This window comes from Pteropus medius, unplaced genomic scaffold (assembly GCF_902729225.1).
Source record: "Pteropus medius unplaced genomic scaffold, Ma_sr-lr_union100, whole genome shotgun sequence".
Classification (NCBI taxonomy): Eukaryota; Metazoa; Chordata; class Mammalia; order Chiroptera; family Pteropodidae; genus Pteropus; species Pteropus medius.
Window position 1 is genome coordinate 1,444,157 of NW_024351729.1, and position 245,135 is coordinate 1,689,291.

General features: G+C 34.1%; 6 protein-coding genes and 1 long non-coding RNA gene across 26 annotated transcripts; 5 read left to right on the plus strand and 2 right to left on the minus strand.

Moving 5' to 3' along the window:
- Window positions 1-35,075: 35,075 nt before the first annotated feature.
- On the plus strand, window positions 35,076-43,268 carry ASNSD1 (asparagine synthetase domain containing 1). 2 transcript variants are annotated; one of them, XM_039844239.1, is made up of 6 exons: window positions 35,076-35,221; window positions 36,909-36,965; window positions 38,217-38,292; window positions 38,884-40,460; window positions 40,756-40,937; window positions 42,909-43,268. In XM_039844239.1, the coding sequence occupies exons 4-6, from the start codon at window positions 38,976-38,978 to the stop codon at window positions 43,192-43,194; spliced, it is 1,953 nt and encodes a 650-aa protein (XP_039700173.1). In that variant the 5' UTR covers window positions 35,076-35,221; window positions 36,909-36,965; window positions 38,217-38,292; window positions 38,884-38,975; the 3' UTR covers window positions 43,195-43,268. The 2 variants fall into 2 exon arrangements, with proteins under 2 accessions (XP_039700173.1, XP_039700174.1); XM_039844240.1 differs by having other exon boundaries at window positions 35,105-35,221; window positions 36,912-36,965.
- Window positions 35,077-39,217, plus strand: ASDURF (ASNSD1 upstream open reading frame). Its single transcript, XM_039844253.1, has 4 exons — window positions 35,077-35,221; window positions 36,912-36,965; window positions 38,217-38,292; window positions 38,884-39,217. The coding sequence occupies exons 1-4, from the start codon at window positions 35,126-35,128 to the stop codon at window positions 38,952-38,954; spliced, it is 297 nt and encodes a 98-aa protein (XP_039700187.1). The 5' UTR covers window positions 35,077-35,125; the 3' UTR covers window positions 38,955-39,217.
- A 2,964-nt stretch (window positions 43,269-46,232) lies between the features above and the next one.
- Window positions 46,233-93,899, plus strand: ANKAR (ankyrin and armadillo repeat containing). Of its 5 annotated transcripts, XM_039844226.1 has the most exons (23): window positions 46,233-46,864; window positions 48,998-49,435; window positions 50,933-51,096; window positions 51,737-51,840; window positions 56,571-56,751; window positions 57,828-58,047; window positions 59,415-59,450; window positions 63,077-63,278; window positions 65,848-66,056; window positions 68,724-68,828; window positions 70,172-70,413; window positions 74,324-74,492; window positions 79,112-79,353; window positions 79,506-79,659; window positions 79,744-79,905; window positions 82,229-82,335; window positions 83,983-84,105; window positions 87,327-87,485; window positions 88,188-88,305; window positions 89,113-89,222; window positions 89,780-89,976; window positions 92,333-92,379; window positions 93,628-93,899. In XM_039844226.1, the coding sequence occupies exons 1-23, from the start codon at window positions 46,264-46,266 to the stop codon at window positions 93,873-93,875; spliced, it is 4,338 nt and encodes a 1,445-aa protein (XP_039700160.1). In that variant the 5' UTR covers window positions 46,233-46,263; the 3' UTR covers window positions 93,876-93,899. The 5 variants fall into 5 exon arrangements, with proteins under 5 accessions (XP_039700160.1, XP_039700162.1, XP_039700163.1 ...); XM_039844228.1 differs by lacking the exon at window positions 87,327-87,485; XM_039844229.1 differs by lacking the exon at window positions 56,571-56,751 and having other exon boundaries at window positions 57,893-58,047.
- Window positions 93,900-96,074: 2,175 nt separating this feature from the next.
- Window positions 96,075-108,027, minus strand: OSGEPL1 (O-sialoglycoprotein endopeptidase like 1). 8 transcript variants are annotated; one of them, XM_039844242.1, is made up of 10 exons: window positions 106,559-106,696; window positions 102,890-104,182; window positions 102,721-102,753; window positions 101,703-101,874; window positions 100,754-101,136; window positions 99,768-99,972; window positions 99,543-99,691; window positions 98,628-98,758; window positions 98,440-98,511; window positions 96,075-97,004 (listed from the first exon to the last, which is right to left on the minus strand). In XM_039844242.1, exons 2-10 carry the CDS (start codon window positions 102,938-102,940, stop codon window positions 96,926-96,928), a joined length of 1,275 nt encoding a protein of 424 aa, XP_039700176.1. In that variant the 5' UTR covers window positions 102,941-104,182; window positions 106,559-106,696; the 3' UTR covers window positions 96,075-96,925. The 8 variants fall into 8 exon arrangements, with proteins under 8 accessions (XP_039700176.1, XP_039700179.1, XP_039700177.1 ...); XM_039844245.1 differs by lacking the exon at window positions 102,890-104,182 and having other exon boundaries at window positions 100,754-101,141; window positions 106,559-106,703; XM_039844243.1 differs by lacking the exon at window positions 102,721-102,753.
- A 167-nt stretch (window positions 108,028-108,194) lies between these two features.
- Window positions 108,195-122,734, plus strand: LOC120587463 (uncharacterized). Its single transcript, XR_005648969.1, has 2 exons — window positions 108,195-108,473; window positions 122,389-122,734. It is a non-coding gene; the product is annotated as an uncharacterized LOC120587463 (long non-coding RNA).
- ORMDL1 (ORMDL sphingolipid biosynthesis regulator 1) lies at window positions 112,952-125,743 on the minus strand. 3 transcript variants are annotated; one of them, XM_039844252.1, is made up of 4 exons: window positions 125,441-125,459; window positions 123,756-123,936; window positions 118,871-119,022; window positions 112,952-116,390 (listed from the first exon to the last, which is right to left on the minus strand). In XM_039844252.1, exons 2-4 carry the CDS (start codon window positions 123,927-123,929, stop codon window positions 116,255-116,257), a joined length of 462 nt encoding a protein of 153 aa, XP_039700186.1. In that variant the 5' UTR covers window positions 123,930-123,936; window positions 125,441-125,459; the 3' UTR covers window positions 112,952-116,254. The 3 variants fall into 3 exon arrangements, with proteins under 3 accessions (XP_039700186.1, XP_039700184.1, XP_039700185.1); XM_039844250.1 differs by lacking the exon at window positions 125,441-125,459 and adding an exon at window positions 125,604-125,743 and having other exon boundaries at window positions 112,953-116,390; XM_039844251.1 differs by lacking the exon at window positions 125,441-125,459 and adding an exon at window positions 125,567-125,728 and having other exon boundaries at window positions 112,953-116,390.
- A 27-nt stretch (window positions 125,744-125,770) lies between these two features.
- On the plus strand, window positions 125,771-190,254 carry PMS1 (PMS1 homolog 1, mismatch repair system component). Of its 6 annotated transcripts, none has more exons than XM_039844234.1 (14): window positions 125,835-125,882; window positions 126,659-126,779; window positions 132,905-133,056; window positions 135,732-135,914; window positions 142,929-143,031; window positions 147,927-148,090; window positions 162,684-162,800; window positions 168,922-169,044; window positions 169,612-169,755; window positions 169,949-170,829; window positions 179,000-179,485; window positions 182,398-182,528; window positions 186,616-186,776; window positions 189,896-190,233. In XM_039844234.1, the coding sequence occupies exons 3-14, from the start codon at window positions 132,925-132,927 to the stop codon at window positions 190,058-190,060; spliced, it is 2,790 nt and encodes a 929-aa protein (XP_039700168.1). In that variant the 5' UTR covers window positions 125,835-125,882; window positions 126,659-126,779; window positions 132,905-132,924; the 3' UTR covers window positions 190,061-190,233. The 6 variants fall into 6 exon arrangements, with proteins under 6 accessions (XP_039700166.1, XP_039700171.1, XP_039700168.1 ...); XM_039844233.1 differs by having other exon boundaries at window positions 125,863-125,960; XM_039844232.1 differs by lacking the exon at window positions 126,659-126,779 and having other exon boundaries at window positions 125,771-125,882; window positions 189,896-190,254.
- The last annotated feature ends 54,881 nt before the right edge of the window (window positions 190,255-245,135 follow it).

Consider the following 245,135-nt stretch of genomic DNA (forward strand, 5'->3'; position numbering starts at 1 on the left):
GGAAGGAATCATGATCTCCTAGAAATCTAATTTAAAATCAATTCATCACAAATGTACTAGAAATCAAATCAATTATCTCTATGTCAAATATGGTTCTCTGCTACTGAAATATATACTTGTTGTAATAACATATGTATCCCCCTTCCTTGCCCCTTCCAAAAAATTTTTTTCAGAAGACTAAGAAATTCAAAGAAATAATATATCTCCTACAGTGGGAAATCAGTATGATTAATTTTGTTGCTAAATGCAAAACTGAGAGGATAGTTAAATAAAAGGTGACAAATGACAGCAGGACAGGCAAGACTACAAGGAACTCTCAAAAATACCCAGAAGGGAAATGAGTTTCTTGTGAGCAAGCAAATGGGGGGTTGCATAATTTTTACTTAAAGGTTAATGGAAAGGACGATTGCAGAAGGCTGGAGGATATAAGTCACTTCAGTTATACTTGGATTATCTAGAACATTTTACTTTTAATTATGAGATTCCTTCTCAGTGAATTTGAGTTACATTGTGACTAAGAATAACCTTCTAAAAACCTGACATATAGCATCAATTTGTTAAAACCATTTCTACCTTTCTTATTTGAGGAAGGACAGCCAACTATCTATAATTAGAATCCTTGTATTTGTTTTTGTACCTCTGTTTACCCCTGGGGAATGAGGAAAAAGAGCTCAAAGAGAGAAGAGAACTAACATTTATTGAGTACCTACTAAGACCCAAGTACTTTATAAACACTGTCCACATGTACCCATAGTGACCTTCTGAAGGAGACATTATAAATTCTGTTTTATAGATCAAGAAATTAGGGCTCCAGGTTAATTCACTTGCCCAAGATTATAGTATTTCTTTCTCATACTTGAGTAAAGAATAGACTCCTTTTATAAGAATCGCCAAGAATGTGACATCAAGTCCCTCGTTTAAAACACATTGTTCTAAGATATGTCATGAAAGCATCTTTTGGTTATAAATTACCACTGTAAAAAGAAAACTTTTATTCATGTAAGAGTAAACAATAATTTTAAATTTCATCATTTAACTTAACACACACATACACATACACACACAAACACCCCTCAAAAAACAAAGACCTGAGAATAAGGTCTTCAGTCTCCCTAGGTGTCCACAGACTCTTGAGACACATTACTTACTCTTTTACTATACTCTCACCATTTCAGGCACCAATATAAGGATTGAACAGTGCTCTATATCATAAGTGGAATGTTAAATTGTTGAAACTCATCTTTAAGCTTACAGTCTGCAACCAGATATGAAAATCCATATTCTAATTTGCATAAAATTACAAAATATAGTTGCGTCTTTGTAAAGCTTTGCCAAAATGGGTTAGCCTCTGAAGATCAAAATTATGGCACCCTCACGCTGTATAAGGCCATTATTTTTGGACCTGGTTTCCCCCAGGGTGCATCCTGCTCTCATGAGCATGTTCAACTGGTTTGAACAGTCTGAGACTCTTGCTGGCAAGTTGATCTGGCTTTTCTGCCTCTCCCCATCTCAGGTCTGCCTTGATCTAGGTTCAGTTTAAACAAACCAGTTACAACTGGCTCTATATATCTTACCTTTCAAGAGCAACATACATATATTCAACTCATATTATACAAACTTAAGTCTAAGAATAAATGGACTCCTTCAAGCAGGAATTTTATTTATCCCAGAAATTGTGTCAACTACTTCAACAATGATGTGATCTGGTAGTCTTCCAGGACTCCAATATGATCACTCTTTGCACTGCTAAAGATAAATATCACAGCCAAAAGCAAAAGATCTACAAGTACAGATGGAAAATACATTGAGCACCAGATCATAAGCAATGCATTCTTAGGAATTCAAACTTAACTTCTTGAATTTCTTTTGTAGAAATCATTAATAATTTTTTAAAGATCTAGAATACTGAGAGGTTAAATCCCATTAAACATAACAAAGAGAGAATTATTCTTGATTGGAAACCCAGTCCCTTTTCCATTTGGGATTTCATCTGCTCCTCTTTTAGACAACATAATTAAGTGAAATGGATTCAAGGACCTGATCTATTAGTGGATATTTGAATTAAAGAGAAACTAGGTGATCTAACCTAGAGAACTAACATTTTCAATGAGTACTCACTGCCTCGTCAGGGACTATGCTAGACAGATGCTTTACCCACTTGTCTCACTGAATACTCAGTAGCCCTGTGAAGTAGCCCTATTACTATGCAGTCCTAAAAGCTACCTTTTCGCCTAGACAACCAAATACCACAGAGCAATGGGGCCTCTAGAATGTCTGTTAGAGAGCCTTAAGAGCCACAATATAGGGAAATATAGACCTGTCTTAAAACTGTGCATAGCAAGCACATTGTTTTCAGATTAAAGATTTAGTTGTAGTTCAGAGAGCATCCTAAGTACTGTGAAAGGACTCAGTGACCCCCTCCCCCAGTCTTCTAGACTGACCTGCTTCTAGTATTGCTGCTAACAGTCAGGACCAGTGCTGTGGGAGGAAGGATTCAGCATAGATTTTAGGTAACTACAAGAGTGAAAATACATGATAAAAATGCATGTGTTAACTAAAAAAAAGAGGTAGGAGGAAGTCTAAATTGCATTTTCCCAGCAGGAAAGAGCTATTTATGCAACTAGAGATGTGAAGTTTTTATGGCGAAATGGAAACTGTGGTTCACAGCTCCCCAACAGTGTGTTTTCAGTTGTTTTCTCTGCATAACTGAAGGACTGACCTTCTGATTTAGGAGGCCTTTTCCTTTTAAAATGTCTAAACATACCAGTTCAAACACATGGTGTCAGCAAAAAATGAAATCCAAGCAGAACATTTTTTTCTCTCACTAATGAGAACTGAGCCAGCTATTCTCATGTGCCCAAGCTGGCAGGGAAACTGGAAGCAACCAGAGTGTGGGAGAGGAGAGGTGTCAAGGTTTGCACACTCCTGCAGATGCCATTGTTGACTTATTAGTTACATTGACTCACTGGAACCCTCACTAAATGATTAAAACAAAAAAGTTTGGGTTACGCCTGATTCTTTGACCTCTATCTAGGGAAAACAATGAATATTACATCAGTCCTATATGACTTATTTCATCTCTTGTTGTAAACGCTAGAAGAACAATTTACCAAATAACAAACAAAAACGTATAGTTAATAGGTTTCTTTCTCTCCTTCCCTTGTTCCCTCATTTCTCCCTTCCTTCCCTTCTTTCTAACAGCGATTGAAACAATAAATTTGTTTTCTAATATCCACATGCTGACTATTAAGTTAGTAAAGAAATATCAGACAGACAAAATTTTTTTTTTCCCTTAATACTAAACTCCAGCCAGTAACTGAGTTGTTTTCAGTTCAGGGAGTGTTTGTTTTTCACCACTGTGAGTCTACAGCCCTTTAGGACTGAAGCTGATATCTGAGACTCGTCACTGGAGGTGTTAGATAGTGAAAGTCCCAAGCTTGCTGAAGGCTGAAGCATGCAAGGCCTTACATTTCCCCTAGTTGCTTTCTACCAGACAGAGCTCCATTTCCTTCAATTCTTTTCTAATGTGCCTCTTTGCTATTTTGCAAGTGTTGACCAAAAATGTCAAGATTGTTTCCTATCTCAAATCCCAAAATATCCATGACCTTGATCAGAATATACATGATTTCTAAAAGAGAAATGGCAGGATTGATGGCAAATTTTTTATATAGTCTTTCCTTCCCAGGAAAGAATAGCTATCTTGAAAGAACAACTCAACAAAAAAATGTTATGCTTTATTGAGAGAACAGATAATTAAAATTCGAATGTCTCAGTTAAATCAACCAATTGACAAATATCAAGTTCACAACTTCTAGGCTAAATTAGAAATTGGATTCCCACCATCCCTTCCCCTCTTCTTCTTTTCACATGAGCTAACTGTAAAATGAGAAATTTACAAATGCTTATCCCCTGAAGCAAAATCTCAAGTGTAGTTTAACTTTTACCAGAAAAGGCAGGCAAATCTGATGTGAGAAAGATGAGGCTGCTCCCCAGTTAGAAACAAAATAAGGATCAAATCAAGAGTTGAGCCTAGAAAAGATTTTGAAGTGTGCATATTTTGTGGACTTATTTCCCTAGTGTTTCTGTAGCAGAAACACTGGTAGCAGCCCCTCTCCGCTGCCCAGCTCCTGCGGGGTATACACCAGCTTCCTGCAAACCACTCAGTCCTTTCTGAAGCTACTCTCAAGTAGGGGCCATGGAAGAAGTTTTTGATGTCACTTATTGGGTTGGTTTGAGTAAATTTGTTAATTTCATGAAGTGCGTTTTAAAAATGAGTCTTATCTTTAATTATGGAGTAAAAGGTTTTTCCTTCGTTAAAAGAACTTTAGGCCTCATTACACAGGTTTTGAACTGTGGTGGGGGGAATAGGCAGAGAATTCCCTAGACTACTCTCAAGACTGATTTTGATAATTAGGTTTAGATCCAGGATCAGCGATGGCAGTGAGCCTGTGTAAACATGTCCTATACCATCGGTGTTTGAGAGACTTTCGCATGTTTGTGACACTTGTACTGTGCATGCTCCATTTCCCTGGCAGAGTAAAAACAAACGTTGCAAATTCCTTTTCCTTAAACATAATAATAATAAAGCATTTTGCCAAAATGCTCTCACAGCCATCAGCCTCACAACAACCTGTATAGGATGGACAGAGCTGGCCTTATTTCCCTATTCTACAGATTGGGAAATCAATGCCTAGAGAAGTTGAGGACTGTGGTCAAGGTCAAGGAACACAAGTAACCTCAGAATCTTTTCCTTTGCACCAATGGGTCCCAAACATGACACGAGAATTAGATACCCGGATCCCACCGCTAAGAGGTCTGGAGTAGGCCTGGGAATCTGCATTTTTGTAGAGAGTTCCCTAGTGATTCTAGTGCTCATACAGATTCACCCTAATAAAGTAACAATAAGCAGGCAAGCAAGTACAGGAAACGCTGACATAGCATGCTGTCTCCTATAATAACCCCTTAATCAGCAATATGCTCAATCAGATGGGGTCTTCAATGACACAAAACTAGAGGGCGTAGAATGGTGATATAAAGAAAGTAAAGAACGCAGACTTGGGGAAAGAGCAGAAAACTGAAGATTAATTCCAAATTTGTAGTCTAAGTGCTGTCTATACAAAACATTGATTTAGATTCCCCCAGCACACCAAAAAGAGGAGTCCAGAGTTTCTGCTGACCATGTTGATTCCTCACTAGTGTAGAACAAGGGTACAACAGCACTCCCTTTGCTTTATTTCCAAGCTTTGGGTAATTTTCTTAACAAGGGATATCAGCAAGGGGCAAGGACTCAAGGGAAGAGGCAACAGTGGCAAGGAGAGGGCTCTGGCTGCATCACCAGTGGCAGAGGACAAGATGGGAGGCCTTACTTTATACAAGGAGTTCCTATGTCAGGTGTTCTTGAAGGAAACACCATAATTAACATTTGCAGTGGTGACAAGTCATGGTGGGTACTTCAGGAATAAAGAAGACACCAAAGGCTTGTCTGGATTACATACTAGAAAAACTGCATTTATTAAAATGTGTTGGTTGATTAAATACCCTCGTTGTGTGTCTGATGCCACATAAATTTTACTGCCTATTAATTAGTTAGTTAGGTTTCTGTTCCTCTCTGGAAGTTGAAAGTATTTTTCTTTCATAGCTCTTCAGTTTCTGAAATTCTTAAAAATCAATTTTTTGTCTTTTAAGTCATGTGAATTACATGGACAAAGCAGAATTCCAACAATATCTGTTTAAAAAGTGCCCCTGTAACTTTATTCTCCCAGAACAAAAGTATCTTATTTTTAAAAAGTTGTATTTTTCAGTAATCAAAATGAAATGAATGTTTATTTTCTAGAATTGTTTTCTTCTGCTACTATCTGACACAGGGAATAGATTAAATAATCTTTATATTATTGTAGTCCCAGGATTCTATATTAACTAGATTTCCCAAATGGTCATATTACACATTTCAGGGACAGATCATTAAAATTATACATTGAAGCAAATTTTAGCAACTCATCTCTTAAATCTCCTGTCATCAACATATGTAAAATATAAAATATGTGCTAAGAACATTTACCATACTCTGCCAACTAAATTATAAGCACCTTAAGAGCTGGGATCTTGTTATATTATGTACATATAAATCTAGCACAGGGTTTAGCGTATAGTACCTGCTTAACAAATATTTTTTGATTGAATGAATGACTCTTGTTAAATATCCGGAGACAGAGATTCAGATTATAAAAATTAGCAAAACGATTGTATTGGTCTCCCAAAAAATTGAAAACCACTCTATGAGAATATTGAGAAAATAGCCATTTAAAAAATTATCTTTTCCCATTTGAGAATAGTTTACATTTTAAAATATGAAAAAAAAAAGAGACAGAAGAATCTTTTGCTATTAATCGATATATCACAGGTAAAGCAACAACTCATATGTTTTTATCAACAGGATTAGAAGTCTATAGTATTCTTCTTCTCCAAGATGTTTCTTCAGCATCTTTCAGAGCATCTAAATTATTTTTTACTACAGTCATATCTCATTTCCTTCTGGTCATTATCTGCAACTATCACAAAATGATGAAGCTGTTGTTCTGTTTTGTTGGGGTTTTGTTGCCAAAAAAGTACTAAATAATTAACTTCTAATCCTTTGGGTCAAGTTTTTAGAAAACACTTTATGCTCCTCTTTCATTTTATTTTTTTATGCTCCCCTTTTAAAGATATCGAAGTTCTGTTTCAATGTGTGTTCAAATGAGTGTCTTTTGGAGAGCCCTTTCAAGAGTAAAAGTAGATAGTGAAAGAGTTCTTTGTCTGAGAGAAAACTATAAAACTGTTGGAAGTCTAACTGCAGTTAAATAAAATTACAAAATTTCATGTTAAAACTGACTTCCAAGAAAATTATTTCATTTTGTTTGGAAAAGGACTGTCAGAGTTCATACTGGTGGGCAAATGCAGTGTAATTATAATCTACCTCTTTTTTTACTTTTGCATGGGGGCTTAGGACAGAAAAGTGGGAAAAAAATTCATTTTGGGATCTACAACAAAGTTCCTTATCCATACAATCAATAAATGCTAATTCCATCTTCTCAGACACTGTTCTGTGTGTTGGTGACAATTTGTGAACTAGATACACAAGTTCCTAGCCCTGAAGACTCACAGCCTAATAGCTAAGACAGACAATAAACAAGTAAGCATATAAGACAAGAATATAATTATAAATTGTGGTGAAAAACATGAAAAAAATAAACAGGGTTCATGATAAGTAGTAGTGGGGAGAGGGACCACTTTAGATAGGTTCATCAAGAAAATTCTCTCTAAACAGCTATACTGATTAGAACTCTTTATATTATAAATAACAACAACAAAAATTGGCTTAAGCAATAAAGAAAATTTATTGACTTATCTGGAAACAGGCCTAATTTCTTGCAGGCTTTGGTCTAGCAGCTCAAAGTCATTTCAGAAGATTTTCTTCGGCCCACCTCCCATCTTTGCTTTCCTCATGGATGAAGTCATCCACAGGTTCCACACAGTCACTACTCTTCATTCCTCATCACCCCCCCACACACACAAATATACTCCCATTCGTGAACATAACCGCTATCTAACAATCTAGGGAAAGAAAAAGGTCTCTTCTGAAAGTTCTTAATGAATAAAAAGGGACTTTTCTTTCTCAGAAACCTTGATAAATGTCTTCTCACATCTCCTTGGCTCTGATTGGATTCAGGCCCATCCATGGCCAGAGTAATGGAATATGTTTATTGGCTCAAGCCAATCAGAACCACACCTGGAGCTGGACATTGAGTTCATCCCACCTAAACCACAAGCTTAAAAGGGGGTAAAGAGTAGAACTCCTGAGGAAAAGTGGGTCATGTTTTTACCAAAAGAAGGATGGATAAATGTAAGGTGCACAACAACAGACGCCTCTATAAGGAGATGACATTTAAGCTGAAAGCTGAAGAAGCCAGCCATGTGATAAGCTAGTGAGGCAGGGTTCCATGCACCAGAAATAGCAAGTGAAAACATCCAAGGCAGAAAAGAGCTTGGCATTTTCAAGAGACAGAAAAGTATAAGTATTTATAAAACAGATCATTACTAAACTGTGTTAACTTAATCAAGAACTCTTTCTAACCATAAAAGACAACTGAGTGAAAACATGTCAATTCTAGGGTAACCTGTATACCTTGGGTCTGCTTTCCCATATTCAGATATTTTTCCTGTTATTGGTTCGCATGAGCTATTTCAGTAATATAAGGTCATAATATGGCATAAAAGGTTACACGTGATATAAGTAAATAATCCTATATAAATTCCATATTGATAGTTATTCTGGCAAAATTAGGGAATGTCTGAGTGAAATCCCAAATTCTTATTTTTAGATGTGTGTCATTTTTTCATCAACATTAGAAAGTATTTATATGGCAATCTGAGTTTTAACCACATTTCCAGTTAGTTGTTTTTGCATGCTACGGCTACTGCATGATTAAAGGATTTTACTAATGTGCACTGAAATTCCTTTTGTCAGATAGACCTCCTTGTATGTTATGTGAACGAAATTCATTCTAAATAGACCCTAGGGCTCACTAGAGAGCAAGGCAGACCCATGCCCAGAGCCTTGAAAGCTTACTGAGTGTCAGGCACCAACACTGTGGAAATCTGACGTGGAAAGTGTGTTCCTCGAGTGGTGAAGGACTGAGAGAGGTCTAAAGGGCCTGAAAGCTTTGCCCGAGTGGACTTGGCACCACCTTCATGAGATGGCAGACACGGAGTTCAACTGGACTCATCGCTGCTCCTCTATGTTGTTTTTTAAGATGGTATTGTCACAAAGAGCAAAATGACCAAATTTTTTTTAGTATATTTGCTGCCGAAAGAGCACATAATGAACAAAATTTTTAAGGCGGGAGGCGGTTACATAAGAATTCATTATATATTTCCTCCACTGTGTACATTTGAAATGTTAAATAATAAAAAATTAAACAATTAAAAGGTAATGTATGCCTCCTGAAGAGAGGGAGACAGAGCCAACTGGTCATTGTTTTCACTTGGAAATAATATAAAAACTAAAGAAAATATATAGCCATGACCCAGACTTGCCCTCTTTTAACCGTCGGTCCCTTGGACCCTCTTGCTCTCTTTCTCTTTATCTATACAGATAGATGAATAGATTTTTTTCTCAAACATTTAAGGATAGGTTGCATATTTCAAGGCTCTTTACCTATAAATACTATAGTATACATATGGTTAAAAAAAGATATTCTTCCATATACACACAGTGCACATAAACCACAATAAATTTAACCTTGCTATAAAAATTTTATCTATTATGTCTATTAAAATCTTGTCAATTTATACAATTATGTCCATGAAAGTATTTTCTTTGCTATCCAGAACATGATCCAGTAGGATACTTGTATTTGTTTTTCATGTCTCTAGATATCGCCACATAATTGTCAGAATCATGAATCAGCCACTGTGCCTGGGTCATCTCCATTCCATGAGCTCTTGTGTCCGCAACCAGGCCCTGCCAGCATGGGTGAAGGAGGCAAGTTCCTCAGGCCACCTGCTCCACTGTTCCAGGCTTTGTCCTTAGAGCTGCAGTTCAGCATCCCTAAAGACAGAAAGTATGTCAGCAAGAAAGTCTTTCCTCTAAGAAGGAAAATTTCTATCAAAGAAATGTTTCTGCACAATTAGAGAAAAATTAATTAGTCCACATGCTACTACATCCTTTGGAGAGGATGGCTTCTGTTCATAAGATTAATTCCAACTCATAACCAGGCATATTTATTCTTTCCACATACATTTGTTCTTCTAAAAGCTGAGTGTTCTCTTCTGTTGGTGCTGTGTTTGGGTGTTGTTTAAGGAATTTCAAAAGTTAGAGCTTACAGGAAGGAAGGAGTCCTCTTCAGCCCTTACTGAGTGCCTGCTTTAGCTTCTCAGAGGTGACCAGGGGATGGGAAGGAGACAGACCTTGGCTTTGTTCATCTGCTAGCTTGGAGCTATGTAGGCAGAGCAGGGAGCAGAAGGGAACAGAGGCTGCTGGGTCTTATTCACCCACTTGGATAAATGAGAAGAGACTAGTTCTCAATGGCCCTGTTCACAGGTTGAAGACTTTCCCTTCCTCTCCTCTCTCACCCAAGAGGAGGTTAAAAGAGCTCAGTGTGTGACGTGCAAGTGTATAAGTATGTACACAGTAACCTGGCTACCTGACTGTAGGATTCTGTGTACTAAGGGTGGAATGAGGGTGGTAAAACAATATCTGTTGTCTCGTTTCCTGTCTCTCAGCAGGAGGCCAATGAGAGGGAAGAATAGTCTAGGAAGCAAAAGAAGACTTGGACAAGCAGTTTGTATTCATATTCATGTGGTGCTCAGATCACTTTCTACAACTGGAATGTGAACTGAATTCCAAGCTTGATATATAAAAGTGATTACTGGCCTGGCTCTCCCCACCTTTTCTCCACTCCCCCACCGCAACACCAAGATAGTCCAGCTCTAAAGTAGGTCAGGGACAGGACATTTTTCCTGAAAACTGGCTTTTTGCATTTTAGAGGTCTCCAATATCATTGAACCCAGAGCTGTGTACACACTGGGTGCAGTATGTTGTGTAGGCAATACTGCTGTGTTGGATCCTGGACTGGCTAAGGACACAGACTAAGATTAGGATAAACTCACTTAAGAATCTGTCATGTTAGCAGTGTTAATGTCTGAGAAGCAAACTTTAAACATGACAAATAGGTCTCCCTCTGAAGTGGGAACTCTAGGAAAGTAAAGGCTCTCCTGAGTCTCTTCAGGGCACCCAATTTGATGACACACTGCTAGGCTAAGGTATTGTCCTGCTATCAATGATGGAAATGTCCATGACGCAGCCTCTTTGCTTGGGGAAATATGAAGCAGAGAGTGAAAAAATGGTTTGGACTTTAGTAAATAAGGCAGAAGAAAGGAGGATAAAAAGAGAGAACGATCTAGCTGGTTGGAAGGAATGAGAATGTTCCCATTATCGCAGTCACGTTCCTCCACACACACAACCTGATCCAGACCCCACCTCCTTGAGGCTCATCAGGCATTGTGAACATAGTGATGTCATCCTGGAGGAAATGTACAAGGCTCTTGTCTTTGAGCACAATGTTTACAGGAGTACTGTCAGGCATGGCATGGCCCTATCCCCTCTGGGGATGGCAACCTCAATGAGTTCCTTCCAGTCATGCTCGATGACAATATGCAGGACATGCACGCAGTTTGATTATCAGGACTGAGGCACTGCCTTGTGATTTTCAAGCTCTCAGTGAATCCCTGGTAGATCTCTGGAGACACCTACAGTTCATGTAGGACAGGTAGGTGGTTGCTCCTAGGGTACAATGGTTCTACAGGTTGTTTGGAACTCAGTTCAATGCTTTGAAGCCAAAGTAGAGATATCAAGCAGGTCTTCATATTTATGCACATCCATGTCATCTGATCAAAGCCACAGACTTCCAAAGGGACTGTCTGCAAGCAAAGATATCAAAGGAATGGAGTGACAAAGGAGGCAAAGGTGACTTGTCAGGCCCCATGAAAGGTAAAGTAAAAAGGAGCCCCTTAAACTACTGGATGTATTACCATTAAACTACAGTCCTAGCGTGAGAAGGTGGGGCAGTGTGGATCATCCTGTCTCCATCCCAGTCTCATCTCCCTACCCAAGCTCCCAATTCATGGGCCTACAACAGCAACCTTTACCTTTACCTTTTACAGAGAGAGCCAGTCTAACAGAGGAAGCAAAGTCTACTACAGACTGGCAAGAATTAATTCCAATTCTTAATAACATAGCAAAACATATTGCACATCCCTCATTTTATTTCTCATACTTTAAAGTTTAGAGGGGCTGAGTTACCCCATAAGTAAAAAATTTAGTACTACAGAAACTCAGCTGTGACTGCCAGTCTGGGGATCTTTGCCATAAACCCGCAGACCAAGTACACCTACCTAACCAAGGGCTGAGTGACCAGTCTGGAGATGCATCCAAAGTTATCCCTGGTCCCCTGATTTTTTCTTATCTTTAGAAACACAAAGGAGATGAAGCAATCAAACAGAACTGAAAAACACAATAAGGAGGAATCCCCTAATCTTACTCTGCTTCTAGCACTGTTTCTCCTTTGCAGGATTCATCCCATAAAAGAAAGCAGGAGGGCCAAATCTCATTAGCTGAATATTAGTGAGAAAGATGAGCTTTTCCTCTTTTAAAGTTTTCAAATACTTTGTACTCACACCTGGAGCTCATAGTGCTCAATTTTAAGGGTTGTTGTTCATTTATATAGAGTTGTGTTCCAGGAGATGATATTGAAATAGAATACAATGGGAATGGGGTATCCTGGAGTTACAAGATCCCAAGCCCTACACCCCACCCTTAATACAAGGCCAATCAAAATGCACGAATGGACTGGTAGCTTGGGGTGGAGTAGCTCTGGTCTACACATTTTTGGGACTTCGTGTTTCAATATTATAACTTGTCATAAATGCACTGGGCAAAAAGTAGCATTATTAGTGTTTTAATTTAGCATTCTCATAAGTTTATTGGCCATTTGTATTTTTTAAAAACTTTCCTGTTCAAAACTAATCAAAAACAGACTCACAAATATAGTGGACAATTTGGTGATGGAAAGAAGGGTGGGGGTTTTGGGGGCTGGGAGAATGGGGTGAAGAGTTAAATAAGTACAAATTAATAGTTGATAGTTGGTCACGGGGATGGGGAACAGAGCAGAGGGAATACAGTTAACATTAATATGGCTAAGTGGAGGGCCAGGGTAGGGAGGGAGCAATTGGGGGGATTGTTTTATGAACTATATAGATGTCTAACCAATGTACTGTATATTTGAAACTAATTTAAATAAAATTTTTTAAATTTATTGTTCATTACCTTTAGCTTATTTTTCTTTAGGATTCCTTGATTCATTCCTTCCTTCCTTCCTTCCTTCCTTCCTTCCTTCCTTCCTTCCTTCCTTCCTTCCCTCCCTCCTCCCTCCCTCCCTCCTCCTTCCTTCCTTCTTTTCTTTCTTTCACTGTTGATTGGCAGGATTTTTAGAAATTTAACTTGTCTCTTTTATATTTCAAATATGTTTCCCAGTGTCATTTGTAGTTTAACTTTGTTTCTGGAGTCCATATAGAAATTTTACATTTTTATGTATCAAGTCTGCCAAACATTACCTTTTGGGCAGTGTTAAAAATTCCAATGCCTTTAAACACCAGACAAATAACACAAATAGGTGAAGTTCAGGAGAAGACTGAGTGAACTAGAAATGATTGTTTTTTATAGTAACCAGGCATTACTTATTTAAACAAAAGAGAAAAACCCCTAGGTTAGCTGGTTTCCATGGGCTCCCAGAGCTCAGGCTACAGTGCCACAGTCCTTGAAGAAAGGGTGTGCAGAGTCACGCAGAGATTGGGGATTCCCTGAAAGCATACTGAAGCTCTGAAAGGAACCTCTCATGGCTGAGTGGAAGAATATGTGACTTGCCGAGGTTGGGACTGGCCATTTCTCCATGTACACTTTGAAGAAGTACTTTTTGTTCATTCAACTGTGATTCTTGGTATATCAACATGAAGGCAGCATTCAGTATCTGAAAAATTGCACTGAAGTCTGTTTATGGTGATTAAGAGTATATAGACCTTCTGTAAAAGAATTTATAAGGCATGCTGGATTAAATGTGTTCGTCCACACTGGGCCAAAAATGCTTTCTGTTTGGGCAGTGAGACAGACTGTGTCTCCAACAGAAATATGGAGAACTATAAAAACAAACATGTGGTCACTTGAATTTATTCCCCTGTTAGCTAGGGAGAACTCAAATTTCATTCCAGAGATTTATCCATGTTACTTCAATTGTTCATTTTTTCTTTTTTAATGTGAAAAGGAATCAAAATACTAACATGGAACAAACACAAACTGTTAAACAACATCAAGGAGCAGGGACAGGAAGGAAGAGATGGAAATAGAAAAAAAGACAGTGAAAATAAACCAACTCAAAGAGCATTTCAAAACATTCTGATACAACAGGGAGTTAACTGAGTCTGGTTCTCATGATGTAAAACATCTGACAAAGTTTGTTGATCTTCAAGAGAAAAAAGTAAAAGCAACTTCTAGATTTGAATGTAGATTTTTTCCTTAGATATCAAATAGAAACCAAAATGCTATATTTCTCTTCCCTCAGCAGGGATCTCAGCAGGGGGAGGGGGAGGAAATCTTGAAATTTAGTTGTTATGAATAGGATTACGCTATATAGGCTAAACATAAATACTCGAAAACAGTGGAAAGATTGGATGAACAGACCAACTTCAGAAGAAAAAGAAAAAGTTTACCTGTTAATTTTAATGATTCTTTAAAATATTTTCAATATTCTTAGAAAGGAAACATAGTCTTTCTTTATTCAAGTTAAGTACTGCACTACGATGGCACTGCAGGGGTTATCTGGATATCGAACCCCTTTCTGTGCACACACACCAGCTACAACCATAGCCCTCCCATAGGAAAAATGAATCTCAGGGACTATCTGACGCCCCTTTCCTGATACAGTTAACTGAATCAGTACCAACTACTTCCCCTATTATACCAATCTAATATATTCTTTCAATTTGAAGCAACAGACACTGAGTTAATTTGGCTTTAATTCATCCCTCTTTATACCTAGAATTTATGTTGCTTCAACCAGTAACTTAAACATGATTCCATTGCAATATAGCAAAGAGAAAAAGAGAAGTGAGAGAAAAGGAGAAAGGTGAGGGAAGAGAAATATACAGAGGATTTCCACCGAGTGAAGATAAATGTACATTAATCCTGAACTAATTATCCAGAACTAATCCTGGATAAGTTCTCAAACAAAATGATTCAATACATTTTGACCTATTGAAAGTCAAGTATTATTACTGGAGTCAAATACTTATAGATTCTGAAAATACACACTGCAAAGCATTACTGGTTTTGAAATTTCTAAAATGGTTTTCATAGCTTCAATTAAAAAAATTTGTAACAAATCAATCAGTTATTATAAAATTACCCATGAATTTTGAATTTAAGTATTACTCTAAATAAAAAAAATAAATAAATGACTTCCTTTGGAATATATGGACTAAAACTGAAGGCAACAAAGCCATTTACAAGAGTTTTAGCTTTTTTTAAAAAAATAAAAATCCATTAATAGATAATAATATGGTAGACAACTGAATTTTAGGTAAGCCAACATAATTAATTACAAAAATTATACTCATTTACACAACAAACATTTTTTTTTTTTGAAATGTACAATATGTCAGGCTCTCTACTAGGCAGTGGGAATATCACAGGGAACAAAATAGACATAAATCCCCGCCACATGGGGCTTACATTCTAGAGAGGAAAGATAAACAAAATTAATAAAATATGCAGCATAGTCTGTTACATGGTGATAAAAGTAACGTGAAAAAAGTGAAATAAAGAAGGAGATGGTCAGGAATTTCCTCAATGAAAAATTTACCTTTGAGTAAAGATCCGAATGAGCCTTTAAATTTATTCATGTAGTCTAAATTTTTAAATTGAAGTGATAAATTGAATTGATACTTATTTCATGAAAACAAAACAAGAAGGGAAACTCTTCCTAGGTAAGAATACATTCTCTATCCCCAGAGTGAGCAGCCCTTCAAGGTGGTGCCACTGAGCCTTTGTCCACCTGGCAAATGCCATTCAAGTCCTCTGATGTCTTTTCAGACTCCTGAACCCTCTCAGAATTAATCGTCCCTCCTTGTCTAATGTCTCCTCACTATGTATAGACTTCTGTGATATACTAGGCTTTCTTCCCTAATAAATTATAGTCACCTTGAGGTCTTTTTTGGCTCTGTTTCCCCCACATGCAACACAAGAACTTATTCATTATAGGCACTCATTAATTTCTTTTTAACTGAACAAGTGCACATGACCAAATACTTAACAGTAAATACAATATTAAAACACATATCTCAATATTGACTAGATTATTGCTGAACCAGATAATAGGGTATTCCTGCCTATAAATCCTTCAAGGGACTCTCATGGCCAACAGGAAAAAAAAAATGTTCAGAGATCGTAACCAGGCCTTCAAAGCCTGCAGCAGCTGGGCTTTGCCCACTTTCTCATCCTCCTCTCCACCACCACTGCTCACCTCTCCTATTCCAGTTACGCAAACATGCTTATCATGCTTTAAAGCCATGTCTCTGGGCTACTACAGAGGCTGTTTTCTTTGCCTGAAGTTTTTGTCCTCCTCCTGTGTTTCATAATTCCTATTCATATTAAGAATCTGTTCTGGCTTTGTGTTTCCTCTAAAAAGCCTTCCTTGGTTTCCTCAGGTAGAGTTAGTCACTCTTTTCTCTGAGCTCCCTATTCCTCAGCTACAATATTTAGATCACATTATGGTATAACTGTTTCCATGTCTGGCTTCTCCACTTGACTGAGACTTCTTTGAGATCAGAGACAATTTTATTCATCTTTGTACCCTCAGTGGCTAGCAACAGAATATGAGGCAAGTCTCCAGTGTATTTGTTTTTATATGCCATTCTGCATATTGAGTGGTGGTTCACATTCTTGAAGCATACAAATCTAAACCAGGCACATCATTTATCCAAGAAGTCAGGATCACTGAAATCCTTGGTGGTAAAACACATATGTAGCACGTGTGATTTCATATGGCATTAAAGATTTAAAATACATTCAACATTAGCAATATGAATAACTAAATGGAAGACCTTAAGCAAGTGGTTTTAACTAGGGACGTTCAGCAATGTCTGGACCATTTTTTGTCATAATTTTGGGGGTAAAACTGTTACTGACAGTGAGTAGAGGCCAGGGATGCTGTTAAACACCCTGCAAAGTGCAGGACAAACCCCTATAACTGAGAATGATCCAGCCCCAAATATCAACAGTGACGAGGTTGAGAAACTCTGACCTAACTCTTCTACTTCAAAAAACTATATATATTTTTTACAAGTTACTCTAATTACAAGTTATGATGGGCTCTTATGTAGATATGACTGCTTTCCTGGTCAACTTCTAGGAATGTACAACTTCTAAAAATAGTCATAAAACACTGTACTCTGAACTGAGGGAACTTTTGTCCCAGGGAAAAGGGAAGGGCTGGGTTTTCGTCTTCTACATTTGATCAGTAGCAATTTGAACTCTGCTAAAACAATTAAATGATAATAATCATCATACTCAATCTCAGAAACATTTGGATGAATTATTAATAACATTAATTAAAGTATTATTGCTGATAAACGGATGATAGTTTTGGAAAGAATCACTTTACTTAGGAACAAGATTACCGACCTTTGGAACATTTTAGCAATGCTTACTAGAGCCATTTGAAAATAAGGAAATACATCAAAGTAGAACCAGGAATGTGAAAGTACTCTACGTGATGACACCTAAGATTAACTAGTCACCCAGACCCCAGAAATATGTCAAGAATTTGATAAAAGTAGCAATACTCCCATCTTACCTACCCTAGTCCAGTTACACAACAGCAATGCAGTACAAAAGTAAATGTCTACCTCTGACGCCAGCTTCTTATTGACCACATTTTGATTGTCCAGAGGTGATCTTCCCTTAGATTTCCCTTTGGCATATAAAATCTAACATTTCAAAAACTAAGCTTGTCCTTTTTCTCCATAATAAAATAGGAACTTTTTTATTATTTTCAATGGTATCACCCAATTTCTAAGTACCTGGGCTCACAATTCTGTTATCTTATATTTCAATGTCTGTATTCAGCCTCAACATCCAATTACCCTCTTGATTTGTATCATGCAATGTCTTTTGGATTTGGTCCTTTGCCCCATTTACTCCCTTTTATCTCTGCTTTTCAAGCCACTACCTTAATGTGGGTCCTTGTCATTTATGCTTACATTTCTATAACAAGCTTGGATGGTCCCCTGTCTGTAGTGTCTCCCTGATCCACTTTGTTTCGCATATCAAAATAATGACAACCACAACAATACTGACAATTTGGGACTACTGTATCTTGGGGGTTTATGGCTCAAGTTTTGGGGTCAGACTGCCTGGATTTCAAGCACTTAAGTATATTAAGTCATTTAAACCTTATAACAAATTGATGAATTAGCTACTATAAGTATTCCCATTTTACAAATGAGAAAACTGAAGTGTGGAGAATGAAAATCACTTGCCCAAGGTCAAACATCTCATAAGCACTGAGCCAGGATTTGGTCCCAGTCTCAATGACTCCACAGTCTGAGCCCTAATCACTGCCCACCCTCCAGCCTGCTACTACCCAGGACTTGGTGGGTCCAATTTCCATACCATGAGGACCCTCTCCGTGTACCCAGATCCTATGAATCCAGCTCATTTTTTCTCTATCATTCTTGCATGTAAGGGGCTAGTCAGCTTAATTTTACTTTGTATTTGGTAGTGAATTGTTTTATAATTGTCCTCAAGTAGCTCCATTTGTTTATATTTTGTCTCTTCAAGTAAGTTTAAGGTTTTTAAGAATGTCGTTATTTTTCTACATTTTCCCAAAGTATCTAGTATAATATCCTAGAGCATTAAGCGCTTTAAGACTAATCTTTTAACTACTTACATGAAAACTCTTTAAAAATAAAAAAATAAAAAAATAAACCATAATGAATTTAAGTGAATACCTAATTCTAGGTATTTTTATCAATATAAAAATCAAGTTGGAGATTTCCTAACAGGTCATCAAAGCAAACTAGATTTGGAAATCTTGAAAATAATAAAATCTTAAAGTTTCACTTGTTAATGACAAATACATGGGCTGAAAAACCAAAGACTCTATTTTTCCAGTTAGTATAACTGGCCTAGTCATTCCAGAATACTGCCTACCTTGAGGCACAAAATCTTCCAATACTCTTAATTCCATGTGCTACTGAAATTGCAACCCAGTTAGAAATCAGCAGTGTTAAACAGCAACTATTTGCACAGTAGCCATATCTGGGAAAGAGTCCTAGGGATAACAGAGATCAATATCTTGTTCCACTCAGTACCACTATCACCACCGTGGCTCCCACTCAGAAATCGTTAATTGGAATAATACCTGCAACAAGTCATTATTACAGGTCTTTGGTTTGGCTGGTCCATATTCAGAAAAAGGAAAGAGACAAGAGGTTTAATTTACCAATTCATGTAGGTTCAGAATTGTTCATTGCAGTTCACTGTCTGTCTTGTATACCCAGAACAGACTTGGCTCATAGGCACTCAATTTGTTGAATTAATAAATAGGTTCAGGAATGTTCATTCTATGTAACAGTAATAACAACAATAATATCTATCATATATTGGATTGACTCTAGAGACCCAGCTCTCTAGAGTCAGGCTGCCTGAATCCACGTACCAGTTGTTTGTCCTTGGGAAAGTTACTTACCTTTTCAGACTCTTGGTTTCTTCACCTGTAAAGTAGGCCTAATAAGGATACTTACCTTTCACAGGACTTTTGAAAGGATTCAAGTAGAAAATGAATGTTTACAATTAGCATTCACTTATGTATATTAAATTCTATAAACACTGTAGCTATTTTTGAGTGCCTACTCTATGTCAGGCATTACACCAGTGTTTCTCAATCTGGCCCAACTGACATTTGGGTCAGATAATTGCTTGTTTGGGGGTGCTGACCGTGCATTGTAGGATATTTAACTCATCCCTGCCCTCCCCAGTGGTGACAACCATGATCAGCCCTGGTTGAGAGCCACTAAACTCAGCTCTTTACAAATTTTTTTTTTGATTCCTCAAAATACTCTGACAAGGTAGGATGTCAATGGTATTATCTCCATTTTACAGGTAAGGAAATGGAAGCTCAGGAATGTTACCAACTTGCCCGGGGTGACTCAGCCTGCCCAGGTTCAGCTGACTCTAGAGTCTTAATTATGCATTACATCTCCCTAATGTAGGTGATGCTTGTCTTCATGTCCCCTTCTTGGCTTTTCACTCACAAAAGTGCTGCCTATAGGTAGAGGTCACAGGAGAACCTTCAGAGGATAATAGTAAAACCAAACCTCACCAATACAGAGTCATGAGATGATCTCAGGAATCCTCATCTCATGCTCATAACCCCTGAGCCACAGTATTTCTATACAGAGTAACAGAGCTTTGGTAGAGTGGATAAACAAGCAGAAATGGCATTATTCTAAAAATACACTCAAGAATGTGAACTAAAAACATATAAGACCCCATCTTTAATTTCTCCCTCTCCCTCAGTTTATGTGTCAGGGAGTAATAGAGTACGCTATTACTCTCTGAGAAATAGAGACGCTTTTCCACTTAGCCTCTTTTTGGGTCCACAAATTCCACCTTATCCCTGGCCCTCACTGGAGACCATGCCCAAAATGCTTTAAGGACCTCCCTGTACTACTCTTTGATTCAATTAGCATCCTGCTGCCAGATGACTCTTCAGCAGTAATTAACTGCCCCACTGGAAAAGCACAAATAAATCTTCATATTCTGAAGCATCGAGTTAAAATTTCACTGACATTCAAGATGCTTGAAATTCTCCCTCTACCCCTTGTTGTTCTGTCTCTCTACTTCTCCCCATCCTCCTACCACATTCCTCACTATCCTACCAATTGGCTGAGGGGAAACCTTGTTTCTCTCTGCTCATTTTGTGGCTTCTATGTTTGGCAATGTTTTCTCTTCTCCGTGCCTCTCTCTCAAAATCCTAACCACTCTTCTAGGTCCACCTCTGGCTGAAGCCCTGGCACAAAGCATCCTCTGACTAATGCAGCCTCATCAAGACCTTTCTATTTACAGATTTTCACAGCCCTGACAGTCTATCTTATATCACTTAACACCTTAATTTAACTCTCTGGTATCCGCTGAAATTTAGTGTTTGCCTAAATGGATTACAATTCTGTTGCATGCTGGTACCACATCTCACATTAATTGGCTGTGATCAAAGAAGGTCTTCAATGAGTCCTTAAAAATTGACTCCATGGAAGTCTCCTGCTGCTGTGGAGGCAATACTTCACAGAAATGTGCTCCCTGATCTTATCTTTACATCTGGGGCTCCACCCTTTATGAGGTCACCTCATACGGTTCACTGATACTTGGAGACACCATTGCAAGCATACTTGCTTTTTGCCAACTCATTTTGATCCTAAGCCCTCTGTCGGCCCTTAGCTCTCGACTCCTAGTCTCCTTTTGTTATCAGCACACCTTGATTTACTTCTGCATCATGGTCTTTGATACTAACTTCCTTGGGAGTAAACCCAAGTCACTGGGCTGAAGTTAGCTCTTTATGGCCTCTTTACTGGTGTCTCTGGATATGGAAATTATGACATCATCTAAGCCAATGATGTTCAAACATAACTGAGGATAAGATCACTAAAGTGCTTATAAAACATTCTGATTCCTGGGCCCTGCTCCAGACCTGCTGCATATCCAGCATATGGGCCTAGCAAGCATCCCAGGTGATTTTTATGATCAGATGAGTCAAGGAAACACTGATCTAAGCTACTGGGTAATAGTTTGACAGCTGATCTAATTCAAGCTCTATTGCTAGCCAAAAATTAGGCACTCTGGAAAAAGAAATAACTGATTTCAGGGGCTTAGGAGGGGCTTATTAATTATTCCACTTTTCTAACTATTAACATAAGGAAGTATGTTCTACTAAATAGAACACTACCATTGAAATTGTGTGGCCTTGAATAAGTCATTGAAGAATGATGAGCTTCAATTTCTCTTTTACAGAAAAAGGGAGGGTTGGGCCAGATCAGCAGCAGTTCTCATTCATGGATACACATTAGAATCATTTCAGGAGTTTTTAGAATATACCATCCCAAGGATATTAATTTAATTCGTCTAATTAAATTATGTTGCATATTTGAGGTTAAAATAAAGTGAACTGGGTGATTTTTAAGATGCTTCCAGCTCTGAAATAACTCTGACTTAATAACTCTACCATTTTTTAACTCTTGTGACATCTCTCAACATATATGGCATATGTAAATCATATATACTCTTTTATATTCCACTTTTTAAATAACATCTTTGTTAGGTATTTGATGTTCATGTATAAAAGAGACTTAATAATTTTAAAATATTCTTATGAGTTATTACTATTATGTAAAAATATTCAGAAGTATAATAGTCTTCTAAAATCTGTAGGCTCGAATATGAATAGCAACAACCCAGTTGCTAATTATATCAAAGATAGGAATATACCTATCCATTTCTTCAGTATTTCAAGTAATATTTATTGTTGAGTGTTTGCTAATTAACATCCCTTGTATTAGTTATTGACGATACCGCAATACATGAGAAACACAGTCTAAGCCCGCGTGGAAAGATGTGCATTGTGTACTACAAATGTAGTTAGGATCACAATGGCATACAGAGAGCTACAAGAATGAATAAAGGGGATTTAATATACTCTGTGCAAGAAAGGCTTATAGGGTGAAGTGACAGTTAAGTTGAAACCTGATCAATGAATTGGAATTAAGTGTATGTATGGGGCAGGGTGACTTGCATATTGGAAGGAACTGAAGTGGAAAGAGCTTGGAGTCTACTAGGAACAGAAAGAAGACCAGAGGCTGGAACTGGTAAGCGAAAGGAAAGTGGCATAAGTGGAGGGCCATGTAAGAGAGTTTAGAATTTATTATAAATAGAATTTATTCTAAAATACCAAAGTATCCAAGTTTAGAATTTATTCTAAGAACACTGAATATTTTAAGCGGGGTGCTGAAATAATCTGATTTATATATTTTAAAGTCCCCACGGTGTTTGGAGTGCAGAGATGCCTGGGTGGGTTCAGGGAAAACAGGCTATCACAGAAGTTGGGGAAATACGGACTAAAGTGGTATGAGCAGAGGTGGAGAAACATAAACAGATTCAAGATATCTGAGGAGACTTGAACGGGCTTGATTAATGGGATGTGGGAGGATGGGCTGTGGGAGGTCAGGGAACTTAATGAGTCAAGGTTTCAGTAAGACCTGAGTAACCAGGTGGATGGCCATACCATTTACTGATAAGAAACCCTGAAGGAAAAGGAGCAGCTTCAGTGGGAAATATGAGTTCAGTCTGGGACACAGTAAGTGTGAAACACCTGTGAGTCAACCAAGTGGAGGTCTTGATTAAAATGGGTCTGGAACTCAAAAGACAGAGCTGGACTAAAGTTACAAGTTGAGAGCTGTCAGCATATAGATGGTAATGGAAGTCACCAGAGGTGGGTGAAATCATCTACTATGTGTCAGGGACTTGTGGCAGGTGCTAGGGCAATACATTCACTGTGCTTGAGTGCCTCACAGTCCAACAAATGCAGCCAGGTCTGACCGAAGCCTGAATTTTAGTTCAACTGTCATGAAAACTACCCTGAAAATCCCTATTACTGATCATAGTAGGTATATCCTTCTCTGTTCTACTCTCTGGACTCCTAATTCAACCTAAAACTAGAAATTCATCTATCAGTAGATTAGCCTATACTTTAAGAAAGTGAGTTTCAACAGAGAGTACTTCTAAAGCCATGAAGAGGTTTCACTTAAATCTTAAAAATAAAATTTACAAGTTGAAATATATTTACGTTAATATCACATCTTTTAAAAATCACTGAACATGAAAACCAGTGAGCAAATTGAAAATTCTGTGCTTGGTCATTCTCACAGTGATGTGAACTTTACAGTTTACAGAGCTATGATCACAAAGCCCAAGGTCTGTTAGGCCCATGCCACATGTAAATAAGTCCACAGTCTAAGGGGTTCTTGGACATAGTCTTCTTTTAAAATGTACTTTGTAGTTTAAAAGAACACTGTACCCAATGGCTAAGCCTTCTGTTTGAAAGTTCACTGATACCAGAAATAATTACCAATAAACCTTTCTGAGACATTTCTGAGAGTTGACCCTTCTCCAATTATCCTTTTTCCTTCCTCCCTTCCTTTCTCTTTCTTCCCCTTCTTCTCTCCCTCTCTTCATTCCTTTAAACCTCCCTCCCTCCATTTCTTTTGTTTTTTTCTTTTTTCATTTTTTTCTTCTTTCTACAAATAGTTTCTGCCTCAAAAGCTTTTATGGAATGAGAGGAGGCATACATATAACATCTACACACCACATGCAGCAATGTTAATGGCTTCTCTATGCAAGGCACTTTTACAGAACCACAGCATTAATATCAGAAATGAAAGAGACCTCATGGACTACCGTATCCAATTCACCCATTCTAGAAATCAAGAATAGGAAACTTTCCTGATGTTCCACTGATGTTCTTGAGAATCATCTTAAAATTTATTTGGCCATCATGTTAGACTCTACATAGTAATAACAGTCACTCTTTGCATTATCTTATTAAGACAGTAGGTCTAGAACTGCATAACCAATACAGTCAGCCACTAGGCACATGTGCCGATTGAACTCTTGAAATGTGCCAAGTCTTAATTGAGATGTGCTATAAAATACATAACAAATTTTGAAGAAAGTTTTAAAAAGTAATGTAAAATATCTCATTAATAATGTTTATGTTGATTACGTGATGAAATGATGTTTCAATATATTGAGTTAAATAAAATATATTACTAAAATTAATTTTATCTTGTTTCTGTTTACTTTTTTAATGTGGCTACTAGAAAATTTTATATTGCATTTTTTATCACATTTGCTACTAATGCTTAGCTCTATTGAACAGAGTTGTTCCAGTATAATAGTGCCTACCTCATATAAAGTTGTTTGTTGGTTAGCTAACATTTCAGGCCTTTATAATTTAAGTTCCTAAGTTCACTCAACATTAATAAATAAAAACATTCTTTCACATATCAAAAAAAAAAAGTGGATTACATATCCTAGACAGTCCATGTAGAAAATTTACTGGTCACAGTTCAATAAGGCCAAGGAATTTAATGATTTATCCAAGGTCACACAGCTTATTAGTACAAAGATGATACCAGGATCCAGGACTATTTGCTCACTGACCTTTTAATCATAGAACAGTTCAATGAGCAAAACTGTGAAATGGTTTTCAATGGCTGCAAAACGAATTTCAGTTGAATTCAACAAATATTTGAATGCCTCATAGGTGCTAGTCAAAGTGCTAAGAAGTAGTGATTAGAGGGCTTAAGTTATCACCTTAATGTCCAAGGAACTTCCATTCAATTCTAATGAAAAACAAAATTACTTTCATCATGTTTTTCTTACATTCATAACTTTACTTAAATATGACTATATCTATGTGGGGAAGTTTTCTTAATTTTCAAATTCTAAATTTGAAATATTTGTTCAGTGTAAAAAAAAAAGCTATTAAAAATTCCCTAAAATGCAAATATATGTTAATAAAAGAAACATTAATTTTGACTTTAAGGAATATACATTAAAGCCATTACCAATTTTTTCCCCAAAAAAATCATATCTTTTGGTTATAATTAAGTTAAAGCTTAAAATTAATGTTATTATATTCTTTGCTGAGAGAGACAGATTTTAACACCCATTGATATCATTACATGGTTATATGACTTATTAAGACTCATCTGTTACTAAATAGTAAATTTTAGTTTTTTCACCATAGACAACTCTTATAAATATCTTTGGTGAATTTAGAGTAATAGCACTTTATCCAGAATACTTCTTGGATATATACACTTATAAGTGTATTAAAAGAATTACTTCAATTACTTGCTTTAAACCTCTGGACACTGTTGCTTAATTCCCTTTTTCTATTAACATCTTGGCTTTATCAACTTGTCATTTAGATCATCAACAAGGAAACCTAACCTTGTAACCTTGGAATAAATTCTACTTTGCTACGATCTTCCAGTTTGGTGATGGGTTCAATCTGTCAACATTTTAACTAAATATTTGCATCTACATTCGTAAGTTTTAGGGGGCTACTTTTATCAGGTTTTGGTATTTAAACCATGATATCTTCATAAATTAAGAGTTTTCCATAATTTTTTTTAATGACTCCATCTCGTTCAAATACAGGAATTGTCCATTCTTTGTAGGTTAGAAAGAAGTCAGTAATAAAAATCACTCAGGCCCGGTGCCTTTTTAAATAGTATTTCTTCAACAATCTTTTCTATTTCTTCTATATTTACTAGTCTTTTTCTGTTTTCTTTCTTTTCTTGGGTCACTTTTGTTCATTTATACTTTGCTAGAAGTAGTTTTCTCCAGATTTTTCAATTTATTGCCACTGAATTACAAATATTTTCTTAAAAGCTTTTCTTTTGATATCTTTCATATCTATGTTCATATATCCTTTCTAAATTTGTGTTTTTTGATTTTTTCCTCTTCTTTAATCAAGCTTACTATCTTTTCCAAGAACCCAGTTTTTTAATTTTATTTACTTTTTTATTAATCTTTAAAAATCTGTTTCAGAATTTCAAATTTTATCTTCATTAAATCTCTGTTCCTACTCACTTTTAGTTTGTTTTGCTTCTCTCATTTTTAGTCTCTTAACTAATATGAATTTCTAAATCATACCATTTCAGTGTTCTTATTTTAAAAATAAGTAAATAATGTTTTAAAAATAAGTAAATAATGTTTTAAAAATAAGTAAATAATGTTTTAATACCTAGGTGGGAGATAGAAAACAGGACAAATAGATTTTTCTTTTGTAGTCTTCCATATCATTTCACTTCTTGCCAAAATATAATCTTGCCTCTGTAGTTTGACAGGGAAAAAAAAAAACAACAATAAGGTATACGTTATTTGTGATTTATTATGTGAGGTCTCACAGAAATTGTGTTGTGGAGGGAAGAGAAAAATCTTCACATCCCACAACCATTCAACAATGACCTGAACATTACAAAATTTGTGTTCACTCAAACATCTCTTTCTCTTCTTGCCCCCATGAACACTAGCATTTATCCTCAGTCAATTTATCCTCAGTCATGAAAGGCTAGTCTCTGGCTAATGGTGATGTTGGAAACATCACTGTAAATATACAAAATGAAAATGAATTGCAAAGTAATATGAATAATGTTGCAAAGCTGCAAAGTGATGTTTTATGGATCACTGGAAAAGCCTTTGACTAAAGAGAAAGGACTCGTTTACAATAGGTGATTCAAGAGAGAATGCTTTAAATATCAAAATATTTAGTCAATTTTGGGGAAATTGATAAAGTATGACGTTCTCAAATATTTTTGCAAAATTGGCCCTTTTTGATCATTTCAAGTAAATCAAAAGTGAAATGAAAGATGTCAAATCAGGTTCTCATTGTTTTTTTTCCTCATGCCTCAAAACCAACACTATTCATTCTTTCTGCATCCTAAAAATTATGGTGTGGTTGTCATATAACCTAAATTTTGTTAAATATAAGATAATGTGAATTTTTTTCACAACTGTTAGTTTCATTTTTAAAAATAATATGATTCAAAACTATATTCTTTAAATATTTACTATAAATTGCTTTTGAGTAGTTTCTCCAGAGTAGATAAGTTAGAGCTCATTATAATAGTTCCCTAAGTGTTTTATCATATTTTAAGTAGAAAAATTAACACTACACATTACATTTTCAATTATTTCATTTGATAATAAGAATAGATTATAACAATTGATCTTAAAAATAAAGATTACAAATAAATCTTTTTCTTTTCTAACATCACACCTAATACCTTTCAATGTGTTGTAACTTAATTTTATAAGAAAACAATAATTCCAAAGAGTGATAGAAATATCTGGCAAAATTATCTTTCTCTCTGCACTAAGAAAAAGCCCTGAAATCTTAGTACATTCACATGACCCCTTTGCTACTGGGTACAGAAACACCAGAATTCAACTGAATTTCAGTTGTACAACAAAAATGACAAATACATTTGCACATATGTGGACTATTCAATTCCATCTGTCTTTTTTCAACTTATTGTTTCATTCAACTACATTAATTATAGCAACACCAAAATTTTTAAAGAAAGCTGTGAATTGATTTTAAAATGTAGTTTACATTTTTCTAAAAGTCATATTGCTATTCCAAATCTATTTGACTGTACCTAAAAACATTTCGGTTGATTATTTAAAAACACATCCTAATAATGTGTTTTAGAGGCTCCAGGTTCTCGCTGGATTTTTTTTTTTTTTTTTAAATATGTGCCTTCTTTCCCCCACCAAACTTTTTTCCAAATCCCCAGAGATGAGAGTTTAACATTCTGGTTGGTTAGGAAGTAAAGCCATTCACCCACACATTTGGCAAATATTTAATAGTGACCCATGTGCCTGACGAAGCATTTAGTCTCTGCCTTCTGGAGGTAAGCTAGACAAGTAATCATACAAATAAATGCATAGTTATCAACTATTATAAATGAGAAAAAAAAGGGGGGGGGGTAGCTAATTTAAATCAGAAGATCAGGAAAACCTCTCTGTATCTAACACTAAACCAAAACCTAAAGAAAGAATGGGAGTTAACACTGAAAAGAATGAAAGCATCCTGGGCCAGAATGTGTGAAGGCCTTGAGGTACTATGCAGCTTGGTTTGTTGTAGGAAATAGACCAGCTAAACAAGAATATAAAGAAGGAAATGAGTGGTGAAAATGAGTCTACAACCATAGGTACGACTTTGTAGGTCATTTAAAGGATTTGTTTTGAGCAAACAACAACAATAATGTTAGTTAACAAAAGCAACCATTTTCCAGTTATCATGTTAAATGCTTTAAATCAATTATCTCCTTTTACCCTCACACAACTCTGAGATAGGACTTTTTTAACCTTCATTTCACAGTTGAGAAAACTGAAGTTCCAAATGGTTTGGTGGTTTGGCCAAATTCACTCAGCTAGTAAGAGGCATAGGATATAATTTCAGAGCCCATGCTTTTAACCACTTTGACATACTATATCTCATTTTCATATTTATATATAAATTAACAATAATTTATATAATAAATTATATAATTATATAATAAATTAATATATAAACATATAGAATATGTTAACTAGGAGATGCATGTAAGACATTTACGTCAAGATATAAAATGAGCATTTAGATATATGTCTGAATCTCAGAGGAGAGGTGAGGTCAGGATCAAGTTGAGCTTTTGGCATTTAGACAGATTAAAAGTCACGAGAGTAAATTAGGTTGCCCAAAACCTGGGTGTAGGTTGAGAAAAGAAGAAGGCCTGTACTAAGCCCTGATTAATTCTAACATTTAGAGATTGGACATGGATAGTCAAATTGACTAATTTGGATAAGAAATTAAATAAGCATTAACCTAACCTGTCAGGTGATGGCTCTATTAAGTAATTCTAAAAACATTCTCAATTACCCAGATTTTACCTTTGACAAACCTTGGTCTGGCTACCCAGCCCATTTACTCTGGTTTAGACCTGACTGGGAGACATAATCCTCACAGAGGCATGTAAGGTACACAGCAGGAGCAAACAAGACTCTACTACTCCAAGGCAGGAACCTAATGGAGAGCACAAAGACAGCTGGATGACGTAACCCTTGGTGAGTGTCCCACAAGTATAATGGACCACCTCCAGGCAGCCTAGTGCTTACCGAACTCCCAGAACCCAGAAACCATAGCCAGTAGCAACACTCAGAGACTTAGCTTTATTAGCATGGGGCAGAGATATATGGTAGTGTCTGGGCCTTAAACAATTAATTATTCTGTTTCTCTTCCCTCTAAATTTCAGTCTCAGAGCCTGAACTATGTTGCACTGTTCCCGGCTTAGCAGTTCAACTTTTTTACTCAATGCTCAAGCTTCAGTCTCTTAGTATGTTTTTTCTTCTTTAACACTTAGCATCCTATCAGTAGGGGTATAGAACTTTATTGTTTTGAGACTGAATTAGATGTTATTATTCACATTTTATATAAGAAGAAATTGATTCTAGAGAAACTAATAAATCGTCTAAGATTCCCAAGCCAGTAAATAATTGAGCTGGAATTCAGGCCCAAGTCTAAAATGTATTTAGTCTTTGGGAAAGTAGGTGAACTGTAGCACTCCCATGGCAAAAGTTAAGAAGAAGCTAAGGTAACAATTTTTTTTTTTGCTAATATTACTTTTATCAATCTTTTTCATAGTTGTCAGACATATAAAGATACACTAGGAATGAGCAGCATATGAAACATCTTTTACTGGTGTCATTCACAAGCCACACTGACCACTAGATTGTATGTAATTAGAACCACCAACAATGAAGTTTTCAAATCCAGTTGGTACATGAGCAGGGCTGAGACCAGAGAGAGGTGTATGAGGTACCTAGGACGAAAATTTTAAACAAGTACTCACTTGTAGGACCTTGAGAGTGAGTGCATCCTTAAATTTTGCACCCTGGGCCCCTCATTTGCCTCACCCTAGTCCCTGCCTTATACAAGACCCCCAAACTAATATGGCTGTAGGAGCCAGGGGTGCCTGATTTCTTCCAAAGCTAACCTTTGAAACCAGTCTTACCTCGGGTAAAAAGGGAGGGTTTACTCACCTGCAGCCCAGGGCTTGTAGATTTAGCCATTTCCTTTGAGGGACCAAGACGAGCCTGGCGTGCTTCTTTACCAGGACTAAGTCCCTGCCTCCTCGCACCAATGCCTGTGAGAAGGACCCGGTATTCCCCCTTTCAGATACTACAGCTCTGCTTATAAACACCAGTCCAGTATCTCAGGCCCTTTCAACTTCTAACAATATTCCTGATATAAATCACCTATTTAGATTGTGATATGACCTCTCTTTTGATATCACCTCGTCATTTGGTCCTAAAACCCTTCCCAACTCCTGCCCCATGCGAGTCTTAGCGCTGTCTGCTGCTGAGACTGCCCTTTGACCTGTGAGTCTAGGCTTCTTAAAAGAGTTTTTGGCTCATTCTATCTCCTTCCAATTAGCTCCCTGTTAGTTCTACCCCATAAAAATGGACAGAACCATCCAATCATTGTAACAGCCAAATGTGCCTCAACATATTTTCAAAAGCATCATCTATGAACAGCCTGCTGAGAATCATTAGAAGTAAAAGAGAAGACATATCTTCAATGATAACTGGGCCGAACATTTCTGAGCCTGGTTTTTTCTATTCCATTGATTCATAAGCCTTATGTATGTTAAAATCATCTGGGGGAACTCCTGATTTATCTATTTAACACACACTTATATACTGCTTACTATGTGCCTAAAGCTGTTGTAAACACTCTACAAATATTAACTCATTTAATCCTCATTACAACCCTTTGAAGTAGGCACAATTATTACTCCCATTTTACATATTAGGAAATTGGGGCCCAAGAAGTTAATGACTTACCCAAAGTCACACATCTAATAAATGTAGAAGTCAAAATTCAAACCCAGCCATTTTGGTCATAGGGTAAATGGTCAGTACTATATTATACAGCAGACAATCATATCCCTTCCACAAAGATTTGATTTAGTAAATCTGGGAAGAAGACTGAGAAAGCTATTCATATTTGAAGAAGACTTTCAGGTGACTTTAGATAGTGAGAAGGGTGCCTGCCCTTCTAACTGGCATTTGGGAATCACAGCACTATTACATATCTCATTTAGGAGAGACAGGAAAGAGACTTATGTGGCTAGAAACAAATTTGTGTCAGCATATCCTGAGAAAGCAAGAAATTCATCTAAACCTGGAAGCCAGGCTAACAACACACATCGCTTTTATAAAATGGTCAATGGTGAACAATGTATTATTAAATAGAATGAAATGTATTAAGAATGTAGTATCAGAGAAAGAGTGTATATATATATATGTGTGTGTATATATATATATATATATACACACACACACAGACATATGTATATGTATACATATATATACATATATATATACACATATATACATATATATATATAGCATTACTGAACATGAAATTATCCTTTTAAGTAGAATAAACAACAGCAACAGATTTAAATGAAAGAAAGAAGAATAGCCTAGCTAGGTGTATGGTGGGCCGCTGATTGGCAGTCTGGAACCAGTTAAACAAGACTGATACTAAGTGTGACTTCAAGCAATGCAGGAGTTACAGCAGCTGGGCAGGGGGAATAGAAGCAACTGGAAAACCATGAAAAAAATAAGATAAAACTTGAAAGCAGTTTAGCACCATACTAATATGATTATCACCACTTTGTTTAGTATTGTCATCTTGGGTGATTCCTGTAAATAAATGAAAATATCAGAACCAGGCAAAGCCATAAGCAACAAACCACTCTCCAAAAAAGGTAAACAACTATAGAAAAATTAGCAGTGTTTCTGGCCACTCAGTAGAATCAGTTCAAACATTAACCAGAGTTCCCATTCTGGCAGACAATGCCAAAGAGGGAGGGGTACAAAGTAGACCCATATACCAGTAAGCTCTGTCTCTTCAGCCCTACAGATAAGCCTCACCATCATCTCCAAACAATAATTAAAATGTCATCCTATGTGTCGGGGAAGGCATGTTCCTAGGTTCCTATCAGCTCGATTGTGGTGAACCCTAAAGGTTTGGAGGAATGGAGCTGGTAGGTAGTTAAGAAAATATCAAATTTTAGTTTTTATTTGGTATAATATTTGGCAGTAAAGTTTTTAAACAATATATCTTGTGATAAGCCTTCCAAACTGAATGTATTTTGCCAAAATTTAAACATATTTCATAGTTTCTTTTCAGGGCTAGGTATTATAGACCAAGGCAAATAAAATCCACTTTTGTCAAATCATCTTCAACTTACTGTAATTCCTCAAGTGTTTTTTCTTTCATTGTGCTCTTTTATATTTTGAAACAGTGACACTTTACTTTAGAACTTTTTCCTCGCAAAACAAGACTCACCCCACTACTTTGCATTCTCTACTACTCTTGCCCTTAATGTGATCTTAGCCACCCAGATTAATTATAACTTTTAACCAATTTAATAACTTCTATTTCATAGAGAGACCTGGAGGTAGATAATTGAGAGCTGTCATATGCACACATTTTAGCAGACAAATAAAGTTCCTTAATATACATAACACAACTATCTACAGCCACACACATTCCCTTTATACCTTCTGAAAGTGGCAAAAATGAACATGTCCCATAACATTACCCAAAAGGATAGCCATTCTATGGCATATAAAAACAAAAAGCAAAAACATAGAAACTTAAAATTATGCTTTCATTAGTCATTGTTTCAGTATTCAGCTTTTAAAATAAATTATCTAGTTATCTAATTAATCATTAATTCACTCAATTTGATATTATCTCAGGGTTTTAAGTCACCTAAAAATTTTGGAATTGTGTTTTAACTTACATGGTACAAAACATAATTACTGTTGATACAAAAAGTTTGTCTGAATAATTACTCACTTTAGTGAACACAAATTTACATTTGTCATAAACTTAAATATTCTATAGCAGTAATGCCATCTTATTTAATCAGTAAAACAATATAAGAATTAGGAAATTCAGATTAAATCATCTCTTCATGAAAAAACAAATCTAAATATCATAAAAATAAAACACATACCTGTATTTTACTTTGCATTGATAAACACATTTACTTTCTTAAACCCAAATTATTAATCCAGTCTGATTTCTCCAAAAGCTCACCTTAATTAGATAAACTTGGATTCTGCAAATGTTTCTAAGCTAGAAGTTTTTGTAAGAAGGACTTTTTTTTTCCCCTTAAAAGTATAGCACATCTAAAGTATTAGAAATTCTGGGATTTTTTTAAATTTTGGGATTTATACAAGTGCATATTTATATCTATAGACTATCCTTTAATTTAAGAGACATTATGAAATTTATTAATACCCTCCAGAAATATGAAAAATTTTACATTCTCATACAGCAGGGTGTGAGCTGTTCTAAATTACGGACACACAGACACACAAAGAGTTTATAGCTTCACTTTTACAATCTCATTCCCAGGTTGAATGTAAACACAGAAACATAAAAACTCACCAGCCTAGATCTCAAAAAGCCGTTCTCCTTCCCAGTGGACACAATATTCTTAATTAATTTGAGCTTGCAAAAGACAAACCAAAAGACTAAACACCTGGATTCTCTGCTATCTCTCTTTTCAGAGACTAGATCTCCATAATCCAACCAGTGTCACCAAATGATTAGACCACAAAAACAAATTCCCAATCACTGTTGCTACCAATGTGGAATAACTTAGCTGTGTACAAATCAAAAACAAAAACAAAAATTTTCAAATCATTAAAAAGGAAAAATAGTAAACTTAGTTCTATAACCACTTACAATTTACTCAAAGAGCCGATAAAAGATAAGCCTTGACTTTAACAACGCACAAGGTACACTTAGCATAGGGTTTGGCTCCATCATGTCAGTCCGCTTGGGCAGCTCTATGGAAACTTGAGATTTCCGGTGTTAAAGTATAATTTCAAAAATATAAAATCATGTCTCTCATGTAAAAAAATAAATATATGTCAAAATTTTATTCAACTCATTAACTGATGAGGGAACAGGTAAGACATTAAAACAAATTTAAAGGGTCTATGAAAAGCCAGGCCTCTATTAGTAAAGAAATGTTAGCCTAGAATTGCAGAGTTAAATACTGATTAATGTCTTACAGAACAATAAATCATAACTTTGTGGGGCTATCTGGTCCACCAAATAGAGATTATTTGCATCTCTGCAGAACAAAAATCTACAGATTAACCTCAGACCCTACAGAATTGTAAAATAAATAGCCCAGTCAATAGAAAGAACACCCAGTAATCTCTTATCTGTTCCCAAGTTTTGAATAATTTTTCCCACAGGAGTGAGATACTGCAAATACTGTGTGAGATGTACTTATACCAAAAAATATTATTCCTTTATCCAAAATTCTTATTTAACTAGGCATCCTGAATTTTTCTTTTCACCCTAATAACACACTTTACCAAGTCTTTACAGTTCCGTTGCCCATATCTCTCTTAAATCTGGGCCTAGCTTCATATCCTTGCCTAGATAATAAATATTAAGTAGTATTTCTACTGCGCTTCCATTCTCATATTTACCATTGGGGGGCGCGCACAACTCACAGTCCAGTGGTGAAGAGGTCACAAAAGTCTTTCTGCATCGGATCCGCTAGGGCACTGTTCTGGGACCTCTCAGACTTCACTACCCGGCTCTACCCGCGCGCTCTCTAATCATCTGTCCGCAAGCGCGGAACTGCTCCCGGGCCAGACCCGGACTGCGCAGGCGTTTCAGTGAGCGCGCAGACGCTATTGGTAGGACTTACCGGAAAGGCAAAGGGAATGGGTGGTGCCCCGGGAGCGTGCGCGCGCTGAGGCTGGGGGCTGGAGGCGGCAGGGGCGCGAGCTCGGCTCCGCATCCTGCGTGTTTTGCATTCGATGGAGATGCCCTTCGGAGAGGCACGCCCGGAAAACGGCGCCGGGCTAGTCCCTACCGACAACTCGGCCCCTCACAAAGTGGATCTTAGCAGCAAGGTGAGTACAGGACGAGGCGGGAAGGCCCGCAGTTCTGGACAGGGCGCCGCTGGGCCCAGAAGAGGTCCACCGCGGCAGCACGGCCCAGTCTCGGCTTCGCCAGCCGCTTTGCTCCTTTTATTCTTATCTCTGAACAGCTACAGTTAAGGGAGACCCGGAAACTTTCCCCAAAATTAGAACCATTTGGCAGTGGGGCGGAAATTTGATTAGGATTAAACTTTAGAAATACTGCCCACCCCAGTTCCGCTGCCCATATTCTCCACCCCAGAAAATGTCACCACCATCCCTCCAGTTGTCTATGCCAGTTAACTTAGGAGCCATTCTTGATGGCCATCACGAAGTTCTATCCGTTCTACTTCTGAAATTCATTTCACATATGTCCTTTTATCACTATGTACACTCTTACCATTCTAAACCAGCCACCTTCATCTGCCTACCATTGGGAACCCTGCAGAGGCTTCCTTATTGACCTCTCATCCATCGTTATCTTCTTCCAATCTGTTTATTCTCCACGTTAGCCAGAGCAATGATCTTGAAACATGTATCTGGTTATTCCAACACCTCCCAAAAAAGGGGTAGAGAAGCCAATATAATATAAATCTTAACTGCCATGAACATTCAGAACCTTTAAAAATATAGTGGAGATGGGGATGATTATAGCATTTCAAGTTTCTAATCCCTCAGTATCACACTTTCCTTGTGTGAAATAACTAGAAATGTATGTATGCCTGCCATTCCTAAAATGAGTAGGAAAGCATTGTTCAAACATAGGTTTCAAGAAGGTTGTACAAATTGGGTCTTGCAGTTCAACTCAGTCTAATCAGTTAACTACACTGTTATGTTAACTGGAGAAATAGGTGTATACACTCGTGGGGCGGTGGGGTGAATTTTCAAACCACACACAGCCCATTCTGATTACTAACATAGCAAGCCACTTAAACTAATGTATGACAGATCCCTGAGGTGTGTGAAGTAGGACAAAGATTATAAAAACTGGTTTTAGAGGCACTAGTGATACCATGTAACAAGTCATGTTCACAAAATTGCCTCCATTACTGAAAAGAATTAGGCAGTAACTTAGTTTACACTAAGTTGAGGCCTCTCCTAGTAATAAAAAGTGAGACCCCCTGCTCTCTAGTCTTTGACATACAAAGATGAATAAGGAAAGATAGAAGGTGATAGGTCTCACTACCCCTTGTAGAGTATTTAGTACTACTTGCTTGGTCTGAATGCCTGGCTGCACCATTTAGTACATAAATTGTGAAAAGCGTTGGTATTTGGAGGGGAGGAATATAGCCTACCCCTTATCCCATTTGCTATTTTTTATTTTAAAAAGCTAAAGCTTAACTTATAAGATATCATTGAAAAACTGGTGCGTATTTTTTATTTTAAGTAAAAGGTATAAACTTTGTTTAATAATGATGGCCCTTGCATGAATGCCAGTTACCAATACCAAACCCTCTCTCTGGGCTCAATGGGCTAACACTTTGTAAGTCTAATCACTGTTTCCTCCTTCACCTTTTCCACACCTGCACCCTCTCATAGACTGATGTTGAAAATCTGTATTCACACACTGCCTGTTTGGACAATCAGTACATTATAGCCCCTTATCCCATTTCATCTTTAATGGGCCCTCCTTGAGCATACACTGAGAACCTCTGATTTAAGATGTTTTTCTTTATTTCAGTAGATTAAAGAACAAAAAGTTGTTGTGGATGAACTTTCTAACTTGAAGAAAAACAGGGTGAGTTATTAGAGTGATTCTGAATAGTTTACAGGAGGGTTTGATTATATCTTAACTATATACTAAAGTTATAAGAATTTTATATAATTTATAAGATTTCCCCATCTATTTAAATTGCAAAAGTGAGAAGTGTCCAAGATTTCATATACTTATGTTACATATAGATATATATCTATATGCTAATCATAGTTGATGATATCTTTTTCCCATCATATATAATTCGCATTACCTTTGAACCAAGTGATACTAATTGTATTATACTATCTTGGAGCTGTAATCACTATTGATATTTATTTTGTACTTGAATTTGATGTTTTCTTTATAAACAAATGAACTTTAAAGATACTGAGAAGAGAGGAAACTATTCCTTTAAGAGAAAGTGGATAATTATTGAAAAACAAAAGGATAAATTACTTTCCTTCCCACTCCCCAAATTTTTTTACACAAATTTTCCAAATATTTAACCTGGTTATTTAATGTCATTCCGTTAATATATTCATAGATAAGATACTGCTTCATTTGTAGTTATACTATAAAAAATTACATTTTAAAGTTCATGAAAAAATGATTTTGAGCCCTTTAAAGCATTTAAAAATTTTTTGATAACTGACAGATTAGACAATCCTGATATTATCACTTGTCTAATATTAGAGGTTAACGCACATTTTAATTGATACAGACTTTCTAGAGAGCAAATTGGCAGAATGTACCAAAATCTTAAAGGTATGTAACAGTTTGACCTAGCAGTTCCATTTATAGGAATTGATATTTAGGAAAGAATCATGGGAGTGCACAGAGATTTAGTTATAAAGATGTTCATCACAACATTGAATTACAATAGTGAAAAGTTGGTAACAAATATCTAAAACTTGAGAATTGACCAAATAAACTGTAATATGTTAGACTCATACAGTAATGTTGTAAAAGAATTTAAGAGGAAAAATAGTATTCTTAATATATTGTTCATTGATAAAAGCAAATTATAAATTTGTAGTTATAATAGAAGCCCTTTTAGTTGAAGAAAAATGGTATTATGGTATATTCAGAGGAAAAAGTTTTACCTGTGTTAATGGTAGCAATTACTAGATGGCAGGATAATGAAATGGGTTAACTTTCGATTGTTTATCTGTATGCTAAGGTATTCTGAACATGTTACTGAAGTTCAAGAATAAGTGATAATAGGGTTCAGAGTTTTGACATCTGTTGCTTTTTATATCAAATCATAATATTAGCCTAAATTATGTTTTGCAGAAAGTATATAGACAGCAACAGAACAGCAACATATTCTTTCTTGCAGACCGAACAGAAATGCTTTCTGAAAGCAAAAGTAAGTTTTCTTGGTGTATTATATGGAAACGCACAGGAAGTGTTTTGTAGGCTTTCTATAGACTTTCATGGTAGTACCTGAATTATACTGTCTTTATCTAAATGTTTAATATATAGCTAAAGATTGAATGGTGGTATACCTGTTAATAAAATTAATGTGTTTGGTTTTCTTCAAGTTAGCCTTCCAAAGAAGAGACTATGGTAAAAATAAAATCAAATAAAAATGTAGAAAATGTGTTAGAAAGCAATAATTATTAATGTGTGCTATAGAGTTTTAGACAGATCTAGGTATAAAAAACTTTTTATCACTTTCAGTCTTTATGACTTTGCATGAATTACTTTGAGCCTCCAAAGCCGTGTGGGTTTTAAATAAACTGCCTGGGCCAAAATAAGCATTTAATAAACAAACTATTTTCCTAAAAAATAAAAACGTTCATCATTAGAAGCCTGTTGTACATTATTACTTGTGCCAACAGTGCATTATACTCAAATGGTTTGATCTTGGTAAATAGCCTATGTTGCCCTGTGAATTACTAGGTAAAAGTCTAAGAATTTTTATTTAACTTAATATTTCTTCTCCCTTCCCCCACAGATTTATTGGATGAGCTGAAAAAAGAATACCAAGAAATAGAAAACTTAGAGAAGACCAAAATCAAGAAATAGTCAACTTGATTTTACATAACAATGTGTGGCATTTGTTGTTCTGTAAGCTTTTCTGTCGAACATTTCAGCAAAGATTTGAAAGAGGATTTACTACATAATCTTAAACGACGGGGACCCAATAGTAGCAAACAGTTGTTAAAGTCTAATGTTAACTACCAGTGTTTATTTTCTGGTCATGTCCTTCACTTAAGAGGTGTTTTGACTGCCCAGCCTGTGGAAGATGAAAGAGGCAATGTGTTCCTGTGGAATGGAGAAGTCTTTAGTGGAGTAAAGGTTGAAGCCAAAGAGAATGATGCTCAAATAATGTTTAATTATCTTTCCTCTTGTAAGAATGAATCCGATATTTTGTCACTTTTCTCAGAAGTCCAAGGTCCTTGGTCTTTTATATATTATCAAGCATCTAGTCATCATTTGTGGTTTGGTAGAGATTTTTTTGGTCGTCGTAGCTTGCTTTGGCATTTTAGTAACTTGGGCAAGAGTTTCTGCCTCTCTTCAGTTGGTGCCCAAATGTCTGAATTGGCCAATCAGTGGCAAGAAGTTCCAGCATCTGGAATTTTCAGAATCAATCTCAAATCTGCTTCCATTTCCAAATCCGTGGTTTTAAAATTGTATCCTTGGAAATATATTTCTAAGGAGAATGTTATCAAAGGATGTGTTAATAGCCTAACTCAAATTTCAGCAAACTTGCCAACATTTGTATCAGTGGTAGCAAATGAAGCCAATCTATATCTAAAAGAACCTGTTGTTCCTTTAAATATGATGTTGCCACAAGCTTCACTTGATATTCATCGCAGTAACATTTCCAGCACCCCACCTACAAGAGAGACACTTCAGGTCTTTCTAACTGATGGAAACATGAAAGAAATAGTTCAGCAGTTCATTGATGTCCTGAGTATTGCAGTCAAGAGACGAGTCTTATGCTTACCTAGGGATGAAAACCTGACACCAGGTAAAGTTTTGAAAACTTGGAATAGGAAAGCAAATGTTGCAATCCTGTTTTCAGGAGGTATTGATTCCATGGTTATTGCAACCCTTGCTGACCGTCATATTCCTTTAGATGAACCAATTGATCTTCTTAATGTGGCTTTCATGACTAAAGAAAAGCCTATACCAACTGGTCTTAACAAAAAAAGGATAAAACAGAAAAATTGTGAAATATTTTCTGAAGACTCCTCTAAAAATGCTGCTGCTGGTCGTGGTGGTGGTGCTGCTGCTGCTGCTGCTACTAGTCCTGATAAACAATTCAGTGTACCAGATCGAATCACAGGAAGAGCGGGACTAAAGGAACTGCAAGCTGCTAACCCTTCCCGGATTTGGAATTTTGTTGAAATTAATGTTTCTCTTGAAGAACTGCAAAAATTAAGAAGAACTCGAATATGTCACTTAGTTCAGCCCTTGGATACAGTGTTGGATGATAGCATTGGCTGTGCAGTCTGGTTTGCTTCTAGAGGAATTGGTTGGTTAGTGTCCCAGGATGAAGTGAAATCATATCAGAGCAATGCAAAGGTATGTCACAGTATATCTGCTCAGAAGAATTTCTGAGACCTAATTTTGACCCTTAAAGTGTTTAGCATTTAGGTTGCAAGAATATAGCATATTTTAGTTGCACTTAAACTACAATACAATGTTTATGACTTTTTAAAAATTGGGCATATTTTATTATTTTATGACTTTGTGGTTTTTCTCTGAAAATGTCTTTGAGGTGATAATTTTTTAAGGTTTGCTTTTGTCTTAGTTGTTTTCCATACCGTATAGTAGGTAACATTTTTTTTTTAATGTGGATTTATTTAAACCTTTATAGGTAGTTCTTACTGGAATTGGTGCAGATGAGCAACTTGCAGGTTACTCTCGTCATCGTGCCCGCTTTCAGACACATGGGCTGGAAGGATTGAATAAAGAAATTGAGATGGAACTGGGTCGAATTTCTTCTAGAAATCTTGGTCGTGATGATAGAGTTATTGGTGACCATGGAAAAGAAGCAAGGTAACTAATTCTCTGAGTGTTGGGTAATTTTGTAAAAATAATAAACTAAACAGATTTTTAGGTTCCTTTTTTCTTTAAAGATTGTTCAAATGAATAATAGTAGAAACAATAATACTTTGGCTTTACATAACAAAGACAGCAGCAAATCTGGGAAGGAGTTAGAGGAGTGGTTATTTTCCAGAATCATTCTCCAAGAAATGTCTTTTCCGTGATTTTCAAAGATGATACAATAACATGTTTGCTTTTAAGACGACAAAGAAAAAGACTGTAAAGCTGAGATAGTGAAATACCGAGAGAAGCTATTTAAAGGGTTTTGTTGTTTTAAATGTTTGCTTTCCTCCCAATAAGGGCATAGGCCCTACTCCCAAGCTTTCTCCTCCAATGTCATATAACCCAGCTTTGTCTCTAGACATTTCTGTATATGTAGATCCATACTGATTTAAATGGTGGTTCTAGTACTGGATTTCCCTCTGTTGTATTTTGAACATAATTTAATTGTATGTTGCAAGTTACCTAAAACCTTCAAAGAGATCAAGGCACTTTTGTATGTATATTCTTTTTTAATGTGGGGGTTTATTTTTACCTACAACATATTTCTGATGATAGTAAACAAGTGCTTGAATACATCTTTTTAAAGCATTGAGGATAAAGGAAGATGTATCATTTAGTTATAAAAAGCGGAAATTTGTTCAAGTAGGTTAATTTATTAAGTGGTAGTTAATTACAAAAAATACAAGCATGCAAGGACAGGGAGTCCAAATAAGTTTTGTGGGAATTGGAACATAATACACCTTTTCTGAGACTTCATTGTTTCTACTTTAGTGTTCCCTCTTTCCACTGAACCATGGTTGCCTTTACATGGTTGTCATAGTTATATTGCCAGTTCTGACTACTGTGTCATTATTCTAGCATGATTTTCAAAATTTATTTATAAAGAGATAAATAATGCCACAATACAAAATCATTAAAATGTTTTCCTTTTGAAGGATATATGTGTGTGAGAGACAGAGAAACAGAGACAGAGAGAGATTCAATCCATTATTTCAGCTAGATCAGAGAAAAGGAATTTATTTTATTTAGTAAAAGCAGTTAATTCTAAAGGTGCCATATGATACTCTCAAGTAAAAATGTGTATGAAGAATGTTTAAAACTGCTCATACAGATAATATAGTGACTAGATCTAAATAATCATTTTATTATGTATTTTTGCATACATATTACCAGTTATCTATTGATCAAATTTTTATATTTAAATATGCTTTTACAATTAATTATTTTTATAAAATATTACGTATAACAAATACCTTTACTTTTTCCAATCTCTCTGAGCTTGAATAAAATTATAGTAAAATAGAAACACTAGTATAACTATTGTATTTTGAAGAATGGGAAGAAGGGAAAATGTTAAAGCATTTTAAACAGAAAAAGAACAGAATTTTCTAGGAAATCAGGGAAGCCAAAAAGGCAGAGAGTTATTTTTAAACTCTAATACCTTGTTCTATTGCACCAGATCGTCACCATTTAAACAGTTTAAATGTAATTAAGTAATTTCGATACATACAGTTTTACCATAAGTAAGTATTTCCCAAGTTCAGGATTATAGAGCCCTTCTTTATTGGTTTCATAGACATAATAAAGAGCAGATATAACTGACTTATGAACATGCTTGTTTCCAAGGCATCCCCAAAGATAACTCATGAAACAATTTGAAGTATTTTCTTGACACCATAGGGCTAATTTATTTAGACAAAATTAATTTATTTTGTAGTGTGAATATTAAAATTACAAGTTGTGAAATACTTAATGTGATTAAATTTTAGCTATAAAATTGTGTAAATAACCAGAATATTTTTTAATTGAGAAAAATAGCACCCTCAAAAATAATTTTAACATTGCGTAAAATGCAAAAGAAATGATCATAACAGATTGATTTCATTTTATATAGTGGTTATATTTATCTATTTATTTTAGATTTCCTTTCTTGGATGAAAATGTTGTCTCCTTTCTAAATTCCCTACCGGTTTGGGAAAAGGCAAACTTGACTTTACCCCGTGGAATTGGTGAAAAACTAATTTTACGTCTTGCAGCAGTGGAGCTTGGTCTTACATCCTCTGCTCTTCTGCCGAAACGGGCCATGCAATTTGGATCCAGAATTGTAAAAATGGAGAAGAATAATGAAAAGGCATCTGATAAATGTGGAAGGCTCCAAGTCATTTCCTTAGAAAACCTTTCTATTGAAAAGGAGATTACAGTGTAATATTTTACAAGGTAATAACATTTATTGAATAATGATTATATAAAAATAAAATACTCTGCTGCTTTATTATTGTATAATGTAGTGGTCTCGAAGTTCATTACATGAATTTTTTTTAACTGTGCAGCTTAATTAACCAATTTAGTCGAATTGACCATCTACAGAAAGATTATACTTGAAAGAACTCGGATATTTTAAACTGTGATATTAACATTATTTTGAATTCTTACATGGTAATGTCCCACCAGCAACACTTAAAGAAGGCAGCTTTTACTGACTCTTTTTACTGTAGCTACATTAAAAAATAACTCAATTCGTTGTCATCAGGGTCATGGCTTAGATGGCCTTATTTGACAAATGAGAGAACTAAGGTTTAGAGAAGCTAAACAATTTGCTTAAGGTTCACACTCCTGAGCAATACTTGGTACTTATACTTCATCTCTTTAGGCAACTCGTTTTCTCACTCAGAACTTTCGAAGACTATTTTAAACATTCTCCTGTCCCACAAATCTCTAAGGTCCCTCTCTTTGCCCTTTTCTCAGCTTATGACCTGAGCTTTTCACAGAGATCAAACTCATCAGGCCATGAACTGCCTCTACTTTCCAACACCAGAACTTCTAACTTACCTGTAGCTATACCCATCCTTTCTCCTTTCTTGCCACTAGAAAGGGAAATGTGTCCACACATCAAAAGGCTATGCCTCTACCTGTTCTCTGTATCCCAATTGTTCCTGCCTATCAGAAACCTTATACTCCTCTCTCTAGTATCTTCAGCCTCTTCTTTTCTGTTGATTCTTCGTATCATTTAAAATGTTCTAGTCTGTACTAATTTAAAATGCACATCCCTGGTCCTACAACTTCCTCTACTTAACCATCTTTTGCTTCTCAAGTACATATGTCCTGTCTCTGCCTTCTCATTCACTCAACTCCACTCAACCTGACATCCACCCACATGATTCAATTATGACCACCGTACCAACAGTGCCTGGCTCATAATAAGTGTTCCATGAAGGTTTGTTGATTGAAAGAATGATGCTGGAAGTGGGATTCCAACTCAAGACTACCTCAGGGCCTCTGCCTCTGCCTCTCTGTTTTCACAGAAATAAGTAGTGAAAGCAGAAAGCAGAAAGTAATAGAGGCAAGGTGACCACAGGGGCAGGATGTGAGGCCTTCTATAGAGGGGGCGGGGCATGTGTATGAAAAAAAATCTAAGCAGCTTCAAGTGACTGACGCTGGTGGAGGGGGGAGGCACAGTCTGCAAGAGCACAGCTGGGGGTGGGAGAACCCTTGGGGCTCAGCCCCGCACCCCCAGATTCTGAAGACCAACGGCTCAAACCCGTGGACTGCAGGTGAGGTGGAGGGCTACCAGAGGGCGGGGTGTCCACGCTGGGTGAAGCAGGCCTCCAGGCTCTCAGGAAGTTCCCTTCAGATCCTCCAGGCTGTGACTTGCCCACTGGGGGCTCCTGGCTGTGAATCTCCGCCCCGCATGGATGCAGCTTCTCTCTCCAGGACAAGCAAACAATCATTTCAAAGTAGGTTTCTTCCTTTTTCTTGTCCTTTCCCCTTTCCCATGTCCATGTGGGTATAGGTCTTGGACTTGAGTATGGACAGACTTAGATTGATTCTGATTCTGAAGATGTGAAACCTTAGGCGTATTCTGCAACCTTCCTAGTCTCCATTTCTGTATCTATAAAGTGGGAATACTGACGCCTATCTCCCTTAGCCAGGTTCTCAGTGTCTTACCAGCATGAGCCTCACTTCTTAACTTTTTAGAAAATCAAATTCACTGGCCCCACTCCAACCAACTGAATCAAATTCTAGGGAAGGCCCAGCAACCTGTTTTAACAAGCCCCAGGTGATTTCAATGCAGGCCTAATTTTGAGATCTGTGAAAAGGGAGCCAATTAAATAAAATATTGTGTATAAAGAGTTGGGCAAATAGTAGATAATAAACAGTGGTTATGGTTATTTTTCCAGGAACAGGGAGGCAGTTAGTTACACAGAAACTAAGCAGGCACTTCTTTTCTTTTAAGCAGGTTTTTATTTTCTTGCAGTAAAAAAAAAAGTAAACAGAAAATATGCCAAAAGTCCTCTCCAACAAAGAAAAATGGGCATGCAACAGTAGCGTCTCATATATACTTATATTTCTTTTTGACATACTTGTTCATTTGATTACTTTAGAAAAACAAAATGATTAATGTTAATGGTTCCACAGTTTTAATTATTTTAATTCAAATTTCAACTTACTCTGCAGCTGGTTTAAGATTGAAAAATGTATTAGAACTACCATGTGACCAAGCAATTCTACTCTGGGTTGTTATCCGAAGTAAAAGAAAACACTAACTTGAAAAGATACATGTACCCCCATGTTTATTATTTACTATAGACAAGATATGGAAACAACCTAAGTGTCTAACAACAAATGAATGGTTAAAAAAAGATTTTGTTCTTTTTTATTAATGAATAATATTACATTCTATCTTACCACTTGTGACAACATGGATGGACTTAGAGGGTATTATGCTAAATGAAATAACAGAGAAAGATAAAATATCGTATCATTTTATTTATATGTGGAATCTAAAAAAAAAAAAAGTGAACAAACAAAACAAAAACAGGCTCAGATACATAGAACAAATGAATGGTTACCAGAGGAGAGGGGAATGGGGGAATAAGAGATACAAACTTCCAGTCATAAAATAAGTATGTCACATGGATGTAAAGTACAGCACAGGGAATATAGTCAATAACATAATAACATTGTATGGTGACAGAAAGTTACTAGACATATAGCAGTGATCACATTGTAAGGTATATCAGAGTAGAATCACTATGTTGTACACTGAGGTGAAACTAATATAGTATTATATGTCAACAATAATTTTTAAACGATTTTATAAAAAGATTGAAAAATGTAATGGTTGACCATTGAACAATTAACCTAGAAAAGATGAAAGGAACAGATACAGTTTTTCAGCAATCCAGCTTCATTACCATGACAAATTTTATTGCTTGTCTTTTTCTTTTTATTCATTGCAGAAACTTCAAAAACGACACACTAGAATTTATTAAAAATGTTGAGATTGCCTAAAAAAGGATTACCTAGATTCGATCAAATTCAAGATGAAGAAACCTACCTGGAAAATTTAGCAGTACAGAGAAATGCTTCTGCTTTTTTTGAAAAATATGATCGCAGTGAAGTACAGGAGTTGCTAACTACTGTACTAGTTAGCTGGTTGTTTGGCAAAGAAGATGCCCGCTCTCAATTAGATAACCCGTGTGGAATCATGAGTCAAATGAATAATGTGGGCTTCGGCACTGTAATCCTACTGACTCCTGTGGACCCTACTGCCCTCTTAGACTATAGAGAAGTCCATCAGATAATAAGAGAATTGGCTGTTGGAATTTATTGCTTAAATCAAATTCCTGCAATCAGCTTAGAAGCTAATTATGATCAGAGTTCTTCATGTCAATTACCTCCAGCTTATTATGATACCAGGATTGGGCAAATTCTGATCAACATTGACTACATGCTGAAAGCACTATGGCATGGAATATACATGCCCAAAGAAAAACGAGCCAGATTCTCTGAATTGTGGCGTACCATCATGGACATTGATCCAGATGGGAAGCCTCAAACAAATAAAAATATTTTCGCAGAGTTCAGTTCAGCAGGTAGGAGAATTTAACAAACTTAATTTTGTTAGAAGTCATTTTTTAAATTTAAAGGTAATTTATCTGTGGCTCAGTTTTAGGTATTTAGCCATATTTTTTAAAAAAGATTTTTAAACTCCAAAGGATCTTTTCAATAAAACTTTTTTTCAATGTTTCCAAAAATTATGTTTTAAGTCAAACATCTTGCCTTTTATCTTAATCTCCAATTTATTCAGAGGAGATCAGATTTCAAATACCTGGTGGAGGGTTTTCAGTTTACAGTTTTTGTCTTATATGACCTAAGTAAGAAAATCCATAATAAAGCCAAGGGTGGATGGAGTTGACTGAGAAAACTCTTCAAACTTGAAAACAAAAATTAGCCATCCACACTGCCATTTTATAAACCTCAAAAATGAATAAAACTTAAGGATAAATAATGTGCATCAGCAATCTAAGCTTTGACATTTTAGTAGAATTTGGTTTCATGAGTATTCTTGATTCATCTAACTTTTAAATTCCTCTCTTCTCAGGGCCATACTTCTCTAATGTCTATATATAAACAGTAGATGCCTCTCAATCGTGGTTCATCCCCTTCAGCATATTTAAATTTTTTATTGAAGCTTAAAAAAAAGATCCCCCCCCTCCTTGGTTCCTTGGCAGTAGGCCAAGTGGAATGGAAAGCGAAATGGAAAATGTATACCCCAACACTGTTTCCAACTGCTTTCAGTGATCAAATATATATAATTATTTTCTAAATATATTCCAAGTTCATGAGCACAGGCTTAAAAACAAGTCTCAATGCTGGTTAAAATGTATTAGAATTTCACTTGACTGGAGGAGAGACGCTGGCAATAGATTTTATATTGATTCTTCTCTAGGCTCTTTCTTCACTGCTCTCCAAAATCCATTGTCCCATCCTTAGTTCTCCTCTCTCGCTTCCCCACCTTCTTCCTCTTCTCCTCTCCTTCCTCTCCCCCTCGCTTCCCTCTCTCTTCCTCTCCCCTTGTCCCTATTTTCCTCCTTCCTTCCCCCTCTTAGTGAGGAAGAGAATGGGCTGGGCTACCTGGAAAGGCAATCTGGGGGTCTCACTGCACCTTAATCTGATACCATGACCTGTCCTTCGGCGCTTCCAATTTCTGAGCCTTTCTGTCATGAGAATCGACTTGCTCCCACCCACAACAACCCAGAAAGTTTTAGAGGTACCAACCATGCTCTGACTTATATTTAGATTTTTTAAAACTGTCAGAAACACTTTAATTTCTTTATAATCTCTTCATTCATTTTACTCTTTAACAAAAGGGAGGTGAATCATAGTGGCCGTTTTAAAAATCCAAGAGTATTGTGGAGATTATAGCTATAGATATAGACATATAGATGGATGGATGGGAGGAAGAAGAAGGAAAGGAAAGAAGGGAGAGAGGGAGGGAGGAAGGAAGAAGGAAGGAAGAGTTTAAAGGGAAAATGAAATAGGAACACATTGATGTATCATTTACACTTTAAAACACATGTTACAAACTGCATATTTTCCTCAGTCATATTTTATGTTTTCTCAAGCCTAGATTAAAGGTAACATTATAAATGCAATTATTTTTAAAAAGACAAGAAAGTTCTTAATTTCATCATAAATGAGAAGAAAGTGTAACATAGGAAATTTGTCATAGTAAAATCAAGTTTTAATTCTTATTTGATGTATCACAGTTAGCAGGCAAATTCTTTATTGATTTTACATATATAGCTTCTGTTATCAGCACAAAAGTAATATGTAATATAATGCTTGAAAACCAAATTATACTTTTAGCCCTACTGAAAAGATGGTTTCCTGCTTAAGAGAGATCACATTTTCTTGTTCTTTGATTTAAAGATGGGACTTGCATTATTGTTTCTATGGTATTGTTTCTATGGTATTTTGAAGAGAATGGGAATTTATTCTTTTTAATTGTACAAGCTTCCATCTTTCTTTACTCTGCTTATTTACCACTCATCCATCTTCTTTTCAATTTTATTGAATAAAATTTGACAATTTTATTGGCATTGCTTTACCCCTTTACTGTCATGTTAGTAGGATTTTAAGATGAAACCTTTTGTTCAATGTGCTATATTAGGAAGCCAAACTGAAGTTTTTGCTTTCTAAAATTTTTCTTTTTCATTGTGAAGGTTTGATAGATATTACAAATGATCCAGACTTTAGTGGAATCTATGATGAAGACATGAATGAAGATCCAACATATAATCCCAACTGGCCTGAAGAAAAAGCTATATTTATGAAATATGCTGAAAATATTATGCTAAAGTTGACATTCAGTACCACACAAGTTCAACAGTGTGAAAATGTTTTTATATTTGAAACAGCCTATTGGCTTACTAATGCAATAAAATATAATCAGGATTATCTTGATATTTGTACCTACCAGAGACTACAGCAAAGATTATATCTTCAAAAAAAAGTTATTCAAAAACACTTTGAGAAAAAAAAAGAAATCAGAATAGGAATAGGATACTTAAAGTTAATATGTTTTCTGACTCCATTTCTACTGAGTTTAAAAAAGAAGATGAAAGTTCCATATTTAAATAGTCTGCTTCAGCCTTTTTCAGGTAAGAATATCACCAAAAAATCAAGTATAAATATATATAAATATTAAAATATAGTGTGTGATTCCAGACACAAAACCTAGCTGTAGCCTGTTAGGAAGAAAAAAAAAATTAATGTGTCCAAAGTAATGAAATATACTTGGTATTTGAACATAGCACTTGGTATATATTCATACCAATTATAATGGTTATTGAAAGACTTAAAACAAGTTCTGAGAAATTGGAAAATTTGTCATGTTCGTGATGGGACAACACTGTGAGTATATCATGTCTCATCCGAATTATAAATTCAATTCACTTCTACTCTAAATCCCTATCATGTTTTTCATGAAAGCTTATAAATTTCTTCTGAAATTAATACGGAGCACTAAAGGAAATTTCTGAAAAAGAAACAAAAAAATATTTTAAAACTTTAGTAATATATTGGCACTGTAACAAATAGAAAATATAGGAAAATAGAGAGCTGAAATAGGACTATGCTTAGATGGAATTTGACAGGAATGCAGTGCAAACTATTCCTTCCACCCAAATTAGCCCATGATTTATGTATTTTCACTGGCGCCTAATCCTGTAGGCTTGTTATAGTGGGCTTTTATTCAGATGTAAGTTGCAGTAGAAATTTTGCAAATCACTTAGTGAAAATTTGCATCATGAGCATTTAAATGGTGAAGATTATTATCCATATCTGTGAACTATTTAAAAATGGACTCATGACAATGCTGGTCCTAGGGTAGGTGTAGGATAATGGTGCATGAGAAGAATTAAGAGGGCATTGCTTAAAAAGATGTTAGCTATATCTGTAATGTTTTATTACTTAGATTGTTGGAAGCAAATATGACTAAATGTTAATAGTCAATTCCAGGTGCTTCAATTAGGATGTTATATTATTCTTTGTATTTTCCTGTACATTTTGCATTTCTCAAAATACATTATATGCTTTATATTGATGAAACTATATTCTGCTAACAAGTCAAAATATTGAATAAACTTTACTGAGATTTTAGAAAAAAAATTTTTTTTTAAATGGTTTACATGTAGTCTTATTACTTTCTAAAAATGTGGGCTGGTTATTTTTGTAATGAGAAAATACCCATTTATTTCTTTTTATTGTCTCTTTTCATCTAAACTAGCTCAGGTAAGTTTTTGCCTATTTAACCAAAGATTCTCTAAGGCACACAATTTCAAATCTTTTCTAATAATTAAGATATTAGTCTTGAGCTCACATATAGAAATCAATAAGTAGAATGCTGTTTTGACTATTCTTTTAGAGTTTCTGCACAATGAAACTACAGAAAATACTCAAAATGTATGGCATAAATGTATTTTTAATGTTTAAAATATACACTAAAGCATAAATAATTTATATTCTGTAATTGTCAATATTTTCATTTCCTGTGGACTTTTTTACTTTGTGTGAATGAGAATCTAGATCTCCAAAATATGATTTTTATGTGCAGTTTTTCACTTTTTAAATAAAACTTTTTTTTTTCCTTTTTTGAGATGACAAAGTAAAGACAGAGCGGGAATTGCCTCCCTTTATCTATGGACGAGATTTTAAATGCCAGAATTTTCACTACAAAGAGGATCAGTATTTTCATGTTCATGGAGGAATTGAATTTGATATTACCACCCCTTCGATTGAGAATGCTTTGGAAGAATTTAAGGTTTAAATTATTGTTCCTCAAATAGTTTGTCATTCAACAGCTCTTTTATCCTATTCGCCATTCAACAAAGACTCTCTGTTGGTACAGGTAGTAGGCAGCTTTCCAAATGAGTATCTTCCCAACTCACTAATTTTTTCGTACATTATGTAACAAACATAACAAGTGCAAACTATATCTAAGTTACTATGTTAGATATTAGAGATAAAATGATAAATAAGCTAGGTGCAACTATAATCCTCACAGAATTTACAGACTCTAAAGGACCATATTTGCCCTAGAATACTTAACCAAAGAGTGCAGTAGAAATCCCTGAACATACACTACATATTCTTTCATTTTTCTCAAAGATTAGTATTAGAACAGAGATCCTATAGAGTGTGGGAGTAATAATTCTTCATCTGGAATTTAGTATAAATATTATATGTTTCAATTGTCATTGCTTTTCTATTTTATATTATCTTTCCTTTTGTATTTTTTCCTTCCTGTGTAGGGGTCAAATATATGTAGTTATTATTAAAGTCTGGTGGGACATTATATTTAAAATTTATCATTTACATGTATAAAATTTTATCTGAAAGAAGTCATGATTGTTTAGATTTGTTTAAAGATATGTTTTTTAGTAATACGACTCATGTTTTAGAACAATTTAGAAAAAATACGGGACTGTGCTGCTAATACATTTGTAGAAGATGCAGGATACAAAGAATATTACTCAATACCAGTCATGGAATTTAATGGAAAAAGGTAAGGAACTTTCAGCAATTATTTACTAGCCACAACTTGTTGAAAGTTAGCAGAAAAACAAAGAAAGCGTCAAAACGCAAAGCCTAATTTAAAACCTCAGGTTGGAGATCCTGGAACAGAAATAACCCCCAGGAATGATATATGGACTCAGCAAAGTATTAACTGTTACATTTATTACTTTGTGCACTTTGATACATTCTGTGTAGTAATCCTTAGAGATGGTAATTAGTTAATTTAATTAACACAATAGTTAAATAGGGATGATGGTGGGGATCAAATCTGTGGGCCCACTGAAAAGCAGTGGACTCACCACATACCCCTTTATTTCCATAAGGAATATAGTTTAAAATCCTCTTCCTCTACTGGGTCTCGTTATGCCTGTCGTCTTTTGGAGCAGTGTGTTTCAGTATTCTTAGGATCTTTTATGTGCGATGTTCTTGGAATTTCACATCTTGGACACTGAAATTTGGAAATATGGGCAATAGAGCTTAGAGGAAACATTTGGGTTGGAGGTTCAGATTTGAGATTTAAAAACATATAGGAGGTGGTGGTTGTAGTTGTTGCTGTTGTTTTCCCGTAAAGGCATGGAAGTAGTTGAGAGGATGGGGCCAAGTCTGGAGCTCTGGAGAATAGCAGCCTTTACAGGATGTGGGGAGAAGCAGAGAAGAGAGCAAAGAGATTGAGAAGGAATGACACAGGTAGAAAAAGACCAAGAAAATTTCAAGAATATAGAAATAGTTAAAAGCATCAAATTTTTCAGCAAAGAAAAAGGTCAAGTCAATTTAAGGTTGAATAGAGCCCTCTAAATTTGGCAATGACTTGGTAAAAAATTTTAGTTATGGTTACAGAAGACAATGTGTATTGCATTGAAGGGTAAAGTTGGGGAGAGTTCATGAGATGTGTAGAAGTAAAGGCAGATTATAAATTTATTTCAAGATGAATGGCAGTGAGGAAATAAAAGAAATAAGGTAGAGAGAGAAAAAGGATAAAGGATGAAAGGTGGATCTTTCCATTGAATACTGCCTGGATGCACACATGGTACTAGAGCTGAAGTCAAAGACCACGTGGCTAATGACCACCATGATTTTAAAAGTAATTAAGTAGCAGATCTCAGGTTTCTGGAATGGACAGTTAATGTGCATCTCCCTGGAGGAGGAATCTCTCGCTCAGTGGCCTAAAACTTCTTGACATACTCCATGTACAATCCTTGTCAACCTAGGAGACACCTCTGAATAAAACTTTATTTTCTCAGATTCTCCCAAGTTCGGGGGTCTGGCTGGGCACTAATGATACTGGGAATGCAGGGAAGAAGCTGGGATGAAAGCTATGAGAAATTGTGTGGGTGAAGGAATATGGCTGGCATAAGTATACCGCCATTGGGCTGTAAAAGATCTACTCAGAGTGTTGCAACAGGATGTCATAGTGGAATTGTTTCTCTAGTTTCTGACTAATGAACAGCAAGCAGTGAATTGTAGATAAAGTGATTTCAGTTTTCAGGCTTTCAAAACCAGCATAAGCTTGTTTCCCAGACTCAGGCAGCATGGAGTAAAAATAAAAATCACAAGTGGAGTAATAATCAGTATTTTCCTGGCTCCTGTATCAATTACTAGAGAATCTTCAGTTCCTTATAAAATCTATCCACAGACAATTATTTCTAGGAATCCCATATGCCCATGAATCAGCAGTCTTGGGTACTGTGAGATACCTTCAGTTATCTCTCTTCCTGCCTGAGTTGCCCATAATAACCCTAAAGTACACTAGGCCTTTCAACACTAATGTCTTTGTTGTCTCTGGCACTGCTGCTCCTGGTTGTGGAGCTGGTGTCACCCCTGGGGCTGGTTCCTTCTAATGCCTGCTAAATAGTATGTATCATCTGTCGAGACATATTGAAGCCAATCCAATGAAATAAGGAAGATTTCTATTCCAGTTTTACTGATTTCGAAGAAGTGTTGCCATGAACCTCTAATACTTTCGTGCAAAATAGCTATTTCAGTCATTTTTCTTACAATTGTTTCTTTCTATGATGTAGAGATCATTCTATGTTGGTACTGGACCAGAGAATAATCTGAATGATTGAAGACAAGCAATCTCAAAATCTCCCATTTTCTTTGATTTTGTTATTGGACCAAGCTCATGTATCTTGATGTTCTCTTTGCTCAGAATGATTTATTCCATAGGAGACTCAAGGTCCCTTATGAAAATAAGATCAGCTTCACAGGCCCTCTAATCATGCCTGGAAACATCTAAATCCTAGATTCATTTTTGGCCCAGGTTAGGTTCTCCCAGAGTCAAAAATTAGGCATCACAGTCAGATACCCAGTATTCGGCAGTCTATGAAAGTAGAACTCGTGAATTATTAAGGCGATAGTATCTGGAGAAAATAGATGAATTGATACTGGTACTAAAATGTTTCAGTTTGGGGAGAGCATGCGAGCATCCCAATACCGTTGTGGACATTGGAAGACAGGTCAGAAATCAATGTAGTGTGATTGTGGTGTGTCCAGGAAGTGTGGTGTTAGAAGCTCCTCACCACAGTCTCTAAGCTGGTTGCAGACTCTCAGGCCGAAGAGTATGGAAGGAGTTATGTTTAAAGTGGGGCTCCTCTATTGTCCCTGCTGATGAGTAGACTTAAGGTTTTGAGTAAAAATAGTGGTATATCACCATGCAGTACTTTGATGAGGGTTCCCTCATGGTGCTGGCCATCTGGGCTTTCTGTGCTTCCGATAATCATCTTTGTGCAGGCTAGTATTGGCCTTGTGTAGGTTGTGTATCCATCCTTGGGGGTCACAAAATTATGTGGTCAGGCTTTCTCTGGATAGACCTTCACCACCTCTTGCTTCTCCACTTTCTAGGATAGGACAGCCCCCTACTGGCTGTGGATACTTGATTTGTATTGGATGACTGAACTGAATCTCTAGGAGAAATCAGTCCACCCTCCCTTGGTATTTGTTAAATTTATAAAGTTCGTTTTATTGCTTGAGCAGTGATCTAAGAGTACCTCACCAAGTACCAGGCCCACAAAGGTAGTCAGCATCTTCTGATCCCATAGCAATTTACCACAGCCAGAGCCCACTCCCTGGAGAAGTCCATGAAGAGACAGAGGTTGCTGGCACTAGGATTCTCTTGGAGCAGAATGATGTAGAGCTAGCTGGGCCACTCAGGACCAAAAGACATCCTCAGAGTGATCCCCCATGCCTAGATCTATGAGGGTAATCTTGTGGGACTTGGGGTGTCTGTTTGTGGTATCCATCCTTATAACACCAAAGGAAGGTGGCTGTTTTCTTCTAGAAATTTAGTTTAGTCATCCAATACAAATTAAGCATCCAGGTCTGACCCATATAGCTCCTTAAGGCTCTAGAGCCTATCACGACTATGATTTAAAAGCCTTCAAATCTGAGTAAGATTCAAAACCTTTGGTTTGGGAGGCTGGAGTCTAGTAAATGAGGCAAGTCCCCATTGATGAAGATGGCACCTCCAAAAGTCAGGGCCGTAAGACAAAGTGACAAGTCCTACCACCTGGCCTGGTGTTGTACCAACAGTGTCGGTAAAGACAGCCTTTCATTTATATTCTCATGGTCTAGTTTCCTTTTGTTAGAGAGGACGTTGGGTAAGAAAAATGACAACTTCAAATAAGTGTGAACAGATCCTCAGATATGCCTCCATCCATGAAGAGGTCTATTATATTCAGAAAATTTAGTTTGAAGTAAAGGTCAAGGGAGAGAGGGTATTAGCCTCTGAATAACTCATAACAGAGTGTTTCCCTAAGACCTTCCTTTAACTGACCCATGAGGCCCCATGATTCCTCTTCAGCTTCTGAGCAAGGAGTTTCCTTAGCAGAGAGAGTCACTGACTCATTTCCCTGAAAATTAGTAACACAGCACAAACTTCTCAGCACCCTTAGGGGAACTGATGGTCCCTGAGTGGCAGAGTGAAGAGCTATAGAAAGGGGTGACCACTGTCAAGAATGCTATATTTATAGCAATAAACAGTTGCATTTAGAGCAGAGATCCAGGTAACATTAACAGGCTTCTTGCTGGCAGAGGTAGAGTAAGCAGCTGATGTGCTTAATGCTGAAAACGGAGGGTGTGAAAAGGTATCTCATGGGAAAAAGTGATGGAAGGCCACCATTTTCTTTTGCCTGTGATGATAAGAACCCCAGGGAACAGAGTCTCTCAAAATGTTCCCACTTTTCCATTCTAGCATATAGGAGACTGGGTCTGCTACCTACCTACAGCTCAAGGACCTAGAGGGTTGGGGGTTTCTCTATTCCACTGCTGCAGTGAGTTAAAAGTCAGGGAGCCATTACCGAAAGCATCATTCCAGGTCAGATTAAAGGTAAACCTGGAGAAAACAAATATAGACATAATTCGATTGAAAGAGTTAATATATAAACTTGTAGGAGGAGGGTAAGCAGATGGCTAAAAGGTAAACCTAGAATTCCTTCAAGCCAGAGTTAGGGCTTTGAGCAACTTTGAGGCAGTACCCCTGGTCACTGGCATTGGAGGGCAAGAGTTGATTAGGAAGGCCAATATGGAGAAGACAGTTGTTATAGAAAGACTTGGTTAATAACGGTTGATAATCATGTTATTAAAATATTTACAACCAAGTACAATTTAAACTATATTCTTATATTTGTTATTAAAAAAAAATAAAGTTTTGCTGGCATAGGAAAAAAGTAGCAAATCACTTCAAAGTCAAAAAAATTTATCTTAAAAAAATTTTTTTTATAGGTATTATGTGATCTATTTTGAACTTGAAACTTTCTATCAGCAACTATATAAGACACAGTGGTGGGGAGCCATAAACGAAATAGTGAACAATCTGAGACTGAAAAGGCTTCCACTGACAGATGCTCAATTACATGAACAATTTAAGAAAAAATTTGGTTTCAAAAAAGCTATGAAATGCAAGGTATTTCGGTGATTACTACATAATTTAGTATAAGAAGTTATATATAGTAGATAAGTTAATGTCTCAAATTTTTATCTTAGAGATAAATAATAGGTTAAATAAAGCCTTTAGTATGAAATAAAAATTTCACATTTTAGCCATTGAGAAGCTATACAATTCTAGATTATACATTTCTGGAAGAGTTACGAAACTACCTGTTAATGAATTAGATTGTGATTAATTCAATAATTGCTAATATTTATTGAATGATCATTTTATAAGCCAGGCACTGTTAAAATCCTTTCAACAAACTCTTTCAAGGTACTAGTACTATTGTTATCATTTCTATTTTACAAATAAGGAATTTGAGGTAAAGCACATTAAGGATCTTTTCCAAATCATATAGCTCATAAACAGCAGAGCCAGGCACAAACCCAACAACCTGAATCGAATCTCTACATCTGCTTCAACAGCCTTGACTTAGAGCTTCTGAACCATATAAATTAAGTGGTGAGCTCACCAGTTTCAAAGAATACACTGTCACTTATTTACCATTTATTTTTTAAAATGTCCATAAATTTTATAATTTAATAACATGTTCATTTAATATTAAAATATTAAAGTAGTCAGAATGTCTCAAAGAAGTGTGTGATATTTTTACCTCTCCATTTTGAGACCTAGAGCAAAGAATGCAAACTGTATTTCTATAGCTATATATACAATTTTTAGACTTCTAAATTAGAGCTATCTTCTTAAATTGGAGAAGGAACTCTTTGCTTTTAAAGTATTTCAGAAAGATACTTTACTGTGTTTCAACTGTCTCCAAAGAAGAAGAATCTGTAACTTCTTTCTGAAAAAAAGGAAGGAAAAAAATCTCCCCAAATATATATTTTTAAGTTCTTGGTGTTTCTTTATAACTCAAACAACTTTCATCATTGCTCAGTGAGACACTTTCCATGTGGATCATGTGAAAATTCTACTGAAATCGAGCACCTAATCATATGATTATATTAATATATTTCATTGTCATTTTTCCCTTAAACCAAACTTTAGACGTAGTCTGAAGAAACTAATTCTGACCTTCTTAATAATGTTAGAGTATCCCATTTGGTATGAAGTCCGCTGTTGAAAGGGGATTATCCGCTGTTTTCCATACATTCAGCCGCAAAACCTCAAGTTCAACAATCAACGTTTCAGATGAGGCGGGTTATGCTATTTTCCATCACGCCGCTCTGCACAACAGAGTTTCTATTGTATGTCAACTGTGCAACGCTAACTTCAATGTCAACCAGAGACGCTTTATTATGTTTAGCCAAGGTATCACGTTTTAACTCTAAAATGTTTTTCCTTTCCTTACCCCTATTCAGCATTAAGAATGCATGTTGATTTGAGAAGAAGGTTAAAATTGGGTACTGGGACCTAGAGCAAAGTTGAGGTTTTTGTTTCATGTATCTCAGAGGGACTCCTTTTAGTTTTCTAAGCGTCACTTATTGCTCTCTTATCTCATGTTATTTATTTGTTTATTGTGTCTCCTTCAACTGAATATAAGCTCCATAAAGGGCAAGGATTTGGTTTACTTTGTTTGCCATGATATCCTAATGCCCAGAAGAAAGCCTGGCATTGGTAGGTGCTCAAGAAATAACTGTTGAATGATTTCATGGATGGGCGAATACAGGGTAGCATTTGATAATCGCTGGCATAATTAATATACTGTGATTTACTATTGAAATTCAGAGAAAAGGAAGATAGAGATTATAGCAGAACATCCATTTCTTACTCCAGGGTTCTCAACCAGGGGATAGTTTCTTTACACTGTATAAACTTAAATTACATTTAATAACAAAAATTTTTTCTATAATAATAATTTTTATAATTGATGACCCCTTTAAGGCTACCCACATTTAAACTTTCAAAAGTAATTTTTCCTGATATTTATGTATTCTCTGGAATGTATTTAACCAGTATAAAAATAATAAAGTTGAAGATGAAAGTGGAGGGCCTCCATAACTGAAGAGAGAAATAGACATGAAGTTCAGGAATGGCTGATGAACAAGACTGGCAATAAAAAATGGTGATTTATATTTTCACACACCAAAACAAAATGTTCTGCTTTAATCCTATTGACCACTAATAAATTTCATGCTCTATCACCATAATTAAAATGTTTTTTATATTAAGATGTTTCTATTACCTGATTAAAATATTCAATAAGAATAAACTTAAAATAGAGCACAAATTCAGTCAAATTTAAGTGCAATGGGTAGTTATTATTTAAAAGTGTGTTGTATTTTATGCCTTCTTTGGTGTGAAAAAAAGTCTTTGGTTAAAAAATAGTCATCCTGTGACTTACATTTCCATTGACTGAGAATCGGGTAGATTTTGAAATATGGAAAATGTATAACTCTAGTAGCAATGTCCATCTATTATTACTTAAGAAACACAAAACCACTTCACCAGCCACTGGAGAGGCAGCATTTCCAGGTTTTCTCTGACATGATGTCAGATTCATGCAACATGCCCAGAAGGCTTGACCAAAAGTTACAACCAATCCTGTTTATGTAATCTTGCCATCTATATCTAAACATAGTCCTTTTGTTCTTATTAATATGTGTCTATTTTGACTAATTTAGGAAACTGCTATATATTAATAATCATACTTCTATGTGTATTCCCTTTTAAAACAGAGTCATCAAAAACAGATGCGAAAAAAGAAAGAAATGGTAAGATTCATGAAATATATAAGACTATACTTCATACTCTATATAAGATAATTCGAGGAGGGTTTATTTTTAAAGAAACCATTTACGAAGACCTGAATTTTGTAAGTGGAGGGTGATAGTTATTCAAACTAGCCACCTTGCATTGATGGAGGAACACAACTAATCTGAGGTGACTTCAGAGAGGGAACCTCTTAGAATAAATATCCTGACCTCCTTCTCCTCTCTCCTCCAAGGTTGCCCATTGGCAGATACTGATAAGAAGCCAAAGGACAGGGGTTGCTAAATCTGCAGGGACAGAAAGAATACAGGGAGGGTAGTAAAGGGAGATGAGTGGGCCTGCAGGGGAAAATGGACACCTATCTGGTCCACCTATCCTGTGGGAATTTACAGTTAAGTTACAATAGTACACTTCCTGCATTATTGCTCTCTCTTTTTTCCTTTTTCTTTTCGAAGTATTGCTTATGGCTACCTTGTATAATATTATTTATTGTGTCTCCCTCACTTAAATATAACATTGCCATGGTAGTGGCAATGTTATATTTACGTGCCCAGAAGAAAGCCTGACATTAGTGTCAGGAAATAGTTGTTGAATTAATTTATGGATGGATGAATACAGGGTAGCATTTGACGATCACTGGCATAATTAACATACAGTGATGTACTTTAGAAAATCAGAGAAAAAGGAGATAAATACGCTTTCAGGCCCCAAAGAGCATTTATTCCCTAGGCCATGGTTTTCAACCAAAGAATAGTTTCTTCAGACTACATAAACCCCTCCAGAACTTCCCTGATTGTATTATGTCCTTGGCAGTGTTTCTCATCCTCAGCAGTATTGATATTATGGGCTGGATAATCCTTTATTGGTGGAGGTTGGCAGGGGCTATCCTGTTTACTGTAGACTATTCAGCAGTATCCCGGGCCTCTACCTACTAAATACCAGTTACAACACACACCCCAGTTGTGACATCAAAAATGTCATCAACGTTGCAAATGTGTGTTGGGGGGGGGCACTTAATCCCACTGTCCTGGGATAAATTTTCAAGTACATAGGAATCAGCCAGGGAGCTTGTTCAAATGCAGAATCTGATTTCAGAGGGTCTGGGTGGGAGCCAAGATTCTGTATTTCTGTTAAGCACACTTTAAAGTAGTAAGAGGCGCATATGAGAATAGTATTCCTGTCACGAGATTATGCTGAAACACTTTTTGGAGGGAGGTAGAGAGCAGAGGAAGCAAGTCAGTGAGAATGCTGGTGTGGTTTTTCAAAAAAATCTCCTCATGTCATTTTGATATGTTTCTCCTGCTGAGCACAGCCTACTGCCTCCTTTTCAGTTGAAATGAGCTAACATGTTCTAAAGTCCTATGATTAGGTCTCAGTCTTTGAGGGAGCCTATGCTCCTAGACTATGAACTTCACATGTACTTGTCAGTTCTCTCCCCCAGCTTAGGTGGGTCAGGATGGCTGGAGGGGTCTGGAGTTGGATATTTCCTTCCCCAAGATCAGTTAGGCTCTGGATAATACCCCAACAGTTTGGGCTCTGGTAAAACAGTTTCTCCTGAAGGCAGGCCTTGTTAAGAAAAACAGAGCGCTCTGGCATGTTTCAAAGTGGTTCTTTTCTCCCTTCCCTGCCAGAAGTTCAAAGGGATTTCTCTGTGATATTAGTATGAGGACCTGCTAGAGCTCCTGCAGATAAAACTCACTAAAGTGTGGGGCCCCCTATGACTGGGTTCCCCTGGCATTTTTAACTCTCAGACTTGTCCGCACTGAGCTGCCACCAATCTGTCAATTAAAGTTCAGGTTTTCCTACCTCCAGCACTGGTTCCTGTGGGGGTTTCTGCTTCAGTAAGTTGTCATTCTCTGAATCTGCCGATCTCTCCAATTTTGGGGGCAGTGTTTTTTTCCTGTGACCTCATTTCTCTAATAGATCTAAGAAGAATTGTTGACTTTTCAGTTTGTTTAGCTTTTTACTTGCCATTAGAATGAAGTGGTGACTTTTAAACTCCTTACATGCTGGACAAGAAACAGGAATAACTAAGCAGTAGCTTTAAATAAATAGATCTGGCTCAGATGTTATAGATTATCAAGGCTATGGCATAAAGCTTAGACTACCAAGGGAGGCAGGAGGCCATTTTCTCCCATCTGACTTGGGAGAAAAGCAGTGCTTTTTTTCTGAGATGAATAGAAGTTAGCTAGACCCTGGTCAGGGAAGTGTTACTTGGGAAAGGGAAGCTTTCAGGCAGCAGGAACAGTCCAGGGTGACCGGATAATTTATCATCCAAATGAAGGAGACTTGAGAATAAAATGGGCACTATTAATCAATCATTGTGCTGGGGCAGCAGGCATAGACCAATACTTCTCTGGGCAACCTGGGATGTGTGGTCAGTCATCTTACATCTGAGAAGCTACAAGAAGGCCCAAATGAAGAAAACAAGGCGTGTATGTTTTATGTATGTGTGAGTATGGTGTGTATGTGTATGTGTGTGTTTTGGGGGTGGGGAATAAGCTGATGGTTCAGGTTAAGTCAGAGCCAGTGGATCCTCTTCCTGTATTTGTGATCAGATGGCCTTGAGAAAACACTGAAGAGTTTTAAGCAAGAAAGTTAAAAAGATCAGATTTACATTTTGAAAAAATGGATTGGGGAAGGGCAAAACAAGATGGAGATATCAGTTGGGAGGTGATTATGGCTTGGAGTAGGGTGTCGGTGGCAGTGAAGATAGATTCTAGAGAGATATTTAAAACTTATGATGCACTGGTTATGGAGGTAAAATGAGAAGGAGGTGCCAAGGAGTCATTCGGGTTTCTAGTTTGTAGACCTGGCTGGATGATGATATCCTTCACTGATTTAAGGGGCAGTGAAAGAGGACCAGGTTTGGAGGGAAAGGTAGGAGTTCAATTTTGAATATGTGAAGTCTGAGGTGGTATGTGGAGATGCATAGTGCAATGTTGAAGATACAGATCTGAAGCTTGGAGAAGAAACAGATCTAGAGATACTTTCCTGGGAGTCATCAACTTATAGGTAGTAAGCGAAGCCTTTGAGAAGATAAAAAGGACCAAGACTGAGCCTTAAAACTCATTTAGGCATCAGGACAATGAGAAAGTTCCCAAGGAGAGTGCAAAGGAATAGCCTGAGAGGTAGGAGAAAAATAGGAGGGTATGCTATCATAAAAGCCAAGGAAAGAAACTATTTCAAACAAGAAGTGGTCAATTTACTGTTGAGAGATCTGTAAAATGAGAATTGAAAAACATCTACTGGACTTAGTGACATAGAGGCCTTTTAAGTGAATTTCTTTTTCATTTCAAAGGATGTTTTCTCTTACCACAAAACATTTGAGTCAAATGGAAAATAATTTAAACAAGAAATAGCTTATTTTATCACCAAACTAACACATAGACTAAATTTTTCAAATACTTTTAATGTTATTTTTTCTTAACTTATTAAGAACTGATTTTTAATGGTCAGACATTGAGTTAACTAAAGAAAGAAAGAATTGCCTAAATTAATTCTTTTAGTGCTTATCTCAGAGCTTCTATATCACACAATACTGAGCTCTGGTTGGATATCAAAGAGGTATGTTTTTTTTTAGGATTGTTAGATTTTGACCACTGAAGTAATTGTCCATTTTTTCTAGGTCCAACACCTCTACACCTGGCCGCACAGGCTTGCTCGTTAGAAACAACCATCTGTCTACTCTCTTTCAAAGCTGATTACATGCTTTCTGAAAAAAGAGGCTGGATGCCAATTCACTTTGCCGCTTTCTATGACAATATCTGCATCATCATTGTTCTCTGTAGGAAGGATCCTAGTTTGCTAGAAGCTGAGGCAACGGCTGAGTAAGTTATTAAGCATATGTAAAAATATACATTTCTGCTTTCATGGCTTGCTTCAAATACTGACACTATGATTAATTTGAAAAGCTGTGTAGGGCTTACTCTGCTATCATTTCTGGTCACTATTTTCTATCACTTATCTTTAAAATTTTAAAGACAGATCTTCAATTAACCTATGCATGTTGTCTGGAAGAATGAGAAGTAAGCCTTAGGAAGTTTATCCTATCCTAGCCTTTTCCAATGATATGGTTCTACAGCCTAGTTTATTAGGTTAACTACTTAGTGCCCTGGAAGAAGCCTGGCACTAGAAAAGAGAAAGTTGCTCTAAATTGGAACCTACACAACTGGGAAGCAGCCCAAGGACTCCAGGTCAAAGTGGATAGGCCTTGGATTCAACAGAAATATCTAGTGGTATCCAGAAGAAAAACACATTGAAAAGAGGAAAATAACTTTGAAATAGTGAAACATCTCAAACAATCTTCTGTTTCACTATCTAGCTAAGGACCACCCTTTAGGGGAGAGGTTTAACTTCTCCTGAGGGTACATTCTTGGCTGGTCATAGAAAGAACAGGTTATTGTTTTGAATCTCTGAACATGATTTAGACATAGCTTCATTCAGATATCTCTGGGTCTTCAAATAACCTGTCTATTATTATTCAGTGAATTAATCAATCCTCCCTATAGGTTGAGGCAGAGATGTGTATGAAAAAAGCTTTCAGGATACCAGGGTTTCTGGCTAATAGATTTTCTAATAGATTCCAGAAAGAGCTATGGACTGTGGAGACCTGAGTTCAGCTCCTTGTTCTGTCATATTTTGACAATGTGTCTTCGGGCACAAGGGGGCTAAAAAACTGGGTGGATTGCAAAAGGTCAAACAATTGGTTATTGAAGGTAGAAGTAAGAAGCTATCTGTGAACATAAGGGAGAAACAAAGGATTAGCAGGTGTGCTCTCCTATGTGGACCTGAGGAAGAATGTGACCATGCCGGTGCATGTAACTCTGGAGCACAAATGAAGATATGACAAGGAACTGAGAGATCAGAACACAGATGGTAATCAGCATGGATGTTGAAGTCTCTGACAATAGGAGGGGGTAGTTGGTGAGGCAATGCACGATCTAGGGTGTGGAGAGGACCCCCTTGGGCAGCGGGCAATGGCAATGTGGAATTGGACAGGGTAATATAATTTGATAGTATATTCTTCAAATGAGGGAAATCAGAGCGATGGTGTTAGAAGTAAAAGTAGCCTTTATTCCTACCATTGAGTAGAAGGAAAGCAACAAGAGAACAGACATGTTAAGGTAGAAAAGGGAGAAAATGAAGAGATGTTTACTCATAAAAGGCAAGCGTTTCCCTGGGGCCCAGGAAAAAGGGAATTGAGGAGAGGCTTGGGGCCAACTGGATAGAGGTGAGAATTCAAGAACAGGCAGCAAGAGAAAGGGATTTCACAAAGAGAAAGAGGTATGGGTAAAAAGATGAAAAAAAAAAAAGTAATGTTTGAGGTAATGTGATGTGGTGAAAAAAGGAGGGGGAACTAGGTATCAAGGCTGTGCTAAGCACCTTATCTGTCCCTTACACCAACACTGTCAGCTGATTGTTGTTAACCTTCATTCTTTTACAGACTAAGAAAGTAACCCAATTTGCTTAAGGTCACATTGCTAGTTAGCAAATCTATTAAGATAACACTTGATGCTGCTACAACAAAGATACCAAAAAATATTTGTAGTTTAAATGAGATAAACAAGTAGTTCTTTTTCACAAAGTCTGGGTTCATAGTCGAGGGCGAGCATAATGGCTTGGCAGTGTGAGGGACCAGACTTCCTCTTGTTGCTTCCTCTTGTGTGGTTTCCATATCCTGGTAAAAATGGCAATTCGTATTTTCATTATTATCCCTGTGTTGTAGCTATGAGAAGAAAGAGAGGAGAAGAGTCATGGCACACTCTTTTTCTCTTTAAAGAGTTGTCCAGGTAACTTTCACGAATATCACATTGGCCAAACTTAGTCTGGTGGCCATACCTATTCATAAGGGAATTTAGGAATGTATTATATGATTGGATAGCCATGTGCCCAATCAAAAGCTCTTCATCTTCTAAAAAGCAGATAAGTGGGTTTTTGAGAAAAACTGTTAGTTTCTGCCACAATGAGGAAGCTTAGATTTGTGAATTGGACATGAATATAAAGAAATGGCTTGGAATGCTACCGGAGCCTTGGTTTCATCATTTGTAGAATGAGCTAAAATACTTGCTTGCTTTTTCCTTCACTCAGAGAGTGGTTGTAAAGATTAAATGAGGTAGTGTTTTCTAAGAACTTTGTGTATTATCAACTTCTGAACAAATTATAAGACCTGATAATTAAGATATAATGGGAGAGAGAGTAGGGGCAAATACTAAGCTAAGGATAGCCAAGTCAGGGGAAGCAAATCTATTTACTTATGGAATATACAGAACAATAACGTGTAAGAAAGAGAAGGTGATGATATAAATCAAACTCCTACAATACAATTTGGATAATTTTTAATAAGTAAATTTGACGCTATATGTGCTCAATTATCATAATATGTTCCTTGATTTTTAGGAATCAGTGTACTCCATTGTTACTTGCTGCCACTTCAGGAGCACTGGATACTATTAAGTACCTATTTTCTCTCGGTGCTAACTGGAGAAAAACAGATATTAGAGGAAATAACATAATTCATTTATCAGTCCTAACCTTTCACACAGAGGTTCTCAAGCATATAATAGAGTTAAATATTCCCGAACTCCCAGTTTGGAAAACTTTGGTAGGTAAGTATAGAACACTTACTCTTTTTATAAATAAATGTTCTGACTATTATGCAGTTTAATTATTGATATTTACTCTTAAGTAGAGCAAATAAAGTACAATAATATATGCATCATATTTTAAACATCTAAAAATCATGAAATAAACATTTTTTAGTTAAAACTAGAAATACAAATAACACTGAACTATATTTTTATGTGTGCAAAAGTAGTTTTATTTCTAAATTTAAATCAAAGATAAATAACCCAAAAGACTACATTTCACCTAATTATATTTATTTTTATTTTCCAACTTCTCCAAAAGTCCAACCATCATCTTCTCCATCAAAGAAGCAAATTAAAAATAAATAAATAAATAAAGAGGAAGGAAAAGTTTGAGTGGAAAAGATTCCTTCCAATTTATTTCTCACTTCCTAATTTTAGAGACAGATTCGGCAACATTTTTCCCCACATGTTGATAAATGTTTTTGGAAACATTTTGTTCAAGATTTTTGTCCAAATTTATATTCGGTCTAGCCAGAAATATTATAAGATTTAGGGTTGCCAGGCCAATTGAATGTACACATCTAATTTTACTCCTTCTCAAGACCCAACTAAAATTATATGGCGATTAAATAAAAATAACACCACAAGAAACAGCAGCAAACAAGCATTCAAGAGAAAACAAAAAAAGGATACAGCAGGAATAAAATAAAATATTGGAAACAGATAGGTAAGCCAACAGTGGGAAAATTGAGACCCTCTTGGACTCACACTGTAAATCCTCAGTAGGCCGAAGAACTAACACTGGCAGTCAGGAAAGCTCTTTGCAGAGGCTAACCAAGAAAGACCCAAAGATACTGCAGTGGGAACTCTCTCCAATAAACAGGAAACTGGGAGTCTAACCCAAGAGAAAAGCAAAGGGAATTTCAAAGGTGACAGCAAAGGGACATTCCAGAATGGAAACTGTGTACCCAGGGACAAAGGGAAAATATGGGAGGAATTACTGATAGGTACAAAGAAAACTAAGCAGATGAAATAAAATAAGAAAATTATTACCTTCAGGAAAAACAAAAGTAAGAAAGGAGACACATCTGTACTACACTACAGTGCTTAGCTATGAATATCTGTATAAGCATCATAATGTAAATGTTGAATATTTATTTAACTAAAAAGTATAAATATGAGGAAGGGGAAGCAGAGGAAATGTCAGAGCAGTGTTGAAAGAGCTAGTTTCTCATTTACCATAATATGAAGTCAATCAATGATGTCTAAAATTGATACGGTAAAAGGTTACAGTGTGTATAATATTTAGAAATATGGAGATATGCAAATTATAGAAAGTATAGAGAAAGAGTCTAAAGTTATATCTGGAAAGAGAAAGTCGAAAGAATGGAGAGGATGGAGTAAGGAACTACTGTATTTTGCTATAGACCTTTTAGTAATATGTAACTCAATCATGAGCATGTATTACTTTAATAAAATAAAAACTAAAGCAAAAAAATGAAACCAATTGGAGCTGAGAACTGATATTTTTCCCAGCAACTCATTTTAGGATGGGAAAAGATACATTTATGATTTTCAACCCCATTCTACATATTCAAAAAGTCTGAATGATTGGTTTCAAAACTGGCTCAATGTCTGAATTTACTGGGTACTGAGAACACATTCCAATTATGTCAACCCCCAAGAGATATTGGAAAGTATTTTCAATGTTTATATATGTGTGCATATGTATCATTAAATCTTAATCTTTCTAGGAGGAACTAAGACCATCTTGTTACTTTTAATAGACTAACACATTTGAAATACTCACCTCAAAAGTAGAATAGTATTCCTAATAGGAGTAGCCTAGTGGCACAAAAAGTTCCCAACAGCCACTTCTTCTCAGAACCATTGTTGGGAAGTCCTGCCTATAATGACACAAACACAATAACCAGTGAACATCTGGCCACTGTTTCTTTGTTTTGAGCCCTGGAATAGCTCTCCGTCCTTGCACTGTCCATTTCTACTATGAGTAAAAGAAGGCTAGTCAGAGTTTTTTATAAGTCTCCAAGATTAGCTCTTGGAGTAGAAGCTGAATTTTAAAAGAGAGAGCCGTGGAGTGATCTAGTCAAGCCAGGAGCCAGATTGATTATTATAGAAGCTAGGTGTAAAGAGAGGAGGCAAGGATGCTTCGATGTGGTTTTTCTTGCACCATAGACATTTTCTGAAAACATGTACATTTGGATTATCTCCTGTATGGAGTATAACTTCATTCTTCCTCATACTAAGGAAATATATAAAACCTGACATATGATTTAATAGATATTAAAATTTTGACAATAACATAGTCATCCTTTATAACCCATACTCAAATTTTACTCAACAACTGATTTCAGGCCACTGAGGTGTACTATTTTCCGAGTGAACCTGAACCATGTGACGAACCAATCCAAGTCATTCAGACCACAGATAAAGAATTTTTGGATTTCCTGTACTAATTACATAGCTTATAAACCTCAAAGATTATGAGTATATGCAATATGTTCAGCATCTCATAGAAGGCCACACACAGAGGGAATTTAGTGAATGCAGTTGATGGTGATAACAGCACTCTCATGACTTCATTTGACTCGGACAGAAACAGAATTAATCATTTCATTTCTTCTTGTAAAATTCTAACGTGTTTTTCTGTTGAATATTTACCAGAAATGTTGCAGTGTGAAAGCTATAAACGAAGGATGATGGCTATCATGTCCTTAGAAGTAATTTGCTTAGCAAAGGATGAATACTGGCAATATATTTTGGATGCAGGTAATGTAAAATTCATTAACTGTCTTTTGCTTATGCTGTTTTATGCAAAGCTGTACTACATTCAGTTAATCACTTTAAAATCTATTTTCAATTGTAGAGGAAACTTTTTAGTTGATTTTAAATTTCTACTTTTCTTTTTTCTAAGATTATTTCCTTTACCTGACAACCTTACATTTTGTTTTCCACAGGATCAAAAAACAATATCACTTCCATTTCTCTAAAAATTTGCAAACTTAAAAATGATAACAACCTACTTTACCCCATAATACTTCTTATGTTTACTACTTTCATTTATAAATTATCTCTATTCTGTGTTAACACAATGTATTTTTAAAATTAAAAATAGTTTTTGTGGTTTATAGCAGCAGGCCTGAGTTTGTAAGTAGCTCTGCATTTAGAACTTAGGCTAACCGCTTACCCTCTCTAAGCCTGTTTCCTTACTAATAAATGGTTCCTACTACATAAGGTTGTTCAGAGAACAGCATTGTCCAATAAAACTTTCTGAAATGATGGAAATAGTCTATCTGCACTGTCCAATATGGTAGCCACTACTCTAAGGTGAATATTGAAAACACATGAGATGCTCTATAAATATTTGTTGAATGAATGAATGAGTGAAAAAATTATTATAGGCACCCCTTACTATGTTCTTAAAAATGTATACAAAAGCTCTATGTCCAACAAAATGAACCAAATATAAATAAGTCATGAGGTAGATTCCATTTCAGACAGATAAATAAAGCCCTAATTAATACCCATTATGTTTCCAGCATTTCTTGTGTGCTCTATAATGTGCTCTTTTCTTTCACAGTGTACTGATATAATAAGCATCCAACTGAAGCCAAATTTTCTATTTTTACCATGCCCAATAATTTTCATCTTTGAACCAATTGTAATTAATGAGGCCAAGGTTGCTTTTTATTAGATTCAGCACTTAATTTTTGCTTTTCAGTTGCTTATATAAAATATGGGTAAAATAAAATAAAATGTTCAAATAACTACACAAATAGTGCCACACAAATTTGATTCCTGAACCATATGATAGCTCAAAGAATTTATTTGTCAATAATCTTAAGCCAAAATTCAGTGTTTCAAAGGTGGCTTAGAGTTACAATATGCTGTGTGAAAATCAAATGTATGAACAATAAGAGCTCTCTATACTGTAGACAGACAGAAAAGTGCATTCATATAGATTCAAGTGGTAATTTTAGAAATATTTTATAGACTTACTTGTTAATTGTTTATATGGCAATACTCAAAAACATTATTTAAACCTTATCATGATAATTTCACTACAAATGGTTATAAATAATTCATGCTTTTTCTTGATCTCTACATTGCAGGCACCATTCCTGCCTTAATCAATCTATTAAAAGTTTCCAAAATAAAATTACAGTGCAAAGCAGTTGGGTTATTGAGTAATATCTCAACCCATGCATGTGTAGTGCGTGCTGTGGTAGAGGCAGGAGGCATTCCAGCTCTGATCAACCTCCTGGTTTCTGATGAACCAGAACTACACTCCCGCTGTGCTGTCATTCTGTACGATATTGCTCAACTCGAAAATAAGGATGTTATTGCCAAATACGTAAGTTCTTTTCATAGGACATCATTTTTGCTGCTAGTAATTGCCTTATATAGAAGCTAAAAAAGATACATACCCATGTTATTATGCAGTGGCAAAACTCTCAGGGAAGAATTCCAGTATCAGTGAGGACAGCAAAGAGCAAAACTGCCACAATCCCATGAGTGCCAAAAGTAAACAAGAGGAAGATACTACCAGAGCAAGCAAAGCAAAGGGCATGAGCTTCAGCAGAGCTACCCAGCTCCCCTGTCACCAAGTCTCACAAAGTGACTGTGGGCCCAGATGGATGCTACCTACACATTGGGTTTGTGTCACATCTGAGGAACCTTGAGCTTAAGAAACCTATCACTTTGTTAGCAATCAGTAAGCAAGCCTATTCTTTGTTCGGAGGGAAATGATTGCTAGTTACCTAAAAATCCTGAAGAATGGCCCAGGTGAAAGAGCTGTTACAATCTTGATACACTCATAATACAGTGGGAGGGCAAGAGGCCCACGGAGGACTGTTTCTCAACAAAAATATCTGGTAAAAATATCACCTGGGAAAACATGGAAGGAGGCCAACTGCCTACTTAGCTCTAGGGCTATGGTTGCTTCTTGCTGTTGATGAGAAGATATTACAAGAAACACTGTCATTTTAGCTATTTCCATTCTACCTGAGCAATGTAGTCCAATTGTGTACCAGAATTAGAAAATTTGTTTTTGTGAACACCAAGCAATCTTTGTCATGCTGTATTTCCTCAAATAAAACCCACCTATTATGTCTGCTAATGTATTATTTAAGGCCTTTTAACAGATATTTATAAGTAATATTATTTTTCTAGTTCTCTTCAGGTAATGCTTCTTCATTATAGATTGAGTCATTTAGTGTTATAAAATGCACCCTTTTTTCACGTGTAATACTTTTGCCCTGAATTCTGTCTTGTCCAAAAATTTGTTTATGATCTGTTTTCTTTGTGCTCGCATGTTTAATCTGGCTTTGCCTATCCTTCTCTTTTTATGTTATTTCTGGTTGGTTGGTTTATTATCAATCATTTGGAAATTATATTAGAAATAAAGAAAACCCCCAACCCACCTTCGGAGTTAGTCAGTCAGTCAGTCTTATATATTTAGATTTTATAATCTTCAGTGATTCTGAGTATTGCCCAGAGTTAGAAAAAATGGGTCCCTTGTACGCAGTATAGTTTTTGCTTTGTCATTCACTTTTATTGAGTGTAACTCATTTATTGATGTGACATGTTTAATCTTAGTTTTGTCATATTTTTTTAAATCTTCTACTATATAGTCAATGTTTTCTTTCTTTTTTTCCTTTATCTTTAAAATCTAGGACTTACACATCAACGTTAGTTAGCTATTTTTCCTGGGATGTGGTATAACTTTTCAACATGTACATTCATCTTCTTTTATTTTCAGAAAGTTTTCTTGAATTTATATCTTTAAATACTACATCTCTGTAATATTCTTTCAGTTCATTCATATAACAAGTACTTTCAGAGAGTTTCTTATATAGCAGATACTATTGTAGATGCTGGAGATATAGCAGTGAACAAAACAGACAATATCCCAGCCTTCATGGAGCTTTTATTCTAGTTGGGGGTAACAAGACAATAAACAAAGCAAGCAAATCAATTACATAGTATGTAATATTAGATGAGAATAGGTGTTAAGGAGGAAAGTAAAGCAGGGAAATGGGATTGGGGAGCTTGGTGAAAAATAATTCACTAATAATTTGGCATTTGAGTACAGACCTAAAATAGGTGAAGGAGTGTGTCATAGTTTTCTGTTGGGAAGACCATTCTCATCAGAGGAAACAAGGGCAAAGCAAATGAAGTGGGAGTGTGTCTGGCATGTTCAAGAAATAGCAAGAAAGCAAAAATAGCTGAGGAGAACTAAGAGACACTCTTCGCTGGGTCATGGTGGACCACTTCATGTAAGGCTATGTGGGCAATTGTTAGACACCTCGGGTTTTACTCTAGTATGTTAAGCTCTTCAGTGATTTTGTTCTGGGAAGTTCTATGAAGAAATTTATATCACTCTACCTCTGTGTTGAAATAGGTAGGCAAAGGTAGATGCAGCAAGACTAAGAAGTTATTGTAGTAATCTAAGTGACAGATGATTGTGTCTTGATCCAGGGTGGTAACAGTGGAAATGGTGAGAAGTAATCATATTCTGTATTATTCTTTGAAAATTAAGTCACCAGGATCTGTGGGAAAGTTGAAAGATCTGGAAGGACCAAAAAAGAGACTAAGAAGGAATAGCCAGTGAGGAAGGGGGAAACCTAAAGAATCAGTTGTCTTATCAGTCAAATGAAGAAAGTGATTCAAAGAGGAGAGAATGATTAATAGTGTCAAAAGCTGTTGTAAGATAAAAGTCAAAAAATGATCATGGAATTTATTGATCACTTAATTAGCTGACTACTTCCCTTTGGGAATACCAGTTATTTGTGTATTGTACCAGTCCTTTTCCACTCATTGTTTCATTTTATTTCATTTTTCTTTTATTCTCAATCCTGCCTTCCTTGTCCCTTGCTATGCTTTTTTAGAATTATTTTTGTGTGCATTGCAATTTGGCTTTTATATCTCTCTACATCTTTCCTGAGCTTTTCCAGCTCTTGTTTTAACTCTCACTGTCTCAAAAAATCTTCCCTGAGCTCTGGGATCTCTCCTGTGCACTTTTGTTTTATAGAGGTGATTAACTGCCTCGTTTTTTTCATTCATAATAATATGCCACTTTTGGTTACAATTTTCTTCTGCTTTGTGACAATATTTTTCTGATGAGCATTCCTTATCTGTCATAAGTTTTCCCTATTTTCTTAGAACCTGTTCTAGTTCTTTTTTGATCATTACTCATCTTTGAATTAGATTCTTTCTGGTCCAACTATTTGGAGGAAGTATATGTGGGAAAGGGCCTAGACTCAGGTTCTAAGCCAGCAAGAATAAAACTTAATGCCATAGGGTTGTGTGCATGGTCCTTTTAGTTCTACTTTTCCCTAACAGAGACTCGTGGATTGCACCTCACAATGTAGATTCTATTTTCTCCACAATGTGAAGCCTACCTCTTCCTTTTCACCTCAGCAATGGACTTCTTCCAAACATACCCTGTTGGTATAATTCCTTGTTCATCCTCGTCTTCCTCGATTTTGGAAACTTTATGCCAAATTGGTCCAGAAAAGAATCTGCTGCCATCCTGCATACCCATTCCTATCATTCCAGACAGCGAATTGTGTTTCTTTTTCTGCCCCTCCAGGTAGTACCACTCACTTTGAAAAACTGGGCTCTGTCAGCATTTCCTATGGCCAGTGGCCATGGGAGATCTCTCTCATCCCCGTTGACAATTCCTACATATTTATTATGGTTCAACATTACAGATGTCTTCTAGCTTTATTGAAAATGAGGTTATATTTCTGTTTCTTATATTCCTTATTACTCTTGCATTATTTCTGTTAATAGGGAGAAATGCCATATTTACTCCATTTAAAATTAGGAAATTATATTCACATTTAAAAAAACATTTTTTTGTTGCACAAATCTAATTACCAATTATGAGTGCAATGTCTACAGTGGCAAATATTTCCAAATGGGCACTGTATTCAGTTGATCTTACTCAGTTGCTTACTTTTTAGATATTTATTAACTGTTACAGTAAACTTGCAGCCTAAATTTATTTTGGTATAGAGGAGGCTATTAAAAAAATATATTTATAAAATACTTACCTTAACATATAGCATATGATATTCTCAAAGTTGGATTAACTGTCACTTACTGTGACATATCAGTAGACACATTTGTTTATGAATAATTGTTCTCTCTTAAACAAGCAGGTATTTACAGCAAGATTATAGAGTTGTATTTATAAATAAATATTGTGTATATCTCAAATATATTTAATTGTAATTAAAATTTTTGTTTATTTTTAGAATGGGATCCCGGCTCTGATAAATCTCTTGAAGTTAGACATAGAAAATGTGCTAATAAATGTAATGCACTGTTTACGGGTATTATGTATGAGAAATGAAAACAACCAAAGAGCAGTGAGAGACCATAAAGGCATCCAATACCTTATCACGTTTCTGAGTTCCGATTCAGGTGAGCCTCTCTTTTTGTATTATTTTAAAGTGGCCAGATATATTATATTAAGTGAGTAAACACAGGTTTGGACATGTCCTATATGAATAGATGTCCTGGATTTATCTTAGAATGGATCTAGACATATGCAATATAACCTAAATATCTAGAACACTTAAATTTAAACTGTCTAGTTTATAATAGGAATTGACTCTCAAAGGCATAGTTTTAAAAAATATTCAATTAAACATTTTTCTAAATGGAAATATTGGCATGAATAATGAAAATAATGCAATTAATAGGCCCAGGACTCAAGCAGATGTCTCCTTGTGTGTATAACACACATTTTGACAGGAAGCTATTTTTCAAGTTGCATCAAGTCTTCAGATTTTCTATTAGATATCGATATCAAAAAGGTCATTTCGTTATTAGGCTAATTATCAGACTCTGAAGTGCCTGATATCAGTATCAAGAACACCAGAACGTAGGAGGGAGTTTCGGTAGCCACTGCAAATGATCTTTTTAGGTTCTGTAACAATTATCTCACTCCAGTGAACATACACATAACAGTGTAATCTTCAAATCTGAGGGGATAAAAAATTGGGGGAAAGCTTGTTCATATTTCTTCCTGTTCAGTTTATCAATTTTTTGTTCTCATTCTCTAGTAATAAATACAGAATAAATATATTGGTTACAATGTTAGACAAGGTAATGGATAATGGGATTACTGCAGAGGGCTTTCTTTTACTTTAGAACTTCAAATTTAGCAATTATCATTTTCGAAGAGCCTCTATCACATAGAGAAATCATTTGAAAGTCCTTTCTCTTCATCACAAATTCCTCTAAGTTTTTCTCCATTACTAACAATGCTCTACTTCATTATTTAAGAATAACATTAGAGAAAGCCAGCTTTTATGAATATTTTAACCATAGAATTTTTACTTATTTATAATTGTTCTTTATTTTTCTTTGTGTTTTATCTCCTTAAAATTTAAAGACAGGGACTAGGTTTTCCCTATTCTTTTTCATCCTCCAACCTACGATACTTGAACAAAGCACAAGTTGTAGAGGCATTTTGAATAAACAATAAATGAATTCATGAAAGAAATCAAAAGAAATAAAATATTGAAATTATTTCTTTTGGGGGCTCTTGCCTTACCTGAAACCTAAATAAAAGTAATTCATCCAATAATGTAATCTATATTATCTCCTTACACCAAGGAAGAACTTAATTTTGAAAAAAAGTTTTTAATTTTTTCTTTCTACTTTTACAATTTATAAATGCTACATTTCTAATTTTAGTACTTTAACAAATAACTATGTAGGATGTTAACTGAGTTGTTAAGTTATAGCAGATCACAAAGGAATTTTATTAATTCCAATATCTTCTTCACTCTTCAGAACCACTTTAAAATTTTATGCATTAAGGTAAAATGACCACAAAGTAGATTCACATGCAGTTCCCTGAGACTGTGGATTTGTTAACATCTCCTTTGTCTTAACCCCTATTTCCAGAAGTTCCTCAAACTTTGCTGAGTTTGCTTTATTTTAGGCCTTTGTTTCACTCATCTTTAGCTGCTTGTTCCACATACGTATGTGCATGCATGTATGTTTTCTGATTTCATCTTTTCTATGGCATTTACTTGTCTTGCTCCATGGTATTAATAAAGGTTTACATGATACCACCATGGAAATTTAAATATGTAACAGAAAGCATACAAAAGGCTTTCAATTTCAAACTATCTGAGCAAAATTTAAAGAGCAACTTATCCTTCTTAGAATGACTGTTACATTTTCACTGCTGAAATATGTTCATATGTACTCATTACCTTCTAAAATCTGAAAACTTTGGAAATCTGGTTCCTAAGAGTTTTAGGTAAAGATTACCTCCACCATTAGGTTTATTCCACCCAACTCTTAAAGTTGGAGTTCCTCAAGCTTCTATTCTTGGTCTGCTGCTTTTTTCACAAAGCGAACTCTCTTTAAGCAATCTTACTTACTCTTAAGAACTTCGTTATGGTTATCATCTATTCTTCACAGTTCTCTAGCCAAATTCCTAATTTATCCTCTGAGTTTTAAAGCTCATATTATTGGGGTTATTGAGGTGCTAAAACAGCACCCTTTAGAATTTCTATCCAATGGATAGACACAGGAATCAAACAGAGGTGAAAATTTCAGCCTTATTGCTGGAAAGCTTGTTTTGAGAAAACAGCAAAAAGATATTGCTAAAAAGAACCTAAGCCATGCATTTGAATGTTTCATTCTTCAATCTGAGAAATAATGTTACTCACTATCCCTTTCATGGGAGGAATGAGTAACATTCCTGAATGGGAGGTGAGAGGAGGAATTGCTACATTTTGGACTGATACAGGAATATGGAGTAAGAGAAAAAACAGCTCCCCCACACTCTATTAATTTTATTAACAACATTCAAGTGTTATTAGTGGTTCATCTAAAATGCAAAGTTTATCATGTCTTTCCTGTTCTTTAAATTATTGTTGTTGTTGTTGTTTTGTCACCTAGGCTAAAGTCCAAATTTCTAGCATAGCCTATAAGTCCTGCTCACCTTTCTATTTCAAAAAGAAATGACCTTCCTATCACTCCCTCCCTCTCTTACTTTACTCTCAAATAATATTGAACTTATTGCTATTTCATACTTCTGGCCTTTGACCTTGCTCCACAAGGTCAAGGATTTTCTTTGTTGGTTCATCACCATTTCCCAGTGTCTAGGAGAGTGCCTGGCATATAGTAGCTACTCAATAAAATATTTGCTGAGTCAATAAATGATTAAATGATAAAAAATATTCATGACAAAAAGTCAACATATTTTATTAACTTGGGTATATAAATTGACATGAACAATAAGGCCTTAATAAAATAATTAACCTGAATAGATAATTTCTGAAAGAACAAATGCTAGATTTAGAAAGTCTGGCTTCTTGAATCCAAAAACACTTTTTTGTAGTTTTGACTTTTGAAAACATATTGAAGTCTTACATATTTTTAAAAAAACACATTAAGCCTACAAGACTACAAGAGGAAAACTAAAATTGAATACAAACAGAAACAAATGAACCCAATTATATCTTAAATGAATTACATAACTAGATTTAAAAAGAAAAGAAATGTATACTAGTATCTTTGGAATATAGTGCTTTACTACATAACATATCTAAGAAAGAGAAAAAAAAAGCCAACTGTAAATATATCTTGAATTCTTCTTAGTGGATTTGTATTCATAGTGATATGAGTAAAACAGCTCTGAATCTGTTAGTATTGTAGGACTAAGCATATGAATAAATATCTTGATATTACTGGGCTCTCACTGTGAAAAAAATATCTGGGAAGGAAAAAAATATCTGGGAAGGAAAAAAATATCTGGTGCAGAATCTGGGAAGGCATTAAAAATACTGTGGGTTTGGACTGGAATTGGAAAATTGGAAATATATAATTCCAGAGCTTCTTTTATTGGAGAAATGGTTGATTTCAGGGCTAGCGTAGAAGAAGTATGCAATAAGTCTGAAACATCACATTGTGATGAAAAGTGAAAAAAATGCTGAAAAGAAAATGATGACGGAGGTATATCTAAAAGATAGAAACAGAGGCTAACTCAAAGGGGCTCCCACTGGCTCTTCAAGTTGAACAGTCATGGAGAATTGCCAAATCTTAGACAATTTGAGTATCAATACAAATAAATTAGTAGATATAAATCATTGAATAAAATAGAAATCCCAGAGCTCATCTTGATGATTGGATAAACAAGGAAATAAAGAAGTAGAGAGAGTTCTTCTTTATAGTTCTACTGATAAATGTGAAGAGAGTTGTAGATTCGGATATTTTTCTGAACATTGTAATAAAGGTTAGTGTGTGCAAAAATCATCAATTGTTGCTAAATCTTAGGGGACTTTTTTGACTTACTCTTGCAATTTTCTGTAAGTTTTAAAGAATGCAACTGGTTAATAAGCATATATGAAAATGTTTAGACTCACCAGTGAGCAAAAACACATATAAATAAAATGAGACACCATTTTTTGCCTACCAAATTTCAAAATTTATGTATTTATTCTTAATGATAATATTTATATTTTAAAAGCTACAGTAACATTGATACTGTCATACTCTGATTCTTGAAAAAAATTACTGGGGTATGTTAAGTTATTCCAGTAATTCCTGGGACTCTCCACTAAGGGGAGACAGGAAGGAAATACTTTGTGTGCCAACATTTCTCCATAGCATTGTTTAAAACAGTGAAAAGTTGGAAACAGCATATATTTTTAAAAATGTGATTAAGGAAATGTGATACACCCATTAATGGAATATTTAGAAGACACTGATGTTCATAAAAAATAGGAAAATGTTATACTGGTAAATTAAAATGCAAGGCATTGTGTTTATAGTACTATATTAAATGTCTATAACACTATCTAAATTTATCTATATTCATAAATATAGTGGACGAGATTAAATGAAATGTTTGTGTTTGGGTGGTAAGTTTCTGGACAATTTTATTTTTCTTTATTTTCTAAATTTTCTATAAACTATAAATTTGATTTTGTAATATGGGAAATTGATGTTGTGTTGTACTTCCATATTCTTACTTTTTAAAAGAGTTAATAACTGGTTCTTGAATTCATTTGAAGATGTGTTGAAGGCTGTATCTTCTGCTACAATAGCTGAGGTTGCACGTGACAATAAGGATGTTCAGAATGCTGTGGCTATGGAAGGAGCCATTCCCCCTCTCGTGGCCCTTTTTAAAGGGAAGCACCTTAGTGTCCAAGTGAAGGGTGCAATGGCTGTGGAATCACTAGCAAGTTACAACCCTTCTATACAAAGAGCATTTCTGGAAAGATCATTAAGTAAATACCTTTTAAAACTCCTCAAGGTAAGAATTTTATGATTGTCATTCCTTGTATTCAATATTGAATTTCATACAATGAAAACCAAAATCAGTTCTGGAATAGACATTTTATAAGACAGACATTCCTACAGTGTTAAATAACTGCTCATTGAATGAATGAATATTTTTTTAAATAGGCATTTCAAATAGATGTTAAGGAACAAGGAGCTGTAGCACTTTGGGCCTTGGCAGGACAAACACTGAAACAACAGAAGTATATGGCAGAACAGATTGGATACAACTTTATAATAAATATGCTTTTGTCACCATCAGCTAAAATGCAGTATGTTGGTGAGTCATTTTCTATGTATAAATTTGCACAATGTAGAACAGGAACATTGGAGATCACACTTGTTTCTTGCTTTTCTTTACTAGGAGGTGAAGCAGTCATAGCTCTAAGTAAGGACAGCAGGATGCATCAAAATCAAATATGTGAAGGGAATGGAATTGCACCATTGGTTCGCTTGCTAAGGATTAGTAAACTAGCTGAAGGCACACTTCTGAGTGTCATCAGAGCAGTGGGATCCATTTGTATTGGTTTGTAAATTTATTCTCAATTTTTAAAACAACAAGATACTTCTCATTCTCTCTGTCCTGTTAGAGCTCTAAACCATATGTAATTAAAATTTTTATATTGGTCTTGCTTCTGAGCTCTAGTTAGAAAGGATAATGGCCCTGGCTATTTTGACTTCAAAGACTCTCAAATTTTAGGTTTAAGAGAAAAATATTTCTTCCATTGAATCTTGAGCACTCTGTTTTTGAAGGTATTGAAGTGTTTCTAATGATGGAGCACATTCTTCAGTTCTAGTCTCTTTCCTTAATGATTCTTTTTGTTTGTAAATTGACCACTAGGATCTAGTTGTTCCTTTCATTATAGAGGAATTAACATTTTTGGAATAACTGGAAAATGTGGAATTGTCAGTAATTGACTTACCAAAGTAAAAATTTGGGTTCTTTAATTACTTTCATGAATGTATGGGGCTGATCATAGATTGCTTCTCGTAGAGCATCTTTTATGTATTTATCATTTATGTATCTTCTCTGAAGTGTCTGTTAAAGTATTTTGCCCATTTTTATTGTTCTTATTGAGTTGTAAGCATTTTTACTTATTCTAGATGTAAGTCTTTTGTTGAAATATGTTTTGCATATATCTTCTCCCAGTGTATGGTGTCTTTCCATATTTATAACATTAAAATTAACCTGTCAGTTTCTGAAAAATATCTTCTATTACTTTGATTGGAAGTACATGGAATCTATAAATAAATTTGGGGAGAACAGACATCCCAATAATACCAAGTCCTCCAATCCATAAACATGGTAAATCTCTCCATTTACTTAGGTCTTTAATATCTCTTAGCAATGTTTTATATATTTCCGGTATATATTTTGTCAATTTTATCTTAAGTAGTTCATATTTTAAAATCACACATAATAAGTTTTGATAGAATGCTGGACATTGTGAGTTTTAAATTGATCTTATTATTTTCCTTTAAAGAGTTGGGCTCTGTTGTCATGCAGTTAAGTTACTTGGGATCAGTTTGATCCTGTCATAGCTAGCTTTTAAGCTTTGTTAGGACAAGTCTAGAGCAGCCTTCACACTTGAACTAACTTAACTCCAGTACTAAGATGATACTCTTCCTTGGGCTGGATCCCTAGTATAGCCTCTTATATTACTGCTAGTAGTGGTTCTTTTCCCAATTTAATGGAATTCCATCCCATTATTACCATGTGAAGATTCAGGCAAGACTTGAGGGTATTCTTCTTATAACATCACCATTATCACTATCATAATCATTACTAAAAGTACTCATTTTTTGAGATCTCTCTCTAGCATCTTCACATTTTGAAATCTCCTCTCCTACCCCTTTTCTACCTACTATGAAGTGAGCAATCCCTATTCTGTGCTTCACGTATCCTTTTTCTATACCTTTATTAAAGCATTTATTGCACAGTATTAAAATCATGTTTTTTAAATAGTTGCTTCCCCTATAGAATATAAGCTTGTTAAGGGCAGATATTTTAATTCCTCATTTTAGCCCTACTTCCTACCTCAGTGCCTGGTGTATTAGACATTCAATACTTGTCAGCTGAATGAAGAATATTCATGTAATCCATGTTTGTGTACATCCCTGGGTGGCCAGTCGGGGAGGAGCGGACAAGAAAACAAAAGTGTTCTTTGCTCCTTTTATTTCCTCCAGTTCCTTCAAACTTCCCCAGATCACAATAAGTAGGTGGCTGGCTTCTCTTAATTTTCATAGAGGCCCAATCTTGTATTTATATTTAAATATAAACCCATTGTATATGTGTTGTGATATTTATGGCAAAAGAAAAGAATTAAAAATGTTCATGCATGTCACTAGAAAGATGGCTTAAGTTGCTTCATTTAGATTAAGCCTACAATTTAAAATAGTAGGTTATAAAAGAAGACAGTAAGATTATCTTTTAGCGTGTGAACTTAATAAATCCAGAAATTCTAACCAGATGATTTATGCTACTTTTTTGAAAAAAAAATAAAATAAAATTATGGAAAACAGCATTATAAGCTTAAGTACCTTGTGCATAATTCTTCAATAAATGATAGTTATTATATTATTATTTGTTGATATTCTAGCATTTCTGATTTCTTTGTTTTGTGACTATTAGAAAACTATCTACACCTCTAACAGTAAGTGTCCATGTTTACTCATTTTGCCTTTTAAAATCTTAATCCAGGTAAATTAGTGTTGATATAGTGTTTCCTTTTGTAATTTACTAATCATATTATACTAGGACAGTTTATCTATCAAACATATCAAACTATGTTTGACTTCACCATTTCCAAGATGGAAAAAGTATCTCACTGACATGTGAATTCTTACAGGTGTTGCCCATACAAGCAATCCCATCAGTCAAAAATTTGTTGTAGAGGAAAATGCCTTCCCTGTACTTATTCAACTACTGAGAAATCATCCATCTCCTACCATTAAGGTATATATAAGGTTTTAAGGGTTTTTTTTTTCCTAATACAGTAAAAATTAACAGAAATATGACTTCATAAGAATAATTTGTATCTTTATGCAAGTTAACAAGTATAATAAAAATATTTAACCTTTTAAACAAAATCCTAGAAGTTTTTAACAAAAAAAGTTGCTACAAAAATAGTAGTAAATTTTATTAAAACATTATTTCTTCATATTTAATATAAAAGTCATATTCTTACTCATCAAAGAAGTTTTATTCCTCAGACATTTGATTATTTATAGAATTTCTTCCCTACTTCCTCAGATACTGGTTGCTAAGATTGGATAGGGATAATAGAGATGTGTGATTTATATAACAAAATTTCTTAAATACAAGTGAATCCTGTCAGTGCTTCACCATCAAAACAGCCCTACCTTCTACCAAGTAGTTTGCTTTGGCTGGCAGCTGCAGTTTTCACAAGAGTGGACATTATGAAGAATGGACACTATGCATTGTTGAAGAGCCATTCATTCTTCCATTTACTTCTAATAAAATGCCTTTAATAAAATGACACTCAAATCCTTTTACTAAGGCTTTGGAAATTCAGGACATCTATAGTTGGCCAGGCAGGAAATAATAACAAAAAAATACATTTTCTCATCAAAATTTGATAAGGGCTCTGTTGGAAATAAGAAAAGAAAAATAACTTAGGAGGAAAATATATAAGTAAACATAGCATTATTTCCTTTAAAGAATGTGTTTGTTATCAGAAAAGATGTAAGTTATGTGACTTTTCTTGCTATGAAGATTATTTTATTACAAGAGTTGATTAGGGAAACAAAGGAAGGAGCATATGCTAGCAATTCTTTGGCTTGAATAATAGTAAAATGTACACTGACTTTCAAAGTACAAATAAATTTCATAAGACTATGAAAAATGTCACATAAAAATACATTTTTATTTTCAAACATTCATTCTAATGGCAAAAGTTTACTTCAATTGCATCCAACTATATTTCAGTATATATTTTCAATGAGTTCTTAAACTTGTTAAAACAGAACAGCAATACATTTCAATACTTTTCCTCAAATAAGATTCTATAGTAGAAATATTTTTGAAATAATATTCATGTTTTTCAAATTCATAACATTTTTCATAGGCATGTATAGTGTAGTATTTTAAAAAGTTACCTGTTGAATCCTAAAAATAAACAAGGTTCATTTACATCCTCCTAAAGGGCTTCAGAATGTGCAATAAATGACTCTAAAACTAGAGCAATGTTCCTCAGTACTACTCCTCAGTGCTTTGCTTAAATTGATAGATATTCCACTAAAGCTTTACAACTCAAAGGTCAATAGCTGACAAGCAGTTCAAAAAAGCATTTAAAAAAAAAAAGAAAAAAATTTGTTAGATATGGAAGGGATACAACTATGCCCTCAGATGGAATCTTGTGGTTGGAGCAGCACACAAAGGATACTTTCCCAGCTGTTCAAAATTATAGGGGACATTTCTTCCAGAAGTTGTAAATGCCACTCTCTACTAGTGAGAAGGTTGGAATCAATGGATTTCATAGTATCTTTGAATTAGTATATCCCATGTAAATGTTTGTATAATGAAAAATGTCATTTGATAAACCATGAGTGAATAATAAATTTCTGAAAACCATATATTTAGGTTGAAGTGGCATTTTCCTTGGCGTGCATTGTCTTGAGGAATAATCTGTTACATAAGGAATTACAAGAAAATGAAGGATTTAAGTATGATGATGTCCTTTATCTTCTTCACTCACAAGATAAGGTAATACCTTTACAAAATGTTAGAGCTCATTTAGAAGAAAATGTTTTTTAGACCACATCCTTAAATTATCATCAGGTCCTTTTCATAGAAATATTTAAATGTATCACTTAAGAAATGTAAAATCTCTTTGGTAGGTTGTTAGTTTGTAGTGATGAAATATTGTTCCATATTTTTCATAGTTGTTCATCTTTGAAATGTAGCAATTTTAATACTTGGTGATGAGCCAAAAAACAAATCTCTTCTGTCCTGCATGCATCAAATCTCTAAGCTAATTTTATGACCTTTCAACCCTCAGTCATCTGCTTCTTGCCCAATATTCTAGAATGGTATTTCTCAAAGTCTTTGTGTGAAGGAATAGCTTTTTCCTAGCAATGTCAATTTTTTTAAAGAATGCAAACTTTAAATTTTGAAATAATTTAAGACTTTCCAAAAATTTGCAAAAATAATACAGAGTATTATGGTATATCCTTCATCTATCTTTCCTGGTTGTCAATCAGGAAATTAACATTGATACAATACTATTAACTAATCTGTAGGCCTTATTTATATTTTGGCAATTTTCTCACCAATGCCCTTTTTCTGTTCCAGAATCCAATTCAGGATTCCACATTGTATCCAGTTGTCTTATCTCTTTAGTCTCCTTTAATCTGTGTAACTCCACTCTTGGTCTTTCAAGATTTCACATCTTTCATGACTTTGATATTGTTGATGAGTCCAGGCCAGTTACTTTGTAGAATGTCTCTTAATTTGAGTTAGCTGATGTTTTCTCATGATTAAATCGAGGTGATGCATTTTGGCAAGAATATCGAAGAAGTGATGGGGTCTTTTTCACTCATTTTCCCAGTGCATCCTTTCAGTAGGTACATGATATTGATATGTCTTATAACTGGCAATGTTAACTTTGGGTACTTGGTTAAAGAGGTACCTGCCATATTTTCCACTGTGAAGTTATTGTTCTTCCCTTTGTAGTTAATAAGTATCTTGAAGTGAGACACTTTTAGACTATGCAAATATTCTGTTTGGCATTGTACTTTCCCTCACCAATTTTAGCATCCACTGATACAACAGTGATTACTATGGCAATTGCCTAATGGCGATTTTTTTTTTTTATGGTGACATTGGTTAATGAAATCCAGTAAGTTTCAGATGTACACTTTAACAGTAAGGCATATATATATTTACACTGCATATTCACCTCTTATAGTTAGATTTCTTTCTGTCACCACCTATTTGACCCCCTTTACTTCATCTACCTCCCCCTCATCCACCTCCCTAACCTCTGGTAACCATTAATCTATAATCCATGTCCATGAGTTTCTGTTTGTTTGTCCTGTTCATTTGTTGCTTTTAGGTTTATATCCTACATATAAGTGATATCATGTGATTTTCAGCTTTCTCTGATGGGCTTATTTTGCTTAGCAATATTATCTTGAAGTCCACCAATGTTGTCACAAAGGGCAGTATTCCATCTTTTCTGATGGCTGAGTAGTATCCCATTGTATATATGTACCACATTTTCTTTACCCAATCATCTGCTGAAGGATACTTTGGTTGTTCCATGTCTTGATCACTGTGAATAATGCTGCAATGAACATAGATAGGGATATGTATATCTTTACAAATAAATGTTTTCAAATTTTTGGGGCACATACTCAGAAGAGTGATTGCTGGGTCATACAGTAACTCTGTTCTTAACTTTTTAAGGAATCTCTATACTATTTTCTATAGTGGCTGTACAAATTTACATTCCCACCAGCAGTGTATGAGAGTTCCTTTTTCTCCACAACCTCTCCAACACTTATTACTTGTCCTATTGATAAAGAGCCATTCTAACAAGTGTGAGGCGGTATCTCATTGTGGTTTTGATTTGCATTTCTCTAACAGCTAGTGAAGTTGAGCATCTTTTCATATATTTGTTGGCCATATTTATGTCTTCTTGGGAAAGGTGTTCAGGTCTTCTGCCATTTTTTAATTGGATCTTTTTCATTGTTGTTGAGTTATATGAGTTCTTTATCTATTTTGGATATTAACTATCACTGAGGTGTTGTTTGCAAATATCTTCTCCCATTTGGTTAGATGCCTTTTTGTTTTGTTGATGGTTTCTTTTGCTGTGCAGAAACTTTTCAGTTTGCTGTAGTCCCATTCATTTTTGCTTTTATTTCCCTTGCCTTTGAGGTCAAATTCATAAAATCCTAAGACCAAGGTCCATAAGTTTAGTATCCATGTTTTCTTTCATGTATTTTTTTGTTTGTTTTATATCTTTGATCCATTTCAAGTTAATTTTTGTGAATGCTAACAAATAGCAGTCTACTTTCATTCTTTTGTATGTGGCTTTCCAGTTTTCCCAGCACCATCTATTGAAGAGGCTTTCTTTTCTCCATTGTATGTTACTGGATCCTTTGTTGAAGATTATTTGTCAGGCATCACATAATTTTATCTGTAAATATTTCAGTATATACATACAGCATTTTTATATAATGATTCATAGTAGCAGAACTCTCTGTCTTTCTCTCTCTCTGTAGTGTGTGTGTGTGCTATACTGTTCAAATATTAAAAGTAAGATTTAGTGATAAGATTCTATCTTTTACGTCATTCTGGAAGATCTACCATACTTGTTCATCTTTGGCAAGCAGATTGAGTCTAAAGGAAAACTGACTTTTGCTCTGTTTGCCCAGTCCCAGAATGTTAAAATGTGATTTTTAAAAGTAAGTCTTTTTTTTTTAATTCTCCCTTAGAATATAGCACAAAAGAATTTTACAAATGAACTTATTTTAAAGATGATCATCATCCCACAATGCATGAAATACAATATACAGCCTGTGGTATGAGGGAAGTTTTGATTTATCAGCTCTAGTTTGAAATGTAGACATGAAAATAAAATTATGTTAAAACAAAAATGTTGAGGACTAATGAAATTATGGAGTTTTCTGTTACCGTTTAGGTATTCATTTGCATAATCAGTAATCTAACATTCTCTTTAAAAATTAAAAGTTTTTCTTTTTTTCTTCCCTCAGATATACTTAATTCTCTATTTTATAGGTTCAATAACATTCTGAGGTAACTCTATTATCTATCTGTTTTCCCCAATACAGTAAGGTCTTATTTTACTCCCAGAGTTTAGAATGCAATATATTTTAATGGGCAAGAATTCAAAACCTATTACCTTGATAACATGATAAATGAAGTAAGTTAAAGATAATGCATGTTTCTCATATTTCTAGGACATCTGTTTAAGAGCAGGCTATGCATTAACACTTTTTGCCTTCAATGATTGCTTTCAACAATACTTAATATTGGAAAGTGGAATAATAACCATATCAATTTTTGAACCTTTTCTTGAATCAACAATTGAAACTGAGAAGGCAATGGCAGCATTTCAGGTACAAAATTGGAGGTTAAAACGTCAATAAATACATCTCTTTAGTGAAAACTTGAAAATAAGAAAAAAATTTAGTTCTGGAAAAATGTTTACTTTTTTAAAAATTCACAGTATTTTTCATACCAACCCCTTCCACATCATAAAAACTCCATTATCTATGAAGATTTCTTCATTTATTTAGAATTTTACAAGTTAAAATGGAATGTTTGCCTTTATACATAATCTGATGCTTCTAACAACCCTGTCAGGTTGATAGAAAGGTAGCAGTATTTTCATCACCCCCATATTACAAGGAAATAAGTAGAGAAATATGGGAGTGTTCAAGACAAATTTTCTATCTGCAAATTTTTAGCTGATCACACCAATTCTTCAATCTATGACAACTATAGGTATCTGGGGTCTTAGTCTTATTCTGTCCTATATTCTTTAGGAGAAGTATTTTCTACAAACCCACATTTCAAAGATACAAAAGTTACAAATATTGTAGAAAGAATAATATGGCCTACCATGGTTACTGAAATAATCAGATTGGGACAAGTACTCTAACTCCTACCCCTGCCACTTGCTTCTCTTCTATTGAATCATACCAAATTACTCCTCTTACCTTCCTGAGAAGTACCAATAAACAAAAAAAATAAAAGCTTAATTAGAGAAGCTGAGTAAAAAATGTTCAATGATTCTATGCTTCTTTTTTTGTTTTTAGATTATTATATTAGCTAAAGTCATTATAGACGTGGACCATATTACTTTGTCTGCAAGAGGCGTTACTATTTTAGTTGATAGTCTGTATTCAGTTCATTCTGCTACTATTGTCTTGACAGGTAAGAAATACCTAGAAGCTAATTATTGTATACGCAAAAAACTATTTTCCAAAAAATTTTTTTGTAATCTGAGCAACAGTAAAATAAGCCCGATAGATACTCATCACACAGTTTGAAAAATGAGTCTACATGGAACAATGTAAGTCTACTCTGCACCCCAAATAGAAGCAGGGTAACTCTGAACATGGCCTTTTTGATTTCCTAGTTACTTTTCAAACCCCTAATTATTTTTTCCAGAATATAAAATGAGAATTCGACTATGAGTAACCAAAAAAATTTATACATCGATTTATAATAGTAGCAGATTTATATCGATATACCTCTGCCTGGTTTCCTTTTGACCAGTTGTGCATATTTTGTTCACATTTAAGAGTTCTCTACACACATTTTACATATCATTTAGCTCTTCTTAACTCAAAGCCATTTGAACTGCAAAAAGGACCTATTAAGTTTTCTTAAGGTAGTTCAATCATTATGTTGATAGTCATTAAATAAATAAATAACCAAACCCTGAAACCCCAAAACAAAATATATTCTGAAGCCATGGGGAAGAAAATCTCTGGTTTTCGAAATTCCTCTCTCTTAAATAAACCTATTTAACTTTTACTATTTGTGACAGAAAACTAAACCATAATTTTGGAGAAAGTTTGTTCTACATTTAATATATAAATACTTTTTCTCATCATTTCTTCATTATCAGAGATGTCTTGTGACTCAAACCTTTTTAATACTATGTGTGAATAAACAAAAGCACAGTATATCAGTTTATATCAAATAACACAAGCATTTTTCTTGTTTAATTTATAGGGAATTTAATAGCTAGCCTGGCTCATTCTAGAGCTGGTATTCCAGAAGCATTTGCCACATTGGGAACAATCCAACGGCTCTGCTATCATTTGTACTCAGGAAAAGAAGAGGTAAAAACAAAATTCTAAAAATTTAATATTCTAAAAATATAGTTTGCTTCTCTCTCATGTCTGCGGGCTAATTTCTCCACAGGTTGACTGTGTTACATAATAGTTCATGGTACTAACTCAAAATGAGATGATTTTTGTAGGACTGCATCTGCTATCTAAAATTCTGGTTCCCACAAAATGTGTACGTTTGTTTTAACTTTGATATTTAAGATTCAATCTATAAATAAGTACACTGATGATATAAAAATTTATAATTAACATGTTTAATTAGTTTTAGGTTAGTTTTTGTGATCTCATTAAGTCATTTCTATGATTATCTGAAATGAATGAAAGTAATACTCCTGGTGATTCTAAAATGCAGTCAGGACTGAGAACAATGACTAGAAATCAATGGCAATTGGCACTTCTCTCTAAAAATATGGCTGTGATTGCCCTTGGTTGACATACATATTTCCTATGAAATACCTAATGAGAGAAGTGGGTTAGATATTTTAAGAACAAAGCTCAGTGGTTAAGGAGGAATTGTTTCTTCACTGAGGAATTGTTTCTTTGTTTAGGTTCGTGCAGCTTGCTCCTGTGCTCTTGGCTACTTAACTTACAATGCAAATGCTTTCCGCATCCTATTAAAGGAATGCAGGAATAAGCCTAATCAGTTCCTTCGTATAACAAATAATATCAGCAGAGATGCAAGTATTAACCCAGCATTTTTAAAGGAATTTCAAATACAACGAAAAGTGGGGCTTCCTTCCTTAAGGTATGGTGCTCATATTTGAAGTTGAAGTAGTGAAATTGTTGATAGAAGAACTTTTAAAGAAGTTTAAGGAAGATCAAACAAGGGGAACTACCTGTGCTGTGAATATATGCCTTTTACACTTAAGTATAAACCTCATTTTAAATGTTCATTGCCAAAGCCTGTTTTAATTCCAACTTAGCAACAGAACTGTGAGAGTAGACAAGATACAACCAAATCCTGGGGATCTTGTCTGGCCAGGATTATTCACATTTCAGAAAAGTTGTTGGGAGACTGGCTGCCTCCACATCTGATCTAGGAAGCCATTTTTTGGTAGACTGGGGTATATCTGAGAGCTCTGAGCCAACCAGGAACATCACCATGACCTTGGCATCAAATGGGAGTTTTGGACTTGATCCAAAGACAGGTCAAATTTCCAGGGTGGAGACAGAGCTAAATAAGAACCAGTGGCTGGAGTTATGCCAAAGTTTGCCAGGAATTTATTCAAAAGATTTTGCATCAATGTTGCAGTTTCATCATGAACTTAAGTTTCTGAAAAAAGAGAGGAGAATCCCTTTACAATGGGCATATTTCCTTCCATACATGTAGCTGAATTACAAGTCTTCTCTGCAAATAGCACTATTTATATATAGGAAACAGAACTACTCAAGCTATATTATTAACTTTACAACAGTAGAAGAGAATAGGATCCAACAGTGTACCATGGTTATAAAATCAATTTTAAGTATAGAGAAAATAAGTACATCTTTAAGTTGAATTCTTTGAAAACGGAAAACCTAAAACTTATTACCCAATTTTATATAAAAAGCCAGAGAAATCTAAACTGTAATTGCTATAATTAACAATGTTAAAAAATAACATTTACCATTTAAAAAAAAACAAGATAAATAATTGAAGTATTTTATAGTCACTCCCACAGCTAGCCCATTTGGCAACGTTTTGGGAAATAGAAAAGGGTACCCCTTCGTCAGAACACTTTACTCCCATCTGCTGGAAAATGGTTGGAGTAACTATGCAAATCTACAATGACTGAAGTGAATAGCATCCCTTAGAGTTGAGAACATTCAACTTTCACGATTACAAATAAGCAGTGACCAGTGGTCAGTAAACTTACAAGAATGGTTACCAAGTGAGGTAGAATTTGTAAGCAAATAATTAATCCCACAACAAATAGTGCACAAATAGTGCTATACACACTCCTTAGGGCATTTATATGGACTATTCCCTTTAATTTTCATACCAATCCAGAGTTTGGTTTCAAATAAACCATGGGAAATGCATTAAAACATTACTAAAACAAGTGTGGAACCTTTGGGATGGAAAAATATATCCTTCCACAAATTGTTCCTTGACACCACTACTGGAAACAAAGTAGATTGATTGTCGTTGGGATCATAATAGCATTTTTTTGGAGGATATACCACTTCTCTATCCCCATGTCCCCATCTAGCATCCCGTATAGGAGAGTAGAAGTATGTAGAGACATATTTTACTGGTCTTAACTGAACCTGCATGAAAATAATCTGAGACTAACACTAGCTAGTTTCACGTTACCCTTATAGGCATGAAGTTGGCATATGAACTGATAGAGGCCTGTGCCTCATTAAGGTTCACAACAGCAAATGTTCCTCATCAAATTAACCAGGAATATATTTGTGATAACTAACTTTAATATATTAACTTTAATCAAGATTTTTATCACCAGGGAATTTTTGCAATACCATATTTATATGTTATATGTACAGGATGATGATTAAAACTTATTTTAAAGCCACACACACACACACACACACGCACGCACGCACGCACACACACACGCACCTAGGAACTCCTTGTTATTCTTTGACTTGAAACATTTCATTGGTATCCCATTACTTTGAAAATAAATTTTAAATTTTCTTGTATTCTTGATACATAAAATGACCTGATCTTTATCTGTCACATCTCTAGATACCTTTAATTCCAACCACACCAGACTCCTTAGGGTGCTCTGAACATGCCATACTATTATAAAAAACTATAATCTTTCATACCTTATTCCCTCTGTCTAGAATACCCTCCTCCTCCTCATCATCCATTTGAAGACCTATTTTCTTCAAAACCCAGATGAAGCGCTTTTATTTCCATGAAGCTTTCCCTGATCACTTCAAGTAGATTTAATGTTCCAAATATTTTGAATGATAAGTGAGTAAATGAGTGCCTAAAAATGAATACCTACAGGTAACATGTATAGTTAGTATAGGTAACATGTATAAATTAGACCATTAGGCACTGAACATGGTACCTGGATGTACAAGGTCTTCATATATTTCTAGTTTCTTTTTTTTTTCTTTTTTTGATAAAAATGTTTTCCTTTTAGCCTAGAGAAAAATGGAGGACCATCTATAATTCCTGTCTTTAAAAAAGGTAATTAATTTTTCTTTTTCCTCTGAGGTAACTTCTAGCCTTGACGCTTTATAATTCTGTGTCTCATTCTAAAAATTCAAAATGTAGAGGCTACCAAAAAAATTTACCTGTAAACTTCTGTTTTTGTAATTCTGTATGCCTAAAATAACTTCCCATTTACAAGCTAATGTTAATAATTTCTTTTAAGGCCTTCTCTACTAACACCACCTGAGAGAAATCCCTCTCTTAACTTTGCTTTTTCTCACAAGCCATGCACAAAAATAAGTCATTACTGAAACAACATGTAAGTATAACTTAAATTATGACCTTGCTATTGTTCTGTTCCATGTGCAACTTATCTAATAAATTCTTAGGGTAGAGACTACATTTTTTCCATTGATATTCTGTACACTTTTATACATAGTTGGTAGATGATGGCCTAGACCTGCAAGATCAGATCTTATAATGATACTCATCAATTCCTACTCAGACACGTGGTAGGAAAATAAGTTACTTACCGATTTCATATATATGCTTAGTGCTTGTTCATGTTTGCTTAGTGTAGGACCAAAATAAGTCTTATTTGACATGCTGTCCTATGACTGACTTTACATTAAATGAAATTCACTTTATCAGAAACTTACTACATTGTCCCTATTTTTTCTTAAGTTAGCACAAACTTGTGAAAACATACGATTACTGGCACACAGATTATTGTTTAGAAATCATTGTTAAAGTGAAGAAAGAATGAGACTGACTTTCTTCTTGTGTGTAAATACTCCTGCACTAAAAAAGCTATTTGAAAAAAAACCCATTCTTCTACCCATTATATTCAGAAATGCAGCCTCCCATATATACCTAGCTTCCCTCAAATACTTGCTGAATAAAGTTCTTTCCTCTCTTTTTGTTCTCACTCCCTATTCTCTCCCTTTCCATTTGTGACTGCAAAAAACTGATCTTGACTTCTAAATGGTTCTATCTTTGCTTTTGACTATTGGTGTTAAAATATTTCTTTTACAAAATGCTATTTAAAATAGTTGGCATTTATTCTTTATTAGTGCCAATTTCACATAATAAAAAGTTGGCAACCATATATTGGTCCACAAAGATTTCTGCACTCTTACATCTAAAAGTCTGGAAGCTACTAATCTCTTAGTATGTTTTGTTGATGTATAGAAAATAGAACTATGTAGAACTGAAGGCAATGAAACTATATCTAGGGTTCTTAGGCTGAAAAGAGACATTTAATTGTGGCTCTCTTATTTTTAGGGAAAGAACACCGAAGAAAATTAAAACCTAAAATTCAACCAAGAGATTCTTTGACTTTAATGCCTCCTGTAACTAACTTCATGGGACTCTTCAAAACAACCCAAAAGACTGCTGCTTCTCATAATGTTTTTTCCTTTTCATCTGCAACTTCATCAGATATCATAAAAGTATCAAGACCAAGAATAGTGTTTTTGAATGAACTTGGGAAACATGAACAGAAAGCTAATTCGGAGCCTGCAGAAGGCTAATAAAAGCATTTTAGTATGAGAAGATTCCTGAGCAATTGTTTTAAATTTTTTATTTTTAATTGTGGTAAAATAACTGAGTAATCTTTTTTAATAGAAGTTCTTGATATTTATATTTAACAGATTCCCTTAGCATGTCTACTGAAATTAAAACCAGGTCAGTTACGGTGTCAAAAAATAAGTAGAATTTTCTGAAATAGAATGTCTGCACTTAAAACTTCTAAAATATAGCGACTGACACAAGTGCCATAATTAGTATATACATCAAATGTTAGAAATATTTTTCAATTCGTATACTGGGCTAAAGAGGCCTGATTCAAAGTAGCCCACATGTTAATACTCTGTAATGCCTTGATATATTTAATGATAAATAGCATAAAATGCATGAATGGTCTAAAACCTTAAATGTATACTTTTAAAACCTTTATTTTAAAAAAAATCTGAACTCATTGCCCATCAAGCACAAAGATATGGCTGAAAAATGTGGCAACCAGTGTTGACCATTCTCCACACTTACTGGTTTGCAGCTGGAAAGAGTGATACTCTTTTGTAGCTTAGAATCACATGAGTACTGTTTCCAGTAGGTTGGTCTTGGTGTATGTCTGCTTTTCCTATTTTACAGCAACAGATAGATTTGATACAAAAGCAAGCTAGGCTTCACTATGTCCTTTAAAGCTCCGCCCCACTTTTTCTCTATCCACTTTGCTCAGTGTCTTCATATGGTCTACCTGGGCTGCACTGAACATATATATTAATTAGCAGTCATTTACCCCAACATGCCTTAACACAACAATAAAGATTGTGATGATGGTAGCTACATGTACTTAGGACTTTCTATATGCCACTTAACCACTGTACAATAGAGATCTCCTTAATCTTCAGACTGAATTCTAAATTCTCTTAATTGCTCAGAGTCACAATTTTCTGGTGGATGGACTAAAATATAGGAATTGTATGCGGGAAGGGGAAGAATGACATATTTTATATAAGAAAGGGAGAAATAATTCAAATGATAAAAAAACCGTGTCATTTATTCAGTACCATTAAGGGATAAGAATTCACATTAATGGAAATGTTAAGCCTCTGTACCCTTAAAATAAAGCCTTTAGACAGTAAACTGAGCTTTGCAACTAGCTTCGGGTGGGCTAAAGACTGTATTTTGAGTATTTTCAAGGTTGAGGATCAGGGTTTTTTTGCATTCAATAGCAGGCATTTCCTGAGTATCTTGTCCTATCTATCCTACTACTCCTATCCTACTACTCCTAATACTTATAGTAGTTCTCCTAAAGCACAGCACTGCCCCCATAAGGATTATTTTTATTACCTCACATTTTCTTATTTTTTAAAATCATGTATAAGATAAGAAAGACCTCAATATATAAAAAGTTTCAGCAAATTACTTGCCTCTTACCTGTACTGTAAGCTAACTTTGGCACACATGCTTAACAATATAGAGTACAGTATATCTCCTTCCTTTTCTTTCTTTTCCTTTCCATCTTTCTCTTCTTTCCCTCCTTCCCTCCCTCCCTCCCTCCCTCCCTCCTTCCTTCCTTCCTATCTGTAGTTTCCCTTATTTATATCATGAACTCAATTTTGTCATGTGTGCTTATAGTTCCTGGAACAATTTTGATACTTAGAAATTTTAAGAATTAGATTATAAATATCCCTATTTTATAATATTTGATATAGTGGGAAGAAATTTTGGTCGATTTTTTCCCCATAGTTTATATGTACTCTGATTGTAATAGTCACAGGAAATAATTGCACTTCTTCTCTTTAAATTCAGATCCACATAATACAGAACACAAATCCAAATGTAAAATGTGAATTCACAAACTTATTGTTTCTTTTAAATTATATTTACGAACCAGTTCCCTCATACTTATTCCTCAATATTAAAGAACGCAAAGCTTTATAAATATTGGCTGTTCCTATATGTTCCCTCGTATAAATTATATTTCTATTTGAGGTTAAAAATGGATGATCTTAAAGCAATACTCTATGATCTCCCCAAAAGGGAGGTTACCTTAAAGCAAGATTAAAATAAGAAATCTTTTCGTTCTAGATTTTTATCTTTACCTCCTAGTTTCTCAATAAAATAAGTCACTGACTAAAAAGTTAACAACTTGCTCCTGTATGGATGACATAAAATATAAATCTCTATTGTTCAAATCTCTCAAAGGACATAAATAGTCCGTAGCATTGTCCTTACATTCAGTTACTTTAATCTAGGCAGAAAAAAAAAAACTATTATAAAATCTGCAGTACAAAGTTTCAGATACCAAGGAAATTATCCAAAACCAAAACAAAACCCTTTTCATTTCATATACTGTAATCTTTAAATATAATTTCTAAAATAATAGATGTAAATATATGTGGTCAACTAAAAAGTACAATACACAATGAGAGATTACCTGTATGTCATACTTCTTAAAATCTCAGATGGGTTTTAAGAAATGTATGTATATTCCATTTGCTCCAGAGAAGATACCTATATATTTTTATAATTAATAATATACATTATGTTAGAGAAAGTCACCCTTTGTCTTGTCTTGACTTAGAATTCTATGATTTGACATGACTTTTACCTGGTTCCCTTTCTAAAATTGTCCTTTCATTAGAAAAGTCAGGCTAATGTTTCAGCAAAAGCAAAAAAAGAAAAAGAAAAAAAAGAAAAGAAAAGAAAAGAAAAGCTTCTACTACCCTGATATGAGAAAGGGGGAAAAGATCAAGGCCTGTATAATACAGGACCAGGATTTAGCAGAATTGCTCTATTTCTTTCTGCAGGTTTGTTTTTCTACCTCCCAGTATCAGTATATTCTTTACCCCATTAGATGTTTTATTTTTTTTTTTGATTAAAAAAAACTTATAATACTATAATATTGTATTACAGTCTTTCAGAAGAGAAGATTAAACATCAATCATAAGAGAAGGAATAACAAAAGAAAGCTTTGATGAACAATTAATAGTGTGTATCCCCTACAATTTGATATACAAAAAATCAAAATTGAATGTTGAAATACTACCTTTAGGGATTTTTTGAAAAGCAAAAATCAAATCTTCATTTTTAATCGTGGTACTCTTATGGCAGCTTCTCCAACTTCTTTTGATATATCTACTCCAAGAGGACATCTGCATCATAATCAAACGAATCCCATTATTTCAAATATTTGCAGACCATTTGTTTAGAACTCTAACAATGTATGTATCTAATGTATTAAATATATGTAGAGATAGTTCTTGAATACATACAAATACAGTAGGACCTCAAATGAGAATAATGGGTGAAGAAATGCCAGTTCCAATAATAAGAAATCTAAACTTGGAGGTTTTTTTAAAACCACTTTGAGGTATATTTGACATGTAAAACGCTATACATATTTAATATATACAATTCAATGACTTTGGAGATTCAAATGTTTTAAAAGAAATAATCCTACTCTCAAATACTATAAATAAATAAAAACTTAAAATGAAATAGAAAAATAACAAAAAATACCTTTTAATTCTCTACAAAGCTAAAAGGGTGAAAATAGTTTACCATATAGCTAAAGTCAAACCTGCTTTAGAAATCCATTCCTACTTTAGAAATTCCTTAGGTTTCTATTGATTTTTCTCTGAGGTTTCAGAATCTGGTTTGTTCCTTTGCTATATTCCTTTGTCACTACTGGCAGAAGAGGTCTTAGATTCTACCTTCTTTCTTTGTTCTTCAGTAAATAATTTTGGCCTAAGATTTCTGCTTTTTGCTATGTTGCCCAGTATAATGCTTCAATTATACCCTAACCTGGAGAAGCCACCATCGCCAGCCTCAACACTGCCAAAAGAAAGTGTCACCACTGGATCAGACAATATATTCTACCAAAGGCTAGGCCATCAACATAGGGGTTTTTTTCTGTCACTACTAACTAAACTCTGTTCATTTATAATCAGCCATAAGGATCTATAGTTCATGTAGCTACAGTTATGGACTACAATGCTGAAAAGTTTTAAAACATCAGATGAAACAATGTTGAAAATAGAATTATGTTAGATTATGAAACATAATCATCCTTGACTATTTATACTTTTCCAGAATTAACTTAGACCAGAACTTGATAACAAACTGAAAAATCGAGCTATTCTTTGGAACTTTGATTAGGGAGATAAAACAGGTTTACAGAAAACAGCTATCCTTTGGTCATTTTTCAGCTGCATGTAAAATATATTCACAAACCCGTCTCACACCTGAATGCTTTTTGCACATTTTCCTTAAGCATACTAGTTGGTCCTGAGATGGTCTTGACACTGCAAAAAGTCTAGGCCATGGACATAGTTTCCATTCTGGTCCCAATGAAGGAATTTATCACCCTTACCCACTATCTGTTTCTAATCTATGATTTGTCAAATTTTTGATACTGTAGCAAAAATATTTCTTATAAGCGATCTGCCTCCTAGGTTCATGAAAGAAAATGTAACCTTTCTTCAAGTACCACCAGAATGTCAATGAAAACCTCATATATAAAAGCAAAATCCAGGCTTTGACTTCTATAATGCAACTTGCATACAGATTATGAATGGTACTACGTACTTTGGTTCATAGCGGATGCCTTCTGTGTCGTATAAAATGCCCAAGCCAGCATGCAATCTTTCAACACCATTCCTAAATAAGAATCATTAAAATAAAATAAGTAGCCTAAGATTTAAAGATTTAGTATGATGAAATGGCAATTAATATTTATATAATTATAAACGAAGCACATACATCCCATAGCTTACCATGCAACCATAATGCCGTTGTCAGTGCACAGTCTAGGAGGAGGACACAACAAAGTGCATTGTGTTGCATCTGTTATAATTTCCAGAGCTTTTCGGATATATAAGTTACTTGCAACTCCTCCAGATACAACCTGAAGGAATTGAGACCAGAATTAACAAATATCACATATGGATTATAAGCCAACCTGTTAGTTAAACTTGGAGAAAACGGCAGCATTATACAATAAGAAAATATCACATTTTGATAAATGGATAATGGGCAAGTGACATACCTACATAATAAAAAAACTGCAGAAGAAAAAAAAATAAAGAATTTCAATATCAGTATATATAATTAGTACTATTATTTTTGTATATTTTCTAACTTTTTAAAAATGACAAATATAGCATATTTTAGACTGAAGTTTTCACTTATAAGCATTTTTTCCTAAAAAAACTACATAATTCTTAAAAAACTATTATCTTTGATATTCATTTAATATTCCATTTTGTGATTCTACCATCGTTTAAATATTTTCTCACTTTATAATTTTCAAAAGAATTAAGTTAAATTAGAAGTTTACAAGACTTTTAAACACATTAAAGGGATTTCATCAAAGAAATATAAATCTGAAGGAAATCAGTGTTTTTCTAAAAATAATACCAGTTAACTGCATTTCATTTCTTATTGTAAACCCTCTTTTAAATTCAATGAGAAGATGCAGCCTTAGACTTTTTTGCCACACAGATGTTCCATTAAGCTGCCATACTTGTACAAGAAATGGCTGTTAGTTTTTATTCTGCCTATTTCATACTGTCAGGGCTGGAATAGGGTCTAAAGACCTTTTTTACCCTATGCGTAGGATCAAGTAAGGTCTTGGAACTAACATACTATAAAGTGTTACTACTATTCCAAGATGAGATGAGAAAACTTACTAGTACTGCATTACTTTGAGATAATAAGTTTCTTTGCTTGCAGAACAGAATAGCACGATGTGTTCTTTTTGCAATGTGGCATGCTATTGTGTGTTGTACTGCAGCAGCAATGTCGGCAGCTGAAGACAGGATTTGTCCCTTCTCAATACCTGCAGAAATGAGCATGTATTTTTAGGCACAATCCAAGATTATTTATTTGTCCAACATTACTAATTAGAAATATACCTTCCTCTATTTCCTTTTGCATTATTGTCTTATCAATAACGTGTTGAAGTCCAGAAAAAGAAAAATCACAATTTTTAGCACGTTGCATGGGAGGTTTGAAATCAAAATACAATTTATTTCCTTGTTTAGCCAAATGCTCTATAGCCTTCCCACCACTCATGGTAGAACACTCTGGATGTTTTATTAAGGACAGTCTTCTTGCTACCTATCAAAAACAAAAATTTGTATAATAGTCATAAAATTGCACATTCTGAAACCAAGATACAAAGGAAATGAATTTTACTAAAAAACAAACAAAAACCTGGATAAATAAGACATGCTATACTTTTACAAATATGGACTATAGCTGGTGGTTAATAAAGACAATCTTGCTCTTTCTGACAATCTGATCAATAGTGTCCAATCACTGCCTCCCTATGTACTTTTGCTCTTCTATCGGGAATGGAAAATAGGTTTGAAATGAACAATGAACGATTGCTTAATGATGAATTTCAAACATAAGAAACTGCTCTATTTCTTTCAATCATTTCAGCTGTTAGCAGCAGGATTTTTGTATATGGCAGTGGGCTCTTAGGACTCTAGAACAAGGGAAAAAGAAATCTGCATGTTGGTGGTGTTAGCAATTGTGACATCTTTACTATCCTTGTTACCTTTATATATCCTCTTATTTCACATTTTTATAGTGCTTTATACTTTACGAAACTCTTTCACAGATATCACCCTATTTGATTAAAAACATAACTGCAAACCATTTGAGTCTTTATGTGCTGATGTAAACCTCCTATCATTTTATTTGGAATGGGTAAGAAAAAATCTTTTATAAACCAGGTACTACTCTTTTTGTCTTACTGTACATACATTTTTCAATCTAATATATCACTCAGTAATATTTAGATGAATGGTAGTAGTGCATTTATTACTATTTAATTGAATGAAATTGATACCTTAACAAAAAAGAATGGAGAAATTAATTCTTAAATAATTACCTTGTCAAGCATGTCACCCGGCGCTATGTCCAAAGACTTTCCAAGAAGCAGAAAATCTGAAACTCCTCTAACTAATGCCAATAGACAATGACCTCCAGAAATCAAAAGAACTAAAAAAGGAAATTCTACTTTATTTGTCAATCTAATAGTAAGTGCATGAGCCTCCATATGATGAATGGGAATGAAGGGCTTTTTAAACTGGTTAACCATCCGTAGGCTAAATGATAAGCCTACTCCCAAGCTTAACGCAAGTCCTGGTTTAATGGTAGTTGCAATTGCTGACAGTTCACTTGGAGAGACTTTACTGAGAGAGAGAGCTTCCCGTACTATTCGTTGAATATTTTCTCTGTGAAGCTGTTGAGCTACTGGAGGAATAATCCCACCTGTTCTGAAAGAAATGTAAAAAATAAAGGTTTTAATAATTTTAAGATTGTAAAAATAGAGAAAGAAAATTATATAATTTTATAGCTAAAGACATGCTTTAAAATTATTCATTATATAGCTAAACTGTTAGTAAAAAAGTCAAGTATTTCCAAATATGTATGTATTATAATGTGGCCTACTATACAAACTCAATATGTAGTGATTAAGGGTGTAATATTTCTATTCAAAATTGTGCACAATAAATTCCTATGGATTTGTTTGATGAAGGAAGTCACCAAAATAATCTTAAGAAGTATCCTAAGGAAGAAATCTTGAATAAGGAAAGGATAGGATAAAACCAGATTTTAAGAAAATTAATCTCTCTGCAGATAGGAAGATTTTTTTAAAGAGGATATTGCAAAAGTATTTGTGTAAATGATTCCATCTTAAACTGGGTGATTTTGGGAATGAAAAGAAAGGGACAGAGATCCTGGAAAATTTTTAATAACTACTTGGAAAGGAGACCAAGGCATCAAAGATGATTCTGATACTGAACTGGAATGACTGGGAGAAAAGAAATACTAACAGAAACATGAAGACAGTTTTGTGAAGATGAGTTTATTTTTAAATACTCTGCACTTGAGGTCACAGCAGGACAGTAGACAGCTTGCAATCCTGAAATAAAGTTTGGGAATCCAGTGCTCTGAGTTGGTAATTTTGTTTTTTGTTCCACGTAGGACAAGCAGAGGATGATCACTCTGAATGTCAAGAGTAAAGAATTAGGAGGCAAAGTTACTAGCAAAAAATTTGCCAGCATGTGACTGATTTACAATAAAAAAAAAAGCAGAGCAATAAAATATAGGGTCTGCAAGATGCACCTCTAACCTCAAAAAAAAAAAAAAACTTCAAGTACTGATATTATAAGATATGCTAGTTCTATACACAGAAATGAAAATCTTCAGTAGGAGCATTCAATAAGTATTTAATACAGTTGACCCTTAAACAACACGGGGCTTAGGGGTGCCAACCCCCTGCACACACACACAGCCAAAAATCCATGTATAACTTTGACACCTCCAAAACTTAACTGCTAATAGCCTCCTCTTGACTAGAAGCCTTACCGATAACATAAACAGTCGATTAACACACATTTTGTATACGTATTTATATACTGTATTCTTACAATAAAGTATGCTAGAGAAAAAAATGTTATTAAGAAAATCATAATGAAGAGAAAGTAGTACTGCACTGTATTTAATGATACCATAAGTTTGTCACCTGTTTATAAGATGAATCATCTATCAATACCTATATCAATATTGTCTTATATAATACAATATACTGTAGATTTATATGTATTACTAACACTAGACATCAAAAATGAAAAGATAACCTGAAAAATAAATCCGTATTTATTTCATGCATTGAAAACAAAAGAGCAATATGATTGCTTTATGGTCTAGTGTAATCAATATGATTGCTTCATGGTAGCCTAACCTATACAATAATAAATGAATTGTTATAAAATATTTCTGGTATACAGTATTATGATCATATTCATCATACCGTATTAGAAACACTATCACATTAAAAAAACCACTTACCTGTGATGTTAGGCTGATACACAGTTTCTTCAACTGAGGAAGAGAGAGAAAGAGAGAGAGAAAGAGAGAGAGAGGCATACACTGTACAGTAATGTAATTCTTTGAAAACAAAGTTATAAAACAGTATGAAAACTAACACATTATTAATTTTATATTAAATATCACTCACATTAGGCCTATGTAAGGAAAGGCTATCCACTTCAATACAAGTCTTGTACATGATGTTCTACACAGTGAATACTTAGGTGATGATGATGATGACATATGAAAAGTCTCATACAGTTCTTGCCATAGTTAATAGATTTTCACAGGAAGACACTCAAACACACACACAACAGATGAGTTTACGGCATATGATTATTTACTACTCATTAAGTGGATCATCGTAAAGGTCTTCACGCTTGTCTTCATTGAATGTTGAGGAGAAGGTATAGGAGGGATTAGTCTTGCTGACTCGGGGGTGGCAGAGGCAGAAGAGGGAGGAGAGGTGGAAGGGGAGGCAGGAGAGGCAGGGACACTCAGTGTAACTTTATGGAAATACATCGTCATTTGTCTGACTTCTTTGCTTTTTCATTTCTCTAAAGATGTTTCCATACAGTACCAATCCTTCTTCCACCATTTGCCTTAGTTTCAGTGCCCATATCATAGAAAGGTCCACGTCATAAAAGAAATCAAAAGCAGTCTTGAATAATCGGAACCCCTCTATCAGATTGTATGTCTGTTTGTTTTCTGGCACCGCTGCTTCTACATCCTGCTGTTTCTATGTCCTGCTGCTTCTATGTCTTCCTCACTGTCTGGCACTGGTTGGTTCTCCATCAAGTCATCTTCTGTTAATTCCTCTGCTGTGGTGTCTATTAGCTCTTAACTCTCCAAGATCCATGTTTTGAAACCCTTCACCCCCTTACACACACAACATTTATTTATTATTTATTGCCATATCCACAATCTCTTTCATGACTTCCTCGATTGGCTCTGTTATAAATCCTGTGCAGTCATGCACAACATCTAGACAGTTTTCTCCAGCAGAAATGTATTATTTTGGGCTTGATGACTTTCATGGCTTTTTCTATAGCAACAATGGCACCTTCAGTGGTGCCATCCTTTCATGATGTTCTCTTTAGCCGGGTTACATCCTTTCCATAGAGTACTGTGGTATGTGTTATGATCCTTAAAGGTCCTGATGACCCACTGATTTAGAGGCTGAATTAGAAATGTTTTGGAGGCAAGTAGACCACTTCAATGCCATTGTTGTTGAACTCATGGGTTTTTGGGTGGCCAGAGACATTGTCCAATATCAAAAGAACTTTAAAAGGCAGTCTCATACTAGGAAGGTACTTTCTGACTTCAGGGACAAAGGCGATGGAACCAATCCAGAAAAAAGGTTCTACATGTCCAGGCCTTCTAACCGTGGTACAATCAAAAGACTGATAGCTAGTGTTTATCTTTTCTCTTCAATTAGCAGCTTTATAGATAAGGGCAGTGCTGATCATTATCATTTGCATAAAATAGAGTCAGTCTATCCCTTCCTGCCCTAAATCCTGGTGCTTGCTTCTCTTCCTTACTAATAAATGTCGTTCGTGGCATTCGTTCGTGGCATTTCCCCCACCCCCAGCCCCCACATTAGGACACTTTTGTCTGTATTAAAAACCTGTTCAGGCAGATATCCTCTCTTCAGTGATTTTCTTAATAACTGGGAACTCATCTGCTGCTTCCTCTGCTATCTTGACATTTTTAAAGCCAACCCTGTTCTAATATTATCAAACTATCCTTTGTTGGCTTTAGATCCTTCACCTTCCTTTTTCTTTTAAGTTGTCATATAATGGCTTTGCTTTTTCTCAAATCATATTAGTCTCTAGGTATACCTTTCTTATAGCAATCCTGCACCTATACAAAAGCTGTATTTTCAAAATGAGATAAAAAGGTATTTCTTAAAAAGTGCAAGGTTTTTATGCCTGCTGGTGTAGCTGCAGCAAAGCTCATGAATTCCCTTTTCTTTTTTTATAATGGTCCTTACACTGGATTCATTTACTGTGAAATAGTGGGCATATCTAGATACATATCAAGCAATTCAGTTTTTCTTGTAATGTCATGACTTTTCTCTGCTTCTTGGGAGCACTTTCAGCATCACTGGTAACACTTCGTATGGATCTCATGGTGTTATCCAAGGTTTTTGGGTTTATGGCATTGCACTAAACACGATGAAAAATACACAAGAACTACAAGAGATCACTTTTTACTGTGATACACAATTTACTGGAGAGATGAACTGCTTATATGGAGGTGATTAGCATCACAAGGCATTTTAAGTAGATACCCCCAACACTTAGCCTCACCACAGTAGCAACAGGAGACAGCTATGAAATTATTATAGTAGTGCAGTATGTACAGCAGTTAATTTTATGCAGTTATGACTTAATATTGCATTTTATATTGGTTTACATTTCTCTTGACTGCAAGAGGTGCCATGTATAGTCTTAAGTATATAAAATCTGATAAAGTTAAACTTTTTATAATAGATTTGTGTATATTTTATGGTAGTAAATGATAAAATAGACTAGTATCTACATATATTCTATGCATTCATGACATATCTTTGTCTTAATTTTTTCAATATTTCTAGGCTACATAGTTCATCTGCTAGTTTTTTCAAATTATTGCAGATCTCCAAAAATTTTTCCAGTATATTGAAAAAAATCCACCCATAAGTGGACCTGCATAGTTCATACTCGTGTTGTTCAAGGGTCAACTATATATCATGTTTCAGAAATTAGATTAAGCTTCTTGAAGGCAAATACTTTTTAATACTTCACTGTGCTTCACTGACATCCACCACAGTCCCTTTCACATAGGATGTAACCCTTGGAGGCCTACTCTGCCTCTCTGCATATATTATAACATTCTATATTATTTCTATTATACTGCTCACAATCCTATAAAGAAGGTATCTTTCCCATTTTATGGATGTAAAAACAGAATCAGAGAGGATATGGAACTTGCCTATACCAAGCCAATACCAAGTGCCCAATTCATGATTCAAATACAGGTCTGTTATCTCAAAATACCAACCTTTCTCACTAGTCAGTTATTGTAAATTGATCACTTCAAAGCATATTTGATCTGTACAGTATTTTAATATATTTTGAATTTGCTAGAATCTGGAGATATTACAGTAATATTCTGGTTTCTACTTCTCTTGAAAACTCTGATGATCAAACAATATAGGGCTTATATTCCTGCATAGCAATAATTGGCTAGAGCTGACTAGTGACCTCCTCCAGGTATTTTTCATTTTATATCTAGTCCACTTACTTATGCAACCGACCTGATGATCCTCTGAAAACATCTGAATTTATAAACCTTGCACCATTCTGTGCTTTATTACAACAGGATATTATTATTGAAGTACCAACATGAGTTATGTGTATAATGTGAATAAGATTTTTTTTTTTTTTCGGTGATTAACACAGGCTAAAAGTCAAGTCAGGCTTTCTTTCCTAGGACTTCAGTTGAGATTATGAAACACACAGGTGGACAAAAGAAGAAAAGGCATTACTGAGGGAAAATCATGGATAAATATTTGAGTTGAGAATGAGCTTACTTTCTTTTTGGTGACCAGGTTAGTTAAGGTTGGGACCTTATTCTGGAGAGCCTTAAAAACCAAGTGAGAACCTTAAATAAGCCAGGTTAATGTTTTTTACAGTAGTTAGCAGGTTTTGCACATACAAAGAAAGAAATTAGCTCCTAAAATTTAACTTCCATGCATGATAAATACAAAAGAATTATTTCGTTTTACTTTTTCCAAAAAAAAGTGGAAACTACCAAGATACTGTCTACTTACTTTAAATGAACTTCAGTTTGGGAATGTATTGCTTCTCCCAGAACATTTCCAGTTTCATCCACCACAGCAGCTGCTGTATCATCACAACTGGTTTCAATTCCCAATACTAGTTTATGAAGAAATACTTTTCCAGGATGAAAATTAAAACTTCTTAAATATTCATACAATTTCCTTTTTGATGGTTTAGAAAAAACTCCTGCTGTCTTATTCAATATCAGCATACTTACTCTATAGATAATTCCTGGAAAAGAATTAGAAAAAACACACGTATTTGGAACTGACATCAGCCACTCGCTCATTTGGTCTAGCAAATTCTTAAAGCTTGGTTTATTTTTCAATACACAGTTTTATAAAATTACAGGAATATTTCGTTAAAGTTAGCAAAAATTTCTAAAGGCGGTAGCAAACTGTTATACTATTATGTAACTTACACAATATACATAACAGTATGAACGAATATAATGCTCTTTAAGGAAGAAAACAAGGAAATCAGATATAAAAATATTTACAATTACTTTCATGCTGTTCTTACCAAACCATTATTCTTTATAAAACAGCTAACATCACAGTACAATAGTTACTTGAAAGTGCTATTTATTTTTTGACAGCTAAAATTAAGACAAACTGTGGTTTTAAAAATCAAACAACGGGAATACAGAACATAAAAATAAATGCAGTCCATTTCCTGGAAACATCTTTCAAAACAAAATTTAATCATTTGGTTGGAAAACAAGAGTTCACATAAAACATACACAAAACAAGATTTAGTAGTCTAGAAAAAAGTGTTCTCATAAAGCTCTTTTTAAAAGAACCATATCTCAATTAAAACGACTGCAGTTTAATACCTATTTTACCCATGAATTACAATTTTTCGAATTTAATCCACCCTTTTGCCACAGGTTTATAACCGGGATCTCCGCAAATCCTATTTTCCCAAATAACAGCAGTCTATCCATAAAACACCCTTATATTTCCACACTACCATGTATCTAGTTTCAGCTTTCATATCACCCGTTCTAAAACTTTCTGAATGTTTAAGTAGGCCCTTTCTCTACTATGCTAATAGACAAAATGGAAAAAGAGCAAATAAATTTTTATTGTTCCACTGGGGCGAAGGACATCCAGGGATTAGACATGATCGCCCTATTCGCACAGAACAGCTGTGAGAAGTGCAGCCCGGACGGGATCAGTGGGGAGGAGTGGGCAATTCACCCACCTGCCTCGTGAACACTAATAGCGAGTACTCGCCTCCTCCCTTGCAAAGACGGTGCACGGCCCTTTCTCAGACACAAGAAACCCCGAACCTGGCGCCCCGGAAGTGATGTCATCAACACGGTGCCAGCGTCCCGTCGTCAGGGTCGGCTGCTATTGCCCTAGAGGGCGTCACTCTTTAACTCAGGAATAAATATTAGCGTAAAGGGCGTTTTTTCCCAAGAAGCTGTGTGCGTGCTGATACATTTTGTAGTTAACGAGACTTCTCGAAGGTTACAGGGCTAGTGACTGATCTAGAGGAGACTGAACACAGATTTGTCTGACTACACACCAATAAATTCTAAACACTAGGCTACATTAAAAATATGTAGATATAGCTATAGATGTATGTATGTATGTATGTATGTATGTATGTATGTATGTATGTATGTATGTATGTATATATGTATATTATGCGTGTGTACATATATATTTGCCTTTGGCTGTATATCGGAAGCCACTGTAGGAAAAGGATTGGGTAGATTATCATTCCATTTTCGAGGAACTAAAACCAAATCTAAATAAGTGGCCTGCAATATCTAATATTTTCAGAAACTGTGGAAACTAGGGACGCCCGCAAGGACTTGTACAGGGTTCCCAGAGAACGGAAGCATTTCTGGTCGGACGGTTTAAACCGTTACTCCCACTTCTTCACATGTAAAAGGTATGGGTCTGGTTCGTTTTTGTGATAATAAAGAAGAGGTGTGTGGTAAATATTCACTTACCTCAAAATTATAATATCCTATTTTCGTAATACATGTGATCTTTTGCCCACTATATACGCAACTTCAGCATTGTATGTCCTCGTATTGTTGCGCTTCCACTTTTTTTCTTTTTTGCTTTTATTGGTATGTGAACTTATTATCATTTCTTTAATATTTATCCCAAGAGGCTTTCTTCTTCCTTGCTAGGCTTTATGTTTTACTAGCAAGGACCTTATAAATGTGAGTTTGGACAGGGCTGGCACATATACCTCTGCCTTGTACAGTGTGAAACTCTTGGTATAAAAGATGAATAAATCACAGTCGAAAAGTCAGCAGTTATAGTCTAGTGGTAGATAGAGATATATAAATTCAGAATTACCAGGATATTTTGGAATTTTTTAAGTGGAACTTATATTTTTCAAAAATTTCATTTGTGTGATAATAATTGTAATGAACAATAAAGCGGCACTTATTATGTGCCAGCCACTGTTACAGATTAATTTATTTAATCCTCCCTACAATTCCATGATGTAGTTATTGTCCTCATGTTACAGAAGAGGCAACTAGTCCATAGAGCTTGGGTGACTTGCAGATCATACACTAGTAAGTGTAGAGCTAGAAATCAGGCCATTTGGCTCTGGAGTGTCTTCTTAAGTGCCAGAAGATAAAATAACTCATATTTTTTCCCTGGGCTTCATTGTCGACCCACAAGAGGAAAAAAGAAAAATTAAGACCTAAAAGTTAAGAAAAATTAGTCATCCTGTCTGATTGGATATGATAGGTCAAAGGATATTTTCTACTATGCACTAGAATCTAGCCTGAACATAAAACCTTTCACATATGGAACTGTTTTCTTGCAATTCGGGTTATTATGTTCGACAGATGTGTCTCAATGCTTTTCTGTGCTGTCAAGTTATCCCTGTTGTGTGTGCTAGTTATCACTGGTAGATTCTTCATCTAGGCACCATTGGCTAGTGTCTGAATGCTGCATTATGTGGAAACAGCAGAATTCTAGTAGGACACATTAGGAAAGAACTTTATTCCTCCTTTGATTGAATGTATGTGAGTAGTAGAAAGAAATGGCACTATACCAGTCCCACATATTTGACAAGTGAAGGTATACATTTTCCATGTTATTTATTGTACTAGAGAAGTTTTTTGGGGAAAGGCATGTGTACTCTCTGGGGCCTGACTGGGCTTTCATCAGTTCACATCATATGGTTTGTGTGGCACTCATGGGCATTCTCAATGAAATATGACCTATCCACTGTAACTTCAACTTGAATTGAATCCAGAATGAATCTAAATATGCTTATTTTGTTTCTGCTGTTGTTTTTCCACTTGTAAGCTTTACAGGAAAATTATATATAAAAGAATCTTCACAGTATTCATTTCCTAATTATGTCTTACTAAATTGGATTTATTTTATCACATATTTATTGGGTTTTCCCTTTGTGGTAGGAACTTTATTAGTAGTTAGAGATAAAATATTCATTCCCTATCTTCAAGAAACCGAGTTTAGTAACAAGGAACTGCAACACAGCGTTATGAAAAGTGTGCACTGAGAAAAGGAAGTTGCTTGGAGAAGGTGGTGTAGCTTGCCACAGATGTATCCATAACCTAGCAGGACCTTGTTGTGATTGCTGGGTTTCAACATCTGATATCTAGGCTTGAAATTGCTTTATCAGATTTGGAAAAGACTGGGCTCTGGGGTGGTTAGTCACACATTCAATTCGCTAATAAACTGCTATGTAAAAACTGTAATACTAATTTATTAATGAGAAATGCTACAATCAAGGAGCTAGGATAGTTGAGCTTGCTGGTCCTCACCTTCTCTGTGTTGACTAACTTATAATGAAAGCCAGATCCAAATTATGAAAAGAAGATTGTTTGGTAAATATGAAATAGAAGCAATAGAAATGAGTTTGGTGCTCTTAATGGCTAATATCTGAAGCCTGATGCACCCCTTCCCACCTGAGTCACATACTTCTTTTAACATTCTTCACAGGTTGGATTGTGCTAAAGATACAACCATTTGCCTTTCTCCTCTTTAAGTTCCTTTGCTGACAAATACCTGTTTTGATTGAACCATTCTTTCATTAATGGTAATACTGGCAATCAGGTCTCATCTTTGTAAGATATTTTGCTTTTTGTTTGCTGAGATGTTTGTTTTACAAATTTATCCTATTTTTTTTCATTGTAAGGTATATGTAACAAAATTTACTATTTAAATCATTTATAGGTGTACAGTTCAATGGCATTAAGTACATTTGTGTTGTTGTGTGACCATCACTACCATCCATCTCCAAACTTTTTAATCTTCCCTAACTGAAATTCTGTATCATTAGACACTAATTCCCTACTTCATCTTCTCCCTAGCCCCTGGCAACCACCATTCTTACTGTCTTTATGACTTGGACTACTTCTAGGTACTTCATATATGTGGGATTATACAATATTTGTCCTTTTGTGACTAGCCTATTTCACTTAGCATTAACATCAAGGTTCACCCAATGTCGCAGCATGTGTCAGAATTTCCTTCCTTTTAAAGCTAAGTAATATTCCATTGTGTGTATATGCCTCATTTTGTTTAGCCATTCATCCTTCAATGGACACTTGGGTTGCTTCCACCTTCTTCTGACTATTGTGAATAATGCTGCTATAAACATGGGTTGCACAAACATCTTTTCAAGTCTCTACTTTCACTTCTTTTGGGTATATGCCCAGAAATGAAATTGCTAGATCATATGGTAATTGTTTAATTTGAGAAATTGCCATACTCAGATGATCTAATTTTTCAAGTGTGTGAGGTCTATGTTTTTGGCATGGAACTGAGAGGGTGAATCTCTTTGTTGCTCCTGTACACTCCATATGACTGTTAAGTGTCATGATAAAAATTCAAAAGAGGGCCAAATGTTTCAAAGCAGGATCACTGTTTCAGGTCTTCATATAGGGGTGGTATAATGGGCAAAAGCCAATAAATGATCTAGCTTCTCTGTTCCCATTAGAAAAAATTATAAAATGAATAATGCATGCTTATCTTCTTGATAATATTGTAAACCTAATTTTTGCAAAATTTGAAAGGTTTTCAAAAAAGGGTTAATAAAAATTTATGACTACATATTTGGAAAGTCGGAAAAGTTATATACTATAAAATTCCTTAGTTTATATTTTCAAGAGTTCATTCTACAGTATTAATGATGTAGTTTCTTCACTATAATTCTTGTATTTGAGAAGAATTATCAACATAATTATGTAGTTAGTGAAAGGTCATAGTGATAAACTTGGCTTATCTGCTAAACTTAAACTTATATAAAACTTTAGAGCTACAAGTTGAATCACTTGTATAACCATTAGTTGTTTATCGGGGCTTGAATTAATCAAAAAATAGAATTACACTGCTATGCCAAACATAAAATTCAAATACATTTTTACTAAACTACTTTTAAATTATAAAATATTTCAGATAATGAAAAAGTGTCAACAATAATAAATTTCTTTGAACCCAACACCCAATTTAAGAAATAAAACATCACCAAATACAGTTGAATTGTGTGCTATATATCTAAGATAGTCAATGTTCTACACTGGATATTTATATTTCTCATGCTTTCATTTGTAGCTAAGTGAAAAAAAATTTAAACTTCATATAACTATCTGCTGAATTATTTTTAACTGGAACTAAAATTAGCAAAAAAAACATCTCACTACTTTTCTTTTTGACATCAAGCAAAATGGAGTTTATCTGCGCTCTCTGCCTACTTCCTGCTCTGCACAATGCTACTTCAAACTTCCTTTTAGAGTATTTTACCTAGACCTGTCTTCCCAGTACAGAACCTGCTTACATTTCCCACATCCACACGTAATAGCCATGTAACTGTTTGGGGAATTACTCTTGTCTATGTCCTGTAGGAAAGATTATCAAATTGTTCTGGCCTTTACCAGGCTCCTGCATTTGTCTTCTTCAGGATCAGCATGATGGTATTTTGGGGTCATATTTACTGGCGATATATATTTATGGGAGACCTAGGGTAGGAGAAATATATTGCATGACGATCGAAACTTAACTTGAGCTAGACAGAATGAATCAATAGGCTAAAATCTAACAAGATGAGGTCCTATAGGAAAAATAAGAAATCTTAGACTTTGGTTTAATAAACCCATTAAATAAGTACATGCAGGGAAAATTATCAGTTAACAGCATTACATGTTGAAGACTTGAGATTTCAGTGATCATAAAATGAACCAGTGGTATATGGCTTTCAAAATAGCTAAAAGGATATTAGGCTGTATTAAAAAAAGTATCCAGAACAAGGAAAGTGGTGCTATTGTAGTGACATCACATCTTTTCACCTCTTGTAGTAAGCTCTGGTGGTATATTATAAACTGGGAGCAGAATTACCAGGATAGTGGGAGAAATTTGAAACCATATCATGGAAAATGGTGAAGGCTCTGGTAATGTTTATTCAGTGCTGTTGGTAAGAGTTTAAAAGTTATAGTTGTTACACAGAATAAGGATTAGATTATGGCTCAGAGTAAAACAAGTTATAAATTCCATTATAAAAATGCAGTCTTGTAAGTTGTAAGTCCTCCTTTATTAGCATATCACAGATCTGAATGGAAGCATGGTGGTTAATGAAAATTCAAGGTAAGGTAGGGGGTTGAATTATATAGCCTCTGATGTCTTTTCCAATTTTTAGCATCGTGTAACTCTATAAAGCTAATTCACACAGATATTAGGTAAGGAGATACTGTTATGCCCATCAAGATCTTTATAGTTTAAAAGACAATAGTGCCGTAAACCTAAAAAAATATAGTTCTATGTTTAAAAAAAACCAGGCAGGTCAAAAGGACACATAAGCCAACTTGGAAAGTTACATTGGGAATTTTGGCTTCCAATGGCCAAAGCTGGAAGACAATATGAACAACAAATAATGATAATAATGGATTATAAACCAAAGAATAAAATATCCATGAGTCTATAATAATATAAATGACTGAATAAATGGAGAAGGAAAAAATCGTCCTTTTACAGAAGGATTCCAATAAATAAATGTAAAAGGAATGAGGGAAATAGAAACCTACCATTGGAACGCCACAGTAATAACTGCTACAGGAAAGATTCACCAATAAATGGCATTTCTGAGCTCATGCCTAATTAGAAATTGCCATTAAATCTCCTGACCTGAAATTAGGAGCTATTATAACATAACAATTTATTTTGTTACAAATAACAGTCATTATAGATTATTTTAAAAACGTTTTTTAGTTTGTTTACATTAAACTGAACAAATCTGTGAAATTGGCAACAGTTTCCACATTTAATACAACCATTTGCCCAGGCGTTAAGGCCAAAAAACTAGGTTATTTTAATCCCTTTCCCCTCCCCACATTCAATACATCAGTGTCTCATGAGCTGTACTTGCTAAATATAGCCCAAATCTGACCACTTCTCACCACTTCATCAGCCCTTTCCCTAATCTACCTTTTGCTTATAGTAGCTTCCTATTTTTCCTGTTTCTGATTCCCTTACAGTTTATTCTCAGCATGAGCCCTAACTTTAAAAAAAAAAAGGAAATCCCTTTAATCTGTGTGAAACACTCCAATGGCTTTGTCAAGCCTAGCATAAAATTTGCTCATTACTTTGGTCTAAAAAGCGCTATATGATCTGACCCTTACCTACTTCTCTGACCTCGTTTGCTACCATTCTCATGCTCCCTATTACTCCTACCCCTAGTGGCTCTCTTGCTTTTCCTCACACACAACATGCTCATTCCTGCCTTAATATTTGTCATTACCTATACATCAGTAAAGCCTGTGTTCATCAGTAGGGTCACTTTAGTTAGAATCTACAGGGAAGTCCTTTCTGAGGTGGGTTCCCCTGCCTTTCATTCACCTGCTTTATTCCTCTCCTCAATGGCATTTATCAATAATATATTATTTATTTACTTATTATATGTTCTCCAACTTGAATGTTAGTTAGCACACAAGGAAGAGGACTTAGTTTGTCTTGTTTACAAATTATATCCACAATACCTAAAATAATACCTACAACAAAGTGGGCCCTCAAATATCTATTGAATAAATATTTTTAAAACATTGAAGGGTGAAAGCAGGAAAATAGCAGAAGGCCTGGATTAGAGCCAGATTTCTATCTCCAAAGTCTGTGCAAAAAATGTAAGCCTTTTGAGATAAACTTTAAAATAAAGAAAAAGAAAAATATTTTTAACTACCTCAATTTTACAAATTCACTTGGTTATAAAAACTTTTGAAAAATACGAGTATAACACTGATGACTGAATTTGGAGAGACAGTGCAATAATTCTACACCAAAAAAAAAAATTTTTATTGAAGTGTAGATTACTGATTATTTAAAAATACATGGGAAAAGACAAACATACAAAGGTGTTATCACACAAGTGATTTCTAAAGTCAATACTTTTGAAATACAAAACAATGATCACTACCCCCAAAAGTCAGTTTATTGAAACAAACTGATTTTTAAATTGGTTTATAACTCTTTTCACTCAATTTTGTTTATAAACATTACTAAGATTTGAGTTTCATCACTTATCAGAACTTTGGTTTTTGGACATACTTACTTCTCAAAGTAGTATATAGTCATTTCTTGCAATAACGTTAGCAACTATAGGAAGCTTCTGTAAGTCATAAGAATTCAGTACGGTTGCTGCTTTGGAAATAGTTACCATATTGGGTTATCTATACTAAAACTAATGTATTGAAAGGCAAAATATTAATGGGCAAAATATGGGGACTGAGAACTGGAGGACTAAGAAAAGATGATGTTATCTTTTGCTCCTGGCCTGCTAAAAGACTCCAGTATTTGTTTTGGTACTATTGCCAGAGAAGTAGTTTCTGCCATATCACAGGTTGGCTATATAGTTGCCCATTTTATATATCCTTTTTTAAAGAGTGACTGACTTTAACAATTAGATTGCGCAATCAAATAAGCAGAGACTTTTAAATTACCATATACTTTAACCATGTGAAATAAATTATTTTCTTAATTGGTTTGGCAGCCTTGTGTCTGTAAAGGCAACAAAACCCACTTTGCTCCAAAATTAGATGGCTGACTCAGAGGCTGTTTGTAAAATTCCGGCTATCTTCTATCACCAATCAGTCATGAAATTAAACCTTTGAGAACTCAGTAACTTCATAAATGTAAAAAATGACTTCATCTATCAACATATAATGTTGAGCCAGCAAAACAAAAAAAGCACACTCAGGGTAGGAAACAAAAGGGTATATATCCTCTTATATAACACAAGAGGAATATGGACGGTATTAAAAAACAAACTTGTAAAGAGATGATTATGGTTTCCATGAAAGTCAACTTAAACTGACCATGACTGAATGATTGGAAATTTTCTTTTCCTAACACAATGCTCATTCTTCATAAGCAAAATTGGTCTTAGTTTCTTACAAATCTCTCATTTCCTTGGATTTATCTGCTACATCCTCACTTTATAGCCATTTAACTTATAAGCTGGGCCTGCCCAGCCTGCCTATAAAGCCTCTCTTCAGAAATATACCAGATGCATTAAACACAGGCATCCTCTAGTAAAAATCTGCACTTCAAAACAGCATATGAAGAACCAGCAATTGGCTCTCCAATGTAAATATCCCTCATTTCACACAAGAAGCAGTGCAGTTTACTAACCACTCTTTCCTTACAGGCAACTCAGTAGCTGTAAAAATTTTTCTTCAGTTTCAAAACTTTTCAATACTTATTAATTCCAAAGATCCGAACACCATGTAGCTGTGGCATTTTGGGAATTAGCACACTCAGGAGAGAAGCTGTATTTAGGATGAAGTGAGTTGGATCATACTTCGTATAGAAACTTGCCAGGAAATATCTGTAGAAATAAAAGAATATATATAACATCTAAAAATAAAATTACTTTTTTTTTTTAATTTAAAGGTAGAAAAAAAGCTACTGAAATATAAATACCTAAAAGCAGAACCATTTTGAGCACTAAGACAAGAAGAAACAGTTTAGTTTGGGGACCTAAATTAACTTTATTTGGGATTTAAATATTTGTTTAATGGAGGCATATATGCATCTTGCATTTCTGCAATTATGTTAAAAGCATTTAATAGAGTATGTTTGCTACTTAGTGTCCTTTAAAGTAGGCTTTCAAACTAGGGTTCACATGTTCCCTGAAATTTCAGGTGTAGTTTTATAGTTCTGTATATGTTTCTGAAGATAAGATCCATCTCTAAGGGTTCTATCATATTCTCAAAGGGTTTTGTGACCCACCAAAAGGTTAAGAACCACTGCTGTAAAGTTGTGGAACATGGGGTGTTAGTACATTAGTACAATTAGTATCTTTGAAAGAAAACAAATATTAGATTGCCCTTTTGATGGTCTCATTTCCATACTATAGGTTAACAGGTCTATAATCAGTCTTACTGGAAACCTGAAAGACACTGATATAAAATTCCAGCCGTTTGGCTATAAAATGTATATGAGTACACGTACATATTCAAAGACACCCAACATCTGAGAATTTGTTTTAACAAGCCTAAGCCACCTGTAAGAACATAAACCAAGTCAGAACGTCTAGTTTTATCCAAGTGTACATCAGAGTACAGACACATCATCTAGACCCTAACAGAGTATCCTAATATAGATAGGATGTAAAGAATAAAATATCATACCTTAATCATAACTAAGAAGTTAGTTTGCATATGGGTGTTTGTCTAATTAGTGCTTTTAGAGTACACAAGAAAATTCTTATAGCTTTTCACTAAGTACAGCCATTAGTTTCTCATAAGGGGAGATGAGTGGTTAGATATGGTTAGGGAAAAAAAGCTATCTTTAAGTATAACTAAAAACACCACAGAGAGGTGTATACATCATTTTTAGAATCATCTAAATTGAAAAATTCTATAATCTTCTACCTACTTCCTACAGCTAAAATCCAAATTTAGGAATGTTTGAATAATTATTCTTGTTACTACATTTATCTGTTAGATCATTCAAATCATTTTTCTTTTGACATTAATTTTATATGGGGTTAAAACAACTTAAAAATGTCTTCAAAATGCTATAAATATATGGAAAAAGAAAACTACTTCTTTATGATCAGCTTATTGCTTTTGTTTGAAAATGCCTTTTATTACTTGAACATCTATCTAAAACCTACCCTCCCTTAAGTCCTAGTTTAAGGAATTTCAATGCCTCTAAGAAATCTTCTAGATACTCCACAGTGCAATGATTCTATTGTGGATATGTTATTATGTATAAGCTATGTGGTAGAAAAATGTTTAATATATATGTGAAATATTTATCGTACGTAAGCAAATGTATTGAGTGTGGAATTCAAATCAATCTATGCATTCACAAATTCTTTGCAGAAATAAAATAAAACATAATAACAGAAAAATAATATAAAGTGGCATAAAGAAGGGATAAATATCAACTACTATGGGAGTTCTAAGCAGAGCATTATCAATGAAGGTTGGGTGCTCAAGAAAAGACATCACTGAAGAGGTGGAATTTAAATCTTGAAAGAGTAAGACATGAGTTAAGAAAGGAGAAGGCATTTCAGGTAGGAGACGTGATTTGAACAAAAGAACTTAAATAGAACTATACATGAAGTATTCAAGAAATGCTGCTTAGAAGAGTTTGACAAGGTAGGAATTGGATGAGGGTAAAATATGAACATCAAGACAAATGAGTAGAAACCATTTTGTGGAGGGCCCTGAATATCAGGTAATAGGAGGACAATAGATACCATATACAAGGTTAGATGCTTTACAGATAGATGTCATCTCATTTCTTTCTTACAGCATTGGACTGAGTTAGGTGTCACTGGCTAAAATTTCATTTTATGAGCAAACTAAGCTGGTTAAGTGATAAAGGATTCAACCCAGGTCTGTCCTATAATGAAAGCCTAACTTCTTTTTTCTCTAAATCATACTGTTATCTCTCAAGGAGTTTGAACATCCAAATGAGGCAGGTGGTTAGTGAAATTTGTGTGATATCGTCCAAATCCTTCTTTAGGGAGATTTCTCTGATAGTGGAATATAAATAAGATTGTGTTTATTTTTCCTGTAAGCAACTTATAGATACAAACTACAATATATTTGACCTGTATATCCTAGATTGTCTAAGCATACTGATGAGCATGTAATAGTCTCCATATGTTATTGACTAAAGTGAAAACTCATTTATTACCAAATTGTGAAAGATTTTGCCTGCATTTTATACTCTGAGGTAGGTATTTATGAATATGTTTTTAACAAAATACTGTTTCTAATTCAAATACAATCTAATAAAGGATAGCTTCCTCTTATACAATCCTTATACCTAAAAATTTCCAACACTTACAGAATTATTGGAGAAATTGTGAAAAACTTCCGTGAAGATGTAAACTGCACTCCATAGTCCAGTTGTTCCCAATGAGTTAGGAGCCTTGCTTTACCTTGGTCAGGGGTTTCAAAAGGTGTTCCTTTTACTGCATGTAAAAATACATACATCCCCTGGAAAACAAGCAAGGGGGCATATAATCACTATCAAAAAACAAAACTGATTTTTGTCAGTAAGCATTAAGATAATTCCAGACTATTTGTGACGGAGCATACGACTTAACAGCTCAAGTTTTAAGCTTTCATAATATTGTGAAAGGCTGTGGTCAATTTCTTCACAGTAAAATAAAACTTGCGAGAGCATATAAGTATTATTTGGAGAAAACTAGTAACAGGTCAACCAAGAGTAACCTGTTTTCATCTCTTATTAAATTGAAAATAAACAAAAAGGAACATCAGGGTAGCTTTGTATCATTACATTTAGATTTTCTAACACCTTTCTATTAGGAAATAGGTAAGTTATCTTTTCCCTAATGTGTAGGAAATTGTAGAGTGTCATATTAGTAAATCTGATGATATTTTAAAATGATAAAACATATATATTGGTAAATAATAAAATCTCTATATCAAGGAAAATGGTTTTGAAAGTATTTAATATTAGGACTTTGTTCCAATAGATCTCTTCCAAAGCAATAAAGATGGTTTGATGTAATATGTATAATAATCAACTCAATTTGCTTTTAAAATCACAACTGTGCCTCAATAGTGTTTCTTTTGAAGTTAGTGTAAAAAAAAAATTACTAAAAGCCAATCTGTCAAGTGGTTAATTAGGAAAAGAACAATGTACACTAGACTTGGTTTCCTTGAGATTATGATACTCATTTAGACTGATAGGTAGTACTTCATTGCAAGATCACAGTCTGAGGAACTGGTAACAGAATAAAGCCAAAACATATCGAAACAGTGTTCTCCAGTAGAAATCATAATGTCACGTCATTTTTGCTACTTCTAATAAATATGTGGAAAAAAGAGAAAAATTAGTGATTTGAAATTTTATATTATACTAAGTTGAGAGAGGCCTTCTTTTCAAAGCTTAGTCTACTTCTTAATTATTTCATTAGGCAATTAAAAAGTTGTTTAGCTGCAATAACACCTAAACTAAAGAGGAATGGACTCATTTTCGATTGGATTTAACTCAACAAACATTAAAAAGTGGTTTAATGTACAAGACACAGGACATGTATGCATATATGACACACAGCCTTAAAAAGTCTGATCTTTAAAGAGATGGTAATGGAGAAAAATATGCATAAACAATTAGAATGTAGGGCAGAATTTGCTATCAAAAGTATAATCAGAATACTTAGGAAATGCAGAGGAGGAAAACGTTTCTTGTTGCTAGACAAAAAACTTGACAATAACCTTGTCAACTATCTTGTTTCTGAAGGTTCAGCTCAAATGACAACTCCTCAGCGAGCCTTCCTCATTAGTAATGACCTCCTGCCTACCTGGTTGTACAGAAGTTTATTGAAAATGGTTTTATTATAGCACATTATATTGTGCTGGAGTCATTTACGTAATGTTTGTCTTCCCACTGGCATGAATACTTCTGGAACAAAGGCTGGTATACAGCGAGTATTAGATATTAAGCCAAGATGACATTAAGCCAAGGAATGTTTATTCTTTAAGCACAAGGAAACCATTTTCGCATGGGCTTTAAAGGAGATTATGAAACAGAAATTGGATGTTTCCAAATTCTCAGCAGTACGTGACCCAAAAAAGTTAAGACTCTCTACTCTAGACCATATATGTGTTAGAATTATCAAAGAGAACAATAATCCTCTTGGTATTTCCTTCAAACCACATGAACTCACCAGTATTTAGAATATTCCATTTATTTGATATATCATTTTCAATGAAAAAGATTAAAATCTCATCTGACCATGTGTCTTCTACTCCATTATTTTAATCTTTAATAGTTTTTCTATAAAATTTGTGATGGCTGATTTATACCCACATCCAAAGAATTAGGAAAAAGGTACATAGCTCATGGTTAGCCCTTAACAAATATTTATTGACTCAACACCAAGAGAATTCTCATTCACTTTAAAAGCTAGACAAAAAATTTGGCAAAGTATTAATACTTCTAAGAGTGAACTGTAGCAGTGAATAAAAACAACCACTGAAGATTTCTATGTATGATTCAGAAGAGTATTTTTTCTAACCAAGGATAATAATTAGGTCTATTTTCCCACATTTAAAAGCATTCAGCATGTATTCCACATTTTTAATTGGTTTAATATAGGCTACCTTCAAAAGAAACTTAATTTGGAGTCATATAATTGCTACAGCTACGGCTGGTTAGTTAGGTTTTTAGTGTGGTAAACTAAAAAGTCAGAAGTTTGCTTCCCTACATGCTGTAAGTTACCTATCCTTTATCCACTGTCATATACTGTGCCTCAATCTCAGTCAACCAAATTAAAAACATGGGCAGAGATGACTTCTAAAGCATATTTAATACATGTATCACTGGAGAAGGAAAAATTCCATGACAATACAAATTAATTTATTCAGCAAACATTTAAGTAGGTGTTTGAAGATATGGAAATTAAAAAAAAAAAACAACACATAAACTACTAATTATAAAACTATCATAAATACATGATAAAAGAATGCATGAGAGTTTTGTAGCTTCTTGGAGGAGATGATACTTGAGTAGTTTTCAGGGACAAGTAGGAATGAGTCAAGCAGAGCAGGAATAAGGGAGGGGTATTAAAATAGTGGAAGAAGAGCCTAAGCCAAAGCAAAAAGGTGAGAGGAAGATGATTTTAATTATTGTTAGAACATAACTTGTGTTTGGAAATGGGCTAAGATAAGACTGAGTCCCTTTCTTGCCTCTGCAGTTATCAACTGGTCTTGTATACCACACAAGGAACTTGCATTTTACTATGAATGTAACAGAGAATCACTGAAGAACCTAAAGAGTGTGACTTGAGCAGACATGCATTTTAAAACTATCACTCTACCAAGCTAGAATGGAGGGGAGTAGAGGAGCAACAAGGAGACAATTTACCTATTAGAGTAATCCACCTGAGAAAAATAAGTGTATGAATTATAGCAATGACAGTGGGGATCAAGTTGAGAGACAGTAAAGCAGTAGAAAAGACAGGGCTTCACTAAATAAATATGGAATATAAAGGAAAAAGAGTTACCCTAAGAGTAGGATGACCACATATGCTAGTTTGCATGGACAGTCCTGATTTACACGTATTCTCTTGGAGTAGTTATTACCAGAGCTCCCTTTTACTCTCAACGCAGTCTGTTTGGATGATACATTATATTAACCACTTCTCCTTTGACATTCAGCTATCTGGCTTGGCTTACTGGACAGACAGTGATGCATTTAGATTAAATTAGGAACAGTCAGAGGAACAGATTGTGGGTTTAAGGAATAGATTGTGAATGAGTTCAATTTATACTTGTTTGGTTTAAGGTGCAAAGTGATCTGGCAATATTAATATGGGCATCATCATTCTACAGGTAGAAACTGAAAATATGGAAAGATGAAGTAACATAAGAAGACGTGAAGAAAACCTTAGGAAAAGAGAGGGAAGACTGTACAAGAGGAAATAGAAAAGGCAAGATCAGAATATGTCTAGGAAAAAGTAATCCCATGAAAACCAAAGGAAAATAATTCCAATAAAAGGTATATGATAAATGTAAAATAGTTCAGAGAAGTCACTACTTACAAAGTGTTTGCCCTACCAAAGGCTATCACTGAAAATGGACTAAATGCTCATTCTCTTATTTCTACCACATCATCCTTATTCTCTTCCAGTCAACTTCAAATACTCTCCAGAAAAAATAAAACAATATTAATTTTAAATTTATTTTGCCTACTTTTTTGGTCTTAATTCTAAGATCTTAATTTTTTGGATATCTTTATAAACAAATATATAACTACTCTGGATTCAACTTAAAGTCAATTAACTTGATTTCTACCCATTTATTCTACTTTAATAGGTTGTTAAAGACAAGAAAAGTCACTGTCAGGTTTTTTTTTTTAATATAATAGGCAATTTCCAAGGCTGCATGACATGGTCAGCAGAGTTGATCAAACTTCTGATACTTTGTAGAGCTACTGTATAATACAGAAGAATGATAGTCAACATGAAGAAGCTAAGGCACCATAAGATCCTGAAACATATATATAAATGAAGCTCAAATTTTCTAGACTGAAGCAGGAAAGTATACTTACACAATTTAGAAAGACTTAACAAGTATTGAAACCAAAGATATTCATAAGGCTCCAGTTAACCAAAAAAACGTAATTACTTCTTCTGAAGCATTCTAGTTAATCAATATATTATAGTGGTCTGAATAGTCTTGTAATTTTTACAGAAATGACCTATTTTCTAGATTCTATAAAGATAATAGGAAAAAAAGTCTTACTTAGAAAAATTGCCCAATGTTTAAAGTGTGACAAAAATATAACCTTATTCCAGATTAAGAATTTTTCAAAATTGTCATATATTCTAAAAATCACTAAACCATATACTTTAAATGAGTGAATTTATATTATGTGAATTATATTTCATAAAACTTTTAAAAAAACTGTGGCATGTTTTTCTTTATAACAAAACTTTAAGCTTTTTTAAAAAATTGTGTTTAAATACACTTATCATAAAATGTACCATATTAATCATTTTCAGTGCATAGTTGAATGTTATAAAGTACATTCACACTGTTATGCAACTATCACCACTCTTCATCTCCAGAACTCTTAGCATCATACAAAACTGAAACTATACCCATTTAACAATAACTCCCCATTCCTTTCTCCCCCAGTCCCTGACAACCATTAAACCTTAAGCTTTCAAGTGTTTAGTGTACAGTGAAATTCTTACCAGATTATGTATAACATTTGTTAAGGTCCAAGCAACAGGAACACTGAAGAAGGGAATACTAAGTAAGACAATATGAAGCAAGCCAACTCCCAATGCATATGTCAGCCACATACCCCGGCTGTTCATGACGCGGGTATTTGGATTCACTTCGCTGTGGGCAACTCCAACGTTCATGTTTACTCTGTAGGAAAGCAATGAAATGAATCAACAGTGACATAACTGGAAACCTAAATTCTCCTAATTCTGACATGACAAAATATGTTAACTAGGATTATCTTTTCCTAGTTGTTCTGACAGAGAACACACACACTCTCCAAAATAATGCCACTTGCAGATGCTGACAAAGACAGTAAACAATTCTTAGCATGTGACTATATGGTAAGACAAACGAGACTTATTTTTATAGTTCTCATTGAAAAACTAAGTTAAAATACCTTTCCCTAAAGCTTGTCCTCTAGCGTGTTGGTTCTGCTAAATGAAATAATGGGCAGGAATATTCAAACTGATTGAGAAAAACTATGTTTTATTTTATCATGAGAGCAAAGTGAAAACTCAGGAGCTAAAGTTACCAACAGGATAAATTAATATAAAGAAAGCAAAGCTGACCCGGCCAGTCTGTTGTGAGTAGCTAGACTCCTCTAGCTAATGTAATGTTGTATCCACAAACAGGGGTCGCAGTTCAAATCATTCCTTTTTGAATACTGTACTTGAGAGGTGCACAAAGTGGTGGAAAATTTACATGGTCAAGAGATAAGGTTTGTTTCTCATTCTCGTGATACAATTAGGATAAAACGATGAGGTTTTCTTCTGCATATTTAACTCTACTTAACTTCCCTAAAATTTTAGTTTTTTCTCCGTTCTTTTTAAAGTTTTCCCCTTTCCCTTTTGTTTTTAAAATGAACACTAAAGCAAATGATAATAGTTCCCGGTTATTTTAATGACGATGTTTCCTTGGATCTAATTATCGTTTAAAACAAAACTGCCCTGAAGAATACCACCTATCATTCCGTTAAAAACCGACTGGGATTGAAAAGAGGAAAGAGGGTCAGATTATATTTGGAACAGCTCTGATTGAAAAATATATAAACCCCTTTCTATTACAGAGTTGGCACTGAGAGAGAATTTCTCGTAACCACATCCAATAAATACAATGTCCCCTTCTCCCTCCAAAAATCCATGGAACACAGCAAGGCATCAAGACTTATGGTGACAAAAGTTAGTTACACCAAAACGAAGCGTCTCAAATTTTCACGTGTAAATATTTTTTCTAATCTAAACACCCATCGTGTATTCATACGTTACTTTTATATTCTAAGTTATACTCAGAACATATCATTACTCAAGATACTTTTCTCACTTTCCACAGGATGGGAGAAGAATGCTCGAAAGAGGCTAAAATTTACATCTGAGCTGGAAGGCAAAGGTAGTGTGGTACCAACCCTAACCCCGTTCAGAAAACTTTTCCAGGGAGTTTCCCGACTCACTGGCAAACAATGACTTCAAGCAGCGAAGAGCCTCTCGGCTCAGACCCCGCGAGTGCCTTAAGGGTGGCGACTCACAGCCACCTCCTTAGGGAGTCCTTCGCCTGCCTGCTTGCCAGCCAGCCACCGACAGCCTACCCCGATAACCGGAGCTCCCAGACAGTGGAAGCGTAGCTGCCCCTACCGCCGCAGCGCCTCTCTCACCCGTCCCTTCCTTCTTGGAGCTACACATCCGTCAGGGGCGGGATACGACAAGGATTTGGGGCGCAAGCCTCGGGGGCTGGTACCACCAAGCAGGGCACCGCGGACACAGCCATAACCCACTCTTCCCCCTTAGGCTGACTCGGGCCCGCCAGCAGCTCCCTACCGCCGCAAGCAGCAACACAACCCTTGCGGCCGTTCGCGTTCACTCATCCGCCGCCCCACTCCTGGCGGCCGGGTCAAGGTAGGACCAGCTTCGACACGATGGTGACTCCTCACTGCCGAACGCCAGTTCAGCCTCAGCGCAGCGCAGCGCAGCTTACGGAAGCCTTCAGAGCCGAACGCGCTGCCAACGGATTGGCTGCGTGTAGCGCCAATCCCACGTTTCCCTGGAGGGGCGGGACTAAGTGCCGCGAGCCGCGCGCGCGCATTCGGAGCAAGTCAGGTACGGTCATGGGCTGCGGGCGGGACCCTGGCTGGTCGGCTAGTGGATGGTAATTGCCCACCTCGCGCGAGCAACAAGGTAGTGTGCGGCTAATGGGCATTCATTCTTATATTCTCTTAGGCTCGGAGACCCCGCCCCTCAACTCGTCCGGGTCTGTACCCGAGCGCCGTTGCATCCGTCGGCGCCCCTCCTCCCCACCCCAACCTCATATATCCTTCCCCGACCGCCCCCCTCGCCCCACTTATCTCCCACCTCCCTCCCCTCTCCCGCCATCACTGGGGCGGGAAGCGGACGAACGGCGCCCGCGGCTATGCATACGTGGAGGGCGGTCTCCGAGCTCATCGGGGCTCGTTAAGCATCTGGTTTGGCCTTTCTGGACTAAATCACGTTGAGGCCTTTGTTGCAGCCAATTCCCCAGATCCTTTTGGGTGCAAGACTTAAAGTTGTTTGCCAGCTATAAATTCCAGCACATGCGGAAGAAATGTGGATGCCAAAAATTGATTTTATTTAAGAACCAAGAGGAAGTGTCAGGTTGTTTGGAGTCATTTTAAGTCGAATTACATTACTTGGCAGTACACAGAGTTTGTGATTGATATTGCTAAAATAACTTTCAACATTTCAAAATTAGTGTAAGAGAATGTTGACTGTTTATCCTGCATTTCTATTGGCTCTATAAAACAGTTGCGTTAGATTTATTATGTTCTTTAAATAAATTACTTCATTATATTCTCCCTAAAGTCTTTGAGTTCTCTGGTCTCTCTCTACTTCTTTTTTAGGTGCACTTGTCCTTAACTGACTTTCCTGGTCATCAGCATTCTTTCAGGAGTATTTAATTACTAGCTCAGCAAATATGGAAGACTGATTCCTGACATTCTCAAATATTCTGTGCTGTAATTTGTAAGCCTGCTATCAATCCTTCTTCTTTTTAAAAGATGCCATTTGCTACATATATATAGAATGCTTACTGTGTTCCAGAGGTTATGCTAGCGATAAGAGATTAAATATAAAATCTCTGTCCTCAAAGAACTCTGAACCAGAAGGAAGGGACAGAAAAACAATAGAATAACCTGTGATGAGTTTGGATAAGAAATAAGGGGAAAGTGCTATGGGAGTACAGAGAAAGGAATGCTTAATTTATTCGGGGTGGGGATGGAGCCCATAAACACTTCCTTGAGGAGAGGATGCTTGAACTAAATCTGGAAGGATAGTTAGAAATCATCTGTAAAGAAAGGGAACCTTGTGAACTGAGGAAGAGTGAGTGCTACCACACTGTGAGAGACAAGATGTTTAGTATGCATGGTTAGTACGCATTTGGAGAATAGTGGAATGAGATTAGAAAGATAGAGGTCCAGTTAAGGAGTTTGAACTTTACCTGGTTAGTATTTGGAAACCTTCATAAAATTTTTAAGTAGTGTAACAACATAATGAAATTTAAATTATAGAAAGAACCGTATAGGTGGTTGAAATTTGAGACAAAATATCTATTAGGTGGTTAATGCAAAGTTCAGGGGAGAGATGTTGAGGGGCTGAACAGAGGCAGTAGTTAAAGGTATAGAAGAGAGGACTAGTTTGAGAAATATTTAGATAGTAGAATAGGATTGGGTGGCAGGATGTAGAGAGTGAGGAGAGTTTCTAGGATGACTTGAAGGTTTCTAATTTTGCCTTGTGTCACTGGATGAGCATGGCCTTTGGAGTCAAATATGCCAAGGTGTGTATCTGTACATTTGTCACTTACTAGTTGTATGATCTTAAGTTATTAGTGTTTAAATCCCATTTGTGGTAGAGAAATGATAATATACATAGGGTTGTTGTGAGGAGTAAATAGCATAGTATATATAAAGTTATTTATGTGAGCTATTATTTTTATTTTCAGAAAGAAATACAGGAAGAAAGACAATTAGAGGACGATTCTGAGATCAGTTTGAGACATGTTAAATTTAGGGTGCCTCCAAGTCATCTAAGTGACGATATTTAGAAGGTAGTTGGAAGTAAGACCCTACCCTGGAGTTCAGAAAACAGTCTTGTTAGCAGACAGAGGTAAGGTAAGAGATGATATGGAGGCTAGTTAAAATAGAGTATATAAAGTAGTAACTTGCTGAGAATGAGGGTTCTCTTCCTAATGTTTACTTTGGCATGAGGAAGATGCCGATAAAATTCTTTTCATGCCCTTCATTAATATTCATGAAGTGCTGGTCATGAGTGAAGTACTCTGATTATTCTGTGTTACATGCAGAAATTTATAGTTCCCTGCATTCAAAATTGTATAGGTCAGGACGGGTATGATAAACATCCAGTGAGCGATGCAAGCCAAGTTTTTTAGGAAAGTGGGGAAGGAAGGATCATTCCCGGTTGGGTGATCAGAAAGGACCATGTTACAGATGTTACTGGAACTGGGTCTAAATAACATTGCATTAGGAGGAAGAGGAGGTGCAAGTAGGGTGGGATTGCTGGTAAAAGAAGGTTGAGGCTTTTGACCTTGGTCACTGAAAACTTATTAAAGAGAGATAGCAAATTTAAGTGGAAGGCATAGAAAGGGAATCAGGGAAATATGTTTTGTTTTAGAAATATTTTGAGGTGGCAGTGACACTGGTTGTTAGACATACTTGTCTTGAGGAGAGATCACCATTGGAGATATAGATTTAGATATTCTGTAACTGAAGCTTTAGGTTTTAAGATATCTAAGAAGAGAGAGGGAATGGGGAACGTCCACATTTCTAGGAGGAGAGTGAAAAAAAACATGAAGAAACTGAAGAGGTATAGATGGAAAGATCCTTGAGAATTAGGGAGAATCATCAAGGTTACATTCTTTAGGGATGTCAAAGAACATGAGTCCTCAGAGAATGGTTTGATGATTTAAGAAATCGTTGATGAACTCGAAGAGAACAGAATCCTGGTAATGATTGTGGTATAAGCCATTTTGCAAGAGTTTTAAAAGAGACTTGGTGATAGGGAATTGGTGACAGTGAATATAGGTTACTTATTCAAGTTTGGCTTCATAAAGAAAGAAGGTAATTATTGGGGTAAAAGGGTTGAGGGAAGAATTTTTGTTTGTTTTTGCTTTCAAGGCCAAGATGCCAGAGGGGAGACCGGATAAAGAAACGAGGTGTTAGTATTAGTTTAGCAGGAAGAGACGTTGAGCTGAGACTGAGGGAAAAAGAATATGAGTAGAGGTGCAGACATTTTAAGAAGCCAGAGGACATAGTGGGGTGAAGGAGGTAAGGTGTATATGTAGATAGAGTTCAGGCTATGGCTGCATTTTTCAGTAAACTAGAAGAATGAGGAAGATTGGGGTGAAACTAGGGTCTTGGGGCAGCGGGTAGGGAATAGATTTTGAAGAGGGACTATAGAGAATGAAACAGGTGACGAGATTAGTGAGGCAATTGCTCAGAAAGAGTGATGGTTCAGGCGAAGCTACGTTTATACATCAAATGTTGATTGATCAGTATTTTTCTTAGATCCTTGGGATTCTCGAACTAAGGTAGGCGTCTTGAACACAAGCTTAACTTGATGCCAGGCCCCCTTTGGGAGTAGGGTAGAACGATGGAGAGATTATTCATTTAGGAGTTTGGAGGAACTCAATTTAGTTCAAGTATCCCAGGATCTTTTAGCATATATATGCCAAACACTATAAGTATCATATTTACTTCTTAGCACAACCATATGATACCATTATTATCTCCATTTTGTAAATGAGATGAGTTTTTTAGAGTTTAATTTCCTCAGCATTGCATAGCTATTAGCATAGGGGCTAGGACAGAACCAAAAGTAATGTGTTTTCAGAGTTTGCTTTTTTAATGACTTCTCTCTCCAGCACTGTCCAATAGAACTGTAATGTAAGCCACACATATAATTTTAAACTTTATAGTAGTCACATTAAAAAGTTAAAAAAATAAAGTGAAATTAATTTTAATAATGTTTTATATAACCCAGTATATCCAGAATACAATTTTATCCTATAATCAATGTAAAAAAATAATGATTTTATATTTTTTTCCATACCAAGTTTGAAATCCAGAGTGTGTTAACAAGTCTCAATTTAGCATAGCTACATTTCAGGTGCTCCTGGGGCTAGTGGCTACGGTACTAGACAGTGAAGCTCTTTAGCCTTAGACCTGAGGCCAGTCTGAATCTTAGGGAAGGTGAAGAGGGTGCCTTTTGCTTGTGACAGCACTAATTTGTATGAATGTTGAGGTAATGAAGCAGCCTGTCTGTCCACCGTTTTCCTGACTTACTGGGACTGCCTCCCAACCCTTGAGTGCCACAAGAAAGCTTTTGTTCACAGCTACTCTCCTTAAAACTGGGTACCCATCAAACTAAATCAAATATATAATTAGAAGGTAACTGTTAGAATTACAAAAGAATTCTCCATCTTTCCTTTCTTTTTTTTTTAGTGCTGAGACATTTTGGCTTTTATTTCTCTCTTCTGGTGGTATAGCAGCAGATTTCTAAGAACATGAAATATTAGTTAAACTTCTTGTCAATCTAGTTTGAACATTTTCAAAGGCCTCTAATTAGATCCTGAGTATTACATGCATTGACAGCTTTCCAATATGTTTCTTTAATTTATAAATTTGATAACACCTGTAGAGCGACTTTATTCACATGAAATTACCTGACCTTGTGTAAGAACATTTGAGTTATTACAAAAAGGAACTGGCTTTGGGGTGGTTTTCAGTGAACCATATATTCCATCATCTCTTGATTTGAACTCACAACTTTTTGAATTATAAGCATTCCTTTAAAATTTTGCTTTCAGACTTTTGTATGTATGATCAAACATAATTATTCATTCATAGTTTCATTTTTTGAGAGTCCATAATTTGTGATACAACTCAATATCCTTGATTATTACTATTTTTTGCTGGTAACTTTTTAAAAAACGATTTTTATTAAAATACAGCTAACATGCAATATCATATTAGTAACAGGTATATAGCATAGTTATTCAACATTTATATACCTAAAGAAGTGCTCACCCTGGATAGTCCAGCAACCATCTGACACTACAATGCAATCAAAATATTATTGACTATATTCCCTATGCTGGACACTACATCCCCATGACTTTTTTTATGTTTGGGAGTTTGAACCTCTTATTCCCCCTTCACCTTTCCCCGCCTTTTTAAGATTTTTAAATAACAGTTGTCACTCAATATTATATTAGTTTCAGGTATATAGCATAGTGGTTAGACTTTTATATAATTTATAAAGTGACTCCCCCTTGACTAGTCTAGTACCCACCTAGCACCATACATAGTTATTACCATGTTATTGACTGTATTCCCTATGCTTTACATCCCTGTGACTATTTTGTAACTACCAATTTGTACTTCTTAATCCTTCACCTTTTTCACCTCACCTTCAAACTCCCTCCCATCTGGCAGCCATCACCAGCATTTCTTTACATAATCGACTGTCATCATAAAAATAATGTACATTTTATACAACTTTATCATTTACAGAACTTTTTATGTATGCTTGCTTATTTGATCCTCACAACCGACCAGTGAGGATTTATACAATTGATGAATTAATTTTACAGAGAGATTTAAGTGGTTTGCTTCAGTTTACATGTAATGAAGATGAACCCCAAAACATGTTTTTTAAAACTCTAGTCTGGTATATTTTTTTCACTCTACTAATAATCAGCTTTGCCTTGTACAAAACAAAATATTTTGTATTTATGAATTGTGACCAGTTAACACCACTCAGAACTGAATATGTTGACCTCTTCCTAGAAATATATCTTTTAAAATCCTATGTGGTTATTATAGTGGCTATACTTCATTTCTTGCCCAGTTACTTACTCCATCTTTACATAACTCTGCTAGTCTTTTGTTGCTTGAGAAAGAATCCTAAAAGGACACCTTTTTATTTTGTTTATTTTTGTTTGGACCTAGATTCCATAGGATCAAACCATCATGTGATCTTGTAACTAGTTGTGGTAAATTAAGGATGTACCTAGGATGTACCCCACCCCCAACCTATTTTTTTGTCAAAGAAAATCTTGATTCTATACAGCAGGAGTCTCCAACCCCTGGGCTGAGGATCGGAATCAGTCAGTGGCCTGTTAGGAAACAGCAGATTAGTGGCAGCGAGGGAGTGAAGCTTCATTTGTATTTGCAGCCCCTCCCCAGTGCTAACATCACTTCCTCAGCTCCACTTCAGATCATCAGGCATTACATTCTCATAGGAGCACCAGTCCCTGGTGCCAAAAAGGTTGAGGACCACTGCTGTAGGGGAATTGCATGTTATCAAGCTAGTGTTTTTTATTTTCCTGAAAACAGGTGTTAAGACAGATGCAAACCTCACTCCCTACATATTTTACATATAGGATTTCCATGTGAGATTATTTTTTCGTTCTTTGTTTGAAAAGGTTTCATTGCTGAAACAGTTACTGGCAGAGAGATTTTGGATGTACAGATTGGATTGGCGTGTAGTGAACCCTGAATGCCAGCACAAAGATTTGAGCTTTATCATATTTTGGCTTTGGGGAGCCACATGATTAGAATGATGTTTTAGGCAGAGTAGTGTAGGGGGATAGTTACCCGATATATCTGGGATCTGACTAATTGAGATTAACAGTAATTCTGGGGTCTGGATATCCTAATTCCAAGAGTTCAATAATTGAAAAAGACATTGTAACTCATAAAAATGAATGGATGACTAATAATATTTAAGCGAGACTGCCATTAAGGCACATGACTGACATCCACATCCTGAAGTGACAGTACTACTTGGTCATTCTTAGCCAGGCAGATCACATATTACATTCATTATAGCAGATTTGTGTTTATCTTTCTTTACTAATTATAGTGTGATTTATCAACTACTGTGTGCCTTAGTCTTATAAAATGGAGATGATAATGGCATCTATTTCAAAGTATTTTTAAGAAACAAATGATTTAATACTATAGAGATTGGCATAAACTGAGCCTCTATAGATGTGAGCTGCTATTATTATTGGTGTTGCTATAGTCCTGTTACTCAGGAATGTTTAACCATTTATTTTTGCCTTCTAGCTACTCTGCTAAAAGCTAGAATGAAACAGTTGCCTGCAGCAACAGTTCGCCTCCTTTCAAGCTCCCAGATAATCACTTCAGTGGTCAGTGTTGTAAAAGAGCTCATTGAAAACTCCTTGGATGCCGGTGCCTCAAGCATAGATGTTAAACTGGTGAGTGTCTCTGAAAAGCCAAATACCTTTAAAAGCAAAAAAGGACTGGACACATATTTTGTCTTTACAACTATTACCTTTCTTTTCTTTATATGTACCAGTAAATTATTCATAGGACATTGGACCCTTTGTCTTGTTTAAGAGTAAATTTTTAAAACTAAATTTTAATTTAAATCAACATTAGTTGATTAGTTTGAAACGGCATTCATAATCAAAGGAAATTACTTAAACTTATTATTTATGACTCCATTACCTAAAACATGAATTTAATTTGTATTTTCTACTAATATTTATCCTTGGTTATTGCTATATGCTTACTTACATATTCTCATTTGCATTTAATTTTTTTACCTAATCTTCGATATGTATCCTTTGTTGCTTCATAGTTTTCACATTTTTGGATTTAAGTTCTATATATTATATCATTTGAATTGATACAACATGACACTCAATATGATTTATTAGAGTTATTTTGCCTGTCTACCTTCCCTATTTTAAATTAATAGCTCATGGAGGTAAGGTCTGTATTTTTTTCATTTTTGTGTCCACCATACCTGGCTAGTACCTGCTACATAAATGGTGAATAAATGGTATGTAAATGGTACATAACTGGTGAATAAATTTGTTTGAATGAATGTAATAATACATTTTTTTTGTAATTTCCTAATTGTCAGATATTTACATTATTCCTGGAATTACATTATTAGAAATAATACTGATATGAATATCTTTAAGAGACCCACTTTTTCACATATATATGTTTATATATATTGTGTGTGTGTTTATAATTCCAGTTACTCCTTTTAAAACTGTAAATTAACTACTACTATACCCACATTACAAATAATTAAGCTTCTGAGAATTTGCCCAAAGTCATATAATTCATAAGTAGGAGAACTGAAATTGAAATTCAGTTCTTTCTAACTCAAACTCATTCAGGATCTTTCCTCTTTGCCAGGGGTTCTCACAATGTTTGGGTGCATCAGAATAATTTAGGGAGTTCGTTAAAACAGTTACTTGAGCCCCAGAAATTCAGATTCTAGGTGGGGCTCAAAAATTTGCATTTCTAACAAATTCTAGTTGATGCTGAGAACTACAATTCTATACCATATTAACCTGTATTTTGTTTTTAAATATAAGCTTTTTAAGCATGAAAAAATATTATTAAACTCGAAGAAAAACAACTTATGTTTCTTAGACATTTTATATATTCAGTTTAGTCTGATTAGCATACAATTGATAGTAATTAAATAGAATTAGATAATTATACCTGATGTATTTCATTAAAGACTCTTAGGCAGACATATATCTTGTTCTTAAAGTTCTCTGGAAGAAAAACATAGTTTTACAAGGCCAACAGCAGAAGTCCTCTTATAAAAGTAAATGAAAGTACACATTTTTATATCTGGCTATGTAATTTAGTCCCTTGACATTTATGAGTTTCTCTTTCTCTGCTTGCAGAGTTTTAAAATAACTATATTGCTCTACGTAATAAAGCCTCTTTTATTATGGTTTCATATGATAATAACTATCCTGGCTAGAAATGTTTTCATAATTAGTTAATTAAAATAAACATGTTGATATTTACACATTTTAAACAAGTCTTTGTGTTATTTTTCTCAGGTTCCTGGAGTTCTAATTTATATTGAAAGATTTGGATTTCTGTAGTTTATGATTTTTCTATAAAAAGCAGACCACCTGTTTCCAGAATAACTTAGTTTTAGGTTGAATGAAAGATGAGGAATGAAATCTTGGATGTTTCTCCCCAAGACCTTGTATATCTATTTTATTTAAAAAGTACTGATGTAAACAGTACGAAATAATTTTAGGTTATTAAAAAGATGTGGTATTATTTTAAATATCAGAGTCATTGTAATTATAGGAAGACTTTTTTCTCCTTTGAAACTTGCATCTATGGCCATACACATAAAACTGTGAAGTCAAGCTTATGATAGAAATTTTCTACCAGATTTAAAATACGGTATTCATAGAAAGTGTGATCACTATAGGAATTTAGATTTTTTTTTTTTTGTTATGTATGCGTATTTTTAGTATTAGAGTGCAAATACTAAGCTATGAATTGAGGGGTATTTTTTTTCTTGGTTTTCAAATTAAAAACTCACCAAGATCGCCAAATTAGGTATATTTGCTCAGCAATTTCTTGTTAGGTGACTATACAGAAGGAAATTTAGAAAGTTACAATGTAGTAAGTATTTTAATTTCTTATGAAAGCAATAAGTCGTTCAAGAAAATATTAAAAATTAAGTTGAATAATGATAATCACTAGACTCTTGGTGTTATTTTTGATGGTGGTAATATTCTGTTTTATTTGTTTGAGAGATTATATAAAGATATATAATTTAGAAGAATGTTTTTAGTCAAGTTTAAACATAAATTTAAACATAGATACCTATGATACTGAGACAGTTCAAGGGAACCTTAAAGATCAGAATGATCTTATTTTACAGTTGAATCTGAGTCCTGGGAAAATAAGGGACTTGCCCATGTATCATAACTAGGAATTAGTAAACTTAGGAAATTAAACTCTTACTTCCTTAAGATTAGAGTTTTGTAAAAGATAAATAAAAGACAAAATTATTTCACTTGTGTTTATGTTTCTAAATGTAACACTTTAATGTCTTTATACATTAAAAGTATGTTTTAACTTTGTATAGGAGAATTATGGATTTGATAAAATTGAGGTGCGAGACAATGGTGAAGGTATCAAGGCCGTTGATGCACCTGTAATGGCAATGAAGTACTACACATCAAAAATAAATAGTCATGAAGATCTTGAAAATTTGACAACTTATGGTTTTCGTGGAGAAGCCTTGGGGTCAATTTGTTGTGTAGCTGAGGTAAGGTAATTTATATTGACTATTTTAGTGATTTTATAACCACAGAATATTAGTTAAGAAAAAACTAAGCCAGTATTTGGCAAAGAGTATTTTTTTTATTGTGGTGAATGTACATAATAAAAATTACCGTTTTAACCATTTTTTAAAATTAAATTTATTTAGATAATTTTGGTTGATAACATTATATAAATTTCAAGTGTACAATTTATAAGACGATATCTTTATACTCTCTTGTGTGCTTACCAAAGTCTTGCCATTTTTAAGTGTACAATTGAGTGGTATTATGTACATTCACATTGTTGTGCAGCCATCACCACCATCCATCTCCAGAACTTTTTCATCATTCCAAACTGGAACTCTGTATCCATTAAACAATAAATCCCCATTCTCCTTATGGCCAATCCCTGGTAATCGCTATTTTACTTTCTCTGTTTATGAATTTGCCTGTTCTTATATACTTATATAAATGGAATCATACAATGTTTATCCTTTTGTGGCTTATTTTACTTAGCAGATGTCTTCCAGGTTTGTGCATGTTGTAACGTGTATCAGAATTTTAGCCCTTCTTCAGGCTGAATAATCAGTATATGTAAACCATGTTTTGTTTATCCATTCACCTGTCGATGGACATTTGGTTTGTTTCCACCTTTTGGCTATTGCGAATAATGCTGCTGTGAATATGGGTATACTAAAGTTTGTTGCTGCTTTCACTTCCTTTGGGTATTTTTCCAGAAGTAGAATTGCTGGGTCGTATGTTAATTCTGTTTAATTTTTTGAGGAACATCAAAATGCGTTTTGTAGTATTAATATTTAGAAGAGGAAAAGGTGATTTAGTGGCCCATTAACTTGGAAAAATGTATTCAGTAAAATTAAACAGATAACGGTAAGCACTTTTCAGAGCCTTTGCTATACTAAAGTGCATTGTGAATCTCTAAGGTTGGTGGTTTATAGTAGGTACACCCTGCACCTACTTGGCTATGAAACCCTTTAATTGAGAAGCATATTGCTATTTTTGTTGTTGTTCTGTGGAACACACCATGGAAATACCACTCTAGTTAATGCAGGTAATTTTATTGTGCTCTAGAGATGTGAATTGATTTGGCATAAGCCCTGGTTAGTAGAGGCAGATTGGATCCTAGAACTTTGCTCTTCAGACTGATGGTAAGGTGCTTTCAGTGTCTATAAACCCCTAAGTTCAGTGTCTGACACACTTGATTTCTTGGACCAATTATATTTCACTGCCTCTGCCATAGCTTATACAATTAGTTTGTGGCAAAGCCCTTTTGCAACCTTGTTCTCTTCATTTGAATGTATCTCAGTTATTTTTTATCACATTATTTTGCACTAGCTTTTTTGTGCTGTACTGTTTCTGTGTGTTAGGCTCTGTTTTATAGAGTGATAGTATCTGTGTGCTAGTGAGTGACAATGATAATTATGAAGGGCTCTTTAGCTATTTAAGTTTGCCAGCGGCCATGTAATCCTTCATTTGTGCTTAGGCTGGCAGACCCTATTTAGGTGAGAATGCTCAAGTGCAATAAAATGATAGGATTTTATACTTATTGTTCCTGAAAAGTGGCATGGATGCAAGATACTGTTTCTGTCTCCTTATCTGATCTCTTGGCATCTACTTAGTAGCCTGGTCTCCCTGGCAGTGATATATCTCCAGGTTTAGTGGGTCCTCCCTCTGCCCTTCTGCCCTTAGAATGCTAGCGTAGTAGGTCTTCTCCATTTTTTGTGTATCGTGTCCCAGTTAGGTATTCATTTACTCTTTAACTTTGGGGCTCCATAAGGCAATGCCTAAGTAAGAAAGAAAAATTGTGGATGGGGCAGGAGGTGGAGTTTAAAGTGGGCAATTTTGTTGTTTAGTGCAGAGGACTTGTTAGAGGCCAGGTGTTCAGACATCACTAAAGGAGGAAAGACCTTACCATTCTTTAAGTGTACTCTGCTTAAAACGTTTATCCAAAAACTAACACACCATTTTCTTCTGTTATCTTTCTCAGCACTTGCTTTATTTAGGTTTCACTTGAGTCTCCAAATAAATTTTAAGGACAAATGAGTTAAGGGTACAACTGGGCATTGCCTGTCTTTCTCTCCAGAGACTGTCTGTGGGAACCTGTAACCCTGGGATCTTGTAGAAAGAGTGTTTTTAAAATTGGATGGGATTTTTACCAGGGAACCTCTGAAGCTCCCATTAATAGTACTATTGATTGAGCTCTCAGTGGCTAGTTCAGAAATCATATTTGTTTGAGAACATAAGTATTTGATATTTTTTAGCTATTGTCCAAACTTGCCTGATAGCATTTAAGCTTTATTTTGGCAGCGTTGTTGAAAAATACATATTTTGACATTTTTGTATTTTCTAAGATGTATATAACCTGTCAGAACTGAAATTAGTCATTATTAACTTTGTCTGCTAGGTGGCAGCACTATACTTAGTCTTTTAAAATACATTGCACATAAGCCATATGGTTTATCCAAATCTTCACTGTAGTTCTGATTTTAGGTGGCTGTTTTGCAAGTCCTTTTCTAGTGGTACTGCCTATCTTGTTTCTTTATTCGATTACTTTAACCCACTTGATATCTAAGTATTTTGTCTTTTGTTTCATTTTTGAGGCATTTGAATGCCTTGAATATAAATATTTAAAATAATTTTGCTCATCAAAATTACAAAAGCAGTAAAAGAATTGTCAAAGTATAGAAAACTATAAACTTAAAAAAATTATTTTCAGTTTTCACATTGCAATGTCAGGTGCTCGTTTATCTTAGAAAATATTAACGGCATTATTCTTTCCTTGTAAATCTTTGGGAGAATCACACATAGATAGATATGTGAGTGTCTGAGTGTGTGGGCATACACACACCCCACAATGAATTTTTACATATGTGTAATCCAGATCTGGATATAGACCACTGTCAGCACCCCTGAAGGTCCTTTCATGCTCCCTCCCAGTCTGTACTCCCCAAAGGTTATGGCTCTTCTGACCTATATCAACATATATTAGTTCTACCTGCTTTTGAACTTGATCTAAATGAAATGTTACAATATGTGTTATTTTTTCGCAGACATATTTTTCAATGATAATTTAGGTTTGATTGTGCCTGGACTTTGGTAGTAATAGTAATGAACCCTGGACTGCCCAGATCCCTACATCAGGACTGAACACTCACTCCCTCAGCTACTGGCAACTGCATGCTCACAGCTGAGTGTCCGTCTGGAGATTGCCTTTACCTCAGCTAAAGAGGATTACCTTAAGTCATAACAGAGCAACCTGGTTGATGAGAGGTTGTAAAGGCCCTTTTCCAATTCACAACTCTGCCTTGCTGTCTTTGCTCCACAGTGCCCCCCTGGGGTCAGCCAAGGCATTTGTTGTGACTGGCACAGCCCCACTTCTCTTTCTGCTCTGCTCCCACAGGTAATCATCTTAGAAGCATTCCCTAATAAATGTCCTGCTCAGTAGTCTCTATCTGCTTCATGTGTATGCCACCCTACAATTTTGGATACAGATTGCAGTTACATAATAAAAATTAATGATTCAGTTATTTTATCTGCCAAATTAACCAGTGCAGATAATTTCAAAGTCATACAGCTGTAAATCATCTCAGGCTCATTAGATCGATAATATGTAATTGGGATCATATTTTGTCTCAATATTAAATGACTATTTCCCAAAACTTTAATTGTTGAAATTATTTTTTGTTAGATTATTTTAAAGATGTTAATAATTTTAGTTGTAAAAGAAAAACAAGTAGGCTTTTATCAAAATTGGCTGGAGAAATTTAAAATATATCTAATTCTATATTCTTTATTTATACACATGAATGGGCAGTTTCTTGCTCCACAGTTTCAGTACTGTCTATGTCCTTTAGATCAGTGGTCCCAAACCTTTTTGGCATCAGAAACCAGTGCTCCCATGAAAATCTAATGCCTGATGATCTGAAGTAGAGCTAAGGTGGGGAGCGGCTGCAAATACAGATGAAGCCTCACTCTTCTGCCGCTCACCTCCTTCTATGCAGCCTGGTTCCTAACAGGCCACTGACTGGTACCAGTCCATGGTCCAGGGACTGGGGACCCTTGCTTTAGATCCGTGGTGTAGAGCTTTAGTTAGAATAGATACAGGATTTTTGAAGTAGTTGGGATACCCTGCTTCCCAAATGCAACCTCCTCACAAATAATAGAACTCTGTTTAGATCTCTGTTGCTAGTCTTTCACAGTGGAATATCTGGGAGAGGGTTCTGAGGTTAGAGTGCGTATATTAGTGTACAACTATGTACAGGCAAACATGCCTACTCACACACAGAAAGAAAAAGACATTTCAGTCATCCAGACAAAATCTGTATTTCAGCTGAATCATGAGGGCCATTTACTTTAGTTTTCATGTTTCAATGCCAAAGTATTCTTCCAAAAGTCAGCAAAAACAGACAGAAATGAAACTTTAACGTAATTATCTTAAATGAATTTTTGTTGAGAGGATTTTTTGCATGAATTACCAGGATACATCCTAAGTTTTTAATTTACTTTTTATCGAAAACATTGAGAAAAATTATGCTTATCTAAAGCTTAAATTCAAAATAAATAAGTAAATAATAAAAGATATGTAAAGTTTAAGTGTTTTTATATAACTTTATAATAGTACTATAATTTCTTGAAACTCAGTAATGAACCAAAGATCAGTGTTTAATAACTGAAAGCTAATATAACTTTTAAGGTCCTCTAAGAACTTCTAAAACTTCTCCCTTTGAAATAAACTCCTTTAAAATTTTTTAAAATTAATTTCTTTATGTTTTTTAATGAACACCAGTAGATTCATTTACTGCCACAATTCCTCAGTGTCGACAGTAAGAAGCACCAATAATAATTTGTAATATTAGAGATGCTTCTGAGGTGGAGTTATTGCAGGTTCAAATGCTAGCTACTGGACTGCTAACACATTCTGAACCTGTGCCTGGTCCAAAAAAAGGTTTCCTGCCCAGGACACAGGGTCATATGATGAAATGAACTCTTGAAATACAATTCCTTCCTCTGAGGAACACACTGCATTTCATGAATTTGTGAAACATGCTTATGCGATTTATTCTTCACTGTCTTCACTGTCTTTAGCAATGAATTGCAAAGCATTTCCTATCTAAATAAATTCTAATTTTAAAAAAATTTAGTGTTGAAAAATAATAATGTGTTCTGGTTTGTTACTTTGACATAAATGTTACATTATGATCAGTGAAGTCCTATTTTGCTTTTTAGTACAACTTATTCATCTATGCCAGAGTATATTTACTATTCACTAATGTTTTTAAAGGATGAATAAGTTAATAACTGTAAAGTGCTTTGACGTAGTTAAAGGAAAAACCCATGTAACCTTATAAAGTATTAGCATCATCTTCATCTTATCATCACCCTCCCCTTAAAGATGATAGTGTAATCATTTATTCAGGACCATCTAGCAAGCCACTGGCAGACTCAATACTAGAACTCAGAGTTCCAGGGCCACGTTTGCTCAGTGACACCAACTTTAGGTCAGGTGGCTAGCTCTTTGGAGAATAGAAATAGAATTCAGTTGACCTTGGCATTTTGAAGAAGTGGTTGGTTAGATGTAGAATTGTTTTTAAAGGGACAATCATGGAGTAATTAGAGACAAGAAAGAAAATCTCTAGCAGTCTGACCTCTTTATTTTGAACAAAATCACTATTGGACACAGTAGAGTTGTAATGTGGCAGGGAAGATTAAGATTAGTTATCAGGAAAAATTTTTAATTTTACAAGTTTTAAACCATGGTATATGTTTTTGGAAGAAGTAAAATAATCACTTAAGATTGTTGAAGAACAGTTATCACAGAAACAGCAGCTCGAGGCAATGACCCTAGTAAGGATTTTATGGACGTCCCCCTCAGAGAGAATCTAGTGGGCTCTACTAGTACTGTGAGCTAGAGAAGCCATACTTTTTCGCGGTGACTCCGGTATTCCCTGCATGGTACCCACATGTTCCACTGAGCCATATGGCCTACAATACATCAGTGCGTGGTTAGGACAGGGTGACAGAACCATCAAATATAGACTCAACTGGACCTACTTGAGTTCCAGCAGTGGAGCTGAATCTTTGTAGCTTCTTCGTAAATTATATAGATTTATTTTAAGATCGTCAGCTCTGCTCTGTCCAAGGATGGCCAAGAAGGATTGCTTCCAATTCTGGGTTGGCATTGTTCACCAGAAGTGTGAGGAGGCTGCCCTTTTCTGAATCCACCCTGCTTTCCTTGCATCCCCACTCCCCACTTATGGTATTTTCTGGCAAGCGTATGGTTTACTATTGTTATACTGTCTTGCTAATTTCACAAGATAGGTAAAGCTGAGGGGAAGAGTAGCTCAAAAGAATACAAATCTTAAATTTATATTTCTATGACTGTAACATCTTAGGAAATGTTCATGCTAACTGGAATTCTTTCTTATACTTCCATATTTTAATGCTAAACTTTTTTAATTAATAAAAATTTTATATTTCAACAGTGAATTCAAAGCTTGGGTTTAAGAAAAATTAGCCATATGTACCTATGTGTATGATTTATATGCTTTTATTGTTTTGAATCATTAATCTGAAATACAGAAGTGCAACTTTATGCAGAATATAAAAGAGGAGAGTCATCACTTTGCAAAAGGATGTTTGATTTTACCAACAAATTTTTGAGAATGTCTATTGAAAAGCTAACTCCCCTAATGCAGTTAAATGTAAGTCATATAATGCATATGATAAAAATAGCCATTTCAGGTATACTCATTCATATCTGAATATTTTAGAGTAAAATACTCAAAATAAAAATTAGTAATTTCACATAAAAAATATAAACTGACTTCTTGCTTATTAGTGTAATTAAGGAATATTAAAAGAGAAGTGGTCAAGAATTTATTAAGTAAAACTTTTCAGTCTTAAGTAAATATATGATAATTATTTTAAATATAATTTGAGATGAGCTCTCTGCAATATCTAAAATCATAATTTTTCTAGAGGGTTTTTTTTTTTAATTACAGGTTTTAATTACAACAAAGACAGCTGCTGATAGTTTTAGCACCCAGTATGTTTTAGATGGAAGTGGCCACATAATTTCTCAAAAACCTTCACATCTTGGTCAAGGTAAGAGAGTGGCTTTGTAGCATTCTTTAGCTTTTCTGTCTTAATTGTTTATTTAAAAAATTATTACTTCTTAAATTCAAATGTATTGCTTTGGGCTTGGACCTGGTAATAGCTAGTTAACATCCAAGAGAACATTCAGCCGGTACTGTAGCCACCAGTCTCTTAAACACTGAAGAGTTGTTCTCAAGAGGAACTGTGTAAAAGACTTTGGACAACAACATGGATTAGTTATTCCTCTATAAAAACTGTAAGAGCAATTATTTTACTCTTGCTGGATTACTAGTGTCATCTTTATATATGAAAGATAGTATTTTATTGAAATACCTAAAACATTATTAATTTGGTAACCACAATAATAAACCATACCATCAAGATATTATGATTAAATATATAATTTAAAATACATTTATTTATGGAAGACTTCAAACATAAGCACAAGTAGATAGAACAGTGTTCCTGTCACTTGTTTTCAACAATTATTAACTCATTGCGGACGTTTCATCTACTGTTCTCACCCACTTCCTCCCTTTTTGTATTATTTGAAGCAAATAAATATATTATTATTACTATTTGTCATTTAGTTTTTTAGTGTTTTATGCACTTAAATAATTTTATTAAGTTTTAATGACATCTTATGTTTCCAAGTTCCTCTACTATTTACTTCTAAAGAAAAAAGTCTCTTCAGGTTTGAGAGATCCACATATCTCCTTTAATCTTTTTTATACAGCTAACTTCTGATAATAGTATGTTTAAAGTTGAGAGTATTAAATGTGTGACTTTTTTTTGAGTCATGTTCACAAGAATTATTATATTCGAAATGGTGCTTGTGTTTTTTTCTTTGTTGTTTGCCCTTTTTCTCCTTCAGTTTGTATTGTAAATTTATTTTTAATTTTGTGATCCCTCCTCGTAAAAATCAAAGTACTGTATTTTTTTGGTGGTTTCTTCCCTCCAGTTTTAATGTTGGATTTATTTTTTTCAAATGACTCATCTTTCTTCATTGAAGTGTATTTTCCCGTTTCTTGATACTAAATTCTCTCATTCTTATTTTAATGATCCTTCAATTAGTTATTGATTACTTTTATTCATTAACATTTAACATTTTTGTATCCACATATAGGAAAGAGTTAATAGAAACTCCTAAGAAAGCACAACAACATTTCTTCTTATTTATTCAGTTAACAAAAATGAGTTCATCTAATTACTATTTAATTTGACGTATGATAATGTTGTACATATTTTATTTAAAAATAATAGATTTGTTTCTTTTTATGTATGAAAGGTCAGGATGAAGAGCAGGCATTTTTAAATATGGTCCCTCTCCAGAAATGCTCTGAATCCAGTTCTTAGGAGTTCAAATTAGGAAACCATTAGGAGATATTCAAGTGCTTATCTAGTGGAGTACTTTGAAGTAATCTAGTCACCTTATAAAACTTAAATGTATTTATTTTTATCTTAGTAGTATCTAGTCTAATCTGGATGGCCAATGGCTTTGCATTACTCATACTTCTTATCCTTTTCTGTATTCATCTTCATGAGAACTATGAAATAACAATTCTTAAATGTAGACTCCTTCTGGTCTTTGCCCGTTTGCTGATTGATTTTTTTTCTTTTCTTGCTGACATAGTCTTCTACTTCTAGTGAAGTCAGGTATACATTAAAGGAATTTCTACGGTCAGTAAATGAACCTTATTTTCTTTAGCAATATTTCCTTTACCTTAAGAAACAACGTACTTGGAAAGTCATTAGTTGCTAAACTAGTAGTAATTGCCTTTTACAACTCACTTTTTCCCCCCAAATACAGTTGATTGGCTAGGAAAATAACAAAAAATTAAGCTCTTAGTTTCAAATTGCTCTAGGTGGATGTATTATAGAAATCCACAAACACTTACCAAAGCATTTTATATTCATATTACCTTAGTGCTGATAGTTTTTGAATGATTGAATCACAGACTCACATTTCACTACCAGCTGTCATTCAGCTTCCATTTAAATATTTTCTGTGTAAGATAAAACTACAGTTCAATCATCTTAATTAATACCTGTGCATTTAAGGTTTTTGTAGATTAATTTCTGCTGTGGTGTGAACATCTTTACTACTCAGTCACTCCCCTTCTCATCTGACAGGTTGGTACCTATAGCTAGCCTAACTGTAGGTGCAGGGACAACTTACAACAAAATATTTTCAGGCATTGTAAAATTCATTACCCTTTTAAAAAGCATATTTTAAAATGTCTAAAAATAGTTTACTGGAGATTCCAGTTGTGGTTTTCCAAGGGTAGGTATTTGTTTTATGGATTAATTTAGCCATTTAAAATGATTTATGTGTTTAACAGTGTGTCATTTTAAATTACCCTTACCTTCTCTTTGCTTCTGTTTTAAGACATTTAAAAAATTAACACGAAATGTGAAAATAAATCTCCAGCTTTTAACTTACTTTATCAAGAACCTTGACTGAATTATTTATTTTAGTCATACTTTTTTGCTGTCATCTCTTCTATTCTCTTTATCCTAGATAATCAGTATTAAGCTTTCTAAATTGATGTACCCTTCTCACAAATTATTTTAATACCTCCTAGTACTTCTCCCATAGAAATTTCTGAGATATCAAAAGTTGTATATTTACAGCACTCCGATCAGGGTATTTCCTTTCCCTACCCTGTTATTAGAGCAGAGCATCATGTTCTTTGCAAATCCCTGCTATGTGTAATTGTGCATGTATTGAAAGATTTTTCAACTTGAGGATGGAACTTTTATTCATTAAATAGTTTAAGAAAACCCTGATATATGCAAGCAACTATAGCTCTTTACATTGGGAATATAAATAGCTACCTTTATAAATAGCATAACATAGGGTCATGTAAAAATATATAACAGGGAACATATTATAAGACTACAGTTTAATTCTGGTGTGTGTAGAATGTGCTAAAGTTAGAGAGCTGAGCAGTTCTCTTGTAAAATATAATAGTATAGTAAGGCCTCCCTATTGCCCAGTATTATGTGGTACTTTTTTTAAAGGATATGCATTTCAGTTGGAATCAGCACAGTTTTTCATCATTAAGTTTTATTCAAACATATAATTCTTGGCTTAATTAGTAATTTTCAATTTATTCAGAATATTTTTAGCTAAAGCAATTATTTATCAATATATTTGCATTAGATATATATGTTCTTTGATACATAACATATTTAAGAATCAACATATACCTTTTCCTTTCACAAACACATTTATATTTTTCCCAACTGATTTCTGCCTGCCTTCCTTCCTACTGTTCACAACTACAGTATATGCCATTATATTTGTCATAGGTTAGTAGAGAACACAGATGAATAAATAAGTGGTGACAGTAAAAAGAAACCACCAGCTGCCAAGAGGAAGTTTAGCAATTTTTTTAGAAAGGAACATCTGAGTTTGAAAATGGTAGTTTGATAGGGGTAGAAGTATAACCTTTCAGCCAGAGAAGAATGATGGATGTAGGTGATTTCAAGAAACCATTGCTCTCTATGTAGCAAGAAAGGGAAAAACACATGATTTCAAAAGCCTGTATTAAAAAACAAAACAAAAACAAAAACTAAAAACAACAACCATTGAGGAACTATGTCACAAAGAAATTTAAGTGAATTAAGTTCAAAAGAAAGATGGACCCCCTTCCTAGACAAGAAAAAATGGTGGCTGCTTGCATCCCTGGGAACGTTAACTGAGCCTGGAGGCATAATAAGCAAAGGAGCAAGCCTGCTGTAGACTTTTATGGCTCTAGGAGAAACCAGCTGAACTTTTAATAGCCACATGTGAGCTGACGTGACAGATTGGTAGATGAGGATCTCAGACACAGAAGTAGTTCAGCTCAGATGCCAAATCTCATTAGGACTTTTACTGGGTAAGCAGTGATGAAGATAGTTGAGACTGAGCTAGAGAAAGATGTTAAAGTCTTGCAGTTCTTAGATCCCAAAGCCTTGCTAGAGGAAGAGACCTGTTTCTATCGTCAAGACATTTGAAACTGAAAGTGAACTGGAACTAAATAAAGGGTCAGCTCAGCTCCAACCCAGATAAATTCCTAATAATATTGAAGAGATCCTGTCTTCACTTTAGCTGCGTGACAGAAGAAATGAAGTGCCTTCTCGGGGGGGAAATATTACCTACTTCAATATTTCTTGTTCTTTCATATACAACGTCTGGAAAAAATAAGAACATTGAGAGACATGAAGAAAGGAAAATAGAATCCATAATCAAGAGAAAAAATAGTTGATATAAGCAAATTCACAGATGACCCAGGTATTTGAATTAGCAGACGAGAACTTTTAAAACAACTGTTATGTTAAAGAATTTAGAGGAAAAGATGGTACTAATTTCATTTGCTTTTTAACAAAAGCTAATTATTAAACTGATATTTAATTACTATAGTTTTATACCTTCATTCACCTTTTTCGTTAAAATCACAATTTAAAAAATACCTTTTGTTAGATTATCCTGTCTTTAATATTTGTTGTTCAGAAGTTGAGGGTAAATTAAGCCAAGCAATTAAATATTTCAGATAAGAATTTTTATTGGAATAATTAAGGTTATCACATATGCTATATAGCCTTAAAGTGCAGAATGAGCATCATTCCCAGGTGGTTTGAATACCAGTAGAATTCTTAAGATGCTACGTTCTGATGAGCCCAAGTTTCTCTGCAGTGGTAGAAATAAAGATTATTCCTGAATAGACCACACAGAAGAGATCCTACTTTGGTTAGTCCTGTTGCCAAAAGTAGAGTCTAGCACAGGGTCAGAATAGCTTACAAAGCTGAGTCTTCTTTGGGTTCCCAGAATTGGAGGAGTACTGGCCTTCTGTGATAGCATTTGATGATCTGAAGTCCCTTCCACATCTAAGTATGCTTCCCTCTTAATCCACCAACAGGTACAACTGTAACTGCTTTAAGATTGTTTAAGAATCTACCTGTAAGAAAGCAATTTTACTCAACTGCTAAAAAATGTAAAGATGAAATAAAAAAGATCCAAGATCTCCTCATAAGCTATGGTATACTTAAACCTGACTTAAGGATTCTTTTTATACATAACAAGGTAAGCATTATTGTACTTCTATAAGGTTTTTTTTTTTTTGGTATTATAAAGGGATAGTGTATTTTATCTAAATCAGATATGTAAAGAGTCTTCAAAAATTTGTCCCCATTTGTTTAATCTTTATATATAGAGTATCTTTGTTACCTAGTATCTATATGAAATCTGATTGAACACTTCATTTCTAAGATCAGCCATTCCACCACAGACTTTTAGGTCCAAGAGATGTTTGAGTCCTAAATATGATGATAAATAAAGACTTGCTCTTTTCTTTTGCAGAGTTCACAATTTAGTGACATTTTCCACCTTTTATTCTAAACTCTTTCTTCTTTGGAAGAATTTGTTTTTTGTTTTAAGGGAAACTACCTCATTTTTTTCCATTTTTCAAAGCAGGGCTAATAAGCAATTCTCCTTGTTGCTAGTTGTCTCTTAGGGGAAAGAAAGGTTTACATATTTTCCACTTATTTTATTTTTTTATGAAAGTCTATATGTGCACCTCGAAATACTTAATGGAAGGAGAGCAGAACCACACTGAAGAAATGTGGAAACCTGGTAGGGAATAAGGAATTAACATTTATTGAGGGCCTACACAATGCCAGGACTTATGCTTGGTGCATTAAACTCCTATAATCCATAGCAACAGTCAAGTGATGCAGACATACCAGTTTTGCAGTTGTTCTCTGAACTGAACTCAGGAAGGTTTAATACTGTGCTCCATGTTCCACAGCTAGTAAATTGTCGCAGTGGGATTTGAAACACAGCATGCTTGCAGAGTACAGGTTCTTTACTATCTACTGTGTTGCTTCCCATTTTAATATGTTACATTTATACGGTTCTTTTTCATGTTTCAGAGCTCTTAAAATAACTGAGTTAGACAGCATTATCTCTATATGGGGAGGCGAAGCTCAGAGTGATCAAAATAATTGTTTTATATTTCATAGCAAGTAATAGTGCTTGGGTCAGAACCCTTTTCATTTGGTTTTCTTTCTACTCCCTGTCTTTTTATTCGCTCTTAAGAAAATTTTGTATTAAACTAAGCTGTGGTGGAATATTTATCATCAAAATCTTTGGTCATCTTAAAAAAATAAAAAAGAAAGAAAAACATTAAGAATAGTCAGCCACCTGTTCATGCTGGCATAGAGCTCAACCAAATGATACCTCGAGATCCCGTCCAGCTCTACCATGCTATGATTCCTCAGGATGTTGATGGATAGAGGCTCATCCTGCTAATATAAATAACCCTGTGACCTCTTGATCCAAAGGAGAGTTAGTAATTAAAGGTTGAGTATATACAAGTTAAGAAAAGATCAAAAACAGAAGAAATGATCAGGAAAGGAATACTGATGGAAAAGGTAAAATATGAAGATAGGAACTATGTATTTATAAAAGTGAATACAACTAAAGCGAAAAGTTTTGAATAAGAGAAAACCTGATAGAAGAATAAAACAAGATTATTGTCTCATGAGTATTTAAAGTCAAATATATAGATATAGATATAGATATAGATATAGATATAGATATAGATATAGATATCTTGTAAGCCTTGGTTAAGTTTATATTACTTTCTTAACTACTGTAAGATCATCAGTGTAGGCATTTTCTTTGGAGAATGGAAAGTAGTGTTTTGTAATATACTACATTTTATTATTTTTAGACAAAATATCTGAACTTACATTGAGCAAAAACAAGTCCCTCAATGGTCTTCAGTAATTTCAGACACAGTTCAGATCCTGGAGAGTGTGCTGAGAGTATTACACCATGAAAGTAATGTAAGATTATCAAAAGTAAAATTAGGCATTATCTATTATTACACAAGGAAATCACAGACTGAATTAGAACAAGACGTCTGTCTTCAAGCTTTTTTTCCTTAGTACAAATTATTTTTCCGCTTTTTAATTTCTTAATAGTGCTGTTATGCCTCAGATGTTAAAGTGTATTGTTAAACTTCCTCAAATAGCATTGACATATTATCATAAATCTTTTTGGACATTGATTGCCATTCTGGTCTTAGCCTTTTTCTTTTAAACATGCTCACTTTTATCATTCTTTATGTGCTTTTCTGAAAAATATTTGTGCCTTTGCTTAAAATTTAAACATGACAATATTGGCGTCTTTTGTTTTTGTTTTTGTTTTTGTTTTGAAAATTTTTTTCTGCATTAGAAACAAACAATTACATTGCACATAATATGGGAAGTACTATTGCTATTTTGACATCTTGGATTAGATAGTGTTCCTTCTTTTTATGAAGGTTTAACCTGCCAAGACATTCTTTGAATACTGATAATGTTGATGCTCTTGCCAGTAAGGTTATGTTAGAAAGAGGTATTTTTCTTCTTTCATCATCATGTTCCTTGAAAGCATATTGAATAATGAGACAGCCAAAGAGAAATAATTTACAAGTGGATTCAGTGAGTTTATTTAAAGTAGATATTATTTGAAGAAATGATAGAGCCATTCCTTAAGATGAGCACTACAGTTTTCAGCTTTAGTTGTAATAACTGAATTCCTGTGAAGTCCTGCTGTATATATTTTCATTTCTAAAGCAGTTATGTCCCATAATTAGAAGTTTTTCTCATAGTACTCTCTGAAATCAAGTTAGCATTTTTAGCTATTTCATATGTATGTGAGTAATTTTATAGATTACTAGTTCAAAACATAATGTTAAATGTGTGATTTAAAATGAGATACTTTCATACTTAATACTTGTTGATTTTTGTGAACACGTTCTTTTACCAAAAATATCATTTGTGGTTTTAAAATTGTTTTGAATTGAATTTTGTCTTTATAGTTAGATGTCTGCTCATATTGCAAAAGCTGAATTTGGGTATCATTGATATAAGAAGGTTTTAACTGGTACAAAAGAGAGAGAAGTTATTGAAGGCATGACTTTCCCCATTTCCCACCTCCATGTCACATGAGTGTTAAGGCTTATTGGAATCAGTTTATTTATTTTTGAAGTCTGGAAGAATGATGGTGACACGGCTTTGAAGAGTTGAATATCTCCAGTTTTAGTCAATCTGGGAAGAGGCAGGGCTTTAGCCAGAAACAGAAACCCAGAAAACTAGCCATGGAGATTTGATAGTGAATGTGGTGGCACCCTCTCTTGACATAGTTTTCTGGGTCTGTAGGAGGGTAGGTACTCTTTTGTGGTGGTAGCCAAAGATTTTCTTTTTTGCAGGGTGGAGGAGGGGTAAACAAGAATGAGAAAGAAGAGAGGGATACATTTATGGTATTATAAATTGAAGATAAATAAGTGGTAATTTATAATCTGATCCCCTACATTCATGATATTCTCTTTGTTCATCTTATTCTTATCTGCATCTTTTAGCCTTTTACTCCAATATTTTTTAATGTTCATTCCAGTTTTGTTTCTGCTGTGCTGTGAGTAATGGAAGAAAAGTCTTTTGTCCACGATTGGACCAATGTTAAAGGATTGTAGAGGCAGTTTAGTCAAAGAGAAATTCCAATTTAGGACTGTGGTTCAAAAGCTTTTTCTTTAGGAAGAAATTATTCTAGTTCTAACCTTGAGTTTGAGTGGGTTTTGTTTTTGTTTCTTTTTTAATTAACAAAGGTGGATGTCCCTTCAGATAGATTTCAAAGTTAGCTTGGGACTGATTATTAGTCATGATTGTTTTTTGTTTTGTTTTGTTTTGTTTTGTTTGCTATGTGCAAATTAATAACTACATTTTTTAAATGGTTCTCATGTTTTCTTTGTTATTTTAATTTCTTTTCACCTAACTTCTATGAAGTATTATATAGTAGAGAGAAGAAACATTCAAAAATCAAATTTTAGTATATCTGATTTCTGAGTTTGATGTTTATTTACACTATTAAAGGACTCTGAAGTCTTTTCTTTTTTCCCAGCAAGACTTAGTTACTCTTCCACTTTTTTCATAGCATTTTCTGCATATTTCTATTATGTCATTTTAAATTTATTGACAATGATTTACATTCTGTCTCCCTTTCTCAACAAGCCTCTCTTTGGAAGTGAGAGTTGCATCTTACCTGTATTCTCTTTAATACATACTCCGTGCACAGCACAGAGTAGAATACTAAATGAATTAGATAGTGCTAAAATCAAAATATATAAATTTATATAGCACCAGTTTTGAACAACTCTGACCTCTTTCAAACTTTCTTCATAATATTAATTTATAAAATCAATCCTTTTGTTTTAAAGATTCATCCTTTTGGATTCCCTAGTAACCTCAGATTTTTACAGAGTATATTCTCACTTATATTCATATATACTACTATAGTTTGTTTTCTTGTCTGGCCTCTAAGTCACCAATAACGTCTTCATTAGAACTTATCAGGAAATATATAAAGAATGTGTGGATAGCATAATGGAAGGAAACACTTGACAGGGACACATCTCTAAGAGCCATCAGTTTAATATATTTTGTTTCTACTAACTTGAATAGAACCGTGTAATTATTCCTTTACAGATCCTCTAACCAAATACATTTTATATACTTACTATTTATCCTTATACATTTTTGTAGTCCAACAAAATAGATTTCTCTGCGGATCAGTAATACCCAGAGAATTTGCACAAATCTAGACTTTTGAGCTTAGAGCAATAGAAGCTGATTAAATGATCTCTTTAAGACCTGTTTCAACTCTAAAACTCTTATTTTTAAGGATATGTGCATATATATATATATATATATATATATATATATATATATATCTTGGGCAATTCCATATCTTTCTTACAAACTGGAATTTCATATTTCTGTCACTTAGTGGTTCTAATGAGATGATATATCAAATTATAAAATACTAGAAGGTATAAGGATTCTCAAATCTTTACACCTGGAAAGGACCACTGAAAATCTTTTTTGTCATGCCTCAAATCTTGTAGCAAATAGAGTATTTTTATTCTGGTCTTGTCTCATTTTATCTTCTTGTGACCCCGAGAGTTTGGGTGGATTGAGTAATAACTTAAATTTGAATATAGCAGAGGAGAAACTAAAGTTTACATCTCTTAAGTTTAATGCAACTTTTATTCTCCTTTGCTATGGCTTCTTCACAGCTGCTGGACACAGAGCTTTGAGTAGGTGCTATAGGACAATTATTTGATGGCCTACACTCTGAAAAAGCTTACAGTGTAAGCGAGGAGGTAAATGTGAAAGTGTATGCACATTTAAATAGATGAAAATAATAATGAAAACTTGTTGAGTGATTGTTGAATGATATTGATAAATACTATAGAATTTGAGAGGTGGAAACATTTACTTCAGGCTAAAATAGTCAGGGAGGAAGGATTCAAGGTGGATGTGTTCTGAGAGCCTTTGCTCTCAGAATAAGACCACCCCTCTCTCCTCCATACCTCCATCTGCAGGTGTCAGATGTGATTTCCAAAACTCTTAAAATCATGCAAGACCTTAAAAGTCAGAACCTGGTATGAGCCCTAATCTCATGTTTTTATTCCTGTTTTATGTCAATCAACACAAGAAACCTGGATCTATCAAATCAACCATATTACTCTGGAGTCTTATACAAATCATTGCTTTTTTTAACTCTGTCTCTCATATATCTTCATCTTTTAAAATGCCCCATTTCATGGTCAATCAAGTAAAATCTGTCCTTAGCCTTTTCTTTGATCACCTTCTTTCTCTTACTGCAACTTGGCTCTCCCTGAGAACTTTGTATCCCCTGCAGCCCTTTCAGATGGTGACAAATTTTTCTCACCTACTTCTCACATCATTGTGCCTCATTGCAACTTCCATACCATTCCTTCTCCTCTTCATCTAAAAATATCACTTAACTTTGAATCTGGCTCTTTAGACTCCTAGAGCACTATCACTCTGGTGAATTCAGTATTTCTATAGGTAGTCTTTCTAGATTCTCAGATCTTTTACACCTCTTCAGTGATTTTATTCTCCGCCCTGCCTCAGCCATTAATTCCTGTGGCTAAACCTTAGACCTTGTCATTGCCCCAAACTGCACCTCCTTCATAATTTCAAGTTAAGTATTCCACCCTCTGCCACCACCTCCTCCTGTCTCTCCAGCTTACTCCCTGCAACAATCCTTATTAGACTCCGTTGGACCTGTGATCCTTGCTTGACCCTTCTGCCTTTTTGTCCCCGATGTTCTCAGTTCTCTGCTTCCGCTGCTTAAATTATATGGCCCATGATTATCATTCTTTCCTTGGGCATTCCTTTAATTTCTTTCTCCTCCCTCAACTGTACTTGTTTGACTAACAAAATCCTGGTTAAATTCATTTCTGTCTTCTTAGTGCCTGAACCAATATAGCTAAATGTAGCTGGAAAAACATACCCCTCCTGATTAGTACGACTTTAAATTCATGATCCCTAATCTTAGTGCTTCCTGGTATTTGTGTTTCTCTAGTCCATTTTCTCTCCTGGTCTCCTACATCAGTGCTTTAAACAAACTTTAATATGCATTCAGATCACCTGAGATCTTGTTAAAAATGCAGATTCTCAGTAGATCAGGGAGGGCCTGAGATTCTACATATCCGACAAATCTCCAGGTGATGCAGTTGTTGCTGGTCCATGAACCCTTTGGAGGGACTCAGAAAGTCACAGAAGAGGGAGCACTGACTTTGGCCATTTCTCATGTCAGTGTTATTGATTCAGTACACTAGGAACAAACTATAAAAGTGATCTTACCTAGGACCCCTCGCACCCAGGTGGGTACATCATAGAAGGATTCTATTACAGTAGACTTTGGCAATGTTAATAAATAGATCAGGATCGTTCTAGGTAGAGAAATCGTATGAACTTAAAAGATGAAGATATGAAAGTGCAGAGTACACTTAGGGTCAGTGAATAAGTCGATTTAGGTGAGCAGGGATTTTATATAAAGGAACAGAAGAAGATAAATCTTGAAAGAGAATTTGAGGCTAGGTTATAAAGGCTTATAATGCTAGGCTTAATCTTTTTTTTTTTTTTTTTAAATAGAAAACCAGAAGTAAACAAGTGATTTGATGGAGGTATTACCTCTGATAATTAGTTTGGTAGTGGTATACAGGGAAGAATTATAGGAGGCTGTAAGCAGTGACACTAGTTAGGTTGTATGTTTCTAGGAATTGAACCTTTGCTTTTAGGTTGTTGGCATATAATTGTTCATATAGTCTCACGATTTTTTTTATACCTTCTATGGCATTAGTTGTAGCATCTCTTCTTTCATTTCTAATTTTATTTGTCTTTTTTTTTGTAGTCTAGCTAAGGGTTTGTCAGTTGTTTCTTTTCAAAAAAACCAGCTCTTTCTTTTGTTGATATTTTTCCATTTATTTTCTATTTTATTTATTTACGCTCTGCACTAATCTTTATTTCCCTCTTTGAGGTATATAGTTAGGTTGTTTCACATCTTTTTTAGTGTAGGTGTTTATTGCTATGAACTTCGCTGTTTTGCTGAATCTCCTAAGTTTTGGTATGTTATATTTTCATTTTCGTTTATCTTGAAATATTTTCTAATTTTCTTTTTTCTTCTTTGACCCAATGGTTGTTCAAGAGTGTGTTATTTAATTTCCACATATTGTGAATTTTCTAGTTTTTCTTTTGCTCTTGATTTCTAGTTCCATTCCATTGTGGTCAGAAAAAATACTTGGTATGTTTGTCTTAAATTTGTTAAGACTTGTTTTGTGACCTAATATGATCTATCCTGGGGAAGGATCCATGTGAGCTTGAGAAGAATGTGTATTTTGCTACTGTAGAGGGGAGATCGCTATATGTATGTTAGGTCTATTTGATTTATAGTATTGTTCCAGTCCTCTGATTCCTTATTGATCTTCTGTGTGGATTTTCTCTCCATTATTGGTCTTGACCTGGAAAGAGAACAGCTTGAGAACCATGTGGTGAATGGAGTTGCATTGCAGAAGAGATGGATGGGGTAGCTTCATTTAGAATGTGTTAGGGAGAGGTAAGAGCAAGTATGGAAAAAAGCCTCATGGAAAACAAAATGTAATAGATGAGGTGTTCTATTCAGCAATAACAGCTTGACTTAAAAATAACCTTTTCTGTAAAGTTAAATATGGGAGGAAGTAACAATTGCCTCAGTGTTCCAAGAAGAGCTTTCTGTAAACAGTCTTGAGAAGTATGGGTAATCTGAAGGAAGTTATTAAGCTCTGGTTAGGTTCAAAAAGGATTTTCAGAGGAGGTGGCCTTAGAACTGGTTCTTGAGAAAGACTAGGTGGGCAAAGGTATTCAAAGCCCTTGCAAGGTCAAAGAGTCATCAGAGGTCAGAGAAGGCTGAAAGTAATGTAGGAAAATAGGAGATGAGGCTGGAAAGATTGCTTGGGTCTACATTCTAAAGCACCTCTTGAGACTTTCATGGGAATGTGGACTTCTTACCAGGTGGTCAAAGGGAACAAATTAAGGAGTTTCAGTAGGAGACTAACAGAATAAGATAATTCTCATGACAGTTGGAGGATGGGCCAAATTATGTTTAGTAATGTAATTGAAGAAGCTGGTTCGATAGTCCAGGTAGTTGCACAGAACATGGAGAGAGTCTAAATGAGAAAAACATTTCCGATGTAGGTAAGACAAGGTTTGATTAGCAATTGGAAATAATCTTTCTAGTTTTAAAGATCACAAAGAATGAATATCTGTATTCTCCCTTTGAAAGTTATGCAAAGATTAACTATGTCTTTAAATTTTTATTTACTTCTTTGAATAAATCATAGCTTTACATGGTTCAAAAACCAAAAATTATGAAAAGGTAGAGTGAAAAAATTACTCTGTCTCTCATCTGCCTAGTGTTTATAAGCAACCCCTCCCCTCAAAGGTAAAGTTGCTAATTTCTTTGTAACTTTCAGGGGGAAATAATTATGCACATACTATTTGAAAAAAAGGAATAAAATAAAATAAACATTTAAGCAAAGTAAGGATAAGAGATATTAAATTCGAAATTGTGCTGAATTTATTTTACCAAGACAGAATTCTTTTTTAAAGTCTAAGATTACTTAGCATGAATCGAGTCATGTTAATACTTATTATTTAATAGAACGTGATGTTCTTTAACAGTAGTATTGCTATTGTACTGGAATAATTCATAATTTACACTGAATTTAAAACATTTAGCACCGTCTTAGTGATAAGCATCTATAGCTAATATTGTCATATTGCCAGAGAGGAAGAAAATTGCCTTTTCCTATATTGTTTGTGCCACTGCTTTTTTTTGATCCGGAGTCAGTACAAATACAAATCCAGGAGAGGAAAGCAATTGATACAGATTAGTTATATCAACCTAGAAGACTTTGGAAATAGTTAAAACTTCTAACTTTTAAGAAATTTAAATGTGAACTTCTTAGTACATCTGTGCATATAATTTGCATGAAAACTTAGGTTGTTCTCTAGGCCATTGTATACTTTTTTTTCCATATTAATGAAAGAGTCTCTTTTGCTCAGATAGTCTTGTTAGCATTACATTTTTTAATTGTTCATCATCTGTTTGCAACCTCCTTTTTTCCATTATCACAAATTGCCTTCACAATTGAGGTTTACTAATTAAATACTGAGTATTCTCATCTAATTTCATTTCCTTCAAATAGCATGTCATTGAAGTAGGAACAGCAGCAAGATATATTTGGCTAACTTCAATCAATTTCATGGTGTGCATGTAATAATATATTTTTGATTGAGGTGTTTTTTGCTATGTCATCATACTGACTAGAGTCGGATTCTTACTTGGCACATTTAGATGTGCCGACTTTGTGTGACCTAGATAGAAAACATATGGGGGTATGTGTGTGTATTTTTAGCACATGTTAAGCTTTTGGCCTAAGGGCAAAATATGTGAAAAACTTCAGGAAGTGAAAAGAAAATCTCTTTTAGAAATTAATATAGGATTGATTAAATGATGGGGAAAGCACACTAAAAACTAGATGCTATAGAAAATGTTGTATTTAAAAATTCAGTTTCTTCTAGATTCTTAATTTTTAATTACCACATTTTATTGTATAGTTCTTTAATAATAGATCCTGTTTTGAAAATGAATCTTCATTGCCTAATAGTGAAGATTTACTTTTTTGGCAGACCTCTTCATCATTTATTGCTAACCCAACTGTAACTAGTTTAGAAAATACTTCCAAATTAGCCCCTTTAGATCTGATAAAGTAATTGCTTGGTGTGAAATAATGCTCCAGAACTATTAGCAGTATTTACTTAAAAACATTTTTTTCACATTTAATAGTTCTCATATTTTACAGCTTTTTAAGAACCTATTTCCTCAAGTGATCTTTTTATAATTCTGTATGCTAGCTATTCAGCAGGTCAGGCAGTGAAATAGCATCTTTGCATTATTTAACAAAGATTTATATCTTAGGCATCACCTGAGGCATCATTCTAATACAAACTGAGCAATATATTTACATAATACAGGCTTTATAACTGTATACAGTGCAGGAATTTTGAAAACTAAGTTTTCTTGAAATATTTTCTTTACAACTTTATTCCAAGTATATTTTATATATATGTATGTCAGCATCAGAGCTAGCATAGCTTTAAAGAGATATATTTTTTGTGAATTTAAGTTTTTATTGCTCAACTTTTTTGTTAAAAGTAACGTGATATGGAAAGTATGAAGCAAGAGACATTTCACTCCAGTACAGTTTCAGATTATTCAGAACTTTACCTCTTTTCTATTATTTTAAATATTATCCCTTAAATCATTGCCTCTTGGCTGGCTCAGAGTAACAGCCATAATAACAGAAGCCAACAATCATTATCCTTTTTGTACACACTCACAAACACACGCACACAGGAAATGCAAAGATGACAATCTGGCAGTTCCTTGAAAAATAAACAGTTACCATATTACCCAGCATCTCCACTCCTTGGTATATACCCAAGAAAAATGAACATGTATGTCCAAACAAAAACTTGTACACGAATACTCATAACAGCATCATACATTAGAGCCAAAAAGTGGGAACAGCACAAATGTTCATTATCTGGTGAAAGGATAATTCAAATGTATATCCATGCAATGGAATCTTATTTAGCCATTAAAAAAGGAATGAAGTACTGGTACAACATGAGTAAACCTTGACACATTATGCTCAATGAAAGAAGTCACTCACAAAAGACTGTGTGCTGTATAATTCCATTTATATGAAATACCCAAGGTAGGCAAATTTATATAGACAGAAAGTAATTTAGTGATTACCTACGGTGTAGGTGGGCAGAAGTGGGGAGTGACTGCTAATGGGTACAGAGTTTCTTTTTTGGAGTGATAAAATTGTTCCAAAATTAGATTGTGGTAATACTTGTACAACTTGGTAAATATACTAAAAACCATTGAATTGTACACTTAAAGTAGGTGAATTGTAATGGTGTATGAATTATACTTCAATAAAATTACTATATTTTTTTTAAAAGAAAAAGTTGCTTTAGATGTCCTAATGTAAAGTAGTAGACAAGACATAATATCTAACCTGTGTAGTGGTATGGCAACCAGCAGTCTCAGTCTTTAAAGACAAAGAGTTAAGTTTTCAACTCCACTAGACTGACTTTTCTCTAGAAAAATGTATTCCTTTGTTCATTCCTTCAACAAATTAGTGTTTATTGGGCCCTCTGGGTACCAGGGACTCAATCATGTTCCTGATTCTTTTCTTTTTCTTCAAATGCAGTCAGTCATTATGTCACATCAAGTTTATTTCATATCCTTTAGTCTCTCCGTGTCCTCTTTCCCTCTTACCAATGTGTTTGGTTCTGTTACCTAGTCCAGTGATACTCAGCCACAGTGTTAATATTAATAAAATACCAAAATTTGCAAATGTTTTACCTTAAAAAAATTAGAGGAATAATCCTGTAAATATCACTTATACTGACTTGCATTCCATTGTATTTTTGTGAGTGAAAGAGAAAGCAGTAGCATTACAGCTAGTGTGCCAGGAATTACACATAATCTTCATTACCTTTGAGAATATTTTGAGAAAGTGAACTTCATCCATTTTGTATATCCTCAGTAAAAGTTGAGAATCTGAGTTGGAGTAATATAATCACATTTTTAAAAAACCTATACTGCTCTAGCTTCAGTTCTCACTAAAGCATCCTTACCAGAGATCTTTTTTTTTAACTGAAATATATTTGACTTGAAACATTATGTAAATTTAAGATGTACATGTTAATTTGATACATTTACATGTTGTATATGATTACTACTGTAGTAATAATTAGTACTGATCACATTATGTAATTATCATTTCTTTATAGTGGTCAGAAAAATTATGTTCTAGTCCATTAGCAACTTTGATGATTATAATACAGTATTGTCTATATTCGCTATACTATGCATTAGCTCTCTAGGACTATAGCTACTACTCGTTGCAAGGTCGTGCCACTAAATGACATCTGCCTTATTTCCTTATCCCCCACCCCCTATTAACTATTTTACTCTGTTTCTACCCGTTTGTTTTAGATTCCATACATGAGTGGTATCATACAGTATTTCTTTCTCTGACTTACCTCACCAGAATAATGTCCTCAGGGTCCAAAGATCTCTTTCTAACATCCATATCTGATCATGGCATTCTCCCAGTGAGATTTCTGCAGTGGTTCTACATTGCATATAAGAGAAACTGTAAACTTCTTTGCGTGATATGCTAGGTTACTCACGATCTTGCCCCTTTTTATTTGTACAGCTTCATCTCCAGCAAGGCGTATGCTCTGTGCTTCCATGCTTTTGCCCATGATTTGTGAGTGGGCAAAAATCTCTCCGCACATGCAACTGCTCTGTGAAGTAGACTTAGGTTTCTTCTATAAGTTCCCACTGTGTTTTGTAATAGCAGTTTTCATAATACATTATAATTATTTTAATATCTTATTTTCTTTTTATATTTTTATAAATATAAGAACTCAGTTCTCCTTAGGAACTAGAACTTTGTCCTTTTATTTTTCTGTTCCCAGCTTTTAGCATAGAATCTGGTACAAAGTAGATGTTCAATAAATATTTGATGAATAAATTCAAAATGAGTTTCTCCAAAAAAATTAATGTGGCCAAAATATTTATATATTATAATATGTGATGAAATTAAGGATTAAAAATGCTGATGTGACTCTACATCCCATTTTTCCTAGAGCACTTCCAGTTTTAAATAGTCTATTGTATTGTCCTTTAAGTGTAAATGTAATTACCAAAACATAACTTTTTGTTTGGAAATGTATACATTGAACCTATATCTTAATTTTAATTATTTGCAATTTACTTTTAAATTTTGATTTCATGTACTTAATGTCCTTTTTCTATTTCAGATAACTTTCAAAGCAATACTGAAAAATTATTTAAATCAATGTCTTTTCACTTACAGCACGTAACCTTTCTACATTACAAAAACAAACAAACAAACAGGAGCTTACTCAACCTCCAGCCATTGAATCTACAAACCTACTTGTTTGTATACCTATTCTTTCACTGCTTCCTTTTCAAGTGTGTCATTGTAAGTCCTTCTCTTGATCCACACCTGCCTCTAGTTATCACTCTATATGCTTTGACTTTACAGTCTGACTTTCTGAGTTGTATAGGTTCACTTTTTATGTTCTCTCTGTAGTCACTCTTCAATCACTGAAATTTGACTTTGGTTACCTTACCTCCCTAGAACTGCCCTCACCTTCCTGATGGCTAAATCCTGTGGCCACATCTCTTTTCCTCTTGGTTTCTTGATATTGGTCACTTTTGGCTACTACTTCTTAAAAACTCCCTTGGTCTGTTGTGCCACACTGTCCTGCAGGCTTCCTGCTTCTGTGGCCACTCCTTTATGATCTTTTTTTCCCCTCTGCCTGCTCCTTGAATGCTGATGTTTTCTTTCAGGCCCTTTACACATTTTTCTCAGGATTTAGGAGGTGCTAAGTGAATTTTTGTTGAATGAACAAATGTGTCTGTATTGATGGTTTCTCAAGAGATTTGACTATAATTGAACCTTGTTAACTGAAGAAATTGCAATATATCATACCTGATCATGCACTTCACAGCCGAACTTTGGTCCATGACTCTCTTAAACTATTACATACTTGCAGTGAAAAAAAATGCAAGCTCATTATTCAGCTTTTAAGTTTGTGAGGTTCAGGTAGCTTTTTGTAAGTTCTCTGTATATAAAAGGTAATTACAAAGGTAATTTTAAAGAGCATGCATTGTCCCCAAATTTTATACCAGTTCGACTATTTACAGAAATTTTATAGCATAGCTGTTAGTCTTTATAATAATACTTTACTTCGAGTAAAAATTTAATTTAAATATACTCTGAAGTATGTACTCTGAAGTTTAAAAGAAAAGAGAGAATTAATATTTAATGAAACTGTTTTATTCCAGGCACTGACCTTTGTGTTTGCCTACATTATATATTTTCATCTTCCAACAACTCCAGGAGATAACTATTCTCAGTCATCTTACAGACAGGAGAAAACAGGTTAAGGGAAGTGAAATAGATTGTACACTGCAACACATACAGCCACTAAAATTCAGAACCAGAGCTCTCTCAGACTTTGTATGCATCTCTTTTCATGCATCTCTTCTAAACGATACTGAAAATATAAACTAGGGATGAATGCTAAATATAGAAATAAATGGTATTAGTACTTGAGTGAATATAAATTGTGTTAAAAGTTGTTTGTGCCGTTTTTTCCCCTAGGCAGTTATATGGCATAAAACTAGAGTATCAGATCATAAGATGGCTCTCATGTCCGTTCTGGGGACTGCTGTTATGGGAAATATGGAATCATTTCAGTACCACTCTGAAGAATCTCAGGTATGCAACAAAAATGTTCTTGAAAAATTCTAATTTACCAGTGAAACTGTTAAGTTATTTCCCTTTTGGGGGGTTTGGGGTGGCAAGAGCTTTTTTCTTTTTAACATTTATATCAGAGATGTGTATAAGGTAAAAAAGAAGATACATACAGAGCTTATATTAAACCTGTCTCCCCAGTCTACTTCTCTTTTTATCTATTCTGCTTGTTGTTTTTAATTTTAGATATTGTATTTACATTAACTCTGTTGATGATTTTTAATTTAGGATCTCATCTGTTTACTTTCCACTATGAAGGAGAAGAAGTTGAGCTCTCTTACCTTTGTTTTCTCTTTCTCATTCTACACATACTCCAGCTTCTTTTTCTTGATCTGTCAACTTCAGACAGTCCTCTTGAGTCACTATAATATTAGCTGTAGTTCTTAACACTCCCACTCTTACTAGCCCTTTCCTCTCTCAATCATGTCAGTTCTACTCTTATGTTATCAAGTTTAATAACCTGATTTTTCAGATAAGCATTTTTTAAACCTTCCATTTTTTGTTTGAAGATTGATTCTACAAATTGAAAATTTGTATGAAGTTTATATTACTACAACTATGAATAACCTTCATTGCAAACCCAAGTATTGTGCTAGGGTTACATTTCCTCTCTAAGTATCCAATGTTATGTCTCTGTGTCTTACAGACGAGGATACCTCTATTGTCCCAATTAAATGAATCTTTGTTTTCTCCCATCAGTTGCTCAAAATTTGTCACGTTTGTCATGCTTTATATATAGACTATCTTACGTAACTTTTTGCTTTTTCTAGATTTTCCAAAAGATTTTCTTTTTTAAGTGAAGAAATTTTCTTTATCACAACAGCAATAAAATCCAGCTCTTTTAGTTATTCTAGCTGTAATTGCTAATCCATTTATTTCATTCCATTCTTTTTGAACTCACTGTTCCTAGAACCCACTTATTTCTTATTTGGATTGATTGCATTATGCACAACTCATCCTGGGATTTCTTTTCATAGGAGTACTGGTTATTTCCACTATGTCTTGTATCCAATGTCTTCCTTTCTTGATATTCATTCTCATTTTTTTGATAGTCATCTTTTAAGTGACTTCCACAGAAAGGGAACATGAGACTTTATTTTGCACTTTCTCATATTGGTAGTCTGGTAGACATAGAATTCTAGATTGAAAAGTAATTTTTCTTCAAAACTTGAAGACATTGAGTATCTTTGATCATCTATTGTTGCTGATGGGAAGATTAATGCATTCCAATTTTTTCTAGGCAGTATGTTTTTTTCTTTCTGAAAGTTCTTAGCATCTTTCCTTCATCATTGTTCTTAAATTTTACAAGGATGTGGGTAGACGTTTGTCTTTTATTATTCATTTGTTTATTACTCAGAGCACCTTTTGAATTTGAAGACTCATTTCTTTTTCAGCTCTGGGTTATATACCTCCATCTGTCATCACTTTGATAATTTTTCTGTTTTTTAGTGAAGCTCCATATTGTTGATAAGAACCTCCTCTTATTTTTCTCTTGCTTTTCTCAAGTGTTTCATCTTTTTGTTTTTCCTATAAGTTTTAGAGATCTCTCTGATTCGTTTATCTGTTCTGCTGACTTTTTTTTTTTAAGTTTTACGTTTAATTTCCAAGAGAATTTCAAAATTGTATTGCTTTTTCATGACTTCTTATTGTTTTATGGATACAAAATCTTGAATCTCTCTGAAGATACTAAATTTTTGTTTCTGTTTTTTAATTTGTTCCTTAAATTATCTCTTTATCTTAGGAGGTCAGTTTTGTTTTGCTTTTCAGGTCTTTTTTCTCCAAGTCTCTCATTCTCTTGCTATCTTCCACCACCACCCACCTCCCCGAATTGGAAGTGTAATTGGAAACTTGGTGTTTGTGGCTGGGCTTTTTGACTGTCAGGCACCACTTGAGTGTTAAGTAATCAAAATCCTGGTCCTAGAGTTGAGGAGAATCAAGTGCCATTATGAGATGAGGACTTACTCTGCAACCCAAGGGTAATTCATTTTATCTCTCTCCCGCCCCTCCATTCCCTTCCTTTGCTCGCTTGCTCGCACTCGCTCGCGCACGCGCGCTCTCTCTCTCTCTCTCTCTCTCCCCTCTCTCTTCCTCTCCCTCCTTCTCTTTCTCTTTCTCTCTCTCTCTCTTTCTTTCTCTCTCTCCCTCTCTCTCCCACTTTCTCCCCCTTTCCCTCCTTCCCTCTCTCTTTTTCTAGCACAAAATTAAATTGTAATTACTTCATGACAGATTGTCCTTATTCATTTTCTTAATGGAAGAGCCTTTTTGATTATTGTTCCTGTTTGTCTGCTGACTTTAAACGTGAAGGCTCTCTGTTCTACTGGACAGTTGTTTTCTCTCTTCTTCCCTTTTTTCTTAATTTGTTGAAATCTCTTTTCACCATTCCATGCTTTCTGGGCTTGTAAGGAGACTTGTCCTATATCAGAGTTTCTTTGACCCCTTCTTATTTCTGGCCAAAGGCAATCTTAAGTTGTTTGCCACCTGCTAGAGTTTGCCCCTCTTACTCCATTTTTATTCCTTTTCCATACCTTTGAGTTGTAAAACTTAGCTACCAAGGCCTCTTCACTGGACTGGGATGGCAGATAGATAGGCCATTTGGAACCTTGGATGTGGAGAATCTTTATATATCTCTTCTCATGTTGAGGGTCTTTTTTTTTTTCAATAGGGTCACCATGTGGGAAGAATCTTCTAATTATGAATGGCGTGATATCATTTGTTAGGAGTTTCCCAGTGTGGCTTTGTTGGCTTGATGGAACTTCTTCAGTTTCGTTTTTTGTTTTTGTTTTTCAACATCTTTCTCTCTTTGATATTTTTATTTTTGCAGTACACCATGCTGAGTCTGGGTGAATTCTTCAGTATTTTCTGATTTTTATTCCCCAAACTATATATTCTATGTATTTTATTTCTAGGATTCAGAGTTTATTCATTTTCTTCTAAACTTGGTTTATAGCTACTAGTTTTGATTTCTTGCTGGGTTGTTTAAAAATGGATGTTATTTTTCTTTACTCTTTTAACCTATGGTATACATACTAATTTTAAGGTCCTTTTCAAATTACTCTATCATTTCTGCTTTCCTGAGAGAATATTCTCTCATTCTCTGCTATTTTATATGCTTTGAAATTTTAATTTGTAAAATCACCTTGAATGCAGATTTATTGTTTTTGTTTTGATTTTCCTCTCCCTCTCCATAGTTTGGCATATACTTCCTCATTTCCAGCTGCAGTTCAAAATCACGTGTTATATTAGTTTATGCCTTTCATCCTTCCAAGATTTTAGAGACCCCTTTTTCTAGCAGACTTGGCTTAGCCTTATTCTTGATTTTGGAGTTCTCTATGTGCTTTCTTGTGACCCTTGTAAGCAGCTCCAAATAGTGGTCACAATATTTTTAAGGAGTTGGGGGGTACTGGGGTGGGAGGAGCAGGGGTAGCTCAGTCACCCATTTCAAATGGAAAGACTGATTTTAATTCCCTGTGTCCATACCAGAATTTAATTTCCAACTAATGTAGCTGTTGTCTGATCCTAGAGCACACAGGGCTTTTGACTTCAGCCATCGCACCCTGTTATGTTTTGCACACATAACATCTTTATGTTTGTCTTTTTAGAAAATGGTTAGCTCTTTCAAAATTTGTGTTAAAACTAATTTTATCTATCACTGCTATCTATTTGCAGTTGGGATGGGGAAGAAGGGAATTTCTACATGACTTATTCCACTATCCTTACCAAAAAAAACTTAAGTTATTACTTTAGAAACATAACTCCATGGTGTTCTAGAGGTTTATTGAAAGGCTCATGTTAGGAGACCAGTCAAAGTTACTTCAGCAGAATCGGAGTAGAAGAGAGGAGATATCAGTTTGAGAGATTGGGTAGGTAACAGGACTCTTTATCATAGTAAAGTAATATAGGAGGAACCAATTGAATAACAAGGTAGAAGTGGAATGAAATATTTTATTAAGTTTTGAAGGTAGTGGGATTAAGAAGATTTTTGTGACAGCTAATTAAAGATAGTAAGCATTTAAGGGTGAAAGAAATAGGGGCTATACATCTATATCTTAGCATTACTGGTATATGTGTATGTGTATGAAATGACTCAGAGAGAGTAGAGAATAAGAAAAAAAGGCCTGATGGTGGAATTCAGGGGGGCTATAATCACTTATAGGAGGTAAGCAAAGGAAGAGAAACCAGTAAACCAGATCAAAGAGGAAGTGTTAGATAAGAAGTAGAAAAAAACAAAACAGAAGACTGAAAGAGTGTCATGCTTGCCAACAAAGAGAGTTGCCATTGGTGTCAGGGTCTGCAGAGTCTCAAAAAAGAGAAGGGGACTGAATGTCCATTGGAGTTGGTCATTGAGGAAGAAGCCAGATTATAGGGGAGCTGGAGATGAAAGGAAGGAGAGAGGGGCCCATAGTCGAAAAGCAAAAAGGGGAGAAGTTTTTGTTTATATTGTCTTTGATTTTTGTTTTGCTTTTTAGGTTGAGAAATACTTGGGTACAGAATCTTGTAAGGTCTAATTTTTTATTTTGTACTGATTTGGTCTCTTATAGACATTCTGTTTCCTTGAATTAGCCTGATTTTTTTACTTTTTATAGCATTTTACAAGACTTTGCTGTTTGATTTTACTTATTTATATAACTTAAAAATAGATTTTTTTAGTTCCTAAGGTTATCCTAAGCCATCTTTAAAACTGCAGTAGTTTTAAAGTAATACTAATTATTCAGTGGCCAAACAAAATGGTGTGAAAGGAAAACACTAGCAATATTACCAATTTCTTCTTAATTTTATTCTCCATAATTACCTAATTGGGGCAGATTTTTGGTTTTTTAACAAGCCCAGTAAGTCTTTCAGAGACTAACCAAGCTCCTCTTGATGCTTAGCAGGTACTTTAAGAAGGCTCTCATGTTTCTTGGTGAATTATATAACCATTTATAAATGCTGTGAAGTTTTACAGTTAATTAAGTAGTATCATTTTGTAATGGATTATCCAGCTTTATTAATTTACTTTTTAAAATTGGCACAACTTGGCACTGTGACAATAATGCACTTAGCGTTCTAAAATTGGTAACACATCTCCTTAAACACTTATTTCCAAGGGCAGGAATAGCCACAGACATAGGTGTCAGCCTACAGGCTGTGTTATTAAGGAGCCTCGTGTTTTCTGCTTAAGTAAAAATAGCAGCCCCACTGATTCTCACTTCTAAACCTAAGCTAAAATTTTACTATTAGCGTTTTTTTTAACAGATTAATAATACATCTGGTTCCACTTGTTTCAGATAAGAGATTATAGGCCTATATTTTAAATAATTTGACCAAGATCAAATAGATAGTAGTGAAGCTGGGATTTAAGTTATGTCAATTTGGCTCTAACCTGTATTCTTAACAATTCTGTATATTACCTTTAAAGGTAAAAGTAGGAGCATTTTCCTTGCCCTCTGTTCCCTCAATTTCTCTCTTTTCACACATTTGTAAATGGAAAGGGAATACATTAAAATAATTGATTTGCTTCTCTAAGCAAAAATAAAGTCAAAGGACAACACTACAATCAGGAAGAGATTTTTGTCAATGAAGAAGAGATTTTTAACTCAGAAATGAAAACCCAGTCAAATTGGCTTTAGAGCATACTCAGAATAAGGATAGGAACAACCACTTCTTTAAGGAAAAGGTGGCTTAGAAGAAAAAGACAAACAGCCAGAGGAAAGTCACAATATGAGGAGAGAAAAATTTAGGAGATAGAAGATAAAGTCGAGCAGAGAGCAGTGTTTATGCCATATGTTCTATATCAGTAAGATATATGCCCATTCATGAAGCTTTTGTGAATACCAATTTTTTCTTAAAATACAGTTGCAAAAAAGAGAGGCACAACTTGCTTCATTATTTAACATGCTTCAGTCTTTTATTTAACATGCTTCAGTATTTTATTTAAAGTTAATGCTCAGGATATAGTTATCAGGAAGTATGTGGCTCTTTAGACCGTAAGGTGAAAATCGTGGGTTTTTTTTAATGCCTTTTAATGTATCGTATGTAGCCAGACCCATAAACTACATTTATTGTTGACATTGCATATTGATTCTGTAATTATTTATTACACTTATAGATTCATCTAAGTGGATTTCTTCCAAAGCACGATGCGGACCACTCTTTCACAAGTCTTTCAACCCCAGAAAAGAGTTTCATCTTTATAAACAGTCGACCAATACACCAAAAAGACATATTAAAGGTAATCTATTTAAGAAAAAAGTATCAGTTCGTTCAGAAATAAAAACTAGCTCTGTCGTTTGTCAACTTGTTACAAGGATTACTTCTAAGACTTTGCTCTAAAATAAGGAAAAGGAGAAAAAGATCTACAGGAACATTTATTAAGAATTGTTCTAGGTACCTTACATATGATGTCTCATTGACTTTTCATGACAACTCTGAGATATATTATTATCCTTATAGTGAAGAAACTGGAATGTTAGTGACTTTCAAACTGAAATGTTAGTGACTTTCTTGACTACACAGCTAGGAGGTAATAGAGTTTGGATTTGAACTCGACTTTCAAAACAACTGTGATCTTTTAACCATGAAACCAGTTTCATTGGCTATTTGTACTTCCTAATGAATGTTTGTGCTTCATTCTTATAGCTTGAAGGCTTCTAAATGAGTATTACTATTTAGATACTGCTATTTCTAATACATCCACCTGGTTTCTCAGTTGGGTATACTCCTTTTTGGTGATATTTAAGGATGGCAATACTATATTTATGTGGTGTTCTTATCTTTTATTCATTACATATATTTCTAGTTAATCCGACAGTATTACAATCTGAAGTGCCTAAAGGAATCTACTCGTTTGTATCCCATTTTCTTTCTGAAAATTGATGTTCCCACAGCTGATGTGGATGTAAATTTAACACCGGATAAAAGTCAAGTATTATTACAGAATAAGGTAACCTTTTTCAGATAATTTTTTTGTATTAATTTATGCTATTTACAAGCTTATACAATCCTAACCATTTTTGTGTGATAAAAGATATTTGTGCATATTTTGTGCTTGTTTGTGCATATTTTTAAACATTTTAAATCTTGTCTATTTATTATTTTCATAATTTCCCCTAACATTTGTTAATTTTTGTTTTTAGGACTCTGTTTTAATTGCTCTTGAAAATCTGTTGACGACTTGTTATGGATCACTACTTAGTACAGATTCTTATGAAAATAATAAAACAGATGTTTCCTCAGCTGACATGGTTGTTAGTGAAACAGCAGAAACAGATGTGCTTTTTAATAAGTTGGAATCATCTGGAAATAATTATCCAAATGTTGATACTTCAAGAATTTCTTTCCAAAATGATGTACATAATGATGAATCTGGAAAAAACACTAATTATTTAAATCATCATATACATGTTGGTGACCATTACGATAATCGTTTTAGTAGTGAAAACTCTAACATTGATAAGAATACTAGAAATACATTTCAAGAAATCTCAACGAATAATTTATGTGAAGGCACACAGAAGGAATACAATGAAACTTCTTTTGTAGATTGTGTTAAGCATGCGCAATCTGAAAATGTCAATAAAGAGCATAGAGATGAGAGTGGGAAAAATGAGGAAGAAGCAATTCCTGAAAAATCTTTGGTAATTTCTGCAGATGACTGGAGCAAGGGAAATACACTTAAAAATTCAACAGGAGAAAATATCGAACCTGTGAAAATTTTAGTGCCTCAAGAAAGTTTAACATGTGAAGTAAATGATGATAATAATCTAAGCCCTGAACAAAATCTCAGCGAACGTTCTAGTAACAAAAAATCAAATGTGGTAGATAACATATCTGGACAGCTTACAGCTTATGATTTAATTAGCAATCACGTAATCAAGAAACCCATGTCAGCAAGTGCCCTTTTTGTTCAAGATCATCGCGTTCAGTTTCTCACAGAAAATTCTAAGACCAGTTTAGAGGATGCAACAATACAAATTGAAGAAATGTGGAAGACATTGAGTGAAGAGGAAAAACTGAAGTAAGTTTCCTGAGCTTGCATGTGACCTGACTGTTCAGATATTTCCATTCTATATGACTCACTGGGTTAAAAAAAATATATTTTTCAAACTTATTTTTGGAAAAGCAGGGTGGAAAATGCCTTTTGGCTTGGCTAGAGTACCTTTTTTGACATTACTTTTTTTGTTTGAGGTTTTTAGTTTTGTTTAGGGACAAGCCTTAACTGTTTGTTAAAAACCTGTAACATTGCAGATTTAATTTAGTGGTGTTCATACTGTCCTTATTCAGTATAACCCAAGGCTTCCTTCTAAAATCTTTATTGGTAACTTAAAAATTGTGGTGGGTTTTTTGATAGGTAAATGGATAGTGTGATCTATCTTTGATTAAAATAACTACACAATACTTGCCGTCTTTAGATCAGATGATCTGAATAAATATTCCCAGATAATATGATGGTGTTTCTAATTGACTTAAGGCACTTATTTGTAAACACAAAATATCATATTTTGTGGAAGTATACTTTCACATATTATTATCTAAGTCATCTCAATACTATGTCAGACATCTGGAGGAAATATTTAAATGTAACCTATCATCCTCCAGAGTTTGTATTTGGTGAGAAAATACATGGATGCTTGATTGATATTTTTTCATTAGCTTATTCAGTCATATAAAGATACTATCAATTTAAAATAATAAAGACCATTATTAATACCAATAGGCAAAACCTCCATAAATTAATTTCTCTTTTCAACTTTTTTTTTTTGGAGGGGATGGTTATGTTTTGTTGGTTTTTCAAACACACAAAAGTAGACAACAGTACAGTGAACCCATCACTGTGTTTACCAACCCTCATTTCATGGTCAGTCCTGCTGCATCCATACCTCCACTCACTTCACCTATTTCATAAATATTTCAGCATGAATCTGTAAAAGATTCTTATTTTAAATAGAGCTATAATATAGTTGTCATAACTTTTTAAAACAAGAATTCCTTAATATCAAATAGTCAATGTTCAAATTTCTAATTATTTTATAAATGCTAGATATTTTAAAGTTTATTTGAATTGGATGCAAATAAGAGTAGGGACAGTGTAACAACTTAAGATAGCATTCCTTTGCAGCCTCACGATAGCAAGTATTGCCCTGGTTGCCTTTTGGGGAATGTCAGCATTGTTTCTCCTTTAGGCCCTGGGGTGTCAGGGTACAAGGATTATGGTTAGTAGGCCCCATCTAAAAATTTTTTTATCATCAGGCAGTATTCTGGAATCCAAAATTTTCTCTATCTTATTGCCGTAAAGCAGACAAAGTGGCAGACTTTGTATTGGTTAAGAGCATGAAGCTATACCTGAGTTGGAACCTCTGCTCCTTTCTTTGCTAGCTAGCTTTTTGAAAAAATATTTATCTCCTGGATTGTTATGAGGTTTGAATAAATATTGTTTGTGTTATACAAGATAAACAACTGGCAAATTGTAAATGATAGCTCATGATCTGCGAAAAAGAAATTTCTCTATTGTGATTGACATTATTTTTCACTTGCTTAGTCAAAATTGAATTTACTCCGAAGGCCAGAAATAGAAAACTGTAAAGAAAATGCGGGTATTTTGAGATCCGAGAGCTTACTCTATTTCACAGAATACTGTATTAGAATCTTCCAGAGTCAGGAGTCAGAAAGATGAGACCATGAATGACTTTGTCCAAAATCGTGATTAGTGAGATGATAGGACAAAAATATCACACTTAGTAATAACACTAACCACCACTCCTCATCTAGTCTTCATCTTGGAATACTTTCTAAGATCCTAAATTCTACAAGGAGTGCTAAGTGATATGAGATTAGACTCCTTTTCCACAGATAACCAATCTTTTCATCTAGCCTTCCTTTTCTTCCCCTTTTTCCTTTTCATTCTGTTTCTTTCACTTCCTTCTTTCCTCCCTTTTTTCTTCCTTTCCTTCTTTCCCTTGCCTTCTCCTTTTCTCCCTCCCTCCCTTTCATTAGAGAATATATATTGAGTATATTCTGTGTACGAGGCCCTACGTATGCTAGCCTCGTTGCTTCAGATACAATTACAAATGAAACATTTTCTACTTTTAAATGGTACAGTCTAGTGAGGAAAACATAATTAAACAATAGCAATCATAGAATATGATGAATTTTAACAGAATTATGAAAACACTTAGCAGTTGAGCTTACTCTCATCCATGGGACAGGAAATGCTTCCCTGAATAGAAATTAATTAGAAATGTGTAGGGAATTTTCTAGGTGAAAGGAACAGCATGTAAGAAGGCCCAGAAACTAGAAGGAACATGGTGTTATTAAGGAACTAAAAGACACCCTCTATGATAGGAAATGAATATTGAAGAGTGTGGTAAAGAAAGATGGGGAAACGCAGGCCAGATCATGGAAGGTTCTATAAGCCATAAAGAAGAGTTTGAAAAAGAACTAGGATCAGGGCTTTTGCTGAGAACGTGGGACAGACTTTGGAGTAGGGGCACTTTCATTTTTCAGTTCTTCCTTTTTTTTCCCTATTGTTTTCTTCTCCTTTCTTCTAGAGGATTAGAAACCAGATTTAGTCTATATGCCCTGCCACTGAGGTCTCAGTCAATTAATGTTAACTTGAACTTTCATTTGCAGTAGGTCTAAACATATCTCTACTTAAAATAACTAAGAATAATATTGTAATTTGGAATGAAAATGGTAGATAAATTTTATAATTACATGTAATCTTTAGTCACAGAAACATTTGAATTGATTACTGGTCAAATCAGAATATTTTCCATTCAAGATACTAAATCCCTTAATGACATTAAGTCAAAGGTAGCAGCTGTTTTTATTTAACATTCATTTGAAATATTCCTTTAGACATAACTTTCTATATTTCCCAAAGAACTAATGAAATTGACTTCTTGAGTAAATCAGAAGATTAGTAGCATATGTGAAAATTTGCACATGGTAATTATTTACAAATGGTGACCTTCATCTTGAACTCATTTTCCACCATACGGGAAAAATCTTGAATTTGTGTAGGAGCTAAAAATACTTAATTGTAGCACCTATTGAAAGTAAACTAATGATGTATTTTAGATAGCTAATCCAGAAGTCTAGATTCTAAGTAGAAATGAGAGAAAATAACATAAAAATTTATGAATATGTCATGGTGAATTACCAAAAAAGATATTTTTCAGCTAGTTTACAATGAAACAAGATCTTTTTACATACTCATCCAGCTAACATTTCTTTATTTAACAAACATGTACTAAGTACAAATTATATAACATGTTTAACATTTAATACAGTTTTTTAATAATATCTATTCAGATTTCTCCTTAAAAATGTTTTATGTATTTTACCTACAATAGAATTCAGCTAGTTTCTTAGGAGTAACATTCTCTAGTCTAAACTTTGAAACTATTTAAAAAATCGTTTAGTAAGGTTGCTTAAATAATTGTTAACCTTGCTTAAATAATTATCTTGTGCTCCTTTCACTATAACATGTGTTTCTTAATCAAAAATAATAATAAACATCACCATTTACTATGTGCCAAGCACTATTCTAAGTACTTGTCACATTTTAACACTTTTCATTCCTCACATCAAAATTAAATAGCTGTGAAATAGCTGTAGATTGTCCATATATTACAGATGAGCATACTGAAGCACAGAAAAATTAAATAATTTGCATAGGCTTACAGAGTTGCTAAAGTGGCAGAACCAAACCAGGCAGTGTGTTTCCAGGGTCTGTGTACCTAACCACTAAACTTTGCTGAACATGTAACAGTAGTTTTCTATTTTGGATATGCATTTAGACTCACCCATGGAAATCTTTAAAAACAGTACTACTGCCTGACTTCAACCTAGGCCTAGAGAATCAGAAACTACGGGTGGGTCTTAGGCATCTAAGTTTTTTAGAAAAGGATTGCTATAACAACTTTGCTAGAACCCAGTATAATTTTAAAACATCCATTAATTGTACCTTTGAAATTGAATTAAAATAGATAAATAGATGGTTTGGATTTGTTCAGTTTATTTGAATTTATTTTTTTCATTGATGACTCTAAAATGGAAAATAGCAACTGAAAAAAGAAATTTAGCTGTGAAACCATTATAAATATAGTTATATGATTTTTATTTGCTTGTTATAGTGACTTTAATTTTACTAGTATCTAATTAGTAGAGGAGTATTAATGTATATAAATTTTCTTTTGTAGTACTTGGAATTATTTATTCCACGTTGACATGATAGCAAAAGTATAAGAGACTCTTTAGATTTGGAACTATTTTATTTATTTATAATTTTTTTTTTTAGTGCCTGTGTCTTCAATGGTTTCTTAAATTGTTTTTAAAATTGGGTAAAATTTAGCTGCTGTGAAATGCGTAGATCTTAAATATACATAGTTCAGTGGATTTTCACATGTATATCCCCATGTAACCACCACCCCAAACAAAATATAGAACATTTCTGTCACCCCAGAAAGTTCCTTTATGCCACTTACCAGCCAGTCTCCATATGCAAGTCACTGCTTTGATTTCCATCCCATTAACTTGCCTTTGCCAATATTTGAACTTCATATAAAATCATGATACATACTCTTTTATAGGTAGCTTCTTCCCCTCAACAAAATATTTTTGTGATTTTCATTGTATTTGATGAATGTATCTGTATAGTTCATTCTTTTTAATCAATTAGTTATATTCACTTGTATAAACATATAGTCATTTACTGCCTAACGATAGGGATATGTTATGAGAAATGCATTGTTAAGTGATTTCGTTATGTGAACATCATAACGTATAGTTAGACAAACCTAGGTGGTATAACGTGCTACACACCTGGGCTATATGGGTATAGCCTATTGCTCCTAGGCTACAAACTTGTGCAGCATTTCACTGTACTGATTACTGTAGGCAATTGTAACAATGATATTTGTGTATCTAGATATATATAAACTTAGGAAAAGTACAATAAAAATACTGTATAAAAGATATAAAACAGTATACCTGTATAGGGCACTTACCATAATGAATAGAGCTCTGGGTGGGTCAGTGAATGAATGTGAAGGCCTAGGACATTACACTACTGCAGACTTTATAAACACTACACTCAGGCTACACTAAATTTATAAAACATGAGAGTAAGTCAAGCACAAGAGAAAATGATGTAGTCAAGTGATGAAGTAAACAAGATGTATGGGGCTGCTGTTTGCATAACATGGCTTACAGCAAACTTGTTAAGTAGAAAATACACTCTAACAAAAGTATACTCTAGTTAAAGTACACAAATCAGTAATATAGTCATTTATAATTATCAAATTTATATACCGTACTTAGTTTTATGTTCTGTACTTCTGTGTGACTAGCAGTGCCATAGGTTGGTTTATGCTGGCATTACCACAATCATGTGAGTAACGTGTTGAGCTTTGACGCTACAACAGCAACTGTGTCACTAGACAATAGGAATTTTTTAGCTTCATATAACTTTATGGGACCACTGTCAGATATGCTGTCCCTTGTTAACGAAAATGTCATCATGTGGTACCTGACTACCACAGTTTGTTTATTCAGTCTTCAGCTGATAGACCTTTGGTTGTTTCCAGTTTGGGGTTATTATAAATAAAACTGTTGTTCCCAAATATTTGTTTTTTTCCTAAAATACCTTGTTTTTGATTTCTAATTAATTTTGTCGTGGATACGGAAAATACTATGTTAGATTTCAATTTTTTGAAATTTGAGAGTTAAGCCCAGCATTTGGTTAATCTTGATAAATGTTCCATGTACACCTAAAAAGAATCCAAATTCTGCAGTTATTAGATGTGGTGTTCCAAAATGTCAACGAAATCAAGGTAGTTGATAGTACTATTAAAATCTTCTATAGCTTTACTGATTTTTATTTTTTGGTGTAATTCTGTCAGTTACTGACAGAGGGGTATTAGAGTCTCCAAGAATGATTCTGGATTTCTCCCTTTTAGGTCTGTAAAGTCTTGAGGTAATTTGAAGCTCTGTTATTAGATGCATAAACATTTGTGATTGTTATACCTTCCTAATGACCCCTTTTGTCTTCATAAAATATTCCTCTTTGTGGTATTATGTCTTGTTCTGAAATTTATTTCATCTTACATTACTATAACTATTCTGACTTTCTATTATCATTTGCATGATGTATCTTTTCCATTTTTTTACTTTCAAAATATGTGTGTCATATTTAAAGTGTAACTCTTGTGAACATATATAGCTGAATTTTGCTTTTTAAAATTCAGTCTGACAGTCTGCCTTTTAATTGGAATACTTTGTGTAATGTAATAACTGATGTGGTTAGGTTTAGGTCTGCCATTTTCTTATCTGTTTTCTGTTCATTCCATTTCTGTTTTGTTCCTGTTTCTCCTTTTTTGGGAGGGAGCCTTCTTTAGTGTTAAAAGAATATACTTCGATATTTAATTTTAATTTCTTTTTTGGTTTTGCATTATGTTTTGCTTTGGGGACTATTTTATTCATCCTTAATTTATCATAATTAGAGTTAATAGTGTATCATTTTACATAAAATCTAAAACATGAAAGTATAATTCCATTTACCACCCTTGTCCTTTATACAATTGGTTTAATATATTTTATATTTGCATACAATATAAACCTCATTTTATAATTTTTTTTTAAAATTTAAAGTTATCTTTCAAAAAATAAGATAATTTTTTAAAAGACTATTTTTTCTGTTTACCTACATAGTTACCATTTCTGGTGCTCCTCATTTATTCCTATAGATCTGAGTGTCTATTCAGTGTCATTCCTTAACAGTGTAATGATGCAAAGAAAACAGATTCTCAGCTTTCCTTTATTTGAAAATGCTATTTTATCTTCATTTAGTGGTGGTGTTCCTTTTTTGTATTCTTTTTTCGTTTTTCTCTGACTGTTTTCAGGACATCTTTATCTTTGGTTTTCAGCATTTTTTTAATGTCTTTTTTTTTCTCCGACTGCTTTCAAGATTTTATCTTTATTTCATCTAGGATTCCAGTTACATATATGTTAGGTGTTTTTTCAATCTTCATTTTTTTCTCTGTTCAGATTGGATAATTTCTATTGATCTATATTGTATTTTACTGACTCTTTCTTTTGCCATCTGTGATCTGCTGTTAAACCTATCTAGTGAATTTTTTGTTTCATATATTGTGTTTCTTCGTTCTAAAACTTCCATTTCCATTTGGTTCTTTTTATAAATTCCCTTCTCCGTTGAGATTCCCCCTCCCATTCTCTCATTATGATGATTTTTTAAGTCTTTAAATATTTATAAAAATCTATTTAAAAACAATTATTTTGCCATTTCCAACATCTGAGTTATCTTGAGGTTAGTTTCTACTGACTACTTTTTATCTTGACCATGACTCACATTTTCCTGTTTTATTGAGTAATAACTTTTGATTGTATAATGGACATGTGGGTGATAAGTAGAAACTCTGGATTTTGTTCTGAAAAGTGTTGGGTTTTTCTGCCAGTCATTTAAACAATTGACAGATCATGAGCTTGTGGAAGCTTTGTTTTACACTTTGTTAGGGAGAGGCTATAAATTTTGCCTTTAGTCCTAAGGCAGCTTCCATAGTTATAGGACTGTTTTTTTTTCTTACCCCTAAGATGCGGTCCTCCTTCAGTGTTATTTGAAAGCCCAAAGTGTTTACCACACGATCTAATTATGTGGAATTCAACTTCAAACTCTTTTCCCCCTGCAATGGACAGCTACTAAAATCTCTGTTTAGCTCATTTAGCCTCCTAGTGATTGTTTTTCTCAAAGTTCCCACACATAGGCTTGTCTCTCTCAATTTCCAGTTGTTTTGGAAGCAAGGAGTTCTGTGTTCTGATGACAGAAGCTAATAAGATTGCAGCTTTCTGACTGAGTTCTTGCCGCTTGTTCTTAATTCTGGGAACTGCTCTCTGGGTAAAGGCTTTATAAATGTGGATTTCTTTTTTCAAGGGTTGAATCCTTTCACATTTATGCGTACTTTTGATTGCTCTTCAATGCCTCTTTTACACAGTTGGTTTCTATATTTCATTCAGTTTATCATAGTTATATATAGGAAGGTTAGTCCAATGCACGCTCCTTCATTATTACCGGATCTGGAATGCCAGCTCTATTTTTTAATAAAATGTACTTCAGATGGTTAATATATTTGAGTATGATCTGATTAGTTTTGTTTCATCTCTATTCCTAGATATGAAGAGAGGGCTGCTAAAGACTTGGAACGATACAATAGGCAAATCAAGAGAGCCATTGACGAGGACTCACAAATATCATTAAAAGATGGCAGAAAAAAGATGAAGCCCACCAGCTCATGGAATCTGGCACAGAAGCACAAGTTGAAAAGTTCATTATCTCATCAGCCAAAACTTGATGAGCTCTTTCAGTCTCAAATTGAAAAAAAAAAGAACCAAAGCATTAAAATAGTTAAAATTCCCTTTTCTATGGAAAACTTAAAGAAAAAGTTTGAGAAATATAAAAAATTTGAACTGGAGGAGGAAGACGAACTTTGCTTGATCCACAATCTCAAGTTTCCTGATGCATGGCTAATTACATCCAAAACAGAAGTTATGTTATTAAATCCATATAGGGTGGAAGAAGCCTTGCTGTTTAAAAGACTTCTTGAGAATCATAAACTTCCTGCACAGCCACTGGAAAAGCCAATTATATTAACAGAGAGGTATGGTGAAGTAATATCTTTTTTTTTTTTTACTTTAAAAACATTCATACTAGATTAGAAACAGAGTAAAAAGTCGAAAGTGTTTCCTAGTAGGGAAAAGTTGTTTTGATTTAAAGAAGTCTTTTTTAAAATTTGATTTCTGATCTTTAATGGAATTAATTGCTCAGTTTGTGTCTTTGCTTCCTCATGGTGGTATTCAACTTGTTTTTCTTTCTCCTGTATTTAAATGGAAATAAGGAGGATTGAATAGATTTAGATTCTACTTTCTCATAGGACTGCTTAATAGATGGTGTTGTATGCTTCATATTTCATCACAGCAAAAGGCACTTATCACTGGGTTCAGCCGCTGACAGCCTAACCTTCCACCTTGAAATTCCCTGTCACGTGGACATGGACTACAGACTAGTGGTTCCCAGATGGTAGGCGGTAGGGGAGGAAAGGGGAGGTAGATGGGATAAAGGGAGTCAAATATAGGGGGATAGGGGGAGGGAGAAGTGGGTAAAAGAGATCAAATATATATATGGTAGCCGAAGGAAACTGGACTTTGAGTGGTAAACACAATAGAATATTGTCAAAATATAATGTACACTCAAAAATTATATGATTGTATTAACCAGTGTTACCTCAATAAACTTAATTTTTTAAAAAAAATAATTAAAAAAAATTCCTTATCAACCTTTCCATCTAATGGTTTTATCCATTGATGTTATTGCCTGAGCTAATTTTATTATAGATGGTAAAATGGGCTGTTTCCTTTTCATATCCTATATAAGCAAATTATTTTTTGTAAAAATGAATGATAACTAACCTATTAATGTTTTCCTTTTTTTATACTTAATATTTCTTTTTTAGCCGACACATTTAGAAGAGAATTGTGTGTAACAAAGGAGATAAAAATCTGAAACTAAAAAGATAATTAGAATTTGTTCTCTAGGACACATCACTAAATAACTTTCAGAACGTCTAAGAATAAATCAAAAATCATTTGTAAAATGTATTAAAACCCTTGTGTTAAAGACCCTGTCAACAGAAGGAAAAAAATAGGACAATAAAACAGGAAAACATTTGTTAAAGCTTTTATAATTAAGGCCCCAGTAATCACATTATCTGAAATTCTGCACCTTTCATAGTATAAATTGGCTCAGGACACTGACAAAGGAAGAATCAGAAAAAGAATTAATGCAGCCTTAGGCTGTATTAAAATAGTTCAAATATCTGCTAGTACTTTTCTCTTTCTTCCCTTAAAAAAGACCTAGGGTGTATCTGAAATTTTCTGAAATGTGACATCTCCATCACAGCTAATAATGTAAGTTTTTCAAAACTGAGTATGGATGGGGTAATTATGGGTTGGGCTCAGTTTTCTTACCAGATTTCTAATGTGAGTTCTGTAGCTTATGTCTGAATGGTGTGATTTAGATATCTATAAAATACATAGTTAAGAGCTCAATAATAACAACAACGGCTAATGTTTATTGAGCACTTCCTTATGATAGGAACTTTGCTAAACCCTCTGCTTTGATGATCTTTACTACCTTAAGAGAGATAGGTAATATCATTATCCATATTGTATTGATGAAGAAACTCAAACACAGAACTGTTAATTAATTTATCTAGGCTCATACAGCCAATAAATAAATGGTTGGTTCCAAAAGTCCAATCTAGACAGTAACTGTAGAGCCTATACCATTTTTTGCTATTCTGTAACCACCACCACTACCACTGACTCTCAGATTGATTTTCTGAACGTCAGACCACACAGAGCACATCTGATATGTAGACAAAGCTTTCCTCTCTGTGATGTCTGCTTTTACAGCCAGTGGGGTCCTCTACCTTTCAGATGATAAGCAAAAACATCATCTATTTATTTACTTTTTCAAGAAGTACAGGAAAAAGCTCATCATCTTGTACTAGAACATAGAACAGTGCCTTGCACACCTTAGACAGTATTTACCACTTGATAGACTCTCAAATATTCATTAACTGAATGAGAAAATGTTAACCACTCACATGTCATCCCAACAGACATTTACTATAATAACATGTTATGAGCGCTACGACCAAGCCTAAAACCAGCGTGAAGGTTAGTTTGTGCCCAGATAATCTTTGGCTACCTCACAATTTTGCTTAAGACCTTTACCACTCAGAACCATTTCACATCCAAACATGCCAGATGTACAGTAGTCTGAAGGAAGCTTTCCCAACCTGTGAATTACCAAATGTATTAAGTTCCTGGGAGAACACAATATATGCTTATCTTTGTATTATAGCAATTAAAAATTATGTATAATGGGGGGTGGCTTCATAGTGTAGTGGTTAGCACGTCTGCTTTACACGCAGAAGGTCCTGAGTTCGCCCCCCAGGTGGAGCCACAGACCATACCCCGGGTGCGCCAGGCCTTGAGTGCATACCATGAGCATGTGGGAGGAGATGCCCCACCTTCAGAGATCCAGTTCTTAAGGGGAAACAGCAACATCCATCGGTCAGGGATGGAAGTCGCGGGGAGGGAGGGAATTAAAAGGGAAAAAAAATTAAAAAAATAAAAAATAAAAAATATATAAAATGGATCATTTGAGTAACTTGACAATGTATTACTGTATCTGTTTAAAGATATATTTATTATTTATAAGTAAAGTTTTCATTTGTATTATCTAGAGAGGGCACTTTTAAATTTCATATATTGTTTCGAACACTCTAGAAGACAGAAACTTTCTTTTATAGTTATACTTCCTCCTTCTGTACTTTGTATGTAGTAGGTCTTCTATAAAATATTAACAAAAATAAAAAACAGTAAAATTTCTCATAGGGCTACTTATACCTTTGCATTTTGGTTACCCATAACACTTTTTAAAGGGCTGTTGGATCACTTTATTTTACATATTTAATAAATGAAAGGGCCATTATTTCTTTTTCAGTCTTTTTAATGGATCTCATTATTTAGAGATTTTATATAAAATGACAGCAGATGACCAAGGATACAGTGGATCAACTTACCTGTCCGATCCTCGTCTTACAGCAAATGGTTTCAAGATAAAATTAATACCAGGTATGACAATGTGGTTTAACTATTTCCTAACTTGGAAAAATAAGTCTTGTTCCACGAGTTACATTTAAGTTTTATAATTTACAGATATCATAGTGTATTTTTGTCTCACAAAAGTACACTGTCAGCTTTGTAAAAAACAGTCATATTTCAAACAGGTCACGTCTGTCTGAAATAAGTAAGTTTGGCATCTCTTTCAGTCCATTGCCTTGTATTTGCATTTTCAGAAACTAATCAAATAGTTGTAAGTTTTGCCATCCTTTGTCATAATATTCAAACTGCCTGTTTTGTTTAACTGTTATTAAATAATCCTTTAGATGAAATAGAAGTAAATATTCAGCTTACAGGAACGGCCTAACAAAACTGGACATCTTTCCTTTTTAAAAAGCATTTAGTAGTTTTGCCAACTAGATGTGTAACATCAACAGTCTTACTATTTGGTCAGTGGATGAGTTGATCATATGGCTTTGCTAAAAGTATGAGAAATCACTATTTGCTTGGTATGTAAATTTATTGGGTGGTGACAAAAAAAATAATCCATCTGTCTGGGAGACTTCATTTTTCCCTGCTGACCCTTTTTATTTCATAGTTTCCATATTTAACTGCCTTCTGCCCCAGCTTCCTAGGCTGGTCTTGTCCTTTTACTTTCCCTTCACCTGGTATAAAGGGTGAAGATTGATTCTACTGTCACCCTTTCCCACCCACTCCTAAACTTGTCATGACCAAAGTATTAAAAAATGGAAATTCAACCAAAACAGTGTTGATTTTTAAAAAATTTTTTAGTGAGACTTCCAAAGAAAAGAGTAAAAGCAATGTATAAAACCATGAAATTAAATGTATTCTAAATATGCTTTGGTATTCTAAACATTAATTTTACTTGACTTTTTCAGTTTTAAGAATACTTACTCTAAAATTCTTACCTTCTACTTCAATCTTGAATATTTAGATTTGGAGTGAAGAGCAAGTAAATCCCAACTCTTCCATTTAAAAACAATGTGCTTTTTGGAAAGTTAGCCTAAATGTTTCTTCATCAAGAACAACTGATAATTACTTAATATTATGTGTAGGACATTGTTCTTAATAATAAATGTATTAATTCATTAATCTTCCTAAGAGCCCTATGAAGTAGGTTCTATTACTGTCCCCATTTTATAGATGGACAATTAGAGGTGCAGAGATGTTAACCCTTTCCTCATTTGCCTTGAGAATACTCGCCGGAGGCATTTACCCCAGGATAACTCATGGAGCACCTGCGTATCACCATGCTAACCTTACCCCCAAAGTTTGCCATGAAGCAGCTCGCTTTTATTATTATTTTTGCATCAATCTAGTATATCGATAGTCTTTGGAAACAAATGACATCATTCTATTTATATCATTCTGTTTTTAATAGTTGGATCACTGAAAAAATCAAATCCTAGAACACGTAGCATTCCTACGCGTGATGTTAAATGAACACTTGGCGGCGAGCTGCACTTTTTTTTTTCCTAAAGGAGAAAGGATGACGTCTGCTTAAGGGTACACAGTCGTAGACCAGGATTTGATCCCAAGCAATCTGTCTTTGGAGCCTACCTTTTAACAAATTTGTCATAATGCTTCCTTATTAAAATTGGGATCCATACTTCATGAAGTATTTGTGAGCACTAAACAAAGTACTTATGTAAATTAGTTAATATAGTACTTAGCAATGATAGGTATTCAAATATTCTCTTTTCTTCCCATCCTCTGGCACTCCTTTCTGACCTGAACTGACTTGTCATTTCCTTCAGTCCTCCTGGAAATCTTTCTTCCTCAGGGCTCCTGTCATTTTTTAAATTTATTTGCATTGCGAAACAAAGGGGTTGGTGTGGATCTGTGTATGTGTCTTTAGCAAGAATTTTTTTCTTAATCTATTTTCTAATTATATTGTATTGGTGGCAGGTACCATTTTTTCTTGGAAGATGTTATCATAGCAATTTTTATAGCAATATTTTTTAAGCTAAAATAATTACCCTGTGTGTTCCAAAAGCATGTTTATTTTTGAGCTACCCAGTAAGTTTCTATCTGACAGATTCTGCCCTTAGCTTGTAGATGGTGTTTTTTAAGTCCTATCGAATGCCAGTACTTTGCATGGCACCAAAGATGTAAAAATGAATAAGACACTCATCTGCAAACTGACTCGATTTGTTTGGAATTGACTTTACTTAGATTATCATCAGCATTATTTCTCTTGTCAATAACAGATCAAGTTAAAAACATGTTTTCTGTATTTTTCTAGCCTCTTTATTAATTTATAAGTCATGTTTCTTAAAGCCCATTTCTCTTAATTTTAGTGAGAGTTTTGTTTTATTGGACTTAACTTTGGATCAACAGTTTGCCAATTTTCACGAAACATCTTTGGATAAAAATAAAGGCTTTTAAAAGACAGGAAGAATACACCTACTTTTGAGGGAAAAGATTCTGAATGTGACCCTAAGAACTTTGCTTGTTATAATGGAAATAGCTTTTTGTTCCGCATCAATAAGAATTCCATATTTTAGGAAGTGAAAACTTGTCAAACTACTTATTAATTTGCAGTATTTCCCTGAAGATTGAGAAGCAGTTTACTGAATTTTATGGAAACATCTTGTAAAGTTTATTGTTACATAGTTCCAAATGTCTCTAAATTTTCCATGTTGAATTTTGCAAACACAGATTAAAATATTGCTCAATTTCCTCATCTGTTGCCAAATACTTTTTACCCATGTCCACAAGTAATTCTGTGAAATGCTTACAGTTTTCCAGGGCATTTGTAGTCAGTATTAGACTTTTCAATCTAATCATACTATAAAAGGTATAGAACCAGCAATAGTGACAAATCACTTGACTGATATTTTTGTAAATTTCTATATCTATATATATGTAAAAAGATGTGAACTAGAATATTCTGCTACTTCCTCTTTCCCTATCTAAACCCTGTTTGAAGTCCTATTTAAGTTCTCCTGTTGCTCAAACTCTTATATTTTTGTCTTCCTTCACTGTCCTCTGTATTTATCCTTTAATGCTTGATTGTGTATCTTCTTATATTATTCTCCAATTGTTTCCTGGAAAGAACATTAAGATGCCTGCTCTGTTTAGTATACACTGTTGTATCTGCCATCCAAGACAACTAGTATGTAACTGGAAATAGATTAGGGATGGGATCATTGACATATAAAAATCTGAAACTCCTCAAGCTACATCATTCCTCTTTTTTTATTTATCGATTTATAGCTACCATTGATCCAACATTGGACTGTCTCATTTTCTTTATTTCAAGGTAACACTGTGTAGACTTTAATATTAAGAACACTGTTACACAGATATAGCCAAAGACAAGTCTCTGCTATTTTTCCAAAATCATAAAATTCTAAAGTCAAATTCAATCATTTGGAATGTATACTGTTTTGAATATTTTACCCACTTTTATATTCAGTCATATAGCTAGTTCTTAGTTTTAATCACTAAATTATTTAAAGTAGCTTAAATAATAGATAACATATCAATTTTAAACAACTGTCTTAGTAAAATACTTTGAATAAACAGTATTTCATTTCCTCAGATTATTAATATATTAGTTACTATTATGGTAATCATTTCACACCAAGTCAACACTTTGTACACTTTAAACTTACACAATGTTATGTCAGTTATGTCTCAATAAATCTGGAAAAGAAAGTTACTATGTGAGTATTTTTATAATAATTTTTAAGTAAAATAATCATAGAATCCAGCAGCAGTTGCTAAAACACTTAGAGCACTTTTATTTTAATAAATATCATGGGACTCCATTTACTCTCCAAAGTAAGAAATGTTCTAAACAAATGTAAGAACAGAACAGCAATAACTGAGATTAAATTAAATGATAAAAAAAGTACATGTGGTATCTGTGAGCGCTTACAACTTAACATGAATGTGAAATCCTGTTGGAAATTATTATTTGTTCTCCAACTAAGAAACAAAACTTTGTCCCAATTATATTATATTCTATTGAAGATTCACTAAAGGTTTTAACAGTGTTTTTGTTTTAATAGATACATTCTGGAATATAATTTAAACAAAACTAAGATATATTTTTTCTTTTTTCTCTTAGGAGTTTCAATTGCTGAAAGCTACTTGGAAATAGAAGGAATGGCTAATTGTCTTCCATTCTATGGAGTGATGGATTTAAAAGAAATTCTTAATGCTATATTAAACAAAAATGCAAAAGAAGTTTATGAATGTAGACCTCGCAAAGTGACAAGTTATTTAGAAGTATGTGTTATCTGATTATTTAGGTTGGCTAGGTTTTATGACACTTGAGTGTTCCTTAATAAAATAGTAAGTGGTTTCAAAATAGTAAAGTTTCTATAAGGTTTATTATTGTTTGCAAGAAGGAAATACTATTAAAGGAAGAAAACTTCTTTAAAAGTTTCACCTCATAAACTGGTTGTTGTACACTCTATCATGGATCTTTACTATAACATTATTTTTTTAGTATATATTGAGGAAGACTTATGCATGAAACATTTTGTAGTGAAGTTCTTTTTGTTGTTTTGCTTTTATTTTTTAGAAGGGATTCAGAATTGCTCCACCTTTATACCAACTACTTGTCTAAAAAGAACTGTAATATGATTTTAAGCCATGATCTCTTTAAGGGCAAAGAAAAGAGAGAAAGTGAAACATGTAGATTATTAAATAAATGGAAGTTTTAGTTTTCTGGCAATATCTACCACAAATGAGAAATATAACAGTGGGTTTTAAAAAATTCAAAAGTAATAGAGGATGGAGGAAGATTATAAACTTTTAAATGTCCAAATATAAGATAGTGGTGGGAAAACAATAGTGATTGTATGTTTGAGGAGCCATCCCTGAAAGATGACTGATATTATTTTAAAAACAAACCTGAACTTTAAAAGTTTTTTTCTCCTTTTTAAAAAATGAGTCATTTTTCTCTTGGACTGTAACCATGGTGTCCCAATGCATTCTGAGGGTCAGACATCCTCAACAGGGAAGTCCATTTTTTTACCCTTTTTGAAGATTGTATTCAGTAACATACTGTGAGTCTTTCAAGAGCTTTGTCTTGTGAACCTTCACAGCCTATTGTGGGGGCAATTCAACAGTGATAGTTTCTAGAGACATCAAAGGAATTTTTTCACGTGAAAAAGTTAGTATAAACTTAAATAAAGGTTGATGAAGTTGCAGGTAGTGTTTTGTATATTGAGGAACCACATGGGAAGAAATAAGATTTCAGAAATAACAAATTTAAGTTAGATATAAATATTTTTGCTAATATTATACCTCATTAGATTAAAGTAATTAATGGATGCGGTTCTTAAGAAAGATAGCCTAGAAAAAAAAGAGAACGTCTGTTAGAACCACAGGAATGCTTCATTTAAAGCCATACTGAATTAGATGAAACAGAAAGATAGGAGAGTGAAGGGAGAACCAAAAGAGGGGTGGATATAAAATGATTGGAGGAAAGACATTTTAATGTAAGTAGTATCACATTTTTCATAGGGTAACAGTTGCTAGAAGACCATCAGGTGTGGCTGTTCAGTGGCAGTGATAACCTTGAAGAGAGTTGAAATGGAAAAGTGGCAGGGATGGAAGACTTGCCAGAGGTCAAAGAATAGTGGGGTAGTGGTGAAAAGTGTAGGCAGCATGTCAGATGGTGGTGAAAGGAAGGCAAACGATTGGAGAGCGGATGTTCCAAAACATGTAGGAAAGGACAGTGGGATATGATACAAGCTTTAGAAAGGAGAAACCATTCTGTGAATAAAGAGCAAAAAAAGGGAGGAAAAGTGAAAGTAAAAATATTTTGAGCTAAACTCGAAGTCATGTTACCTCAAGGAAGTCATGTATGATACATGTGGTAAAGGGGTAGGAAAAGTTATCTGGAGAATGAAGGGGCTGGGGTGGCACTGGGGATTTGAATATAGCGGAAAAAGTTTGAAACTAAGAGCAAGTAGGCACTCTAAGAGAAGGTTGGTTAGAGAAGAATGAGATTTCGTGGCATTAAGGGATCATAAAAACTAACATTGGTACTGGATCCAGCCAGGAGCTTTGTCATTCTCCAGCAGTGCTTGGTAGAATTTATCCAAGGGTAGGGAGCAGCAACATGAATATGGTGGGAGAACAAGAGAGTAAATGAGGAAATTTGAATACATAAGAGGTTTCTTATACCAAAAAGACCTGTTAGATCCTAGAGGGATATAAAGATGAATTAGATTCTAGTAGGAATTTGCCTTTAGATTTTAGTAGGAGTCCTAAAGGAATGCAGGAAGCTAGAGATAGTTTCCTTTATTCTTACTATTCATACCTTACATAGGGAAAGATGACAGAAGGGTGCTGGTGGGCCAGGAGAATGAGGAGAGATTGTGGAGATTAAAGGTCAAAGTGAAGAAAAAGAAGAGGTTTACTTTGACTAAAGGAGTAGGATGACTGAGAATATAGTAGGAAAGGATGTGTAGTTAGGGAGAACAGTGCTAGAATTCAAGAGCTCTGAGTACAATAGTTTAAAAAAATTAAATCTTAAAAGAAGTCAGCTTTGCTAATACTTTTACCCTCAAACTGTCTTCCCTGTCTCAGAAAGCAGTATTACCATACCACGAATGTGGACATTATCCTTCATTCTGCCTCTCTCATAACCAGTCTATCAGCAAGTCTTGATCTACCTCCAACTCATGTCAGGAGTCTTTATAGCTCCCTCCATCTCCGCTGTTACCACCGTAGGCAAAAACTCACTGAGACTGCATTGATTGCTTCAAACCATGCTTCATGCAGCAGCCAGATGTGAATTGTGAAGAGTGTCAGGCTCCTGCTTAAAAACTCACTGGTTACTTCTATACATTTAGATTAAAACCTATGGCTCACCCTGTCTGAAAGGGCAAGCTGCCCTCTGCCTCACTCCTTCCGTCTTCCTCTCTTTAGTAACTATGCTGTACTTACACTAATCATTTGTTTCTGTCTGTTCCCTCTGCCCAAATGCTTTTCTTTACCCATGATCCTTGTATCTTAGTTCCTTGTTTAAATCGAAGCTTAAATGTTATCCCAAGGAAGCTTTTCCTAACCATACAGTTACTTTCTAGCATGTTACCCAGTTTCATTTTATACATATTACTCCGTGAAATTTTATTTGTCTTTTTATCTGTTTTCTGTTTCTTTGAACTAAAATGTCAATTTCACAAGAGCAGGGATCTTGTCTTGTCCTCCGCTGTATTCCTAGAACCACGACAACAACGACTAGCACATAATTGGTGTTTAACAAGTATCTGTTGTGCGAATGAATAATAAAAATAATATAATCAATTTTCTGACTTCCTTCTTGCCAGGAACAGTATATTTCTGCTTCAGGGTATATCACAGTAAAATGTATGGCCTTCTCTTCACAGGGAGAAGCAGTACGTCTGTCAAGACAGTTACCCATGTACTTGTCAAAGGAGGATGTCCAAGACATTATCAACAGAATGAAGCACCAATTTGGAAATGAAATTAAAGGATGTGTTCATGGTCGCCCATTTTTTCACCATTTAACTCATCTTCCAGAAGCTACATGATTAAATATGTTTAAGAAAATTTGTTACTATTGAAATTGATTTGGTCATAAAATAATATGAGTCAATATTTAAACCCTGTTTGTACTATCATGAGTTAAATGGTTATTTTATAAGTGAAGATTCACTGGCTTGTTTGTATATTAAAACATTTCAAAAACTGTAGAAAACATAAATAAAAGAATATAGGCTGTTAATTCATTTTGTTCTCAAGAAGGAGCCTTTATAACAAATTGGAATATACCTAGAATTCTTGAGTGGTTGATTTACTGGATGCTTTGGACTAAATTGTGTCCCCAAATTTCTATGTTGAAGCCCTAACCCCAATGTGAGGGTATTTGAAGATGGGGCCTTTAGAAGTTAATTAGATTTAGATGAAATCGTGAGAGTGGACCCATCAGTGGCATTAGTACCCATAAAAGAAGAGGTACCAGAGAGTTTGCTCACTTTCCTTTTCACCCACTATCCCACCTGTACCCCAAGTGGGGATAGGGAGAGAAGGTGACGCTCCAGGAAGATAGCCCTCAACAGACACCAACAGTGCTGACACCTTGATCTTGGACTTCTGGCCTCTAGACCTATGAGGAAGTATCCGTTTAAGCCACCAGTCCAAATTTTTTTATGGCAATCTGAGCTAATACACTGGATCAGTCCTATGCGGGGAGAAATCACAGGCGCAGCTGGCATATGTGACAGTAGTTGTCAATCCTTGTTGAAAGGTTGGTGAGACAGGAAGTGGGAGAAAGAAAATGAAGTTCGGAGGAAGAAGAACATAACTTTGCAAATCCAGTCATTTCTCAAGATAACAGTTTAGAAGTTGCTGTCTTTTACATGGAAATTATTAGGCTTTGGGGTTAAAATTTGTTAGCATGGGAAGACCTAGATTTTTAACAAAAATTTTACATTGATTATTCATTGAGCATGTGTCCTCAAAAACCAGCTCCCACAGTGCACCAAAATACTTAGTTTAAAAAATGTCGAAACATGATTTTCAGTGAATGTAGTTTTGTACAAAGACATGCTAGTGGAACAGCGTCTCCACACTTACACCATCTCCCCTATTTCTCAAGGAGAATTTTTAAATTCTTAAGACGCTTGTGTTAAGAGGTACAAATTGTGATACCTGGAATTCTACTTATACCAGGCCTTATTCCTGTCAACATTGTCATGTTTTCTGTCAGCCAAATCTATATTTTTCTCCATTTTCCCCTTTAAAAATTTGGATCCCTTCTCAGACCTTTCTGGGAGTAATCATTTTAAATTTACCCGATATGTTGAGGAAAGAAAGTCATAGAAGATGACAAATTTTGCATCATACGTTTGTACCAGCCCTAAGCAAAATTTTGGTCTTATTTTCTAGCTGATATAGTGTGTTGTTTAAAAGGTCCTACGACAGCCTCAGATGAATAAATTTGTTGCTTTTGCTTTTCAGTTCTGGATCCTGCCAAATCAGATTAGTAGTAATGATGACAGGTATTCACCTATTTGCTGGATACACTATCCACTTGCCTTGTATGATCTCATTTGATCTTCACGACAAATTTAGGATTGTAAGTACTGTTAAGAGTTATCCTGCAACTCGCATTCTTTATCACATACTGTCTGCAATGAAAAATGGGCCCTAAAGAGTCTTATGGTCAGCATAAGTACTTGGGAAAAGGTATAAAACACTTCCTGATGCCCTTTTAAGGAATGCTAGATCAATTTAGGGCTGTACCATTTTTCTAATGGGAACCTGAGGAAGTAGAGGTGGACGGGGGGTTAGGGAGGTTTGGTTGAGGCTCCGGCTCCTGGCTCCCAAGGGGAGGAGGAACCCTCCCCCCACGGACTGCCCTCTCCATCCCCCACAAGCCCTTGCGGAAGCAGCTGCCCTGCGGGACAAGATGGCCGAAGCGCTGGCGAAGCCCTGGCTTCCAGAAAGGAGGTAAGGGCTGCTGCAGGCGAGGAAGCCAGCTCGAGATTAAGGCCTAGGAGAGGAGATTCTGAGGGAAAGGGAAACCTCACCCCAAAATGCCCATTATCCTCACTGTGTTAGGGCTTGCCCCGGGAGGGGGAGGAGAAGGGCTCAAGGTGTGAATACTGCAAAATGCTCTTGGGATCCCAGCCTAGGCTATGTAGCACAGGAGTGACGCCAGAGCCATGCAGAGGTGAGGTCTCTAGGTCCCTTTTGGCTGGACCTTTGCCTTGAGAGTTGATATGCATGGTCCAGCAATACCTATGAGGTTTCAGATATTGAACGTACTAAAACGTTAGGCCTGGATTCAGAGGGACACATTTTTGTTATTTTCATTGGCTATTTGAGTCTGATTTTACCCAGATTTTGTGGCTGAGATTGTAGATCGCACCCCACTGCAGCCTACATTTCTTAAAATGTAAACATGACCCATTTATGGCGCACCCAAAAGTTTACCCACCTACTTAAAAATTGAAGTTGTAAAGCAAATTAAAATGCCACGAATTATATTAAAGTAGTTAAATGAACCAGACTTGTTCTTGTAATTGGAGCATTCTAGATTGATTCAGGTAAACCACTGCCAAAAAGACTCTAAGTGATCTAATCTGACCAGTTTTACAGATGAGAAAATAGAATCTGGAATGATTAAATGATTTGCCCACAGCTGAGTGCCCATAGCTGCTCTACTATTCTACTAGTTCCACTTCAAATGTTGATATTATCATAAACTAAAAGAAAAGTAAGTACTAAAAGAAAAATCATAAATTTTACTGCAAAGCCAAATTTAAAAAATGACAAGATTGTCAACTTCCTTTCATAAGTATGAATAACCTATAGTTCACTATTATCTTATTCTAGATCTTTGGGTTGATCTAACCTGAACTTAACATTTTTCATCTTAAAAACCTTCATTGTTTCCAGTAACACACCATTGCCCTCTTACCACTTCTGCCTTGAGATTGTTTGCTTGCTTATTTTTTTTATCACACTTTTAATTCCTCCTTAAACTACTATAAGTTAATGTAAAGATCCCTTTCATTTTTAAAATCCTGTCCCAGTGGTTATCTAATTTGAGCCACACTTGAAAAACCACTGTCCTATCCTGTATCAAATATCAAAGTTTCCCTAACAACCTTAAGTTCCAGTTCTTTCAGCTCATATTTTTTTTCTTACTGATTCTTAATAAAATCTATCATCTCAGTAAACAAAAAACAAACAAGCTTAGAAGACTTCACCCTGACTGTACTGTTAGACATTAATTTCTTCATCTCTGAAATGAAGATGTTGAATTTGACCCACAAGTGTGCAGTCATTTCTAATATTCTGTAACTTTGTTTCTTCCTATTTTGTCTTAAATGTTTATTATGACCTGAAATGACCTCTTTTCAGTTATCACAACATTACTATGGACAATATTTAAATGCCTCTGAGTTAGCCCACTTTTTTTTCATGAAATCTTCTAAACTAGTCAAGGGGAAAGTAGATTTCCCCTACCCTACTCAAATTGGACTTGAAATCACTAACAGTCTCTTCCATCTCCACTTTAGTTGTATATTTATTCCTTTGTTTATTCAGTAACATTTATTGAATGTCACAGTGACAAACACAATACAGAGAGAGAAGACATTCCTTGCCATCCAGAAAAGAAAAACTATTGCAATGTAATATTGCCACCATTGGGGCCCATCAGAGTTGGTGTCACCCCAAAGGCAGGGGCAGGGAGAGAGATAACGACAGTGCAGAAGTGTAGTTAGCATTTTCCCTTGGTTCTTCCTAAAGTGATGCAGTGAAGAATCACAGGTCATTGAGATTTAATAGTTTTATTAAAAGTATATTTTAAAGAATGCCCCAAGGAGGCACATGGAGAAAGACAAAGCATACCCTAAGGTGGCACATTGTCCCACACTGCAGCCAACACAAAGGGGCCAAAAGGGCCACAAAGGGCAAAAAGGCCTCAAAAGGCCACCAAAAAGAAGAGTACCCAGAAGTGGGAATGTCTGCCTTATATTTGAGCTGTGATGGGTGGTTCCAAAGGCATTCCTAGTGATTGGCAAGTGAGGTCATTTTGATTGACACTTGGCTGCTATATAACTCCTTTCTAGCGCACATGTGCTTACCCAGAATACCGTCTATTATAATTAGATTCATGAACTTCCAGGCATAAACATAGTATTATAATGAAGCTCAAATTGTAGGCAAATTAGGGTAGTATCTTCTGCTCAGGCATCTGTAGCCGGATTAGGCCACCTGAGACTATGACCCTTTCATCCTTTGTCTCTGGGGATGCAGGAGGAATTCTCTAACTACCAATAGGGTGTTCTTTGGGCAGTCTCTGGGCTGGGCCCCTATTCCTTTGTTTCCCTTGTCACTCATGTCTGACTACCTAACAATATGATAAGTATTATGAAGATATATAGTATGTACTGTGTAAGCATGGAGAGCTACCCACTCCCAACTTGGAGAAACCTATGGAAGAAGCTAGTGAGCTGAATCTTAAGGTTGGTAAGGAATTATCTGGGAGAAGAAAAAAAGGGCGAGGCAGAGAAAACAGCATTTGCCAGTGCATTGGTGAGTGCAAGGAATTCTGTATCACTAGATCTTGAGGAATAAATGGATTGGAATTCTCTAACTACCAATAGGGTGTTCTTTGGGCGGTCTCTGGGCTGGGCCCCTATTCCTTTGTTTCCCCTGTCACTCATGTCTGACTACCTAACAATATGATAAATATTATGAAGATATATAGAGAATTCCTCCTGCATCCCCAGAGACAAAGGATGAAAGGCATTTTAATTATGTTTTGTAATTTAGATCATAGAAATGCATCACAAGTTAAGAAATAGACAAGAGATGGTAAATGGATTGAACACATTTTTGGAAGAAAGTGGTATATTTTCAAAAGTTAATTTACTATTATTTCCTTAAAATTGACTTTTATTTTAAAATTTGCTTTTATTTTATCTAAAAACATTGATAAATTACAGCAAGTTAACTTGCAAGACAGACTATTCTCCCCCAAAATATAGATGGTCCTTGACTTATGATGGTTCAACTTAAGCAATACACATTCAGTAAAAACCATATTTTTAAATTTTGAATTTTGATCTTTTCCTGGGCTAGTGTTATGTGATATGCTATGCGATACACTCTCATGATGTTGGGCAGCAGCAGCTTCCACTCAGGCCCACAGTCATGAGAGTAAACAACCGATACTTTACAGTGTACTGTGTTGCCAGCATTTTTTGGATATTGTGTTCTGAGCACATTTAAGATCAGCGAAGCTAAGCTGTAATGTTCAGTAGTTTATATATAGTAAATGCATTTCGACTTAAGATATTTCCAACTTGTGATGAGTTTATCAGGACGTAACTCCATCATAAGTCAAGGAGCATCTGTATATTTTAAGTAACTCACTAATAATAATAATAATAATAATAATAATAATAAATGTTTCTTGTGCCTTTACATTTAAATAGATAATGTATATAAAGTACTTATTATCTATTTTGAAGTTGTTTGCATTTTTTTGGTCTTTTTTCCTTAGCTTTCCTAGTCATATAGAAAACTGTTATAGATCATTTTCCCACCTACATAGTGATGATCCTTAATGTCCCAGATAAAAATAAGATTTTCCCTCCACGCATGCAGTTTGTAACTTGTCAAAGATTTTATAGAAGCAGTAAAGTTTTAGCCATTTTCCCACTTAAAACCAAAATAAAATGTGCAATCCTCTCTGCCCCCAAAGTTGAAAGAAGAGTGCTTCATGTTTTCTAGGTTTCTTCAGATGACGACATTGAGGATACTCTGTGCATACTAGTATGTGAATATGGCCGAAGTCAGCACTTCTCAAACTTCAACACGTGTATGAGTCTCCTGACATCCTGTTAAAATTCGTGTCTGATTCAGTAGTCTGGGTTAGAGTCTGATATTTTGCATTTCTGACAAGGTAATGCTTATGCTCCTAATTCAAATGCCACACTTGGGTTAATGAGAGCACACATAATCCTTTGGCCAAATGCTAGGTTCTTGAAATAGAATACAGATACATTTTTAATCTAAACATATGCTAAAATTCAAATAATCAGAATTATGAGTCTTTATGGTTCTCTATTCTCTTTGGGAAGTCAGATTTAGGTTGTCTTTTGGGACATCATTCTTTTTTCAAGAAGTTCAGTTTATATAGTCTGAAAAATGTTACCAAGGTAGCTGGATTTAAAATGGCCACCATTAATTCTTTCTTTCTTATACACACATTCCTCCATTAAGAGGTGGTGTCTAGTCTTTCACTATTTTGCATCTAGGCTAGTTTATGATTACTTTGACCATTAGATTATAACAGAAGTAGTTCTGCATGTCTTCCAAGGCAAAATTGTAGAGCCTTGCAGCTTTCCTTCTGTCTATCTTGAAACAGTTTCTCTGGGAAAGTCAGTCACCTCATAAGAAGTCAGTCTCCCCTGAGTCTACCATTCTATAAGAAAATAGAAGCTAGCTAGGTAAAGAGGCCATGTGGAGAAAGAGATGCTTGGCTAGTGGGTTCCCAGTTATTCAGCCATACTATCTCAAGTGCCAGACATTGAGTTCAGACACTTTTCAATGAATCCTCAACTGCCATCTGATTACAACTGTATGAGGTACCTTGAGAGAGAACCACCCAGCAAGCTCATCGAGCCCTAGAACCATGAAAAATAAATTGTTAAACCACTGAGTTTTGAGATGGTTTGTTATACAGAGATAGATAAACAGAACATTTATATTATGCTAACTTGACTTTTATTACTGAATGTTATGTCGATCTTCCAGAAAATGATCAATATAAGGGTTGCACATTTATCTGAAATTTTGATACGAATAATGTTATAGCCTTGTTTTTTAAAAATATAAATTTACTCTTGTAATATCTAGCTTTTTTTTTCCATTAAAATGTTCTAGAATTAAATAACTTGTAATCGAGTCATGTTTTATGACCATGCCTTTGAGATTGAGGATTATACTACTTTTGAGGATTATTTATTTGTACATTTGATTTGCAGCTCTTTCACATTATCACTAGAATTTTCCATTATCACCCATTCATGCTGCCACCTACCATGATATCAAACTATGAATGAGATAGAGATTGATATTTTTTTATTGAATGTTAATTTTTCTTTTACTTTTGATTCATGCCATGATTTGTCTAAATATTGTTCCCACAATAGTTTCTTAAGGGTGCTCCTTTGAGCTTTACTTCTTTCATAAAGAGTGATTTTAGTAACATTTTAATGCTTAATCATTCATTCAGTTTTTACCAGACATCAATCAAAAACACACTAAGGGACTCAAGACACAGGATTCAAAATTAAATGAAACATAATTCTTTCCCTCAGGAAGATTTTAGTCTATTAAAAGAGAATAGTCCACAAATAACCTTATTAGAACCAATGCTGAGTGAGAGGAATAAAAATTCAGAGAAGGTCCAGAATAAATAAAAATCACATTAGCAAGGATGATAGTTTCATGAAGACAATTGCTTTTGAGCTGGGCTGTGCAGATACACAGGGTTTCATGTTTGCATATTTGTTCATTAGAAATTAGAGAAAACATTCTAAGGATGACATGGGAAATAAAAGGATGAAGATATTAGAGATGAATATGTTCAGAATGATGCCTTAGAAAGATTAACTGTGGCAGCCAGGTATAACATTCTTTGTGAGAGAAAGATCTAGAGACGAGCCTATTGTAGTAGTAAGAACACGAATATTCCATGAATTGAGACAATGACCCTGGAAATTGAAAGGAGAAAAAGATGAATGAAGATACACTCAACAGAATTTAGTGCCTAAATAAGACACATGTATATATATAAAGGGCTTAGAATATAGATATACACCCTCACTTAAAGAACTTGTATATATATATCTCTCTACATATAAATATGTATATATTCATATATATGTGTATATATAGATATATATATGCATACTCACTTAAAGAAATAGGCATTGCCTGAATTTTAAGTCTTAAGTATAGCATATAGGTGACTTGAAATGAAAAGGAGAGCTGCTAAAAAAATAATTTCTCACAAACGTATTTTCCCATTTATTTCCATCTTTTCTCTCATATGCCATTATATATACCTCATTTTATGTATTGTCTTTCCCATCTTACTTTCTTGTATGCCCACATACTTCTCTATTTACATTTTTCAGTCTTGGTATATGCTTTTAGAACATAACCATCTGTATACATACAATCACTATTATACAATCCACTCAGTCTCCCAGGTCAGGAATATGAGATTTTAACATCTCCTTGATGATCTTGTCAGTTCTACTTCCTAAAATCTCTTAAGTCACTTTTCTTCTAATTTCTAATGCTGCTGTCCTAGTAAAACTCATCACTTCTGGCTTCAACCATTTTAAAAAATGTATAGTCTCTTTTCCTTAGTCCTGCCCACTTCTTGTCCATGTTTCCTGTTGCTATCAAAGAATTTTTCTCAAATGTAAACCTCAAATCACTCTCTTGCTTATAATCATTGTTATAAGTTTCTTAGCATGATATATTTGTAGTCTGGCCACTATAAATATTTTCAGCTCCTTTTCCAATAATTTTTTCTCTGCTACCCTGAACTTTGACATGATAAAATGCTTGAAGTTTTGTAAAATAACCTGTGTTTTTTCTGCTTACCTACGTTCCTCTCTTTAGAATATCTGTCTCTAATTTCCCACTACCTGATTTCCCCAGCTCTACCCCACCTCAGTCAAGGACTACCCATCAAACATTTACTTGTCCTACAAGACTCAGAATTAATATAAATTCTTGATAATTAATTCTTGATCTCTCTGAGCAAATTGAGCACCCTGTCCTCAGTGTGTTTCCATAGCATCTTGTACAGATGTTTACCACTCATGCCACCTCATTTATTGTCACATTATACACTTCTTCATATATATAGCTTCTGTCTCTGAATATGTATCTTCTTTTTTACATGGCCATAATTTTTTCTGCAATATAAAAGTATATAAATAGATTTCTAAATATGTCAATATTATTTATTACATATATTGGAATTACTAAAGGAAATTTATGAATTCATTTGACAGGTATTTGTCAAGGGCTTTTGTATACCATGGGCATGCTAGATGCTGATGAAATAGCAGAGAACAAAGCACACCAAAGTTCTAGTCTTCATAGACCTTACATTCTATGCTGAATGATTGTATTAGTTTATGTTAACTTCCTAAACTCACTTCTTCAAATACAGAAAATATCCATTCATGAAGCACAGTCTAACCTCTTTCCTGAGGTCATTTACTTATGTTACTCTAAATATTAATCTGAATGATATTCTAAATCGTGTAAGCACACCTCAGAAAGTATCTCTCAGGAGTATCTCAGAAATAACAGATGAAGAAGTTAGGATTAAATTACCTAAGAAATTTGACAACTTTTAGGGACTAAATGACAAAAAAAGTAAAATGTTTATTAATAATTTACTATAAAATACTTTTTTATAAGAATTTAAGCTACTGTCCTGACATTTTTCTTAGGACTCCCAAATGCCTTAATTTCATGTGTTTAGTTTTAGTATTTCTAAGTATTATTTTATGTGTCACAAAATGAGAACAGTCTTAAGCCAGCTATACAGTTAGCTTGGTGGCACCTTAGGGAGGCTGCTAGGAATTTTCCTGAATTTTATATTTATTTATAAACTATTCAAACAGACACAAAATAATAGACTCCTTTGTGCTCATCACCTAGATTTAATAAAATTAGCCATATTTTCTTTAGATCCAAGGAGCTAAAGTGTGATCCATGGCTAGCAGTATTAGCATCACTTTGGAGTTTGCTAGAGATGCAGAATCTCAACACCCTCCTATCATCCTCAATCCTATTGAATCCAAATTTGAATTTTAATAAAATTCGCAAGTTATTTGAAATTTTGCTGTAAATTTTTTTAACAGAAAGATATATATCCAGCTAAATATTCTCCCATCCTATTTACTTCTTTCCCTTACAAGAGGTAATATCTATGTTAAAGTTTATATGTATCCTTCCTGTTCATATTTTTATGTTTTTATCACATAGGTTTGTATCCCTGATTACACATCCATGCATGCTCACTGTTTTAAAACTTTATATAAGTCCAGGCATTTTTCTGCAGCTTTTTTCACTGAACAGTGTTTTTGAGTTTTATCCATGTTTTGGTATTGTAATCAGGAAATATTTACTTGCCTCAGAGTTACCAAGATTTTTTCTCACATTTTCATTTAACATTTTTTACCACTTTCTTTTCATATTTGTTGGAGGCACAGGACAATTAAGAAGATGATTTTATTCAGGTTATTGCAATAGAACATTTATTAATGAGGAATATCTCAAAGTAAAATAAGAGGACTTGGGATTTTATAAAGACAGTTAAAACAGAGAAGTCATAATCATTGAGGAAGGGTGGAGGTGGGTCATACAGAGGAGCATGTGAGAGCAGGGTAGCCTTTTGTAGTTAATCAGTTCGAGAGACACAAAAGGGTGGAGAGATTTCTCAACTATTCCTTTCAGGGAACACAGGGCTCATACAATCACATTTAAGAATTGTAATTTAAGAATTAAATTCATCTAGAATTGATTTTGTATATATTCAGATAGTTCTCTTTTTATCATATGGACAGTCACTTTTCAATTATCCTAATGATATTTATTGTTATGAAGGTTCATTCTTCCTCCACTAGTTTCTGAATTTTCTGTTCTCTTTCATCGGTCTGTTTGCCTAACTCAGAGCTAATATATAGTTTTTAATTATTATAGCCTTATAAAATCTGTTCTAAATGTGCTTGAAAGGAGTTATTGGGTGCAGTGTTATACACACACACACACACACACAGACACACACACCACCTTCAGGTTTGTTCATTGGGTTCTTAACACAAACATGCATGAATTTTTTTGTTTATTAGTTATTGGATACTACCATGATTGAAGGAGGATGTTAAAATATTCCACTGTGATTGTGGTTGTTTTTTCTTCTGGTTCTGTTCACTTTTGCTGTGTATATTTCTAGGCTATGTTATTAGGTGCATTCAAGTTTAGGAATGTTTTCTCTTGCTGATTAAAATCTTATGTAATAACTCTCCTTATAGCTAGAAACAGATTTTGCCTTCAAATCTATTTCATTTGATATTAGTATAACTACAGCAGCTTTCTGTTTTGTTAATATTTGTGGAGGTTTTCATCTTTTTTATTTGAACCAAAATCCAGGTGTACAACTGGATTTTTGTTAAGTCTGATCTTTTAATTGCAATACTTTGTCCATTATTACTTACAGTAATTACTGATATATTTAGCTTATGTGGCATTATATCATTTTTCCCATCTTATTTTTTTCATTTTCTAGTTGTCCTGCTTTTTTCCTGTTTTGTTTCTCTCTCTCTCTCTCTCTCTCTCTCTCTCACTCGCTCGCTCGCTCTCTCAACTTCTATAGATTAATTGAAGTATTCTGGTTTTTTTCCTTTTCCAATGGATTGTTTTTGTTCGTTTGTTTTTGTCCCTGTGCTAATGTGAAAGTTATACTCTGTTTCTTTGTTGGTTTTTTTCCCTCCCAAAGTACCTAGGGACTATCCACATTTAGATGTCTTAGTAAGGTACATAGTAAGCCATATGTACCGATGACTTGGAACAGAGGATAGAGCTGAAAAATACAAGCTTGAAATAACAGTTGTATTGATGAAGCCTATTAAGAGGGAGAAAATTTAGAATTTAAAATTATTTAGAAATTTATTTAGAAAATAAGAAAGGAATAGGATGAGTCCATAGAGGTTATTGAAAAGAGGTAGCCAAAGAAATGTTACAGAGGCAGGAGAAATAAACAGCAGTCTCAGAATCCAAGGGAAATGATAATTTTAAGAAGGAGGGAAAAATCAAGTATTAAATGCTTAAGAGAGGTCAAGTAAGACAAGGATTGCAAAATATCTTTTACTTTTAGGATTTCAGAGATCATTGATGACCTTAGCAGGAGAACTTTCAGTAGAGTAGAAAGAACAGATATTTTATTATAGGAGTTTGGCAAGTTTATGAGAAAGAGAGGACTATACACATGAAGCATAACATGTTGAGTATAGAGTGTGTTAGTAAAGAGAGATGAAACCAAGTGATAATTTTTGTTTCAAACATGTAAAAAATCTCTTTAAATATGTTTTTACATCTAAGTAAGAGGCATAGAGTAGAATGGATGAGGGTGCAGAAGACAGGGAATCATTAACAGAATGAGAGATGGAATCCAGCAAAGCGGGAGGAAGTAAAGATGTGGGCTGATGCATGGTATAGAGTCTTAAAGACCATTTTCTATTTGAGGTCAAGTATATACCTTAGCTTTGCTTAATTGAAGAGTGTTGTTCATCATACAGTGCTTTTACTTTGGGGGAACATTTAATTGATGGTAGATGAAGGACAGATTTCAGCTTCTTTCCCTCATTTTCCTCATGTCTTTTCAGCTTCTTTAGAGTACTTTCTTTTCAACTACCCCTTGCTTGTGAGGAATGGAATCGTCCCTTTAGACCTTAATCATGTAGGGTTCCAAGAAATTTGGATGTTCTCAATTACACTCTGATTTAGTGTGCCCAGATATCCATGAACATGAAACCTACAGTGATTCTAGGTGATGCCATTTCTTGATTTTTCTTTGTAGAGCACTAGGGCTTATCAGATATAAAACCCTGCTTCTGGAGGCATGAAGATTAGGCTGAGCTGCCAGTGTTTTATTGTCATGGATGTTCTGAGCTTTACTTGAAGAGCAAATTCAAAGAATTTAAAGGATCTGTAGTGTATCTACATTATATCTATAGTATCAAATTTGCATGTTTGTTCTATTCCAATTTGAATTTTTTTTTATATAGCAAGAAGAAGCAAAGTAGAAGCTGATCTGTATTATTTTGTCTCTATCAACTTCCTGAGAGTTATATATCATTTAAAAAAAAATAGGCCTTTTTGTTCATCTTCTTGCTCTAAGCATATCTAAAAAGTTTCTTACATTGCCTCAAGTATTTTTCATAAGCCAGTTCTAATTCTGGGCTAACTTCGACTTTTATAGATTAGTAATATTGGTGTAGCTCTGAGCAGTTTATAAAGCACTTTCTTATGTATCAGATTAATCATTTTGTTTCGTGTTCATTGTTATGTGATTTTCTGTATTTTATATAGATTCTTGGAAAATATTAACTCATAGGTTGCCTAAGCTACATTATTATTTTAATTGAGATAATTGGTAACTATTGTCAGAAATGGGATAATAATGATCTTTCAGACTCTACTCTTTTTTAATCTATAGTCTCTTTGAGGTTCTTCGACTGTGGATTCAAATCTGTTTCTATAATAATTTTGAAATATTTTTGTACTGTCCAAACAGTGTGCATGTGTGTTTTTCTTTGCTTGGCTATTGTCTTTTCTCATTACTGTTATCTATGAGTCTTCTGTCCCTCTTCTGGTGATCATTTTCTTTCTCTTCTCTCCTTTATAACTTGTTATCCTAAAAACATTATCTATATTTTCTTCTCTACTTTTACCTCCAGTTTTATTTTTAAGTTTAATTTATGAATTAAAAAGTTTTCAATTTATTTTAGAAATAGAAAAAATTTTTAAAGGAAAAAATTATCTAAATTCCCAATTAGATCCAAATTCTATCCTTTTAGGTGTTTTTCTATGCACATATTGCAGTATTCATATATTTAGGATAGTGTTAAATATACTGATTTATATCTTGCTTTTCTTATCAGTAATCATGAGTGTATTTTCATGTCAGTAAATATAGATTTGAATTATCATTTTAATCGTAGCATAGTATATTATTATATAGATTTGCTAGAATGTGTTTAAAGAGTATTGAATTGTTACAGTTTAGTTTGCTTCCAATTATTTCTCCCCGATATAAACAATGTGACCTGCAAACGTATTTTTACAAAAATATATGCCTATTTGTTTATTTGCTTAGAATAAATTCATAAGACGTGAAATATTTGGACCTAAGAATATGACTTTTTTAAAAAGATGTTTTACACATCACCACATTTATCCCCTAAAAGGATAGTAGTAGTTAACTCTCACATCAACAATAATTGTCATTGGAAATTTTACCACACTTTTGCCAACACTAGCTGTCTTTGCTCATCAGGCAAGTGATTTATTTTAATATGCATTTTATTGATTCCTAGTGAATATGAAAATATTTTCATGTTAATTGGTCATTTTGTTTCTTCTCTTACAAATGCCCTTTTCTGTTCTTTACCAATTTTTTTTCTATTTAGAGTGTCAGTAGTTTTATTACTTGTAAGAACTGTGCTAGAGAGAGTAAAGCTTTGTTCTATATACTGAAAAAAAATTACTGGTTTATTACGTGTATTTAACTTGGTGGTGGTGTATTTTGCCATGCAGATGTTTTTGATTTTTATGTATCCAAATATATTAGAAGTTTATGTTTTGTTCTTGGTATCCTTAAAATAGGCATAACTCAAAATTATATAAATGTATATTTATGTTTTCTTCTTGTACTTTTAAAATGTTAATAAAAATATTTAATTTATATGGAAATTTACTTGGTAGAAGAAGTGACATGGGTATATATCTACCTTTTATTTCTAAAATGTTAGCCAATTGTCTCTCAAACTTAATAATTCACCTTTACCTGAAATGCTACCTTCATCATATGCTGAAATATTATATACCCTCAAGGATATTAATCTGTGTCCTTGACTAAGTTACTTAACTTCTACACTTTTCTTACCTCATCTGTAAAATGGAGATCAACTTATAAGTTTATTTCAGGTACTAAATATGAGTCATTAAATGCAATGTAAATATGAATAAAACATATTTAATACAATGATTGACCCATAGTATATGCCTGATGAATGAGTTATTGTTGTTTGTTTTTGTTATTAACATTAAGTCTCTATTTTGTTATCAGAACCATACTTTTTATAATTATTGCTATATAAATTTTAATATCCAATAGGGTAGATTTTCCATTCATATGGAAAGTTTGAAGACTAAGAGATTGTATTCATCTTCATCTATTAAAATGTTTTCTATCTTTACTGTTTATTACCTACAAGTTATATAGATATCTGAGGCTTTAAATATCATCCTTTTTGTTCGTTTGTTTTTAAATCTCATTCTTAATTATCTTATCTATGGTTTTTTTCCTGAGATTTATTACTAGGTATATTGTCTTTAGTTATCTTTTGTTTCCAATGCTACAGTTTTTTAAACTTATAAAATATTCTATTTATTTTATATTTTCAGAGGCTTAAGAAGAGAATTACGAAGTTTGTTGTAATTACAAATGAAGACTTCAGAAAACCACCAGGAAATTATTGGTAATTTCTGCTTTTCTAATTTAAAAAATCTTTTAAAAAATTTTAGATGTAAAATTCAAAATATTTTCTATATTAGTTGCACGATTAGAAATTTCTCGTAGAGCTTTTCTTATTTCTTTCTTCCATAAAGCTTAGGATTCAGTATGTCAACTGATATGTACTGTCACTGTAAAAAATAGTGCATGAGTGCTTATAAATATGCTGTTAAAATAAACGTGTAGGGCATAGACAGTGTAAGTAATAGAACTCAGAATTAACCTTTTTTTTTTTTTATCAGCTATGAAAAACCCATACTTCAGTGTTTAACTTTGGCTATCTTTTTTTCATAACTAAAATTTCTTTATTCGAATTAGCCAATAGGGAAGAACGGTAATAGAAATCAGTTTTATGTACAACTTGGCGGCACATATTTTCCCCCTTTTATTGTTCAAGTGCATTAAATAAAAATGATTCTTTATTAATGATCTCTTAAAGAGATGATGAGATAAACTAAAGAGAAAGAAACTAACAATTGGGAGATGAGGAAGGAAAGAAATAATATAGATTAACAGGCTAGATACTAGAAGATATTTTAAAATAGATTTTTTTGAGGATTTTAAATATAAGAAAAATCGAAAGTGTAAACTGCAAAAGAAACATTTATAAATGGAATATCAGAGTAAAAGTTAAGCAAGAGAGTTATATCTTTCCTATAACTAAGCATTCTACTGAATAGTTTTCCTTGAAAGATAGAAAAACTTTAAATATTGAATATGTTATTCAGCTTAATTTTAATTGTGGTAGGAGATTGTATGTTGATAAAATTAATCTAAAATAATATGAACAATATGAAAAATAACATGTTTGCATGTACATAAAGTAACTATATTAAACATACTTATTAATTAAATTCATAATCACTGTGCTTAGCTGAATTATTATTAAAATATTGCATAAAAACTTATATTCATAATGATGAATCTTAGAGCAAGGCAAGATTTTGAAGAGGTGTTTTAATCAGTTAAAGAAGATTAATTTTATATTATGTTTGTTTTAAGTATAATCTTATTCATTATATTTAGTTCTTTGAGAATCAGTAGTCAACATTATCATCACCGTTAGAGTCGGTAAATTTTTGAATACCTTTTATAAGTAAACATTAAGTTAATTCAAATTATTAGGGCATGCTAAATTGGAAAAAGGAATAGTGCATTGCCTATAAAGATGAGCTTCAGATAAGGTCGTGAGACACATTACGTATATGACTTTTAGAAAATAAACCTGGCATTTTATAGTCATTCTTTATGTGCAAAAAATTTTAATTTATAAGTATTAAGAGGGAGTGATTATTTAAAAGATTATTCAAAATTTGCTTTCTTTGATTTCTGTACAACTTTTTAGGAACTCTTCTATAGCTTAAAATAACTTTAACTATACATGTCGATTGAATAGGATTAGTGTCTACATTAGGAAATACAATGAGCTAATCAATAATTCTGTTGCCTTACATTTATATAGTGCCATTATAAACATTTTTATGTAATCCTCACAGAAATATTATAGGTCATTACTTTGTTTTGCAAATGAAGCGCAACATATTTAAGTGACTAACCCAAAATTTGCCCCTGGTAAATCTCTTTACTCTTGGTTCACTTCTCTTCCTACCATGCAAGCTTTCTGCATTTGCTTACAAAATTATGATTCCTTTTTTACTTTGTTATAAAGACAAATTATTTGTTTCTTTTAGTTATCTCTGAATATATTAAAGTTGTTAACACAGCATGGGAAAAGATTACCTAACTGGATTCCTTAATGTGAAATGCAAAAACAATTCTCTAGGTAGTCATCCTGGCGATGCTGAAGAGAGAACTTCTTTTTTTAAAGTCACTTTAAAAGGAAGGAATGATTTTGCTAAACTTTGTGCAATTATTAACATTAGTGGACTTCAGTCTTTAATCCTTACATTTGTACAACCAACCTTGAAAGAAAATATGGCACAGAAGAGATGATTTTGTATACTATGAAGAACACTATTTAGAGTGAAAGACTTATGTTCAGACTGACTTTGGTAATTGCTAGTTCAGTGACCTTTGGAAAGTCATTTATCCCTTTTGAACTTTAGTTTCTCACTTTAAAAATAGAGAAAAGAAGTTCTTAGTTACTTCTCTTTCATTTCTGATTTTATTTTTTGGAGGTCCTCTTTTTTTCTTGAGTCTGTTCAAGGGTTTATCAATTTTATTTATCCTCTCAAAGAACCAGTTCTTGGTTTCATTAATCTTTTGTATTATTTTTCTAGACTCTATTTCTGTTATTTCTGTTCTGATCTTTATTATTTCCTTCCTTCTACTCTGGGCTTTGTTTGCTGTTTTTTTTTTTTTTGTTTTTTTTTTCTAGTTCTTTTAAGTGTAAGGTTAGATTGTTTATTTGAGCTTTTTCTCATTTCTTGAGGTAGGCCTGTATTGCTATGAATTTCCCTCTTAGGTTGGTTTTCTCTGTGTCCCATAGATTTTGAGTCATTGTATTTTCATTTTCATTTGTCTCTAGGTATCTTTTGATTTCTTCCTTGATCTCATCATTAACCTATTCATTGTTTAGTACCATGTTATTTAGCCTCCATGTGTTTGCGTTTTTCTCGTTTTTTTCTTGTAGTTGATTTCTGGTTTCATACCATTGTGATCTGAGAAGACACTTGATATGATTTCAGTTATCTTAAATTTACTGACATTTGTTTTGTTGCCCAAAATCATAAAACTTCTAAAGAAAACATAGGCAGAAACTTTCTGATATTGCTGCTAGTAATTTCTTTTCAGAAATAGTGTATCAAGCAAGGGAAATAAAAGAAAAAATAAACAAATGGGACTACATTAAATTAAAATGTTTTTGCACAGCAAAGGAAACCAACGACAAAATGAAAAGACAACCTACTAGACAGTAGAAGATATTCGCATATGATAAATCTGATAATGAAGATGGGACTCCCGTAGTGGAGGCTATGAGTGGTAGAGGCCTCATAGCATCCCCAGCTCACTTTTCTTTGCCCTATAGCTTAACAATAGATTGTCCCCTTTGGCTTGACCCAGAGCTTGGACAATTCCCTGCCATAGAAAGTTGCCCTGAAATTTATGGTTAATGCCCTGTGCTTACTGATCACAATCTTATGGTCTAGCATTCTTTCCAGACTACTCCTGTTTTTGTTTCTGGGTTGCTAATGCTACTGGAGGACCACGTTGCCAGAGAGAGAGGGCCCCTTGAAGCACAACACACGCCCCTGGAGTCGTCGCACAGCCTCTGGAATAATGCCCAGATTTTCCCTTAAGTCCCCTGAGCCAGAATGAGAAGGAAGTCAGTTTTTAAGGGTGCTTACTTGCTGCCTTCCTGTATCACTGGAAGCAACCTAAATGTCCATCAACAGATGATTGGATAAAGAAGTTATGTTTCGTATATATAATGAAATATTATTCATCCATAAAAAAAAAAAAAATTAAATCCTACCATTTGCAATCGCATGGATAGACCTAGAGGTTATTATGCTGAACAAAATAAGTCAGAGAAAGATAAATACCATATAATTTCACTTATATGTGGAATCTAAGGAACAAGAAGAACAAACTAATCAAAAACAGACTCACACATATGGAGGACAATCTAGTGACGGCCAAAGGGGAGGGGAATTGCGGGGCTTGGAGAATGGGGTGAGGGGTTAAAGAAGTACAAATTAGTAGTTGATAGATAGTCACGGGAATGGGAAGCACAGCATAAAGAATGTAGTCAGCTGTAATGTAATGGCTGTGTGTAGAGACAGATGGATAATAGGGTAATCAGGGGGATTGTTTCATAAACTTTAAATTTCTACCCCATGTACTGTATACTTGAAACTAATAATTTTAAAAACGCTTTAAAAAAAAGAAAAAACAGAAAAGATACCGTTATCTGACAGGATTATTCAGATGAAACAAAATCATACATGTCAAAGAACTATGTAATTATTTTCACTTACTACTACTAAAAGGATACATATTTATGTATCTCTGTCACTTTTCTATCCAAAAGAGAAGGATAAGGTTTAGTCCTCACTGATTCTAAAAGTCTATCACCAATAAGTAAGATCTAAAAATAAATACTTATTTTTTAAAAATTTCCACCTAAAAGAAAACCTGATAAAGTCTTTGTTAAGAAAAGATACATCTTGTAATACAGGTATTTCACAATTTATTTGTTCTCAGAATAGGTGAATTTTCAGTCTTTTGAAACTAGGGATAGCTGCAATTGTATTTCCTAAGAAGCTGATGCTTTAGTTGCAAGACAGAGTCCCTGATTTCCATTGGTATAAAGTTGCGTAGAGAAACATTTTGAACTTTAGACAGCCTTCATTATTTTATTGTAAAGATGTGAAAATAAGAAAGTTTACTTCAGTCAGGGGCTGACTAAATAAAGAATATAGTTCGAAGTAGGTAATCGAGACAAGACTGATATTCATAATTTCCCTATCTGCCACAAACATGAAAATCTGAACCTCATTATAGGAGAAATCTGTAGCAGAGATAGTTTTGGATTCATTCAGTGAAAGGAAATTTTTATCCTTTGTCTTCAATGTCTACAGGCTATACAATTACCTTAAATCCTTGGCCACTAATGTAAGTTTTAGGTATTTATTATGTTAAACAGTGCTTCCTCCTCCAATATGTAGTCAGTTGTTGATTATCTGTTAAATTGAGTCAGTACTGCATATGAATTTCCAAGCTCTCATCAGCAGTGGGAAACTGCTTTAATAACTTTCATTCAGCATCTACTTGAACAAATGGAGGCTTAAGAATGCCTCACTAGCATTTACATTTAACTTTAGGAAGAGAGTTTTTTACAGCAATATTTGAAAAATTCTTTCCAATATTTTGGAGGACTTTATGCAGGCAGATGCCCTGAGGAAGGAAGGTGGCAATTTGGTTTACCTTTTACATTAATTTTGAAGTAATATATAAATATTAAATTTATATTGAATTTCTCATGTACACGTGGTACTGAACTGTATACATCTTGTATTTCCAAATATGTTAATTATACATACACTAAAATGCACAGGAAAAGACTAGAATGAATTACACTAAAGTTTTAATAGCTGCCATCATCTCTCACCTGGATTATTAAAACAGCTTCCTAACCTCTTAATTCCACTTCTGCTTCCTTATAGCCTATTCTCCACATAGCAACCAGAGCAACTTTATAATTACAGAAATTATTTTGTCTTTTTTTTGCACAGAACTTCCAGTGCCTTTGTCAGAGTAAAATCTGTAGTAAGTAGCCTTCACTATGGCCTACAATGTCTTACATTATGTATGCCTCCCATCCTCAACTTTCATTTTCTATGTGATTTTCATACTCTGTCTCTGATTCCATGATTGATTCCTCTAGTCATTTTGCCCCTTGAGTGTTCCTTCAGAGTGTCAAGCATGCTGTTTTCTCAGGGTATTTCCACTTGCATTTCTTTCTAGAATGCTCTTTCTCCAGATATCTGTACTGCTTCTTGACTCATTTCCTTGAAGTTTCTGCTTGAATGTCATTTTATGAGAAAGGACCTCCCTTGTCACTCTATAAAAATAGCCATCCCTCTCTTCCCATGACTGTCCTGCTTACCTTACTTTTTCTATCTACCACTCTCCTAGTCTATTTTTAATGTTTGTCTCTACTCACTAATATCTAAACTTCATGGAAACAGTAATTTTAGTCGTTGGTGCCACTAAAACACGACAGGGCATGTAGTAGGCATTCAATAATTATTTGTTGAATGAATGAATGTTATCTCTGAATAGGAGAATTTTAGATGGTTTTAATGTTCTCCCATATACTTTTCTGTACTTTTTTTTGCTGTTATGCAAATATTATTACTTGCAGAATCTAACAAACTTTAGTAAATAACAGTTTTTTTAGAACACTTTACTATTCTAAGATCAAATATAAATATATATTTTTATAAGTTTTTTTTCCTTTGGGGTTTTTATATCTATCACTCATTCATTCTCCAGATCTGCTCAGTTGTCTAAATTGCTTCTCAATAAATTCACATGCATATGTAGTCTATAATTTTTATTTTCTTAAAGTCACCTCAATGAAGGCTTCTGATCTGCTCTAATCTGAATTGCTTGTTCTCTATGGCTCATACACAGTTGTTATCCAGGGGTCTGCCATCATCTGGGGATTTATTTCACATCTCTTTTGACTTAAATCCTGTTTCCTGGATCTCATGTCTTGCTCTTTCTTATTTCACTACCTATTTTAATGAGACACATCCTTCAGTAGTTTCCTGAGAAATGGGGCGTGAGAATTAAATTTTTTGAGACCTTACTTACCTGATATCTCTTACGTTTGATTGTTTATATTCAGTGATATATAGAATTCTACTATGGAAACAAAAATTCTCATAGAACTTTAAAGGTATTACTTAGCCTCTGGTCTTGTCTAAAGCCATGTTAAATTTTGATCTTCATATTTGATGTGTTTATTCTCTCTGGAAACTTATAGGTAATTTCTTTATCCTAAATATTCTGGAATTTCATGATAATGTATCTTGGTGAGGATTTGATTTTACCATTGTGCTGAGTACTCCATGAGCCTTTTCTATTTTAAATTCATATTCTTTAGTTCTGAGATGTTTTCTTGAGTTATTTTTTTGTTGATTTCTCCCTCTGTGTTTTCTTTGATTTGTTTTATGAAATTCCTCTTGGATTGGTGTATATATCAATGTATACGCACACATATACATATACATATACATATACATATACATATACATATACATATACATATACATATACATATTCATATACATATACATAATCATTTCTATCTCTTTGCCTTGTCCTATTTTCTAGATTTTCTCAACTTTATTTTCCAATTTTTATTTTTAATTTCTGATAATCTATTGTTAATACGAAGTGCTCACATTCTGTTAGTGGATGCAACATATTCTCTTTTCTCTCTGGGGATTTTAATGTATTTTTTCAAATAATTTATTTTAAACATTTTTAAACACATAGAAATGCTGAAAGAATAGTGCTATAATTATATACTCACCCTCTAGATTTCTAATTTGTTAACATTTGCCATATTTATCCACGTGTTTGTATTTTTTTGAACCATTTGAAAGATGTACTCATGATGCTTCATCTCTAAATACTTCAAGATGTATCTTTTAAAAGAATGCATTTTATAAACATAGGAACATTCTTCAAAAATAAAACTAGTGTCACATGTAAGAAAATAATCGCTTAAATTATCTAGTACCCATTTATATTCAGATTTTCTTAATAAAAAAATATCTTCTAGAGCTGTTTTTTAAAAATCAGAATGCAGTCAAATTTATGCATTGCATTTGGTCTCATTGCATATTGAACAGTTCTCTCACTTTTTTAACTTCTTTTTTTTTTTTTTTTGAATGATATTGCCCTCTTGAAGAGACCAAGAAGGTTGTCTTGAGGAAGAAACCATGTTCTGGATTTGTCTGATTGTTTTCTCCTGGTTTTATTTTACTTGTCCTATGCTCTATTTCTCAACTCTTAACAATTAGATGAGATTCAGATTAAACCCTTTTGCAAGAATACATTGTACATGGTGTCGGGTATTTCATTTTACTTAATAATGGGAGGATGTAATATCAGGATTCTTCCACTGTTCCTGTTGCTAAATTTAGTCATTTAGTAAATGTGGTGACTGTCTGATCTCTCCTTGCAAAGATATGCTTTTCCCTTTGCGATTAGCAGTAGTCTGTGGGAAGATACTTTGGTATTGTACAAACATTCCTAAATTAGTTTTTATATTGAGTGTTACAGAATGATAATTCTAATTCTATTGTTTCTTTAATATTTATTAACTGACATTTTTTTTTTCTGTTAAGTAGAGCTCTCCCTCACCAACTGGCATAAAAAAGGCATAGTGAATGCCTAATTCTTGATTCTTATTTGCCAATTTTTACTGTAAAAGTGATGTGATAGTCATCTTTTATGGTGACAAATGAGGATTTTTTTTCTGCTTTCACTGGTACTAAGGTTTCTTGAGTACTGATTAATTCAGAATCTTACAGTCAATTATAGATATTCTATAAAAACTAAAATTGACAGTATTTTGGTGAGGAAGAGAATAATATTGTAAAAGGTCCATGCCTTTTACAATTTATACTTAAATTGTCATCCTGTTTTATGTAGAAGATTGAAACAAGATGGCAGCATGGCTTCTCTCTACCTTCAGTACTAGAACAGTTTTAGGGATATAGCTTTATTCATCTTGACAATATTACATTGCTTTCTAATGTGTGAATTTAAACAATCACATTTATTGTGATTATTGATATATTTGGACATATTGCCATAATCTTATTTTCTGCTTTTTGTTTAGCAAGCTTTTGTATGTTTGTCTGTGTGTGTGTGTTGTGTCTGTGTCTTTCTTTTCCTCTCTTAATTCTTTCTCTTGTAAATAATGCAATATATGGATGATGCATTATTGAATTGTGCACTTGAAACCTATATAATTTTATTGATCAGTGTCATCCCAATAAATTTAATTAAAAATGCTAAAAATAATTTATTTTCCCCTTTTCAATCTCTTTAGTTTGGAAGCTGTGGATTATATTTCTTATTTTGGTATTTTTGCTATTGTTTGTTTTTTGTTTTTAGTCATTAACCTTAAATGTTTAAAATGTATTCTTGACCATAATTTTTTTTAACAAAATTATTCAGCATCTCTCTTCTAAACAAGAGAAATTTTATTTTACCCATTAAACTCCCAAGGCAATTTTTTTTTAAATTAACTAGAATTTGTTTCAATATTTTACCACAAAACTTATAAATTTAAATCAATTGTTAAATTAACCAACATTTTATCAATTTGTATACCATTATTTCTAACAACTGTCTTTTTCACTCTAAATTCTTTCTTAATCTTTATTTTTTTTCTTGGAATTTAATTATTATTCAAAATTTAATCTGGAAAAATAAGTAGACAATAATAGCAAGTATAGAAAGAGTGATGGGGCCAAGTAGTAGTTATATAGTTTCAATAAATAAGTGTATTAACAACTTGAGATTAAGCAGATATCAATGGAATGAAATAGGTGACTCAGAAAATTAAACCTGTAAGAATAAAAAAGCAAGTGCTATAAATTATTAGGGAAGTAATGGATTATTCAATTTCATATTCAGGCATTCCATTATTAATGTGGACAAAAAGACTTAGAATCTTATCTCATACTATATTTTTGAAGTAAGTTAAGAGACGTATTAAATTTTATTTATAAAATATCAAACTAGAGCAAAACTAATAGAAAATATAAATGTGTATCAAACTTGTAAGGGGACTTTTTAAGCATACGAGCTCTTGGTTGAAATGAATAGTTAATATATGTGTACCTTTAAAAACGAAGGGTATACGAATATGAAAATGTTTGGAAAAGCATGAAGCCTTACAGATATAAATTATTTATGAATATTAGGCAGTGTGTACAGTGGTTGTAAAGGTGAGGCTTTAAAAGCAAACATAACAATTGCCTGCTCTACAAAGTCAGCATTCCATCCCCAATAATTAACACACTGCAAAATGTGTTCAAGAAATGTTTGTTAAATACATTTCGAATGAGCCTGTCTGAAGAAATTTTCTTATTTGTATGAAACCATGTCTCATAGTTTTCCTAGAACAGTCATGATTTCCACCTGTCTCACCTAGGATAATTATCAATAATGCCCCGAGCCTTTATTCTCAGAAATGTACCAATTTTGTCAGTGAATAACACGGTCATCTTATTTATAAAATTTGGAAAATGCCAGTTTAGTATGGATGATTTAAAGGTTACAGATAATCTGTGTAAAGAGTTCTACCTGGTATTTATTTAGTAGGTGCTCAGTAGTGGTAGCTCTCATAAGGGAACAGCTTAGATTTCTTGTGTAAATATTGATTTTTTTTGTTTGTTTTTAAAACAGCCCACTATCTGATAATATTTTAATATCATTTTATTTCTGAATTATCTTTTAGTTTTAGGGAAAAAAATCACCAACCTGGTAAGCTGTAGCATTTATGTACAAAAATTTGAATTGATATTTTTATTAATGGTGATTTCTATATTTTATATGTACCTCAAACCCTTTATGAATAGCTACTGGTTTGAGTAGTGATAAGTATAGTATTTTACATTTATAATTGTGTTAAGGTATTTTTTCAAGTGTAAAAATGGTTTCTATAACACAGGTCAAATATCTAGAATGAAGAAATATATTTTTCTTTAGCTCAGTGCTTGGATTAGCTTCCTGTGTACATATTATTCTGAAAATGGACATGTTCTGAATTTAGCTTTATGATCCAAATTTTATTCATTCAAGAGTTTATCACTTGAAATAGATAAGGGTAGACTTTCACCTCGGAACTGTGAAATTTTGCTAAATAATATTCAGATGAAGAGATTTTAAATGACTTTAGAACAAACATTAAAAGCACTATTTGCATAAAAGTTAATTTATAACACCTACTTTTTATGTAGGAAATCTCTGAGAACAGGAGAGTGTTTTTAGGAACATTTTAACAAGGGTTAAGAAAAACAGTTGCACCTTCTAGCGGCATTGGCTATGTTGCATTCCTTTTTTTGTTTTGCCTTCATGAAATCACAAAAGACTTGATTCACAGAAATATTGTTAATACTCAGCTGAAAACCGTCCAGGTATTAACCTAGAAATTTGACTAAATTTATGTAATAGGAATTTTGAAAATCCAGCCATTAGTTATTAGAAATAGCCATTTTGTAATTTCTTTAAAGGCTCGTTCTTAAAAGCATTAAACTGTCATTCCTACTATCTTTAATGAATTGACAAGTTATTTTGTCTCTTGGTGGCCATTTGTTTTATTTTTCCCTGAAGTAATTGAATTAATTACTTTACCAAGTATTATTTAAAAATCTTAGTTATCTAAGAGAGCTTATATTTGTATCTTTCTACTTCTATTTTTTCTCTTATATTTACCTCAACTGTTTCTTTTAGCAATACAAATTGGTTGGTCCACCTTCCCTTATGTACATGATAAGAATGCAAAGTAAATATATAGTTACTAGAATGTGTATGTATATTCAGTTATAGTAAAAAAAATTAAACAATTTAATCTTGTATGGAAAAGTAATTTAAAAATCCTTTAAAGTGTGTATTGTACTTTGTGTAAGTTGATGCAACACTGTGTGTACATAATTCCAAATAATATACCCTTTTCTTGATAATTAAATATAATAAAGATTATAATAGCTCATATAAATGGTTACATATGATAATTAAATTTACGAAGACTGAGGGCCTTATGAAGTCTACATAATTAACTCATGAGTTTCTGATTATATGAATTGGATTATTGACTGTATACTTCAACTCATTATACAGATCAGTAAATCCCATGCTGTGTTTCTCAGATATTATCATTTTACCATATTATAGGCAGAGTTAAGCTTTATTAGATTCCACAATAAAATTAATGTTTTTCTTTATTCTTTTGATGTAAAAAATTGTTTCCTATGTTTCTTTTCAAAATGTCAGCAGCAAACTAATAGAATTTTCATTGGTTATAACTCATTTCCAAAAGAACCAAAAAACTATTGTAACCAAAGGACCTGGCTGAGGACACTTTACTGTAAACATGTCGAGTTTTTAATTTAAATTTAAAATCATCTATACATGAGCTAACAAAGAAAAGGAACAATTTGAGAAAGATCTGAATGCTTTGTATAATCTTAAATAAGTGAAATGTATGTACTTTATATGTTTTTTTCTCAGTTGTGTATCTCAAAATATGTACATGTTAGTGGACCTCTTTTTCTAAAGCTAATTTGACAAATGTCTTCATTTTAAGAAAAGAAAAGAAAGTGACTGGAACGTTTTAGATTCCTTTGATGTTCTCCCTTAACTCTTCCTGTCTAAGTTTTATATATTAAAAGTAAATATAATGGCAAAATTAAAATATTTCACAGTGGTCTTTGTCATCATCAATTTGTTGATATTTTCATTGACATCGATTTTGTAATTGTCTTATAATATTACTGTTATAATTTTTAAAATTTAAAGATTAGTTTTCCAAGTTTATTAAATTACTAGAATGGAGTCAGCTCTTTTATTCAGGGCATTTTATGTCGATTGTGGCATATTATGTTTTAAAAACAAACAAAAACCAAAACTATATGTTACACTTATGGTATTCACAAATTTTGGTTACTTTGACATGCTTTAGGTGAGTGATTATTGAGAATTTATTATGAAAATATTGAATTTCCTCATAGTGGCCTTGGATTAAATACATATGGCTACAGAGTAGCTGGAGTACTTGTCAAAATAAATTATAAGCTCAAGCTTCATTATCATTCGTTTAAACATAGTGAATCTGATACAGTGTTACTTCATTTTGATGCTTTTTGCAGTAAATTTGATATAGAACAGTTGCTAAAGAGACCCTATTCAAATGTGTGACCATTTTTATGGAAAACATCTGGAGTAATTATAATTAGTTCAGGATGTTACTGTTTAAAAATAATCTTGAATTCATGGAGAAAGAAGCATGTCTTTTTCTCAATGACTAGAGTAATCCAAATTAGTATAAAGAGTTCTTTAAGTTGTTGGTAGCTGTGCTTAGGGTATAATTTTAGAGTATTCCAAAAGGAAATAAAGAGAGTAACTTTTATGTAAAATGCCAAATTGGCACTTTACACCTGTTAGTGTGTTTCGTTTAGAACAGCTGTGTCTTTTATTATCAGTAAACAGATGCAGAAAGTAATGGAATGTTTTAAAGCAATATGTTAATCCTGTCTTCCACTACTAAACTGTCTCACAATATAGTGATTAAATATTGACTGTGCAGCTGTTACTTACAATTATAGAATTTCTTAGTTAATTTCTCCTTAGCAGGCTCAAATGTTTTAATATTTAGAGATCTAATTTCTGATCTTAAAAGTGTTTCATAATGTAGTTTATTACGATTTGATTTCTAAAGATAAGTTTTGACTGTTATAGAGGCAAATTCATATGTTCATAAAATTCTTATTTGTATGAATTGACTAATATTCTGGGTAAGAAACAAATTTTTGAAGTGTTTAAAAAATAAATTGTTCATGAATATGAAGCTTATTAAATATAGCAATTTTACTTAATTTTATGCTTAAAAACTGCCATCAATGAACTAAGTAGGAAATTAGGATTCTTTTTATTTATTATATATTCTGGAGCAGAATATATAATACTTTCTTAGAATAATGACTATATTCAGGCAAAACATTTAGAAAATTATTTCAATTCTAGGCTTATTGCAGTTTAATTATATTTTAATCCAGCCTTGTCAGAGAAGATATTTTAGAAGCCATTTCAGTATTAATACTTCTATACTTGTTTGAAGAGCAATTGTATTAGCTGATTATTATTAATAGCTGACATTTATTGCACTCTTAATATGTGAAAGATATTTTGCAAAGAACTTTATATGTATTATAAAATTCTTGCCCCCTTTTTTAGTTGAGGAAATTCAACCTTAGAGATATGAGGTAAATTGACCAGTCTCAGCTGGGAAGTGGTGGAGACAGGATTTAAACCCAAACTCAGGCCTCTTGTTCTTAACAACTTTGTGTTTCCCCTGCCTTTTGCATCTGATTTCAACATTTTACAGAGGAGAAATTATGTGCAAAGTAAACTTTGACAGTGTCCTTCTTTTTGAAGCCATTATATGCAACACAAGGTGACGATTATTTCATTCAGTCCTCTTGACTAAAAAGCAAACTCAGTTAAAGCACACATGGAAATATGGAGAACTCCAATGTTAGTATCTCACCGCATGATGACTGTGTCATTGCTCTTCGTCATCATCAGGAGTGTCCTCTATCACAGGTGTCATGACACAGTCTACACTAGAAAAGATTTTCAAATACTCCCTTAGGATTTTACTCCAGTTGTGCTACTTCGTGGCGACAACTTCAACCATCTGTTCCCTTTCCCTGAAAGAAACTTTCTTCAGTTCAAGAACTTTTAAAGAGCAGCATGATGTAATTTCTACCTATGTGACATTATTTTATTTATGTCTTAACCTAGAACTTTCAGGTATTATTGAAACTTTTTTTTTTAAATGAGTGTTCCCTGTTAGTATAGAAGTTAGTATTACTTCTGTACCCTCGGTTTATTTTGTCATTTGTCATAGGAAGTATTCCATTTTATATATGAAGAGACTGAGACTCAAAAAGTTAAATTAATTTGTCAATATCATAGTTAGCAAATGATGTTCGTATGCATTTGATTTTTAAAAGGATGGAAATCTAAAAATGTCCAGCTAATTATTTTTGTATAGAGTATTTAAGATTTCCATCTCTAACAGATGATTACTTCAACCTAATTTCCCTTGACAGTGGTGAGAATACTATAAGATTAACTAGGATAAGCAATGTCATGAGGTATTGCTGGAAGAAATTTAATATAGAAGTCCAATATATAATGTGGTTCCTAAGAGGCAAAATGTTCTTTCATGAAAGCTCTGAAACATCATCAGAAGGATAGACACATCTTTTTGCATGCAGTAATATGAAATGCCATTTTATGTTATCAGTTTTAAATGAATAAAAATTTCACATATTTTGCTGAACTTAACCAGCTATTCTATAGTTATTTAGCATTACAGTTCTGTTCAAATTATGTTTGTATCTTCATCAAAAGTAATTACCCAAACTGATTACCCAACACAAAGAATATAAGAGAGAAACAATAAAATTATTATTTTATATAGTACAGAAATTTCCCAGGCAGAATTATTTGGTAGTTTGTTTTTTTCTTTATATTTGTTGAAGACTTTTAAAAATGAAAATTTATTTTGAGGTAATTGTAGATTTATATGTAAGTTAAAAATATAAAACAGTTCTTGTGTACGCTTTTCCCAGTTTCTTCAATGGTAACATATTATAAAACTACATAGTACCATATGCCATCTAGGATACTGACTGTAGAACAGTCAAGATACAGAACATTTCCATCACCACAAGGATCTCTCACGTTAACTTTTCACAGCTATAGCTGCTTCCATTCCACCACAGTCTTTTAACCCTAAAAACTAATCTGTTCTCCATTTCTATAATTTTGTCATTTTGAACATGTTATTTAAATGAAATCATACAGTATGTAACCTTCTGGGATTGACTTTTTTTTTTTCCACTCAGCATAATTCTCTGGAGATTCATCCAGATTATTGCATGTATTGGTAGTTTGTCTTTTTATATTGCTGATTAGTAGTCCATAGTATGGATGTACTACAGTTTGTTTAACCATTTACCCCTGAAGGACGTCTCGGTTTTACATTTTATGCCTAAGTTCATGATTGATTTTTAGTTAATTTTTGCATAAGATGTAAAACTTAGAAACAAGTCCTTTTTTGGGCTTTGATTTTGGTGTCAGGGTATTACTAACTTCACAAAATGAACTGATTTTTTTAAAAAAGATGGTGCAGAATTTCTGTCAGTGCGTTAAACATTTGGTAGAATTCTGGGCCTGGAGATTTCTTTCACTGGGAGTTTTTTAGATGATGAATTCAATTTCCTTAATAATTTTTGGGTTATTCAAATTACCTGTTTCATATTGGGTTAGTTATGGTAGTTTGTGCTTTTTGTGATATTGCACTATTTCATCCAAAGTTTTCAGATTTTTACATGTAGGGTTCATTGTAATTTTCCCTTTTTCATCCTTTTGATATCTGCAGGGTCTTAAATGATATCACTGTTTCATTCCTGATATTGGTTATTTGTGTCTTCTCTTTTTCTTTGTCAATTTTGTGAGGTTAGTCAATTTTATCAATCTTTTGAACAGCGAACTTATTTAATTTTTCTTTGATTTTTCTTTATTATTTCGATCTTTTCCTGGTATCTTGAGGTAGAAATATAGATTATTGATAAGAGACTTTTCCTCTGTAAGAATATAGTGAATACAGTTAATGATATAAATTTCTCAGCACTGCTTTAGCTGTAGCACACATATTTTGATATGTTTTATTCTCATTTTCATATAGATCAACTTTTTTTTTTTTAATTTCTCTTGAGATTCCATTTGTGTTTGAAGGTTCTTCTGTTATCTTTCTGATGTTGATTTATAGTTAGATACCATTGTGGTTAGAGAACAATTCTATAATATTTCAGTTCTTTAAAATTTTGGGGAGCTGTTTTACAGCCCAAGATATGGTCTATCTTAGCATGGATATGTCCCATGGGCACTTTAACAGGATATGTATTCTGCTATTACTGGGTGGCGTATTCTAGAAATGTTTATTATATCCTATTGACTGATTATGTTTTTCACATCTTACATCTTTTCTGATTTTCTGTTTAGTTTTATCAATTGTTGAAAGAAGGATATTGAAGTCTCCACCTATAATTATGGATTATTTCTTCTTTTGGTTCTATCAGTTTTTGCCTCACATATGTCACAGTTCTTTTTCTTTTTTGCTATGTGCTTCATCTTGATGGAGTGATTTTTTTTTTTAGCATAATATAATGTCATACTTTGTATCTGAGTATTTTCTTTACTCTGAAATCTACTTTATCTGATATTAAATAGCTATACCTGCTTTCTCTTGACTTCTATTTGCATGATGTATCTTTTTCTGTCTTTTTATTTTCAACCTGATTATATTATTTATTTGAAGCTGAATATCTTGTACACAGCACATAGTTTGATGTTTTTTAATACATGTGCCAGTCTGTCTTTTAATTGATATAGCATGACCATTTACACTTAATGCAATTTTAGACATGTTGGACTTATGTCTGTTTTTTTATCTGTTTCTTCTGTTTTTCATTTAATGCAATTTTAGATATGTTGGACTTAAGTCTGCCCTTTTCTTTTTTTGTTTCTTCTGTTTTTCATATTTTTTTTTTAAATTTTTTTTGCTTTCCTGTGAGTCACTTGACTTTTTTAGAATTCTATTTCAATTTAAATTTAGTGGTTTTGAATATCTCTTTAGATAGCTTTTCTATTTATTTATTATTTATTTATTAAAATTAATTTCAAGGATACAGTACATTGGTTAGACATCTATATAGTTCATAAAATGATCCCCACATTTGCTCCCTCCCTCCCCTGGCCCTCCACCTAGCCATCATACTAATGCTAACTGCATTCCTTACGCTGTGCTCCGCATCCCTGTGACCAGCTGTCAACTACTAATTTCTACTTCTTTAACCCTTTACCTCATTCTCCCAGCCCCGCAAACTCGCTCCCCGCTGTATATAGCTTTTTTAGAGGTTGCTCTAGGTATTAGTGTATATACACATACACACACCCTTCTTGTATTGTCAATTGTTGTCATTTTGTTGGTTCAAGTAAAGTGCAGAAACTGTACTTTCCTTGATATTCTGTTACCCTCTTCTATTTATAATATAAATCTTAAGTATTTACTCTGCATGTATTTAGAGACATAGTAGGCAATATAATTTTTACTTCTGCCAGCAAATATAACTTAGTTAACTCCAGAGAAGTGAAATATATTACACATATTTTTTTTGCTTACTGTGTTTTATCTTCTTTTCTGCTGTTCTGAAATTTCTTCTTTTACTATTTCTTTTCTATTTAGAGAATTTCTTATATCTATTTCTATATGGTGAGTCTGCTAATACATTCTCTTGATTTTCCCTCATCTAGGAATATTTTGATTTACCTGTTAATCCTGAAGGATATTTTCAATGACTATATGATTCTGGGTTAAGTTCTTTTAGCTCTTAAAAGCTGCTTTTGAGATTTTTTCATTGTCATTGGTTTTCAGAAGTTTGACTGTAATAAGTTTGACTGTGTTTTGATATGGATTTCTTTGGGCTTATCCTTTGGGAGAGCTCCCTCAGCTGCTTGAATCTGTAAGTTTATGTCTTTTGCCACATTTGGAAAGTATTTGGCCTTTATTTTTTTGAGTAATTTTTCAGGCCTAGCCTCCTCCACCTCCTCTCGAATCTTTCAGGACTCTGATGACATGAATGTTAGATTTTTTTGTTAGCGTCTTTCAGGTACCTAAAGATCTGTTCATTTTTTTTAGCCTATATTTTCTGTTGTTCATACTGTGTAATTTCTATTGTTCTATTTTCCAGAACACTGATTATTTTCTCTGATTCCTTCATTCTGCTATTGAACCCATCCATTGAGCTTTTTATCTAGCGTACCATCAAGTACTGCGTAACGATGTTTCAGTCACCGATGGGCCACATATGTGATAATGGTCCTATAAGATAGTGTCGGACCTGGAAAATTCCTGTTGCTTAGTGACATTGTATCCCTCATACGTCATAGCATCACGCTTTGTTTGTGGTGATGCTGGTGTAAACAAACCTGCGCTGCCAGTTGTATAAAGTATAGCACATACAATTACAGTAGTAGGGTATACCATCTAGTATAGATACACTCTATGGTGCTTGCACAGTGACAAAATTGCCTAATGACACATTTTTCAGAACATGGACATTTTTTGTCCAAATTATAATATGAAACTCTGAATATTGTTTAAACCTATTGTTTTAGCTGGCTTCCTCTGACACCTGTCCAACAGGAGAAGGAACACATTACCTTATTACTGTCAGGTGGGGCTAGAAGTTCTACGTTTCCCCATTGTCCTCTATTGATTCCCAAGGGGTGGGAATGGGTTCTCATTACTGTTGAGTAGTGTGAAAGTTCCAGCTCTCCACAAGGCCTCCACTGATACCACAGGGGTGTGGTTCATTATCAGCTAGTGGCGATGAAAGTCCTGACTCCCTATAGGTCTTCTATGGCACCATCTCTGCAGCGTTGAGGGGTGCCTTGTTACAGCGTGGTCAGGTTGGAAATCTGAGCTCTCTACTCAGGCCTGGTGGTGGGGTAGGATGTAGGCACAGTCTTTTCTGTGATGTTTGACAAGAGTAGATCAGATGTTGTATAAAGCTCATTCCTGCAATCCCAAGAAACTGAATGCTGCTGTTAGAAGAAAGCCTGACCTTAACTATCACTTTGATTGTAGGCTTGCAGGGGGTCCACCTAAGCATGTTTGGACTCCTAGTACCAGATACAGTGATATAATGAATGAATATTATTTTAAGCTGCTACAATTGTGATAATTTATTACACCACAGAAGATAACTAATAGACTGCCCAAATATCCATAACTTTTAGGAAAAGTACATATATGATCTTGCTGAGAACAGTTTCAGTGAAATGATAGTGGAAACCTGATTATACTGGATTAAAGAATGTGTAGAAAAAAAATCTAATTTAAAATTGATCTAAATAATTTTTCTTCTTTTTTGCCCAGGTGTTCTATTCAACAACTTTCCACATCGAGAATCACCTCACCTCTTTTCTTCTCTTCTTTCCCCAGTTCTCTTTGTTAGGAGGAACCCTTTTTTTCTGTTGTCTTCTGTGATCCCTGGCTTTCTGTCTAGAAGGTTCTTGTGTATGGCCACATTTGGTGCACATTAAAGAATATTCTCTTATGGGGTGTACAACTTTGGGAGTCATTTTTTGCTGGTGCCTTTGGGAGCCCATCATTTTCTTTAGGGGTTAAATAGACACTTATAAGTAAGGTATGTGACTTCTTAAAACAATTCTCTCAAATCTTAGGTTTCCAGTTTAGCCGATTGTAGTTTGTCTCATGTTCAGGCAACCATAGCCAAAAATCTCAACAACACATAGTCTTTTATTTCAGGCCTCTCTGCTTTGCCCATTCCCTCCCTCAGCTAACCTCAGGCCATCTGAAACAGTATTCTTGCTGCTGCCTTGGCTATCATTTTCTTAAGTAGAAGAGACTATTGGGAGCTGTAAATGCCTACATTAAAAAAAGGAGAAAGAACTCAAATCAATAACATTGGCTTTATACTTTTTAGTAGAGCATCTCTACTACAAATAATGAGAATCTACTCTAAATAGTAGAATGTACAAAACTTGATGATCTTTTTAATCGAGGTTTTAAAGAAGGAAAAATTAAAGATAACTCCCAGCTTCTATCATGAGCAAATGGTGGTGCCATTTTTTTAAGAGAGAGAATAAAGAAAAAGCAATTTGGGGTCAGGCAGTAGCGCTGAGGTTCCCGAAAAACATCTAACTGGATATGCCCATGAGTCCATTTTTTAATATGGACCTCAGGAATGGTTTAAGATGGGATGTTCTTTGAATTCATTTCCATATGTGGTTTTTGAAGGCAATAATGTGGGATAAAATCTCCTAAGGGTAGTGTGTATATAATGAGAAGAGATGATAGTCCAGGACAGAATCTTAAGAAATATCAATGGTTAAATGAGTAAAGAAGAGGAGCATGCACAGGATACTGGAAAGAGTACAGAGAGGTAGGAAAATCAGTAAATATACATTATTAAAGCTAGGAGAAAAGAATGTTTCAAGAAAGAAGGCATAGTCTGTATTATCAAATATTATCCAGACATTAAGAACAGAAAATTATTATTTGGAGAAAGTACATATATGATCTTTCTGAGAATAGTTTCAGTGATAAGGGAAACATGATTATACTGGATTAAAGAGTAGAAAAAGATAAATCTAATTTAAAATTAATTTAGGTGCTTTTTCTTCTTTATTGTCCAAGTTTTCTATTGAGTAACTTTTACATTTATCATTGACATTGATTATTTACATATAGGTAGGAAATATAGGCCATTTTTTTTTTTATCATCTTCCCAAAGATAAACCTACTAAATCTCACTCTTCACAGGGCTTTCCATTTTACTCTGTGGGAAAGACTGTGTATGTCCTCTATCCCCAGAGAGATGCCTAAAATGTTACTTGTGTTCTCCTGAATGACCTTAACTTTTAAATACCTTTACTTCTTTTAATGTTCAGTACTCAGCCTGAAATCTGAGCTCTATTCTCTTTCCTTCTCTGCTAACTACAAAAGTTTAGAATAACTTAAAATATTATACACTTTTGGTCAAGGAGTGAATATTTTGTTTATAGAGTGGTAGAGGAGTTGTTTTATGAAAATCAAATCAATAGTTGAATGCTCACATTTCAAAAACTAAGTGAAAATATAGAGATGAATAGAAACCTGATTAATTTAAATTTACAGATAAATTCTAAAGAGAACTTATGCAGCTATTTTATTCTTTTCTCTTTTTAACTTTTAATTTGAAATAGCATTAGTCTTACAAAAGAGTTGCAAGAATAATACAAAGAATTCTGGATGCCCTTTACCCAGATACTCCAAGTATGAACACTTCACCACATTTGCTTTAGCATTCTCTCTTTTCTTTTCTCTGAAACTTTAAAGTCTTTAAGTTGCACACAAATGCCCCTGAACCTCTAAAAACTTCACTTTGTGTTTCCTAAAAATAAAGAGTCTCACAATCTCAATACAATGATCAAAATCAAGAAATGAACATTAATATAATACTATTGCCTAATCTATAAACCTGTGTTGTCCAATATGATAGCCACTAATCAAATTTAAATGTGGTTATTAAATTAATTAAAATTAAGTTAGAAATTCTGTTTCTTAGTCACACTAGTCCCCTTTCAAGCACTCAGCAGTACAGGGGCTATTGTATTGGAGAGCATAAATATATAGAGCATTCCCATCATTGCATAAAGTTCTGTTAGACAGTAATGCTCTAGACGTTCAAATTGTTCCAGTTGTTCTACTAATGACCTTTATAGCAAAAGAAAAAGAGTTGTTCTAAATTTTGTTAAATGTCCTACTGTTCTTACTTTGGTCCAGGATCCCTATTGCATTTAGTTGTCACATCTCTGTTATTCTCCCCCAGTGTGGGGGTAATTCATCAGTCTTTCCTTTTAATTCATGACAAATTATAATTTTTTTCTAATTCTATAATTTCTGCCACTTTTATTCATTGGAATTCTATTTTAAGAAAGAACTTCCTCTCTTTTATTTATTTACTTGTATTGGTAGGGACTCATGGATTCTTTCATTCATTAGTTAAAATCCATTACTATCATTAGTTATTTTATGCTCAAATTATTCCAGATTTGACTAGTGAGAAGTCCTTCAGACTGATTTATATTCAGATTGAACGTGTCATCTGATGAAAATGGGATTATTTTGCAGTATTGGTAACATTTAATTAAAAATCATGTGGATCATGGCATTCTTTATCTCTTGAATATCGTAAAGCTATTTAAAATATCTGAATCATCATTATCCTGCTAAAAAGCAAAGATTATTCATCATATGATTATCTGTGTCTCTAGGTTATCCTGTATTTCATGCCCATTATTTAGAACAAGATGTTTTCATGGACATTGCTTTGTTATGCTTAACTTGGGCCAATATTCACTGATTCATATTCACTTTTCAGTTTTGAGAGAGCTTCATATAATTAGCATTGAGTTATTTTCTTGCTTGTTAAGTACCTTTCCTAATGTTAGTGCTTGTGAAACAAGGTTAGCACTATATAAGAGGTGAAATTGGCAGTTTATTCATGTATATAAGTCTTTCTCAAAAAGATTCCTAGTCTTTGGGGGTGAGGGGGTGGGGGGAATGCGAGGGTGGAGGTGGGAGCAACTTTCTAGAAAATCAACACTTATACCCATTGCTTAACATTATGCTTGGTACTATAAATGCTCAGTTAATATTTGTTGAATGAATGGATAGTAGCTGGAGGAAGGGCTCCTCTACTATTTATCTTAAATTCTTTTAGATCATTTTTTTACTTTTAACATTTTGCTGCCTGAATATCTATAATTACCTATTAAAGCATTCCCAAATTGTCTTCTGTGGAAAAAATATGCATTGAAATTTTCAAAGTGGGGTGGGAATTTCATGTAAAAAATCAGATTGGTTGTTTTCCTGCACTTTGTTCACAGAGCTTTTCATGTTATTGTACACTATGAACATCTTAGGAGAATGACAATAGCCGGCATTTTTGAAGTTTATTTAATGGCAAAATCCTTTTTTCTCCATTTGTAAAGGACTATGGTATCATGGAACACACTTGGGAAAATGCTTATCTGATCTTTAGAATGCTGCTTGATTTCCTTCAGGCTGATTCTTTTGTTCTTATTTTGTGTCATTTAATCATGTTTTTTGGTCTACTTGATATGCCCCAAATGAATTTTCTTTCTCACTAATCCACACAGCCTCTTTTCAGCTAAATATGACATGTCTTAGGAAGTCCATTGATTTCTCCAAAAGCTGAATCCATGTATTAAAAATGGCCTTAAAGAGATTACACATCTAAACATTTGTCACACAGTCCATTCATCAGGCAAATTTAATGCAGTTTTTCAAAATCATTTAAGTTCTCTATAAGCCATTCCTCTACACCTTGGTAGATGTTTCATATTCTAATAGAAAAAGTAGAAATTTTAAAAATTCTAGGAATGTTGAGTCACTCTCTTAATGACAGAATTATACAGAGTAAGAAAAAAGTCCATAGAAATAGAACCAAGAGGAGTCTATATAAATAGTAATGTGAAGAAGAGTGAATTCCTTTTTAGCTGTAACATCGCATTTTTTGCATGTTGCACACATTGTTTAGCTGTTTCTAAACACATTTCCATTTACGTCATTTGTAAAAATTGCCTAGCCTCATATTCTGGAAAACTGACAAAGTTGTAATGAACAGATGCAGATTCCATAATTGTAATTGGCTTTTACTCTAAACTAATGTTCTGACTCATGCATCATTAATGATTTCTATTTTTCTTCATTATTACCTTACAAATTTTAATGGGTATCTTTCAGAGTGAAACACTTTTTATGACTTTTTAAAATCGGGTTATTACATTATGAACTGTAAGTTCTCCATTCACTTATATTTAAACCTAGAATTTTATTTTAGTATGGCCATTTTTTATATTTTTGTTAGTATTTGATTTTATATAATCTGTTCCATTTGACTTTTATATTTTCCAGAGAAACACAATTTTAAATGTAACCCTCTTTTTATTACATTTTTTCCTATCAATATTTCTTGTTTTTAAACTAGATATTATAGACTATAACTTATTTACTTTGTTTTTTTCACAAATTCAACTCTATCTGAAGAATAAATAATAAATATTAGCAGAACCCCAAACAAAAACAAAAGATGTACTCTCACGTTATTTGTTTTATTCTGCTTTTAATAATAACATTGAAACAGCTTTCATTTTCCAAAGTAGGACTAATTTAGGTGAAGGATTTAAAGGGACCAAATAATCTTTTTCTAAGCATAATGCATCTGCATTTTCAAATAGGTTGAAATAAACCCCAAAGTCATTGTTTTAAACAATTCCTATAACAATTTCTGAGTATTGCTGAAATTTGTTATATGAATGGAAAACAATATTTATTAATGAAGAAATGATTGTTTTATAATTTGTTTGGGGTATTTATAGTTCCTTTTTATTAAAGTACCAAAATACAGAGCAAGTGTTCTGGCATATTGTTGCTTGTTGTAAGGAAGATTTAATAGCTTGTTATGGACTATTAATATGAACAGAAGTCATTTAGAGTTCAGATATATATTTAGAACTAACATGTGTGCAAAAAGATACAAAGTGAATCAAGAAATTCTGGAAAAGATTGTTTGAAAAGGAGAAATTTCTATTTTCTGGCTAGCTTAGATGAAATAAATATGGGAAAGCGATTTAAATGTTTTATTTTGAAGAATTTTATTTTATTGAAAGCCTCAAATAGTAATTTAAAGTTAGTAAAATTAAATCAGTGGAAGTATGAAACTCTTTATCTAAAATAGTAGTTACATAAATATAATTTAATTTCAAATGTTTTCTAGGAAACCCAAAAGAGTAATAGCTGTTAGTTAGATGATTAAAACTGAACATCTGTGTTTACTATTAAAATATTATTTGTTACTGCTTACTGAAAATTTAAAATAATTATATATAAATTAGTTTTCTCTAGTTTTGAAAAGTCTTTATCATACTATTTTGCATAGAGGAGAGAAAAATCTTCAGCTCCAGATACTTATTCAGCAAATGTTAACAGGAATGCAAGTGGATGATTTGTTCTTTAACTTATAATTTGTTGATTAAAAGGTGTGTATATGGAAGCACATGGCAAGTAGGTTTGCTGCATGAATTTTGCAGCATATGGTAAACTAAAACTGTGGTGACCTTTGGTCTTGTTGATCACATGCATGAAGATGATCATCTGTTAATCTCTACTAATCACTGGTACATCCTTGTACAGAAGACGGAATAGTTATTTGTGCTACATTTGCTCTTTTGGAAAATGCTTTAATAGGAATCTTTAAAATTATTTTATACTCTTAAGATTGTAAAATAATTAATATTTTATATCTTAAGATAATTTTAAAATAAGAATTAAAGTTTTCAACCAGTATATATTTCCATATTTTGTTTGTTATGAGTTTATTTTATACTGGCAATAATTTTCTGAAAGTCATAAATATGAATGACTCTGTTGGCTTGTCAATAACAATACACACAGGCTTATGCCTTTTACATATAAATATGTATTGTTTTTTGTTAAAATTTTAAGGGAAAAAAACACCAATGCTTCTCAGACTTTGATAGGCACATATATTACCTGGGTATCTTGTTAAAATCCAGATTCTGACTTCATAGAGTGGGATTTGAGATTCTTTTATTTCTAGAAAGCTCCCAACTCATGACTATTCTGTTAATCTGAGGTGAGCAAACTTTTTTTTAAAGGGCTATGTAGTAAATAGTTTATACTTTGCAGGTCAGGAAGCAAAATGAGAAAATTATGTAGGTATTTACATAACAAGAGAAAAAGAATGTCCACAATATTTTTATTGATGAAATTCAAAGTATAATAATAGTCGAGTACTTTTTGTGGTATATCTGTGTATAATAGAACCCCATTCAACAATAAAAAAGAATGCTCTACTGATACACACAACAACAGCAGTGAATCTCAAAATTATGCCGTGTGAAGGAGGCCTTGCACAAAAGCTACATACTATGTGGTTCCATTTACATGAAGTTCTAGAAGATATAAAGTCATCAGCAGTAACAGAAAGCCAAGTTTCTCTCTTGCAGAAGGAGAAAGAAACCTTTGCTGTAAATTATGAAAAGGAAAGAGTCTTCACTAATGATGGCTCCAGAAAATTGGTGCAGTTGTAGCATGAGAAAGTCAAATAGAATAACATCTTGACCAGGAGCAGGTACTCCAGGTCAACAAACTAATGAAAAAAAAAAATGTAAAAATAAGAGAGCGATAACATTTCTAAGCAGCTTATGTTAGAGCAGCTTTGTTGAGAAAATTAATCTTCCGTCCTGCCCCTCCTTGCACTCCCATGTATATTGAAATTCTTTCATCTCTGTGATGCAGAGTTGTTGAAATATGGACTGCATGGCAAGACACAAGTTGACATGGTAACCCAGTATACTGATGTTTTGTAACTGTATATCTGTATATATGACTTCAACAGTTTCGTGAACAATGCTAAAAACAAGCACTATTAAGGCCAGAAGTGAAGGGAGGTACCTGAGAAAACTCTTTAGATGATAGAAATGTTCTGTATTTTGATTATGGTATTGGGTGTACAGGTGCATATGTTTTTCAAAACTCATCAAACTTGGAGAAGGCATCTAACATTTTGTGAGGTCACTCATAGGCCTATGGGAGGTCTAGGTGGTTGGGAACTAAGGCCTATTGCCAACAGCCAGCAAGGATCTGAGGCCTTCTGCCAAGAGTCAAGTGAGTGAGCCGTCTTAAAAGCAAATTCTCCAGCCCCACTCAAGCCTTCAAATTACTCTAGACCTTGGCTAATGACTTAATTGTAATTTTATAAGAGACTCAGAGCCAAAAGCACCCAAATAAGCCACTCAGTTTATTTTTCAGTATTATTCTATGTAAAATATGCATAACTTGTTCATAGATATATATAAACATATATATGGCATATACATAACAAAGTGCTGGAACAATTTTAATTTATGGGTTTTTTTCTGTCACGTGAACTTTAAATTTTTATTTAGTGAAATGTATTGTTGTTTTTTTTTTTTTTTGGTGTACTTGCAGCGTTAGGCTTAGAAAGGTCTTTTAAGGTATTTTTTTATATTTTTACTAGTTTTTCTATGGTTTTATTTTTACATTTAATTCTTCACATTTAAATTTGTTAAATGCATTAAGTGCTTGAAAGCCAAAGCTGCAGGGTATGAAAGTATACCTGTAAGTAGACTGAAAAGCTGTTAACATTTCACTGTCCTGAAATGTTTCCCCATATACCCTTCCGAGGCCAAAACGTTTAAGGTTAGAGAATCATCTTAGTCTTTAGTAGAGCATTTTATGAAATCAAGAAAGGGACTTAGGGTAACCTGTTTCTTCCCTTGCCCTAAGGTGGCCACTGACTCCTCAGATCATGAGCTTCTGATCTTCCAAATCAGGACCTTTTGGAATTCAAACAAAACCAGTTTTATCTTTGAGTGAATACCTAGATCTTGGGGGTGGGGAGGAGTCATACTACTAAGATCTTATTTTGGAATTTCAAACCAAGAATTTAGCTCTTTTATATTAAGGTTTTATCTGTTCTTTTACCTGGTATTTATAAATGAAGAGAAATGGGTAATGAAAGTTAACAAGGAAGGGAAAGAGCAACTTTTTAATATCCAAAAACATCTCATTATAGTTTTTATGGTCAATATGAAGCAGGATACTTCCACTGTATTTAGGATGTGCAGCTACAGTATAATTATAGGCATGTATCTTTTTCAGAACTTTTGCTTTTTTGGGGTGAGTCACATCATCTTATAATTTATTGAATATATAGTCAGATATTTCTTTTTTATTTTGGCTATTTAACTAGTCGATACTTATATATCTATAATAATCATTAGTCTTAGCTATAAATAAGTTACTTTTAGTTGCACCAGTTTAGGATTTGAAAATTGTAGGCTGTAGTGATGGAAAGGTGGAAAGTATGACCTAGAAGTAATGTCCAAATAGAGAATGAAAATGTGCTAATAGCAACAGAAATAAGAAATAGGTGGTTAGGTGGCTTTTGTTATCTGTACCAGTACTGGGAATTGTATCTTTTCCTGATAGTTTTAAGTTTAACATTTTTGGTGCTTCCTGTTTGGCGCTTCCTGAGATACCATCTCTAGCTAAAGACTTTGCCTAGGGTCCTCTTAAGAATCTGAGTTAGGGAAATTGGGAACAGTTTACACCAAAAAAGACTTTTTCAAAGGACTTGTCTATCTAGTTCACCAATATAATCCAACTATGTAGTAGAATGTTTGGCACATAGGTGCTCAAATCACAACAAAAATAATAACAGTAAAAGCAACTGACATGTGATTTTTACTACATTAGGCACTCTTTTAAGACTTTCACATATATCGATTTGTTCATTCCTCACAGCAACCTATGAGACAGGTATTGTTAGTACCTTCCCTTTACACGTGAGAAAATTGATACACAGAAGTTAGTGACTTTCCCAAGGTCTAATAGCAAATAATTAATTGTCAGAACCAAGATGCAGGCAAGCCATCTGGCTTCAGACTCCAGCTGTTAACTACTAAGTACACCTTTTGTTCATTTATTGTTTGTGATGTTGAATGAACAAATAAATTCCACAGTTGCGTTGTCAAAATGAAAACATCATCAGAGGATTAGAAGAGAATTCAAGGTGATGGTTGTAAAAGATGGCAATATATGTTGAGGCAGAGAAGTCAAGTGAAGATGTAATAATGAGATGAGCATCAAGGTTGGGGATCAAGGTTAGGAGGAAGGTAAAAGAAAGGGAAGAAAAGAGATACAGTGATATAGTGGTCAGGTAGTTTTAGAAGCAAAAAATAAATAAAAATAAAAAACCATTTTGCAAGCCCTTTTTTTCTTACTTTCTTGGTATAGGCTGCAAGAGGCCACGCTTACTTTGTTGAATTTTATTTTCTCATAATGAGAAAATTACTTAATTCACATTCTTATATAATTGATTCTAAGTAACAAAATGATAAATTTGTACACACACTAGTTACTTAAATATATGGTAACTTATTTTGTAAATTAAAACATCAGTATACACAGTTTGACCAAATTTCTCTTCTAGTTTATTGATATGTTTATATGAGAAACTTAACAAATATATAAACATTAAATCGCATTGTGTTTGAATATTAAATGTTTTTTTTAAAAAAACTCTGTTAGAAGTAACACACTTTTTGCATCGTTTTTACCAGTGACTAGCTTAGTTCACTTAATTATTATTTTTTCAGACATCTGTTGGCCTATCTCAGAATAATTCATTTGGAATATTGCAGTTTTATTGACCATCAATGACTTTTCTAATATTCAAACATTATCAGCAAAAATGTTCTCTGCATCTGTGTTTAGAATTAGACCATGCAGTTGTGCATTTTTTGTGTTTATTATTGATGTTTGAATTATCATAATCTTTACATATAATTCTAGTACCTTTGACCTCTAGAAAATTTCTCTTTAACCTATTCAGCTACAAATTTTTATTGAGCTGTGCTTTAAGAACACAAAATTTATCATAAATGCTATTTTGTGACAAAGCAGCAAAAGAAGCTTCAGAAAATATTTTATATCCTTGCTGAATTATCCCACTTGAGAAGGGTCTTTTAAAAACTGAATCCAGTATAAATATCTCAAAACTTAAGATAACTCAGAAAGTTAACGTAGAACTGACTTAAACTAGATATATTAGATCAAGTCACAGTGAATTTCATTGTTGGCTATTTGCTTTGTTCTTTTGCCTTGCCAAAAATTGTATTTTTTATGCTCTTCTAAATTTGGATATAAGAAATGTTCACTTATGACTTCTACTGCTGATATACTCGGATTCTCCATTTTGGAAACAACAGGATCCACAGTTTATCTAAAGATTTTCCAAAAATTCTTAAGAATAATTTTCAACCGATAATGCTTTAGCATCTTTAAACTTATTTTTCGTAGTATATTTTTAAAAGCAGTAATAAGACTTTCAAATCTTACATAAAAACATAAGATTAGTCTGTGTAGCACTATAATAAAATCACAGGTTTTATACCATATAAAGTTAAATTATTTTAATATTTTTAAAATAATTTTCAGTTCACCTTGAAGAATATTAGACATAGTTTCCATTATAAAGATAATCCATGTTCATGGTTTAATAAGATATTACAGAAAGGTTGGAAAAGTGAAAAATTCCTCACTCCCATTACATAGAGACTTTCTTTGCTTATACATATGTATCCCTTATAATAAACAAATGACATCAGCTCCATTATTCATGCAAATGTTGCAAATGTATCTTTGCAGCCAGTGTGTACTGATGTTTTATTGCAGTTAATTGATAAGTTATAGATAACTTTTCATAAATCCGCTTTTCTTAGCTCCAGATTTATCAGCCAGCAAACTAATTTGTTAATAAGTCAGCACCACCAAGAATAGAGAAAAATAATCATTTAGACAATTATTTGAGCCACAATTTTTCATTTGAACTTCTTTAACAATAAAATTTAATAAAATTTAATTTAATAAAAAATATATTATGATGAAACAAGTGACATTTCTCCAATTTCTGTAGTGCAGATCTTTAGCTTCTCTATTAAGACTCTTTTTCATATTTGGTACTAACAGCATAAAAAATAATTTTGAACAGGAAAAGATAAGACTACATTAAAATTTATAAAAAGAGTGAAAATACAAGCCATTGAAAAAAGATATTTGTAATATATAATTGACAAAGAATTAATCTAGAACATATAAAGAACTATTCAGCTAAGAAAAAGACAAGCAACTTCATAGGAAAACGGATGAGAGACTTGAACAAGCACTTTACAAGAGATTTTCAGTATGACTGATAAACAAAAACATACTCAACCTCATTGTTAATTAGAGAAATGAAAATTAAAACCACAACTATATACTGCTATAAACCTACCAGCTTGGCTTAAAGTCTGAGAATATCCAGTATTAACTAGGATATGGAGCAGTTAGAACATTTATATACTGCTGGTGAAATATAAATTGGTAAAAAGCACATTAGAAAACAATTTGACATGTCATGTATATAATTTTGATGTTATATATATATATATATGTGTATATACATATATATACACATATATATATATATAAAATAAATATATATATACCCCCTTTAGAAACTCTTGCATATGTACACCAAGAGAGTCATGCAAAATTGTTGTTAGTAACACTAGGTAATAGCAAAAACTGGAAATAAGCCTTATGTCCATCAACAGTAGAATGGATAAATAGATTGTGTTACTTTTATATAATGTAATACAATGAAAATGTCTGAATTACAGCTGCATGCAATAACTTGGAATCTCAGGAATACAATGTTAAACAAAATAAAAGTCAAAGAATACTTACAGTATTGTTTCTTTATATAAAGTCTAGAGTATTCAAAAGTAAATAATAAATTGATTGGGGGTGCAGCCTATGTGGTACAACCCTAAAGAAGAGCAAGAAAATCAAATACACAAAATCCAGGAAAGTGATTACCTCTGAAAGATAGAGTGGAAGGAAATTAGTTCAGGAAGGGGCACAACTGCAATGTTAACAGTATTTTCTTAAACTGTAAATATTTTTGTTATTCTTTACATGTTATATACTTTGTTAATATTATTTCCTATCAATATATAATGAAAATGTTAAAATAATCATATAAAACAATTTAAATTTAATAGAGAAATTTAGCTCTTTAATACAATCTACAAACCTGAAAATGATTTTTATATAAAAAGCTATGTTTACCCTTCTCTGGGATACTAGCTGCATTTAATCTAGAAAGAATGCTCTCACTATATAAGGTTTTAGCTATTTTCACCATAAGAAATTTTCTAAATAATCAGACTTTATTTAATGGATCAACTCTTTGAAGTAAAATGTTCTTTAATTTACTGAATGGTTTTCAGAATTAGAGCAATATTTGTAAATTTCTCAATAGCAGTCCTAAGTATGCTTTAAATAATTTTAAGATAATATTTAGAAATTGCCATTCTAATATTTTCAAAAGTAAATGCAATTATTGATACATTATTGGATTTTGCTGAGTAAAGCTGTTCCTACACACAAACATCTTGGCCACCTGCAACTGTTTGTCAGTGGACTTTGAGAACACTAGTAGTAATTGTAAACTTAGGAATGTGTGACAAGCTCACAGCCAGCTGTGCATATCCTGACTTTTTCCAGGTGTTAAAATAAATATGACCATTTGGTTCACTTGTAACTCAACAAAAATATTTCACGATTCGTTAGCTTAAAAATCCATTTATAATTTTTTATTGGAGGGAGTAGATAATGTTATATTTATTTGAAATTAAAAAATACATACCCAGAAATATTTGTGGTATTACTTATTATATTCAATGGTCTTTTCAAAATATGAAAAGAATTTTAATGTAACATTTGTGTAGATTTTTTTTCACATTCTTTTCACAGGAAAACACATCTGAGCCGCTTCTATTGGGATCAAAAAGAATGGGGAAAAAATGAATGAAAATATGTTTATGCAGTCAGAGTTCAACTTGCTTGGCAGAACCTAGTTCCAAACTGATCTTATATTGATTTCTGGTTTTGATACACACCATATGTTTGATCATTATCTGATAATAATTGCTATTTATTGAACACCTGCTGTTAGGTGTTAACTCAAGAGACCCAGATGCCTGAATCTTGCCTTGGCTGGATTACCCATCCCAATAAGTTTCCTGAGGGAGAATATGCATATAAGAGAAAACTGCAAGTGGAAAATCCAAATTTATTGTATTGTTAGATTATCTTGTATCCAAAACCAAAAGTAGAGCTAGAGTTCTCAGATAAACTGGAGTGGAATATATAGCATAGGCAGCCCCGCTCCACCCCAAAATGAATAAACTCAGGAAGAGCAAAGAGATGAAGTGATTTGAAAAAATAAAAAAGAGTTAATAAAAGCTTCTCTATCCCTGGCCCCCACCCATCACATGCACTTTTATTTCTAATCCATTAGTCCAGTGATTAAGGCAAAACAGTGATTCTACCCCTTGGAAGAGAAAATTCTTTCTTGATTTTTCTAGAAAAGAGGATAAATTAACATAATTGATTAGATTTCTGGGACACTTAAGCCTTGTTAACTTCTGGCAGAGACTCACTATGTTTTTAAAAAGGAATGCACTGCTATAGACAGCTTTCTTTGTCTTGAGTCAGACCTACTGTGTGGCTAGCCAGGATAGTATAAGGTCCCTGACCCCATCTATGTGTGTCAGCTCCCTTCATATTTACTATACTATTTATAAAAGTATGGGCTTACAGAGATGCCCTTTTTGAAATCAATTATTAGAGGCTATCGATTAACTCCAGACTAGATTAAAAAAAACAACAACGCTAGCACAAATTTATTTAATTAGCAAATATTTGAGTGCCTTCTACATGTCAGTCATTGTGCTGGATGCTGACTATATAATGGTAAAAAGATAGACCACTGATTGTGCCCTAATGGAGCTTACAAAGTGAAATTTCCCCCCTCCACCCTTTTTAGCTTCTAGTATAGAGATATATTGAATGTTTTCCTTTGGACTAACTCAGTTTGATAACCATCAACTTTCATGCAAATATCAACTTTTAGATGGAGAAATACAGAAGGCTTTCATAGATTAAAGTCATCTTAGACTGATGTTAAAATTTAAAATATTCGATATGCCTATTAGGCATCCAAGTACTGTTCCAATGCTGTTCTTTTTTCTGTTGAATTGCTTTTGTACTTTTCACTTGATATTGAATTCTGGGTTACAGTTTTTTTCTTCAAGCACTTTAAAAATATGCCACTTCTATTTTTTAATTATAGTAAATAATATACATTATATGACATGACATTTACCCTCTTAACAAATTTTTAAGTATACAGCATATACAGTAACCACAGTGTTGTACAGAAAATCTCTAGAACTTTTTCCTCTTGTGTGACTGAAACTTTATACCCATCAAACAGTAACTCTCCATTTCCCCCTCCCCCCAACCCCTGGGAACAACCATTCTACTGTGTGCTTTAAATGAATTCGACTGCTTTAGAGACCTCATATAAATGGAATCATACAGTATTTGTCCTTCTGGGAGTGGCTTATTTCACTTAGCCTAATGTTCTCAAGTTTCATCTATGTTATAGCATATGACAGCATTTTGTTTTATTTTTTTCTGGCTAAATAATATTCCGTTGTGTGTATATACTGCATTTTCTTTAACCATTTATCCATCTTTGGGCAATTTAGTTGTTTCTACATCCTGGCTATAGTGAACAATGCTTCAAAGAACATATGAGTCCAAATATCTCTTTGAGATCCTAATTGTGATTCTTTTGGATAAATATCCAGAAGTGGGATTGCTGGATCATATGGAAGGTGTTTGTTTGTTTGTTTTTTGAGGAACCTCCATACTGTTTTCCATAGCAGTTGCACTATTTTACATTCCCAGCAACAGTACACAAGGATTCCAGTTTTTTCACATCCTCTCAATAATTGTTATTTACTGGCATCCTCACATGCATGAGATGATCTCATTGTGGTTTTGATTTGCATTTCCCTGATGATTAGCAATGTTGAGCATCTTTTCACATATCTGTTAGCCATTTGTTTGACTTCTTTGGAGAAAGTCTTCTGAAGTCCTTAGCCTATTTTTTAATCAGTTTATTAGTTTTTTTGCTAGAGTTGTAGGAATTCCTTATATATTTTAGAGATGAACCCCTTATCAGATATATGGTTTGCAAATATTTTCTTCCGTTACTTGGTTGCCTGTTTGCTCTGTTGATTCTTTCCTTTGCTGTGCAGAAGCTTTTTAGTTTGATGTAGCCCCGCTTGCTTATATTTGCTTTTGTTGTCTGTAGTTTTGGTGTCATGTCCAAGAAATAATTACTAAGACTAATGGCATGAAGCTTTTCCCCTATGTTCCACTTTCTTCTGGCCTTAGTGATTTATTATTAGAAATTTACTGTCATTTTCCGCCTTAGGTACTGTTTTATTTCTCTATGGCTGCTTTCAACAGTTTTTCTTTGTTTTCAGTTTTTCATGTCTGGGCACCAATTTCTTCTGGGCATCGGTTTATTTGAGATTCACTACAATTTTTGAATCTGTAGATTAATTTATTTCACTAAATTGGGAAATTTTCAACCTTCTTCAAATATATTTTTCATCACGGCATTTTTTTCCTCTTTTAGAAATTTGGTGACATGAATGGTAGGTCTTTTGTTACTATCTCAACAGGCCCCTGAGATATGGTTCCTTTTTGTTTGTTTTTTTGTTTGTTTTAAATCTGTTTTCTCTTGTTCATATTTCATAGTTTCTGTTGATTTATCCTAAAGTTCAATGGTTCTTTCTTCTCTCATCTCCATTCTTCTATTGAGTCTATCTAGTGAATTATTTTATTTTGATTATCGTATTTTTCGGTTCTAAAATTTTTTACTTCTTCTTTATATCTTTATTTATTTATTTTTTTTTTGAGATATTTTAGTTTTTCCATTTGTCTAAGAGTATAACTGCTCCTTGGAGCATCTGTATGATAGCTCTTTAAAATAATTTTTTGATAATTCCAACAGCTCTATTATCTTGGTCAGTATTTATTGATATCCTTTTCTTGTTCAAGTTTAGATTTTCCTGGTTCCTGACATGCATAATTTTGGATTGCTCCTGGATATTTTAAGTGTTATGTTTGAGAATATATTTCCTATTTAAGTCTTCTTTTCTAGGTTCAGAATATATATCCTGACCTATTTTTATTAACTGTAGCTTGAATGTCAATTTAGTTTTCAAAGTAATTGCAATGCATATCTGGCCTGCCTCACTTGTGTGCTTCCCAAAGGTCAATTTGAAACCTGGAAATATTCCATACCATAGTTCAGTTCTCACAACTTTTACTGTGTTGATTCTCATCGGTTTTATGCCAGGGCCACTTGGGGATGTGCCCAGGACTTCACAAACAAATTTAAGGAATCCCTTTCTTTAGCTCTCCCTCTCTCTAATTCTCCTCCTCCTCTCCAGTTTAGGAGGGAGAGTATTGCTGTTTCTTTGCCCTTTTGCTGAGTACAGGGTAAAGATAGTTGATAGGGCTCCATCTCCACAGTGCGTAGAGGGAGAGGCGCACTACTTTCGTGATGTTTGTCTGGAATTGGGAGGGTATAGGTAAGAGTTCTGTTCTGCAGAGCCACCCCATTGCTAGTCTTTTGGCTAGAGAAAACAGGTTTTCATTTGGACTTGCTTGCTTATTTATTTATTTGTTTATTTATTTATTTATTTATTGGGGTTGGGGGAGAGTCTGTGCCCATTGCATATATAGGAGGCAAACAAACTAACAAGAAAAACAAAAAAACCAGCATACTCACACAGGTCATTTCTCAAGTTACATGGTCCCTAGCCAGTTTGCCTTCTTCCTCTTTCAGAGTCTTCTGATAATTGTATTTTGTCTACAGATGTTTTTGTTGTAATCTTGAAGAAGAATAAGACTGAATATATTTAGTCCATCTTGTCCAGAACTGGAAGTTGCTCTAAGGATTTAGATATCATTTCTTTAAAGTTTTCTTCTGTCCTAGCATTGTCTTAGTTTCCTCTTGATTTGATTTCTTCTTTTTGCTATATTTTCATATTGGAAGATTTCCCCAAATGCCAATTGATTGTTCATATTTGACAGTGAGATACCAAAAAGCTGATTACAGACCCTTATGTATCTATGGGGCTTAATAACTAGCAGTTTTTACTATAGGGCAATCTGTGGCAAGCTGGCTTTTTTTTTTAATTGGATGCAACTATTAAAGTATAACTTTCAAAAGATTAAATAACAATTCATACAAATAAAAATGAACAGGTATCAAAGATTTTATTTGACTCATTAAGATGTTGACTGATTCAAAGAGTAGTTGAGAAACTAGCATATATATATGTATGTATGTGTGTACATATATATGTGTATATATATTACTTCAACTGGTTATAGAAGAAGAAGTCAGACACTCTGTAGATGGCTCTAAAAACAAACATCTGTGCTGTGAACGGCCTATGAGGGCAACATGGAAAAGAGCTGAGTGGCCCATGGTTGATGGCTAGTGAGAAAAGGGGGAATATCTTGGTCATACAACCCCAAGGAAAAGAATTCTGCCAACAAAAAGGAATAAGTTTGGAAGAGCATTTTCCCTCAGAGCCTTCTGATAAGAACTCAGTGTAGCTGACAACTTTATATCAGCCTTGTCATACCCTTAGAAAAGAACTCCTCCATGTCTCTTCTGACCTATAGAACTATCTGCTAATGAGTGTTTTAAGCTGCTAAGCTTGTGGTTATGTAGTTATACAGCAATAAAAAACTAATACAATATCAAAAAATTGTGTATATAAATTGATAAAAATGTAGGTGAACCTAAACAAACATCTGAATAAAAAAATAACGATTTTGGGGAGTCTTCAAAAGGCAAAAATAAAATTCTGAGCAAAAACATATAAATTGAAAGAGGGCTTACCATAGTTAAAGTATCCTATGATCTTTGTATTTGGGGGCAGAGATTTGTAGGTATGGTGTCCCTCCTGAAATCTTGCCCCCCTTTCTTTTTGGGTAAATGGCCATTCAGTCAGAGACCATGGTTTCCTGCTTCCCATACAACTAGATGTGGTCATGTGTTGAGTTCTTACCAATGTAATGTGAATTGGGTTCATGTGTGCATCTGTCATATTATTTGCTTAAAAGGAAATTACTTTTCCCTGGACTTCTTGTCCTCCTTTGGAATAAGTAGTGTTTGGAACATGGACAATATAGAGAGACCCAGCTTTGACCATACAAATGCAGATTGCATGGTCTGGGGATGGTGGAGCAACAAAATGGAATCATCAGGGTTCCTGAATGACTAAGTAGAGTAGAAGCTGACTATATCTTTGGACCATTACAAGGCAGACATTTATACTATTTAAGCTTCTGAAGTTTTAGATGTCTTTCTTAGAGTAGCATAGCCTTAGTCTTAACTAAATTGGTCCCTGGAACTGGTGTGTAACTATTACAGAAACCTAAAACATGAGACATTTGGCTTAGCAAACTTTTAGGGCTTAGCAGTGAGGCAGTAGATCTTACATTGTTTGGGATATGGAAGCAGTTGGCTTTTCCAGCCTCTGAGGCTCAAATTTCTGGATTCTCTATCCTCTTCCTTCTCTGCTTGCAAATTGGCATATTCTTGCCTTAGCTCATCTTTTTCTTGTAATACCTTGCTAAAAGCAGCAAGAGCAGTCAACACATATTTCTTATTGCTTTTAGAAATGTATTGTAAGAACTAACATGAGGTAAAACTATTACTCAAAGACTTTCCCTAAAGCTTCATCAGAGAAAGAAAGGGCATCCTTTGACAAAGATCAAATTGAGGATGTTGCCTTCTGCCCTAAAGCTATTGTTCAGATAGCCTTAAAGTAGTCATTATTAAAAAAAGAAAGAGAGAGGGAGTCAAGAAGTCAGGGAAAAGGCTAGTTTAAAAACTATGTCCAGAAGAAAAGTAAAAAACAAACAAAAAACTTTGGTGTGGTAACTGGCCTATAAACAAATAAATAAAACCAAAGCCTACTGAGGTGTTTTGAGAATTATACTGCTTAATTTATAAGTAAGATCTTGTGAAAGACTTTAGATGTTAAATCTTTAAAGTGACCCTCAGGCTCCCAAACCTACTCTAGCAAAGAAGTGGGCTATTAAAGCAATATACTTTCTCATTTCCACTATACCATACCTACAATCTCTCCAAAATCAGATATGGCCACAGAAGATTATGAACAATGAAGAACCTCTAAAAGGCAAAGGCAGAGGCTGTAGATAATAAAGGAGTTTTTTTCTAAAAGATGAGAACCAATGTGTTACTACTAGGCCAAAGTATTCTTTATAATGCCTGTGCAGCATGATTTTCCTCCTGCGTGTGGGCCAGTGACTACTCTGTTTTTTCCATTCTTCCTTTACCTTTTATCCTTCCATTCTTTATCCAAAACGTCTTCCATCGTTGTTAGGGTTCAGGATTATATAATTTGACTATTAGTATATTGTTTCCAAGATTATGAGGAGACTCATATGAAGTGAATGGGGAGAATTTGGACTTTGGACTAGATGGAATTTTGGATTATGTTCCATAGAGAGGCATTAAGTCTTTTCTATGTATGGGAAGAAAGTAGACATAGGTATTAAATGCCCAGACTCAGCTGTCCCCACAAATCTCTTCTCCCTTCTTCTTAGGTACTTGGTCTTACCAGCAAGAGACTACATTTCCCAGTCTAACTTGCAGCAGTATATGGTCATGTGACTAACTTCTTGCTATTAGAAGTGCTATATGCAGCTTCTGCCTCATTGGCTTCAGAGATAATTGCTTGCTCTGAATTTTCTCTTTTCCCCTTTCCTGTGGAATGTAGATGTGGCAGCAGTCTGCCTTTGACAGTGCAGATGAGGACAACATACTAGCAGATGACAATGCAATGAAATGGAGGCAGGCTAGCGCCAAGTGGAGCAGAGCCACCATAGTAACCTGGACTACTTCCTTCAGGATTGATACATGAAAAAGAAAGAAACTTTTCATTAAGCTACTGTATGTTTGAGTAGATTAGCCTTTTCCCTAATTCAGAAAGCTAAGAGTGTGTCTTAGTTTAGACTTTGTAAAGCTTGCATAATAAAATCTCGAGGATAACCACTAAAAGAATACAAATAGAGTGTATAATTTCTGGTATAAAAAAGAGCAAGAAAGTAGCAGCAAAGGAAAGACAGAACAACTAGCACAAAGTAAGATTATAGAAACAAGTTCAGAAATACAAATAATCTCAATAAATGTTATGGTAACATAGAAAAGTTAAAAGTAAGAGAATAGAAAAAAAATACTAGACAATCAAACTAAGGTGAAGTAGTTATATTCCTCTCAAACAAAATAAATCCTAACACA

What these genes read in the sequence shown, in the direction of transcription:
- ORMDL1 (XM_039844250.1), bottom strand. Translation starts at nt 125,650, where the DNA reads ATGAGTGAACGCGAACGGCCGCAAGGGTTGTGTTGCTGCTTGCGGCG. An exon ending in TTGTGTTGCTGCTTGCGGCG is followed by an intron (nt 123,937 to 125,603) that starts GTAGGGAGCTGC and finishes GCTTTCCTACAG; the next exon opens with AGTAAACATGAACGTTGGAG. An exon ending in CAAATGTTATACATAATCTG is followed by an intron (nt 119,023 to 123,755) that starts GTAAGAATTTCA and finishes CTTGTTTTCCAG; the next exon opens with GGGATGTATGTATTTTTACA.
- OSGEPL1 (XM_039844241.1), bottom strand. Translation starts at nt 107,886, where the DNA reads ATGACATCACTTCCGGGGCGCCAGGTTCGGGGTTTCTTGTGTCTGAGA. An exon ending in CTCAAAGTAATGCAGTACTA is followed by an intron (nt 98,759 to 99,542) that starts GTAAGTTTTCTC and finishes CAATTCCTTCAG; the next exon opens with GTTGTATCTGGAGGAGTTGC. An exon ending in GGCATCCGCTATGAACCAAA is followed by an intron (nt 97,005 to 98,439) that starts GTACGTAGTACC and finishes ATTATGATGCAG; the next exon opens with ATGTCCTCTTGGAGTAGATA.
- ANKAR (XM_039844226.1), top strand. Translation starts at nt 46,264, where the DNA reads ATGTTGAGATTGCCTAAAAAAGGATTACCTAGATTCGATCAAATTCAA. An exon ending in CTTTATTATGTTTAGCCAAG is followed by an intron (nt 58,048 to 59,414) that starts GTATCACGTTTT and finishes CTTTTAAAACAG; the next exon opens with AGTCATCAAAAACAGATGCG. An exon ending in TGCGAAAAAAGAAAGAAATG is followed by an intron (nt 59,451 to 63,076) that starts GTAAGATTCATG and finishes CATTTTTTCTAG; the next exon opens with GTCCAACACCTCTACACCTG.
- ASDURF (XM_039844253.1), top strand. Translation starts at nt 35,126, where the DNA reads ATGGAGATGCCCTTCGGAGAGGCACGCCCGGAAAACGGCGCCGGGCTA. An exon ending in CTAACTTGAAGAAAAACAGG is followed by an intron (nt 36,966 to 38,216) that starts GTGAGTTATTAG and finishes TATGTTTTGCAG; the next exon opens with AAAGTATATAGACAGCAACA. An exon ending in AATGCTTTCTGAAAGCAAAA is followed by an intron (nt 38,293 to 38,883) that starts GTAAGTTTTCTT and finishes CTTCCCCCACAG; the next exon opens with ATTTATTGGATGAGCTGAAA.
- PMS1 (XM_039844232.1), top strand. Translation starts at nt 132,925, where the DNA reads ATGAAACAGTTGCCTGCAGCAACAGTTCGCCTCCTTTCAAGCTCCCAG. An exon ending in CAAGCATAGATGTTAAACTG is followed by an intron (nt 133,057 to 135,731) that starts GTGAGTGTCTCT and finishes AACTTTGTATAG; the next exon opens with GAGAATTATGGATTTGATAA. An exon ending in AGTGAAGAGGAAAAACTGAA is followed by an intron (nt 170,830 to 178,999) that starts GTAAGTTTCCTG and finishes CTCTATTCCTAG; the next exon opens with ATATGAAGAGAGGGCTGCTA.
- ASNSD1 (XM_039844239.1), top strand. Translation starts at nt 38,976, where the DNA reads ATGTGTGGCATTTGTTGTTCTGTAAGCTTTTCTGTCGAACATTTCAGC. An exon ending in CATATCAGAGCAATGCAAAG is followed by an intron (nt 40,461 to 40,755) that starts GTATGTCACAGT and finishes AAACCTTTATAG; the next exon opens with GTAGTTCTTACTGGAATTGG. An exon ending in GACCATGGAAAAGAAGCAAG is followed by an intron (nt 40,938 to 42,908) that starts GTAACTAATTCT and finishes TATTTATTTTAG; the next exon opens with ATTTCCTTTCTTGGATGAAA.